The sequence below is a fragment of the Maylandia zebra genome, linkage group LG16 (genome assembly GCF_041146795.1).
Source record: "Maylandia zebra isolate NMK-2024a linkage group LG16, Mzebra_GT3a, whole genome shotgun sequence".
NCBI classification, from domain to species: Eukaryota; Metazoa; Chordata; class Actinopteri; order Cichliformes; family Cichlidae; genus Maylandia; species Maylandia zebra.
In genome coordinates this window covers 33545837-33834194 of record NC_135182.1, presented here as the reverse complement: position 1 = coordinate 33834194, position 288358 = coordinate 33545837, and the positions used below count along the sequence as shown (strand labels likewise).

General features: G+C 40.9%; 7 protein-coding genes and 1 long non-coding RNA gene across 25 annotated transcripts; 6 read left to right on the top strand and 2 right to left on the bottom strand.

Annotated features, from left to right (window-relative positions):
* Positions 1–3449: 3449 nt before the first annotated feature.
* On the bottom strand, positions 3450–7435 carry agr1 (anterior gradient 1). Of its 2 annotated transcripts, none has more exons than XM_004559225.4 (8): positions 7320–7435; positions 6747–6871; positions 6495–6558; positions 6165–6217; positions 5420–5496; positions 5255–5318; positions 4687–4770; positions 3450–3611 (listed from the first exon to the last, which is right to left on the bottom strand). In XM_004559225.4, exons 1-8 carry the CDS (start codon positions 7418–7420, stop codon positions 3562–3564), a joined length of 618 nt encoding a protein of 205 aa, XP_004559282.1. In that variant the 5' UTR covers positions 7421–7435; the 3' UTR covers positions 3450–3561. The 2 variants fall into 2 exon arrangements, with proteins under 2 accessions (XP_004559282.1, XP_004559283.1); XM_004559226.4 differs by having other exon boundaries at positions 6747–6868.
* Positions 7436–8088: 653 nt separating this feature from the next.
* Positions 8089–26226, top strand: traf3ip1 (TNF receptor-associated factor 3 interacting protein 1). Of its 11 annotated transcripts, none has more exons than XM_076875361.1 (16): positions 8089–8408; positions 10466–10534; positions 11608–11769; positions 12382–12510; positions 12754–13164; positions 13310–13381; positions 13745–13768; positions 14399–14474; positions 14700–14717; positions 15735–15822; positions 16716–16805; positions 17017–17182; positions 17269–17305; positions 17417–17493; positions 22058–22275; positions 22498–26226. In XM_076875361.1, exons 1-16 carry the CDS (start codon positions 8286–8288, stop codon positions 22661–22663), a joined length of 1926 nt encoding a protein of 641 aa, XP_076731476.1. In that variant the 5' UTR covers positions 8089–8285; the 3' UTR covers positions 22664–26226. The 11 variants fall into 11 exon arrangements, with proteins under 11 accessions (XP_076731476.1, XP_076731474.1, XP_076731475.1 ...); XM_076875359.1 differs by having other exon boundaries at positions 15732–15822; XM_076875360.1 differs by having other exon boundaries at positions 14697–14717; positions 16719–16805.
* A 1740-nt stretch (positions 26227–27966) lies between these two features.
* asb1 (ankyrin repeat and SOCS box containing 1) lies at positions 27967–34509 on the top strand. Its single transcript, XM_004559223.3, has 5 exons — positions 27967–28252; positions 28907–29045; positions 31000–31302; positions 32021–32403; positions 33346–34509. The coding sequence occupies exons 1-5, from the start codon at positions 28156–28158 to the stop codon at positions 33474–33476; spliced, it is 1053 nt and encodes a 350-aa protein (XP_004559280.1). The 5' UTR covers positions 27967–28155; the 3' UTR covers positions 33477–34509.
* A 44784-nt stretch (positions 34510–79293) lies between these two features.
* twist2 lies at positions 79294–84538 on the top strand. The gene is made up of 2 exons (XM_004559222.4): positions 79294–79968; positions 81747–84538. Exon 1 carries the CDS (start codon positions 79441–79443, stop codon positions 79933–79935), a length of 495 nt encoding a protein of 164 aa, XP_004559279.1. The 5' UTR covers positions 79294–79440; the 3' UTR covers positions 79936–79968; positions 81747–84538.
* Positions 84539–92265: 7727 nt separating this feature from the next.
* On the bottom strand, positions 92266–218946 carry hdac4 (histone deacetylase 4). Of its 6 annotated transcripts, XM_024805444.2 has the most exons (29): positions 218297–218430; positions 200290–200484; positions 162051–162113; positions 145058–145113; positions 139710–139886; positions 139483–139628; positions 138554–138704; positions 136514–136634; positions 134610–134728; positions 129137–129265; positions 128927–129033; positions 126334–126453; positions 125819–126029; positions 124576–124793; positions 120003–120275; positions 118846–119032; positions 118390–118523; positions 117543–117645; positions 116394–116440; positions 113062–113169; positions 111151–111206; positions 110877–110964; positions 109668–109787; positions 109475–109572; positions 103354–103472; positions 102502–102635; positions 96402–96486; positions 96075–96216; positions 92266–95318 (listed from the first exon to the last, which is right to left on the bottom strand). In XM_024805444.2, exons 4-29 carry the CDS (start codon positions 145059–145061, stop codon positions 95279–95281), a joined length of 3237 nt encoding a protein of 1078 aa, XP_024661212.1. In that variant the 5' UTR covers positions 145062–145113; positions 162051–162113; positions 200290–200484; positions 218297–218430; the 3' UTR covers positions 92266–95278. The 6 variants fall into 6 exon arrangements, with proteins under 6 accessions (XP_024661212.1, XP_076731472.1, XP_004559274.2 ...); XM_076875357.1 differs by lacking the exons at positions 145058–145113; positions 218297–218430 and adding an exon at positions 218928–218946; XM_004559217.3 differs by lacking the exon at positions 145058–145113.
* A 28550-nt stretch (positions 218947–247496) lies between these two features.
* Positions 247497–255600, top strand: LOC143413091 (lactase/phlorizin hydrolase-like). The gene is made up of 15 exons (XM_076875355.1): positions 247497–247568; positions 247661–247754; positions 248310–248394; positions 248502–249180; positions 249276–249924; positions 250026–251564; positions 251676–251944; positions 252045–252335; positions 252445–252643; positions 253406–253608; positions 253692–253798; positions 254026–254157; positions 254259–254482; positions 254632–254854; positions 255020–255600. Exons 2-15 carry the CDS (start codon positions 247697–247699, stop codon positions 255057–255059), a joined length of 4698 nt encoding a protein of 1565 aa, XP_076731470.1. The 5' UTR covers positions 247497–247568; positions 247661–247696; the 3' UTR covers positions 255060–255600.
* Positions 255601–259106: 3506 nt separating this feature from the next.
* LOC143413092 (uncharacterized) lies at positions 259107–262219 on the top strand. 2 transcript variants are annotated; one of them, XR_013093665.1, is made up of 5 exons: positions 259107–259399; positions 259826–259889; positions 260263–260415; positions 260777–260866; positions 261442–262219. It is a non-coding gene; the product is annotated as an uncharacterized LOC143413092 (long non-coding RNA). The 2 variants fall into 2 exon arrangements; XR_013093664.1 differs by lacking the exon at positions 259107–259399 and having other exon boundaries at positions 259795–259889.
* Positions 262220–270503: 8284 nt separating this feature from the next.
* LOC101465483 (lactase/phlorizin hydrolase-like) lies at positions 270504–286010 on the top strand. The gene is made up of 18 exons (XM_076874720.1): positions 270504–270515; positions 273740–274084; positions 274356–274426; positions 277799–277876; positions 277973–278066; positions 278898–278982; positions 279090–279768; positions 279864–280512; positions 280614–282152; positions 282264–282532; positions 282633–282923; positions 283033–283231; positions 283706–283908; positions 283992–284098; positions 284355–284486; positions 284588–284811; positions 284971–285204; positions 285430–286010. The coding sequence occupies exons 2-17, from the start codon at positions 273904–273906 to the stop codon at positions 285195–285197; spliced, it is 5028 nt and encodes a 1675-aa protein (XP_076730835.1). The 5' UTR covers positions 270504–270515; positions 273740–273903; the 3' UTR covers positions 285198–285204; positions 285430–286010.
* Positions 286011–288358: the final 2348 nt, after the last annotated feature.

Here is a 288358-nt window from a genome sequence, read left to right as displayed (position 1 = left end):
AGGTGACCACAGATAGCTGTAACTACTAGGACACAGCCCACATGAACAGAACATAGTTTAAATTCCCTGCGCCACGTTACATCCACTACATATAATGCAGCTGTGAACCTCTGCAGTGATTTCTGGCACTGTGGATGTCTGCAGTGGATCCTCTGGGTACTGTGACCCCGTGTATGCTCACTTAAACTGGGGTTAGTCCGAAGCATCGTTGATCCGTCTGTCATCTGTCTGCTGCTCCTGAGCAGTTTTGTGTGAGGTGTTGGGGGCATTAGCTTGGTTTGGTTTGGTGGACTACACAGGATGTGCTGGGTCTTTATCACGATGATCCCAGTGTCAGCAAATTGTGTGTTTTTGGCTTTGAGTTCTATTTTTCCGTTGTGCTCTCCTTGTGACTGGTGTGGACTGCCTTATCCTAATAACCAAGTTGTATGTCCTTTGTATGGTGTTTCAAGCTTTTTGTTATTGTGTTGTGTCTTCATCTCTGTGTGAGGTGTTGCTGTTCTGTTACTTCCTGTTTTATTTTGTTAACCGCAGTCCTGTCCCATAGTTGTCGGCACCTGTGTTGTTCCCCCCACATTACTTTGTGTACCCCACTGTGTATAAGTAGCTTGAGTTTCCCCCTGCTGCCTTTGACCCTAATGACCCTCTATATTTTAGATCACCAGTCTATGACATTTCATTGATTCATCTTGTGTTTTAACTGTCTAAAGGTTTATTTTGTTGTTCTGCCGGTTTAAAGCAGATTTATTTAACATTTTTCATACTAATATGTTTTTTTTTCTTGAAGGGATGCCAAATGCTATCATTTTTCTGTAAGGCAAATTTACCTGCCTATGGGTATAAATAAAGTTACCTTACCTTGCATTAAATGTGCAAATGCTCATCTTTGTTTTATTATCAAATACAGTTACAATGACAAAGAAGATCAACACAGTACGGATGAGTGTTGATCCAGTTATCTTTACAAGCAGAATAATTCCTGTTTAAGGAGAGGCGAAGTAATAGTTCCTTAGCTTACTCTTAAATATTCAAATAAAGGAGATCTTTTGTTTTTTTCATGTTTTTTCCCCCACTGTCCTTCAGCATAAGCATGTCTCGAATGAAATGCTATGCTATAATTTGCCTTCCCACACAGTGTCACCCTGAGTCATTTTTGCAAGGTTAGGACTGAAAACAGCAGATTGGAGAGTATTTGTAGTAAAATGAGACCTTCAGACTTGCTGCTGATGTGGAAACAACCTTGTGTTTAAGAAGTAACCTCGAGAAAGTTTGGGCATGGGAGCAAATCTGTGTTTTTATGAACTATGTGCAGTGGCAGCTGCGTGTTTACACTCGCTTACACCCACATTTACGTATTTTTCCAATATTTTACACATGGCTGTTTATTGAGGGTGTGTGTGTGTGTGTGTTTGTGTTTCCATACAGCCATTAAACTGCTTCGATTTAGAAGCTTGTTTAAGAAGTTTAAGAGCTATCTCTAAATCGAAAACATCAAACATCTCTGAATAATTCTTCATTTTCGTCAAGTAACGTTGGAGATATTTTCCTACAGAAATACAACAGTTTCTTGGGGATGCTGGAGAGGATTTGTTTCTGTTTTTATTCCTCACAGTGCGCTGAAACAGTACTGCACTTTTCCAAAGACTGAAATGTCAAGCCAAGGATACAGGAAAGCCTTGGTAGGAAGCACATTTGTTATGAACCCAGGAGTGTAAGCTGTTGAAACTATTTCTTAAGAAAGAAGGGAAAATATCTGGAAAATCTCAGGAGTTCATGATGAATCATCTTGGGTCCATCTGAAGACAGAAAAACTGAAAAACATAAAGGAAAAGTAGACACACAATTGCCTCAGACATCTGCGCTGAATGTGGAAACACAGGAGAAAGTGCAACAGAGGTGTGAATAATTTAATCATTTCTCAGTGATCAGTTCCTTCAGTAGATCTTAATATTGAGGAATGGAACATTCTGACCCATTTAAAGTGTTTTCCTGTTTCTGTGCTTTTCTCTGAATTCAAAGAAACGCAGAGTGAAAGTGTATATTTTTTAGGATGGATCTTAATGGACATAAAAGAGTTTTGAGAGCTGACGTTAATGCAGGCTTGGGAAGCATTAACATGCTGTTGCCTTTCTGCTTTAAAAGGTAAAGGCACCATAGTGGAGCCATAACAATTAAAAGCAGCTCATTAATCCAAACTATGACAGTGGAAAACTGCATGGTGGCTATTTGTGGCAGTGCAGCATGGTCTCATTCTGTCTAGGTCTGAGTTATCTGATTTTTTTTTAACTTTGCAATTGTCTTCTCTGCTTTCAGAAGACCATTTAACAACTGAAGCAGAGACACAGCCTGAGATAAAATGCAAGGATTACCCAGGAACTAGACTGTAGATCAAACTGCCTTTGCAACGATATGAAGTCTGCTGAGCTTCAAGCACAGACTTATTTGTTTAACAAAAATATATCAACTCTCTCAACAATTAAAAAGGGGTATTTAATGTAGGTCATTTGATATGTTCAACATTATTATTAAAGTACTAAAAAACTACCTTTTTATTATTAGCATATATAACTGATCAGATTAAAATATCCCATCAATTAATATTTGAGTAAATTCAATTTCTCTGGAAAAATTCTCAACAGCATGAGACCCTGGTCAGCTATAGTACACTGCTACCTAGTGGCCAAAAATGACATGAAATCCTAGACACACTCACTGGCCATTTAATCAGTTACACTTTGTTAGTACTGGTTTGGAAACTCTTTTTCCCTTCAGAGCTGTTTTAATTCATCGTGGCATAGATTCAACAAGGTGCTGGAAACATTCCCCCAAGATTTTGTTGCATGTTGAGATAACAGCATCACACAGCTGCTGCAGATTTGCATCCATGGTGAAAATTACCTGTTCCCCCACATCCCAATGGTGCTGTATTGGATTGAGATCAAGAATCTAAATTGATGATCTCAGCTTTGTAACATGGTGCAGTAGCCTGCTGGAAGCAGCGATCAGAGGGTGGGTACATAAATGGATGGACATGGTCAACAGCAATACTCAGGCAGGCTGTGGTGTTTAAACAATGCTCAGCTGGTACTAAGGGGTCAAGAACATTTCCCCACATCATTACACCACCACCAGTACCATGAACCTTTGATACAAGGCAGAATGCTTTATTTTGTTTACATCCAATTTTTTGATATCTGTGATTTTAGCACACGTAAATAATACTAAATAATCAACACTATGTTTTCTAGTGATTCTCACGGAGTTCTTTTGCTCTGATGTAATATTCACTTTCAAATTAAAAGTCACAACAACACAGATCAACACTGCCTAATCAACTTCTTATGGAACAATACCATCATAAACAGTTCTAAATAAGCATTATCACTGTGTTTTTAATGAGTAGTTTAATTACATATTAAGTGTTGCATGAAAGTGAGAAAGACTGAAGATGACTTTCTTTTCCTTTATTTTGGTTTTATTGAGCACCAAAAGCATTTAAATTATTCAGTTCTGACCACTGAGCAGTCATGTGTGGAAGATGCTGAGACGTCCGGCACCACGTTAGAGTTCGCTGTGCAGCGGGACTTTGGCTTTCTTCATGTTGTCGGCCACTGTGGACAAAGAGGGGACAAATAAGAGGAAGGCAGTGCTCTTACATGAGTGAAGTAGTTCAGAAATGAAACCTAAACCTAAGCTGCAGGTTTAGGTTTCCTACTAAACCTAAACCTGCAACTACTTTTCCTTTACTACACATTTAATGGCTTCAACTTCTTATCCATCCATTCGCTTCTGCTCATCCTTTTCAGGGTGCTTCAACTTCTTATTTTAAATATATTTTTTCTTATGGGGTTTGTTTCAGAGATGGCAGATTCACTTTGTGCTTTTTAAATATATCTTGTTTTAAGGTTTTTACAGTTACAGGCAGGGCATCACGGTGGCGTGGTTAGCACTGTTGCCTCACAGCAACAAGGTCATGAGTTCAACTCCTTTACCTCGCCGGGGCCTTTCTGTGTGCAGTTTACATGTTCACACTAGGTACAGTCCAAACGGTTAACTGGTGATTCTAAATTGCCCAGAGGTGTGAGTGTGAAAGGTTGTCTGTGTCTCTGCATTAGCCCTGCAACCTGTCCAGGATGTACCCAGCTGGGATACACTATAGCCAACTCTTATTGTGTTTAGATTTTAAATATATTAAAGACAAATGTCCAGGGGACCAATAATCACAAGGTTTGGACCTAGAATAGCTCCATGAATGATTTACAGTAACATAACAGTAATCAGCAAAGACATAATGAATGCTGGTGCTTTAAGTGTGTTAATTGTGCTTTTAGTTTCCAGTGACAAAGCCATGATTTAATGATAATATATCGGGAAAAAACAGTGTCACATTCCTCACTTGCCTTCTCTTTTCCTCGTAAAAAATTGACTCTCTGTCCTTGCACTGCATTTGCAAACCTCCCACCTCTTTGGCTACTAGTGCTACAAGTCTGCTAAAGTTTCTCACTAACATCCACATGGAGCTCAAAATTCTTTCTGTCAGAACAATCTCATAAAAAAAAACTTCGTCATTTCTGTCAAAATATTGAGGAAGGGATAGGGTTCAAGCTGTGGGGGATTAGTGTGTCTGCAGTCTGCTGACAGGTGAGCTGTGCAAACTGTCATTAGAGAGAGTGAACAGTCACTCACGGCCTTGGATGTCACTCGCTGTGTAGGTGTAGAGGTGGTTGCTGTACTTTCCAGTAATGTCTGTGCGCACAGTCAAGGTTGGATCTGTAGAAAAACCACACACATGAACAGCTCAGGAAAGTAATCAGTATTATGTGACAGCTGATGTGCATTTTATAAACTGAATATGTTTCTGTAAAATTCTTTATCTAGAAAAATGAGTGAGGAAGCAAAAAGAACCTTGGGACTATCCACACCATTAGATCTGGCAGGGTTATGCATGCTTTTGTTATATCTAGACTGGACATCTGTAGGCTGCAGTTAGTCAGTCATCTCTTGCTCATTTACAATTACTTTGAAATGCTGCAGCCAGATTACTGAAGGGACAAGAAGCAGAAGTACTCCAGTGTTAGTGTTAGTGGCCTTTCACTGGCTCACTGTTCATTAGAGACTCCACCATGAAGGGGCGCTGTTTGTATTTGAATGGTTTTATTCTGTGCTATGCTTGTATCTCTGTTCAACCTCAGACAAGGACAGTAAACAATCTGTTCTTCTATATTGAAATTATATTAATAATGTAAGAATTTACCAACAAAGAGGATTCTGGGAACATAGTAACCGTCAGGTGCCAGATTCTTGTCCGAAGTCTCTTCCTGTGTATAACAATATAGTATTTATTGCACATGATTTTAATAATAAAATATTTATAGATATATATATATATTTTCTGCATATGTAACATATCTTTAATTACCACCACGTTGAGCATGATGAAATCCTCTTTTGCCATTTTCTGGATAGTCTTATCCGCAACAAATGCCTTCTTCAGGTCTGTCGAAATACTTTGGTTTAGTATTATATTTAGACTGGCTTTCAAATAATTATGAATGAATTATGAATGGAAATATTAATAAATGTATTCTGCCTATTAAATGTCAGAAGGAGGTAAAGCCTGTTAAGTTATTACAGACTGCATTTATAAAATTGCCTAACAAGTCAGAAACAAGTCTGGCAGGTTGGACCTTTAGAATATCACGTAGGGGAATACACAACACACTATAAATATATGAATCCTGTCTTGTTAAAATGAGGACACATTACTAATAAAAAATATATGCAACTTGCTGCAATCAAACAAAATGCTTCAGTGTTCTGAGACTTTCAGCGGGAGGATGCAGAACGGGCTGCTTTTGGTCCACCGTAGCAAAACTCAAAATTTAGAGCCAGACTTCACTCTGTAGGTGGTCTTCATTGTTTATGGGTTAAGAAATGCCAGTGGAGACTTCCACTGAGCTTATTTCACAAAACCAGCTGAGTGATTTATGAACATAACTCTCACATACTTCACTGCCTGCTTTGTGGGTATTACAGAATGCACCCATTGTGTTTCCCGGGAAAACAAACAAGCCCAAGTCTGAGTGAGAAAGACAGCGCAGGAGGTGCAAGCCTATATTTTTTAATATATACGCATACTTAATAAACCAAAGTAGCAGCAGTACCTTTACTGTGTGGGCAGTTGTCTTTATGATGAATGACCATGAGAGGTTTCTGACTGTGAGAGCAAAACCACAGAGTAAGAACTCAGTACATTCCACAACACAATAAACACAGTGAAGGGTGTGAAGGCAGTCTTACACAACCAAATGCCTTAGAAAGCAAAGTCCCCATGCTGGATTTACAGACAAATGAAGATTAAAGTAATAATGTGTTTCCCTTATGGAAAAGTAATGGAGCGTCATTCCAACGCAGAAAGACACAACAAAGGAACAGACTTATCCGAACAAAATAAACTGACATCCAGGACCTTTACCCAAGGTTTAGAGTCCTACCTCTTGGCCATTTTTGCTAGGCCGTCTTCATAATTTTGGGCCCAGTTAATACCACCTCCCCATCCTGCAGGCAGGAAATAAAAATACAGTGATAGGTCAACAACACTGCTGCATGTTCCCAGTACATTAACTATGTCCCCAAACAAGCAAAGTTCAGATTTTATTGTGTCTGACAGCTATACACGATCTTATGAAAAGGTTTATAGGACATTAACTGGAGCTGTGAATATTGACAAAAGTAGATTTGCCCACCTCTTGACAAGGACTGACTCTTCACTTTCTTTTTAGCTTTCTGGTCCCCGGCACTGGCACAGAGGCCAATGAGCAAAGCAAGCAAGACCCAGCGAAGCATTGTTCCTTGTCCTTTCAGAGAGCTGCTGTGAAAGTTGGCAAATGAGTTCCAAGGAAATTCAGTGACATTTATATTTAAATACAAAACACAAATCAGTTTTAGCCTGACTCACATTTGACAGATATCTAGAGCTGCACTGACTCACCAAACACACCTAACTACAAGGCGGTATGCAAGCAAGCAAAAGCAAGCAAGAATTCATTAATGGTTCACCTGAGACCATGTAAATAAAATAGTTTATAAGCTGTAATTCTACACATAGTTACCACACTTGTATTTGTAATGGGGAAAATATCAATTCTGAAATAATGTGAAAAAGTGTAATTTGAGATAATTATAATTAAGATTCCTTCATTTACAAATCATTTTCAAACCTTTAGTGAGGCATCTCACTAAAGGCTAGCTTTGAAAGGAATCATAATACTTTTTTAAAAAGTAAATGAAGGTATTCAGGTAGCAGGTAAATCTCTTACCTCGTCAATATGAAGCAACAAGCATCTGCTCTGACGCTCCTATGTGCGCTCTCTATTTTCAGATTTTCTTTTCTATCGAACTTGTCAAACAGGTATATCATATTAGGCTTAAAAAAACAAAACAAGCACGCACTGCCTTATTAAAAGCAATTGTACTGTGTAATGGGATTACACCAGCAGATAGGGAAGCTAGCATTAATTTGGTTATTATCCCTTCTGTAAGTTTAAAAACATATATATACTTTATGGGCTTTTACATGATACTTCAGTCTATGGATTAAGAATAAATAAATAACTCAAAATAACTTTTTATTTGAATTTGAATTTCGTTCTCTTAAAAAGTGTCACCCTGAAAGTACAGTTGTTCCTAAAACTGCTTCTATGAATCTTCCACGTGTTGGTATAAAGGAAACTCCCACTCCATGCCCGAATAAAGACAGGGATGTATGGCCCATTTTAATTTTAATCAATTTTTGGCCATAGTCTCCACAACTTATGGGGCAGAGTGAATTAATTTCTGTTGTTGCAAATACTGATACCGGAACTCGGTAAATGCTTCTTTACGCCTCGTGTACTCCGAGTACTGTATCTTTGTAGTCTGGCTTCCAAAACTTACAGTTGATGAATGGCCTATTTTATTTTGTATGTATATTGAATGCTTTTATCTAGTTGCTTCTCTTTTCAACCACGCTGTTCTGTTTTGGCGGAAATAATAAAGAATTTTCTATCTATCTACTTTGTCTAGCCATTTATCTAGCCGATTGTTAGTTGTTGCTATGGACACAAAAACCGCTTGGCAACTGTAAGCCCTTGGCGCAGGCGCAGTCCTCTTAAATGATGCAGTGTGGGATTGCAGGACATTGACATAGCAACCAGGCGACAGAGTCACTAAGTTTTTCACTCCTAGTTAGTTTCGTGTATTTTTTCTTGGTTAAAAGTACTTAGCTTGGCTTTTTATTTACTACCATGAATGCGGCAGTGGTGAAAAAGACCCAGGACACGTTGGGCAAAGTGATAAAGAAGCCGCCGCTCACCGAGAAACTGCTAAGCAAGCCTCCTTTTCGATACCTGCACGATATCTTCAGTGAGGTGAGACTCAGCTGCTGACATTACACTCGAGAAAGCAAGCTGGATTTTATTTAAGGGGCGCGACACTCTTCTCAGAAGCCTAGCAAAGCCCAATGCCACTTCTAAGTTAAAAACACAGACACGGGAGCTAGTTAGCCGGCTAATGCATAAAAGTTAGCATGAAGCTAACCAAGTAAGTTCGCGAATATTACGGAACATTTTGTAAGCTCCGATTTCTGCGGCTCCAGATTGTCAGTAACACTAATCCCGATAGTCAAGGGGTGCATTAGCAATTCATTTAAATGACAGGTTGCGCTTTAGTTAATATGGTGGGTTAGCAAGTGAGCTAGCTGTTTCAGCAGCGTCGTCTTGTTGCTAGGCACGACCTGAGCGCACACACGAATCAACAAACCGTTTTCCCCCGCTGCTGGCTTAAAGGAGGGCACCTGCCAGTTAGGATGAACCTGTGCTAGGTTCCTTGAATCCGTCACGTTGAGAACACAGATGCTGATCAGCTTATGGTTCAGCTAAAAACAAGCACAGGCTGTGCTATAATTGGTGTTTCTTTGATTTCCCTTCATTTATTTAAAGCTGCTTGCAAGGCATGCATATATGATTAAGTTATAGCCGATGGCTTTCTGGGGTTTGCCAGGAAGATCTGTCTTCTGTGGCCTAGAGTAAAACACTCTCAGATGAAGAGAAGTGCAGATACAGATCAGGGTCAGTTACATACTCTCACAGGTATTTTATGTGCATTAGACAAGCAATTGTACCACGTGAGAGTTTTCTGGTTCAGAATGGGTGTAGGTTGTGATTACACCTGGCACTTCTGAAAGTAGAAAGCATTTTATTGTCCTGACTCCCTATGTGCTCTTTTCTGTTCTCTTTCCTCTGCCCCTCCCTGAGCGTGCTTCCGTTGGAGGATTTCTGTTAAAAGGGAGTTACTCCACTCTACTATCACAATGTGCTTGCTCATAGGTTGTCACTTGTTTGTTGGAGTTCTTTAACACTGTAGGTGATAACCCTACCATGAGGCAACTTTTGTGGGAATTTGGATTATACAAATAAACTTGAATGGAATTGAATACTGTTTCTCTTAGCCATTTTTAAATGTGATGTTTAAGTACGTGCATGAGAGAAATAACAGCCAGTATAATAGGATGAAAGGAAACAATATAAGTACAATAAAGGTGATTTTCCACCTCAGAACAGTTTTTTCCCTCCCTTAGTTAGATAAATATCATCATTGGCATTGTGAAATCTAAGATTACTGGAATTTTCAAAGAAAAGATTAATGAGTCTAATGTGTAAACAAAAGAGGCAAAAGAGAACCTTTCTCAGTTTTTAATTTTTTGGGTGGTTAAATGGCATCCATTTAATTAGGAGTCAGAAATGACAGGACAATATATGAATGTATTCTAATGTTGTCTGTGGCCACCCTTCCAAAGATCCATTTTGAGTAAGTACAACTGCTGCAATAGTATCATGGTTCTTTAAACACACACATACACACACAGGAAACACTGCATCATCTCCACGGCCTGTTGTCAGAGCCCTGTTGTTAGTACACTGCTGATCTTTATGATCAAACTTGCTTTGCTCACTTGCGGCTTCTTTCATTTTCTTTTTCAGCATTTTATATGCACAGTTGACTCCTTTTACATAAGGTGTCAAGCAGAGTAAAATCTCTTACGCTCTTCTCAACAGAGGTGCCAACTCATTCTCACCTGTTCAGCAGTCTTATATTTCACTCCAGGTTCATGCATATTTGATAAAGGGAAGAGTGTCGGCATGTTGGACTCCCCTCCTCTGACTAGGAATATGTCTGAATATGACTGTAGGGCATAAACTGCTAAAGCTATAAAGGTTTTTTTGTGGTTGTTGTGTTACTTTAATGTTTAGGTTAATGCTCAGCAAAAATTGTTGTTGTTTTTTTTAGCCCACAGGTGAAAAGCACTGTTCCTGCACATACATACAAACAGACTTCGGAGTGAACTTCTCGATGTACAGAAGCTAAAAATGGCATATCGTTGTAGTTTCATGTCTGTTTAAAATGACCCTTTTTCAACCATTTTCAGGTCATCAGGACTACTGGTTTTATGAAAGGCCTGTATGAAGAAAATGAAATGAAGTCAGACAGTGTAAAGGTACGTCTGTTTGACGGCTATGCTTAATAATATCACTAATTACAGTCTTTCCTTTGATTTGATTTTAATTGACTTTTTAATGCAATGGTGTTATGACCTAAGAAGCAGCCTTGCTCAATTATTAAGTCACACAGTCCTGTGTAATGACTGTGTGTGTGTGTGTGGGGGGGGGGGGGGGGGGGGGGGGGGGGGGGGGGGGGTGTCAAACGCCTTACAAGAAAACAAAAATGTAAAGTTTTGGTAAAAGCTCATTCAGACATTGCTCTCAGTTGTGAAATGCTTAATCATAAGGCATAGGCTGATATTGTTACTGTCATCTTTTAAAGACTTGCCTTTTTCTCTACTTTTTAATGTCAGCTATGTATTTTATTAATTGCTTTGAATAGAGATTTCATAAAGGCATTAACACTGAAAAGCTCACCCTATTAGATGCGACACAGAAGGGCCAGGTGATTGCACCAGACACACGTCCTTATGTTATGCAGTTGGCAGCCTTCTCAAATGCAGCAGGCTGATGGACCAGAGGGGCTGTTTAGCTGGGTTATTAGTCTAGAGTAAGGTCTGTTTTATTAACATCCAAGAATTAAATCAAAGGAGTGTTTTTGTCTGTTCCTCCATTATGAAAGATGGTCCTTGTTAAAAATCCAGGTGTTCCATTTCACCTTTTGTCTGCCTTATTAAAAACAAGACTGATTGGCCCTTTGAGGTTCAGGATTTGAAAGCTAACAATTATACTCTACAAATGGCACAGTCACATTTACAATGTGTGGCAGACTTAAGATTCACACCCTGCAAAGTAAAATATACTTACTGTAATGTAAGTAGCATTATGAAGAAAATAGTGGTGTCAGAGTTAAAGGGTGGACACAAATGGTGATTATGGGCCAATTATAGTTTATTTGCATGCTATTTTATACCGGACTCAACCAAGATGCTCATCTAAGGCAGAAGTAACTTCAGCTAATCTCTGCAAAGATCCACATTTCTCAGATTGTTTAATCATCCTAAACTGTGTCCGAAAATGAATCTCGTTGGAGTTACCTCCTGTGCACTGTCACCCTTTTTCTTTCTAGGATAAGGACTCAAAAATAGCCTTCCTTCAGAAAGCGATTGACATTGTGATGCTGGTCAGTGGCGAGCCCCTGGCAGCAAAGCCAGCCCGCATTGTAGCCGGCCACGAACCAGAGAAAACCAACGAGCTGCTGCAGGCCATCGCCAAGTGCTGCCTCAACAAGGTCTGTCTTATTAGATTACACACTCACGCTGAAAAGCTAAGTTAAGAACGCACTCTTATTTCACTAATTTATCCATTTTTCATGTTGTCTCTGTTATATCCGAGACACAAATGAAACTAGCTCTCCATTAAAAGGAAAATGAAGTATGTGTTATTTTTCACATCCAGATATTGCTCGATTGGGAAAACTGTCTGGCTGCCTCAGGGAGACATTGAAAGTATTTAATTGAACCCTGGAGATTGAGTGTAAACAGATGAGCAGATGCCTGGGGTTGTTGCTCCATAAATGTATGTATGTGGTTACAATTGCTGTAGTAATGGTATTTAATAGCAGCAAACAAATTAAGAACAACAACAAAAAGTAAAGCGAATTCCCACAAGCCTGACATTTTAATGAATAGTGAAGAACTGTTAAATGGGCTGTTTTTCCTGAATTGTGTTTATTTTTATTTTTTCCCCTTCAATCGAATCTTAGAGTTTTCAGATTTAAGGTTCAATCCAATCATAAAGTTTCTCCTTTTCAGGGACACTTTGGAACGTAGATGCTGTTTAAAGCTGTTCAGGGAGTTTTACTTTATCACATTGTCTGATCCTCCTGTACATTTAACTGCAGATGTCCAGTGATGACGCAGTGAAGCGAGTGCTTAAAGGAGAAAAAGTGGACATTAAAACCAAAGCCAGTACCTCTAGGTCCCAGGACAAGGAGAATAGGGAGGGACGGGAACATCATGTGGATAGAGAGGTGAGTCTTCTTAAATGGCATCCATTAAATAATCTAACACTTTCAGACATATTAATGTTTCTTCAGATGTCCTCAGAATCTATATTTTAACGTTCACACCAAAATACTGCAAAGAATTTTTTTGTAGCACACCTCAGAGATATATATATATATATTTATATTTACATTTTTCAATAGGATTTAAAAAAATGATTAGGCCTACTGTGAACTGCATGATGTATAACTGTTAATATATTATTTCAGGAGAAGAAGAAGATCACAGAGCGCAGCAGCAGCCGGGACCAGAAAGACCCAGACCAGCCCAAAGAACAGGAGAGCCGACGCAGAGATGGAGAGAAAGAGCACCGTCGTGACAGAGAGCGCTCGGAAAAACACCATCGCAGCGAACAGGACCGCCATGCGAAAGACCGTGACAAGGACAAGAGTCGAGACCGGGAACGAGACAAAGACAAAGGACGAGTCAGGGACAGAGACAGAGAGAGAGATCGAGACAGGGAAAAGGACAAAGAGAGAGACAGAGAAAAGACAAGAGAGCAAGATTCTCACAGAGAGAGAGACAAGGAAAAACGAAGAGATCGAGACAGAGAAAAAGAAAGAGACCGACACAAAGATGGGGATGAGAGGAAGAGAAGTGGAGAGAGTGGAAACAGCAAGGTATGTTTGCAGCAAGGACAGCACACATTTCCCTTTTCCAGTCGCCGTTTCAGCTTAGAACATGTTAAATATACAGTGTGTGACTGAACAAATACATGAAAAACAACAGAATGTAGTTCTTACAGTTGTTTGTGTGTGCGTTCAGGTCCGAATATCAGAGGAACAGCAAAAACCATCCCCTGAAGAGCCCATTAAAACAGCCAAACCTGCACCAGCGGTAAGATCTGTATTTTCAGATATCTGACAAATCAAATCATTTCTGAGTTTCACAGACATTAATGACAGAGAGGTGCAGTGGTTTCATTTGCTTACGCTTGAATTATTAATCCTGACACATCACACGGGCTCATGAACTATTCTAATTTCTTTTCTGATTTTTTTTTTTTGCCTCTTATTCTTGCAAGGACCCAAATCCAGCTGAAGAGGTATTACTGCAGACGATTTAGTTTTTGAATGTAGTGGGTGGCTAGCTGCGTGGTTAAAGACTACTTCAGGCTGTAGTGTGGCAGATTGTGTTCCCTCACTCAGTGTGTAACTGATACATGTGATGATTGTGTGACTTGTATTTTTGTCTTCACAGCTCACAGAAGCAGCTGAGAACCAGGTAAAAACTCATTGAAAAAAGGTCTCAGTGGGATTTCTTCATTTCAGAGCCACTACCAGTACAGTTACAAACCTTTTGATATTACTGTGTTTAAATACCTCCTGGGCTGTGTTAGAGGAAGTGAGTTCCCTGTGTTTCTGTTGTTTAGCTGGAGAATAAATGTTTGAATGTCTGAGTTTCGTATTTCTCCTCTAACACATCACAAGATGATGTCTTGGTGTGGCAGTGTGTTTGTACTGTCGCGTGTTGTTCAGTTCAGTGTAAAGCAGGGTTCACAGCTGGTTGACAAACATGATAAATTCTCAGTTGTCTGCATTTCTAGCTTTGCTTTGTTCTTACTAATCTTTCCTACATCTCCCTCGATATTGTTGCGGTCTGTTTAGGTGAGATATAATCTTAATGCCTCTGCAGTTATTATATTAAATGTTTGGTTTTGAAACTTTTGTACCTCGACACAGCCTCTTTTGTTTTTCAGGAGGGACGCAGCCCTTTTTTTTCTGTGTTATGTTAAAATGTTACTACATGACAAAGATTTCAGTTTTCAGATAAAATAATTAATTACAGTTACATCTGTGTGTGCTTGTCGTCAGTCATCCATTTTTTTCTTTTTTGTGTTTTCCTTTAACACAGTCTGAGAGTCCAGCGAGAATACCTCGGCCTGCATCTGCCAAGGGGCAGCGGCGAAGACCCAAAATGGGAGATCAAGGTGACACCCGGCACCCCCTCCTTCAGCTTTATTCATTGACAGCAAGAATATATATTTAATAATTAATAAAAATGTGGCAGAAAGACTTTTTAGTTTGATAGTTTTCTTTTTACGCTTCAATAATAAAGTAACTTGCTCATTCGCCTTGCTCTTCCACTTATCCTTTTCAGGGATTACATTGTTGTGTAAGTAATACATTTTTTTTTATTTGTTTCCCTGCAGAAGAATCTGACAGTGAAGGCGGTAAGTGCTTGCTCTCTTTTATGAGTTCATTTAAAGAAAACCAAAGTTTTTAAGTTATTCCATGAAATCGGTCCCTTAAAAAAAGGTCAACATAAAAGGTTAACTCAGATACTGATTGAACATTAATTGTGTGCATAAATCAATCGAATTACTCTCACAGTAACACCTTTAACAAACCTTAGCAGATACATTAACTACCTCTGCGGTGACAGTAGAAGGTATGAAATAACTTGATATTCCGGTCTGAGTAACAAAGTGAGCCAGTGACTGAATGACTCACTTACCGTTTAACAACGATAAATTTATTTATTTATTTATTTATTTTTTTGTTAAAACCTCTGAACAAGTCGTTCAGGTTTGTTTGTGAAGGTCAATATTAAATACAGCGTTTCAATGGGACCCAACCCAAACTCACCTGCATGCAAATGAATAGGAGCCACACCTGTGGGAAAGATAACAGCAGGACAAATAGCCCCATGAAGCAATTATGGTTTATAGAAATTCCAGTCAGTCTTCACATTTCAGCAGAGCTACGGTAAAAATGCATTTTTTTTTATCTGTCCGTGGAAGCTTTGACAATGAGATTTTAAAGCCTCGTCCTGTGTGCTGTACCACCTGCACCAGGCAGTAATCTGCCCTCTTTTGCACCTGTTTTGCTTCTGACTGCACTCTGTTTGAAAGAAAGGTGTAGTTTAGTTTGGCGTGGTCAGAAATCACGAGAGCCTCACCCAGCAATGGTGTCAAAGGAGCTTGAAGTATACATCAGTGCATCCAGGTGAGAGTTTAAGCCACTGGAGATCTGAAAGAATAAGAGCTTTAGTTGATGCTAAATGAGTCTTTAAATCATATCAAAGATTTTAGGAGTTTTATAATAGAGCACAAAGCTAGCTCAGGAACATTGGTGCATATTTGGTCATGCAGTGTTTTATGACGAGTCAGAATACAAAATGTTGTTATGGGAGGGATTCCTGTTATGTTATGCAAAGCGAATTATTATCTGTTATTTTTCTTTAGCAGATGGAGATGTTCATTTATCCCAGAGACCTGTTCCTCAAGAAAATGGAGAAGTTGGAGGATCGTCAGCGTCATCTGACATGGCTTCCAGGTCTTTAAAGTTAACACTGTCACTAATGAGCCACTGTGCATGGTCACATGCAGATGCTATTCAAGTTACATGTTTTAGTACTGAAGTGGATTTTGTGTTTGTCATAAAACACACATAGAAAAAGTTGTATTGATTGAGTGGTAGTTACACACATGAATACTTTCAGGAAGTTTTATGACATGTAATTTCACAGTTGCAGTTTAGTGTATGGTAACCAGTTAATATTTTAACATACCATTAGCGAGGTGAGATTTCTGGACATTAGCCTTATTTGTCAATGTTTGGGAGGTCCGAGGAAAAAAGAACAGAAGTAGATTGAGAGAAATGCTTCCTTGGACTCGTTCTGAGGCGCTTTATCAGTGTACTGAGGAAAAAGTCACTCTGTGGCTGTTTTAGGGTTGGAACTTCTTTAGGACACATGCCTGAAGATCCTGTGGGATGAAACATTGCTTTTGCGTGTTTTAGGAATTAAATGATGACATTAGAGCCAATATTGTCCGGGCTTTTTCCTCACCTAAAAATGTTTGCTCTTTTTTCTAATGCTGGTCCACACTTTGGACCTATTTCCTCACCACAGGGGAACCATGAAGTGTTTATGATGTCCACTCTACCAGCATGCCTTATCTTATAGGTGCCAATCATTGTGTTGCTGGCACTTGAAGGTGCTGGTACTGAGCTCTACACGATATGACCATATCATGCAATGTTATGCACAAACCTCCAGTAGACTTTACAGTTTGGATTATAAGGAGAGGAAACGATTTGATTGGTTGGTGGAACAGCTGTGGTGCAGCAGCATCTGTTGCTGTTCTCAGTTTTGTTTATAAAAAAATGAAATGTAAAGCTGTCTTTTAGATTATGGTTGATTTTTTTTTTTCTCCATTCTTCAACAGTAGACAAATAGCACGACCCAGCAGTGCTCGCCCAGCACCTCCTCGAGTCAAGAGACAGGAAAGCTACACTGATGCGAGCCCAGCTGAGAGGTGACTTCATCATTCATATTCATTAATGTTTCTTATGTTCAGATTATGCTGTGTGACATCATTCTTCGCCTAGTTTAGTTCCTACTAGATGTTGAGCCCGTCTAAATGGTTTTTGAACAGTGGAGCAGTGCAGCAAGTCTAACCAGTCACACAGCAGTCAAGCAACATGAATCTCTCCTCTTCATGCTCCTGCCTTTTAAATCTTCTTTAGAATGAGTCAGCCTCTTTGTTCGTCTCTAAGGCTCTCTAGTGCCAAGCCCTCGGCACCCGTCATCATGGATGGAAAAAAGATCGCGGAGGAAGATGAGGATGATGATGAACAGTTTCTTGTGGAGGAGGCAGTCCCTCCACCCTCAGGTGCTCCTGAAGTGGAGGTGGTGAGTGACTTGAACAGTAACTTTTTCATAGAAAAATCTAAGCAAGGAGTAGTTACTATATTTTCTGTTATTCTTATCTATTACAGGAACCTACCCAAGAACTAGACAAAGATGAGAAACACGGTACAGAGCTACATTTAAAATATATATATGTGTGTGTTTGTGTGTGTTTTTAATTCCAGCAGTGCCTCATTTTCTTCTGAATCTCCTGAAATTACTTTTCTCTAACTGTAGGTGGCCTCGTGAAAAAGATCCTTGAGACCAAAAAAGACTACGAGTCGTCCCCGGTGTCCCTGAAATCTAAAGAACAGGTACTGGCCGTGTAGAAGTATTTCGCTTTTGTCCACTAGAGGGCAATATTAGCCTGGCTCTTACCGAAAAACTAGTCTCACCAAAAACCTGGGTTGAACCTTTCCGCCATCTCTCTCAGTCATTCTTTCTGGAAAGCTTGCTCCTTGGGAACACGCTCTTACCACACCGAAAAAACACAGCGCAACCCTGGTTATTATCAAAAGAAAGATATAAACAAATGAAGTGGGGAGGTGTAATTGCACTGCCTCGAAACCACAAAAATGTTCCCCATCAGTGAAGCTGAAGGGCTAATCACCAAACAAGCAAGTATGGGCCTTAAAGGACCACACACACAATTAACACACTCATCAAGATGTCTGGAGCAAAGTGAGCTTGTTTTCTTGGGTTGCCCACTATCTCAAGTTACATACTGCTTTATTTTGTTAAAAGCATCTACAATCCTTGAAACAGGCTTTTTTTTAGCTCGTGCCCTCTATTTTTTACACGTCTTTATACATATACATGTTTTTTTGATGTGTGTTTTTGTTTTTTGGGGACTGGTGGGTTTCGCACACAGATCAGAAGCGCTCGGTTTTATCGTTTTTTTGTTTTGTTTGTTTGTTTTTCTATTTTCTCCTCTTTGACTTTTAGTCTTCATAATATACACGATTGACCAGTTTTCTCAAGGTGACATGCTTCTGCCATTGCTCACGTTCGACATTTCCCCACAGTGAGCCTTTGTATCAGCCAGCGAGAGACTTCCATCAATATTTGGAGTATCAGACAGTGTGAAGCTTGCAGTTTGGTCTGTAGTCCGTGGCGTGAGGTGGTGTATGCTGTCTGCTTTGGGTGGTCCACTTCACTGAAGCTGACCACCCTGCCTCTGATGGATGCACTGTTTTGGCCTGTAACTCATGCAAAAACACCCTGCTGATCTATCTCTTCCAAACTGCGACTTCAGGCATCATCCCTCATAACTCACACCTGCAGGAATGTTTTGGCCCAGCTTTTAACAAACCTTACTGTTGTGCGAGCGTGCACATGTGCAAACAGACACTCACAGAGGAAACCTTCAGAATAACCGGCTCTTTGAGTAACGTGAGCGCACGCTTGCGGAGATTATTCTAATTTTCTTAATGTAGCCTCCTCAGATTTCAGGGGCCTGCAGTCTGCCATCCTCGACTCTCCTGTGTGATCTGCAGTCGAATGTTCGCCCCTCTGCCGCTATTGGCTTTTCCTCGTCAGCTGTATAAAGAACTATAATGACTTCCTTCCTGACATGAAAGGGTAGAGAGGTCAGCTTAGAGTAGTTTTTTTTTCTTTTATTGTAATCACAGTAAAATGCGCAGGCACAAAAATGTAAATATTGAGTTTCATTGGTGTGTGCAGTTTGAAATTATGCTGCTGCAAGTGGTATTATTTTAATACCAGTATTTAAAAACAGTGTCTGAGTAAGTTGCAAGTCACACTGATTTAGCATCAGGCTCAGTACGCACATCCTGGCCTTTTTGTATATTTGAAGTCTTTATTCTGTCCCACTTTGTTAGTCCTAATTTAATTGTGTTCTTTCTCTGCTGATGTAAATAAAGGGAACACTTAAACAGCCAAGTGATTATATTTTGCCGTGTCCCAGCACTGTGTGCGTGTCTTTGCTGTATATTTTTGGGGATGACCTTCCTCATGACCTCTTGGTGGCCTTGTATATTATTCCGAGATGGTTCTCTTTCTATTTAGACAGAATCCGCTCCTTGCAACAGCTGCGTTTTCATAAGAATTTTTGTGTACTTTTTTTCCCCCCATTAAATTAGCCTTGATGAAGGTTTGTAGTGTATAAATAAACCCCGTGGCATACAAATGGATGGCTGTTGAGTGAGAGTCACGGAGCAGGAGGGCCAGAATACTCTGCAGAATTGTCAAGAAAATAAATACTCGGCTCTCCAGACCTGTGTCTTCATAAACATGGAGCGTTTTTTGTGGAAACATGAGGAAATGACCCCGTGGCATTCCATTAGTCACATTACTTTTTTAGAGGTCATATTGACAGGTTTTGGTCAGGTTTTTGAGTAACCTACCTGAAGGCAGCTGAAAATTGTTTTCTGGCTTGAACTCCACCTTGATGATATATTTAATACCTTCAAAGCCGTCGCTCCATGAGAACCTTTTAAAGATTATGAAGCTTTTTTAAAGCTCAGTTTCCATTTTCCGGTTGCTGCAGTACAGCCAGCGGTCCCCTGGAAGTTTCCTCTCACTTCACCTGACACCCCAGGGGTTTGCTCCTCGATGTCTCCCCAGTGGGCCACAATGACCTTCTAACAACATCCTGTGACCTCATTTTTTTCCCCTCCTTACTTCACTGACTTCAAACTATTTTTATGATCTAGCAAGACTTCTGAATAAACTTTTAGGAAAACTAACCCTAAATCTCATTCTGTGATTACGCTTCCTGGCTCACCTCTCGGGTTTTTTACAGGAAAGCAGCTGACATCTGCTGTGACGGTAATAGCCAGGTTTGCGCTCTCTTCTAAGGAAGCTGATGTTACGCCATCAGTGACACAGCTCACGTCTAAATCATTGTTTTCCCAGTTAATCAGACCCTAAAGATTGCTGTGCCACTGACAGGCTCCATGTTTACAAGCCATTTTTCATGTCAGAGGATTCTTTGAAGAATGTTTTTCTCCTACGCCAGAAAATCCCCACAAGCGCTCCATAAATCACATTTTTGCATGCATTTCCTAATTAAGCTCATTAGGCATGTGATGACTGAGTGAATTTTACTTTGTATTGTACCTCACCATGTCATAATCAAGTGTTTGGAGATTTTCGGGTCTGCCGTCCCAACTTTTGAAGGAGGTTTTTAAATGTAATGAATGCAGCTCCACGGGACAGAGAAAACGTTAAAACCTTCGAAAAACCTCCTAAAACCTCTTTGTTTTGAGTCCACAGCCACTTCTTTGGCATCAGCCAAAGGTCGTGTCTTCCTTTTGCATCGTGCTTTTATCGCCGTCTAAGATAATGGGAAAACCTGCCCCTTTCCTCCTCTCTCGCCCCTGCGCCTCTGCGGTCACCTTGTCTAAATATTGTTCTGTGATCTGGGTGAGAAGAAGGAAAACTAGGAGTACACAGGTCTCGCAGACACCGACGAAGACCTCCATAAAGCTTGATTTATATCTACATGGACAGAGTGCGCATGTACAAGGGGTCATGTTTTCATGCCAAGTTTTTTATTTTCCAACAGAGAAGAAGTGGTGGGGGTGTGGAGGTAGCATGGGGATGGCAAACAGAATGAAGCCATGGGTCCCGTCTGGGCTGTGCAGACCAAACCGCAGCCAGGCAGGCCGAATGAACCATAGAGTATTTGTCTAGCTGCAGGGTTCATGGTGCGCAGTGGAAAGCCACCCACCTTGTTGGGGGGACCAGCAGGCCAAGGCATTTCAGCCCTCACACTCTTGCGCTACCACAAAGGAACAGCAGAGCGAGGTCGACAGAAGTGTGTGCTTTCCCTCTGCAGAGAAATGGTGGCAAACAATAATGTTTGATGTCATTTCTGCTGTGTGGTCTCGTCTAGTCGAGCTGCTTTTCAGAATTGTAATTAGTGAGGCGATTGGTTTGTTTTAAGAGGTGCCTTGATAAGGCAAAAGCTACAGTGCCAGCTACGCCAACCATATGTGCTCCACTGCTCAGCTGGGGGCGTGACAGTCGGTGTGTTTGAATGAGGAAGCTGTCATTTAGTTTGCACTGTGCTGCAACTATGAATTCCTCTGCCTCGTGAAGGCAGGTGCTGCCATTTGTGAAGCCAAATAGCATAATTTGGGCCAAGCTTGAAAGGAGGCATAAGTGTAGGAGTTGTTACTTAATACTTTAGTAAAATAACCCCACTGCCACAGCCTGTTACTAAAATAAACAGGACTTAAAGACCAAGTTTGCTGGTGGGGGTTGTTCACTGTATGCTTCGTCTGATCCTCTGGTTGGTGTGTGTGTGTGTGTGTGTCTGTAAGGTTGCAGTTTGCAGTGCTTTCAAATTACGCACACACATTCAGGCCTCGCGAATCCCAGCTGAGCAAACATCCTTGGGTTTGCTCCTTACCGAGGGAGGTCCCTCCCTGATACCTTCCCCTCCTTTTCTCCATCAAGGGTCTGAGTGTAATTGACATAGAGCGACCCCCACCCCCCCCACCGTCCACTTTAGCCGCACACCATACACTGGAAGCCTTCAGCAGCCAGTCAGCCCCGTCCTCCTACTTTAACCAACACAATTCAGCAGCACCTTTGATCTTTATATATACAGCTAGGTTGGTAGAATTCCCGCCTAACATTTTTAGCCTTGAAATCCCAAACCACTAAATGCAGCCCTGCTCTGGCTCTGGATATTTGAGACTTTGCTGAAAAAGGTGGAATTCCTAAAGAGGGTTTATTGTGTATTGGTCTGGGGACACACAAGTGATTTGTGTCTGTTTGAAACATTGCTGAGTGGGAAACCGTCCCACGTCATCAGCTTGCGTGTGCTTAGAATCTGATGTTTGCGAGTTTTGAATTCAATGTTTTTAATCCACCCGACCTCACCTGTCGTACCACCTTCCCTTTCAGAATTTGGTGTCTGAAGCAGCGCAGAAAAAGGAGCGGGATATGGTGACAAAAGAGATCGAACGGCTGCGCTCATCCATTCAGCTGGTGTGCCGTAGTTCCCTACCTTTAGGCAAGATCATGGACTACATCCAGGAGGACATGGATGCCATGCAGGCTGAACTGCTTTCCTGGCGGCGGGAAAACAAGGAGCACGCACAGGCCTTGCTGCAGGAGCAGAGGTTCGGTCACCGAATAATTAACACACTTTTTAATCTTTGTGCTGTTTCCAACACCAGATCACACACACACACACACACATTTGTGATTCTAGCTATACTCTTTTTGTACTCTTACAGTCAAAAAAAAGAAAGACGACTATCAGTACTTCACAAGCTGCTAAGTCATCTTCTGCTTTCATGCACACAATTATTGTATCCCTTCTTTGTGTGTGCGTGCTGCAGAGCGACAGATCGGGCAGTGGAGCCTCTTAAAGCTGAGCTAGCTGAGCTGGAGCAGCTGATTAAGGACCAGCAGGACAAGATTTGTGCTGTACGGTCCAACATACTGAAGAATGAAGAGAAGATCCAGAAAATGGTGACTGGAATCAAGGTCTCCTCCAGAACCTGAACAAGAAACAAGATGCACAAGAAAACCCCCAAAAACGCACTGAACATTCAGGTGGGAGTGGGTTCTCATTCAGAATAATGGTAAGGCCATTTTTCTTGGAGGTGTTGTGGAATTACGGGACCACTTTTAGGTTTTCAGACCAGGAGATGGACCCAAATATATTCCTACTCCACTTTAAGATATTGGTACTTGAAAGGGCCGCTCGACGGTTTAGAGGTCTGAAACTGTTCCCAAAAAACTAGATGATGGATTGGAAAAAGTGGATGATGCTGGAGACATAGCAGCTGAAAACACTGACAGATGAATGAATAAATAAAATGCATCTTTATGATCTGCACACTAACGTAACCCAATCTTTGGCCCTTCTTTTGAAATGGTGCCTTCGTGCATTGAGCCAGTGCACAGCTCACAACTTGAACATTACAGCAGAAAGCTGCACATTCATCCACTGGACCAAATTTGAAATGTTTCCTCGTTCATTTAATCACCGAGTTTTTGAGGGCGTGGTGCACTCGGCATGTTATTCTTGTGAGCACTTGATATTTGACATGCAGTTTGACCGGAGTAGTGAGCAGACCCGTAACAGTAATTAAACATACTCACGGCACATCCAGCTGATTGAAAGCAGGAGGAACGTTTAGATAGAACGTTTACATTTTCTACAAAACAATCGGACGCTCGTGGAGAGGCCTGGAGTGGAGCTGATAACAACGCGTGTTACATGAATGTAGTGTCTTGGCATGAATTTGTCCAGTAACATTTTCCAACCTTTTAACATTTCATTGACATTTACAGTTTTCATAAACCAATTTTTTTTTTACTGTGTTAAATCGAAAAGAAAAAGAAGACTGCTCTGAAATTTTCTCTACATCAGTTTCACACATTTTATTCAACCATCTGTGAGAACTGTCACAGTCAGCTCCGACACGAAACAGGCTTTACTCTGCCAGCTCACTAGGGATGGGTATCGTTTAGGTTTTATCCGATACCGGTGCCAAATCGGTACTTTTGAAACGGTGCCGGTGCTCAAACGGTGCTCAAACCGGTGCTTAAAGAATGGAGAACACAAAATTGGTCCAAAAACCTCTCATGTTCAGCTGTTTTTTGTAAAAATATAACAATGTTAGCCTTTTCTGCAGCTATGGGGCATATATGGCATCACTCTTGGCTGGAAGCAGTGCTTAAACAATGGAAAAAACACAAACTTTGTCCTAAACCTCTCATGTTTAACTGTTTTCCACTTTTTCTTTGGTCATTTTAGCCTTTTTAGCCAGGGTGAAGGGAGTATCTGCCATCAAACAAGAGGACAGCCGCATGTAGCTATGATGATGTTTGCTAGTTCACCTTACATGCATTAATGTAATAACGTGGTTAGCCTACTCAACGTAAATTACACACGAACAACATTAAGCTACTCACGCAGAGAAGAACGGCTGCTGCTGCATCATCATCCTCATCATTTCTGCTACACTGGCAGGGCTAGGGGCCAGGACTCTCCTCTTCGTGTTTTTGGGGGATGTTGCATAACAGGCAACCCGCCCGCAGTAGATGTGCACGGTATGAGGTCTCGCAGCAAGCTATCAAATACGGCGCATTTCTGGGCTTTTAAAAAAAACGCTACGCGTCGCCAGGTGTTTTATCAGATTCTTGGTGTTACCTCCTTTGACAGTATCACAGTATCAGCTTAAAGCACGTGTTGCAGGCTGCTGAGTTTGCATATTTTGCTGTGAAGTACAGCCAGACTTTTGACCGCTTCGCCTTGGACATTTTTAATCTGTAGCTCTGTTCTAACAGAACGTACGTACCTGGCCCCGCCTACTATCCTCGGAAACGTAAAATGATTGGCTAGAATCTAAAGTGTATCACAGCTCAGGAAAAAAAAGCACCGAAATAAAGCACCGAAATGTGCGCTGCTTTTCGGTCTGGTCACTACCGTTTATGTCAGAACCGGTGCCATCATGGCACCGGACACCGGTACCCATCCCTACAGCTCACTAGTGCAAAGTCTGTGTAATGTCTGATGTCCCCCTGTGAGAAAAGTAGATGTGAGCGGTGATTTCAAAGTGAGTCAGTGAGTGTCACGCATCCTGCCTCCTGCACGCTTTAACCAGAGCAAACCTTCATCTGACCCAAACTGTGAGCTCACAGTTGTGTGTGCTGCATGTGGGAGAGGACACCACCGGCAATATCTCGAGTCTTCGTTCTTTAGCTGTTATCCGAAGGTCATGAGTGGAAACTGCTTGCGCTACTTTAAAAACACTCTTCCACTTTTGAGGCACTGCTGCACTTTGATTAGAGCGTTTTTAGAAAAAAGCTTTTTGCAATAAGCAATGTTCACACTCTGTCGTATTTCTAACTCTTTTATAAATACACTAAGCTTGTATACTTTAAAGGAAAAAGCAGTGAGCATGCAGGGGAGCCACCATCTTGTACTGTCGTACTGCCAAACTGATAGGAAGTTTTGTAAGCTTTCTCTATACATTGAAAAGTATGAATTCATATTTTACTAGCTTCCTTTGCAACTTGTAAGAAATGCTTTGCACTAATATGAACATTGCTGGACTTGTAGTAAGTTGGATAGTAGAGATGAGAGACTGAAACTAGATCCTGCCTCAGTTTCCCTGAAAATGTTGGTATTGAAAAGGTGAAAAAAAGAGTCATCCAAATGTGAATGAAACAAAAATACAAACTTTGCGTGGCTGCTGAGTGAAAGTGCGGTAACCACACACACACAGAAAGTAATTTACAGTAATTTTACAGTTTTTAAGACTTGTACACAGCTTGTTATTCTGGTTGGTTCTGCTGCACTTTTTCTTCCCAGAAAACACAATTACACAGAAAATCACTGCTGGAAAATAACACTTCCTGTGAAATGTAGGTGATTTTGATGAATGGAATCCATTACACCTTTTCTCCATCATAACCACTAAATGCAGTTTTTACAGAACTAGATGCTTTATTTCATATGCGAATGTGGCGACTTGTACACTGCACAGCGACTCCCTTTCTCACAAATATTTACACCACCTAAATATTTATTTTCTGCCCAGACTAGGATTTCTGCCTGCCTTACCAAACCTGTGGGTTAGCAAACTTGTGGCTGACACAACATGTGGGCTGGGAGTCATTGGTGGAAAAATGAGGCTTGAAACTAGAACAGAAAGCCAGTGGGCAGACATTTGTAGGCTCTGATGTTAATTTAAACGGCATTCGTGTTTGTAAGGGGAAAAATATAATGTGGCTGTCTTTTAAAAACGTGGCACTCTACATTTTAACTTATCAGGCAAAATACACTGTAATTTGACTTATCTCCATATTTATATCAGTATTATAAAAATAATACATTGGAAAACTTACAGGAAATGTTAGCGTTCTGAAAAATGTCATTTCAAAAATCTCATCTGGAAAAGTGGGAACCCGCATGCTCATTCATTATATTAAAAGGCTTTTTATCGTGTACACTATAAACTGTACATTATGTATATGTGGAGACTGTATCATAGTTCAAATAATTATATAATTTTGTAGTGGAGTGAAATAAATGGTTACATTGCAATAAAGAATTGTCTCATTTTTGTGTGTTTTTGTATGAAGTTTGAAGATGTTAGCTTGGTCTAGATTATTCCAGAATAACATTGGTATCATTTTTTTCATTTCATTTATATGTATTTCTTTTTTAAAGATTTTTGATACTCACACCCTCAAGCAGACTCTTATGTGAAAGACTCGTCCAGCAGACCATCCAGTGACATCCAGCAACTTTCTACGGCAGCGCTGTTACAGACATCTTTGTAAGACGCCCTTTAGCATCACTTTCACAGCAACTGAGCCTTTGTTTTGCAACCTGCAGATTTAGCTGAAGCTCCTTTTGCAGAAAGACTTCAGCACATGGCGCTAAAGAAGGCAAGCCTCAGTTGTGCGTGTCTGTTTAACGATGCAGTGCAGGACACAGCAAAGTGACTCAAGACATGTCAGACAAATTCAGAGCATTTTTCTCTGAATTTATACAAAGCTTAGAAGCTCTTTTGCTTTTGAGTTTCACTAATCTTGGAGACAAATGAAAATAAAATCACTTTTGCGACTTTAATCTGTGGATAAAACACACAAGTATCCTGTTTTAATTAAATTATAATTTAAAATGATCGTGTGTGTGAGAACTAACCTGAGTATTTTGGCAGATTTTGTGTTATTACTGACCACCATGACTAACACTATGAAACTAGCTGAAGTGCACTTTTTTAACCATGAGCAGGTTTCCATGTTCAGCGATGGCAGTCTGTAAACAGTCCGTCCTCCTATGGGGCCACATGGCATTTATTTTTAGAGCACCACCAGGACCTCAGTGTCTGTCAGCAGGCAGCATAGAAAGCCATAGCTGCATGCCTGCCTGGTGTATGTTACCCACCCCAAAATTACTCATTAGTTACAGCACAGGTGGCAGAATCTCATCTGCAACTATCAGTTAAACAGCGTCTTCTTCACACTACACACAGATCTCATATTTGACTTACACCGCAGAGCTATGAACATTCATCAAATTATGCCTCACATTCATTTGAGGTAAGGCAGTGGCCTGCTACATTTTTAATTCAGCATAATTATTTCTGACACGTGTCCTGGCAGAAAAATAAAGGATTTTTTTCACTCGAGTTTAATGCCTGGTCTTGTGGTGAAGGCCTTAAAGCAACATGTAGGCGTTTAGGCTTGGAAGTAACACGTTTAGTCGATCATAATTAATAAAGTGTGACTGATATTTATTGGAGACTGTGATGAACTTTAGGAACGCTTCTAAATATGATGTGCCCCTAAAGTTTTATGTAAACAAAAGGCGATCGTGGCTTGAGAGTTGGGAGTTCGCCTTGTAATCGGAAGGTTGCCGGTTCGAGCCCCGACTCCAACAGTCTCGGTCGTTGTGTCTTCGGGCAAGACACTTCACCGTTGCCTACTGGTGGTGGTCAGAGGGCCCGGTGGCGCCAGTGTCCGGCAGCCTCGCCTCTGTCTGTGCGCCCCAGGGCGGCTGTGGCTACAATGTAGCTGTGTGTGAATGGGGGGATGACAGGTTGTGTAAAGCGCTTTGGGGTCCTTAGGGACTAGTAAAGCGCTATACAGGCCATTTACTTTTATGTACAGGCTATCAGAAACGCACGCTTGTGAAACATTTTTTGTATTGAATGATTGCGTAATGAACATCTTTTAGGCCTTTGTTGGTGATGTTTTGATCTTTTATGGGTTAACAGTGCTTTAAAGTCGGAGACCATCAGCTCCACGTTTAACGCAGCGTTTCCCCTTTAAATCCCAGCAGCTGAGCTCAGCCAGGAAGTGGCGCAGTGAGCTGGAGCAGCAGACGTCTTCATCATCACAGTCACGTTTGTTTACGTTCATGCTTCTTATCTGATCCCAGGTCGCTTGGGTTTCTCTATTTCTGGGGACCCAGTGTCGCTCTGCAGCCGCAGCACCAACCTTCAGCTTGACGCTGTGACCATTTTGGGAGCATGGCCGACGGTCCAGAGGCTGATGTTGACGACCCACCCAGCATCAATTTCCCCCCGCTCATCACCGTGTCCGATCTACCCAGCGCTACAGCTGCAGGTAACTATGGCTGCGAGAACCGTAAGCGATGATGATTGATCATCGCAAGCACCCACAGGCTGTCCTGCAACTGTGCCCCGTTTGCAGGAGGACGGCCAATATGCGTGACATATTACAGATGTGGTGGTGTTGGGAGGAGGAGGAAGAAGGGGACGGTCTGTAGCCTAATAAGGTGTGGCCAATGGATTCAGGAAGCGTTCACATCTCCAGTGCTGCAGTATAGCTGTGACACTTCATCTGTTTTTCTGTCTAGTCACACAAGTAATAGAGTTGTAATGGATTGATTTGACCTGAAGGCTCAGGCAGAAGAGCTCACGGTAATAGAAACATCTGCAGAACATAGCCTAGTGTAACGTGGATCCTTTTAATGTGTATTTCAGGAGCTGTTTTACTGTGTACATCTCCATCTGTGGGAGTTCTCTGAGCACAGCATGGAGCAGACATGAGAAAATGTCACTACACCACTGCTGCTCATCTGCAGCCACCTTATGTGTATTTTGTCTTATGTGTATTTGAGCTGAGATATCATTTACACTTGATAATATGCAGAATAGTTTCAAAATATCATTTTGTATGGTAACAAATCACCCTGCAAGACCAGACAAAACCAACTTTTCATTTCTGTTATTCTCCCTGAAATGCTGTGTTTGGCAGGTCGTAACCTGAAGGAATGGCTGCAGGAGCAGTTCTGCGACAAACCCCTGGAACAGGATGACATGCGCCTCCACAACGCGGCCTATGTCGGAGATCTGGACACCCTGAGGAACCTGCTGCAGGAAGACGGTTTCAGACGGTGAGGCCGAGCAGTAATAAGTGTATTTGGCTCTCTAGTTAGCAAAGTTAACACATGCTTTACTTGGTAAATGATAAAGCAAAACATCAATACAAATGAAAATGACAAGGTACCAAAACATTGCAGGCAGAGAGACAGCAGAATCTGAGAGAGACTATAGATTTATTTTGTATAAAGATTACAGAATAGTATATTTGTTATTGTCTCTTACAGCAGAACTGTCTTTTCCCCCCAAACAAGTCCAAAGATAACCTTATTCCAAATAATTTTCATAGGAGTAAACACAGACCAAAAGCAGGCTGCTGTTACCATCATCTTACAGCAGGATGGGTGTCTTCCAATACCCATAGCATTATATTGCATACAGCTAGAGGATCATAGTTTAATGCCAATGCAATGTCAAAGCAATATACTACAAATGTAGTGCATGTAACAGAATTTAAATTTGATGTAGTAAAAGTAAAAACATGCAGTTTACAACTCTGATATCTGTGGAAACCTTGTGGAGGGAAGCAGCCCTGCAGCACTACGGGAGGACTAAAAATACACAGAGAACCTTTCAGTGGCTCAGTCCAGTAACCACCAAAGCATTGTAATGCAAAATGCTTTGCTGTTGTTAGCTTCAGTGCTTCCTCCTATTGATGCAGAATCAGAGCCTGGATTTACCAACTGGAGAACATACAGAGCCATCTCATAGTCATGAGCATGCATGCAATGAGGGAAATAACAATTTGATCCTCTAGTGAACATTTAAATTTGCTCGCTTACAAAGAAATAAACAGTCTCTAATTGTAATGGTAGTTTCATTTTAATGGAGAGAGACAGAATATCAACTAAAAATCCATAAAAATCATAAATTATTTTCATGTCATTGAGTGAAATAAGTATTTGATCCCCAAGCAAAACACGAGTTGGTACTGAGTGGCAAGTACAGCAGTAAGACGTCTCTTGTAGTTGGTCACCAGGTTTGCACACATCTCTTCTCTTCACAGAAACTCTGTAAATGCTTTATGTTTCAACTTAAATCTTCAGCTCCCTCCACAGATTTTCTGTAGGACTGACATCTGGAGACTGGCCATAATGTACTTCTTCTTCAGTCACTCTTTTGTAACCTTTGTGGAATGTTTTGTGTCATTGTCATGCTAGAAGACCCATCCAAGTCCCATCTTCAGTGTTCTTGCTGAGGGAAGGAGGTTCTCATCCAAGATTTTACAGTACATGGCCTCATCCACTGGACCCTTCAATGCAGTGAAGTTATCCTATACTCTCAGCAGAGAAACAGCCCCAAAGCATAATGTTTCCACCTCTGTGCTTGGATGTGTGGATGGTGTTCTTTGGGTCATACTCAGTATTTCTCTTCACTGGCAAACCCAAAGTGCTTTCCTCAGAGGGGAGAGCTTGCAGATGCTGTGAGATTTCTGTCCATTATGGTGTAGTGTGTTCCCAGTGTAGGTCACAACTGCCTTCAGACCATTAACATGCTCCTCTCATGCAGTTTTGGGCTGATCCACCACTTTTCTCATGATCATCCTTGGAGCTCCAGACCGAGGGCAACTGATGGTCATTTTATTTTTCTTCAGTTTCTGAATAATCGCACCCACAGGCCTACGATCTTACCCCTGATGACCTTTGACATCTTTTGGAGAGGTTGAAATGGAAGAAACTGATTGTATGCTCATGTGTGCTTTATGCATATAAGAAGCTGAGATCAGGAGTTTCTGTTATTGACTGAATGATTGTAATCTGTAGGAGCCAGAATGCTGGCTGGTTTGTAGGGGATGAAATACTTATTTCACTCAATGACATGCAAATGAAATTATAACTTCTATGTATTTTTTTTCTGTATTTTTTGGTTGATGTACCATAAAATTAGAGACTGTTTTTTTTCTTTGTAAATGCGCTTAAATTGGAAACGTATTACCCTGGACCTCTCCTTTCTCTGTTTTGGTGTTAGGCGTATCAATGAGAAGTCTGTGTGGTGTTGTGGCTGTTTGCCCTGCACCCCTCTGAGGATTGCAGCCACAGCGGGACACGCAGCATGCGTGGCCTATCTGATCGCTCAGGGAGCCGAGGTGGACCTAGTTGATGTCAAAGGCCAAACAGCTCTGTATGTAGCTGTGGTTAATGGTCACCTGGACTGTGTACGGATTCTTCTTGAAGCTGGAGCCGATCCCAATGGTAGCCGCCACCACCGCAGTACCCCGCTGTACCATGCTGCACGAGTGGGGAGGCTGGACATACTGCAGGAGCTCATCAGGTGAGCCTTGGGAAGGATCAAACTAAAGTCTACATGGACAGAACTGTTTTATATATAGGTTAAATGTTTAAATACGTAAAGAAAATTGGCACTAAAATAGTTTTTATCTTCCATTACGCCACTGAAAACTGGTGGGAGTCGTTCCAGTTATTACAGTTTCTTTTCATATGGTTTAATCTTTGCACATGAGATTATCTGTGCTTTGCATTTTTAATCCACTACTTTCTTTGTGGTGCAATCATTTCCAATAGCTGTTTTGTAACTTCCTGACTTTAAAAAACATTTTCTGTCACCTTTCCCAGAAAGCAAAAAGACAAACATAAGACCGAAAAACCAACATAAAAACCCCACCAACCATTAAATTCAGTAGCATTTCCCCAGCTGCAGTTTTTAGATCAATTCTGGAAGTCCCATTATGACCCCTGGCACCGTAGCACTACGATTTCACAACAGACCTGAAACTTGCACTTTGAATCTGACCCAACTTTCTGTGGAGGAAAATTTTCAGCAGTTAGAGTCCAGAGTTTTCTGACGTGCAGCAGACCAGGTAACGATGTTCTGACGCTGAATTCCTTTATACAACAAATGGATTTGTTGTAAAGAGGAAAGCTTCTCAATTTATATTTTTCCACAGTAATAAATATCTCTGTATTCTTTCCTTTAGTTTGCATCAAGGATTTATGAAAGAAAATTTAGTCTATGGTTACATTTTTTCTAGGTTCAATGCTGATGTTGACATGGACCACCAGCTGGGTCCGCGGCTCCTGTTAAGCGCTCGAACCCTCAACACTCTAGTGGTCTGCCCTCTTTACATAAGCGCAGCCTACCACCACCTTCACTGTTTCCGGCTGCTGCTCCAGGCCGGCGCTCAGCCCGACTTCAATTACACAGGTCCTGTCTGCCATGAGGCTTTGACACGAGGTTTGGCTTCCTGCCTGCTGGATGCAGTCCTGCGACACGGATGTGAAGTGGCCTTCATCCACCTGCTGCTGGACCACGGAGCGAACCCAGCCCTCGTGCCCTGGGATGATTCGGATTTGGAGGCTCCAAATCGAAGGAAAGTTGATCCAGAGGCACTCAGTGTCTTCTTGGAAGGAAAAAGTAAGTAACAAAAAACGATGCTGTTGCTTTATACAAAGCTCCGGCACGGAGCTTTTTTTGGTGCACCTCCTCACAACACCAGAATATAATTTAGTTAATAAGTTGTGAGTTTTTGCAGAGCTTCGTAAAATTGTCTCTCAAAATTGTGGATTTAATGTAGAATCAATAAAACCGGTGTCATATGTTTACATTTCGTATTGCTGGTTCAGATTGTTCATACTGAACAAAAATGAAGTTCATTAACTGATTTCTGATTAATACTGATTAAATGACCAATAGAGCGTTCTGAGAGATATGAAGTAAAAGCATGAATAATAGTCAGAGGCTCACTCAGATTCAATATCGATTGGATTCTTGCAGTAAACAGGTTTGATGTCAGTGGATTTTACTGGGAGGTAAAGCAATGTGTCATTAGCATAGCAGTGCATCAAAATATAATTTCTCTGCCTAATGTGGTCAAGTGATAAAGAGGAGAGCTGTGGTTACCAATGGAAACAAAAACAAATTCCAGTTGATGGGAAAAAAGTCTTATCGGGTGTAGTAAAAGTGAAAACAAGGAAGTAGTTTCAGACACCATTAGTTTGTGAATGAAGGCTTTTGAGGCTTTACGATGAAGCATCATTAATGTCATTAGCAACACGTATGTACTTCTTTCTGTAAAGACCCGAGTTTGCAGATTACTGCTTTTAGTTTAAGGATTTCATCTCATATATGTTTAGAATAAGCATTTTTCCTCGTGTTAAAGCTTAGCTGCTTTTACATGAAACAGGGACCTTGTAATGCATGTTTCTGGACATTTGTTGATGCTGAGGAGCTGATATAAAGAAGCCCATAAAGTACAATGAAAAAGGTCATTAAAAGCCACACTTTTATGTTTCTACTTATACAAAAGCATGAAAGCATATGCAGTTGTTCAGCTGCATCTATTTTTTCTTCTCCCAGGAAACCCTCGTAGGCTGACACATTTGTGTCGCATCAGGATCCGCAGAACGATGGGCAAAAATCGTCTAAACCACATATCTTCTTTACCGCTTCCAGAACCTATCAAGATTTTCTTGCTTCACCAAAACTGACCATCATCCACCTACTGGTCTTGTTAAATGTTCATTTAACCCAGTCTTTAAAAGAAACCTCAGTCAGTCCCAAAGACACACTACTGCATAAACACTGTAAACCCAGATTGCTAATTGCTTATTATTTTTTATTAAGAAATAGTTATTAATAATATTTTCCAAATAATATTTGTTTGGAAATCATCATTTATGTAAAAAAAAAAAAATCTTCCTCGCCGTGTAAAATGCTTCTTATCTTATCAGAGAAGCCATAGTTATGTATTGACTTGTGGAAACTGTGTGTGTATTCTAAATGTTTGCCTTGTGACCTCCCAGATCACCAGGACGAGTCCTGCTAATACTTCAAGTAGCACTTTTTAGCTCAACGACCAGAGCGAGAATCTCATTTGAAGCAACGACTTAAACAAGCCATGTTATAAATACCCCATCCACGGGCAGAGAAGAATATTGTCCAGATGCAGCTCCTTGAATTGTTTGGTTGTTGTTTTATGTAAACCAGGCAGAATGACGGCAAAAATGTGCAAAAAAATCCACACGCTAGATCCTCTTTGTTAGCCACGTGCCTTAACTTTGAGTTTGGGAAAAGTGGCTTCAAAGATTGATCAGACCAGAGTTAGTTACGGTAATCCAAATTAATCGAGTGTGATGTTCCCGGATGAGCAATTTAAGGACCTTGATTGTAAAGTTTACATTTTGTGACGTACATGTCAGCATCAAAATAAAAATTTAAAAAAGCCTTTTTTTCAGGGGGGCATTTAGATTGTTTCAATAAATGTAATGAAACTCCTTTTCTGTGACATTGACAATCTGTCAACTAGTGAATGAAATCTATTTGTGATAAACAGAATAAGTTTGTATTTATTAGATGCCATCTCTGGGAGTCTACTGCACCTACTGTGTACTGTGCATGTCTGTTGCACAGCCTATCTTGTCCTCAAACATTGACATTTAAATGTTGAACATGTTGAGACAGTTGTGCTTTATATATTTCATCTCTATTTGAATGAGTAAATGTATGTAATTGTATAATATCTCTTGTGTTTTGTGTTCATTTTTTGTGAGTGAGGGGAGGTGGGTGAGTGGGTCAGTCTTCCAAAGTAGGATCCCTCTGCGTGGTCTTTGTTCTGTTAGCTATCTTCCTTGAACATAGCTAATTAGAGATAATTATCTCTCCCCTCCTTTCCTCGCAGTCTCGTCCAAGATCTCTTTGTAGTCCAAAATATCATGTCTCAATCTTTTTCAGCCTAGGGAACCCTCATAGTCCTAGCTCTGAGAACATGCATCTACTGTTAGTTTCAATGATTGGTTTGCTCCAAAATTGAGTTTTTAGTCTTATGTTTCATCTCTCATGACTGTAGCCTTGCTGTTTCTCATTGTTGTTTTTCAGCTTGTGATATTTATAGATGCGTAATTTTTAAAACAAGAATGACGATGTCTCAATGGGTTCATGTATTACTGATGTGAGGCCGATGAATGAACCAGGATATCCACGATGGCTGAGAAAACCGCATTTTGGTGAAAACATAAGAGGCCCAGTGGAAAATGCACAGCCTGGGAAACCCTGAATAAAAGCAGCAGGGAGCTCAACAGCAGAGGGGAGATGAGGGCTATCAATCCAGCAGTTCTGGCAAAGACCTGCAAAGATAGACTGGGATAGCTTTTGAAAAAATAACTCTCGGGCGGTAAATAAAGACTTCCTGCCAACATGTTTCTTCACAGTGTGTCTGTTTTGTAAGGACAAAAGGACCAAAACTGGATAAAATCAAATTTAAATGATAGAAATCTGAGTGAACATCAGTGTTAGAGAGATAAATAACAGAAAGTAAGACTATGTCCAGTTAGAGATGCCAGTGTGTAAGTGAATGGATTTAACAGGTCTTCATGCATGCCCGTGCACAACAACTGTTGCCGTGATGTCTCTAGATGGCACTGTCTTCCTTTCAAGCATGGCAGAAATCTCAGCATCTCTCCTATCTTCTTATTTCACCCTCTCTTTCTCATATCTGCTTTTGTGTTTGCCATTCTTTCTTTCTTTTTTTAAACCACCTCTCGTCTTTCCATCCATCGCTTGTCTCCCAGCCGAGGTCAGTGTAGAAGATTCAGCAGCTGTGCGCTCAAGAGCCTCTTCCTTTCAGGTCTAATTAAAGCGAGTCTTTCATTAACAGAACACACAGAGAGATGCAGAATGAGGCCCTTTGCACCAGTGCAGAGGGAAGAACACACTGGACAGTTTGGTAAACCGCTGTCTTCCTGTGGGGAGTTTCCATTGCAAGAGTCCTCTCTTTTAAGTCAAATGTATTTTATGCTAGCATTTATTTAGGACGACTCCCTGCTATATTTCTTGTGGACAGATTCATTTGGGTTATTCGAGAGATTTCACATAAAGAGATGCGTTTGAAAGTGAGATGCAAAAACACAAGGTCGCAATCGGTCCTCTTTTGAAGGCTAAATGCAAAACACGAGGGATTACATTTTACTGGCGACTGCTTCGTGCATCAAACCTTCAAATCATTACCAGCATTAACAGTTTCTGAACACCAAAGTGAGCTCTTTGGTCGTGTAGCTGGAACAAAAGAGAAACAGAGCTGGTAAACGGTTTATTTCGCCCTCGCATTCACCAGGAGCCTGGAAAAGCTGAATGGTGTTGTTCATTCCTGAGTTTATTTGCACCACAAAGTGCAATCAAAATCTCAACAGCCTCTGCTAATATCGCCACAGTGTTCCGCTTCAACTGGGGACCAGCATGCGAGGCCGAGTTAAATGCAGTGCAGCTCACTTCATGAGCTAACCGCAGCCTTTAGATATGGATTAAATGCTATTTCCATGGATGTGGTGTTTCTGTGTAAAAAGTTTGTTGGGGTGTGTGCGTGTCTGTTTATGTATGAGCATTGTGAGTCTGTTTATTTTGTTTCCTTTTAGTTCAAAACTCACCTGTTACTCGTTAAAGTGCTTCCACCACCATCTCTTTGTGTCCTCCTCTCCTGCACTTGCACTGGCGACTAAGCCTGTTAACATTTGGTAATTGCCACGCGCTTTAATTTGAGTGATCTCATTCCTTAGGCGTTCCGGAACTGTTTAGTTTCCTCCAATGACCACATCACTTGCATGTTTACCACTGCCACACACACACATACACGCAGAGGTATCCCACCTCTGATGCAGAGCAACGCCAGAATCATCAAGTTCAAGCTCCTTTAGTTACAATGAAGGAATCAAAGCCCAAAGCAGCTAAACGTGATTCATAAATGACATAACACTGAGCTGGTCATGTTGGGGTCCAAGAAAAGCAGTAATTTACTTTTCAGCTCATAACTGATCAGCTGAACAGGAAAGCCTGGGTGTGGAGCCTGAAAATATTGATCATTTTTTATCTCTAAGTCAGACTCTAACTCACACATGTGGGTTACAACCTCATGCTCAGAAGCAGTTTCCCTCTGCCGAGGCTAGTCTCGCTCTATAACTCCTCGATCAGTGCTGAAGTATGAGACGCACAGGGACTTCCTTTAGGTTTATTGATATAATTAAACAGTATATGGTTAGAAATATTGAAAGAAACTTTGCTAATAAAAGTGCCTTTTAATTATAAACCTCAGAGGGGCTTAATGAGCCTTAATTTGACTGTTTTCCAAAGAAGCCGGTAGTTGTGAAGTGTGGCAAGGGCAGGAAGGATGTAGAGTGATTGCTTCTGTAATTACTGTCACAGTCTGTAACTTGGCTCTTATACTTAATTAGCTCCCTCTCATTTGGGTGTTGTTTAGTTATTGCATGTCTATAACTGCTCGTCTCGTATGGTCGGCCTTTCAGAAACAGTTAAACTATAGAAACTCCTTGGAAAAGTCTGAAAGCAGCTGCTGTCAATGTAAACTTTAAAGACAGAAAAAATGGTTTATCACACGAAACTAGTTTTATCCACAGCCGCTCATTAGCAGTGGTGATGGGAAATGAGGACGTGGACTGTGGGTCTGGTGTGGAAAACAGACCTGTTATAATTCTTTATTTAAACTGTTGCTAATTAGGCATTATAAAGCATCATCCACTTATTATGGACAGAATCAGACTGTAACGGAAAATGTGCTGGTTCACTGTTTAATCAAGCAGCTGTACTTGTGTGATCATAGTAACGTATTCATGTTTTAAAGCCATAGTCAGGCTCTAAGGTAGTTCTTTGGCTCAACTGGTCCACTGAATTTTGTAACCGCTTTTTCTCCGGGGATAAAACGCATTAACTTCACTTAAGTTTATATCTAGCAGAATCATCCTGTCAAACTTTTTCTTTGTGACTGCAATTTTTAAAAAAGTTTTGCACATGTGCCCATAAAGAAAAACTACATTTGTGATTTGAATGTGTTCACAGTTCCATTCAAAGTCATTTCCCTGTGTAGCTCTGCAGGGTTTCACTGGTCCTGCAATCTGCCAAATTGAGTATTGCCACCATGAACATCAGAGTGAACCTCAGCTGGCATTATGGCACACAACTCTGTGATTGATGAAAAAAAAAAGACATTACTGTGACTGGTCACACGCCTGACCCCGACACACCACCTTCAGGCGGATTTTTTCAGCTGTTCCACCAAAAAGTGCCTCTTGGTCTCTGGTTCAGAGCCAGAACCTGAACTCAGATCACCAGAGATAATCATGACAATGAGGTGCTGGGTTGGATTGACACAGAAGCTCAAGTCCACAGTTAAACTGCAAGTATGCTTCAAGATGTCCACAGGTACAGAAACACGCTGCCTTGAAAAGGGCAATGGCCAAATTTAGAGCAGCTTCTTATTTTTACAAGCCACATGACTACATCCTCTTATCTGAACTTGTAAAAATAGGTGGGGAGTTTGATAGCAGTCTTTCTATTATTACTTTATGTATGACTGTTTTTTTTTCATGAGCTAAATCACAGATGCTATGAACCTGCCAAATGCTGTCCTGTTATGTTAACCTGTTGGGAATGTAAAAACTCCACCGAGTGTTGCTCTGCTGAATGTCAAAGTGAAAACCTTTTAGAACAAACAGTCTTTCTTTTGTTTTGCATGTCAGAACTGACATTATGGTGGGTATCTGCATCGGAGAGCCTGGGGATCAGTTAATGGCAGCATGACAATGTCCATTACACCAAACTACCCATGATTAATTACTTCCGTGGAACTGCACTGCTCATGGGAAGGATTTTCCACCACTGAGAAGATCCCTTGGCAAGGAGAAAGGGGGGGGGGTGTCTTGGATGGGGAACAAAGCTGTGGAGCTGTCATGGACGGTGGGGTTGGAGGGGACTGTGGTTGGGGGTAGAGATGGTGGGTTGTGGGGTCCTCTGCCCCTCTTTCTTCCTCCTTTTTTTCCCCCCTCTCACAAAATTAACCAACAACCATTGGGCAGCTTCCCAAGCCACTGGCTGACAACAACATGGGCAAGAAGAAACCCCAGTTAAACAGAAGAGGGGAGAAGAGGAAGAGAGTCATTCAGTGGCCACCACTGTGGGAATGTTGTAAACTGTGTTTTCCTGAGGCCTTGGGAATCCCACACCAGAGCTGGAACCTGCGGGCATGGAAAATGGGGCCTGCATCCCCAGAGAGATGAGATTTCAGGAAGGGAACAACATCTCTTGTTGTGGGGAGATGGCAGTGATGCACTTTCTGCAGACTGGCAGAACAGAGATCTAAATAATATAGTAGTGTAGACAAAGGATTTATTTAGGGAGGTATAGAGAAAACAAAAAGCCCACAAGGGACCAACATTCCAATAAATTGGCAGCTTTACTATTCAATTCAGTAGTAAGCATTGCTAAACCATCCATTTTTCTGTGAAAATGTCACGGGAGCTTTAGGTTACCCCAAAGACTGAGCTTCATGTTGTCCCTGCATATGTACCGATACCCTGAGATCCTACCACGTGGAAGAACTCTATTAAAATCTAATTTAACACCTTTATTGTTATTACTCATGGTAAGTACGTGTTGGTTAATTCAATAAGCTTTGGTCAAAAGATAATGAAACAGTGTGAAAGAGTCAGCTCAAGGGAAGCGCAATTCAGTTCTGCAGTAGGTTTATCCATGGACCAAATATCAAACACACTTACTCAGAAGTTAGTGTTGCTCTGTTACAGAACCACATAGAAGAACGGAACCATCATGTTTGCAACATGCTAGATACGTCATACAACAGCGTGTAGGGCAAAATACTCGTGCCTGCTCCAAAGGCCACACTTGGCAGCTCAAAAGTTTGATGGGGTAGTTCTACTGCCTCTTTTATCTGCTACCAAAAACGCAGCTTTGTTCTGTTCAGCTGACGATCCCCAAACATAACAACTAAGCTGCAAGCATTATACAGTATTGGTTGCAGTTGATTTGTGAGTTTAAGTCATGTCAGACTGCACGAAAAAGCTTTGGCGATTACAGATATAGTCTGTATGTCACTCACTGTAGTGTGGATGACTGTTTTGAAGGTTTGGCCTGGGGAAGTCTCAGCTAAGCACGTACCCTGATTAGTTATGCTACAGTCACACAAAGCAAAACAGTGGTTGGTGATGAGAACAAGATTATTGCGATTGAGTACAATGAACAATGAATCTCTTGATCTTTGAAATGGTTGCTCTGAAGACAGGGACTAGGTCTGCAACCACCTGCAGATAGTTGCTTTCTTCAAATCAGCTTTGGTGTTTCAGGATGTTGATAAATCAGCATTGAGAGTCAGTCTGCCATCAGTCTGCTATCAGCAGATCATGCAGTTGAATAGAAAAATCGCAAATTCCTCACTGGGATCATATATGGAACTTCTATTGCAAACATTTTAGCCTAAATTACACTTGAATGAGTTCATAATATATATGTTAAAAAAAAAAAAACTATGAATGAAGTATGAATCTGGCATTTTAAAGTGTTGCTCAGCTGGGATTGACTCACGTTTGTAGCCAGCATCAAGTGGCCATTTGAGGAACTACAGTTTGTTTATCAACCCCAGAGATCGTTCACAAGACGCTGCGCCACGGATGATCTGATATCATCGTGTTGGTGTTGTTCCTGGAACAACATAGTAAATGTTCCAGGATCAACATTGCAAGTGACCAATCACATTGTTGTGACGTTATTCTTTGGCGCCAAGCCATTCGTGCATTTATGAAATTCCAATGTTGCAAGGACAATATCAATTCTGCTTAGCGTTTATTAAAGGGTCAGGGTCCGTTGATCGGCGGACAGAGGCGGTTTCTCGCAGCTTAAGTACAGTTTTTTGTTTTACGGCGGTTTTTCCCGAAGTCGCAAAAGTATGACGTCACAACATTCTGATTGGTCACTTGCAATGTTGATCCTGGAACAACATTTACTATGTTGATCTGGGAACAACACCAACACGATGTTATCAGATCGTGCCTGTGCCACACTGTCAGCAGAACAAGGAAATGTGAGCCACTTCATCATCTCAGGTCATTCATCTGAACATTTGTTACATCATCATAACTTTATCACGTGTCTAGCAGTTTCGAACTAAACAGTTTTACAGTGTTCTATAACTCCAGCTTAGGGTTACTTAGTTCTGCAAATCAAATACTGAAAAAGTAAAAGCCAATATCCAAAGAATGCTCCCACATAAGCAGAAGCCTGCATATAGCATATGGATGCATGCTTGTCCCACTTTAAAGGTTCAGCTGCGAGGCCACTGTGGAACACCACATCAAATCGACCATTTCCTCCACTGATAAGCAGCTTCCCAGATTTTCTAGTGAGAGCAAAAAGAGTTTAGTGTCGTGGTTTTGATAATTCACGCTAATGCTGAGACATTAAATGTGGTTTAATCCTTAATTTTCATGTATTCACTATATTGTCAGGTAAATGTAGTTTCTTTCATAAAGAACAGTTATGGAGATCAATCATCTGTTTAAGGTCCAATGTTACAATGTTTCTCTGATTTTTAGAGCATTTCTGATGATTATCTTTCTTTATTTAAATGATTTCTAGGGGATGATATTTGGTTTGCATGAGGATAAATTATTTGTAAAGGTCAGTATTTCCTCTGTTGGCGTTTCATTTACAAAACAAATAATAATAAACATATGAGGTTATCCAACCACTCCATTTCTTCTTCTTCTTCTTCTTTTTAATATGCCAGCCTGTTTCTTGAGTTGTGTTGCAGCTGTTTGGGATTTATCTCGTCGTTAGCAGTTTTGCCTTTTTTATAATGTCGAACACAGTGAATCAGCATTTCTCTTTGAGCTGTGGCTATTCTTAGTATTCCCAAAAGTAATTGTCAGACACAAATGAAAAACATTCTTGCAAAAAATAAATTAAAAAAAAAACAACCTCTTTGCTTAAAACAAAATGACAGTTGGGTTTATAAACTTTGCTACAAAATAGAATCAGTTTAATCTACCAAACTGTATTTGTGCAGAATTAGACACGGCTGCTGATTACCCACACTGATTATTCAGATTGCAATAACAAGGTCATGATCCATTCTGGCAGCGCTGAGCACTTGATACAGATGCATGATGATATAATGTGTGGTGGGAATAAAGAGTGTAGGCTGGGATGAGTGCAGCATTGCGTGACCATGAAGCCAACATCCTGTCCTCTGTGAATTCCATGGAGGAGTGTGCGGTTCCTTTGGCTTTCAATGCTTTTTCTGGAGTCTCAGCAAATGCTCTGTCTGTGTGTGTGTGTGTGTGTGTGTGTGTGTGTGTGTGTGTGTGTGTGTGTGTGTGTGTGTGTGTGTGTGTGTGTGTGTGGACAGCAATGTGATTTATGATTCTAGAAGTCATCTTTTGCACTGTGACATTCCACAGAGACTAACGTGAGAGGACATGCAGTGTTTAGAAGGCAGTAATGAGCTGATGTTGCTACCTTTGCTGCTATCATCCACGAGTGTGCCTTTACTAATATCTGGATGTTATATGTTAGAAAAGTAGGCATACCCATCTTATGCTAAGCCAATATTAATAGATGAATAAGATGACAATCATCAATCCCACTTTAATTTCAATGCTTTTGGAAATCACTAGAAAAAAGTACAGTTTATCTACACTAAAGAAAGACATAAAGACCTGGATGGCCGCTAACTTTCTGCTTCTAAATTCAGATCAAACTGAGGTTATTGTACTCGGCCCTGAAAATCTGAGAAATATGGTATCTAACCAGATTCTTACTCTGGATGGCATTACCCTGGCTTCCAGTAACACTGCGAGGAACCTTGGAGTCATTTTGACCAGGACATGTCCTTCAATGCACATATTAAAAAAAATATGTAGGACTGCGTTCTTCCATTTGCACAATATCTCTAAAATTAGAAATATCCTGTCTCAGAGTGACACTGAAAAACTAGTTCATGCGTTTAGTACTTCTAGGCTGGACGACTGTAATTCATTATTATCAGGATGTCTTAAAAATGTCAACATATGTCCTGTCTTCCTTCTCTCACTGCAGCAGATGGCCCCGCCCCTCCCTGAGCCTGGTTCTACTGGAGGTTTCTTCCTGTTAAAAAGGAGTTTTTCCTTCCCACTGTCACCAAAGTGCTTGCTCATAAGGGGCCATATGATTGTTGGGCAACAACAGGGAAAAAATAACATAGGTGTAAAAAAAAAAGGTTTAAGGTCTGCTCTGGTTTAGCGTTTAGCCATTCTTAATCATTAATGTATTTGTAAATCAGTCTTTAAATTGCGATTTATTAATGACATTCCAAAGAATTTGAAAAATCAGTCAGACAAAACGTGATGCCTCTAATGTTGTGCTGCAATGCATTATCAGCTGACATATATTTTTATTATGCTTTCTGGAAGATGTGTGCTTCATCAAAATTTGATTAATTGTTAAAAAGTCTCGTTTTGTCTGCGTTAAACACAGTAGTTATATTTGCTATTATCTGATGTTTTTGTGAGCTTGTTGACTCAAAAGAATTACTCCACCACTGCAGTTACTCTAATACTCATTGGTAATGTAATGTATTGAATTAAATGATTAAATTATACAAACTTATACTTTGAGTCTTGTCAGTTTTTGTTTTTGTCATAGAGCTGCAGCACGAGTTCAAAATCATCAGAGGAACTGTAGAGCCGACTAAAAAGGATTAGCAGCTCCATATGATTCAAATCCAGTAAAACTACATATGACAGGAACCCTAAGCCCAAATTAAGCCCTATAGATATGTTTATGAGGGAGGACTTGTTCTTCTCTGCTCCTCTTTGAGTTATCTGTGTCCTCTCCTGTGGTCTGAGAGTGAGGCAGCCATTAGCACAACCCGTCTCTTTAATCAGCCCACGGGAGGAGGTACAGAAGGACGCTCTGTTGACCGCAGTATGCCTCCTCTTTTATTTTCTCACCCACTGGCACGCCCGCTCTGTGGGAGAGGTTAGTTAGAGCCGCAGTGAGTCAGCGACAGGTGAACAGGTGGTATAGCCTCGCTTCCACAGCAGTTTAGGATTTGGTGGAAACTGTAAATGAAACCAAAATACAAAAATCTTCATATTCTTTATTTTCATGTATTTATTAGAAGATGCAAAAGCCAAATAATACATGCTGAGAGTGAGAAGAGAAGGTTGTTTCTTTGCTCACATTGTGATATACAATTTCTGTCTATAGAGGCAAATCGGGGATCTTTAACCTGTGCACTGTGGAGCAATATATGCATTTAAATCTATCAGAATAGGAAGATGTCTATCATGAATTTTCTTCTTTTAAAAACACTCCAACCTTCTACTTTCAAAGTGAAATATTGGAATCAGAATATTGGACATAATTAGTTATGCATTGATGTTTATTTAATTTCAGCTGCCAAACAACATTCTCTTCATCTCTCACAGGTGGATGACCAGTTTGCACTGCATGATACCATGATAGCCATTGTATGCAAATATGTGCACAGTATGGTTTGGCATTGTTTTGATAAAATAGGCAAGCCCTTGCTTACAGACTTCAGCTGCATGGAAGCATATAAGATAAGATAAGATAAGATAAGATAAGATAAGATAAGATAAGATGACCTTTATTAGTCCCACAGGTGGGAAAATTGTTTTGTTACAGCAAAAGTGCAAAGTTATGTAGCAGAAATTAGAAAACACTGGAATGCAATAAAATAAAATAAAAATACTATATACAATAGAATAAAATAGAATACCAATGCTATATACAACTGAGTAAGAAAATACAAAAACTTGAAAAGAATTGCACATATAGCAGTCTTATTGCACATGTGTGGGTTTGATCAGCTGCAAAAGTCTTTGTTGTAGAGTCTGACAGCAGACTCTATATTACACTAAAATATTTATGCACCATGTGCATCACTGGTATTTGTGTAAGTTATGCATGCCGTGAGCAGTACTGTGCTTGCATGAACATTTTTCTATATCATTTCCTCTTTTTTCTTCTTCACATTGAGATTTAATTTAACATGTAAAACCCCAGAGAATGTGGCATGACTAGAGCATGTGAGAGCAGTTGTGGGGGGTTCCATTAGCAAGAATACAAAAGTATAACACGCTAGAACATCATACAAAAACAATTGTTGTTTTTTTACCATCAAAGTCAAGTCAATAATTTAGCAGCGCAAATGTAAAAAGTGAAAATGGTTTCGAGAATTAAACACACATGCATGTAATGTGCCAAGTGGATTTGATCGTGAGGGGAATGTTAATGTGAAGCACACTGTGCCCACTTAGTCATCCGCAAAAGTAGAAAAAGAAACCGGCAGAATGGCAGCAAACGGCTTTGTTTGGAGCTACAGGGTAGTTACTCATCAGTGCAGGACAGCTGTAAATGTATTTCACACTGCAAACATGATTTAACTTCAACGTTCTTAAGTATTTATCTTTTGATTCAAAATTTAAAAAAAAAATAGAGGAGAAGGTCTTGGTTTGTGCTGGTACGTGTCGGTCATGGCATGTACAGTAATCAGCCGTCTGTGGAATGTGTTGCTGCTGATTATTTTTGTGTATTTAACTTGGGCTTTGTTGAATGAGGGAGGTAGAAAACAGGCCTGTTCTGGTTTCCTTCTTCTAATTCACCACATAAACATTTCAGATTCTGATCCCTTGTTATTTATCACAGCTTACATCCACATCCTATGGCTACGGTCCCCACATTTGTAGGATAAAAGGGTCTGGCGTGTCTGCATGTGCCAGGAAGTTGTTGATAGCGTGAATCAGTGTGAATGCATACATATACAAAAATATATGAAGGCTGAATGTTGGACTGTGGGGTTGATGCATTTGTCTAAACAGGTTGTTTGTATGGAGGTGATTGTGCTGTGTGGGTTTCGGTCGTGTGTGTGCGTGAGTGCTACACGTGCAATGTGGCAAGCTCTTGCCTATTTGTCCATTTGAAAGACAGTAGTGCTGCCAAGCGTGTGTGTGTGTGTGCGTGCACTTGTGTGTTTACTCTGTCAAATGTATCCCACATGTAGGTGCAGGTCTAAGCCCGAGCACATTTCCTCTCCTCTCCACTAATGCCTGCCGCCACCACACTTGAGTAAAAAAGCATTCAGCCAACTGATTTGTATGAAGTTCCAGGTTCCGACGTTCTTTTACTGACGTGGGAAGTCGTGGCTTATTATCAAAGACTGCAGCGTCTTTTTAAATGCATGTAATATTCTGGTGCAGTGTGGTTTTCATTTCAACAGTCAATAAAAGCAACTACTCGAGATTATTGCAGACGTGACACATCACTATAAAATAAACACAAATAATTCTTTAAATATGTTTCGACGTTACAACGCAACAATGCGTTCTGATAAAATGGAAAATACTGATTTGTGTCTGTGATGTCACTTTAAAAAAATCTAACAGTGATAAACATGGACATCTGTGCTGTGCGAGTATATATTCAAAAGGACACTTTTAGGTGGTTTAAAAGGCCTCACTTATACATCTTCCTTTTCGAGTTATATTTGGATATTCTATTTCAGGGGTGGCCAACTCCAGGCCTTGAGAGCCGGTGCCCTGCAGGTTTTAGATCTAACCCTGTGTCAGCACACCTGAATCAAATGATTAGTTCATTATCAGGCCTCTGGAGAACATCAAGACATGATGAGGAAGTCATTTATCCATTTGAATCAACTGTGTTGGATCAAGGACCCATCTAAAACCTGCAGGACACCGGCTCTCGAGGCCTGGAGTTGGCCACCCCCGTTCTATTTGTTCTTTATCTCCAATATTCACATTGTTTACTTTATTGTATATATATATATATGTATATATATATATATATATATATATATATATATATACATATATATATACGTATATATACATACATACATACATATATGTATATACATATACATATATATATATGTATATACATATATATATATGTATATGTATATATATATATGTATATGTATATATATATGTATATACATATATATATACATATATATATATATATATATGTATATACATATATATATATATATATGTATATACATATATATATATATATATGTATATACATATATATATATATATATATATATGTATATACATATATATATATATATATGTATATACATATACATATATATATATGTATATACATATATATATATGTATATACATATATATATATGTATATACATATATATATATGTATATACATATATATATATGTATATGTATATACATATATGTATGTATGTATGTATATATACGTATATATATATATATATATATATATATATATATATATACGTATATATACGTATATATACATACATACATACATATATGTATATACATATACATATATATATATGTATATACATATATATATATATATATACATACATACATACATACATACATACATATATATATATATATATATATATATATATATATATATATATATATATATATATATATATATATATACATACATACATATATATATATATATATATATATATATATATATATATATATATATATATATATATATATATATATATATATATATATATATATATATATGTATATACATATATATATATGTATATGTATATACATATATGTATGTATGTATGTATATATACGTATATATATATATATATATATATATACGTATATATACATACATACATACATATATGTATATACATATACATATATATATATGTATATACATATATATATATATATATACATACATACATACATACATACATACATATATATATATATATATATATATATATATATATATATATATATATATATATATATATATATATATATATAACTATGCTGCCTATTGTTGCACTTGTTTTTCCCTGACATTGTGAAAGCAACAATAAGAAATCTTTGCTGTCTGTATTTATGCCTATTTATACTACTGAATGGACAATAGAAATCTCCATCTAAAAACACAAAAGACAGAAAACAGTCACACAAAAACAACCACAAAATGTCATTTTTCATAAAGGCAGCTGGTTTAAAAAAAAAAAAAAAGCCCCCACCACACAGAATGGCAAAACACTCATCATCACTTACCAGGCTGTAAAACCTCCTCTAGCTGTGGCTTGTTGCTTTATACTTACGGCCCTGTCTGCATCCATCTCGTACCACGACATCAGAGGCAGAATTAAGCAACTGACTCATTTTTAACCACATATCTGATGTTTGGTGACAATAAGCCAATTTAATGGTCCTTTCATACCGAGTTATTTTCTCTAATTCGAGACCACCACTTCTCACATGTAAACCTAACAAGAGTGGTGTGAAATTGCTGCGAGCAAGCAGGATTATAGCAAGTTTTCTCTAAACAGCCAATTTTCGTTTTTCCTCTTGGCTTTGCAGTATATTACTGTGCAGGTATGTTATTATACAAGTTTGCTGTGGTAGTTAACATTTTTCACTTTGGACCAGGGCAGACATACTGTATGTCAGCCCAGGGCGACTTATATAATTCTGGTTCAAACGAGACAATGAATGACAACGATATAAATCATAGCCTCGTGAAAAGCTGAGTGCATAACTAGTGAGTTTAGAAGGAGACACAGTGAATGCTCCAGTTTACATCAATATCCCCAATTTGTTTACCCTGACATTCTTTGCTAAGACTCTGATTTACTGTCTCTATGTACAAAGGGAAGGAGATCAGCTATATGAATGGTCCTGCAAAAATGCTCTAAATATTTACCCTCCTGCAGGGAGAACACGGAAAGATACAAGGCAAAGCAAGACCACTTGAGGATATCAGTATATATTACTTCCATACACACATGGGACGCATAAAACGGTTACAGTGACCACCCAAAACTACACTATGCAAAAGTGCCGTGAGGCGCAGACGTGTGTACGCAAAATGTATACCGAAACACGGTTGCAGCATCACTTACCTACAGAGGGATGAGTGCTGCCACTGAAGGACATAACCACAAAAGAGGAGGAAAACATCATCACCACAGCAGTCAGCAGTTTACTTCACTGACTAAAACCATCCAAACAGTACAGTGACTAAGTCTTATCATACATCACGTCACTGCGCTTTGCTCATTTACTGACAGAGGGGGCAAATTCAGCAGTTTCAACACCGTTTCAACACTTTGAATTTTTCAAGACAGTTCGGTTGACATTTACACCTAAAAGAGAACGAGATCGCCCCTGTATTTCTAAAGGACGACCTCTCGTCTCTCCACACCAAGTTTCTTTTAGGACCTCTAGGTCTGAGCGTGAGCATCACTCTCCCCCTCCCCACAGCCTCCTCTCTCCTCTCCTTCCAAACTATCCTCCAGCCTAATTCAAAGCATCTTGTGAAATGACTGCAGTGGAGAGAAGGATGTGGCTGAGGCAAATAAAAGAATCATAACAACAGGATCAAAGCGAATCTGCAAATCTATTCCTTCTGGACATGGCGGCTTTTTGCATAAAACAAAGAAAGTCAAAGACAAGACAGACAGGGTGATGCTCAGAAGGGGAAGGAAGGGATAAAAGAAAAGAAAAGTAGAGAAGAAGAGAAGAGAGGGGGAGAAAAGCAGGGTCTTGAACTCTCTATCTCATGGAGAGGGTCATCAGCCCGTTTGATTGATACCCCGCTCTTCTGTTCCAGCTTTTTTATGTGTCTCTCACTCTTCCATATGCTGATGACACTCTCCCTCTCTGTGCATAAGATCAAACAGCTGTGTCAAGACTTATCCATAACTCGCTTTGCTTGTTTCTATTTTATAGAAAGCAGGAAGACTGCGAGAAAACAAAGACGTTATGATGAGCTCAAATAATCAGATCATGCTCTTAAGTTAAAAATCAAATATTTGACAGCACATGTAAGCCTGGAGACATTAAGATGAGATGACTGTGTCATTATAAAAGCAGCTGAGGGTTTGGGTTTGGATATGGCTTCTTATTGTTAGGTCAGTGGAGAAATGACACACAAAAAGCAAAAACTGTGCAGAGATCATTTGCAAAATAACTTGATGTGTTGTACCGTTTCATGGCTCTGTGGGTCTTCTCAGCCTGGCTGGGGGGCTTCTTTGCCTCCCTCCAGCTGTGTGCCCGGCCTGGGGGCTGCGGTCTGTGACCGGCTCCCGGTGCAGACGGCTCCGTGTGATAGCGTTCCCTCACCTGGCTCATGTGTACCCAGCCCAATTTTGCCCAATTTTACTTTTCAAGTGTGTGTGTGTAAATAAAGACTGATTGATTGATTGATTGATTGATTGATTGATTGATTGATTGATTGATTGATTGATTGATTGATTGATTGATTGATGTCATCGTATTATTAATGCACTTGGCATTGATGCAGAAGATTCCTGACGCCTCCTGAAGCAAATGCATTATTTTTTTTTCTTTTTTGTCTGCACTATATGCATTATAGTCGAGCAGCAAATCGGAATGATTTTGTAATTCCTTCACCAAGTTTCTTATCACTTTATCCAGCTTATTTTGTGCAGCCAACAGTCTATGTAAGAGCCTTATAATTGGACTGTGGGAGCACAGAAGCAATTAAACTCAGTTTCATTTATATAGGACCAAATCACAACAACAGTACCCTAAATGGTAAATAGACTGGTTCTTGTACAGCACTTTTCTACTCAAAGTGCTTCATAGTGCTTTATTTTGTAAGAGAAAACCCCAAAAACCGTATGGGTAACACTTGGCGACAGTGGGAAGTGGGAACTCCTTTTTAACAGGAAAAAACCTCCAGGTTCGGCACGGGCATCTGCATCTGCTGCGAGGATGGGAGTGATTTTCAGGGAGAACATGTAAATTCCTCTCAGGAGGAGAAAAATGAATCTTGGACCAAGAATGTTTTAGCTCTAGACTATGTTGATTTTATCCATTTAAAACTAATTAAATGCAAAAACCTTCCAGAAACCAAAGACTGAAAATAAGAAATGCGCAGATGCTTATTTAAAAACTTTTAAAAAACAGTTTCAGTTTTTACACACAGGTAAATGTAACAAATACCACTATAATACATTAACCTAATAATTTAATGTGTTAAAATGTAAATATGTTTTTGAGTCATCTGATTGCTTCATCTCTGTCGCTCGAGCTACATCTGGCACTGAAGTATGTACACCCAAACCACGATAAGTGTTTGCAAATATGATTGTGGTCACAGAATCTCGAAGGCAGGAAATTCTGGTCTACCATCTATTGTTATGCCTAAAAAACATTATCTGCATTTCTGTTTATCTGGTCTGGCTTATTTTACACAACATTTTTGGGCTGGCTCTAAAGCATCAGTGTAAGTTTAAGAAACTTTGAGACACAGAACTGCACAGAATCGATGGCTCACCTGATGAACCACTGTGACCATCTGTGTCATGGAAAATTCTTCCTCCTGTTTCATCTCCCTCAAACTTGGACATAGAAGTCTGGGTATAAAAAAAGATAAAAGAGGCCAAATCTGCATATTTCGATCGTGATGCATCGATCCTAATAATTCAAATGGTTCTGACATTTTACACTCAATTTACAATATGCTGCAGCTCAGGAATCCACAACACATTTTCTCAGACAGGAAAGAAAAAAGGAAAATTACGGACAGGCGTGGGGCAAAAAATCAAACCCGTGTAGAGCTGCTCAGACCGGGCACTGTCACTTGGACCGCGCAATCTGTTTCGAAACACATTAAAAGAAAATCAGGATGCAGGATTGCATGAAAAAACCACATCGTGACTAGTTCCCCCCACCACCACCGACAACACCCTGCTCCCCAGCCCCGAACTTCCCTAGAGGCAAAGAAAATGTGGATTCTCAGAAGCATTATTCCAAAAAATATACACACTATGAACAAGAGTGATAAATACATATTCCAGATCCAACAGTAAAAGCCTTATGTTTGGGCCAGAGAACTTTTTGTTTGACTTTGTTAAGATGTCAGGGGGGTCCAGAGGGATTGGCAGGTTTACAGTTGTGGGGGGTAAGCGGGGTTATTGGGAGATCGGGGTGCTTGCTGTGTAAAGAACCACCTCTTCAAAGTTTGCTTCGAACAAAGAAGTGACTGTGTGACAGCGTGGAGGAAGCTTCCCAGTCGCTGTATAGGTCTTTGTAATCACCACAAAAAGAACATACCAGCAGAGTAAGTCCATAACTCATCCACACAAACAAACTCTGATGTCGGTAAATGAGGCCGAACACCAGCCCCCAAAGGGTGAGACTCGGCTTTTGTGGCGCTGCTTGATGAAGGCAAACAATGCAGCTGTATGCTGATGAGAGGATGGGAAAGGAGACTGGAAAAGTGGCAAAATGTTTCATCCGAAAACTGATAAATGCTGGTGTGAAGCTTCCTTTTATGATGCTTCGTGGAGAGTAGATGCCCTGAGGAATTGTTTTTGTGATGAACTTTGCTGGGCGTATCGCATTTGCACCGCTGGTTATTTGTGCAATCACTTAGGTGCAACTCGATGGTGATGACAAACGTTTGGGACGATGATAGTCACTGAGTATTACTTCAGATCTCTTGGCATCATCATGGACATCTCACAGTCCACAGTCTGCGAGCGTGCTGTTCAATAATCGAACGTCATCTTCCAGGTTGAAAAAATGTGTTTCAACATGAATGAAATTAGGCAATCAATGTGATGTTTTTGGACAATTGATAACATCTGTGAGAAATTGCTATACATTTTTTCCCCCCAATTTCTTCAGTGATTACTCACTCCTCACATACGCATGACAGCTGTTCTTGGGTGGCCATTACCGGAGCTCAGATGAATCTTTGCGCTGATTTCACTCTATGCGGTGAAAGCCCTTTGTTTTTGGTCTAAAGTTATAAGTGTCTGGTTTGACACAGATGCTAAAGACCTCACAGACTGCGTTTTGTCAGGATGCTGAAACACACGGGCTTGAGGAAAACCTCTTCCAAGGCCGGCCGTGACAGCAGACATGCCACGAGGCCTGAAACAATACACAAACTGTCCCTCCTGATGGCCATCAGTACACGCCCGTACAGTCACAGTGGGAGAAGAACACACGCTCACCCTGCCTTCTCCAGACAGCGAAAAATAAACGGACAGATGGAAAAAGAAGATACATAACGAATACCAGCGGTCTGGGAGAAAAAGGAAAACTGATCTTTTCCTTTGTACCCGCTGGTTGTCGTTGTGTAATAAAGATCTCGCTAGCCTTTCTCAGTCGAGGCCTTTCCATGTGCATGCTCCCTAAGTGTCATTGGAGAGTTAACGCCAGGACCATGAAAACACTGGCCGCAGGTCATTAAAATGCCTCTGAGAATATGGGATGCTTATCAAATAATATGAACCAGATTGCTCCACTTTCCTCCTGTGTAAATGGGGAGTGGATGTGGGGCTGGGGTAGATATCTCTACCTTTTCAAGTGCTCTTTGAAGTCTGGGGCCTTGAAACAAGTGCCTGGGAAAGTGGAAAGCTTTATACAGCTGAGTGCTGGCTTCTGTAAAGGTCGTGACCTCTCTGTTTCTTACTGTTTCTTGTCTCCTCACCAGAGAAAAAAAAATCTGTAGGGTGGATGGTATAAATTTAGCTAACGTGGGCAAAGCCAGGACATTAAGCAGACACAAAAATATTTTACTTCATTGTTTTAAGGACATAACTGACCTCAAAGAGCTCAATAATATCCGTTGTAAAATACCAGTCGCCCTCTCCACATTAAACCACAGAGATGGACATTCAAAAGGAGGATGACTTTCCATCGTAGCCATATTTCCAAGCTTTAAATGTCCAGCTGATTTGACAAGAGGAAAATGCGGAAAACCTGCCACAGTTACTTTGCCATCTGGAACTTTTGTTGCCTGAATTCAAACATCTTTATACATAACAGAGTACAAATCATGTGTCCTGTTCAAATCTATCTATCTGTCTATCTATCTATCTGCCTGCCTGCCTGCCTGCCTAACTACCTGCCATTTCCACCCAATTAGAAAAAATATAGAAAGTTAATTGTGAGCAATAATGGTGGTCATAAATTGGAGAAGGGATGCAGGATTCTGAACATTCCCATTTCTCCCTCTTATAGAGAGTAGCAATAATTATATTTATAAACCAACATTATGTCAATGTCAAACACTGTGAAGCTGAACTGTCTGCACGGTACATTAGAGGTTTAGTGCATGATGTTTGACTCACGCTGCTCTCTGGTCGTTGAATTCCTTCATGGTGCAGTTTAATCAGGCATTGAGTAAACAGATCCAGGGTACAGCAGCCTGACGCCGCCGTCTGTCTTTGACATTTCCCTCTGACGTTCTCAGTCACCCTGCCTTGGAATTCCTGCTGCATGGCTCACACTCCTCTACTTTGGGCCAAGCCGGTTCCCCTGGGGCCCATCTTCGGGAGGAAATTATTTTTCATTGCCCCCAAAACGCTGTGTCTCCTGCCAGTTTGGCCTCGAGCCCCCGGTGCTAGTCTCCGGGTTGTAAGGCCAAGCTTCCTCCTGGCCGTGAGGGGGCAGTTGTAAGGTTAGGCCTTCAAAAATGACAGGACTTCTTTCATGCCATGTGCAGATCAACTGCCCTCTACCTTTCACAGAGCAAGGTTAGATTGCATGCTATCCAAAACATAGCAGCTTGACTCCTCTAGAACAGTAGGAAGACCCAATCCATCTTCACAGGGTCTCAACTAAAACTGCTGTCAGGCTTGATTTTAGTTTAGTTTCATTTTAAGCCGGAGACTCTGCGGTTTCATTGTCAAACAAGGATTTCATGTTGTATAATTAAACTTTGTGTTTTCAGTGGTTAGCTTTTGGGACTGGGAAACCCTCACCAAAAATATTTCACTTCAAATAATTTGAAGTGAAGGAAAATACATTTTCTGTTGTTGTGGCTTCTGTCATGAGTCACACTGAGCGTTTGAAACGTTTGTTTTTGACCATTTTTGCTGTAGCCGACTTACATTCTGTTTGAAGTTAATGCAATAATTGGGAGGTTCAGCGTTCACTGTAATTCACCATGTGACATGTCATGACTTTTTTATCCTTTTTTTTCCCTTTTTAATGAATGCAGTGACTCATCAAATTGGCTAGATGGCTCCATTGTGTCAGGTGATTCAGCAGGAAGTCCACTGACTAAAATGTTCATTTCAACATGACACCACTGACTAAACGTCAACCACAGAAGAGAGGAATGATGGGAACAGAGACAAGGAGCAGGTTCGGATGTTGTTTATGTGCATTTTGGCATATGTTGTTAATATGTTGCAAACAACTGTGTGACAACACCCACACTTTTGGACAGTTGCTCAACTTTGTTTTTGCTTTTATTTTTCTTAAGAAGAGCAACCTACAATCACAACATCTTCTAGAATTGAACTTAAGCCATCTGCTGTGATTAATTTAGGGGTGAGGGGAAGAAGACAGAACAAAAGACACACTGTCGAAGAGAGAAAAAATTAATAATAACTAATGATAACATGCAGGGTGGTGGGTGGTGTATAAACACACTAAGACAGCTGTCCCCAACCCCCGGGCCACGGACCGGTACCGGCTCATGAGTCGTTTGGTACGGCGCCGCGAGAGTTGAGGCTCGGGTGTGAGACTTATGGTTTTCAGGATTTTTATCGTTATCGTTTTTATAATTAACTCTGTTTCCCTGAGTCTTTTCCCGTGTGTTGTGAATAAATCTTCTTTTTTTTGGTACCAGTACTGGTTTGATTTTGTTGTATTTATCTGCAGCACCTTAAAGGCCTGTCTGTGAAAATATTGTCAGACGTAAACCAGTCTGTGGCACAAAAAAGGTTGGGGACTGCTGCACTAAGAGGAGAGAAGAAGAAATGCTCAGTGCATCATGGGAAGCCCCCAGATACCCAGATCTACCTCAGCATAACTAAGGGAACTGGATTCACTCTGAACTTTTTCATTATCCTTATAAGAAAATCATGATTTAAAAAGATTATCCACAAAACAATGAATGACATCCTCCTGCATGTAGAAGCTGCAGTTATACTCTACTCTTAACAGTCTTCTCATTTGCCAACTCCATACATGTTAAGGTCTACATGTGGTTCTTCCAACAAAAAGTCATACAGCATGATAAGATAATTAAACTCTGAAGTTAAGATTGCAATGTCAGCCTACAATATGAGGCGTGTTGTGAAAAACATGTCCTGTTATGTTTCTTCAGTCATTGTCTTTCCTTAGAACCAGATACATGGAGACAGAGACAGCGTTCAGTACCTGCTCATGCTCTATTGAATTTCCAGAGAAAAGCTGCTGCTGTGACTAATCGCCGTCTCTCACTGAATCAGAAGCTTGAGTCGTGACTGAGAGCGCCGTTTTCAGTTCAGCTGTGATTCACGGTATGTTACCTTCTGCTGAGAAGCAATTAAAGAAGCAAATTCCACTTTGAGAAGTTGTTCAACACAAAAGTTAGATGTTTCTTGTTGAACTGAGCAGAATGAAGATACTATTCCTCAGAAGTTGGACGCAATCGTGACTGAACAGACTGAAAGCTGGAAATGCTTGAATTACAGAAATGTGGGCTACTGAAGGGAAACTGAACAGAGATAAGTCAGACAAGTCTATTTACCTTGGAAAAATATAAGTGATGGTTCTGGGCCTCAGTAGTCCTGACTCTTCTCTGTGTCCTTGGAGGACTAAGTACAGTTAAAGATATGCTGGAGAGCTCATTAGAGGAAGAAAGAAGGAGCTCCAATTCTTCACCACAGCCAGAAAAGGTGCTTCTGTTGTGATCTCTGAAGATCAGAGATGAGGCTCTTGCAATCTTTTACTTTGACTCTTTCCTTTTTAACTCTCTTTCTTTCTTATTTCCAGCTCTATTTCATTCTTTCCTATTCTGCCAGACCTTTTTTTCTCCTCCGACTGTAGCAGGAGAAATACAATGAATCATTGATACTGGATGCATTTTCCACCTCCTGGGAATCCAATTTCCTGTTTCTGTCAACTGATTGGTGTTTATGTTTAGCAATCTGTTTCTTATAACCTTTTTGTTTGCCGATCTTTATTCCTTCTGTCCTCCAGCCCACCACTTTCTCTCCATCTTTTTTCAGCCTTGCCTTTTTATTGTCTCTATGAAAGGTTCCAGCATAAACCCTACTCAAGGATAAGGGTGGGCTTAGTCCTTGGCAGCAGTTGAACCTCTTATTAAATTCTAACACCTACAGCATGAACCATTGAATTAAATCCAAATGGGAAACCATATTGGGAAGCTGCTTAATAAAGCTTGTGTATTGATAGTTGGATTTTCTTTAATAGAAAAAAGTACATTAAACCAGAAGTCTTCTAACTAGGACTTGTCATCTTCCAAGTCCGCACATACTGTGAAAAACACTACAGGAATGAAAGATACTGTTGCACAGAACAAAAGCATCTTTAGCTCATAAAGCCCTGAATGTGCGGCTTTTTTTGTTATTGCTGTTTTTCACTTTGAAATATTGCAGAATTAGGGCATTGCGTGATAACCATGAGCTCAGACACCAGTCATAGCCCCACAGCCTCCACAGGGGACTTTCCTTTGTTCTGCCAAGTGACTTGATAGGGTGATAACTGTGGATTCAATGCAGTTTGCATCTGAACTGTAATATTAATCATCCCATCATATCCTACAGTTATTATTCATGCTGTATGTAGCTACGTCCCCTGGCTAGTCTAGGGGGTTTGTATATATGTATATGTATGTATATATATACATATGCATATAAGAGAGCCAGAGAGCATCATGGGAAGCTCCTGTGCTTTGGAAAGTTTGTAAAGTTTCTATATATATAAACCAAAACCAGCAAATACTTCTTATTAGCCACATAAAGTAATAGCTTTATTTTATATCAGATGACTGCATTGCTAAAGCAAGAGGACTGCGAGCAGGGTGAAACATTTTACATTTCTGGCAATCTCTCGTCAAAGTCCAGGAACTTCCTGGAGTTTTGCTGTCAGCTTTGTATTGCCAGTAAATCAGCAGTTGGTTCATGAAATTACTGCACAAAGCAAAGATAAAGTCTGTGACATGAACTGTCATCAAATGCTGGCTTGACATTTTTACTAAGTAAAGTGAAAGATGTTAATCAGCAAACGTTAGAGGTGCTACCCTCCACCAGACTGGACGGCTGTAGAGAAGCCTTTTTTATTAGTCTCTAGATTTCGCGCTAAGTTAAGCTACACACTTACTAGCATAAGAGAGGTATTGATCTCCTCTTGTTGCTCTTGCAGTAAAGTATATTTCCAAAAATGTCAAACAGTTCCTTTAATATCAAACGTAAGACGCTTGGCAAGCACTGCAAGAAATAAAACTCCAACCTACTGTCTAAGCTCAGTCTTAAGTGCCGTTTTGGATTAGCCATGCAGTCTATGAGATGGCACCACAGAGAGACAATGTGGAGCACCAGACAAGAATGCACTTCTCACGTCAGCAAATACATCTGAATATTTTCAGAGTTTTTTCTTTTATTCTCAAATGCTGTTTTCTTTTGCTTTGTAATTAAAAATCATTCAGGCCTCATTGCTAATGTGCACTGGCGGTATGATTTGGGCATGCAGTGGGGCACTCACGGGGTAAGAGCGCTCCCTCCACTGCAACTGTCATCTGGCAAATCAGCCCCTCCTGGAAACCAGACATTTAATTGTTTTCAGATGCTGAAGCTTTTGGTGTGAGCCGCAATGTGTGACTTTGCTGCGTTCTAAGGTCGGATTAATTCAATGCTGTTGATTAAAAATGCCGATCGAGCTGAGGTCAAGTAGTCATAAAATAGCAAAGGATTATTTAGAACTGTTTGTACCTATGAGCAATAAACAGATGAGTCGGATTTACTTCAACAGGACAGTGCAGTGTTTGACAAGCTGTCAGTCACACTAAAGTATTTTTAATGGTCTTTTAAATATTTGCGTGTTATTGTGATAGAAAATCTGCCCATCTGCTGTCGGTGTAGGAGAAATTAATCCTTAAACTCTGCTGGGAAGGCTTTGTCAGTTACCTTATTCCCTTGCAGTAAGGCTGAGATGCTACAGGATGCTGTGGAGAAAAGAAGAACTTTATTTAAATTTGATGAGTCACCAAGTTGAGAAATAAAATTTCCTCAACTACATCTGCTTATTGCATGTTTTCAACTTGTGCGTATTGTTACTTTCACAATGGAATATTTAGACTTTGAGTAATGAACAGAGGGTTTCCAGAGAAAGTTAGATCGGTGTTTGAGCAAATCTTTTCCACATACCCGCTTTTGATTTGTTTGTATAAAGATACTCACCATGCACCATCTCACATGAGACGTTCCTGATGAGCTTCAGCACAAAGGAATGAGATTTAAATATGATGTTTAAAGTTCGAGGGCGCTGAATAGAAATTAAGCATGGTGACTCATCTTTCACGGTGACATGAAACCTTGTCACCAGTCCTGTCTCTCCAGGGTTTTGGTAAAGTGGAAGTCCCAAAATTTCGGTGTGTATAGGTGCAGTATTTTTTTTAAATATGCAAGAACATTCATGAAAATATAGCATTTAAGGTAAAAACAGAGTTTGTACAATTTTAATGAGCTTGAAAGTCAGTATTTGGTGTGACTGTTGTTTTTGGAACAGTTCTCCAGGCTTCTTAAAGGACATTCAGATTGGATTTTTCTGATTTTTTTGATCCTTCACAGCTTCAGTAATGCTGAGGTCCGGGCTCTGGGGAGGCCAGTCCATGACTGTTAGTGTTCCATCATGGGTTTTTATTTCCGGGTATGGTTTTAGTACACTGGCAGTGTGTTTGGGATCATTGTTGTGCTGAAAAATGAACCTGTTACCGATAAGATGCTTTCCAGATGGTATTGCATTGTGACTCTAAATCTGATGGCATGTCTCTGTATTCATCACTTCATCAATTTTGACAAGATCCCCAACACCACTGACTGAAATGCAGCCTAAAACCATAAAAGAGCCTCCGCTATGTTTTACAAATGGCTGCAGAAACTCATTGCTGGACTTCCCTCCTGACCTCTTCCATATACACCAAAAACAAATTCACATTTGCATTCATCACTCTGTAAAAGACCTTGACTGAAAATCAGTGTAGCTCTTGTTTAATTTTGCACACCTCAGCTTTTTCTTTCTGTTTCACCTCCTTTAGAACGGCCACCCTTTCACTGAGACCATTTCTGATGATGCTTCAGAGAACAGTAGAGTAGGATCGACTTAAAGTTCAGATGCATCTATCAGGTCCTGTGTCAGGTCTTTATTGGATTTTGTTTCCTTTTCTCATATTATATTATAACTTTTTTTTGCTAATTATCTGAGTCGGATGGTGTTAGGTAAACTTCAAAGGTTTTACTAACAGCAGCTAATGGCGCCTAACAGCAACGCGAATAGCACTTACCGGGAACATTTTCAAGATATCCTCAATAGCTCTTAATGTGGGAGGTGTAAGGAAGTGGTGAGATTTTACTCACTTTAATGTCAACAAAATAGCAAGAACCCTGTTTTCCTTATGTTAGTATTTCTGAGCTGATTTCGTGTATCCCCCCCATTAAGTCTACAAATGTGGATGGTAACTTCTTCATTGTATCTGTTAAATACAGTATGATTGCCCATTGCTTTGTTCTATTCTTTGTCAGTTTTTCCCCATCTATTTTCTCAACAATAATTTAGTTGTCATAGGGCAAGAGACAGGGTACACCCTGTGCAGGTTTCCAGGGGATAGAGATAGCACTTAGAGACAATTTAGATTCACCAGTTAGCTTAACATGCATGTGTTTGGACTGTGGAGGACAAGCAAAGGAGAACATGCAATTAATTAATTAATGCAATTAATTTTGATTTATACATCAAATCACAACAACAGTTGAGGCAACAACAGTTGCCTCAAGGCGCTTTATGTTGTGAAGACCGTACAGTAATACAGAGAAAACTGAGAAAACACCAACAATCAGACGACCCCCCTATGAGCAAGCGCTTTGACAACAGTGGGAAGGAAAAACTCCCCTTTAACAGGAAGAAATCTCCGGCAGAACCAGGCTCAGGGAGGGGCGGGGCCATCTGCTGCGACCGTTTGGGAGTGAGGGGAGGAAGAAAGGACAAAAACATGCTGTAGAAGAGAGCCAGAGTGAATCATGGGAAGCCCCCAGCAGCCTAGACCTCAAGAAAATCAAGATGTGGAATACCAAGAGCTTAATCACTGATAATGAATTTCATATTAATTACAAAATTAATTGATAAACCTTTGTCTGGGATGTACACGGATTTTCTAAATAGCTGTGTTAAATAGATTCTGGAGAGCTTTAATGCAAGCAAGGACACTTCTTACCTTCCTCTTTAATTCAGAGAAGCATCAGCTTCATAGACATCTGTCACCAGAAGCAGCTTCGCAGGCTTCACTGGAGCGACATTATGATGCTCCCTGTGCATGCTTTAGTCTCCATATTCAACAACTCCTTCACCTTCAGTGTTTCTGTCTCAATTCATCTGAAGCCATGTATTTTCTTCATTACCCTGCTTTGGACCGTATATCTTAAAACAGTCTTGTCCCAGGTGTAAGTGTCCTAAATGGTAATGCTGCTTTTTTGCTTTAAATAATATCCCTGGCTCCTTAAAAAGCAGAAAAGACTGAACAGCTTTCATTTTCTCTTAATCAAGCTGGGAAAACATGCAACACCTCACTGACCTGAGCAACAGGGTCAGGACAAAGAAGACAACTGAGGTCTAACAAAGCTAGCAGCTTGTCTTTAGGGGCAGCGTATCCACCGGCATGTCTCTGCAGTGACCTAAGACGCCCCCGTGCCTGTTAAGACCATCTCCTGAGTATCATGCCTGTGTCTATGAGTCTCCATGGAACTGATAGTATTTAGTTCCAAGGAAGTGGAGCTGCAGAAGGAGCATATTCACATCTGTTTCAGCAAGAGTATCCTGCTAAAATGACAGCCTCCAAACAAAACCATTAGAACTAGAGATCATCGGTATGGGCATTTTGGGCTGTTAGTTATGTAAAGTAGAAGTGGACAAATGACTGTATAATGAACAGCTGTTGATAGAAAATAAATACAATGTAAATGTTTTTAGTATCTGATGTGAAACTTTTCCACATATTCAGTTCACTTAAAAGCATAGACTGTATAAAATGATGTACAAGAGGAATTTGTTCATTGTCATCTTATCTGTTCAGTTAGTTAGTTTTAAATAAAACCATCAAACGCAATGGATACATCAGACACGCACCAATATGAATATTGTGCTTTTAAATGATTAATTAATGGTTTTTATAGTTGTGATTAAGAAGGGGTGAGGCCATCATGGTAGTGAGAGAAGGCTATGGCCCAATGATCAAGATTATTATAGTTAACTAAAAGTAAATTAAAAACTAAAACTAGATGTGAATACACATTTTTTTAGTAAAATAAAAATGAACTAGACTTTTAAAAATCACTAAAACTAACTGACATTACTTTGTGAACATTAATGAAAATAAACTAAAAACACGGAAGAAATATCTTTAGTTTGTTTTAGTATCTGTAAGTTGGTCAAACTTTTATTACAGCTTGCTTGATGAGGCATGGATGGACAATTCCTAAATCTTACCTTAGACACATGAAGTCCATACAATAATAATAAAAAAGACTAAAATTAACACATCTTACACGTTTAAGGCAAATTATAACTAACATAATGTTTCAGTTTCTATGTCTTAGATAATCTGTCAGTCTCTCCTGCTTTGAAAACTTAAAGTCTGACATGACCTGTGCTGGTAAACTACTAAATTCCATACTTTCTTATCTGATCTCAGAGTGTTTTTGTTACTACACACTCCTTGTATTTCCCAGCTATTACAATAAGCAGTGTTATTATAAATGCTGCAAAGGTCAAGTTAACAATCGTGCAGTTTGGGAAATGTTTGTTACCTGTAATTTAGTTGTCAAAGCTCTGTAAATGTACAAAAACAGTTTAGAATTCTGTTTTTTTTGCATTAATGAGACATTTTTTTTACCAGTATTTTAATCATAAACTCTTTTTTGCCAGCTTAAAAAAAAAAGAATTAACTACTGATTAAACATCCATGGGCTCTGCGACCTTTCATACAGTCCACAATGACTTACAAAATCTTAGTGGGTGCACAGATGCAATAGTGTAAATGCAGTAGTGCATTAAACCGAAGCTCTAAACACATGCACACATATGAAGTCACATTACACGCCCTTACTACAAAAGACAAAAAAAGAGAGTTTTTTATCGAGCTATAGGCATAGATCCATCTTCAGGCTCCTACAAGTCCAGGGAGAGGGGTGTTGCCCCCGCAGGGGTGTTTGCTTAAGAGCCACTTTATGACTGTGATGCTTTTTCCAGACTAGACCTGGGCCTGAATTGCAGACAGGAACGGCACCGAGCCAGTCAGCTGCTTCATGACTTCAAGAGTCAGAGACATTTTTGGCAGGTTTTGTAGAAGTATCTGGGTTTGTCTTGATGGCAAAGATCACAGCAATTACTTTTGTGTGTGTGTCTGTGTTCACACAACAGCTTTAATGTGTGTGAATACACTGATGTGTGTTCCCCAACATTTTATGGGGGAAATGTCACCTCAAATTCTTTATATGCAAGAGTTTTACATGCAATCAGTCAAAGCATTTCCTGCATTACTTTACTCCAGTTAACTGGCACGCCCTTTGATGCTGGGCACATACTGCTCATTGCATTAATGCTGATTGTAGGTAACCTTTAAAGGTAAAATGCCCAGAGCTATCTGAATCCTGATCTGTGGTCAAGGGTAACTTCTGCTCTGAGTTATCACTTCAATGTGCCGTGACACTCTAATGGCTCAGTCCCAGCATGGATCAAAGAGCTGTTTGTGGTCAACATTGGAGATTACTCTTGGCTGCTATGCCATTCTCTCAGACCCGCCAAGACAGATCCCAGAGGTTTTCAGTACTATGATGTTTATCGGGCCCGTACCCAAACAAACAAGATGTGCGTCACTGAACACAACCATGAAATGTTAATCTTTCTCATTGTTGTTTTGCATTTATGGCGAATGGTCAAACTCATGTCTGCAGTTCACAGCTTTCACTAAGTGTGTGTGGGTGTGCTTGTATTATCTGGGGGAACAAATCTGTTTTCAGTAACATTGTGGGAATCAAAATTCATTTGGGGGGGACAGAAAACAAGACCCTATAATAGAAATCATTACATTTCAGTAATGAGTTTGTGGTGGGGATGTGGAGGTGTTTCGGTTGGAGTCGGGGTTACATGAGAGTCCAAATAACGCCCTTTGAAGTGAGGGGCGGGGTTGGGGGTGGAGAAGACTAAATATTGAGCGAGATTGTGAAAGTTTTATAAGAAAGAATAAAGATTAATAATAATAAAGAGGGTGCTGGGGCTCAGACACACCAAAGCATTCTTGAAACCAAATCAGAGTTTAGCAGCTCTGTGGAGTCGAAGGAAATGACACAACTTGTCAGCGAGCTAACTCCACAATACCCCCCACGCACCCGGCCCACTGTGAAACTGATCAGAATTCATAATATTTTAAAGACCATGAAAGAGCAGGTGCGCATCAGTTTTATTCCTGGTCTCATTACCTTCCTTGTTTTCCACACAGTAACTCCCAGGTGGGAAACGGCCTCAAAACCGCAGCTCTAATTGTAAGCATGTGGCTTGCGCAGCGTCCAAGGCGCACTTGACTTTTCCGTGTTGTCCGGTCCTCTGAGCTTAAAGCTCTAAAAAAGGGATTTTAGATCCCATCCATATCCAAACATTCAGGCACCGCAGTGCCGCAGACCTGCCTATATGTTTCAGAGGGGTTTGGGTTTAATAGCTACTTTAACCCAAAATAAAAATCACGACACACTGAGGAGGAAATAGAATTTTTTTTAACATCTTGTTTCTTTTTCTGGACGATTCTGTGGCTCGTTCAAAGCCCTCGGGCCTTCAGGGCTCTCAAAGCTTTGTAGAAACAATAATGCCAATCTGATCCTGAAACGCGCGTCAGCTGGGGGGGAAGTGCTGCCGACAGAACAGCAGAAGGTCCTGACAGGACTCACTAAGAAAGCCAAGCAGACGGATCCTATTGTTAAATGTGTCTGATGTGAGTTTATTAAGGTTTAATCGCATAATGCAGCTACTGAGCTTTAAAACTCTAAATATTCCGTCACTGGGACGAACTTTATTTTAATCCAGGTGGTGAAAATGTGACATTTTTAAGCTTTTTAGTTAAACTCTGATGTTTGTGGTTGAACCCCACAACTCACACATGATATCGCACCTCCAGCCGAGGCCTGGCGTGGAGATTGATTTCTGCTGTGGTTGATGCAGCTTCACACACTGGAACCTGCTGCTGATGTTCCAGTACTCTGGTCCTTAACCATTCACGTTTCTAACAGCCAGTCTAACATTCACCCCAGATTAAAGGAAATTTAAATCCAGGCACTTTATATTGTAAGGATTACATATTAATCCAGAATAAGTGACTTTTCTGGAGTCGGTACACCCATCCCACTGTCGTCCTTTCATATTTCTCCTCCGCGACGGTCTCATGGGGGAATTTGGTGCGTGATGGCAAGGAGTTAGAACAACACCGAACCTTTAGGTCCATTTACTATCGAAACTCAATCTTGTGGAAAACAGAAGAGCTGAATTTGTTTCCTGATATAAATATTAAAGTCCCTTCAGGGAAATCAGACTTACTGGAGATTAATGGCGATAGGGCTGTGGCCTTCCTTCTTGAGTAAAAGCCAACAACTGTGTCTTCGGAGATCACTTGTTTTTAGTAAAATTCACATCTGAAAAATTTCAAATAAATTATTTCAACGCCTTATTTAACTTCTCCAACACAGCCAAGAAATAATCAGGAAACGGGGCCAAATATACAAAGAAATTTGTTTAAAGGGACTTTTTATGAAATCCCTTGAAAATAGATTAGATAAACAATCACAAGCACAGTTTTTCAGCAAGTCTGAGATTTTATGTATGTTAAAAAAGGACAGAGCACATCAGTTAAAATCAGCAGTTGGGTCCGTCATGCCTGATTTATACAGGCTCTTTTCATCTCCAATCTCTGGCAGGTTAGTGGAATTTATAAACGGCGGTGACGAAAACATCCATGCACCTTATGTGAGTGCGCTGTTATTAAAGCACAATTTGTCCACAGGTCCGAGGCTTGGCTCCACCACCGACTGTCAGCCACAGACTTCACCTGATCGGTTGTCGTCTGAGGAAGTGTTTCTGCCTCATGCCGCTTGTGTTTACTCCGACAAGCATATTCTCTTTAAAATTGTGTCCTGGAGGACTTTTTCAAATTAAAACCACGTGTTAGCAAGCGCACAGCACTGCTGAATTGAAGTTCACCCCAAAGCTGCCCTTCATCCAACCTCGAAGAAAGAACCCGCGTATTTGATTAACCCCGGCGTAATTACAGCGTGCCTCCTCTCCACGGTTTGTCAGTCATATCGTTTACAAATTACAAACCTATTAATGTGGCTGCTGGACCCAAATTATGTGAGACGAGTTGCGGTGATACCGTTGGAATATTTTTCGTCTCGCTGGGATCTAAGCTCAGTGCGTAAAAACGCGCAATAAACCCGAGGCCAAACAGAAAAGGCGCCCCTCTCGTTACATCTCGTTACATTCTGCGGTGACAAAGAGCTCTCATGTGTTTCTGACAGCGACGTTTGTTGTCAGCTGAGCTTTTAAAGGTAAAACAGTCTCATTCAGAGGTTGCCGGGTTTGCGCGGCCTGCTGCGCCACAATGCTCTAAACAAGTCCTCCAGTCACTGCTAAACACTGAGTGTCGTTCTCAATATTAGCGGACCTACTTCAGGGGAAGTTTATAATTAGACACGTGTTTTCTCCGCTTTTTGTCAGTTGGAGATCCACTGATCCCTCTGTAATTTGTTTTACAGCAATGATGGCCGTACAAAGAGGGGTAAGGAGTTCTTGAGAGCTCTCTTTCAGCCTTTAGAATTGGTCAGGGCGACCCGCCGGGAAGTATGAAGGCCGTGAAGTATTTAATCCAGGAGATGTGCCCATGAAGCTACCACACAACAGATTTGAGCAGGCAGGCAGGTAGTTATCAGACGTCTGTTTTCCTCTGTAGGGACTTTGTCCATCACCCCTGCACAGTTTATTTTCCCTGACAGGAAAATATTGTTTTAAAGTATGGAGGACCTACTCTTTGACTTCGACCAGGATGGCACGGCAGACTTTGCATTATGGGGGCAGATGGACCAGAACTTCCCGTTTCAGAGCCAACTGGACACCTTCCTGCTGGACTGCACAGCAGCCACTGGCCAGCTCTCACCCTGGTCCTCGTTCGGCTGTCAGTCCGTGTTCCCGGACGCACAGCTGACCTTCACCGATCTCGACCTTCAGTCTCCAGGCCCTGGCGTCTGTCCTGGGGGAGAGAGCTCCCCCACCGAAGAGTCTCTGGATGTGACCAAGCTCAGTGCGCGGACGTTAGCACCTCATCAGCCATACAAGGTGCAGCGGCATGCCGCCAACATCCGGGAGAGGAAGAGGATGCTCAGCATCAATTCTGCCTTCGAGGAGCTTCGCTGCCACGTGCCGACGTTTCCCTACGAAAAGCGGCTGTCGAAGATTGACACCCTGAGACTGGCCATAGCTTACATCGCCCTGCTGAGAGAGATCCTGATGTCCGGCTGCGACCCCAAATCCTATGTGGATGAGTGCATGAAGAGCGGCTACAAGAATCAAACCAACGCCATCTGGAACACAAGCGGTGGGCTGAGTGCTCCTTAAGCTCACGATGGTGTCATTTATAACGATTCAGATCCAGCCAGCAGAGAAGCTACTACTAATACTACTACTACTACTACTAATAATAATAATAATAATAATAATTGTAATAATAATATGTAATATTTCCACATGGTAAATCTAACCAGGGTCAGTTTGGTTTATAAATGACAACCTGTCCAAGTAAAAGTAAATCAAAGTTAGATCGAGTTATACATTTTATTATGATGATTTTATATTTAGACATAATGCTAAATGATGTTTACATACAACGACACCACATAGAGAAAGCCCCCCTACCTCACAAACTCATCGTTTTTGGTTTGAGATATATTTCGATTTAATCAAATTTCCCACGTTGGAACTGGATGAAATTTACTTAAATCCTACAGAGTCCTAATACAGTATTTATTATTATTATTATCATTATTTAATTTATAATTCAAACAAAAAATAACTAATTAAAACAGAGGAAAATGGCATGTATCATTAGGAAGCCGTTCATTAATCGTTCATCATATAACTGATATGCTAAACTGTGACAAAAGCCTGTTTTTTTAAAACATTTATTTTACATTCAATTCACTTTTACATGAAAGAAACAGACCTGGTTCAATTCAAGTCAGTTTTACTATATTTATTTATAGCACAAAATCACAGCAACAGTCGCCTCAAGGAGCTTATAAAAACATCAGAACTTCTTTATAAAGATTGAGTTCATTTTTCCCCCCTTATTAGAATATATTGTAATATGGCCTCTTTTATACAATGCACAGTGAAAAGATCCCCTTTCAGTTTTTCACTGGGCTCTTAATGTAGTAGTTTTCTAATAGTCGTTCACAGTAATCCCATAAAGGAAATGTCATTATAAGCAACTTTCTGTGTGTTTAGCACAGACCTTTATCCCCAGGTGTGTTTCCTTGGGGCATTTGCTCTTAAATGAGCCTCATGTAATCTTAACTCAAGTAGTTGTATTCCTTTGCCCCCCTTTCACTTAATTCTGTGACAATCGTCTCTGAAGCCTCTTTTGTGGGGGTTAGGCCAGACCAGGACTTGTTAAACAGTCATTAAAATGTAACAAAACTTATGTGTTTGTCCTGCTTTTGTCTCTTTCTGCCCTTCCCAGACCTGACAGCCCGCCTCTCTTGGATAAAGTGGGATTAACGGAGGAACACGGGGCACCCTGAGCGTACAGGCTTCAGCGAGGAGGTGGTTCAGACTTTTTTTCCTCCTTCTCCTCTCACTGCATGTCAAGAACAGACAGCCAGCCAGCAGGAGAGAGTGTGCCGACAGACATCTGCAGACTTCTCACCAGGTCACACACCTCAGGCTTTCTTAGTCTTATCCACTACTTTGTTCTTGGAAGCTTTTAAAATTCTAATTTGTTATTGACTGGTAATTGAGAGCCATTGTTTTTGGGGCAAAGACGAGAAAGAGGGTCGTCATTGTTGCCACAGAGAGGCACACTGGCACGAGACTGAATGGACTTGTAAAGGACTCATACTTCTGCACACGGTGCTGAAGTGTTTTCTGGACTCTGGCTCATTAGGCTGCGAGCTGATGTGTTAAAAAGAGCCTTGATCATGTAAATGAGACGATGGGCGTGAGAAGCAGATCGGTGCGGCGTGCTGTAGCGTGTCAGGTGCTGTTTCCAAACACGGCAATAAGGCCGGTTGTCATCTGTCATCTGTTGTGTTTATTTATTTGTAATTATTTCTTATTTATGACAAAAACACTCGTGGAAAATATCATCATGTAATTGTTTGCAGCTTGGAGAATGCAGTGATTTTCAGGCTTTCTGTGCATTTTAAGTTACTCCATCCCGTGTAAATGTGTATTCTTTCTTTCCAGACAAGTGCAGCCCCATCAGTGGAGCAATTTTGTGTAGATGTGACACTGATCTCTACTTAAAGGCAACACATTACCTACATTTTCCACTGCGGCCTTCATGCACAGTTCAAGCCTGAACATTAAAACCTTTCAAAGACAACGAGAATAACATCGCTGATGTCATTACAGGGTAATGGTCTGCTGGGAAACCCCGGGTCCTGACAGTCATTTTGACACACACTGCAACACAAGTGCAAACTGAGCAGGGCCAGACAAGCAGCCTTGAAACTGACATGCTGGTTGGGTGTTAACCCCAATCAAATTTGTAATTCTTACTTCACTGTCCAACAGATGAGCTTTGCTTTGGTCCAGCACACAGCCAACCCTTTCTGTCTTACAGTGCAGCATTATGGCCCCATTATCAGGCTGTAGCACACCATGTAATGATGGTGCTCGGCTTTCCTCTCAGCAGTCCGCAGATGCCGCTCCAGGTGTAGTTAGATGTGTAAAACAGGCGAAGGGAGTCAACAACACACCCATTTTTCTTTTGCTCAGGCAATTCTAGTGCCAGTAATGGAGCCCATAGGAAACCATTACAAAGCAGCCCGGTTATGACAGCTTATGGATGATGTGTAGCTGAATTTCTGTTGTGGGAATTTTGGTCACAGTCAATTAAAATGAAGTCCCCAGTTGTTCTGTTAGACCGGTGAGATTCAAACCTTCACGTGGAAACGTCATTCACGGCACTTCTCTGTGCATGGAACGAGATGTGTGGAGCATAAATAATGCCGCGTCAGAGAAACCGTCCTGCTCGATAGCTTATTCTGTTAGGGAAGTGTTCCAGTGTTACACGAGTCATGTGAGTCGCATTTGTGTGCGGTGCACCTGCTGGACAATGCAAATGCACCCAAAAGCCTTGAATATTTGCCTGTGAAGAACAAGATTCGATAAAACAGAGAAGAAGAGTATAAATGAGCCAGTGACCTTTTGTAGTCGTACTGATAAGTCACCTTTGTTACCACTCTGCTGTTCGGTGACCCCTGGGTCCCTCTAGTGGTATTAGTTAACTAATTCTTTCCCCTTTTTGGTGTCCTGTGTGTGTTTTACTTTATTTTTTCACATTTTGTCTTCAGTGACATCATCTCCAAGGTTCCACTGTAACCTAAATATTGAGATAAAAAGGACTAAAAGCACTAAAAAGTTATACAGTGCATATTAAAAACAGATGAAATGTGTGCCAAATTAAATCAGATGAATACAAACAATCTTCCATATAAATTAAACAAGCATAAGTGGGATAATATTATCTGTAGAAATATCATTAAATAATGATAATTATGTCTCTTTAAGAGCTTAAAAATCTTTATAAAATAAACTAAACACTGTGTGACAGCCACAATGAAGAATCTGAGCTTGTTTTGTTAAAATGTGAAATTCTCACTTTGTGTCGTTATTTATGAACTTTCTTCAAAATACATAAGGATCTGGCTTATCCCCATTAAGTGATGCCGTGCTGCATTTTCAAATGATTGCACTTGGAGATCATCAAAAACAGCTCAGAATACCATTCGGATGAGATATGATTCAGCCAAGCGGAAAATTTTAGTGGCCAGAATGAGTAACATTCTTCCACTCTGTGGGCTGGATCGGACGTCTTCTCTTTTTTGCACTGAGGTAGTTTATTGATTTAACATCCGGCAGTCTTACACTGACAAACACTGTGAGGCCATTCTGCCATCAGCCGGCAGGTGTGTTTATCATGTTAGTGTAACTGTGGAGTCTGGGTTGTGCGCTTGTAAATACAATCAGTACATCACATCCTGCTGGAATAATGCAGGTGTTTGTGTGAAAGACGCTCTGCAACAGCTCTGTCCAAAGGTCACAAATCAGGGAGAACAGAAAAGACGGACACGTTCTGAAAGTGGCCTTTTTGTTTGACATCCATCCGTTTTCTTACTTGTTTATCCAATTCAGGATTGTTTGACATACAGTCAATCGTACTTTACATGTAGCTAAAAAACGTAGATCAAAATTTATACAAAAAAACAACAACATAAAAGAAATTCTTTCCTGCAACAACAGCTTGGACGTCTCATTTTGAAAGAAGTGGAAAGAGGGGGGAAAGTAAGCTATAGCATGCACTGAGTCAGGCTTGGGGATGACTTTATACATCACATAAAGACATAAATGTCAAGCTTCTGTCTTGAAATGTTTACATTTTTATTTGCTTTAGGAGCATTCCTTTTTCCCTGTCCTTTTTTATTTCTTTTTGTATTAATTACTGTTTAATATTAGAGGGAATGCTCCAACAATCACACACGGGGAGTGAAAAGATGGAAGTGGAGAAAAAGCGCTCAGTGCATGATGGGAAGTTCCCTCGCAGTTGGAGCCTATTGCAGCCTAACTAATGGGTGGTTCAGGGTCACCTGGTCCAAGGCTTATACACAAAACTGGTGAGCAGCCCACATGTTACTCCTACAGAAGCTCCTCGGTCATGAAAAAACAATCCCACGAAGCTCCTGCGGCACAGTTTTCTGTGCTGATGTTAATGTCAGAGGTTTGGATCTGTGCAGTTATTGAGTCAGCAGGAGACTTTTAAGCATCATGTGGCTCAGCACTTGATGACTCTGTAACAATATGTGCTCTGCCACTTTGTGGCTGAGGTTTTGTGGTCCTTAAACCCTTTGACTTTGCAATAGTATGACTTACAGTTGATCTATCTACAAGGGAAGAAATTTCATAAAGTGACTTATTGTAATGGTGGCATGCTATTATGGTGCCACACTCCAATTCAGCGAGCTGCTTAAAACAACCCCTTCTTTCACTAATGCTTGTAAAGGCGCGCTGCCTAGCCAGGTGCTTGACTTTATGCACATGTGGCAATGGGACTGAAAATCACCAGAATTCAAAGACTAAGAGTTGTAACATAATACTTTTGTCTATAAGAGTTATCACTCAGGAACCTTTGAAGCCTAATCTTAAAAGTAGAGAGGGCGCCTGTCTCCTAAATCCAAACTGGGAGCTGGGTCCACAGGAGAGCCTCTGCCTCCCATCCTACTTTCAGAAACAAGGAACCACTAATAAGCCCGCAGGCTCTACTGGGATAACATGTTACTACGAGGTCTTCAAGTTATGATGTGAGGAGAAAGATTTTAGTAGGGCACTCTTTCTAGCTCCTGACAGTACTTTATCTGACGTGTTTTGTATTAACTCAGGATTTCAGGAAGCTTTTAAAACAGCCTCATAATAATCATCCAGCCTAGGAGTGATTCTTTCTGCATCACTCTGACATGGGATGTTTGTAATTTTAGATATTGCTCAGATGAAAGAAAGCAGTTGCTCAAAGACATATCCTGGTCAGCTGTTCCCATTTTACTAATGAAACTCTAGCAGAAAAAGAAGGTAGAATAGACGTAATACGGTGTAAAAATAACCACACGTGTTACGTAGATGAGGAACCATAGACTGTATGTAAGAGATGGACAGCGGGGGGACTCTTGTAGTGGTAAGAGGTCTTTGGGAAAATAACCCTCGGGTCTCTTGTTTCATGGCCTCAGGAGACGTTTTCGTGATATGCTTACGATCTCAATCGCTAGTTTCAAGTTTAAGTAAACATAACATGATGTTCAATTCATGCTATGAGTATCCAGTAGGATAAAGCAGGGTATGTTTCAGAGCACGCCTACTTTGTGACTTACAGTCCCTACAATATGAGCACCAACCGTAATAACGTACGTTTTCTGTGAGCTAAGATAGAGAAAGTAAAACAAAAGCGTTCAGTTTGATGTAAATAAATAAATATGACATCTAAGAACATCTGGGTTATTCTGCTAATTTAAAACCCGCTAATGTAATCCCACCCTACTACTCCACCATCAACAACTTCTATAAGCCAAACATCCGTCTGTCTCTAAATGCTGATTCCTCGGAAGCACCAGCACCGTGAGGGTCCAGTGTGTTGGCACTTTAATAGCTGTGAAACTTTGGCTAAATACCTCACCTGCTTTCCTCATTACAGCTCCTCTTCACAGTCCTGCCCTTCATGCTTCAGCGCTTTCATCCTCAGAGTGCGTGAAGGAAAATGTGGTGTCATCTTTACAATGTGTCCCAGGGGCCCGAATTCAAGGGCCCTGAACGGGGAGGGGGGGCACACTAGTCCATCTAACAGCCGATCATTACATTTCACACAGCCAGTGAACTATTCCACTTTTGACAATCACTTTTTAATCACTCAAGCATCCCTCTGGCTGATGCAGAAGGACCCTGAGGGCAGGCCTGCTTGCCCCTGCTGTCAGATTTATCTGTGAAATACGAATGAAAAGGCAGATAAAGATGAGCTGTAGGAATTCTGCATTAGCTTTGGTCACATGTAAAAGATTTATTGTCCTTGAGGATCAGCTCTAATGCAGAGCGTTGGTCACACAGGTGACACTGAGCGGCAGCAGGCTGTAAACGCCACCCTCGTGTTGACATCCACCCAGCTTGTCCTAGCCCAATCAGCAGATCAAACAACACTGTTTGCCCAACCTTAATGCACTGCCTCCCCCAAAACTCACTGTAGCCTAGCCCAGCTGGCTGACACATCGCACTGCAAACTTGGGCCAACCATCGTGCTAACCTTGGCACTAGGGTCACAAGTGCAGCTCTAATTATTCTACGTTATTTGTGCAGGAGGCTGCCCCATCATCACCCGAGTGCACGGCCTTTCTGTCATTTGTTCAGCAAATTTACTCTGACCTGATCACCGCGACCCACCCCCTTTCCCTTCTCTCTGGCCTGGTTAAAGTTTAGATTCTGGAAGTTGTACATGCATAATGAATATAATTGTGTTATGGCCAACATAATTGCTCTGGCAACTCTGTTTTTTGTAACTGTCAAGTCAATGAGTTGCATTTGAGTTGAGTGTGGCTGAACTTAGGGACCGTTACTTTGTGCCAAGAGCGTTCTCTTATTGGACAAAACTGATAAAATAAACAACCTATCCATCTGAGCCCCCCTCCCACAACCAATCTGTGTATACATATATAAATACAAAGCTCAGGTGGTAGAGCAGGTCAGCCATTAATCACTGGGTTCAACAACTAGCCGAGTCCTCAAACCACACACCGAACCACAAATCTATCCTCTTGCCTGCATGGAGAAAAATGCGAGTCACTTTAGACAAAAAGCATCTGTGAAAATCTATTTTATTTTTAAATTATTTATATTTCTCAGCTTAATTTTGACTGACAGCGTTTTGGAACCAGGGTACCTTACCTAACAGATACAGCATGCACCATGTGACTATAGATCATGATTTCTTTTCTTAAGGCAGCTCTCCCATAGGGTGTAAAGCCGCTGAAAGCTGCACTTCAAAGCTTGGCTTTTTCATCGGATGGCCATAATTCTGCAGGGCAGCCAGGCAGAGTCAGGTACTGCGTGCACAGGTTTTGGTGTGGGTGTGGGCTGATGGTGTGTATACGTATAGGCGTGTATTTGTGTCTGTGTAGGACAGGGGTTATTCTGCTCTATTTCCCCTTCCACCTCCAGATATCAAAGCAAACTCTAACAGTGGGGGTCTCTGGCATCCCGGGCCCCTTTCCACCCAGGAGACAAAGCATCGAGCAGCGAGTCTGCATCGTATTAAACAAAGTCTAAATGCTTCAAGCTGTTACACACTCCCCAGTGAAACCTTTATGAAAGGGCCCCTAATGCGATTTCAGAAACACCTTGTCATCAGCCCCGGGGCCGAGGAATGGTGCAGTGTGGATGTATGAATGAATGGGTTCTGGGCGTTACTGAGGACTCGCTCTGTGAGTGCAGGTGACCCTATGGTTTTATAGTCCAATATGTACCACTCATTGATATTACCTGTTGTTTCATTCACTGTGGAGGCCTCTGCTAAATACGGGCTCTTATTAGAAACAAGTGGCAGTCTCGTGCTTTCAAAGAAACGCAAGCCTGCGATTGCACGTTTGGGACAATGTATCCCTAAAGAAATGTTTTAGCAGGAAAGGCAGCGATGTGTAATTTTCTCTCCTTGATGCTATCGGCCTTTTGAAGTTACAAAACATGTCTTGTTGGTTTTCTAAATGTATTTGCATTCATTCGACCTTAAATAAGGACTTTGAGTAAGTATGACGCGCGAGTTCTTATTCGGAGCTGACTTGTGAGTCATATTTTCACAACTTACTGGAAGAGAACTGTGCAATAAAACAGACATTCATGTTTTTTTTCTCAAACTCTGGAAACAGACACGCTTTTACAAAACAGCAGCGGCAGAGATGGCTAACATTTGTTTTCTGTTTTGTTCCAATACTAATCAGCGGTGATCACTCATGTTCTTTTTGTCAATAGATAGCACTGACCTTTTGGAAATGTTGTACTCTTCTTTTTGCTTGTGGTCTTCACAGCCTGTTCGGAGAAAATTCCTTGTCGTTAGGTGCTTTGTGGCTGGTTCAAGTCGCAGGGTTGGATTCCTGTATAGATATGTAAAGGATTCCTCCAGTGGAAGCAGTGGTGCTACAAGTAGCTTTAAAAGCGATTGCACTCCTGGTAATAGACACCGTACTCTGTGCAATGAAAAGCAGCTGGGCCTTCCTCTGCTGATCTCTGGTTCATCTTGAATCACTTTCTGGCACACCCGCACGCGCAGATCCGCACATGTTAAGTGCACATATAAAAAGGCAAATGTGGATGCACTGATGCATGCCGTAATCAGGTGATAATGTAGACTGTACACGACTTTGCATGCAGGCCAAAGCTAGTTCCTCTTTCCAGGATCATTTGGGGTGAGACTTCACGAGTGTCTGGGGATGGCGGGATAGTGGTGAAGTGGTGTCAGACACACAGCAAAACTTCACTCATCGCAGCCTCTAACAAATCATCTCTTTCCTGACTTTCCTCACACATCCGTGACCCTCCACGTCAGATCAAAGTCTTCTGTGAATCATCACACGTCCGTACATTTGGCCTCTTTGTTTGCCATTTCATCTCTTTTCTTTCTTTTTCTTTTGAAACTGCTTTTTGTCTCTCAACACCTCTCACTCTCACTCCTCATCTCTGTCCTTTTCTGTTTATGAGGCGGTGCATGCAGCAGGGATGCATTTCTTGCTGCAGTGACAGCAGAAAGGCTCTGCGCTTATTAAGGCCTTGCCCTCGGCTCATGTGGAGCTGGTCTTAAAGGTGTCAGACGAGACAGAAGTACGTCATCCTGCTACGCTGAGTTACGGCCCAAGCTCACCTTTGATCTGAGAGGCAAGTCATCCCTCTCTCTCCCCCTGTCTCACTTCATTTTACAGTATTTGGCTGTGTTTTTATCTTCCAAGAGCCAACAGCCTCTCTCGATGTCATTGAACACTGGGTGAGATGTATTTGAATTATGAATAAAGAAACAACACATGGTAACTAAACTACCTCAGCAGCACATCAAGTTAAAGGTTTTTTGATTAGCTGAATTATTTTTACTCTGTTAGTGTGAAAAGTGTTTTTGCAAGCTTTGCTTGACTTTTGAGTGGGCACTTGCTTAGCATTGCCTAGAGCACACAGTGGGTGGAAAAGTGTCAGCTAAGGTCCCATTCTTCTTCTTTTTGTGAAGTTTGTGTGTGTGTGTGTGTGTGTGTGTGTGTGTGTGTGTGTGTGTGTGTGTGTGTGTGTGTGTGTGGTTGAGAAGCCTACCTCATAGTCACTGCACAGGATCAGTCTCATACTTTGCAAGTCAACCCTTCTCCCAGGGGCCTCTTGCAGCCCAGCCAGGGAGCAGAAGGTCAGAGGTCATAATTGGGGGAAAGTGTGTGCAATTTTGTGCACGCTCCTTCAGGTGCATGTTCCCTCTTTCATACTTGCTCTTGTGCATATTCGAGCATTGCTTTCATATTTGCATGTGTGAAACATTTCCTTCTTCGTGTAGAAGCTGTATGAAGGAGGCCAGTAAAATGTGAAACCACACTTGGACCTAGCCCGGGGCATGCCACGGTCTGAATTAATGCATCTGGCACTACGTAAAAGTAGAGTGACACTAACCGTTACCGGTGACGCCTAAAACACAAAGCACACTCGGTTCGCATAAGCAACACCAAGTTCTCAGGAGTTTAACGTTTGCTTACTTCATACTTGAAACTTCACGGCTCCTCGTGCCACTGCCATCAAATTCAAACCGAGCATGTAATTTAACACAGAACAATAAATATTTTCAGTTCTGATATTTTATGTTGCCTTTGTACTATTTCAATTAATATAAATCTTAAATAATGGGCAAATCATTACATTCTGTTTTTATTAACACGCCTAACAGTCGAGCTGCTGTAACGTGATTATTTTCACACTTTGTGTGTGTGTGTGTGTGTGTGTGTGTGTGTGTGTGTGTGTGTGTGTGTGTGTGTGTGTGTGTGTGTGTGTGTGTGTGTGTGTGTGTGTGTGTGTGTGAATTAGCTAAATTGCTTGTTAATGATGTCATTCTTGGACCAGTTTGATTTTCGTTGGATTTACATTAGCAGTTAAATTTCTGTTTCTTTAATAAATACATGAACATCATGCAATACCGGTTATAAATATAGCCCCTGCTGCAAAAAAGTAAAATATACTCGCTCTCGTTCATTAATCTTCATTAGGAAATGTTTTGTTTTATCTTCAACACAGTCTTATTACTAATATTAGTCCAATTTCCTGTAACTAAGTGAAAGTCGGCTTTATCCCCAAGAGTCGAATAAAATGCATTTGATTGAAATAGAACATCTTATTTCATCCGACTGTCATATTTTTTGTCCGATCTCTTTTTTCAATAACAATAAAATAACTGGTTATATTTTGGTGCTTTATGGGAGCTGAAATGCTCTCCAGTCAGAAACTGATAACAAAGAAGTTAAAGAAATCTCCAGAGGTCACAGTCAGCTGATTTGGACAAACTGAGATTTTGGCAGTGGATAAATTCAGCTCTATAATATGAGCCACCTGTGCGCCGCTCTGTGTAGGGAAAACACGACGTGACAGATGAAGAGGTGGGCCGCTGACAAAACGCATGGAAAACCGTTCATTGGAGGTATCGGCAGAAACCGGAGAGCTCGATGGTTAGTTTAAGCCTCCTTCCTGTTTGACTTCCACATTATAGGAGCTGCGAGTGCGCACAGACTTGATTCGATTAAATATCAAGCGGATATATTTCCACCGGTCCGACGAGTCTGTGCGTAAATCGCCCTCCGCGGTGCGCATACTTTACACTGGCGTTAAAACTCTGTTTTTACGGTACACGGAAGGTTTGTGTGGCTGTAAAAGGCCTCGCAGGGAGCGACTGTGGCACAAAGCCTTCACTCTCCAAGAACAAATGGATTTTATACTGCAGTTAATTTGATAGTTTTATTGACCCTAAAGGCTCTGGCTCATGTTTTACTTTAATTCAAATCCAGCGACCTTTTAAGAAATCTGGAAAATATTTTTATGAGGAAAGACTGTTATTGTTATTATCATTATTATTATTAAACTTTAACTTTAAGATGTAAACTAACTATAGATATATGTCAAAAATATCATTGCAAATATTCCAAGAAGAACGAGACAATTTTTTTTTTTATTAAATTATTTTTTGTTAAATTATGAGTCATTTCATCATCTCAGTAAAAATAGTGAACGTAATTTTCTTCCACGTAAAGAAACTGTACTTTTTTTTCCTTCTAGGGACCACCGATGCTAAAAAGGGAAAAGAAAATAAGAGCAGAGTAAGTCGGTCATCCCTGGCCTCTGACAGTAAATACGAGTCTTGTTTAAGTCTTCTATGATACACGAAACCATGACTGGTCCCGCCCGCTTGCTGAACACCAAGGCGCACACTAGCTCCCCCTCCGCACCTCAAAACCCCTCCCCTTCCACTCTTAAACCTATTTAGCATCTGACGCCGGGATACCGTTTCCAAAAATATTGTAAGGAAAAAACTTCCTGCACGAGGAGAATCGTGCCAACCGCCACTTTGACCATAGTTCCTTCCAAAGTAAGACGCGCAGAGACCCATCTCGAAATTATTCCCCTCAGCTTCAAGGATATCTATACAATTTTTGTAACCACGGCTTCAAAGGTGGACAGCGTGTTTTCCTCTCTATCTCTGCATTTCTTCAAGAAAGAAATGGAAGAGGGCTCCAGTTCTCCGGTTTCCCCTGTGGATAGTCTGGTGACCAGCGAGGAGGAGCTGGACAGACAGCAGAAAAGCTTCGCGAGAAAGAGGAGGCACAGCAAAAAGTCCAGCGACGACAGCAGCGGCAGCAGCCCGGGTCCGGTGAAACGGGGGAAGAAGCCGAGTCCGAGCAGCACTCAGTCGTTCGAGGAGCTGCAGAACCAGCGGGTCCTGGCCAACGTCCGGGAGAGGCAACGGACTCAGTCTCTGAACGAGGCCTTTGCGTCTTTGCGCAAAATTATCCCCACACTGCCGTCGGACAAACTCAGCAAGATACAGACGCTGAAGCTGGCCTCCAGATACATCGACTTTCTCTGTCAGGTGCTGCAGAGCGACGAGATGGACAGCAAGATGTCCAGTTGCAGTTACGTAGCGCACGAAAGACTCAGTTATGCGTTCTCTGTGTGGAGGATGGAGGGCGCTTGGTCTATGTCAGCATCTCACTAGCACCCACAGACCGTCACTTCCAATGCCAAAGCGGTGGGTAGCACGAAGCCCGGAAAGAAAAAAGTCGATGATGTCAGTGTTTACAGCAGGAAAAAGAAGTAATAACGATGAAGGGCTCGTTTGTAAAGGCGCCGCTGTAGGCAGATATAACGCCTTATGGTAAAACGGTTATGAAGCGCATTATGGGAGTCATCCCCCAAATTCTGTTTATTTTCACTTTGAACTTTACTTAAAAAAAGAGTCGTTATCAGGTGACGACTTGACCACGTGTCTGGAGGGAAACTGTAGCCAGATGTGTAGGTGACAGGCATCCAGTGCGTCAAACGTGTCCCCGTCCCTTTTTTTAAATGTTCAAACTTTAAGCACGAGGCCGCAGCATCTTTTAAACCCTGCCTGTCCGCGCGCAAACTCTCGGGGACAGAATAATCCATGATATCAATTTGATGTTCCGAGACTTGAGTGAAGCAGAGGGATGTGAAAAATGGGCTCGTGTTTATTTGAAGGATTAGGCGGAGGAATGAATACAAATAATAGTTGCGGAACTTGTTTACATGCAGGCATTAAGTAGGTGCCACATCTGCTGCTCTCTTCTATTTATTGCCAAAAAATTAAGTTTTTTTTTTTTTAGTTTTTTTTAACTTTTGTAGTCCCTCTTATAAGGACCCTAGTTTTTCTTTTTTTTAAAGGGCCAAGACGCAGCTGTAGTGCCACTACGGGTAATTTATATCCACAACAGAGCGCCTTCCTGTGTGGAGACCGCAGGAATGGGCAGCTCCTGCGGCTGGACGGGGAAGTTCAGGCCAGTGCAAGACAACAAAAACAGAGCCCGCATTAACACGCAGGCTCGTTACTTTCTTCGGGCTTGCTTTGCTCCCTGATCTGGTGGACTGGTTACTCTACAGCTGACCTGCAGCTGGGACAGATGGCACTGTTTTGGAGGTTTTACTTTTAATTTGAGCTTTTTATTTTTATTTTAGCAAAGGGGTATTAAAGAGGGAGTAACAGTGACTCTATTAGTGATGTCAGTAATCAGGAATGCGTCTTGTTTTAGTCGCTGTAACCTTCCTTTAAATATCCGACAGGGCTCAGGGCCCGATGTGAAGATCGAAGCCTGTCCGGTCCTGACTGCTCCTCGGAGCTCCTCTGAATCTGATATCAGGCTCTTCACCGTGATTTGCTTTAAATTTGAAGGCGCATCCGCGACATGCTGGCTAGATTCAAAATATTCCGACGCGTGGCTTGATAGCGTTAAAAAGGCAGAGTTAAACCGGCGCTGGGGTTTCTCACGGGCTTCAGGTTTATCCAAAATATAGTTGGAATGAAAAGTAACAACAAACATTTTTTAATTTAGCAGCAAAATGAATAATTCACACCGGGCTGTGGACACACTGCGGGGCCTTTCAAAACAAACTGCGACCTTGGTGAGCCGCGTGATTTATTTCAATAATAACTCGGGGCTTAACTTTGCTCCGAGGAATTGGATTTTATTGTTTCAGGCTTGTCCACTAACGCCGAATTTACTCAGGTGCTTTAAAACCGAAGCCCAGAATAAAAGCAGCTGTGGAAGTACATTCGCATTCAAAACCACGCTGCTTCCCTGCCTCCATGTGGTTTTACTCAGCTCCGTGGCTAATAATTGATTCATTCATTAGTTCGCACGTGCTAATTGAGCCCTTACATGCGTAAAATACGCCAGATGTCCTCCCCCCGAAAAGCCAGAGCCGATAGATAGCCTGTCACTGTCCACACACGTGATCCCTCCTGATCAATAACATCTCCCCCACATTTCTTTCTCCCTGTTTCTTTTGCAGACTGTTAACTTCTACAAAGTATGAAGACCACAGGGATTATTGAAGAACCCATGGACCTCAAAGGAATGGCGCAGAGACGTAATGCGAGCCACAACTACAAACTCTCTGGGAGTGAGTGTGGATGTCGACCCATCGCACTGCTTCTGATCGTCCGGAGCAGTTTGTGGAAGAGAGAGCGGGGGAAGCAGGAAAAGAGCCAGAGCCCTGTGATGTGTGTAGGCCTAAAAGATGTTACAGCGAATAGCTCGGATTCACGGCCTGTATTCCACCAAAGCCATCCTTTAATCGTTTTTAGAAGTAAATATATTTTTGTGTTTTGTTTTGTTTTTTAAAGACTAAACCAAATTATAAATATATATAAATAAATGCATTTTGTAAATACTTGTGTAAGTACGCCTATAGCCTGTAAAGGGACCAATGCAATTTAGATTTTTTTTTCGCTGCATGGATTTAGTTCATCGACTTTCTTTAGCAAGTCTCCATCCAAACTCCGTCCAGTGTACATTTTCTTTGGTTTGTTTTGCTTATTTATTAAAACACGTATTTTTTGAAAGAAATACGTTCCGGTTTTTTTTTTTATTCGAGTTATATATTTTAGGCTAGAACATGTAGTTCTGCTGATTAAATTCAAATAAAAAATACATCAAAGAAATAAATATAAAATTAAAAAAAAAATTTAGCCAATTTTTTAGATGGGCGTAAAAGAATACGGCTCCCATGTAAACCACATTCTTTCCCTCTTTCTCCGCTGGGTGTGAGAACGTGCCCCTCCTCTTGTTATGGAAAGAAAACACCGAGAAAAAAAACAGACCATAAAATAATACAGCTTCATTAACAGTGCAGGAAACTCGAGCCAGTTTCAAACTGGGTCATATAAAATGTTTGTACGCTTAAATAACGAGTAATCATTTCAAATGGCGATGCCTTTGTGCTTCCTAACGAGCAGGGAGCCCCCAAAAAACCGCAGATAAGGACAATAACTCTGCCTGTAGTATGAAAAAAAAAAAACCCCAAAGACCCCTCCTAAATGACTGAAGAAATTCCTTTGAATCTCCGCTCAGTCAATACATCCAAACTGTTTACATGTCGTTTTCCCAGACGTGGTTAGATGCAATCTAAACACTAAAAGGACCTCATTGTTAACGTGGGGCTGTTAGTGTAAATGGATGGCTGACTCTTTGTGGCTATTTCAGCTGTGTACAGTGCACTGTGGGTCTGCTGCTGGAATAACTGGGTAGCCTAATTTTATCAACCAGTAAAACAAACGCCTGCCCCCTGGTTTAAATACAGCACTTTCAAATTACTTTTTCCCGCACTGAACCGCCGGCTTCTCCGGTGAAAAGCTGTATAAAGAATCAGCGATCTTCACTGAGCTGGTCTTATAAAATACTTGTGTTACTAAATATTTAACCCTCTACATGAGTGATGCTGAGTCTGATTTTTTCTTAATGGTCTTTGAACGCGGCCTCAATTAGGAGCCACCTGCAGCCACCGTGGCTTTATCCTCCTGTAGGTTTGTGAATATGGTAATGCGGCACTCTGCCGTCAAACACTTTTACTAAAAATAAAAGTGACGAGCATGTGGCAGTGTGAGGAGTCTGTGCAGCAGGGAGCCTCTTTTATTTTGAAAATCAAGAGCTTTCCATCACTTAGAAACCGAGAGTGACCTATATTTATTTCAACCTTTTAAAATAGATTGGTTTATATGATAAAGACGGTGTGACCAGTCCCAGTCTTACTGCTCGAGGAATGGCACGACCCTCCCTGCATGAAGGGTAAGGATCAGGCCATTGTAAATGTGGTGAATTTACACATGCTATACCTGAGCCGCATGGCAGCCAAAACACACTCACTGGAGTTTCTGTATAATAACAAGCGCATATTCCTGTGAGCTCTAACTAATTAATCTCTAAGAGTTTAAGCAATAATAGCCAGAATCCTTTTCTAAATCTTTCACAATGTTTCAAAAAAAATATGAACAGACGCCACAGTGTGCAGTCACTTTTGGCATGGTGGTCTTGGACGTTGTTGTGCAGCCCTTCCTACCAAGGCCGGCTTATCCATAGGAGCCCGTTTGATACCTGCTCATTATCCCAGGCCCTCACAGCTGAGCAGCACAGAATCACCCGGGGCCACCGCTCCAGTGGTGCGAGAGATCCAGATGTTTCCCGTAAAATCAGACGGAAAAAGCTACAAAACTTTAATTTGCACTAAAAAACGGAATAAAGTAAAGGTTTACACTCTGTGTGCCTCAAACGGTATTGTGTGTTCGTCTGGTTAAGTAAAAAAAAAAAAAAAAATCAAAGGTTAACCTTTTACCACTTTGAAGGGTGATGTTGGCTCAACTCTCTCTCTCTCTGTGTGTGTGTGTGTGTGTGTGTGTGTGTGTGTGTGTGTGTGTGTGTGTGTGTGTGTGTGTGTGTGTGTGTATTTGTTTGTATGTGTTTGCTGGCAAGGCTGGAAGTCAGCTGTGTAGGCTGCCACTGAGGGAATACACAAAGCATTAGTCAGGCTTCAAATATGCCTCAAAGTTTTGAGCCATATCTGATTTTTCTCTTTGGTTCCCCTGTTGTGAAGGTTTACTTTATCAAGTTAAGACTGATGAAACGGGTGATTAAAAAGGTATTCTTGCTAAGAAATTAAACTACTTTGAGCAAGACGGCTCTTTATTATTCAGTATTTTATGCATACACTGGCCTCACTAGAGGAGAAAAATGCTTCATGCAAACACAACAAAAGCTGCAAACAAGCCACATAAAGATCCTCCATCTGTCATAAAACAAATAAAAATGAAACTGCAGGCGTTTCTTTCTGTGTTTATATGAACCGGTGCTGACATTATGGACATCTTCACTAACAAAGCAATAAACTGCTGTGTATAAGGTAAATGAGCAGAAGTTCAAATGCGAGGAGAGAGTGTGTGATAGTTTGAGAGTTCAGAGAAACCTGGCAGAGACTGAGCTGTCGAGGCTGCCCTGAAAAAAACAGAAGATTCTGGCATTTTTCTTAAGCTCGTCTCCACCTTTCCTTCATTCCATCATTTATTCAGGCGCCCTGAGATCCTACACAGAAGCATGTGCCTGCATTACTGTCATATCTCAGGCTCATATTCTTAAATATGAGGATTTTATTTCTTCAAAGAAGGTGGAAACTCAATATTTTAGATTTTTCTTAAGCAGCTTTATGCCTCTTACAGTCACCACACGTCGTCACTCACAGTCAGCTCCTTCCTCTTCATCATGCATCTGCTGATTGCTGATTATGCTGATTACACTAACAGAAAGCGTTTGGTGTATGGGATAGTTTGTAATGACTGATCGTTGAATTCCACCAGCAAACCCTTTTTTTCCCTCAGTCTGCTTCGATCCTGACCTACAGCCTCAAACTTAACAGACTTTACACGACACTGCTGAGGTTCATCCTCCATTAATCCTACATTAAAGGGCGTGGCACTCTAAAGCACTCCTAAGTATCCTCATAACCCCGATTTTGTGTGTCTGTCATCGGCCCTATAAAAAGAAAAGTTCACTGCATGCACATAGTTCAGGTCTCATACCTACTCTCTGGCATCTCCGTGCTTATCAAAGGGTTTCCTGCATTTTACAGCTCTGAGTCGTAGTGTGCACATCATCCTCTCATCCCCACACTGCTGCCGTTCACTGCGTGTCTCTTTGGGGTATTTTATTTCCCCATTTTGTGTGACAAACACATCTGCAGTGCAGTTCTGAAAACACCTTTCACTTCTGATTTGTGATGTACTAAAAAAACCCGATCTGATGCTGCTGCCACGTGAAAAAAAGACAACGTCTGATCTGTCATGTTGTTTTCGTATCTCTCTGTATGAGATTACTGTTGTTATAAAAACAGTGAAGGCAATCACACTCAGTTCTGGAAAGCAGAGAGACCAAATTCCAAATTAATGTGGAGGCAGATGCTTTTGTTGAAATCCTCTCTGGGGTATGAAGTGTTATTTAGGAGTCTTTTATGACAGACTGTCAAAACAAAAGCTTTTTTTTGGAGCATCAATTGATATCAGGTCTGGATTGCATTAAGAAATAAATGTGATCAATTAAGCAATAGATAAAGTATAATTGCAGAGCACAAATATGCATGCAGCTGTGGCCTGGAGCTGCATTATGTGTGTTTATTATACATAACCTCTGGTGTTCTCTAAAGTCCATCTGACCTCAGCTTATATGCATGCACACATATATATAAACTGCATCCATTTCTGACTAACACAGCCAACATCTTTTATTGTGCATTTAAATATGTATTATCCCTTCATAAGATTGAAAAAAAAATTGTGTGAATCGTCACACCAAGTTAGAAAATATCCAACTTTAGCGTCAGTGATGTCAGCCAAACAATAATTGCAGCCTTGCTATCAGGTTCAGGCGAAGGACGGTGGAAGAACGAAACATTTCTTTAAGGTTTCACTGTTTTTTTTTACTCACAAACAAATACACACAAAAAAACACATTAGCTATAATAACAGTTGATCAATATTTCTAACTCACCCCATAGTGAGTTCGGCCAGACACCAACAAATCAGTGCTTTTGCTGGTAAACCACAGTTTACAAATATGAATATGTATAATTTCCCTTCACCGTGGCTGAGAGCCAGTAACGAGGCTGATAGCTGCTCACAGACAACGCAGTAAAATTTGATTTGTCTGCAGGCCGGGGAGGAGACGAGGGTCTGTGTTTGTAGGGTGATGTGCCCCCACCTTCCTTTGCGCATCATTAGCACTAGTGATGACTGCAGGGTCAGCAGGAGTCACCAGGTCACGCCACTTCAGGAGCCAACCTTCTCGTTTATTTTTCACTACATTCAAGAGAAATGAGAACTAAACAGCTAATATATTCATATATAATTTAAGGCAAAAATAAAATATTTACTCACTGCTTCGAAAACCCAAAAGGAATTTGTTGGTATTTTTTTCCACTCTGCACAGGCACCACTATAAACGCTGAGGTCCATCTGTAGGACACAGCGGTTAAATCCACATCACAGTTCAAGCCGTCTGAAGACCTGGAGACGCCGCTGGTGGCACGGCTTCAAACAAGCAACATTCGGATTCATGATTACGATTACTGTGGAATTAAAAACAATAGACAATAATGTTATTAGTAGCATATCTAGAGAACATTTGTAAATAATAATAACAGCATCAATTTTCTCAGTCACTTCAATGTCACTGCAAGGCGCTTAACTATATTTTGTAAGATAAAGACCCCGCAATTATACAGAGAAGACAAACACAATTAAAAAAAAAAAAACCTATGTGCAAGCATCTAGCAACAGTGGGAAGGAAAAACTTCCTTTTAACAGGAAGAAACCTCCGGCAGAACCAAGCTCAGGGAGGGGCGGGGCCATCTGCTGGTTGGGAGGGAGGGAGACGGGAAAAGACGGGCTGTGGAAGAGCGCCAGAGATTAATAATAACTAATTATGCAGAAAGGTGTATAAACACACAGTGAGTGAAGAAGCAACAACCAGGGCATCATGGGAACTCCCCAGCAGCAATGACCTAAGTCGGTGTAACTAAGGGAGGGTTCAGGGTGACCCGATCCAGCCCTGACTATACGCTTTATGAAAAAGGAAAGTTTTAAACCTAATCTTGAAAGTAGAGGAGGTGTCTTCCAAATCCAAACTGGAAGCTGGTTCCACAGAAGAGATGCCTGAAAGCTGAAGGCTCTGCCTCCAGTTCTCTAGGAACAACAAGTAAGCCCACAGTCTGAGTGCAAAATACTGTTTTGGGTGTGATAATGCACTGAGATGGGGTCTAACAATTAAAGACCCTGTATATGAGGAGAAATTGTAAATGGCCTGTATTTGTATAGCACTATACTAGACCCTAAGGACCCCAAAGCGCTTTACACATCCAGTCATCCACCCATTCACACACTGGTGATGGCAAGCTACGTTGTAGCCACAGCCACCCTGGGGCGCACTGACAGAGGCGAGGCTGCGGGGCTCGAACCGGCAACCTTCCGATTACAAGGCAAACTCCCAACTCTTGAGCCACGATCGAAGGATTTTAAATTGTCCTTCGCCTCCTCCAGAACCACAGTGTGCTCAGCCACACCTCAACGACATCTCAGGAACAGCTGAATAACAAACCACAGTGCCCGAGGCATTGATCTGGCCCTCAAAATCCCCAAATACCAAACTAATCAAGCATCTGTGGGATGTGGAAGAACAGCCTGATCCACGGAGTCTCCATCAGACAATCCACAGGACCCAAAGGATCCGCTGCTAATGTCCTTGTTATAGACGACCGCAGGACGTCCACAGCGGTCCCGTGGAAATTCCCAGATGGGTTTATGGTTGTTCTGTTGGCAAGAGGCAGACCTACACAACATTAAGCATGTGGTTTTAATGTGGCTGATCAGTGGATGTACAGTATGTGCTGCTGTCCGTCACTGAACTTCGTACTTAGTCCTGAAACCCAAGCTGAGAGTGACCTACTGTTGTTCTGTTTGCAGAGCCTTCCAGCCATGTGTGTGTCTTTCCATTTTTGATGTCAGCGCACACCGAACAGTAGACTAAACACACACAGTAGCAAGATAAGCAAATGCTGCACAGCTTTTCAAATACACTATGGATCAGAAGTGTCAGCCGGACTGACGGAACATCCGATGGAAAGAACAGCAAACGGCCCCAGGCTCCTCACGTTCATTTCCATTGTTTCCAAAGTCATGCTTGGAATAGAAGAAGTCGAGAGAAACTGCTGGATTTGTTCTAATTTTGTGTCTAACATTTCGTCGACCTTTCCTTCTCCAAGACTTCACAGACATTACTCGACTGGGCCGCCTCTGTGATCCCAACGTACATGTTTGTTAGGACCTGTTAAATATAGCTGATGTTTGTGTGCTGAAGATCCAAATTTAATTCTAATGACTCTCTTCTATAATTAGTTTTATATGTCATCCAAGCAACTGGCCAAAGCCTCATCGCCCATTTGGAGTCACTCGAACCTGCAATTAAAAAGTGCGGCGATGAGCACAGCTGGGAGGATGAGGCCTTTTTTTACGCATACGGGCGGCTGGGTAATGACAGAGCTGACTGATAACGGCTGACGCTGGAGGAAGATGAGCAAGGCAAGAAAGCTGCGGCAGACCAGAATGTCACTGCAGGGAAATGAGAGGGAAACAAAATAAGGGGTGGGGGGTTCTGACTTTTCAGTTCTTTGTTGTGGAAGAAGAAACCATCTTGTGGGTTGAGCTTCAGGAGGGGGGAAAGTTCAACTAGCAGGGCTTCACCCGTTCTCTGACCTGACCTGACTTAGAGGCCACGGGGGTTGTGTGTCACTGCATAGCGGGAATACGGTGAACTTAAGGTGAGACGGGCAGTCTGTGTGTGTCACAGGCACGCCATTAGAGCATCTCAAGGCACAGAGGAACCATAAAAGAGCACATTCCCAGCTTTACTGTCGTTGTTTTTAGTAGTAGCGCTTTCAGAGCTCTTTTCAGCATCTCTAAGATGGTAAATATTGTCCCTCACGCCTCAGCTGAATGTCATTTTCTCAAGAAACCAGATGTTGTCTTCTCATTTGTCTTTTACACTGCATGGTGCTTCAAACCTGACAAGTCTACAAATCCTGCCGCAGTGGTGTTATTTACACTGTTACTCACTGAATTCAGACTCTGACCGAAAGCACAGCGATGTATATTTATTTGAGGGGAGGAAAGTCGGGATTGGCTTTGTTTGTTTTTGGACTGTTGTCTTAGCGTTAGTTCCACCACCATCAGGGATTCAACGCTGGTTAAGACCTTTGACCTCTCCAAATGGGTGTTTAATCCTGGTCAAAGCTACTGTGGGGCCCTTGTTGTCGTTCTTGCCAATGATGCCCACCTCTGGACGTAAAGGCACACTACCCCAATTTTACACTGAAGGCTGTTTGCAGGAACTGGGGAGCGCAACTTTGAATGTTAACATTTATAAAAACTTGTGTGCCTGCAGAGGGAGCTGTGTGCAGTGTGATAGCTTCTTTAGCTTCAGATTAGCTTTAATTTAGTGTGCCATCTTTCACTCTCATTATTTTAATTTGTATTATTTACTGTTGTCATTTATATTTTTATTAATTTAAATTTTTTTGGTCTTAAATCATTTGCTTGTTTTTGATGACTTTGTTAGTGCAGCACTTTGGTCGTCGTCTGTAGTGTTTAAATGTGCAATATAAATAAATTGACTCCGTTTTTTTGGCTGTTGGTTGGATTAAAGATTACAAGCTTGAAAGAAAAATCAAATCTGGGGATTTTCGGACCTTTAGCTTCTGTTAGAGCAGAATATCTGACCAAACAGTCTGCGGTCAATATACATCGCAGGAGATTTGGCCAAAAGCATATTAGTTTAACTGGCGAATCTACTGGGATACGCTCCAGGACTGGATAACCAGTTAAGAAAATGAATGCGTGGATGGACCATCATCATAAATATTAGCATGAGGTCCAGTTGACTATGACTGGAATTACTGGAGGCGAAGCTTGGCAGATTCAACCATCAGCTACACCCTGCTGTGTTGGCACACCTCTCGGTCAAACCATCCACCCTCCTGATTTTGACCTTGAACAGATCCAGATGGATGAGTTTTTTGCACTAGCCTTGGACTTGTGAGCTTTTTAATGCTGTAAAGTTTGATATTTACATTTTAACTATGGTATTGACTCACTTGGAAGTTGCCAGTTGGAAACTGCATGTCTGCAAGGCCAGATCAACCTCATCAGAATATCCTCAGAAACACAAGCCTTTCTCAGGCTCCATCTTTTTTGGAAATTTTACCAAGCGTGGCATTCATATGCAACCATATGATATGTTTATGCAGGATTAAACTCTGTCTAGTCTCCAACCATTACCCACCACAACAAACTGCTGCAAAGTAGCGATGGAAGCAGATACGGATATGCTGTTGCACTCGAACTTTTAAGTGCAATCCCTTTAAATCTCTGTAGTATTTCTTTTATCGCATATGAGGACACATCCTGAACGTCTGCCTTCATGCTTTTTCTTCGAAATTACAGCAAACAGTAAAAGCATAAAAACACACATTGAGGTTTTTTTTTCCAAAACAATACTTTATAATGTACATGTCAAAGACAACATGTTAGAGCAAAGGTTCCCGAGAAAAATGTACTATTTTTGTAACAATGGTGGAACAAGTCAAAAACATAACTGATAAAAAAAAAAAAGAATATGCATTTTATACATATGTAAACCTAGAACTGTTTGTTTCTGAACCACAGTGGTCAAAGAGATAACTGGCTTATTTACTGGAATGGACAACTGTAACAATGACCTGGCGTCTGGATGGAGCCCTTTGATGAGTTCAGACGTGACAGAAAACACAAATATCTTCTGAAAATCCTCCAAAGTCACATCTCGCCTGGTTTGGGAAAAAAAAAAAAAAAAGACAGTCCATTCTGGTCTTATAGTTTACAAAGCATCCCACCAAACAATTCATTTTCTACATAAATACAATAAAATCTATTGTCTGTGCTTGATACTATTTCTTTTTGTGACTTATTCAACTTAAGTCTGCCAGGTTTGATGATTCATTCGCTACAGGTGAAAGCACAACATGGAAAGCACCCAAATTCCTCCATATTAGAAACAGAAAGAGAAGCAAAGAGATAAAAATAGTTTGGATACAGTGAAAGTCCTTCAGTGCTTGATCCCTTGTGCTGGTGTGTGGCAGGGGACAGACAGACAGGTAATGCATGCAGACAGACGGATCATGCAGGGAGAAAAGAGGAGGAGCTGCGTGGGGTCAGACCGGGGCATCTACAGAAACAAGACAGCTCTCAGACCTGCGAGGGTTAAAAAAAAAAAAAAAAGATTTACCTTATAATAAATGGAAATTACACCAAAATGGAATGCTGCTTTTTTCTTTTTGGTTACTGGACATTGTTTTAAGACTAACAGTGAAGACAGATGGCCAGAGTAGCCAGACAGTGCTAGTTTTGGCAGCGTTTGAGAAACGAAAGCATTAAACAGAAGAAAAGCCATGACTGGCACTGTTGTGCAAAGGTTCTGGGAATGTTCTGGGCTGGGTTACTGAAAGGCATCTCTTCAAGTGTGTTAAAATGAGCTGAGATGTCAGCATATCCCAGCTGAGGTCATATTCAGGATAGCCCGATTATATGCATTTTCATATCCCGACTATGAAAGTACGCAAGTATCACACACACAAAGAAGCTGGCCAACATCTACAAAGGAGAAGAAAACAATGTGTGTCTCACAAAAAGGGAATGTACAGAAAAAGCTAAAAAATGATAATAAAAGATGCCCTGCTGCAACCAGACCAGAGGTTTTGTTTTGGCAGAATTTACTTTATGCACGATTTAATGCAAACTGTATTGGTATAGACATTATCTTTAGAAATTTACTAAAAAAAGATGATGGTGGAAACAATCTACCATATCCATATCTCAACTACAAAAGTTACGGAAAGGATTTGAGACTTAAAGACATTAGTGGTGCATTAGTAAGGAGAGGGAAGATCTCTGCTAGATACATTCAGTTAAAATAAGCAAATTTATTTCTTGTACGTCTGATTGAAATTCCCCCCCAAAAAAGAAAATCAAACGTGTTTTTTCCTGTTTTTTTTTAAGGCATCGATACCTCGGTCCTGCTTGGCTGTTACTGTGATCAAACTGCGATTTTTAGATACAGAAACATAACTTGCATACCAAAGCTGATGAGACTTCAGCTGTGAACTTGAAAAATGTTAATTTAAATTAAAAACTAAGCATACTTGGCCTGATAAGGAAATAAACGTTGATCATACAAAACCATTTGCAAGGCCCGTCGTGGTGATTTAACACAGGGGGGAAAAGCAATGGCTGTGTTCCAATTCTAATCCGCCCTCGCTATTCTTCCTATTCTTTCAAATACGTCAGATGATAATCTTTAACAAAGAGGAACAAAAAAAAAAGACTCAAATTTCCTGAAATACTGAAACTTAACAGATGCCAGGCAAGATATGCGCGCAAGAACATCTGCACGAGAAAGAAAAGGTATGGAATCTGACAAATATGTGCATTAAAATGCAAGGCTGAGCAGAGGGCGACTGCACACCTACTGTAACAGTGTTATGGTACCAATGGGGTAACTAATGAAATAAACAAAACAGACAACAAAAAAGTCATTACTGCTGAGAGACAAAAAACAGCCAGAAAGATGCTGCTCAACACATGATCAACAGCAAAAGGTGCCTTCAGTAACACCCTAAAAAGGGCCAACTGTAACTAAGACCCACGGAAAGTATTGTTTTTCAATACCAACTTCAAAAACAAGATCGTAGCATTTTGTAATGTATAGATATATAATATACTCATTTCTTTTTATATATAAATCTACTATGAACAGACAGTAAATACACAATTGTCCATCATTATACAAAGTAGAAACATTTGAATCCCAACGCTCCCGCAAAAACCCTGAACCCAGAAAACGTACTCATGTAACGTCCACTAAAAACAGAGTCTGAACCCTCACCTGCTGTGAAGTATGTCAGCTTTACAACATAACAGAGAAACAGAGAGTGGACAACACGCACAAAACAACAGGAAAATTGTACAAAAATAAGTCACTAGAGCTCAAAAGCAGAAAAAAGCGAAAGAGAGGAAAACAAACCACAAAAATAGTGAATGTGTGTGGCAGGAATACTCAGGAGATCAGTGTCCTATGTACAGTAAATAACAGTAAATACCACAGCGCTCCGTTTCCTGTTCACTTAAAAACGACATTAAAGACACGATTAGTTTTTAGGTCAAATAAAGGCAGCAGAAGGTAGTTGCCCAGAGGGCCAAACACAAGCTGGAAGGAAGTTAGCATGTTGATCAGAGGGGCCACTATAGTCCTAAACTGGGACTGTTTAATTATTAAATTAAACTACTACGACCTAGCTGCTGGCTGTGTGTGTGGTGCAGAGCGACTGGGAGCTATATCATGGGCTTGACTTCAAAAAAGTCAGAGCAGGAAAATTTTACATCTTGTCTTCTAAAATATTATAACATATAAAAATGCTGATTCAAAAAGATTTGATGCTCAGATTAGTAACGAGACCCGGCCTAACGAAACGATTCAGAATCCAGGAGGACAGGCTGAGCTACATGTGCTATTTAAAGCTCAAATATGTGCATTTGAGCCAAGGGCTGTCAAAAAGAGGACTGCATTTTATAATGCAGAACACCTAAAAATGTTTGCATACTATTAAAAAAATATAGAGAGAACAGTTTGTGCTTTATTGAAAACGAAGAGGCAGAAACATTCACACCTGCCTCGTATCACCTGACATTTGCAAAGCAGATGTTCTTGATCGAAAGGATCGAAAGATGTTAGGCCAGCTGTGAAAGCTCCAGAACACCCCTCTGGAAAATCCCAGGTGGTATGGTCCTTGTCTTAAAGAGAGGGCTGGGTTCAACAAATGAGCCCATGTGAGATTAGTTTATTTCCATTCGGCAAATGTCTGAAAAAGTGAGACAAATTCTAATGTAAATACCGACACTGCTCAGTCGTTGTTATATGTGTGGGGCGGTAAGTGGTTATACTCTACAGAGACAATAATCTGTCATGCTTTGGCTTCATTTTTATGTAACTACTACATACGATATAAACAGGATTCTATCTTTCATAAGTCCAAGTGCTCCAGTAAAGTGCATGCTACGTATATCTTTCTCTGACAAAGAAGAACTGGTGCCTATGTGATTAAACGATACAATTCCAACTCTTAATTTCCTTTTTAAAGGAGCCACCTCCAACTTGTGGCTGGGAACTACCTTCCAAGCTGACACTGAAAATGAGGGGAAAAGGTGGGGGCAGAGACAGTAGGCTGGTTGCAGGGAATTATAGGTAAACATGCCAAAGTCCTTCAGTCTATGTGCCAACAACATGCAGGCAGTGGATGTCTTGCCAGGATAGAAATGTGTGAGGGCTTGGGGAGAAGAGGCCTCAGTCCCAAAACTATTTTTAAGGCAAAACTCTTCCAGTGGAGTTCAAAAAAATTCCACCAAGTTTAGACGGGGTGGGGGGAAAGGCACAAATGTCTTTTACTCTAACAGGTTTGTGACCTTTCTCATCTGTAACCTTCAACAACATGGAAAACTGATGTTTTTTCCCTCTCGTTTAGATATCTGGAAAGAGCAAGAACCCATCTTTAGTCCAGAGTAACAATCACAATAGCTATGGTGGTCTTCACGAAAGCGAAGAGATGAAGATAAAGTAGGGACAGAGCAGAATTACACGAAGAGTAGATGACTGTAGGTCCTCTGCATGGTTCTCACTGGCAATCAAAAGTATGTCTGTCTAGTGTTTTAAAAGCACTGGCACTGGAGGTTGTCATTACGGGATAGCTGAAACAATCGTATATCCAAAAGTCTTTAAGTGCAATGCAATGCAACGCGTTTATGCTGATTGCTCAGTGCACCGCTGATCAGCAAAAGGGTCGCTCATCTTCAGTGGTCCATTTTTGTCACGATAAAATGCCACAGACGAGTCTGAGTGATCAAAAAGGTCGTGGATGTTTCTTTACATAGGAGCTTCCTCTTCCATCGGTTCCTCTTCAGCCCTGTGAAAAAAGGATAACACTATGAACAAAGGAGAAGTAACAGATGCTTAAAACTGTTTCAACTAATTAACAACAAATACAACATATAATGTTACAGCAGGAAAAGGCTGCATTGAAAGAGTCCTGTAAAAGAAAGTTTTCACAGGATTCAGTAGCGTGTTGAAGCAACAACTAGAAGTCATCATTTTCTGTTTGACTTTTTCCTTCTCTCACATCGTGAAGGAATTTTGGCTCACTCTCCTTTGCAGCTTTGCTTCAGTTTTTTTAGATTCGCAGTCATTCATTGATTCATTTATCTCTCACAGCAGCATTTCAATCACTTTGGACTTTGACTGGGCCACTGCAGCACTTTGATTCTTTTCTTTTTCAGCAATCCCATTGTGCTTGGGATCATTGTTGTGTCCTGGCCCAGTCGGGGCAACGGTTTTACTGTAGCCTCACATTTAATTCTAACTACAAGATTCCCAATGTCCTCTGACTGAAAAACAACTTGGTGTGAGGTGTTTGGGCTGATGTGCCGTGTTTGTTTTCATTAAACAAGGTGCTGTGCATTATGGGCAAACACCTTCTGTTGTTCAGAAGCAACTTTGTAAACCTAACTTTAGGCTTTTTCTTGGCAATCCCTCTAAACAAGCAAAGCTTCTTCAGGGGTAACTCTGGCTCTGGTGTTGCGATATCGTGATGACCTGCTTTACCTCCTGAGCCAAATGTACACTAATGTAAACCAGTGACTGTAAATGACGACAATCAACTTACCTCTTTCCAACGTGCTTGTTTGCAACAGACAATGAGGCCATGGCAGAAACAGTTTCAGCTTCCTCTGCTTCACGCTTGAGGGCCTCACTCAAAGAATAACCCAGCGAGGAGGCAGAACGTTGCAGTGAGCACCAGTATTTACCTAATAACGAAATGCAGATAGAGTGTGTGCAGAGATATAATATGTTCCGCTAACTGGGTTTGAATGTGAAGTTTAGCATTTAGAAGCTTTGCTTACCAACTACCTGACTTACCCTTAGGGAAGCTAGTTACACCTAATTATTATTTCTAATGCCAGCAGGAAAAAAATGTAAAAGATCTACTCACTGTGAAATTCGATTACTTTCTCCATAGACCGTACCGCATTTGCATTTGGTCTCTGTTGCAGCACCTCATCGGGAATGGGGTCCAACTGAAAGGAACAGAAAACGATAGAAAAATTAAGCATGAAATGTTTTTGTCTATCAAAAGAAAAACATGCACATTTTTACAGTATCAGCGCTGAACCATCAGAAGAGTCATCTGTCAGACTACTTATGGCACCTTTGCTGAAATAAAACTGCTCTAACTTGGCGATGAAGCTATGTCTACTGGGAACATCGGTTAAGCGCTTTAAATGTATCACAGCGTTTCTTCTGGTGAGTTGCATATGGCGAGATAGGCCTTTCTATAAATGTGACTGACAGCTGTTCAGAAGCCTCCCTCCAAAACTTCACTTGAACTAATGCGAGTCCCTCCAGGTTTAAGGGATCGTTTTTGATCGTGGCCCACGGCCCACAGTTGAGTCAATCCAAGAGGTGGGGAGCAAGTTTGAGCTGCTGACACAATAGAAAATAGGCCTGCAGATGCACACCACCTCCCACTCATCAGCAGCTCTGCTACTCTTTGACACAATCGACAATGCGTGCTTTGTACAGCGTCCCACTCCGAGGACACATGCTAGTGCAACAGATGCATTAAAGCAGAAACTGCCAGTTCACCCAAGCGCTTGCACTGGCACACACGTGCACGCACGAAAAATGCAATCCTCAGAGAGCTCAGCTCCAACCGCAACACACAGAAAACAGGGCTATTCCCCAAAGTGCATTCCCAACCCGGAATGATTCAATTTCCCTTTTGGCCAACTGCACATACGACACTTTCTCATCCCATTTTGTCAAATAGGCTCATTCAGCTCCACATTCCACCACAGACAACATGCATCCCTTTTCTGCTCAGTCATAACCCCAACGGAATAAAGCACTGACTGAGAATCATGTAAAGAGAGACACGGAGAGAAAGAAAAACAGTTTGGCCTGAGATTTGTGAGCAGAATGCCAGAGAGAAGAGGAAAAAGTCATTGTCGGTTGGTCTCGCTTGGCCGAGGCTGGAAGTTTTCTTATAATTAAAACAAATAGTGTGTGGGAGGAGTTCAGAGGGAAGAGGGAAAAGGCAGTCTGGGGAGAGGGATACTTTAATCCTACTGTGGCACGACAGGCTACATCATGCAATGAAGAATGGACAGAGGTCGCACACACACACACACACGCGCACACACACACACACGCGCACACACACACACACGCGCGCGCACACAGTTTTAGCACAATATTTTCATTGGCCTATTTAATATTTGGCCAACACTTTCATCCAGAGTAACATACAGTAACAATGGACGGTCATTAAGCTTCCTAAAGCTTAATGACCGTCCATCAACTCCAACTATTTATCTATGTAATAAGTCAAAGCCGGCCTTACTTTTCCATACTGTTTAAATCCAAACAAAACCCTCAACGCACCAAAGGGCCGTTTGGGACCTTGCTGATGGTTTTCAGTCACCTCTTTGTTTCCTTTCTGTTCACTTCTTATTTCATTTTAATTCACGGCTTGCTTCAATTTAGGGTTAAAATACACCTTTCCTCAACACTAACCTAAGATTCAGTGACAGATCTGCCTCGCTGCCGTTATAGGTACAGCAGTGAGGCCCAGCTACGAGAACGAGCTGCTGCACTCAATAATCGACAGCCATGGAGCTCAATTACCGCAGAACGTTCGGTTCTTCAGCGCCGCATTTAGTCTGGCAATGATGTACGCGTCAACCCGTGTCAGCCGGCTCTCCTTCATATCCCGCCTCTTCAGCGGAGCTGAACTCGGAATAAATGTCTGGATTTTTTCTCTGGTGTTGCCATTTCACAGAAATGAAATCACATTTATGTGATACTGTAATTTCAAATGTCATTTAACTGACTGGACAAAGAAACGAGGGAGAGAAGCACATGAAATGACCCGAGTCGTATGCAGCTCTGCTCCTTAAAAGTGGTGTAACATTACTTTAGTTGTGGCGGAGAAGGAAACAGCAGTGCTTATTATCCCATCTCAAAATTTCCAAGTCTGTAGACTGAAATCATTAATCTTTTAGTCAAAACTAACTCCTCCAACCTCCAGGCTACAGCCACCATCTACCCACCATAACCCAAGCCAGTTCCAGCCCAGAACTACCCAGCCCGTGCAAATCCAGCGTGCGTCAGCTCCCTGTCAGAGCGAGGTCAGGGGTTCTCTGGGGTTTCGTGAGGTTCACGTTAGAGCAGAGTTGGATAGGGGCAGTCTGTCAGCTTGATTGACAGCTGGGCCTCACGCTTATAAACTTTAATGGCTCTTGTCAGGGTAGTCCAGGGGCCCCACCCAGCAGGTGTGGCAAACGCACATATACACACACATACAGATATGCAAGCGTACTCTAACACAAGCCCAACTTTCTCCAGGACATCCTCTGTGATGATAATTCTGCTTATTTGAGTTGGTTGTACTGGCCTTGGCCGGATGTCTGGATCTTGGTGTCATTATAAATGTGTCGCAGTCTTTGATAGATAAGTGCGAGAGAATGATGGTTTGAATAATCTCTGAGGAGGTCTGCATCGCTCTGTGACACAGCGGTCCAAAATACAAAAACTCCTGCCCAAAGGAACTGAGACACCATGGAAAGCCATGAGCTGAGCGAAAGGAACGTGGCCCGGTAAAAACATTCCTAAGAGAGGCTGAAACCAAAACAGTGGAAAGAGGAGGAATTCCACTTGTTCAACAAAGAAAAAGTGCACAAGGCATCCATTGTTTACTGTTGTGTATGTGTGCATGTGTCGGCGGTCGCTAAAACCAGTTGATTATGTTATGCTAAGTAAACAAGGAAATGATGTGCACTGTGCAAAGCAGGCCACCTTTTTTGGAATAAAGGTGTGGGTTAGCCTTGCTCTAGTGGGGGAACAGTCAGATCCAAAGAGGGGGACAGGTGAAGTCGAGTGTCTTACTGTAACTGGAGTGTAAACGCACAAAATAACCTCATTGACAGCTGGTAACAATTAGCATATTAGCCAGTTGTTTATCAAATAATTGCTAACAACCGTGGTTCGAGCTGGGCCAACATCTGTTTGTGAGCAATCATCAATTAGTCCAGAGTTCAGAGTTGACTAGTGGAGCTGCCAATGCATCATTCATGAGCTATTTAACTAGAGAAACTTCAGCATTATGCATTACAGCAGTGAGACTGAATAAAAGAGCCTGTAAAGTCCATTCAGCAATTTTCTTCCCTAACTCTTCCCACCAGCTAATTTGAGCTGCTTTCAAAAGAAACCCAATACTCATTATAGCAAAGCTTGTCTTAACCTGCCAAAGAAAGTACGGCTAGAACTCTCACACAAGTTCGAGTAAAACACAGAAAGTACGAGACACAGGGGAAGAGAAGATGATGTATAACATACAGAGTCTTTTGCAGTACCTGCGCATTACCTCCCAGTCCATGATGGTCAACTAAAGAGCACCAACAGCATGAACAGTGTTTCAGTTATAGTCGTGCATTGGGTTCATGATACCTGCAGACAAACCCCTCGCCCCCCCCCCCAGGCAGCTGGAAGCAACATAAACAAATGCACAGCTGACCAGCAGTGATCGTATGCCTCAGTCCATCCCTCCAACACGCACACATGCACAAACTGAAACAGTCTCAAAGAAAGAGAACGAAAGTACTCAGTCATTCAAAAAAAAAAGGATTTATTCTGACTGTTATTCATTTGATGCCCAGCTGGCCTTGGACCCAAAGGTTGGCAAGGCTTCACTGTTCCTAAACTTTGTTTTTGCCATTACCAGGACAGAAAAACAAAACAAGAAAACAGGCCACCATCCTTTCCCTCCAGCTCCATCCCCCACTGACGTTTTCCATCAACATTCCTTGTCCATTACAGAAACGTTTGCTGAGATTACGTTAGAAACACTTGCTTCCTGCTGTTTTGATCCGATCAGGGACATTTTAGTCTACTTTTTCTTCTTTGCTATCAGCTATCAAAGCACCAAACAACCGTGTGATCTGCCTTTGTTCAAACAGCTGACATCACTTGCTGCCAAAGAGCCAGCCGGAGCAGGTCATGCAAACTCTAGTTCTATCTTTGAAAGGGAAAAACATCATTGTGTTCTTCACAACTTTACTCAAACCAGTCTGCCCATTCAACACATGCCAGTAAGGCCTTCTGTACAACATGTCCTGTCAGGCTCCTGCCATATATCTATATCTATATATATATATATATATATATATATATATATATATATATATATATATATAAATATATTTAAAATCATTATTCAAGATTTTGTTTTTTAAATTAAAGATGAAGCCAAGTTGTTGGGACTTGTGTATAGTGGCCAGGTTTATTGAAAAAGACTCCGAAGACCTGCACAGGTACAACAATACTTACACACGTCTTAATAACAATAGCTTCCTCCCTCCCGACTTCAAATGATTGCTCCATTTCCTTTTATTATCGGATTCCAAGACCAAGGCTGACCCTGCTTGCAGAGGTGTGAGGGTAACCACTTTCAGATGTGTATCAATGACAGGGCCCCGGGTGAGAGGGATGCCCTGCAGAGCCGAGGCAATTGACGCTCCCTGCCTCCTGCCTATTTTCGAATTTTCAGCTCCCCATGGCACTCGTCCAGGTACCTCCTCCAAACCCCTGCTGAGACTGGTGCTCTACAGGCGGCTGAAACCTTAGAAGCAAAGCCCCTGGCCTAAAATATTATTTTTGCTTCAGGGCGGTACTGTGAGTAACGAAAGTGTCCTTCAAGCTGGAAGTCATGAGCACAAACCTTCGTGACAGCAAAAAGCATCCGCCCTTCTGAAGTGTCCTTGAATTCCTGAAGCTTTAACAGATGTAATGGCAGTGCTATGTACTGCAGCTTCAAGTCATTGGTGGGCAAAATGCAGGTACAGAGAGGCAGGTTATTACATTTAGCCTCCAAGTTTAGCCATTTCCCATGAGCTGGAAGCTTTCTTTGATCTGTTTAGTCAGCGGTTAAAACATCGCCAGCGTGCTCACGATGCACTTTACGATTCTTTTTAGAAACGCCATTTTTATTTTGTTTTTCATGCAGGCTTTGTTTAGAGTTTATAAAATAAAAGTACATTTTTAATTATTATTGCTTTTTAGTATTTTGCATTAAAGTGTCCCGAGGAAAATGTTAATAACACTGCATCAATACACTGTTACATCACATGGTATGATGTATTTGTATTTCAAGGTGCTCTATACTGCTGATACTGCAGAAGATGACGGTTTTAGCAGGAACAGAAACAACTCCAATGACAACGATCTGAGCCTGTGCGTGTGGCAAAGACTCCAGTTTAGATTGTTCCATTTTTAAAATAAATGTTAATATATGTCAGTCTGGATATTAATCCTCGATGTAAAGTGTCTCTCAAGAATCTCCACTTGAAACCGCAGTTCGCTGGTTCCTTTGCAATGAATCAGACACCAGCTAGAAGAAATCTGTGGGTAGCCATGAATCACAGAGCTGCTCCACTCCACAACCTACACACTCTACAATTAACCTTCTGCCTGGAAATCCTCCCTCTGACGTATGTGTGTGTGTTTGGTGCTCACTTCCTGTCTGAGTGGTGGGGTAGATGAAGAAAATGTGAAGAGCTTGGGCTTGGATGAGTTAAAAATAAAAATCAGCCTGCTGTTGTTGCAGAATTGTACAAACTTGTGGTGTAGTAATAAAATACTTTTGAAAACAGGTTCATCCTTCAGCAGGGACTATGAACCAAAACACTGCTGTTATGTGCGATGTAAGAAAATACATGACAAACACTTAAATATTCAATCCTAAAACATTGTAACAGCAAATCAAGAACCGAAATCATCGCTCAGTGATTCATTTGTAACACTTTTTGTTTTAGCGTCATTCATTTAAAGTGTACACAAAAAGTCTGCAGTGTTACTGAACCGCCTACTTGCACTGGAGCTCAAACTCCAGTGCAAGAATTATATGAGTGCTCACATATCATCACATATCAGCTGACACAGGCAAACGGTCATCTTTAATGTGCTGATCAAGAACAGTTTGACAATACTTGACAAATATTTAAAGTACTCTCTCCTTCTCTCTCTGCACATCTTACCTCATTGCCAAGCAGAGCAGAGATGCAGGCTTCAGAGGCATCACATATGGCTGTGAGGTCGTGACCCCCCTCCAAGGCAAGCACCAGCCGACCGCCTGCCAGACCCATCAGCTGCCTGGTCAGGTAGCCAAAGCCTGGACAGACAGGAAATCACAGCAGAAATGGCAAAGGGAGGGAGAGAGAAAGAGCAGGAAAAGAAAGAAAGACGAAGAATGAAATGGTATTCAGCCTCTAACTTCCTTTCTGGATATTGATCAAAGAAAAAAAAAGCGGCTGGAGCGTGGATGAAGGAAGGGGTGAATGCATCACAGAGGAAAAGAGAAAGCGAGTGCACTGTGGATTTACTGGGGGGCAAAAAACAAGCCCTAATATAAGCCAGGTTTAATTTTAATAAATGTGGCTTTGCGTTTAGTCTTGGTCACAGCCTTTGATGTTTTTCCTCTCAGGATGAGGGGCGTTCTTATATATGTATTCAGCCATACTTTAGTCCCCCTAAATTCGACCATATCCCCTCTTCCTGCAATCCTCTTTAACCCACCCATAACCCCCCCTCTTTGACAACAAAGACCCCTAGCTCTTATTTGAGATCTGCTGGATGGTTTTAGAAAAGCTCTTTGCTGTCACGTCAGGGTCTCTATCTGAATATGTAAGTTAGATATGCACACTGCACACAAAAGGGGCGAGTTTATGTTTTTGAGTCTTTCCTAGCATTGAATGCAGTGTAGCATCACACAGCATACGGCACGAGTGACGTGGTGCACGCCTTAAGATGTGCATATATGATTCAGCTCATAGGAAAAAGAAAAAACAGATTTAGAAGAAATGAAATGGACAGTTTGAATCAGCACTTACATTTGGCTGTCAGTTTGTATCCTCCCAGCGGTGGGGCATGTCCATCTACTGCATCAAAGCCAGAAGATACCAGAACCATATCAGGCGCAAACTCATTGGCAATAGGCATGACCACCGTCCTGGAGAAACAATAGGCAACGTAATGTATCCGTAAAAACACTTTAGTTAAATCTCAGTCAGTCAAAGCTTTTCAGCTTCTGATGTCTATATTTCGACCTTACGCATCAGCATCTGCATGCATGCTTCTTATTTGGCTTGCTGCCCCACACACGAAGGCCAGAAACCAGAAGTAATTTTAAAGTCTAGTGTTTCTCAAAAACATCACAAAATCTTGGCGATAAGTGAGGTTAGATTTTGTCACACAGCCTTGTGGAAAATTCTCACTATTATATTGTATTTTTCAAGCAAGGCTATAAAAAGTGTCACACTACATTTCACTGGCATTCTTGCAACCGGATATTCTTGAACTGCCACATATGGTTAATATTTGATCTAAATGACAGGGTGACCGGGCTGCTCTTACTGTATGAAACATGTATTTTTTTTTAAAAAAATGCATTAAATACAGCAAATACTTTAGATTAGAAAGAAATGCAGCTCAAACCACCAAAAGGAGAATCAAAACCACCAAGCCTGAGATTTCAAGATTAAATTATAACACTATTAGAAGCTGTCCCATGTGAATATAAACAGTTCGTTTTTCCCACTGCCATATTTCCAATACATGAAACTGTGTCAAAGGATAAGGAACTCACAACAAAGCATACATGGACATTAAAGAAGCACAAAAACCAAAGTGCTCACATCAACAAACTCAGGTCTGACAGACTTATAAATACCAAATAACGATTACCTCAGCCAAGGTTATTAAACACGATAGCTCGGAAGGTTGAACTTTGCAGTCATGTTTATAATCCATTAAAATTTGGGTTAGATCTACCAAGGTCTTCAAGGTTAACTTGATGATTTATTGTTTGAAAATTGACAAAAATTATTATAAATTGGCAGCTTATAGAAAGTACCATATATAGACTTAAAGTATCATGTCAGATTTGACCTCTGCTTTGAGATCGATGGACTGATCTGAAGGACAAAGTGATGATAATAGTATGTAGAGCTGCTGAAAACTATGTTAATAACTGCCATCGTCTTTAGGCATATATGGACTGCTATATGGCTTTGCATCAGTATTGTGTTAGCTCTGATGACTAAAAGAAGAGTAACAAGGACTGCTATAAAATCAATATACTAAGAAATGGCTTCAGTGTTCTTAGTGCCCTCGTGATGTTGCTTTCTTCCACTCTGAGGATGCTACAATTCACTCGCACTGTCAATGAATTGCAGTATTTTTTTTTTTTTAATTTCTAAACGGTCATTTTTCTCCATTTCATGGTTTTCAAAGCAAACATCCAACTAATCAGTTTGTTTGTACAGTATGTGTGTGGTAAGGAAAACTGCCACATAAATGTTTGAAGTGGAAGTTTTGGAAATTTAGTGCAATGAACCGCATGAACCTTAAGTAAAAAGGAAAAACGGAAGGACAGATATAATTGCATATGTGTATGCGTGTTAAGTACGGAGGATAACTAAGACTGGATGGGTGTGGTGAATGAGGGCTGCTTGTGTACAACCTTCATTTGACTGCTTGTGTGCAATGTGTCATACACAGAAATCAAATCAACAGTGGAATAGTGCGGAATGATTCACTGCAAGCTGTGGCTGGAAAATCCAGTCGGTTTATAGGATGACCTTGTTTTGAAGAAAGGGTTTTTGACCAAGCAGATTAGATAAAATAAGATTAGAGCTGTTTATATTTAACTTTTTTTGTCGTCCTATCACAAAATAACAATAACACAACTTTTAAGAAGTGAAAACTTTAGATGTTTATGGGGTTTCCATAAGTTATGAACCTGTAATAATCAATCCTCGAACTAGTAATAACAGGAGGGGCACAGACGTATCATGTGACATAGCATTCTGGTTTAGCATAATTTACAATGTCTAACTGAGTTCATAAATAGGACTTCCCAGATGGCAAAACAAGTGTCTCTGTCATTCGCTGTGGAACCTCTGGCATGGCACAACAATTTTTCTGGGGCCTGGGATATTTGGGCAAGTAGCATTTTAGTGAGGTCTGTGACTGATGGAGTACCACAGGGTTTCGTTGTAGGTCCCCTGTACTTTGCTGACCTCAGGAACACGGTGTTGGTTTGCCAGCTGTGGGTGAACAGCGTGCCCTGAGCTCCGTAGGCCGCAGGTTTTTCCATCTCTTGCTCACCACCAAATTATAACCCTTAGCTGTGCACACCCCACCCCCCACCACAACACAACACTCCTACATACACACAGCTGTCTGAGGGAGAGGTGGGAGGTAGCACTGGGAGGTTTTTGGGAGTCCCAGACAGTAAGTATACGCAGAGTGTGAGCGTCACTGTGCGCTATCGTGCAGCTGGCAGCGTTTCAGATGAAAACGTCCGGCCGAATAGGATGAAAAACAAAGTGAACTTAATTGAGTAAAGACATAAATGAAGAGTGGATGAATGAGGCGAAAGACGTGACATACTGCATCTTTTTTTTTTGCTGTTTTCCAGCCTTTCATATACTTCAAGTCAGACAGCCGTAAACAACACAAACGTGTACACGAGCAACACAGATAATTATGTTTGGATTTATGTTAAATTAAAAAGGACTTCTGCTAAACCCTCTGACTAACTGCTACATTTATTTAAGCATACAGCCTTGGCCCATTAACATTTGGGGGCCATAAAGACCCCACACTAAAAGAAGCCTGCCACAGACGCTTATGTGGCCTGACACACGACTTGGTGGGAAACCTTGACTGCCGAGGATATGCCTCAACCACCAAGGGCTCCTCCACCCTCTCCCCTCCAACCTTGAATACAAACAGCAACTAGTTCTGGTCACAATGCTGAAAACTGCTGGTGTCGACAGTTCCACACCCCACCCCACTGGAATAATATCCTGACATTTAAACAAATAAAAAGCCGCAGTGATCAATTACCAGGCTGGCAGAGAGGGAAGTAAGTGGTTTTGAGAAGGGCTAATTGTGCGTGAATCAGAGGCTATGCACGCTGAGATGAAAAAGACTTTTTGTTAATTAAGGGAGGGGAGAGTTTACGACTGAGCCGTAAGCGATGGGACATCCTGACCAAAGAGGCTGAAATCTAAACCACTGCTGGCTGTCTCCCAGTTACATTTAACTACAAATGCAATTACTTGACAGCTATGTGGTCTAAACTTTTGTTTAGCATTGTTTGGCTTACCTAGCAACAGGTGCAGCTGAGTCTGCATGCACAGAGAGCACAAAGGAATGCTGAATGGCTGTTGCACTTCAGCTATGAGATGGCTTTAATAAGAATACTCAAAATAGATGCAGCGGAGCTCGGGAAAACAACGAATCCTACACTTCCTGTTTCTGCAAGCCAGAATAAGCCTGGTGACATCACTGGGGGTATTTTCTCAGTCTTTTCAGAGAGAAGGAGCTCCTGTCCACAGAGTGAGGAGCATTCCCTCAGCTGTATGAACAGATCTCCATGCGTAAAATCTGTGGAGGCGAACACATATCTTCGATTGGCACCGCTTTAAAAGACTTGACCATGCTCAACCTTATAATGCACACTCTTTTTCATTTACTCTGCTCCAAGTAATTTCTCCTTGTCTGATTCCAGTGAGCACTTTTAGTATTTGGCACATGTCACCCAACATGATATCAAATGTGCACACTCGAAAAAGTTAACGCGGCAATAGGTCTCGGCATAGCTGTCATTTTTTTGAGCCAAGAAAAACTTCCTCTCTCGGGACTACACATCTGTATGTAATTAATCTAGTCCTGAATTTATACATTGCCAGATCTTGATTATGCCCTGTGATCCCATGTACTTCAGCTTTGTAACATGAAAAGCAGTACTGTCATGTACAGAATATATATATAAAAAAAAGTATTACTATCCTATCATTTTGTATAGGATGACTGGCTCTGGTCTAGATGAAAATGCCACCAAATTAGATATTTGTAAGCTTTAAAGCTCAGAGAAATTCATTCTCATGGGGGAAAAAAAGGAAAGAAAGATCCTTCAGAGGGAGCAGCACTTGTCAAACCAGCAAACAAAAGGTTAAACTGCAGGCTTCCCCCCTTCGTTCATAAAAAATGAACAGGAGAGCAGGAGAAGAGGGAGAATAAGAGAGCGAAAAACTCACACACGCACACTTACACTTCAAAGCCCTGTCATCTGGCTCTGCGGAGAGCTGGTTTGAATTAAATTTAATTCTCCTCCTCTCTCGTCTTTCCAAGTTCATGGCAAAAAGAGGGGGGTGGGTGGGATGGGGGTGAGAGAGGAAGAGAGAGAGAGAGACGGGGAAAGAGACGGTGCTTCTGGTTTTCATTAGGGCCAATTTTCTTATCTTTTTTCTCTGTGCTTTCTGGAGGCTCAGACTTGATCCCCTGCAAATGCAACGTGGCACAGGCCAGAGGAGGAATGGGAAGGTACTGGCTGCAAGGCACGCATCCCCTCCTCAAGACAGAGAGAGGAAGGAAAAGACCAAAACACACAAGTAATAAGAGTGAAAGAGCAACTGTGTTCACCAGGTGTTTATTTTGGGTTGTAGATGTGTGAGCAAACAGATATGAAAGGTGTGCATTTGCACATCTGTTGCACTGTGCACATTTTGCACACAATCATGCAAATTTGAATCAGGGCATGATGCATTTGTTTGACAATGAGTGCATGCATGCGTGTGTGTGTGTGTGCGTGCATTTGTGACAGATCTATGACCTGCGCACAGGTTTGCTGGTGCCCCCGTGGGGCATATAAATTGTCCAATACCTCTGGAGCCTCTGGGAATTAATGGTGACACGACCTGAGGTTCATGAACACCAAGCTCCTATTCTGCCTCACGCAAAGAAGGCTGAATCGCAATCGCATTAACAACCTCAGCATGCACAGGCTGATATGCAAATGCACGTATCTGTGTTCATCACTCCAGGACAAACGCACACAAAACAAGGGCATAAGAAAAGTTGATCCAGATGACAGCAACACTTTTAGTCCAGTGTGCGTTAAGAGTGTAAAATTAAATATTAAATAATTGTAAATGAGAAAAAAAAAAGCGTGAACTCTATTTTCTGAGGCAAATTCTTAATCACAGGAAGCCAGAGTTTGAGTGAAAGTTCCCTTTGGTTCAGTTAACTGTGTTTTCATGATTATATTTTTGGAACTATTCAAGAATTTCTAAAACTTGAAATGAGTGTGCAGGGTTAATTCTTTCCCCTCCTAATGCAAATAAACATATAAATACAGAGTTATAAAAGTAATAACTTAGTAATTTAAGGTCTTCCTAATGGTCTCTTGTGCTGTTAGTATTGGAGAGCTCTCAGTTATACTCATCTCAACTGTCAACACAGTCATTAACATTTAAAAGGTGATTTAATACAGAGCACGGTTACTAGTCTCTTTTTGTGGTTTTATTTATTTATAAATTCCTGAGAGTAGCACGTCTATGATGGTAGAGGGAATGAGAATGAGGCAGCAGCTACTGACTTCAGTCATAGATTATAAGTAATAGCTGCAGTATGACATACATTACGTGGCTGTCATCAACGCAGATGCAAAGAGCAGGGTAGAAAGAGGAGGATGAGGAGGAGAGAGAAGAATACAAAGGAGAGAGATGGGGAGCGAGAGCACCCTGGGTTCTGGGGTGCATTAAGAAGCTAAGGTGTACTTCCGGGGGATTGCGTGCCTAAAGCCGCGATGAGCCAGTGGCCTGTTGGTTTGATGTGTCGGGCTCGGGCCAGATGGACAGACAGTTGCAAACATGGACTCATCTTCAAAGAGCGCTGGAACCAATCCAGGCCTTCTCCTTTCCAGCTGTGTGAACTAAAAATGTATGAGAGACAGGTACATGTCTGCACCGAGTGCATGCCTGTATCTGTGGAAGCTTATGTATAGTTATAGGAGCGCGCCTAACGGGAATCAGATGGGATAAGGGTGAGCACCATAAGTTCTTAACAGCTACCAACAGGTAATTTGTTACACACTGTACTTCATACTCCAAGGCTATGACAGGAAGAGTTAGACTGCAGTGAGTGACATCACTGTCTTACCTGAATGCAGCTAGATACTCTGCATCCCCCATAGGAGGGTCCAGTCCCCCAGTAAAGGCCATGTTCACGTTAAAACCTTCACCTGCTCCACTGCCCACCTAGGAAGCGCAAACACACGTGACTGGGTTTGTTATGTGTGGGCTGACCGAAGGCTGGGTCTGAAAGGTTTATTAAAAGCATTTGTCGTCTTTACCTCATCGGGTGCGCCACTTCCCGGGAAGAAATTCCCATCATCGTAACGATGCAGGGACAGGTAAAGGACACTGGGGTCAGCGTAGAAGGCCTGCTGGGTTCCATTGCCATGGTGGACATCCTGGAAAGATTATAATGGGCATTTTTTTATTAAAAAATAAGCATATAATAATATTTTCAGTGTAATTATCCTTTAAATCTCTTCGGTCAAAGAAAAACCAAATACCAGGGGCACATAGACTCTGCCTCGTCATTAAGACGGATTATGATGAATAGGTTTGAGGAAATTAATGAGATTCACAGAAACGGGACCATCAATCTCTGCACCTCCACTTGGACCAGCTGACTGATGCAGAGAGAGAGTCCTATACTGCCAGACTATATCATCTCCTTCCAGCCTGTTGCGATGTCACAAAAGGATTCAGCGCGATTCAATAAAACACTCGACTTCAACAGCTGCTCACTTTTGCCAAAAGCGTCAGTTATAAATGACCTCATTGTCTATGTCTATGAATGCTACAGTACACAATTTCTAAAAATGTCCCGGCGGCTGGAGGCGAGTGCCATGACAATGAGCCTGCACTCAGCGTCCCCCTGTGACAGACAGAGAGGAAATTAAAAGGCCCTTCAAAGGCTTTGGGGAATGGCCGTGACCAGCCAGGGATGCCACTGAACAGCACCGCTCCTGGACACGACAAAGGCTCCGTCATACCTTCTTATAAATTTTATTTTTTTCTCTGTGAAGAAAAAAGGGATAATATCTGACCCAAATAGCCAGACAAGAGCTCAGTTTGCGGCTGCTATGTTCATAACCCCTCGCAATTTAAAAACAAGTGGAACAGATAACATAATGAGGATTTTTATATTTTTACTGCCTCATAAATCTAGCAGCTATTTTCTTTTCTTTGTTAATAGAAGTTAGTGAGACGTTTGTGCCTTTGTCAGCTGACAGTCTCTTTCTTTCACACTTTATGGTATAAAAAATTATTTTAAAGTAGTTATGCAGAAGGGATTATTCTGGGATGCAACACGAGCATAAAGAGAAACAAAGAGTAGCTAGCCAACGTTGTCAGTTTCTCTCTCAACTCTTTGTCCTTCAAGTGAGAGCAGACGTCTACCGTGCAAGAACCTTGAGCCACATCGTGTCTAATATTGTACCTGTGCATACAGGTATGCTGTCATGTAACAAACATCCCACTGAGAAACTCACCCAGTCTACGATGAGGATTTTACTGACATTGAGCCTCTGCTGCAGGAGCTTGGCTGCTATGGCGACTGAGTTAAAATAACAGAAACCCCTGAGGATTGAACAAAAAAAAAAAAAAAAAAAAAAAAAGAGAAGAAGACAGCAACAAAATGATGACATTTTAAATTTTATACTCATGCTTAAGCAATATTATTTGCATCATGCAGTAAGTGCTGTATAAAAAGTACAGAAACACTAAAGTAAGAGGAAAACAGCTTTGTAAGATGAGATTACTTACATAGGTGTGCTCTCCTCAGCGTGGTGTCCAGGGGGTCGAACGATAGCGAAGCCATTCTGTCGGCAAAAACAGATCACAGATGACACGCCTGCTCACTTCATTTAAAAGACTAGTAAAAAATAGTTTCACAAATCCACTGCTGCATGCAAAAACCCACACATGGAAATCCATAAAGACTGCGCTTGGACAGTTTCTTAATTGCTTATTTAACGTGGGGGCTTGGGATAGTGGGCCTACACTGGCTGAATTAGCCCCTCGTGTGGTCCCATGGACAGGTGTCCAATCCATCACAGGGCAAACACAGAGTGACGCATAACCACACACTCTCACATTCATACTTACAACTCATCACAAATTAACCTAAAAAGCATGCTAACACAACTGGACTATAACAACGAACACATTATTTTCCCAGCATCGCTATTTACCCCGTAAGGACGAGTAATGTGTCGATGAACAGAAAGAACACAAATACATTCAGAAGTATTAAAATCTATTTCTGTATTCTAAAGAATACAGATGTTAGCTTCTCCCACTGAAAGTGCATGCGTGTCCTCACGGGAACAATGAGTCTGTTAAGGCGAGCTTTGTCAAGGCAGGACTCCGAGCAATTGTTTTTGGAGGGTCCCAGCGCAATGTGGGGACATTAGATAGATGTTTGAGCTTATGTAGAGCGATTGCAAACTGGACTAATGATGTTGAGTCAGCTGCAGCGGATTAGCAGCCAGCCGGAAGATTACTGTAGCGACAACTGCCTCTACTGGTTTCCCCACACACGGTTAAAGAACTCTGTACGGTACCATATGTATGTGAGCGAGTGAAGTTTCTCTATACAAAGAAAAAAGTAATTAAATTAAAACAGACGTGGGGGGGAAACAGAAAGTAGAAGCCACAGAGACAGAAGTGTGTGTGTGTGTGTGTGAGAGAGGGAGTGTGAATGTGTGCCTTCAGTAGATTTATGGCTTTCTGTGGAGTTCATAGAGTTGTTGGTGCAGGTGGAATGTGGTCATTTGGCCATGAAGGATCCTCGGAGAACCGTCTGCATGTGTGTAAGCATGCGTGCGTGTGTGTAGGTGTGTGTGTGCATGTGTATACAAGCATTAATTTGAGGGTAAGTCAATACCAGCAAACTTTAAGCAGGAAATCACTCAAACTAAACTGTGTTGTTGTTAATTGTGCAAAGTGATGCACAATCACTCATGCCCACTCAACATGATGGCAGGATGCTAGCAACCCCACCCAAAACTCAGCTGGGTATCAGCATGGTGTGCTACTGTTTCTTGCTGAAGAACGTCACGAGATAGTGTGCTATACTGGTGCAAAGCTAACGCTAACCTGGTCTGCAGGTGGCTTTGGTGCAACACTTCTAAAGGGGGCCTGTTAATGGGGACTGCTGGCGCTTGCGGTGCGTGTGCACCGGGTCTCCCTGCTGGGTTCAAACAGCAAGCCGCCACCGCCACAGACGCACGAGTCTGGCTGGGATGGGGAGAGGCGTGATGGGGTGGGGATGTCTGTCTGGGAGGTGCGAAAGTTGGTTCTGGAACTTTTTCCTTGTTTTTTTTTTTTTCCTTTAAGGTGTCTGGAAGTACGGCCGGATAGCACATTACTAGAGGTGACCTGATATAGTGCTCTCTTTGCGCTGGGCCTTGTTCTGTCTGTAAGCCTATGTGACTGGAACTCAGGTGGAAAATCGACTAGAGCAGTAAGACCTTAACAAGGATATTAAAATCAAACCCCTCGAAGTTGGAGGGGACCAATTATACTGCAGAGTCCATTTGAGTTACATAGCATTTAAAGGTTAACGCACATTTACCCGCTCCTAAAGGCCACAAGTGCTCCAATGCCTAAAAATACACTGCAGCCCTGCAAACAGCCATGACTAATCGAACTCCACGGAGCATCCAAACCAACCTTCAGTTCTCCCGATGCTACTTTGAAGACGAGCTCCACCACAGAGCCAACAGCCAGACGCGCTGCGCTGGATGAATGGACTTCATTCCAAATGGTGTCGCTGTCCACCTGCCAACACACACAAACACACATGAGGCCTTGTATTGTTTAAATAACATTTTCAAACGGAGCCAAAATATGCAACTTCATACTGTTTTCCACTTATCTATTTTTTGCTGGTGTTACTGACAGCACTTGAGTGGGGCAGAAGTCGTAAAACTGAGCACATTTGAAATCATTTAGCTTGTGTCATTTCACAACATCAAAGTTACTCTTTGAAAGTTTGTCTGCAGCGGTGCAAGAAGGGCTGGAAAATTTATTCACTGTGAGGAAAACAACAGAGAGAAACACTACGAGACATAAAATTGGAGGATTCATCGCGCTGTGTATAACACAACAGACTTTCTAAAAATCCCTTTGATCCGTAAGGATATGACACTGTAACTCCGCACTCCAGAAACCAATCAAAGACTTAAGTATAATATGATGAAAACACAAAAGCCTTAATTAATAACAGGTTAAGCAGCAAATTTATAGTAAGTTGTCAGTTTATACGTCAGTTTTAAGGTTAAACCATATAGAGGGGTTTTCAGGCAAACAACACTCATTACGTTTACAGATATTTAGAGACATTCCATAATTTATCCACCTTAAAATATTACACGACAAAAAAAAAAAAAACTGTAAAAGGCCGATTAAAAAAAAAATTTTTTTTTGGTATAGAACATGAGGTTTTTTTTTTTTTTTTAAATGACTAAAATGTGCGTGTGTGTGATCATATCTTTGTGGGGACCAAGAAATGGACGTTTACTATACGTGTGAGGACCAAAATCCTGGTTCCTGCAAGTCTGAAGGCATTTCTGAGACTCAAAATGTGGCTTTAGTGACAGGGTTACAATAGGGTTATGGTTAGGTATAGGGTAAGGGTTAGGCATTCATATATCATGGTTAGGGGTAGGGTGAGGGGATAGGGAAAGCTTTATGTCAATTAGATATACCCATAAGATATGAATACCTGACGTGTGTGTGTTTGAGCATGCTTAGACACAGGGCAACTATTCAGTGGTCAAGCCTGATTAATGCAGAAGCACGGGCAGCGCAGCGCCCCCCCCCCCCCCCCAGCCCAAATCACTACAGTACCTACACACACATGCATACAAGCCCAACAGACCACAATAGTCTGTGTGATTGATTGTACGCAGAGGGCCACGCACAGGATAATATACACACCCTCCATCAGGCATGGCAGATACTGCAGGCAGATGGAGCACACGATAAACACAGAGAGAAGAAGCTGGCTGAGGAAAAGAAGAAAGTGAAGGCCTGTGTGTCAGTGTGTTTTGAACCGTGCACACATGTGCAGAGCGGCCGACGCCAGAGCTCTAAGCGAGGCTTTCCTGATGTAAACCTGGGGGTCTTTGAATATGTTAACTTTAACCTGCCAGTCGCTCGCCCTTTCATCCACGCCGCTGGCCTTTCAGTCAGTCAACTGACCGAGTGGAACATTAACCTTAGCCACCCAGTCAGATCCTCGGTCCTTCAACCAGTCAGCGAGCCGAGCGAGTCGACAGCCTTTCAGGCAGCCGCCCCCCTTTTCCTCCGGTCTCCAGTGACGAAACTGATCAAGGCCGGATGATTACTCCATAATAACATCCACGGAGAAGAAAAGGGGCTCTTTTAAAGTTGCGCCAAGAAAGAATTTGTCATGAAATGAAACTGTGGAGCGCTCAACATACACTAAAGATACTAAAAAAAGGGGAGTGCATTGTTGATGAGTGACTAATGGAACCCAATGTGAAGAGAGGGGAACGCGGTGTAAGTGGATGACAGTATGTAGTAGCCGAGTCAAAGACTGAGCGAGCGAGCAAATCAAGAGTCAAGTGAGTGAGTGAATGGGAAACTGAATCATATATACAAGTCAGGTTAATGAGCGCAAACAGATGCTGCTCTGAAGCAGCGCGAGTGCTTTATTATTTCCCATGTTGATGTTTAGTTTTGCCTCGAGCCTGGAGGGGGACACAAGCTCGTCGGGGGAAAGTGAAAGGGAAGTGGTGTGTGTGTGCATGTGCGTGAGTGTGAGTGAGTGTATGTGTTAGAGGCAGAAAATAGCGGGAACGTGCTGGTATGACAGAATGATGGTTCTCCACAGGCTGACAGCTTAATTTGAACCCCCTTCCTCTGCAAGCGAGTGAGTGTGTGTATGTAAGACTTGTATGTGTGTGTATGACAGGAAAACAACAATTTAGTCCCATTTGCCATTATAAAGAGCAGAACGGAGCAACGCAGAACTCCGGCTTTTCTTGTTCCCACCGCAGCAGCAGGAGTGGTGGCCCCAAAGGAGGCAAGAAGAGGAGAAAGGAAACAGAGGTATGAGGAGATGAGGAACGATGTAGAGAGATCAGGTATGTGGCAAGGTAGGCATGATGTAGCCTTTCAAATGCTCAATATTGTGAAGACAACAACAAAAAAAGCATGGAAACACACACACACACACACACACACACACACACACACACACACACACACACACACACACACACACACACACACACACACACACACAAACAGGTGCACAACTGTTCCAATGTATCAGTTTTCAGATACATTATCACTTCCAACTTGAAGCAGCCATCAAAATCATTGCCTTAGCACACAAGAATCCCCAAACACAAACTATGCAATGCACACAAACAAAGTCATACCCCCTGCCCCACACACACACACACACACACACACACACACACACACACACACGCACGCACGCACGCACGCACGCACACACAGCTCGTAACATCTGGTTACAATTACTAACACGGCGGAAAGGCGAGCAACAGCTTTTGTTGCCTCTGGTCCTTGAGGGGTGGTGTTTGTGTGTGTTTGTGTGCATCTGCGTGCTAGTGTGTCAAGGCTGTGTGTGTGTGTGTGTGTGTGTGTGTGTGTGTGTGTGTGTTTGTTTGGTGCAAAGAGAACAAATGGGACCATTATTTAGGCAGGGGGCAGAATGAGTGGGCGAAGGAGACACTTATTATACTGCTATTTGATAAGGCTGAAACTATGCTTATTTGCTTCATTCCAGAGTCTGATGGAGCTGTGCCAGATGGGTATTGATTAGACTAACAGTGTTGTAAAAACACAAGTGTCTATTACAACAATTTTCCACTGAATAAACCAGTATGACTAACAATGGCCTTTTCCAAGAAATATCAAGAGCGCAAATTACAAATACTTAATTAGACAGTGAATATTTGGAAGATGACTTAAGCATGAATTAACAAACAGAGTAAGTGACTTACCCCTATGCCTCCACACGGCAACCTCACAAACATGGGATTTACTGAACCTGAAGAGAAAGAAATGAAGTGAAGAATTAGAAAGAGAGAAAGCAAAAGTGAAAGGTTACTAAGGGAAGAGGTTGCACTGCAGACTCACAGACACCCTTAAAACCAACTATTTGACTTTGTGACCTTATCTAACAGCAATAGTACACAAGGGCATGCTTTAATTAGGTGAGGTGAAGAAAAAAAAGTATCTGCTTGACCTCTCAATCAAGCCTTCTTCAGGAAAAAAAATCTAGATTTGGCCAGAGAGGGGTCAGTTTGTCACTGAAGAAGAAAATCAATAAACTTCACATTTCTGACATGTCTGAAAACAAACTAAGCTGACGTAGTTACTGACCCCGAGTGAACTCTTTTCAAATGTGTGCTTACACTTTTAATTTCCTTTCAAACAAAACAACATCAGCTTACTTTATTATTTGTAATTTCTTTTGAAATTAAATCTGACTGCTTAACATAATCCTAATCCAGAGTTAAACACTACACCACTAACAAATATTTAATATAGTGTGAATACTTTAATTCCTGATTAGCCGCCACCTTTGTGGTTTATTCCTTTACTCCAGCTCTTACTGTAGGCTATCCCACTTGTACGCTGAAGCTCACACAGGAGTATCTGGTAAGACTCCTGTGTGAGCAGTAATAATAAGAGGAATTTATGCCTCCACTGAGTGAAAGCCAAGATCGCCACTGGGGCTCGCCCCTTTGATTTTTTCACATAATGCAGACTACTTCACTACACCTGCACTTTAAGGCCAGACATAAGTGACTAAGCAGCCTGCGAGACTTTTAGTTTAGCAGCTCTAGTTGGTCCTTGTCTTATCGTAACACCTCTGAGGACTTTATTAGAAGGACCTTTAGTTATGATACGATTTAAGCATTAGAACAGATTCCTTTAAACGGACCCTGCAGAGTCAGGCGGTCAACTTCAGACTTGTGAATAAATGCATGAAACGCTACAATTCTCAAAAACCCAGTAAGTCTTAAAGCATCCACAATTTTTTTAGACTAAACTAATGAGTAATCTAGTCTAGGAGGTGAAGCAGTGCACGCTTGGAAAAAGTGTGTTTGTGAATGTGTGAATGTGTGTGAGGAAGCATGTCTTACTGTCTAGTTTCTGCCGCAGCGGGTTAGTTCCATATAGCATGACGTGGGCTTCAGAGTGGACTGTTTGCAACTCCTCCAATGAGGCCTTCCTACCACGGATACACTGAAAACAGAGAGGAAAAAAAAGATACACAACTTCTGATTAGCTTTTCATGCTCCGCATTTAAACTCCCCGCAAAAACAGGATAGGAGAGCAGAGTTCTGCAGAAGTTTTATCATATTGTTAGTCCGAAGAAATAATATACAGGGCGTCCCAGTGTTGTCACTGAGTCAGTTTAATATTAGATCATATTCGAAACCTCAATGTGAGAGTTTTCACCTATAAGGACAAACGTTAAAAGAAGTGCATTAACACTGCCTCCTTCTGGCTACGACAACAACCTGCAATAAAGTGGTAAAACATCATTGTCAGGGGAAAATAACACAAACACTAATATATGAAACAATTTCCAATGACACAACAACAAATGTGCTGTTTTTTTCTGTTTTTTAAATTTGGGCAGGTGTGGTGGGTAGTTTGATTCCTGGCCTGCTCCATAAGTGTTCTTAGATGAGATACTGAACCCGGAATTGTCCCAGTGCACCTGACTATTTTAGAGGGTGTGTGTGCGACAGATAAGTGTATTATGAATGTGAGGGAAAACATATGAGCGTAGCTTCTAGTGTAAAGCGTTTAGCATCAATCAAACAGGAGACGACTGCATAAACGTCAGTGAAGTTAACATTTGCTTTCTCAACGTTTCCAAAGACTGACAACGATTCTTATTGTTTGCCTCTGAAAGCTAAATACTCATGTACATTTTCTAATTGTCCTTCAATAATAACACAAGTCTAACTTTGTCTTTACCTCACAGTGCGCCCTGAGGCCTGTTTCCTGCAGTCGGGACCAGATGCTCTGAATGCGGCCAGCGTGCTCTGGATGACTCGTTGTGCTACCACATATGCACTGGTGCTTCTGCATCAAAGACTCATACACAAGACCTGGGAAATTCACACACCACCACGCACAAACATATGGGTGATTATGCACCACTGACAACAAGGATAGAAACAGCTGTCACGATGACATTTTACGGTCACACCATAAGACGTGGTGTGATTATCATCTATTGCACCTGCTTCTTCTAAAGCAACAGGTTATCATTGTGCAATAAGCAAAAACCCTGTTTAGGATGTTTAAACACTGCACACAGCTACTCACTCTCTGCATTGTGTTTGATTACTGTGGTGCTCATGACAATAAAAAGCATCACTGCTGTGTGTGTGTGTATGTGCAAAGAAATAATTATGTAACTCAGCAGACCTGTAGTGAATCGAGGTTTGGCTGGCGGCTCCTGCACGACCATGGGGAAGGAGGAAGAGGCTGGCGATGACTGAGCTCTCGACAGAGGCCGGTGGCCAGCAAAATTGGCCGAAAGCCCGGCTGCTTCCATCGAGGCTTGGTAATTCCTCAACTGGTGGATCCGCTGCTGCTCTAAGAGCAGAGCCTGCTGCTCACAAACACAGACAGTGCAATATTCAACAGAAAGCTGGGCTGCAATATGAGTTTCCCACCAGAAGATGGCACCAAATACCAACATCTTCCTACTTGCTATAGCGCCCAGTTTAATCAGCTTCCATAAAGAGATTCCTGTTGCAAAGAACCAAACTACATTTGGTTGTTGAAGCAACATTTTCTAGCTGACATAGTGCCAAACATGAGTGTTTCACATTAAGGCGTCATAATTATTTTAAACTGCTTACAGAAAAGAAAAGTTATTATGTAACTATTTATGTAATTGTTTTCAAAATGATCTGTAAGCACCTGAGTGGAATATTTCAGTGCTCGCTAAGCAGTCGTGTTTTCCTGCTCTGATTGGTGTGTCTGTCTACACTATGGGCGCCATGGCGACAGTGAGAGGAGTGTCTGATTGAATTTGGCTGAGCGGACAGCAGGGATGTGGCCAAAGAGAGACTGCGATGTACAAATTCACGTGTAACAGAGAGATTTGTTGCTGCTAACAGCTTTTACATAAAATACTTGCACGTGTATGCCCGCATGAAGTTGTGCTACGGACTAATTTCGAGGATATTTATACACATATTATACTGGAAGCGGGTTGGGTAGTCAGTCCAGTCGGGAGGAAAGGCAGATCAAACAAATGTGGAGTGTAATGTTTCAGTCACAAGAAGCTCCATCTGTCACTGCTATCAGTGTGTTGTTCAGCCCAGCTACAACCACTTACTGATTACTGTAATACAAAAAGAATCCTCCATACTGTGTAATCGCTGCCAGTTTGAATCATCATGCACATATATGAAGACATTATGTCAAACATATGAATCTGACACTGCTTTTAGAGTCATGCAAAAGAAGAAACTTTCTCCCTTTTTATAAATGCCAGATTAAACTTGTGGAATTTGAATTTCATGCCCAGTCCGTCTTTTCCACTCCAACTGGTCCCCGCCATTCGTGCTTACCTGTCTGAACAGGAAGTCCTGCTCAGCCTGCCTCTCTCTTTGCTCCCTCTCTTCTTGCTCCTGGGGATCCGGAGGCTCCTGCTTGATGACCACCCCACGTAGCAACCCCGTCTCTTGCCCAGAGGTAGGAGAGGAGGACGATGATGACGAGGAGAGCGCCTGGTGCTCCCTAAGCTCCTCCTCCGTCTCTTCCGGGTGACTCTGGTGTTGCCTGCCTGGTCCTGAGGCTCCCGGGCCTGCAGCTGAGGCCTGATCGCCGGGCTTGGACATTATCTAGAGGGCAAAAAGACACGGCCAGGTCAAACTTTTGACGCAGTGATTTGACGGTGTTATGCATGTTTTTAGAGGAAAAACTGGAACACTTTGGACATAAAAGAAAATATTCACATAACATTCGGCCAAGATTAGGGAGTCAACTGATGATGTTAGGAGCCAGTAACAGAAAGACGTTCCAGAAAACAGAAAAAAGACAGAACCGAGAGTTTCAAAAGCATGAAGGGAGGAAAGCACTAAGGAAACATCAGGGACAACATGCTCCAATTTAAAACTACACTTTGGATGTTTTTCATTCCAAAAATAACTGACTAATCAGTCCGCGTACAAAGTTAATGAAAACAACCTTAGATAAACCCACCAAAAGCTAACATTAGCCGGGGCTTTTGACTTTTTGCACACACAGAAATAAACCACATCTGTACTCTGGATTCTGATAGGCTAGTTATTTGTTTTCAAACTAATGATATAATCTCCTGAGACTATGGATGAATTTTACTGCTAAGTTCGTCGTGTCTGAACATGTAAGAGAAAAGAAAAAGCGAGGAAAGAGAGTGGAAGCACCGCAGAGGGGGGATTGTAATAATCTTGTTTTGGCAGCTGCCCTCGTCCCTGTCGTCACAGACCTCAACCTTGATGTGCAGGTCATGATTGGACAGGACCACTGTTTGTGCCTGGAACACACACACACGGCTGGCATATTGCCCAGGGAACAGTCCATTGACGTCAGAGAGAGCAGGCTCTTGCCTCATCCCAGTCCCTCTTCTCCAAACAAACTCAAAACACTCCTGCCACACTGACTCTCTTCCTTTCTCTCTCAATTTGTTCTCTTTCCCTCTGTCTAACCCTTCTTCTTTTACAGAGGAAATAGTGGCTGGGACGTGAACCATAAGGGGGACAGACACTAAATAACCCTGTTAAATCAGCTGGAAGAGGGAGAGGAGAGACGGGGTGGTGGAAACACTTGATACACTCGGACTCTGTGCGTTTATTTCTCTCCCCTAAGCACACCGCTGTACCGCCATAGTGGCACACAACAAGCTCAGGTTGGAACCATTTCAAGATCATTCATTTCTTTCTTTCTGCTGCAGAAAAAAGCCAAAAGTTTTCAGGAAGACCCCTTTTTCCTGCTGACTTGACTGATAGATGCAAATAGGGAAGGGAAGGAAGACTGCAGATGAGTCAAGAGGTGGATATCCAAGGGTGAAAAGGGTAAATGAAATAACTCCTGCCAACAGGATATTTCTACATAATAGTTAGCACCACTTTTAAGAGTCAAATGGTAGGCGTTACATGCATCACTGGAAACATATTCGTCCCACGCTGCTAACTTTAGTCGCGTATTTTCCCACGTCAAACAGAAATATAGCAGATATTAAAACCAGCTCGCAGCAATCAATATTTCTTGGGGATAATGTTAAATTCCTCATTAAGTCTGATCTTTATGAGGCAAAAACAAAACAAAGGCAATGAGTAACTACGGAGTCCGCTGGGGGAACTTCTCCAATGACTTCCATGGTGCAATGATATTAGGCAACATTAAAAAGCAGGAAATGAATAGACACCTAAAATAGCACTGTCATAATCCTGCTTTGCGGTTAATGCAGGAGCTATAATTACAGTCACAAATATCAGGATAACAAGTCACACACACGGCAGTCAGACACGGACGGCGGGAGAACAACTACACCATTCAGTAGCTCGAGGTTTTATTCATTAATCTACTTCTGTGCATGACTTTGGTAAAATAATACACAGCACTATAGTAACGCTCAGCGATCATCACACGCCAAAGCATTTTCTTGTTGTGGTCTAAAGCTTAAAGTCTAGCTCTTCAGGTGTTCAGGTGATATTTTGAGTAATGGACTCAGGTTACATTTCTTGCTGAAAAAGGGCAGATCGTTAAAGTTAAAGGTGCCATTACAGCTTTTTAAAGCTACGCAGAATGGCTCCAGTTAACTAAACAACCACCATCCTTTTTCTGTCCTGCGTCTTTTAACAACTTCATGCAGTCACTGAACTCCTGCCTCTTCTGAAAACCTCACTGGACGCCTTTTATTTAATCCTGTGTGATAATTCCACTGCTATATGAAGAGGAAATCATCAGGTAAGGGATTGCTTGAAAGTCTCTCCGAGGCCCGTCATGGACACCACACACACAAATACACAATTGTCATCCCTTCAAGCCACACAGGAGAAAATAGGCTCCGAGTAACCACGCCAACCCAGGGAAATAAAGCAAACTGTACAAAGACCTCAACGTTCCAGCAGCTTTAAATCCAGTATCTGTTTCCCATGAGGCAAGTCGGGAAAGCAGTAAGCTACAATTAGACCCTAATAATAATAAAAATGAACTGACTTAATTGGAAGACTTATGTAGCAGAACTCAACGCAAAATTACACAGAACATTATAGCTCATTATAATTGCCGACAAATAACCTAATGGGATTTACAGAAATTGCCACAAGCTTTGGTGACTTTACACTTGTTCATTTTTATGCATATATGTTGTTCTGGTTGTACCGCAAACTTTGGCTGCTGATTGTTAGTGATTAGTGGGCAGCTCCTCACCTCATCCTCTGTGCAACTCAAACCACTTTAGTTCCAGTCTCCCTCAGCGCCTCCTTCTAATATGCATGCTTTGTCCATCTCTTCCTCTTACTAGTGTATAAATCTTTATGTGGGGAAAAACTCTTTCTGCAGATACATGTTCAAGCCTGATCCCCAACCTGAAATATTGAGGTGACATCCACAACAAGAAAGATTACAGGAGGATGTTTCTGGTAAGTATGACACTCACTGCTTGCTTTTTATGTGATAAAACTATTGATTTAGTATCTTAATCATATATAAACAATGGGGGATTTTTTTTGTAAGTTTGCTCACTTACAAATAAACAAACTGTCTTGTATTTTGTGGCAGTTTCGGTTTAATGGAGAGAGACAGAATAAAAGTCACTCAGTGATCCTCTGCAACCCAGCCAGAATTCTAGATCCCACAGACTAGGGGTTAGGGATACAACCAGTCAATTAAAGATACGCCAGAGCTCATCTTGTTATGTATATAAAGTACACCTGTTTATTCCAACCTCTCCACCATCATGTCAAGACCAAAAAGTTGTCCAAAATTGTCGAATGGACAACAAAAGCATCAGTAAGAAGCTTGGTGAGGAGGTGAAACTGAAGAAAACTAAAATGACCAACAGTCACCCTCAGTCTGGAGCTCCATGCAAGAGCTTGCAAGAGGATGATCATGAGAAAAGGTGGTGAATAAGCCCAAAACTATTAAGACAGTTGGGCCCACAGTCACCAAGAACACCACCACTGGTAATCTTTCAGCAGCTACAAGGTCCCCCTGCTCAAGAAGGCACACACACAGGCTGGTCTTAGGTTTCCCCGTGAACATCTCAGTGACTCAGAAAAGGCCTGGGTGTCGGACGAAACCATGTTTACTGGGAGGAAAATGCTGAGTATGACCCACAGAACACCAACCCCACTGACAAGCAAAGAAACCTAAAGGATTTAAAGTTTCTGTGAAGAGGAGAGGACCAAAATCTCTCCTGAGGGGTGTGCAAACCTGGTGAGCAACTATAAGAAACATCTGTTTCTCTCCATTAAAATAAAACTACCATTAAAATTAGAGACTGTTAATTTCTTTGCACGAGAGCAAATGCACAAATTCAGCAGGGAGTCAAATAACTTTCCCCTATTGTGCAAGGATATAAATATATTTTTTTGGGGGGCTGCTATGCCTTGAGTAGATGAATGCACGTCCATGATAAGCTGACAAAGCCTCAGATTTTCGATCACATTGATTACTTTTACAAATATTTACCTGATTATTTGAACCTTTGGGCACATTTAATGCAGCCATGTGACACAGTATATGAAATTATGAATTTCAGCCACATAAATTATGACTGTATCATAGAGCAACTTCACACATAAGCTTGCACATACGCACACTCTTCAACAATGAAGCAGTGAGTCATATTTCCTGTGTGACCATATATGGAAGATGCTTCCTCTAGTGCACAGTTGCCAGGGTGACAGTGAGAAGCAGGGACACATGAACACAGAAAGAAAAGAAAAAAACTAGCTAAAAGAATTGCTAATTGCAGGCTGAATCATCCAGCGCTTGGAGAAAAGAAAATAGGACTCACAAACATTAACCAAGTCAGTGTCATGTAGATAGACAAACACTCACACACACAGTATATGGACAGACATACAGCTGCCTGCAATACCGCAGCTGTTCAGAGTTACTTTTGATACTGAGCACAGACATGTGTTGAAATACCTTGTTGATGATGTGCTGCTGCTGCTGCTGTTGGAACAGTTGTTTGTGCTTCTCCAGGAACTGCTGGTGCTGCTGCTGGACCACCAGGTGCTGCAGGGCCTGTGTCTGTCCGCACTGCTGCTGGGGCAGAGGCGCCGACTGCGTTCTCCCCAGGGGACGGTGGCTGCGCATGAGCTTGGAGACGGAGGACGATGGCAGCGGTAGGCCACCCAGCCCAACTACAGAAAACACAGAGCGGTTGCAGGAAATGATCTCAAGCATTTTTTTCCAAAAGCTGTGTCTTATTTCTGTAGCTCCACTCATCATTCACACATATTTTAGGTGATAATTTTAGGTGATTTTATTTCATCTACTTAAAAGAAACTGGAGGCTTTACAACTGGAACCACAGGGGCCCCTCTCATATGACGGATGGAAACCGTTACTCAGGAATACCGGCTGCACATTTTAGCTGCAATGCACTGCAGGTCCTGCTTTTTTCTAGCTGAAGTGATATTTTAAAATAAGATGATGTCAGACAAGTTTGCCACATTTGTCTCCACTTATAAATTTCAGTAGCTTGGTTCAAGCAGCCCCTGCAATATAAACAGTAAAATAGATCATGCATTAAATGTACTGTAAGTGACAGAGTTTCACTCCTCAGGCTGAATCACATCTGAGCAATCAAAAGGCCAAAAAAGGATTGATTTTGGCAAAATGTATCCTTTGACAGCTATTTAGGTCTTTATTAGTGTTTTTAAGTCATCTCCATTCATAAACAATGAACAGCAGAAGGAAGAGGAAGTCTTGGCCCTCATATATGCCAGGAAGCTTTCCAAAAAAGATCGGCCTTCATCTTTAGAGGCCAGATTCAGCAGACAATAGCCAATGAGATCACAGATTGCAGCAGTACAGAATGAACTGTGAGGTCATTTTCCGAATCCACGACAAATAATCTCAAACAAAAATCGTATTTATTTTATTCCTTAAAAATCGTTGACGTTTTTTCCTCCAGTGATGCTCTCAAAACTATAAGCTGCCCAAATCATTAGAACCTTGAATTGTGTGTATGTAATCTTTCCAGTAATTATTTTGGCACACTTTGAAACATAATACTGTTATCGCTAAAGCTTAGAGAAGAAACAGCAAAATATTTGGGCTGTAGATTCTTTCGGTGGACCACACAGTATCAATAATTCAGACCTCACCCACTGTTTGAAAGAGAGAAAAATAAAAATCCTGCAAATGTTGCAGTGAAAACTGACCCACTGGACTGTGGCTTGGATCCAGCAGTACCATGTGTTGGAGGAGGGGGTTGTGACCCACCGTGCCCCCTCCTGGGCCCTCCCTGTCCAGTGCTGAAGATGCCAAGTAGGAGGGCAGGTGGGAGGGCAGGAAAGGAGGGGTCAGTGGAATGCCCTGCTGCAATGCAGGCAATGCCAGATGACTCTCGCCATCTTGGTGTCCCGATACCACCTACAAAGACACACAGGCAGGGAGAGGGAGAAAGAGATGTTAAGGTGGGGAAAGAAGGAAAGAATGAAGGCAATGACAAGACTGACGAGTTCAAATCCAGTTACAGGCTCTGTAATATCCTTTGTATTTCTAAGGAAACTAACCAATGAACCTTCTCCACAGTGATGAGAGTAATTACAGTACAACTAATGAACGATTCGCTATAACTAATGTCATATTTCCCTCGGGATGAATAAAGTATTCTGATTCTGATTCTGATATCTAAAAGTTTGATTCTGTGGTATTTTCTTTTAAATGGACTCACAGTGCTAGCAGGTCCTGTGGCTGGCAGGCCCAGGGTGATGTTGGGCAGAGACGGAGAGGTGTAGAGAGAGAGGTGGCTAACTGACCCTTCCCGTGTTGCCAGCCTCTGGAGCAGCGAGGTCTGCAGACATATCCACATTGACATAAATACAGTGCAGATCCAAGAAAACAGTGCTGTGTACAGTGCAAGACTTTTCCATCTCTCTCACACATACAAATGCACACGCAGCCACGGGCACACAGTCATGGATATTAGATTCATTTAAATCTATTTACCATAATATGTAACCACAGCTATGACATGAATAATCCAAATATAACATTAACCTAAAATCAAAACTTCCCCCGAAAATTAAAATTGACTTGCTTTATGAAGACTTAAATGATGACACTGATTAAACAGATGCGGGTCTCTCTGCAGGTGAAGAATGAAGCCAAAGCTTAACAGCCAAAAACTGCAGTTCCTCAAACTGCCACTTGAGGCTGGCATCAAATGCACGTGAGTCCACAGAGAATAACAGAATAGCAGAAATAAACATGTTTACATCCTGGCACCAACTCTTTTGGTCTTCCTACTTACTTTCCCCATTATGTCAACTGTATGGAGCTTTTTATACCTCACCTAACACCACAGGGTCAGGCTGTGGTCCAGGCTCTTTTACACAGAGTTCGGTCATGAAAGGGTTACAGACCCAAAGAGACAGAAGCAACAGGGTTAACTTCAGAGTGTACCTAACCTAGCTGGCTGAAGGCCACTGATGAATACCTGATGATTTTGGAGCTGAAGAGCCCATGCAAGACTTTTGAAAGTACCCCTCGTGTCTCTTTGGATGTAAAACATGTTTTTTATCCACTCGTGCGGCTCGTTATAAAATGTGAGATCACTTAAAAATTGCAGAATGTTTAAAAAAAATGTCGATGGGATTCCAGGAATCACATTCGGAGACTCCAACTGTCTCAAGATGTGCAGAGTTCACCATTTTTGCACCTGAGAAAGTTTGTGATGCGGGTTATTTGTCCTTGAATTTTCTGTGTAGCCTGTATGACTCACACATTATGACTGTATTATCTAGGACTGATTCCTGGAGTACTATAAATAACACAGTTTTGTGTGATTATGTGTGAATTTAGTTCTCAGTCTCATTGCTGTTATTTATTGAAACAGCAGTGAGACCCTTTTCTAAGAAAGCTGGTTGTCTCTCTGGGCCTTGAACACTTTTGTCCTCTGACGCAGACTCTATCGCCCAGTTAAATGTTCTTAGAGTCATGTGGAAATAAAAGGTGTGGCTGTTTGAAGCGACAGGTTTCTCTGAAGAGTGAAAATCTAGTATCATGTTCTTTTGTTACTTATCACTAATAAGCAGCTATCTGTGCATCTGTATAGTTTACTATTACAAACTGCTAACCACTTTTGGTAGCAGAGGTTGATGTCATGGTTAGGGATGGGTATCGTTTAGGTTTTATCTGATACCAGTACCAAACTGGTACTTTTAAAATGGTGCCGGTGCTTAAATGGTGCTTAAAGAATGGAAAACACACACTTTGTCCAAAAACCTCTCATGTTTAGCTGTTTTTTTGTAAAAAGATAACAATGTTAGCCTTTTCTGCAGCTATGGGGCATATATGGTATCACTCTTGGCTGGAAGCAGTGCTTAAACAATGGAAAAAACACAAACTTTGTCCTAAACCTCTCATGTTTAACTGTTTTCCACTTTTTCTTTGGTCATTTTAGCCTTTTTGGCCAGGGTGGAGGGAGTACCTGCCATCAAACAAGAGGACAGCTGCATGTACCCACGACGGTGTTTGCTAGTTCACCTTACATGCATTAATGTAATAACGTGGTTAGCCTACTCAACGTGAGTTATACACGGACAACATTAAGCTACTCACGCAGAGAAGAACGGCTGCTGCTGCATCATCATCCATCATCATTTCTGCTACACTGGCAGGGCTAGGGGCCAGGACTCTCCTCTTCCGGTTTTTGGGGGATGTTGCTAACTCCGCGTCCGATAACATGCACCACGCCCGCAGTAGATGTGCACGGTGTGAGGTCTCGCAGCAAGCTATCAAATACGGTGCATTTCTCGCCTTTTAACAAAATGCTATGCGTCGCCAGGTGTTTTATCAGATTCTTGGTGTTACCTCCTTTGCACAGTATCACAGTATCAGCTTAAAGCACTTGTTGCAGGCTGCTGAGTTTGCATCTTTTGCTGTGAAGTACAGCAAAACCGCTTTGCCTTGGGCATTTTTAATCTGTAGCTCTGCTCTAAAAGAACGGACGCACCTGGGCCCGCCTACTATCCTTGGAAACGTAAAATGATTGGCTAGAATCTGAAGTGTATCACATCTCAGGAAAAAAGCACCGAAATGTGCGCTGTTTTTCAGTCTGGTTACTACCGTTTATGTCAGAACCGGGATACCGATACCCATCCCTAGTCATGGTGGCCAAGTCCATCTTTCATATACAGTGTATGGATTAAATATACTCACAGGCTGACGCCTCTATTAAAATAAATTAACACTGCAAATCCTGGTGTCCTGCTTCACAAACACACATGTGCATACGCTATAATTAGAGATGCCATGATGTTTACCTCTCCTGGACTGCTGCAGATTGTGATCCCATTCTCTGTGGGGATGTTACTGGAGCCATTGTTGGGGGAACTGGGACCTGAGCCTGGTGCACTGTTACATGCAGACTCTAGAGTACATACAATGAAGAAAAAACTTTCTGCACTGAAATGCATCAAACTGGGTGACTATTTGTGATAGCACCTTAAAACAACAGTGACAGGAGTCCTTACCAGCGACGTCTAGGGGACGCTTCTTAACAGTAGCAAGGGGTCCATCTTTCCTACGGAGCAGAGGGCTGCTGCGACGCTCCGTCACCTTCTGTTTTAGCCGAGAACGAAGCTTTAGGTTGGGCTCAGAGGCTGAAAAGACACAAATGTCCATACATTTCAATCCAGTTTAAACGATTTAGTGTCACTACAACTGTCACCTCAAAGAATTTCATATTGCAATGTAAAGACGCTAAAATGTTACATCCTAAAGTAAATCAGACTTTCTTTGACTTAAACTCATGTCTGTTTGTAATGTCTATAACTGAAATAGCTGAGCTGCGACAGGGCTAGAGGCCTTTAATTTCCAACTAAAACACCATTTCTAAAAATAAAATGTGTTACAGCTCAAGCTCGCCCCATAAATGACTTACAGTTTACACAGTTTCTCTAACCTGGCAGTCTGGCCCTCAGATTTGTGGGTCACACGAGTGGGAGCTCGTTTGTTGGCGTGTAGCGGTGCTAATGAGCTTGTCCCTATAGACCACACTGTATGCACTGGCTGACATATTTGGGAGCTGAGGTTTGCCATCATCATGTGACAGCGGGAAGCGGTGCAACACCAGGGGAAGCAGCCAAATGGTATTTTCCTTGACCCCACGCTTAATGATGCTGCCTTCACGCTCTGCTAATGAACACTGCTTGTTTCCAGACACTTCCAATTTAATACAAACACGAAAAATGAAAAGAAAACTGACAGTGTTTTCAATTAGGTTACTACGCAAATGCTGTGTGTGGTGTGGGAAGGCGCTACATGAGGTGCAGAGGCTTGTCAGAGGCAGGCGTACGGTATATCCGGGATTCCTGTCATGTCACCATCCGCGCTTGACATTTTCTGCGCAGTGCTGCTTTGGTGTCTCTGTTGTAGGCAGTTTACCAAACAAAGGCAGATTTATTCTCTACTCCACTGGCTTCCTTCCGTTCCCTTAGGTAAAGCAGGACGGTTGACCACCAGTTGACCCTATGCTCGTCCCCTGACCTAGTATCAAACAGACCATGTCTCATTCATTAGCCTCAGAGAAGGAGGCGGGGCTTTTTGGTACAGCCAAGTGGAAGCGATTGATTCTTTGTGTAATGTGGAGATTTATTCTGCAGCAGAAGAATTATTCTGGGTCATTACAAACCCTCTGGCCCCTAGAATGCTAATCAAAGTAGGATAATGCACCAAGTTTTAATGTACTTCAAAGAGGTGCTAGCTTTCATTATACCACCTGGTCAGCGGGGATGAGATAAACTATCATGAATCTATAATGTCTAAGTACTTTTTCAAATGCACTCTCAATTTTAAGGGGAACAGTGCTGCAGAACTTATGAAAGTCAATTATTTAAAAAAGACCTTCTTAGTGGAGGGCACTCTTCCAAAGTCTTTGTTAAGAGGGACGGGGAGACTGAGGATAAAATGCTATGCATTAGTTTAACAGGAGGAGACCCTGGGAGAGTGAAGCCTGTGAGAAAAGGAGCGCAGTGCATTAAAGTTATATTTTAGACTATGACATGCTGAACTGTAACAGCCTGACCATTCTTTCAGTGCTGACACGATAATGATAACTGACAAAAAACCCCGATAATAACTGCACGTCAGATTTTCTCTGCTTTAATAATCTCTGATTTAATCAACAAAACAGAACAAAAGTTGGCCTTTGTGTAGTTCTCAGCCATTAAAAAAGGCAATCAGTGTTATCTTTGTATGAATGCCAGCATTCACTGATGAAGTTTGTAGCTGTCATAAAAGAAAGCATTCAACATAACTGGTTTACCTGACTGACTCTGTCTGGTTTAAACACGATTCAATTATTCGTTTAAATACTGGCAAGAGTAAGATAACCGTGTGCTGAGAACCTATGAGAAACTGAGCTGATCCACCTCCATCAAAGGTCTACCTGTGGACTGAGTCACATGCCCCTGCTTGTTTACTGATACATTAGTAATAACTAAGAAAAAGCTAAATAGTCATCAGATGCTAGCCGATGTTTCTGAGCCACTCTGTTGCTCTCAAACTGGAGCGTTTACCTCCCTGCAAGCTTGCTCAAACACGATTGGTCAGTAGGATTTGAACTATAATCAGACTAAAAATAGACCAAAAAGTTTCTGCAATCAAAAATCCCTCTGGTCTGTAGATTGTGTACATGAGCAGCCAGGCGATGGAAACTGAGAAGAAAGAACCACAAAGGTAGTTACAGCAGACACAAGAGATACGCATTCAAGGTTGTTTTTTGTGTGTGAGAGTTATTACGATATGGAGTGCTAAAGGGAGCGGCTAGAGTGCGACCGCTACTGAAGGACAAGCTGGAGATTAGAAGGACGTTAAAGAGACGAGGAAGGAGGGTGAAGCAGGGTGTATGTCTTTGCTGGGCACCATTCACAATGGGAGTGTTCACCTCAGGACACAGTGACTTTGAAGGGTGTTAATGCCGACTGGGCAGAAGCACACCAGTGTGCACACGTGCGAACACACTCGCTGCAGAGGGCCCAGACTGTTCTTTTTTCTGCTGATGATAGCGTTTTATTGCAGCCTTTTGTGCCTCCTTCACCTCCATCCATGCCCTTCTTTCTTTGGCTTAGTCTAAGAGCCCATTTCTCTGGAATTATTTCCTCTCCTGCTCCTTATTGTTGACTCTTCATGGACACACTGCTTGTTACAGTACTGCCTCGATTTTGTTTTTCTTTTTTTCAGATTTAGATAATCTCCCACCAGAGCAGGACATTAGGCAGCATAACTGTGTGGCCTTGTAGGTGTGATAATAGATGGGACCAGAAGGACTTTTATAACCTATATAACACATACTTTAAAAACCAACAGTCCGAGCATGATAAATGTGATATGGCATAACATATTTGAATTTAAGGCACATTTTATATCTTTTATCACCCCCTCAAAACATCCAGATGAAATTCTAGAAACGTCCTACCTGGATGCTTGACCATGCATCAAGACTCCCTGACGTCACGTGGCTATATGAATCGTGCTGATGGTTTCCTGTTCACGGAACAGGACAAAAACTCTGATCCCTTACACTTCAAGTTATCCATTATATCTCAGATTAAACATCTGCATATGTGGTATTTAATATTTTAATAGGGAGGTGACGGGGAAACCGGTTCTCAGATCTAAAACATATTGATCAGATGCTCATTTGTTTTGACAGAGGAGTCCCGGGCTAAAGGAGTCAAGCCGGGGGAAGCCGTGCTGCTGTGCCAAGGAAAGGGAGGGAGGGAGGTTTATGGAAATCAATAGAGCAGTTTGCTGAAACTCATCAACTGAGCTTCCGAGAAACATCATATGTGGATCTACATTAGATAAATGGATTAGATGGACACAGACACAAAGACATAGACAAGCCTTTGTCTCATTTGCATGTGTTCTACAAAAAATAAAAATAAAATAAAGTCAATCAACTTTGATTAAGCAGTTCACTAAAGCCATTTTATGGCATGAAAAGACAGCATTGTGATTAAAAACCATAATTCAAGAAAAGATTTCTTGCGGGCACATTAAATAAATATGAACATAAGACACCAAAGAGCTCGCCAACAGTTTCCCTTTGATTATAAACACTGAGGTTTTCTCAGGGGAGACACAACTGTTAAAACCAGCGACAGCCGAGCCGTATATGAGAAGCGAGAATGAAAGAATGGAGTCATTTTTACAATTCAGCTATTTTACCGCCATTTGTAACATACCAGAGCGACCCATAAGAGCATAGCGCAACCAATTCACATTCCAGCAACATCACGAACAGTCAGTCTGTTGCTTGATTTACCTTTTGTTTAGTTTAATATGTAGAAGTGCTAAGTGTTCATCCTGGGGTTAGATAGGAGCAATAAAGAACGCAGTTAAACTCGAAGCTAGGACGTGACCTTCCTGACTACAGTCACCAGAGACATGCAGCTCATAAAGGAGTGTCAAAATGTAAAGCCGAGCAGGATAAAAGAAGGAAAAAGGAAAGTTCTGAATTGCACGCGGATATCCTGCATGCTTCGACATTAGTGCAAAGTGTGCTATGGGAATGTCAGTGTGTGATCTCGTATGAAAGAGACAGGGAGAAATGGGGTCAGCATGACAAGTCTGCCTCTGTCGTGAAGGCCTTGCAGACTTCCTGCCATAGCGTTCAAAGTGGCCTTCTGTGTTCTGAGAGTCATTACCACAAAGCCCTCCATACTTGGACAATGAGCCCCTTTTGGAATATACTGTGTGCCTGAACTTGCTAGTCAAAAAATAATTTTTAATGCACATTCAGTGAACATAATAGGGCAAAAATGTCATGTGTGACAGCTCCAGCGTCAGCAGAGTGCACGACTGCGGCGACTGCTTTCACTCACTTCCTCCGAACACAGTTCACATATTCACTTCAGCCAGTCCTGCTCACTTCTGACACAACAGTTCCTCAGTAGCCGTATCTGTATGTCTATACGCAATCGAGTTTTCCATCTCTTTCTCTGGTTATATCGCGCAAGCAGAAATACCTTAAAATCCAAAACACTTATCTTAAAGAGGTCTTTGCACGCGCGCTCTGATATATAATTAACTCCTCATTAAGCTTTGTGTCAGTGCTCAGTGGGAAGAATTTTTAAGTTGTGGATATTTCTCAGGGGAAAATTCCTGAATTACATAAAGTGTCCCTGAAAGTTGAAACTCGCAGTGTGAGTTTGTGTGCCAGGAAAAATCATTCCTGCCTCCAATGCGCAGCAGGTGGGCAAGAGTGCAGAGTACACAGAGTTTGGCCTCCAGCTGTGAAAGCAGCCAGTGATACGGCCAAAGCAGCTGCTGACGCTAAGTGAATAATCACAGCTTGGCTGTGCTTAATATGGACAGATGGACAGAATCTGATGCAACCAAAAGGCAGTAAGTTTGTTTTACATTTCCTTCAGCGCTGTTTTGTTGACCGGAGCGATCCATGGTGTCTGTGAAGACGTGTGACCGAATGACTGGGTTAAAATCTTAAAGAATGCAAACAGCCTACAGAGTTTTTCTAAGGAGAAGCTGACCGTAAACAAAAATGTTTCCACTCACATTTACTGTAAGACCTTGAAACCAAGACAAATGTTTTTTCAGAACCATTTCAGGTCTCTTATCTTTGAGTTTGTGCTGGTTGCTTGACAACCTGCCCATTGTTGTCATTTCTACTTTGGCTTTTCATAAAAAAACCAAACCCAAAACAGCAAAATCTAGTGTGTGTCTAGACAGACTCCGCCTCCAGTCCTCACGCAATGCTAAGCTAACGGACTACTAAGCAAACAGAGGGCTCTATTATCTTCAATCTTCCGTGTTATCTTTTTAAACAACAATTTTAAGAGCTCCCGTAATTTTTCATGTGGTTGATAACCGGTAAGACAAAACTTTCACGTTGCTAAATGAGGAAGAAGGAAGATCAGTGCAGCACTGTGGAAGTGTGGAGAATGTCAACAATCAACACAACTTCAGCAAAGCCTTCTGTACCGGTTTTGCGGAGAGGGAAGTCATCTTTGGAGTCGTATGTGCCCAGCATGGGATGGTTGTACGCTGACAGTGCCGTTTGTGGAGGTGAGCTCTGGTCCAAAGAGCTATGCTGAGTTTTTCTGCAAAAAAACAAAAAAAAAAACACAAAATAGACGATTAAAAACACTAAACAGTATCAGTATAACGTGCTACATGAATGCGGAAACTCTGCTCCGCCGGCTTTGTACACACGACACATTCCCAGCTCAATCTATTACTATATGTGACTTTTGATACTTGCATACCCACACACAAGCTTGTGTCTTCTCTCCAAAGTCAGCTAGACATGTCAGAGCGTGGACAATGACGTGGGTGGAAGGAAGAAAGAGGTAAAGCTAGAGGGACAAAGCCTGAAAGCTGAAAACCTTTTTTTTCCATTTTAGGAAAGTAAACGGGCTGAAAATGCACAGAGGCAGAGGTGAAACAGAGAGGGAATACACGCATGAGAGAAGTGAGGAGAATGCCAACAGGTCAAACAAACGGAGAGAACCCTAAAGAAAGGGGAAACCGTGATAAGCGTGATTTATAGCGACTGGCAGCACAGTCCTCCTGATTATTCCATCATCTCCTGCCTTGGCAGAAATGTTTGACTGCTTAAAGCCTCTTCAAATATTTAAAGCACAGGAGAGGTGCCATTGTCTTTTCTCTCTGCCCACTTCAAACATGCGCACACACCTCAAAGAGAGCTAGCTGTCAATCACTGACAACAAACACTGACAGCAAAAAAAGCCTCATCGCTTCAACGTTTTCTCTGCAGCTCGACTCAGAGAGGCTAATGCTGATGTTGGAAATTTGATGTGAACACAAAAGCACATCAATGACAGACGCCTACACAACAGGAGTTCATAACACCACGGGGTTCGCCATGTTTGCAAAGCCAGGATGATGAGAGACTTTCATGTTGCTCATCACTGGTTTTTATGTTTGATATTTTTCCTAGTGTCGATTCTTTTTTTGCTTAGATTTAAAAAAAAAAAAAAAGCAGCAACCAAACTCTTGTAAATGCATGAGAAATATGACATGCTGATGTTTCATAGCTCTGAATATTAAGGTTATTGAAATACTGATGTGAAAATGTTTTAAAAGAAGTCAACATAAAGCATTTAAAACAAAGTCTTTTCACTTCAATCAATCTACAAAGTCTATATTAAACCACCTGATGTATGAAAGACCAGTCTGATGGTGGCAGCGAGAGCTGTTAATGACATGTTAATCCAAAACGTCGCATCCTGATTTCTATCAGAAGTAGAAAAGTGGACCGCGGTATAACAGAGCCATCAGTGTAGGGCTCAGGGGTTTGTCATTTAATTCCTGACCCGTGTGAAGAAATTGCTCTAAAATTCTTTCATCTTTAAAATGTTTGACTTTAGAAGGAAGAAGGAGGAGGAGGACATCAAAACTCCACACAGATGGACGGTGGTAACCCCGGCACCACGTTCACAATGGTACAGTCACAATAAGGAACACAGTGGTTGGAGATTCATTGCAACCTCCGTGTGCAATGAACTTGAAATGGTTGGTTTGAAGGTGGGGGAAGTCTGTGACTGCTCGCGGGCAGCCACCATCTTCAAACTGACTTTGTGCCAAGACAGCAACAAAACAGCAATAAGATTAATTTAGTCTGCTATCAGTTTTCCACCGAATTGGGTCAAGTTGGCAATTAATGCAATGCATTTGTGGTAAAATGTTTATTCACTGAGATGAACTGGCAAAAACAAACAAACAAAAAAAAAAAAAAACATGCAACACTCAGAAATTCACTTTCACTACTTACACTCCGAGTGCAGCCAAACAGATATTCAGGAATTCCTCCACAAATTGTGACGCGGTTGTTGCAGAACGTGTGCAAAAACAATGACACTCACCCATACCAGTAGCGTGGGTCACTGGGCAGACAGTGGTTTAGGTTTCGCTGAGCCAAGGCTTTCTTTTTGTTCAGGACAAACTCCTGAAGTCGCATCTTTACCTCTGTACTGGCGACTGCACCTGCACAGCAACACAGAGACGGGCAGAACAGTAAGCAAGCGAACATTTTTCAGCACAGCCACGTCCTTCCCAACCAAAACACAAAGAACCTTTTGCCCTACGAGAGCTGCTGCCATATTCTCCAGTCTGTGACACTAGGAAGATTATAACTACATCCATCCATACTTTGACAGATAATGGCAATCTGAGTTCTACAATCAGAGTGCACAATCTTGCATTAGAGTGTCACTGAAATCCCACTGAGACCACTGCAGCGCTACGTAACCTGCCTCGAAGACGTGCATCACGAGTTTCACTCCGCTCCTGGTCTCTCCTCAATTACCAACCTCCTCTCACAGCAACAAACAAATTATCAAGGGAGGGAGACAGAGGCAGGTGAGAGGGAAGGAGAGATGAAGAGCGAGGGAAGCCGGGCTTAAAAAACTGGTTTCAGAAAGTAGAGAATAGAGTAGAGGTGTGTTTTCATTAGAATGTGACAGTAGGAGTGATAACAGGTGACGTGTCGAGCCTCAGAGCAGAAGTGGTAAATTCACTGTGTGAAAATGACAACAGCTAATACATGTTCCCTAAATCATGGTGCAGCTGGAAGTGCTGACATCCCAAAATGTCTGCTTTGCCACTGAAGCAAATTGGCTTTTATGAGACTGCCTCAGATGCAATTTAGTGCAGTACTTAACAAAGCTTCCTCTGTTTGCAACCCAATGCTTTTTCCATAGACGTCAAACTGTAGGCTCACTCTGCTCAGCGCAGAATGATTGAGAAAAAGGGCATTACTGGAAAAAAATAATGGCTCTGAAAAGTGGGGGTCCATACACTGTGTGTGTGTGTGTGTGTGTGTGTGTGTGTGTGTGTGTGTGTGTGTGTGTGTGTGTGTGTGTGTGTATATATTCTAGTATTATATCAGTACAAATACAGGAATACGTGAGCCATTTCCTCCTCGTTAAACTGTGTTTACGGTCGTATCCAAAACCTCGTTTTGTTCATTTACAGACATGAAAATGCGCACAAACACACAGCAGCATGGATGGATGCATATTTCCTATATTACAAGACTGATTCAAGTATAAGTACAAGTGAAGAAGCAATTTAGTAAAGTGTGGCTCAGAAATGTCATCGAAAGGGCAAGTTTATAAACAAAGCGCCATTCAACAAGGAAATTCAAAGTCAATTACGCAGTGAGTCTTTCATACGAGTACTATTTAGCTGTAACAATTAGAAACACAATTAGCTTGATGCTGCTAAAATAATAAGGAATCACATTTTATTTTAAAGGAGAGTTCGAATATTTTGAGTAGAGGAAACAATAGAGATGATCTTGCTCTGTCCCAGTTGTTATTGGTGAGCACAGAGATTAAATAACTGATGCAATGATGTCTAAAGAAATGATACCAGACCAAGAAATATGTTTAAAGGGAATAAAGAGAGAGAGAGAACATTGCCTGGTTCAGCTTTATTGCTGTCATTTTATTTCACAATCAGTCCGCCTGTAGAAAAACTGACGACACGTCTTTCTGCACGACGTCTCGCCCCTCTAACCCCGTCTTGGCTGTCTTATTATGATATTCCCTGCGGTGAATGTGTGAGGTCAGGCTGTTCTGACTGCTGTGCTGTAACTGCAGGTGCTGTGACAGAGGGGCTGCGAGGGCCAAGCTCCTCTGACACCTGCTGTGATAATATGGCACAGTGTTTCTGCACAGGTACAGCAGATGTTGGCAGCGCACAGCAGAGCAAATATGCGCTCGGTCGAACACGAAGACTTTGTTCATAACACCTTTGATCCCACTGCGGAGTAAATCCAAGCACTGAACTGACTATTTTGGCCATACGTTACCTTCTTACAGTAACACTGTGCACATTTTTGATGAAGATCTCTTGGTCGCTTTCTTTAAAAATAATTCTCTGTGGCAGTCGCTACTCACTCTCTTGTCCCCTCTCCTTGTTTTTGAGCTGTTGGAGTTTGTGTTCCCGCTGCTGCTTCTCCAGCTGCTCCTCGTGACGTTGTTGCTCCATCTTTCTGTGGTGCTCCAACAGTTCTTGTTGATGCTTGAGCGCCAGTAACTCCTGTTGGTGCTGAGAGAAGGACGAGGAGAGTAAAGAAGAATCAGTATGAGCTGAAAGGACTTAGCCATGGTGATCTGCAGATAAATAAATAACATCACAGAAAGCAAGAAAGACTGAGTCTGAAAAGCAAAGCTAATATAGAATGGCATTATTTTTAATGGCCACAAGGGGGCGACAGCTGTGGTTCCAGTCCTACAGAAGTCTATGGGGAAACGGTTCTCTGTAAACACTCTCCTGATGAATTTATGGGCTCAGTCACTCATTTTTGTTATTTTATTTTATATTGGATTATCCGGAATATACTTGTTGGCAAGCAACCTGTAACGACCTGTGTGTCACTAGCCAGTAAGGATGAGGGTTTCACGGTCACTCTGCTGTCACATCCAGGTTCAAAGCGGGTGGCATCGAGGTAGCTACGCCCGTTAGAGATGCAGTCAGGCCAAAATGACAGTCGTTGTTACCTTTTGGTTTTGTGGTCATGGCAACACAGTCAGGTTTTTTGGGGCGTTTTCAGCTGGGTGATTTGCTGAAAAACGTACCAGCACTAGATCAGATTACACCAGCATACACACTTAAACTCAATTTGTTTCTGTTTGCCCTTCACCAGGCATATTTCTGCTGAGTACAGCTCTACAGTATCCGAGGAAGATTTCCCGCCTCACCCCCATCCAGCTTTCTCACACACACACACACACACACACACACACACACACACACACACACACACACACACACAGAAGGGAGGAGAGGAAATTTTCTCCTCTCCATCTTCATCACAACACCTCACCTTGACATGCTCCTGCATCTGGGCTTCATGTTGTCGTGATAGCTGTTCATGTTGCCTCTGAAACTCTGCGATGAGTAGCTGCCTCTGGAGCTGCTGCTTGTGTTTAAGAGCCACCAGCTCCTGCTGCAGGTGCTGCTCCTGCTGGCCTGTGGGAGGTTTTGGAGACGCGATTACTCAGCGCATCTACATCTACGGGCTGGAATGCCGCAAGATAAGCGGAGACTTACTAATGACTGGTCCGCGGCCTGTCTCAGTAGACGTGGAGGTGGGTGGCGTGGGGTGGGGTGGAGGAACCAAGCCAAAGGAGGGCTGCTGCTGGTGGTGGTGAGCGTGGTCCACTATGCGCAGATCCATGGGAAGGATGGCTGTGGCGGTGGAGGGCAGCGCCGCTGTGCTCACGTCCACTGAAACAGCAGGGAACAGTGAGCAGGAAATTTTATTATATGTTCACATTAAATTTGTAATTATTTAAAGATCATCTTAAGTTCATTTAATAGCAGCCAAAACATCATGTCCTCTTTGATCCAAATGAGACAGACGGACACTTGTTACATCAGATGTCCAAACTCTGTGGCCGTGCCAGCTGCACTCTTCATTACACTTCATGGTGCTCGCGGCTGCTTGTAACGTTAGCACTGAGAACTTAAGTCTGTTTTTATAGCTGTACACAACAGATAAGAGCATTAGGGACACAGCGAAAGCATAAAATGTGTCTGAGATTTTGAAAGCCGGAGATCATCAGAGCATCAGTGTAAGCGGCAGAGGGAGAAAACATGTTTATGTAAATCCATACAAACATCAGAGAGCGAAAACACCGCCCATCCCACCCCAACATGAATTTCACAGCAAGGATTTGTGCGTGTCTGCGTTTCGGTTTGTTACCGTGTGTGTGTGTGAGCAGAACTGCTTGTGTCACAGCCGTCACGACTTCAGACGTGACACCGTAAAGAAAAAGGTCGCAGGAATCGACTTTTTAAACCTCACGACAAGGTGTTAAAATATTAGCAGGCAGGAATAAACCGTAAAGACCCATCTGTTGTTGCTTCCTTTATGATTTACTCAGTCTGCATCATTTAATCTGCTTTATATGAATAATCCAGCGAGGTCGCACAGGGCCCCATGGTAAATGAAAGGTAATGCCCTGCTTGTCATGCAACAGCTCAGGGTACGAGTGCAATCAGATTAGTTCTCTACAAGCAAACAACACAGCAGCTTACACACAAAAAGTAGCACACCAGGGAAACGAGAAAAAAAATCAAATTCTGTGCCTTGATCTTTGAATAAAACATGCTGTGATCAAACACCATTAGCACGCTACTCCATTCAATCCAAATTGCAGATTCAGTTTTTGAAATAAACCTTTTATCTATGCAAGTAAATTCTGACTTATACATCAAAACCTCACGTGCACCATTTGGTCTACTCGGATCAATATCTGCTGTGTGGAGAAGCAGCTTGCACCACGCCAAGCCCTCCACCAGCGATCAATAACCTAAAACCAGCGCGAAGGCTCCCCAGCCTATCGTGGATGTTCTGGCATCCCTGGTGGCCAATGAGGTGCCGATGAAGTTGCAGTTACTTGCAGGAAAGGTCCAATGACATCTTTGGTACTGGGCAGGTTTTCAGTGCGGGGAGAAACTTGACACCACCCAATGGGACAGCATGGGAGAGAAGAAGGGTGTGGCTAGGCCAGACTTGCTGGTGCTTCGCTGGTGCACACGTGTGTGTGTTTGGTTGTATCACTGCTCTTGCAGGGACTTGTTTATAGGCTGGACATTAGAAGTTCTGTTAAATCCTTCAGTTGGAAAAGATGAAAAGGACTAGGCTTAGAATTAATTAGGCAAGGGTGGAGGTTTATTTAAAGACTTAAGAGTTTACCATCCAGCTGCGCCACTCTTGCTGCTCTTAAAAAAAACATAACGCCAGGTGAATTTAGCAGCATTTACTGTGACGGGTGAGTCATCTGTGTCTACATGCAGGAGCCTCATTAGAGGACCACAGTGACTGCCATGTTGAGTAAAGAGTCGGTCCCAATCAACCATGTTATCCAAACAAAGCCAGCCGCACTGAACCATGTTCAAATTCAGCCCCCTTCTCGCCTCTCACGCAAACATTTACACAAACATGTCAGCTGTTTACACACATATTTAATAAGCAATAAACATCAAGGTCAAACAAAACAAAACGTTTTGTTTGACAATCAGTGGTGACAAACATGAATGGAGCTGGACCTCAATTAATGCCACCTCAACTGTAAATGTTTCCACATGAACTTAGGTGAGTGGCACAAATGTCCTGTAAACAGGCCTCTGGCACACGCTCTCAAACACTCAAACACACACACACACACACACACACACACACACACACACACACACACACACACACACACACACACACACACACACACACACGATCACTTCACAGCAAAGTACAAATTCAGCTATCCAAACTTTCATGCAACCCTATGGAATCCTTAGATGTTTATTACTAAACAATAAAACTTATTGGGAGCAACTGGTGTTTTCGCAGCACAGATTAGTAAACTAACACATGAAACTTATCAGACACACACGTTTTGCCAACAAGCTGACACTTAGTGCCACGATTCAAACACAGCAGAGCGAGTTTCTCAGCCAAAAACATGCGCCAAAGAACCAAAATAATTTTTACCCAAAAACGGTGCTAAACTTGTGCCACAGCAGTCCCCCTCTCCCCACCTCGGAGCAGCTGGTCCTGAATATACCCTTGTCCCTGTGATGCATATTCCTTTGTGCGGTTTGTGTTGTGCAAACAGTGTTTTAGAAGCACTGGGTTACCTCTGTGCGTCTACATGGGAAGCAATTTTAAAAGCCAAATGCCTTTGTATGTTTTATTATGTTAACACGGCCGGCCACTTACGGAGCTGTGATCAATGGCCAAGTGCAAGGCTAAAGCCAGGCAGCAAAATAAACTAATTACAGCTACTTATCCTCAAACTGAGGGGCTACTAGTGCCGACGGCCAGGAAGAGACAGAGATGGAGAGAAATAGGGAGGCGGTGTAATAATCATCGCTTCGACCAGCTACTCCGAGGCTAACCACACTGGGCTGCCACATTAAGACTGCACTGAGAGCTATTGCTGGCTACAGATTGTGTTGTTAGCTACACAAAGAGACACAGGAAGATAAATAAGGATCATGTACCAACACAGTCTATACCCAAACTGCACAGACTCGGAGAAGTCGTTCCAGTGCCCAGAGAGAATGTTTTTGCTCCTATGGTTTCATCCTCTTGGATAAATGCATCTCACATGAGAGAAGATGCACTTAAGACTGTAATGCTGTCGGGATTGTGTATCTTTAGGGGCTGAAACTATTTTCTTTAATTATCCAGACACAATTATGCTTTGGATCATTAAAAAGAGGGAGCTCCAAACTTTTGACAGCCAAGGAAACATATTTGCATCACTAACAGTTCACAGTCAAGCTGACACGGCTCTCAAGGATCGCAGTACTGTTACAGTTGCACCGTGACAAAAACACCAGCAGCTCTCCTAATAACAAACCTCAGAGGCATGTTTATAGTAAACAAAGCCTTGTCAATGGCGGCAGACAAACAGGGCGACATACAGCCCTGGGAGAAGCCACCTGTGAAGTAATTAGCCCAGCTTACACTGATCGCACTCTGTGAATATGGCATTGGCTTACGGGGAGGAGAGGTGCTTTCATAACAGCTGACTCACCCCGACAACAACGGACGTGATAATGCAAAGATTCTCGCTGCAGATTTGGATGAGCAATTCAGAATGAATGCTAACAGATGCTTCCTGAAATAAACGAATAAAAATACTAGCGCTATTATTACGCACTGATTTCTATCTCGAGTATATGTGCACGTGTGGAGACTACTGCTGCGGTTCTTGCAACCTTGTTGCACAAAACACTGCAAATTGTAATAAATAAAAAAAAGTCTTTTTTCGAATAATTCACAAATGAAGTTGGCGCTAAATGTCCTTAAGCCCCAGGACGTCTCTTTAAAACTATAAAAGGCAAACGTAAGATAAACTCTGGACAGGAAATTGTGTTTACTTTGTAGAAATCGTTCAGGATCGAGAGAGTTCATGACTACGGCCTGACTGAAAGCAACGAAACCCAACATAAACAAAACTCTTGAAATGCCAGGCTCTGCCTCCTCTTCTCTCTCTCTTATCTCCTCATTCATCACTGTGTCCCTCGATGTACCCCTCCCTCCTTCCGCTCATCATCACCCCCCCAATCAGGCTAAGATTATGGATCACACAGAGTTATTTATAGACGAGGACTCCCAGAGGAGTTCCTCGCCCCACTGGGCTCCTGTGCACTCCCATGTATGTTTACTCACAGCTTATGAGAAACTAAGAGTGCAAACTCATTCACAGTTCCAACAGAATGAGCAAATGTCAACACAAGCCTCACAAATTTAGAATGAACAGCAATCGCTGACATAATGTCAACCGGCTGCGAGCCCAGCAGACTCAGGTGCTCACAGAGGAGGGAGGCAAACACCATGGTGACTGCTGGGACTGTGGCCAGTGGTTGGTCGGACAGTGGAGAAGGGGTGGGGCTTGAGGTGGAGGGTGAACCAATGACGGTAGGCAAGCGATTCAACAAACGATCTGCATGTGCATTTAGCTCAGTGCTTTACTGTCAAGTCCGGGGTGGGTGGGTGTGACTGTTGATGTATGCCTCGCTGCATGTCCCAGTAGCATGGTAACATGGCCACCAAAAACCTGTGGGTTTTTTCTGCTTCCTCCTTTCTCTGGCGATATTTCCCCAGATTAACTTATAAAAAAACAAAATGCATTTAGTACTAAAGTGTTCTCGTTAGGAGATAAAGAGATACAAAAAGTGTATACTAGCACTTTTCAAGGAGATTATCTAGCTGTGTCACAGTGCTGTGATTTTAAATGTCAAAGCTGGAGTAAACTGAGATAAATTAAAGACCCCACATGTGATCCAAGGCAGGCAGCAGCAGAGTCAAATGGTGATACGGGATGCAATCTAACATTCAGTCATTTCTGTTTATATGTCGAGCAGTAGTCCCAGTGAGCTTACACACTAACTTCCATGCATTTTGCTCCACACATGAACACTTATGTGCACAATAGGCTGTGCGGAAGGACAGACGCAGCCACTGCCATCTGCTCCATTCAGTTAAAGGCTGCGCTGAGCGAGCCTCCATACATCAGTGCCATTCAATAAACACTGCCACTACTCCAAGCCGCACACCCACACACACAGCAAATGAACATGCACACACACGAACATGCACTCACTCCCTAAGTGAACATATATACGTAACACAGCAACACATCCACAGGCAAAACAAGAGTCTGCATAAACAGATGCACGCCTGTTGATCACTTAATGTACAATCAAGCACACTGCACTGAATAAACTCTGTGAAAGAAGACTCCAACAACACATCCTTTACACAAAGGAAAACCACAACAAACCTACAAGCCGGCCGAGCACAGCTACACGAGGATAACATAAAGCACTTCACTACATGCGGTTTGAACAGTAATTCTCTGCATAACAGGAATAGCTCTTACCCATCAGTTATGCCGTGCTGCGCTGTTCTTGCACGTTTGAGAGTGGCGTACAGTATCTGAGCGAGAGAGAGACAGAAAGTGCGTTTGTAGCCAAAAGTGCGAGTGAGAAGAGATGGCGTTCAAGTCCACTGCAGCACACAGACACAGCAGACCGGCCTGGGTTAGGTCCTAACAACAAATCTTTCTCCCTCTCGATCTTTCACACAGTCCGTCTCTCACTCTGTCGCCTCTCTCTGCTCCTCTCACTGACGTGTTTTGCTCTGCCCTCCAGCTGCCACTCTCCCTCCCTCCGTCTGCTCCTCCGGTCCCCTCCCACTCACTCTCTCTCCCACTCTCTCTCCCTCGGCTCTCAGTGACATCAGGGGGCAGTCTCGGGCATGTTGAGCATTTTATTACAGTCACTCTCCCTCTTCTAACACACCGGCAAACACTCTGTCTACATTCCTATTTCCCTACACCACCTATGCTTTCGTGCACTAAATCTGCATTTTTGGACTAAACAGAGCCAAGTTGTACTTACCCACGCTTACACATTTATTAACAGACACACACACACTTTATGTAAAATCCTCCTACACACCAGGAACCTTTGAGCATAGACAGTCGCTTTCTGTGAAGCTGGTTTGACAGTAGCAATACATTACAACCACTGAAGACACACATACGTCACAGACATTGTCTCTGTTCACTACAAACACGCACATAGAAACAAAACGAGCTGTTTACTGGTGGAGACTGATACCCCAGAAACTTTATGATGTTAGTAACTTTGTTCTGGAAACTCTTTCTGTTTTTAAAAAGAAAAGTACCTTTTATTCCAGTGAATCATCGCCACCTAAATATGCAAATAATGGATTATTATTACACAAGACGGAAAGAGGTTCATCTGTTTAAGGAGTTCTACTGAAGCAGTTAAATAAGTAAATCTTAGCAAGAATGCATGACTAGTAAACAGGAGAGACGCTGAATCACAGGCCTGAAACCTTATTTGTAGATTAGTGATGAGTTTGGGATTGAATGATAACGGGGAGCGTTTAGGGGACGGCTGAAGGACTGGCCTACTGAGTGGAATCAGTCCACTTAAGACAAGTGCTCCTCTGGGGGCAACACCTGACGTGCCTTTTGGTTCTTTCAATGAAGGTTCAGTCGATATGTGTTAAAAGAAACAGGCAGGATGGACCTGACTGTTTGCCCCAAGTGGGTTAGTTGTCCTCTGCGCTCTAACACTCTGCTTTCCAACTCCCCTTGAATTACACTGGAGTAAAGGCAGGGTGCCAGTTGTGAACTGGAATCAGACACCTGCCTTTCACCGACAGGGTGCCAGTTCAGAGCCCGGGTGGAGCCAGTTACGCTTTAATTTCTTTAAATAAATACAAGTTTTGACAAGTTCAAAAATCAAACTGGACCAAGCGCTGCACAGAGGAATCATGGTGAACAGAATCTGTGGGCTGAGTCACAGGTCGATTTCTTGAGACGGCCCCTCCCATATACGCAGGTATGTGGTGCAACTTTGGGCCAAGCAACTTTATGATGGTGTGATGGCGTCGGCTTTCTTCGGCTCTCACGCCAGTGTTTGTTTTTTGTTTGTTTTTTTCAGTTGAAATTCGCGGGACTGCATTTAGAAAAACATGAGTGATATACTGCCACTGTGGAGAATGTTCAATTTTTCACTTTTATGAGTAACCCCGTTTGCAAGGCAGTTGAAAACAATTGTCTTCATTTTGATTCTGATGGGAAACAGATGGTTTTCTGATCCACTGCATATGGAGTTAAACAACACTGAAGGGTTAGGACTGCTCAGTCCAACTGAGATATGTCCAGTGCTTGCAACATACACATCCAAGGTCAGAGATGTCCTTTGCAGTTTTTATGTCTGAAAAAAATAAATCAAAAAATAACAAAGAATTATTTTCTTTAACGGCCGTCTAGCCTGGCAGCTTTTGCAATCATCATGATCTTGCTTTTCCAAGACGGGCTCTGTAAACTCTTTAAAGGTTCCTTGCGTGTTTTTCTTCTTCTTTTCTTTTCTTTATCTATTTATTCATTTCTATTATTATTCACATTAGTGCATATGGAATATGGCAATGCCCAAGCTGACAAGGAGAAGAAAAAGAAAAAGAGAAAAGATAAGAATAAACGGACAGAGCAGAAGCGGGGGGGAAAAGGAATTACACTGATAGGTTTGAAACTAAAGAGATCATGGAAGCACACAGGATACCAGCATGCAGCATACTGTCCTATTTTTGCATATGTTCCCATGAATGTGCATGTACATACACGTGTGGATGTATGCGTGTGTAGCATGGTCTGTTCCTGTGTGTGCGTGTTTGCAGAAGCTATTTTTGAAGTTCAGTGTAGAATCCAGGAAGCCAATTTTGTTTGATCAGACAACCCACCTACACACCTGGCTGCGATAAAGGCCTGCCTTATCAGCTTGTTGTATAGTGTTGACGTCAAAGGCTTAGCTAAGCATCATGCAGCCATGACACTGATAACACCTAACGCTACTGATCCCAAACCGCAATGGCATACACGCACGCAAACAAACACCGTGTCATTTTTAGAACAGGGAGAATCTCCCTCGTACAGGCCGCTGACACATCGCGGCGAAATCAGCGTGCAGAGAAAAGCTGGGAGGGAAAGACGACGGTCAAAGAGCAGCAGCAACGATCTGACAACTTAACAAATGAAAATGAACAGCGGGGTGCGTGTAGTCGGCTTTGGAAAATGTTTGTTGGTCAACACCGCATACAAAAAGGACGACTTGTTTTCAGACCACTCATGCATTATTGGGCTTGTTTGGATGGACAACATAAGAAAGAAGCAATTAAAGCAAATTTGTTTTGTAATCAACAAAAGTCTTGAAATAAAGGAGCATGCTGCAGTGCCATATACAGCTCTTCACAAAGAGTTTCAACACAAACAGAACTTCTCTTGCTCCACACGGAGTTGTTCAAACCATGTTGTGGTGCCACAGCAGATGTTGTTTCCTGTTGTTAATATGTGTCTTATTGGGACTTTTGTCTGCTTCCTTAGTCACAAGGGATCACCACAGCAGATGGATCCACATATTTTATTTGGAAATATTTTACGTCAGCTGCCCTTCCCGCAGTCTCCCTCCTGAGCATTTGTGCCTCCTCCCCTCAGACTGCAGCTTTTTTGCATATTAAGCAAATGTAATAACAACTACATATGGGACTTCCACGTAAGACTCGCTGCCAAAATCACGGATGTCTGACAATAGCCAGCCAGCAACAATCAGGTCAAATACACAACAGGTTTGCATGCAGATACAGTAAGTGTTGCTTCTACCGAACTGCATCCTTGGGACTGCTGGATGTGACGAGTGCTCATCAAGTAAAACCAACTCGTATTAGTCAAAGCCCAGAACCTTCATACAAGTTAGGCAATGAATTCCTGTGAAACTGGGCTTTTGCAGTTATTTAGAAGCCTTAGAGAGAAACAGACGAGGCAATAAGTGAGTGATTCACAGATAAATAACTATCTGCATCATAGTCAGTGTGCACATGTGTCTTAAATAATGCATGTGGCATAATGATCGCAAGGCATGCTGAAATACACAGTGTGGCAAGCAGGCAGACAGAACTGATGAATAAGTAATGGATGGTGTCCGACTCATAATGTACACACGAGAGCTGCTCACACACACACACTAAACAATAAACGAACCTGTTCAAGCTCAGGAAGAAGAAAAGACACCAAGTCGTATTTTTGTACCTTGGTATGCTCTCGTCTTCCCTCCTCCTCTTCATAGTGATGGGGGGCTTTGCTTTTTTCATCCATCTCCCCAGAGAACTCCAGACCCAACTTAAAATACTATGTCGTTTATTATTGATTTGAGTTATTTATAATACACACGCATACTCTCTTTGTAATCCCCCTTTACCTTCCCTTCTCTCCCCTTTAGCGTTCCCATTTAATGGCACACTGGGAAAATCTCAAAATTGAGGCACTAAATCTGAAACTTATAATAACAATACAATAATAATATATAATAACTAAAATTAGTATTACGAAGTATTTCAAAATAATATCAACACAGATTTAGTTAACGCCATGAAAGTCAAGAAAGGGGGCATCTTAGGTTTCCACCTGCTACAACAGGGTAACACCCAGTCTGATCCCAAATCCCCGGTCAGATTATTCTCTGGTCTCTAAGAGGACCCAGATAAACTATAAATAAACTAAAAGACAAAGTGCACTTGGCTAAAAGAAGCCTCCAAAAGTAAAATGGGGGAAGAAGCAGGTGAATTGAAGGGGGATGCAGATGGGTTGTAAGCCAGTCCCTCTGCAGAGCCCAGAACGTACTAGATATCAAAAGGGCCACTAGGATGGCAACAGAGGCAGCAGAATTTACAAGGTGGCAAAATACAGTGTGTATATATATTTTGTTGATATACTGGAGTGAACTGAATGTTGTCAGAAGTGACTGAGGTTTAAAAATGTTTACAGCGATTGAGATCAGCTTCTTTTTACTGTCTATTGAACAGCATGTGGATACACATAAAAGCAAAAGTGACAGAAATCAATACCATCGCTATAAACCTGTGTGGTGCTGCCTTTCTTTGCATACACAAACACACAAATACACGTAAATATACACACATACGCTGACTGGACAAATCACAAGGAAGCAGCATCAGTTTTCTAAAACGTCTCGAGCTGCTGTCTCGCTGTTTCTAAGTATGGTTGTAAGATCCACTATGAATACATATACACAGTGAAATGATTTGTCATCCAGCAGAGATGTAACTTAAACGCTTCTAGCTGTGTTAGGCTGCTAACACAAACCTTATAGAGCTAAATAATTTATATGAGTGGGAGGCCTACAGAGATAAAATTATCCAGCCATATTGTAAAAGACACTCTGAGAAGAGCTGAAAGTGCAATGAAAGTTATTATTCAAAAATAAAATCATTGCATCCACAGATATTTCTTCTTCGGGCGATCGTGGCTCAAGAGTTGGGCGTTCATCTTGTAATCGGAAGGTTGCCGGTTCGAGCCCCGGCTCGGACAGTCTCGGTCGTTGTGTCCTTGGGCAAGACACTTCACCCGTTGCCTACTGGTGGTGGTCAGAGGGCCCAGTGGCGCCAGTGTCCGGCAGCCTCGCCTCTGTCAGTGCGCCCCAATGCGGCTGTGGCTACAATGTAGCTGCCATCACCAGTGTGTGAATGTGTGTGTGGATGGGTGGATGATTGTGTATAGTGTACAGACCATTTACCATTTACTTGGTTTGTATCCAGATGATGAATCTCAGCTTTTCACTGTTTAAAGCTAAAAGCATTGTTTTTGGAAAAAGCTTGGGCCAAATGATGCCCACTGTACAGCCTGGATATGTGTGTGTGTGTGTGTGTGTGTGTGTGTGTGTGTGTGTGTGTGTGTGTGTGTGTGTGTGTGTGTGTGTGTGTGTGTGTGTGTGTGTGGTAAAGCTCCACAGAAATATAAATTCTGGCAGTTCTGAAGAACTGAAAACATCAAGGCTTAAAAACACCTTAAAAACGCAGCAAAGATAACAGAAAGAGAGGCTTCGAGCTGCCAGCTGCAGCGAGGAACTCCGTTCATTCATATTTTATACCGTCTCGCTCCATCTCAATTGTAATGCCTTCGCCGAGCTCACAGCAGACAGAGACCCATTAGCTTTCAGTGATGCTAAACTGAACTTATGAAAGACGTCAGCCCACCGCACTGCTCCCTGTGCTCTTACAATCACATGGGTCACAAGAACACCAACCGCTCAAATCTCAGACTCTTCATGAGCAATGAAGCTGTTGTTTACTACGGCCTTGTCAACAATGAAGAAAAAATAAAACCACAGACAAACAAACACAAAGATGACCACAGATGTAAATGGAGGATAAACAAATATCATCTTGTGGGGCTATATTAAGGACTTGTTGCCCTTTAAAAGGTTTTTTATTTTATTTCAAATACCTATTTATACTTCGTTTTTACTCTGATTATTTTCTATTACAGAAACTGTAAGCATAGAAGATTAGAGATATCTGATAAAGAGATACACAGATTAGAAAGTCTATTCTTGATATTCACTTTTTCAGTTCTACAAAACGCCCACCTCTCGTCATTCTCGGCACCATCTTCTACTCTACTTAGAAAATTGGTGCAGGCAGAAAACCATTGTCTATTTCTTCTCTTAAATGAGTCTGCGGTAAAGTACAGTCTATCACTGACAGCCATGCCGTAGTCATTAGCCTGTGGGCTTATTTATAATGAACTCCTTTTCCAGGACCAAGGAAAGCTAACCTTTGGTTGTGATGGTGTCCTGGACAAATGGTAACAAATTCTTTGCGAGCAGAAAGCAAAGGTCTGAGCCCTGGAGTGGTCATCCATAATAGCTTCCAGAAGACTCTTCCAGAGCCATATATTTCTACTAAGGCTTTTAAAAGCCTTTACAAAACACACCTCTGCATTAATAAGTGAGTTTGACAGGAAGTGAAAGGGCAATGCATAGTTGGAGTCAAATGTGAAACATATCCATTTGCATATAAACAGACAAACACTACTTTTACAAATGGCTTTAAAGGAACTGGAGACTCTGATGTGGTAATTGATGAGAACTTAGAAAGAGGAGGGAAAAAAAAAAAAAAAAGAGTATTCGCAATACTGCCTGCTGATTATATCGCATTCTAGCGTGCACATGCTAATACGTTACCGTTCGAGTCTTTCTTAAACAGGCAGAGGGAAAGAGCGAGGGAAACCACAGCTGCAGATTAACAGAATCAATGCAAGACAAAGAAAGTCTGCAGAGCTTGTTGGTTATGCCACAATCTGTATTCTGCATTCAAGTTGTGTTCAAGGCAGTGGTACCAACTCCCTATGTAAGCATGCTTTTCTTTGTGTTCAGGGACTTTTATATCTCTGACCACTCCAGGTTTAATCACAAACAATGCATTTTTATTTTTCCATTGCCCGCAAAGAGCAAACAGGCAAAATCATTTTGAAAAAGTCTCATTATTGATGCACTACGTCTATCCCACTCTTGAGCTTTTTATAGCTGCAGAAAAACAGTAAAAACAACCTATTTATTGATGGCAACAGGCCGTCTTATTGCTTAGCTGTCACACAACACACAAACAATGTTTCAGACCATTGAAGGCCAGATCACCTAATGAGCAGTGAAATCTCTCTCGTGCATAAAGTGCACAGGTTAAGCTATTTTTTATTACGATCCAAGAGAGCAAAGGTGGAAATGCTCATCAAGTACCTTCAGAAAGATATACTTTATATGCAGTCTATACTCACAGCCTGGCTGTATTCATTCAAGAGCCCCACAGCAGCAATAACACTTCCTTCATCTGCATGAAGCCACAATGCACATATTTGTACTTTTTCTACTGAAAGCAAATCAATACAACCTCAAAAGCTCCACCTTCCTCAGGGGAAGTTCACCCAGGCTGAACTTTCCCACAGAGTTGAACCATGGTGAACTTTGAGCGAAGATGCGACCCAAAGCGTCACAATCGCAGGAGACACCAAAAACCAAACACAGAATTTAGACAACTTTGCTCTGCCGAAACAGAAAGTCGTGCCCGGTGCAGACGGGTCATGGTTTATATAGCGGAGGCGTGACGATTTCACTGGACCGTTTTAAAATGTTTGTGATTTGGTCACAAAGTTTCCAGGCCTACCTTCAACTGTTCCTGTGGAATTTCCCCTTCAACTCTGTGACGTGAACAAACACACGAGGAAATAAAAACAAATTTTAAAAGTGTTACGATCAGGGTTGGTTCCCTTGTGATCAGAATGCAAAAGTAGAAAAACCATCATTAAAAAACGTTTCCATTTTGCTGTCCTGTAATACTACACAACCACACCTTCGCTGGCACTTCAAATCCCCACATCTCTCCTCTTCACCAATTCCCATTGTGCCCCAAAATGTTACTATCTCACATCAAAAATGAAGGTTGGGGTTTTTTTGTGGTTTTTTTATGTATTCGTACACAAACATTGACTAACACAGCCTCACTCTTGAGACGTCTGGTAGGTTTTTGAAAGCCATGACAGTCAGCCGTAACAGGGCCAAATGCAATATTTATAACCTGGTAACATGGTAAAATCTTTCTCCCTATATGACATCCGCACAAAGTCTCATGCAGAACCTGCCGAGGCTGTCAGGATAATGGCACTGATGCAGACAAAGTAGGTTAAGGCAATGCCTGTTCTGCTGGAAGACGAAAACAAGTCTGGCTCGAAGCACTCCGCCATACTTTTTTATGCCCAAATGTGAAGAGTGTGTATGTGTGTGTGTCTCTTTAAGGGGGTTGACATGAAGGCCACAACCTCAGGCTATGTCTGTAAATATAATCAGGCTCTAATACACTGCCTTGTATTCCCTTTGTAACGCCTATCTTTCGCTCAGGATCAGATTTGATTTCACCTCATGCTCTCCGACAGCTTTAGGTTTGTTTTAGGATTCTGCCTTAAACTCGTGGCTGTATGCTCCGAGGACTTTATATCAGCCTCTAAGGAATATTAAAAATAGTTAAATTATCCTGTTCCGCTTGGGAAAAATAAGTCGTGACGAAGCAAAGGGCAGAGGATTATATCTTAGCTCATCTGAAGTTTCAGAGAACCCATTGGAAAAATCTCCTGAGCATCGTCTTTGTTAGTGTGTGTGTGTGTGTGTGTGTGTGTGTGTGTGTGTGTGTGTGTGTGTGTGTGTGTGTGTGTATTTCTGCTAGTGATGGTGGTTAAGCAGAAAAGTAGCAGCTGCCCACCAGCTCCTGCCTACACCAACCTGGCACCAAGCAGGGGAATCCATGCCAGGTCAGGGAGTGACAAGGATGGGGAGGGGGTTGGTAGGTGGCTCTGGGGGCCCATATGGGGGGCTGGAACCAGGACCCGACAGCCTTGTGGGTTCCCTGGTGAGCATGTACGTATTAAACAGGTGGCCTTCGGTTAGGAATTAGGAAAAGGTGTGGACTCTAAGTGACACTGCTGGGATCTAGGACTAAAAATTCACAAGGTTATAATGTTCCGTTTATTTATCTGTGACCTACGTCCTCAGTTTAAATGGATGACTCAGTCTTGAAATTGTATGTTTTAGTGCTTACACTCATTGTGATTAAAAAAAAAAGAAAAGGGTAATGTGATGATAATGTGTGGCGATACTTCAAAGGTTTTCCTGAGGGGAAGTTTGTTTTCCTAATGAGTTCTTCAGCATACAAAAGCAAAAAACATGAAAGGATGTGATGACAGGATGTCGTACGGAAGAGAAATGAGAAGTTAACGAGCAGAATGAAAGAAAGAAATGAGGTTGTACCACAAGCAAATCTGACCCATTGTGACGTAAAGCATGTTCCTTTACATTAACAGAGTGGGAGCTAACACCAACACACAAAACAACAATGTCAGGATTAAGGTCAAGCATACACTCATGCGCAGATACACGAAACTCTCTGTTCCAGCGAGTAGGGAGGGAGGCAGCAGGGGTCTGGCTGGCAGACAAGTGTCTGGTCATGGTGACCTACACAAGTGGTGTCCTCTGGAACACACCTCGCTCTCCATCTCTGGCTTTTCACCACCAACCCTTTCCCTATTTCGGCTGCGTTTCCACTCTCTTCTGTCCTTGCTTTGCTGTTATTTCCAAATTTGCACTAAATTATTGGAGTTCAGCATCACTGAAGGGAGAACATTTCTGCGGGGTTAAGGTTGAGGTTAGCGATTTAGCTGTCAGCGGTTAATTCTAGGAAATGCATTATGCCAATGAGCATCCTGTGCATGTGCAGAGAGATGCAGATGCAGAGGGGGAAAGAATTTGGTGTAGTCCAAAAATGTTTCTCTCCACTTTTTTTCTGATTTCCTTTCCAGAGTTTTGAAATGGTAATGAGGCTGCTGGTATTTGCATAATGTGCCTTTCCTCGTTCCTCTTTTTCTACTTATCCAGGCTCTCTTCTACTCAAATTGCGGTTCTCCTGCCTCTTACCATCTCCTTTCATTGCATTTATTCTTCTCCTCCCACTAACCTGCTCTCAGGTTCTTAAGTGCTCATAGATTATTGACAACTCTAAATAAAGATACGATAAGATAAGCAGTTCAGCCAGACAACAGGAGCTGACCAACAGGTCTGCCACTTCCTGTGTGAACAGCTCCTCGTTCTTAGCAGGCTTGCTCAAAGCCTCTCATTCAGCTCAGCCCTAATATCAGCACTGTGCAGACGGAAAATGGACACTGCACAAAGCCTTAAGACTAAAAAACTGAAAAGGAAAAAAAGAAATACTGCTGTCAAATTTCTTGCCGATTACGACGGTGCATGCCAGGCAGGCAATGATGAAAGGAGCCATAACGAAGTCCTTCTGTGAGCTACAAAAGCATTTCTGGTCTACATAATCTGTCACTTCTGCTCCCACTTTACTCTTCTATTTTCCATCCTCTTCTCTCAATTTGTCTTCCTCTCTCCTCCTCCTTCCTCATCACTTCTCTCACCTTCCCCTCCCTCCTCCTCGCTCCCTGCAGCGTCTGTGCTCTGACAGTTATGTGTGAGTGGAGCGTGGGCTGCTGCTAATTTGTGCAGAGTGGGAGAAAGCTGTTTTGGCTCACCGAGGGGGGGAAAAAAAAAGCCCAGTTTAGCCTATATGATGGGATGGATGGATAGATAAGCCAAACTAAGCACAAACACACACACAAAAAAACTCACTTAATACACGTTTGTTTAGCCTGTAATTTTCACATCCTTGTCTAATGTCACATGTGCATTTACTGATAGAAGCAGCTGCTCAAACCTACATTCACATCCAAAGTGTGGAAGTGACTCTGGAAGGTGCAGACTTCTGTTCCTCTTACAGTACCTCCTCCTGGGTGCAATTTAGTCATCCTGATTAATATGCACCCAAATCTGTTTCTATCAGAGTCTTCCTCATTATCTCCCTCATTTTTAAATTTCAGTAGCATTCATCATGTCGCCTGATTGACTCAAATTTTGATCTGAAACTTTAAAAAGAAAGAAAATGCACAGTCACAGACTTGTGGCTTTAAGGTCGGCACCACTCACTGATGCTGTTAGCATCTCATTAAGGTCTGTGTTGAAATGGACTTTGCAGAATCAAATAAACACACACACACACAGAGGAAGTGTTACTGTTGCTCTTGGCACCCACTTAATTAATTCTAACACATCGTATGAATGTGTTAATAGACCATTGTACTGTACCTATTCCAATAAAATGCTGTTGTCCTTTTTTTGGCAGGCATTTAAACATTTAGTTATTCTTAGGGTTGGAACAGTCTCCACATTTTCAAGTGAATTTATTCAGCATCTCAGTCCAGCGAGTTAACTGTAGAAATACAAGTGTACTAGCTTTGAAGAGAACCGGTTAATCTTCCATCTATGGCGGATCCTTCGTGGTATACACAGTATGGGTGGCTGCAACCTGTGATGAAACACTATTTCTGTGTGCTGCCCACAATGATGGTATCATGACAGCAGTTTTGCAATACTCGATGCTCTGCAAGAAAATTATCTACAATACATCAAATGTCTTAATGAAAAAAAAAAACCAACCTCTGAAAGTGCAAAAAAGCAGGAATTCTGCATTTTTCACTGCCCTTTGTTGTTAGTGTGCGTACTATCGACACTATTCAACATCAATTTTGTGGCAGTTCAGTTAATCGGATCTCTGATTTTCTTTTTATTTAGTTTATCCTTTTTACAGCTACTTCCCTTCACTTTAACCTCATTGACTTGATAAGCACCCCAATGAAGAGCCATGAAGTACTGACTCCTGCAAGTCAAATTATCAATGGAATCTGCTATGAGTACCTGTGTATTTCAATAAAAACAGTCAAAAGAGGCACCGTGTCCTCTCTGTGCTGCCTCCCCTTTCATCTCACCCACCAACCGGCCCAGCAGATGGATGCCTCTCCCTGATGCTGGTTCTGCCAGGTCTCTTCCTGTTAGACAACAGATCTTCCTTCCTACCATCGCCAAACTCTTTCTCACAGGGAATTGGTGTAATATAACTGAAATATCATCACAAGAGAAAGTAATGTAATATAATGCCCTAGAAATATTTTTTCCACTCTAAATACACTGTGGGACATTTTGTGTACAGCTTCTCAGCATTTAAAGTGTAATGTACATTGTAATTTATGGAGCCAGTCACACAGACGTAGAGACCAGTTGGAGACCACCTTACAACCACCACAAGAGGAAAGAAATGAGCATTTGCTATAGTCACATGTAGTTTGTATGGAAGGTACTAACTTGTCTAACAGTTGTGAAACAGGAGACTGTGGTCCAAACTAGAGATGGCACGATACCACTTTTTTATGTCCGATACCGATACCGATATCATAAATTTGGATATCTGCCGATACCGATATGAATCCGATATAATGTTTTTTAATCAACAAAACTGTTTTTTAAATATCTTGCTGCATTTTGTATAAGTTCATACTCAAGTTTAAAACAACAACTACACTAAAGCTATTCTGTTATACCTGTATGCAAAAAAAAATATTTCATAGTTCAGCAATACTGATCAATCTAATAAACTTAAACCTACACCATCCTCCCTATTCTGGTATTTTAAAGAGTACTTAGCATAAATATTAAGCAACCTAACTAATAGGGTTCCAACTCCCAGCAACAACAAAAATAAATAAATAAAAAATAGGGAACCACCCCTCACGCTCCACCTCATGATGCTTAATCGACGTAATCAACCTTAATTTGATGCAGTGTGAAAAAAATGCACAGAAATCAATTATTTTTCAAGAATAATTAAATAGATTCAACATCTTTCTTCAACAAAATTGCAGACTGCACAGATGGTACCTTCCCAAAGGAAAAAGTACTATAGCTTACTAGGGTATATATATTAGACTTAATAGTTACTATATACAGTAATTGACTTCTATTCATTTTACATCAAATTAAAACTTTGGGTGTCAGATAATTATTTATTAAAAGCTCGACATTTTAAATGAGAATAAGAAAGAAAAGTATGTCTTTGTGCCCCCTTTTCCTTGTTAATGCCCTATCGGCCCCCCTGGCTAAACTTTGCTAGATCCGCCCCTGCACAGTTACCAGCGTCAGCTACGTAGAAAAAGATCCTCAAGTAGAAAGTAATATTAAATAAATTCTAACAATAGCTGATCAAGCTTAAACATGCTGCTGTTGTTCAGCCGCTGGTTTCCTCTTTCTGGTGCAAAGTGGGCCAAAAGCAAACTAGAGACACGGACTCGCAACAGAAAAGCCGATCAGCTGATCGTTAAGCAGTTTCATCATTGAAGTAGCAGCAAGAAGACGCAGTCGCTTGTTAAGCTTAACGCAGGAATGCTTTACAAACATTCAGAGATGGACTTACACACTTGCTTTACTTCTCTCGGGATAACTTTGTCGGAGATGAAATGCTGGGTTGCTAGTGAAGCTCCACATGCTATCCAGACCACCGACGGGTCCGCATGCCACAGCCGCTCTATCACGTGATGCATACTGCTCCGACGTGCTAACGTTCTGAGGTGAGTTACGGCGTGTTGCAAGTTTTGTGAGGTGCTTTCGTGATATTTAATGGATCGGATTACATTTTTTATTTTTCTCCGATATCCGATCCAGTAATTTAGGTCAGTATCGGACCGATACCGATACGTAATATCGGATCGGTCCATCTCTAGTCCAAACTAGAAATGGAAATCTTCCACCTTCTGAAGTTTCACCTTTGGAAAGGTAAGTCACATTTTTAAAAAAAGTTTTAAAGTGCCCACTTTCCAGTATGTGTCATGTCTTTTTCAGTTTTACTGCGACTCGGTTTGCAAGTGCGTGGGCGCCTTCCGTCTTCTGTAGGAAGTGCAGGCGTCCGAGGCAATCAGTTTTTTGGTGCAGCATTCTCTTTGCAACCACTTGCCAACCAATCAGGAAAACCAAATTTTTTCTTAGAAGCTGGAGGTTACCAGGTGGTCATTTACTGGTCTGTAAGCTTGTGTCAGTGAGGTCTTATTGATATTTCAATTTATAGCAATTTGTATGGAGGAAGTGACTAAAGCCTTGAAATAAATTCAAACAATTTATTTTTTAACTGCTTCTTTGTTGATATGGTGACAAACATGAGTCATACCACACACAAAAAAATAGTGCCTTTAAGAAACTACTTTCACTTCTTTCATATGACACAGGGTTAGTTTCTCTTCTCCATTTTTGTGAATGTCAATGTATCATTACACAGTGATGCGATTTTGTATATAATACAGGTTTAACCCCCATTGGTCCTATCCACCACATGAGAAAGGGGTCAAAGGTTAATCCCTGCTTGTCACTATTAGCAGAGAACACAGGCTACAGTGGAGCTCTAACACTTTCTACAAATCTCAGACTTGCAGTACATTAATAAGTTTCACATTTACTTCCCCTTTCAGTTTGCTCACTCGCCCACACGTTCATATTCTTTCTGTTTCGCTCTCTCATTAGGGAGTCAGTTAAAGACTTGTAAATGTCAATATCATTAAGTTCATTTCTCTCCATATTATAGATACCAGCTCAACAAAGGCAGGCATCTAGCCCAAAGTTAACCGAGGAGTAGAGCAGGAGGGGATAAAGTGTGTTGGTCTAATGGGGTATAATTTTGTACATGCATTATATTATGCTCCAAGCTCCAATAAACGCATAATTACACCAAAGCTTTCTTGCAGACATCAAATTTTATGGAAGACTAAAACTTTCTAGATTTACAGCTTTGCTAAGAAACTCTAAAAACACTATTTCAATTTCATTCATAAAGCAGGGGTTTTAACATTTTTTTATACTTAAATGAAAACTAAAATGAAACTTGAAAGCCTCTGAGAGCCACTTGTTGTTTTGGGTTTTATTAAATACATGGATGTAGGCAGTCGGTTGAGTTGTTTTCGTGTCTCCTGGACTGACTCATTGCTGGTGAGATCAAAGCAGAGGCCTTACAATCCGGAGGATTCATGGTTCTTCTTGTCACTGAAGTTAGTCCTTTACAATCACTCTCGTGCTTTGTATTTGGCACCAGTAAGCTTTCCGCCTCAAAGTACTGCGGGATGGATACCAATCTAAAGATCACGAATGCCTAAAACTTCTGCACCATTGTCTATGTGCATGCGTCTGTCTGTGTGTTTATGCCATTACGTGGGTCACCACTGCAGGCAATGAAACATACTATTAGCAGACTACAGCTCCGAGCCTTGGCACCCATATCTGTGACATCACTGCTGCATCAGCATTTCGTCCTGCCACATGGGACAAACATACCGCTTGTGGGTTGATGACATGCTTATGTGGCGCGATCATCCTACGTTCCAGTCAACAAGAAGATGAAGTTCCAACCAAATTTGCTTGTGCCACGTGCACTTTCACGTAAATGCACATGAAGTGACACACGCAGAGCGAATTCTAAACGGAGTCTGTCACTGAATAGCAAATTGTCATGTACTAAAAACAACACGCAACGTCAGCTAGTGGAAATGATTGCATGGCTGGGCCTAAATGATAAGTTCCCTCATAATCAGACACTGACAGGGTGTACTCTTAAGCCACATATTAGCAAGCAAGAGAAACCTGATCACCTCTGAGCATTAATGTTCTGTAATCACCTGTGGTGTACACCACCCAAAGACAAGACTGGATCAATTGCTCAGCTCTCAGTAAACACATGTAAGATGTACACCACTGAATTAATTGTACTGGATAACCTGTTCAACTGCTCATTACTGAACAGGTTTAGATACTCATTATCCAAGTATCTAATCAGGTAATCACATGCCAGAAACTCAGCGCATGTGCACACGCAGACACTGTCAACATGACCTGCTCAAGTTCAAACAGAGCAACAGAACAGAGAGGAGAAAAGTGATTTAATTTACTTTGAACGTGGCATGGTTGTTGGTGCCAGAAAAGCTGGTCTGAGTGTTTCAGAAACTGCTGATCTGCTGGGATTTTCACCACATAACCATTTCTACGATGATCCAACACAGAGAAATGATCCAGTTAGCAGCAGCTCTCTGGGTGAAAAAGCCCCATTGAGATAAGAGGAGATTATCCAGACTGTTTCGAGCTAATAGGAAAGCAACACGAACTCAAATAACCACTCGTTACAACCAAGATACGCAGAAGAGCATCTCTGAACACACAAAACGTCTAACCTTGAAGCAGATGCGCTGTAGCAGCAGAACACCACATCATGATGGTTTTGAAAGAGGAATGGAAGAAGCTATGTATGTCCACTATGAGCGACCCTCTTTGAACAGAGGCGGTGGTTTACGGCACAAACTGTCTGCCATCTATAATCCAGTTTTGAGATTCCTTCCCAGACGCCTTAACGCCCGCTCATATCCTGGGCCTTCTGACCTCAGAAAATCCCATGATAGGGTGGGGCTTGGCTGACTGTGGCCTACACCCGTTTTCACACCTTGGCTCATGTGATTAGGTAGAGGATCATCAGGGGGGGGGGGGGGGGGGGGGGGGGGTCCACTGTCCCTCTTTGGGGGGGGAAACTCCCACACGGCTTAAATCTAGGACTCCACCATTTGACCCTAGAACTGAAGAAGCTTCTCGAATGAGAGGTGAAATATCTTCAAGCAACTTAAAGAAGTCCAGACGCTTTTCTTTCCAAGCTCCTTAGACTACGATGACCATGACTGAGAACCTTCACAGACATACCACACCGTGTGCTTCTCCTGTAAACCAAGAACAGGAAACTGAGGCTAACCAGCCCCCCTGGTACCCTGGTACCCAGCCCCCCCTGGAACCAACAGTTTGGATGGTGGTGTAATGAATTTTGGGGATATTTTCCCTGCAAACTTTTTGGCCCCTTATTACCATTTGAGAGCTTGGTTTAAATGTCATCGACTACCCGGGTATCATTTCTGACCAACCTGTAAAAACCTGTAATAAAAATTTATACGGTGAATCCAAACAATGACAAGACTGATCCAAGCCATCAACACCGATCCAAACACAGTTCACACACATGCAGTTACACAGACAAATAAGCCCTACCAAAATGGTTGTGTGCCGTTGGTTTAATAAGTTCCAGAGGCTTCTCCGTGCTGGTTAATCCACCTGTCGGAGAGAAGGAAAAGTTGGGCTAAATATGGTCTTTAATGTGGCAACAAAATTAACTTTAAAATAGAATTCAAAATTAATTCTCAATTTGGCATGGACTGTGCAGGATTGGATTAAGTTAAGTAGGATTAATTTCAGTCATCTTTGCAAGCCCTCATTAGTGAGAGTATTAATATTTATATTGGGATGCTTATGAAATTAGCATTAGTGAAATCTGAGAAGAAAAGTACTGAAGATGACTTAAAAGCATTCACAAGCACAATGTCAAAGTCTCTTCTTAAATGGATCAGTCTTCAGGCTTTCTTAATCTGGCTTCATTGCTACAGATATCTGCTCAAAAGAAGGCCTGCTGTACTTATGACTGCACTTATCAATATGTCAGGAGATTTTAACAATGTTTCCGGCTTCTTTTAGGAGTCCAAACTGCATGATGTAGTACAGAAAGCTGGAAGTCCAGAACTAGACTTAAGCCTTGTCCATTACACGTCCTCCATGCCAGGCCCCTGTTGTATGATGGAGTGCATGTGTAATTATTAGCTGCATGTGATAATAAAACAATTAGCAACTGATTCAGTCATGGAAACTAATTGGAAGACAACAGCTGCTGAAACTGAGGACTGGATCTGTGCAACAGCTTTCAAAACACATGAGAGACGATGAATACATTTGAGATTTGAAAGGAAGATTTCCTGGTTTTTAAAGAGCTTTCCCCGCACCTCCACTCTTGTCTGAATTTCAGCTGCTCAACAATTTACAGCTTACTTTGTTTCTAATTTACTTCTACTTGATAGTTTCAGGACATACTGAGGAAGTTTTCAATGAGTACGTTTTGCACCCAGAAACTTTCTTTTTGTACTGTATCAGGTGTAGAATGAGACAATAAAATCCTCCCCAGAAAAGAGATTCGTGGGTGTCAGTATATTTCTCCACAACCTTTATATAAATCATTAAGCATTAAAGGTGCCTTCACAGATGTGTGAGTTACTCATGCCATATACACTAATGTAGTTCTAATATCATTTAGCTTTAATATCTTTTTTCACTCTTTAGCCTGGATAATTTCGCACACACATTACATATAGTTTATTTACATTTTACACATATCCCTTTTTTAAAAAAACACAGGTTTTTTTCCTGTATTCCCATTCTTACTGCTGCTAACATATATTTCTAAACTGTATTTATTATCCATTTTTAAATTTTCTCATACGGCCTAAGACTGTGACCTACTATCAGGTGCTAAGACCTTGAAAAAAGAAGATTATACCATGTACTGTAGTTGCAGCAAGAGCAGTGTGGTCAAGAAGTATGGGGATTTTTCTCACAGTGTGTGGGAGTGGGGCTCTAGTATGCTGGGCTTATAAATGAAATAGTGAAAGTGAAGCAGTGCCGACTCTCAGCTTTCACGTCAGTGTATGTAGTGAATTGTAAACCCTTTTGTTCACTGTTGTTAGAGGCAAGTTAAACATAAACTTATATCAAGCAAACATCACATTTAATCTTCCATTATTCATAACAGCCCTCCAACATTTATCAACAGATATTCGAGCTCTTCTTCTGTGTACTGCAGCCTTGTTTAGCAAGTGATTCACAATATCAGTCACACTGGCATCAAGTGACAACAGTGTTATGTTTTATTTCATGACTAAGTTATATGAGTTCAGTACAGGGATGTGATCACCAACACTTACTGACTGTACAGGACACACAGAGTTATAATTAGCCTGCTGGACTGAATTTTAAGAAGGCAGCTAATATACATTTTAGAGCGTTTCCAAGGTTACCTCAATGAAGAAATTTCAGCTTTTGGGCGACACCGTCAAACGGCAAACAGTTTATGCTTGCTTTTACAAACTGTCACTCTGGCGCTCCGTGGTCTTGAATTCAAGCTCTTGTGCTGAATACAAGCTTGCTGCCATATTTCTACTCAGCTTCGTTCAGCCTACATTAGTTTATCTTTAAGACTGGCAGCTGGTATGCATGGTGGGGTCAGTAATCCTGCAATTATCACCACTTTTGGGAAGCAAACTCTTAGAATGTAGTAAATGTCTAACTTTGTCTATACTCAGTGGGTGCGAGCACAAACACAGCAGGCTGTCAGAATTAAAAATGTGTGCCAGACGAGCAAAAAACGACGAAAACTGACACACGATATAAAATCAACAATGCTTAGCAAATTTGAAAAGCAAATAGTAAGTGTGAATGGAAATCACAACATCAAAAAAATGTTCATCGTTTTCTTGAATCATTGGAGACAGACATGCGGAAAGAAAAGAGAAAGTGTGGAAGAAAAGGAAAATGTGAAAGGAGACCAAGTGCTGTGGCCACATGATCGAGCAGCAGTACATGACATACCCACAACTACTATGGATTTTGTTTTTCTGGGTTGCTAGGCACTATTTTGAGCCTAAGCAGACTGTCCTATGACTAATACATGATGAAGGGAAGGGCTGAATTAAATATTCATATCGCACATACAAACACAGTAAATGCATTTCTTGAATTCCTGGGCAACGCCGGCTTCCTTTGTGTGTTTAACAGAACATATTGAAAAAGAAAAGACACAAAACTAAAGAGAAGAGAAGCTTTGAATAGACAGAGTATTATAGGAAAGCTGTGTGTGCACACGTGTGTGTGTGTGTGTGCGCTTGTGCGCGCATGTCAGTAGGATGGCAGTGGCAGATGGCAGAAAGATGACACCAGAGCTTGATGGGCAAGAGACAGGCCACACTTAAACACACACAAAGGAAGATTTGAACGTGTGAGGGGCTGTTATACATCTTCCCTCTGTTACGCTAAATTCCACCACCTCATTTTAACCTCTTTGCCTTTGGCCTCATGGAAACTCTGTGTATGACTTTCTCTTTAATATATGCAGAGATGTGTATAACAGCCTGATTTTAGCCTGAAAAAGAAGTCATGGGGTGGTGCTTTAAGATCGGCAGACAAAGTGGGAGCTGTGCATGACAGTTAAGGTCTACTTTTACCTGGTATAGTGTGTCGTAATGGGGGGAAATCTATGCTGCAAGATTTTATGACTCTTTATCTGCCACAACGATCAGCAACACAAATGCTGTTTACCTTCAGTTTTTATTGTGTCTTGGTCAGAGCAGTTTTACAGAAGTCGATTTTTATGTGTGACTGGAGGAAGTGACTTAAAAAGGAAGACAAATATAAGGCTCAGAAATGTGTGTAATTATCTGCATGTGCAGAGGAAATGTATTTCGCGGAAACCAACCAGCTTCATTGGGTTGTCGACTATGACCGGTATGACCTCTTAACGCCTGAGCGGGAAGACGGGTCAAGAGCTTTCTGCCATAACACGCAGTGATGAGAGAAGGTCTCCATGGGAACCAGAACAAACAAATAGGCAGAAAGAGAGAACGTGTTGTTTTAAACCTGGTGTTTGCAATACTCATGGCACTACCCTTAAATAGCCTGAATATCTCGGCTCAACAAGCAGTCACAGTGCTTGTTGTTAATGTATTTTCCAGCACAACAAATGACATAGTGTTGTGCAGAAACTGATAAAAGCCCAAAGTAAACATGACATAGGAACACTTGAGGAAGGTTAGTATTGTTAATGAGATTATGGGTTGGAACAAAAAACAAACAAAAAAAAACAGCAGTAATTAAATCTTCATTTGAGTCGTCTCCCATTCTTTACATTCTTATTTAGGTTTTGCGTGTTAAATTATATTGTTCATTTTCTTAGAACAGGCACATCCACGAAGCACAGGATAAACACCTGGTGTTTCTGGGAAAATGTGTGACGGCAATGATGTTGCCAAAGTTTAATTTTCTTACAATTATGATTAAAAAAATAAAATAAAAACATATCGACAAGTCACAGGATTACACATGTGGGGATAAACTCAACCGATGAATTGAGGTTGGATTGTTGATATGACAAAACAGGCTACTTGAGGGCATTTCCTGTTATCAGGAAATTATCAGTAAATCAAAATAATCAACAAACAGACTGACAATAAACCTCAGATCTTAACTCGGCAATCTGACTGAATCACCATTATATCGGTTTATAGCTTTCATTGTTTAAAAGGCCATTAGCAAGTCCAGTTTTTCCTTTTGTATCAAGCATACATGATTATTAGCCCTGCATAACATTACATTACATTAAAGCACTGATTGGTAGCAAGAAGATAAAAGAGATTAATTTTATGTGCCGAGCAAAGCACACAGAACTATGTTTTAGGTGTCGTGTTAGATAGATGCTGCATACGCACATTCAAAGAGCACCTTCATCTGACCGTGTATTATAGATATGCTTTCAAATTCTGTCTTGACCTCTGATGTCCCTTAGACACAAAAATTGGAAAGCCAGTGTTCTAGCTAACCAGGTCCAATATGTCCTACTTTGCTCCTGATTTACTTTCTCCAAAGGCCAGCATTAATCAATCGAGTACCTATATCGAGTCCATTGGAGAAGATACCAAGTGCTACCTGCAAAATTGCCTGCCAAGCCCTTTAATTCATTTTAAGGAGGGCACTTATCCATACTGTCCAAATAACACATCAGTTGTGTCAGAGTTTTATTGAACAGTTGTCCTCTCTACAGTACAACTATTATCTGCATTTACGGTGGTGAAAAGAGCTAAAGTTCAAGAGAGACGAGGCAAAGAGGTTCGCCACCACTCACAGCTCATTCGGTGGTCCGAGCTCTGGCTCAGCTGCTGAACAAATGGGAAGAGGAGCACTCGAAACGGCTTAATTATTTATTTTGTTATGACACATTTTGTGTCACCAGTATTTAGAGGATGTGCTTGTTGTGCAGCATAATGCACAAAGTGTTATTAAAGTAAGTAATGTCCTGCGGGGTGTTAATGCTGTGCATAAGTTATATGTGTTATGTGTATGTAATGGATTATTTTAATGTGCAGACCTGTGACCTTTGCCATATGCATACCTCCTAGCAAAGACTGACCATACTCCTCAGAGACAAGTAGGAATACAGAGTACATACGGTATGTAAAAATAAATCTGACATAAAATTTAAAAAATACATGTGTGCCCGTAAGCTCAGGCAGGAAAATGATTCGCTCTCTTTCCTTATGTCATATTCCTTTTGTAAAAGCCTAACAGCCTTCCTTGTGGACAGACATACGTGATCGCCACATGGAAAAGGAAGAGGAGGAGTGCCAAGTTACCGATGGCTGGCAGAACGACAAGTTGGCTCCGAGGCCAACAGGAAGCAGGAGTGCCTGGTTCAGTGGATACACACCCGGTGTACTAAGCTAAGGGGAGAGCCCTTCCACAGCGTAATAAGAGAAGCACAAAGAATACATGAACATTCATAAGAACACATAAGACAATGTGATGACATTTACACACCCATCTCGCGCACACCTTTCCTCCCGCTAGACCGAAGGTGTCAAACCTGCCTTGTTCAGGGCCGCTTCTCTGCACCATTACCATACACGCCAACCTGTCTAGTCCACTACAACTCAGTCTGGTGTATTCTGAGCCCTGCCACCCTCTACTCTGCCAACTATGCCATTCTGTCTGCCGAGGCTCCACCAAAACTGCCCTTCTGCTACAACCAAACTCCGAGCCAGTCCGAGAGGGTGCCAGCAACGCCAACCTGTCATCGCCACTCTAAACCGCAAGATAATCTGCTGGGAAGCCAACATATGAGGAGACTCAATCCAAAATGAGATCTCAATCATGTGACTGAAAAAATGACTTTCCATGGAAACTTGCAGTTTCTGTATTTGGTAAGGAAGCTTCTTTTCTTCCCCCTTTCCTTGACATCAGCTTTATTTAGGAGATTAGCTTATAGTGTATGTGAAGCAGTCTCCAGCTAAAGGGTTTTATCCGTTGTTTGCTCATACTGTCTAAAATGACCTGTATAATTAAAGAGTCACAGGACAGGTCAAACCAACATGACTCCTGAGCTTAACAAGAAGTCACCAGCTGTAGAATCAGCCACTTCTGTGTGGAAAAACATCCTGCTCCTCACATAAAGGGTCTTGAATAATCAGGCCCCATATTATCTTAATATAGTACCATATCTCCCCATTAGAGCACTTTGCTCTCGCTCTGCAGGCCTACTTGTTGTTCCTAGAGTATTTAAAAGTAGAATGGGAGGCAGAGCCTTCAGTTTTCAGGCCCCTCTTCTGTGGAAGCAGCTTCCAGTTTGGATACAGGAGACAGACACTATCTCTACTTTCAAGATTAGGCTTCAAACTTTCCTTTTTGCTAAAGCATATAGTTAGGGCTGGACCAGGTGACCCTGAATCCTCCCTTAGTTATGCTGCAATAGACGTAGGCTGCCGGGGGACTCCCATGATGCACTGGGTGTTTCGTCTTCACTCACTACGTGTTCACACCTCTCTTTATTCAGTCATCAGTTATTATTAATATCTGGCTCTCTTCCACCGCGTGTCTTTTGTCCCGTCTCCGTCCCATCACCACCAACCGGTCGCAGTAGATGGGCGTCTCTCCCTGACCCCATGTCTGCCGAGGTTTAGCCTCAGTAAGATATTATTACCACTGAAGACTATATCAACTAAGATAAAGAGAAAAATTGTGTACAAATATATCATATTCTAATAAAAGTTCAACAGTTCCAACAATCACAGTCTATAAATTAAAGTCGCACAGATTAATCACTCACACTGATGCAGACTTTTGTATATAATAACAGATCAATTACAGAGCATGCCTGATAGAGTTTCAGCTAACTCTGAGATGGTGCCCCTCTGACAGATTCTAATCAAACCTACTGGAACTTTCTAGAGACTGACCTCTACATTATTCATTCATGCTTTAATAATTAGCAATGCACAGAACAGCAAATCCTTGTATTGCCTGTTGAATCCATCTATGTGCAGGCTAAACCCATGAAAAACTTCTCACCACTGCAATGCTGCAAACCACTTGTTGGTGTTGTGGCCATGTTTACCAACTACTCAGCCCTTCCTCTGGGCATTTTAAACCTACGAGACAAACCACAGACTTTGACTTTATTTTTACTGCTGAGCCTTTTTACATTTGTCTGACTGCACTCACATGTGTGTACTGTTTGTGTACACATACATTTGTGTGGCTTGGCTGCTATTAAAAAACATAATTTAGGTATTTATAGTACACACAATATGCATTTATGTGTATGTACTACAATCACGTTAAGACTTAAATACTAGTTTCTAAGGCCAAAGTATATTTACTTGTTAAACAGAAGAATAACAGAGCTTCTGATATTTATATACAATAAATAGTTAAAAAAGCTTATTTTCATCATTGTTTTGTCCAAGTACGCTGCTTTAATTAAGAAGCAGTTTTTGCAGAGAGGAATAGCCAAATGCTTGTCCTAATATATTTTTTAAAAAACTTATATAGTTTCAATATGATGTACTATATACTCCTATTTTCATTGCAACTGTCTTAAAACCTCCACAGAAACAAAGCCACCTTCTCAAATTCATTAACAGGAAAACAGATTTGTGGTAAAATGCAGCAGCGTCACAGCTGAAAACACAGAAAGAAGTGATCTGCGTATGTGTGCGAGGCCTGCTTTTCTGTAAAGATGCTCCTGGAAAAGAGGTTAATTACTACACGTTTTTGTGCCATCAACAATGACAAAGAGCATCGGTGACACTCGGGCCCATGTTTCTCATTACATTTTAGGTGCAACTCATCACAAAGACTCAGTGAAACAAGGGCTGTGTACACATTTAACCAGGAGCACGCGTGAGCATCCAGATATCCTCGACAGGATATTTGTAGCTAAAAAAGTAACAATTCGGATTTTAGGTCAAACGGTCTGATCCAATCTACCACTCTTACTGTGTCTCACTCACACACACACCAACTATCCACAAACAGAGTCCATGTGGGCTGGCAGCATGCAGGCAACATGAAGTAAGTCCACTGAGAGACAGCAGATTGTGCGCATGTTCGAGAAAGGCATTTAAAGGAATTTAAAAAAAGAGAGAGAGTGACATCTGTCCAGGATTGAAGGGGTCACTGGGAAGAGAGAAGGACCTTTGTGTTTGTAAGAGCATTACAACATGTGCACAGCACTCGGCAGAGTCCACAAGATTGTAAAATATACAGGTGTGGAGGAAAGAGTGTGGACTCCAACAAAACAGATCATTTCTGCTGAATTTTAAGTAAAAAGAAGTTAATACAGTCCCACAGACACAAGTGTTAATACATGTTTTTCTTTCATTAAAGCAGTTACACTTCAAATAGTCTGAATTCATCTTATACTCTGCATTATACTGTGCTCAGTCCATTCACTATCTGAAACTTTAAGTGTTGTTTTGCTGGTTTGCTGCTCCTCACGAGCAGAAAATCTAAACTAGGTGGGGCTTCTGTGAGCTTTGCAGTCCGAGCTGCTCCCGAGTTTACCTTATTAAGGCTTTCCTCTCTCGCTGACATCATACAGACCCCAAGATTGTTTCTGACAGATTTTTCCCAGAGTGCTTATTCATATTTAATATGAATGATAATTTTACACACAGCAACAAATTGTTGTAGTTTTCAACTTGATGTGTCTCTCCTGCAGAAGACATCAAGCCAGACTATAAGCTTGTCTTGGTCTGTGGCATCACAGTCCGTCCCCGTGCAGGATTTTGATTCTGATGTGATTGTCTTCTTTGAGGCTAAAATTTCTACAATCTACAACTTGGCTAAGTCTTTCCTGAGTGTCTTAGGAGTCCTTGTGGGGTCTTTAAACATTTCTAGCAGAGTCGATCTTTGAAACCTTCACTTCCTCCTTCTGTGCTGAATGGCCCTCTTTGAATGTCCCGATTATACTCCTCACTCCAGTTCTATCCACTTTGGAAACTCTGTGATAATTTTGTATATTCACCTCCTGCTTTGTGAACATCAACATTTCTTTTTTCTGTTTTGGGCATGATGCTTTAACAGTGACAGCTCAAACCTCTGCTGAAATATTTACACTGTGTGTAAACTTGAAGATAATTTTTGAAATAATTTTATCCTCCTCTGTCTGACAGAAAATAAAGAAATAAGGAAGCGTATAAAATATCCACTTTAACTAAAAAAAATGTAAACATTGAAAATGAATATATATATACTGCTGTTATAGTGTGCTATCATCAGGGAGGCTATGTCATTCACTTCAATTCTATTTTATTTATACTGCGCCAAATCACAACAACGGTCACCTCGAGGTGCTTTATATTGTAACATAGACCCACAGACAAGGGGCGGCCATCTGCCTCGACCAGTTGGAGTAAGGAGGGGAAGATGAGACAAAAGACGCTGTTGAAGAAAACCAGAGATTTAAGTACGGTTCAACGCAGAGAGGTCTATTAACACATGAGTGAGAAAGGTGACTGGAAAAGAAAACCTCAGTGCATCATGGGAATCTCCCAGCAGCCTACGTCTATTGCAGCATAACTAAGGGAGGATTCAGGGTCACCTGGTCCAGCCCTAACTATATGCTTTAGCAAAAAGGAAAGTTTGAAGCCTAATCTTGAAAGTAGAGATAGTGTCTGTCTCCTGAATCCAAACTGGAAGCTGGTTCCACTGAAAACTGAAGGCTCCGCCTCCCATTCTACTTTTAAATACTCTAGGAACAACAAGTAGGCCTGCAGAGCGAGAGCAAAGTGCTTTAATAGGGTGATATGGTACTACAAGGTCATTAAGATAAGATGGGGCCTGATTATTTAAGACCTTGTATGTGAGGAGCAGGATTTTGAATTCAACTCTGGATTTAACAGGAAGCCAATGAAGGGAAGCCAAAACAGGAGAAATCTGCTCTCTCTTTCTAGTCCCTGTCAGGACTCTTGCTGCAGCATTTTGGATCAGCTGAAAGTTTTGCAGGGAGTTTTTAAGCACACTCTGATAATATTGAATTACAGGAGTCCAGCCAAGAAGTAATAAATGTATGAATTAGCTTTTCAGCGTCACTCTGAGACAGGATATTTCTAACTTTAGAGATGTTGCGTCATTACCATGTGTGCTCCAAGCTGCACCAACAAGAAAGAAGGCAAACTATTTTAACCGCGGTATCTGCCGTACCTCGCTGATATTTGTCTAAAATGTTATAACCAGCTTTGTGGCAATTAAACTTGACTTCAAAACACGTTTGTGCTTTATTAGCCTTGAGAGCCACAAAGGACTAAGAGCAGGAAATCCAAAGGATGTAACACTGAGAGAAATCCCAAGGTTTCATCACAACTCTACACAGTACCATGTTTACCCTCTAACCTCAACTCATTTGTCATACCATTCTATTGTGAAAGAGACAAATGACTTTTTCTTACGATAAGGACAATAGAGGGTTGATAAGTTCTCCTACGCTGAATGCAGGCACCACCAGTTTAAAATGCAGGACTGAAGCCACCATGATGAAGACAAAAGAGTGAGACGAACAGAGACCCGTCATGACAAGCTAGCTACACCAGCAGGCTGTAAACCGCTGGAGTTAATTGCACCTTTTGTGTATCAGAGTTTGTTTTTACAAGAACTGTATTCACTGTGTGTGTTGATGCCGGGAATATGGGTGTGATTCTCAGCATGTAAAGTCATGTTGACTCCTGTTGATTTTGTGTGTATGCTGCTGAGACCTGTTATTAGTCTCTCTATAGGCTGTGCGTTTACATATGTAGATATAGTGAAAGGCAATAGCATGCCCCTGATTCTCTTTACATTATGTTAATAGGTAAACTTAAAAGAAACCCGATGTTTAACGCTGGTTAAAAAGCTGGAGGGGATTTTTTCCGCCCTATCCTGTATCATCATTTACATTTTTAGGCCTATAATAACCCACAAGCTACTGAACCTGGAAACATCCAGGACATCTGGACAGCCAAAATTCTACCCTGCTGCAGTTTTTACCTAATGTGGTATCACAGATACTGCATTCACATTAGACTTTGAATGATTTTTATTTGTCTCAGCACTACAATCTCAGGTCACAGTTAGAAACTAAGACCTTAGGCCTCATTTAGACCTCTGTGGGGAATCTTTGTAGAGCCTACGACGTAACCAGCACAAGAGGCTGACGCTGTTGCCAACATTAATGTTTGTGCTGGTGAATTATGTGTTAATTACTGCGTGGTCATGTCGCAGTGTTTTATGTACAGTGTCAGTCGAGACAAACAAATCAACGCTAGGACTTCTTTCCTTCCCGACTGCCTGCTCTTTGTTGCGGTCAGTTTTTATGTTTGCACATTCCCTCAAGTCCATTCCAACAGTTTCCTCCAGGAATTTGCTGACATTTCTGAGTCCTTACATTGATGCTTTGACTATTATTCATCATACTGAGGCTATGATTGTTGTTCTCTCAGTGATAAATTAAAGAACTGTGGCACAAATGTATCCGGAAATGCACATGAGGAATGAATTGTACTCAACAGGCCAATCAGCAGGTTGTGATGTGTTCCACTTACAGGGCCGTGCACGTCAGGTTACAGCTCAGGCTTTCAGAGGGTATTTGTGCTTATTTCATAGCTATGGCGTAAAACACACATTCTCACATCTGGGTTTAATGATCCGAACTTTGATGCTTCTCACATATTGTAAATTACTATATTAATCAGACCTCCAGATGCCTCTCAACTGTTGATGAGCGCAAGTCAAACTCAATTATAAAATGACTGCTAAAAACAATATAATGAGCAAAAAAGGAGTCTAGAAGGCTCGGTCGGATGAGCAACCTTGGTGATGTGATCATTTATTGTTAATCACGGTGAAATTTAATTAAGTCATTACGCCTTAATAAATCAAACAACCACAAACTTTGTACAAAACATTTGAAACCCAATCCAGAATGAACCAAAGAGATGCTAACGGGGGGGGGGGGGGGGGGGGGGGGTTATCTGCTAAATGTAATTTGATTAAAATCATTTAAATTCATTTACGTTGTAGTTCCATTTGAGGGCAAGTTAAACCAAAATTAACAATATTATCAACTTTCATATCCACCAACAAATCCTTTTAACACTTTCATCATAAAAGCAATAAAACCACAATTTAAGAAAGGCTTTAGAAGGGAAAGGAGAGTGAGATGGTGAAAGGAAGAGCAGTAAGGCACACAGGGACGGAGCGAGTGATCCCACTGTCCCATAGCCTCAGGTGCTGTTGGCAACAGCGTAGAGTTATAAGGCAGGGTCAGGGGTTAGGGTGACACACTACACATCCTTCAGGAATTGTGTGTGTGTGTGTGTGTGTGTGTGTGTGTGTGTGTGTGTGTGTGTGTGTGTGTGTGTGTGTCATGCCCAAAACATTAAGCAGCCCTGAGACTACAGCTCACAGATGTCACATGATCACACTGGATGCAAAGAAATATACAAGCCTGCTGTATTATTGGGCTGATGTTGACTATTAAAAACAAATAATCTGTCCATTTTCACAAATTGTTCTAAGATAAAACACCGAAACTGAAACCAAATATGGAGCCTGTAAGGAAAGGAAAGTCCCTAACATTCATTTTGGCTCCAACATATATCGTCCACCAAAATGTGTCTGATCAGTAGCTCTCCCCTACTAATAAAATGCTTCCTGGGGGAGAAAGAAGAAGCTTCAAAGTCATCCTCCAGTCGATATGCGATCCTCCATAAATCCCCGAGCTTCCTACAGTCTCCATTTTCAGCACAAATCCTCCCTGTGAGTGTGTGAAACCTACTCGCACCTCGCCATCAAACTCCTTTCTCCTAAATCAACTCTCGCCACTCAGCCCATCTCCTTCCTCTTTAAACTAAAGCACTATAGTATAACTCTATCAAGGACCCTGAAAAGGAAATCGATTTTAGAGACACATCGTGTTCCACTTTTTGCCCCGCCTCAACTCTGTCGGGCTTTAGCAAAAATATGTGAAGAAAGGAAGGAAGGAAGAGGAGCATAAGAAATAAAGCAGTTTGAAGGAGAGAATAATTAAGTGCAACCACAGTGCAGGGAAAAAAAATAAAGGGGGAATCAACAAGGAGGTAGTTCATTTTTAGGGCTGGCTAATGTATACTACCAGAGAGAACTAACACAACACCGAAAAGACAAAACAAAGAGACAAGTTTTAAAACATGAATATGAACTGGAACATTTTTATACAAAAAGCCTGTGCATTCCCAGTAATTAGGAAGGAATTTCTTACATGTGGCTCTCTCTGACGTCAATCCTGTACCTTCCCAGAGTTTGCTTTCTCTTCCCCGGTGCTGTGAATGTTTAGTGTTAGGCTGCTTTTGGCAAACCTCCTGGACTTGGGTGCTAGAGAGGTTTAGGGGGAAGGGTGGGGTTTCTCTGCTTGTTTGAATAGCAAGCAGAGATGAGCAAGGTAACCCCAGTTCAAGTATTTGGCTCTCCTGTGCTAATGCACTGTTATTGTGTATGTTGGCGATTGCTAAATAAGTATATCTTAACAAACTCAAAAAGTTCAGATATTTCAAGCAGAGTGCAAAAAATCTGTAGACTTCAAAGACATGAGAACCAATAAATACTGGACTGGTGTGTTCAAACACTCTTATATAAAGTCCATGTGAAGTGTTCGTTTGGCCCCAGCCTGTGAGAAGGTTTAGATTTTTGATTCTGCTTAAAGTCCTCTTTAGGGAAAATTTACAGTCCATTCATCCAACAGTAATTATGTAAATTCATTCTGGACTGCCTGCAATCATAAAATCCTGTTGCTCTGCTTTTAAAAATCAAAAAACACAGCTGATTTAAATTTGGCTGATCTCCACTTGTGGATTTGTTTTTTTCATTTTTGTTTTTTTTAAATGGAGTTGATATTTATGAGACGTTCACTGTAAGTGACATTCTGAACACTTGCATGTGCAGATCTGCGTTTTCTGCCATGCACAGAGCCCAAACATTAATTTCTATGTCAAACTAACCTGATTCCCTAGCTTCACAAAACACCAATCAACAGTTTAAGAGTCCAAAGTGTCCAAGCTCTAAGTGGACCATTCGGTAAGGTGCATGCAGCCAGGTGCAACAACAGTTCCCCATGAAACCATGCTGTCAGCACAGTTCTAGTGTGACGTCCTGAGGTATTTAAGGGAGAACATTTGGTGATAATGAATTGAACTGCAGCACTTGTTATTGTGCACGAACATACAGCAGTTTGAAAACCCAAGAGCTTTTCTTAGCTTTTCCTCAACAAAATCTTTAATCTCATTCTTTCCATGTTTGCCAGATTAGATTCCCTGATACTTTACCCTATTCCTGAAAACAAAATAAATTGGACTTATTGTGAGGAAATGAAGTTCAAGTATTAGAATAAAAACAGAGAACTTTTTGAAAGCAGCTGACCCAAAGTCTGAATAAATTTGTCCATCAATACCTCTTCAGGCAAACTGAATTAACATTTTTACCAAACTAACAAATACTAAAATACTTTAATTTTCCAAGTTCACAAAATAATTTCAGTTAGTTTTCATTTTTATTACAAATCTTTCTTCACAGCTTGTTTAACTGTAATAGTTTTATTACAGTCCTGGCTTCTTCTAGAGATCACGTGGAGGACATGAAGACATCTATGTGGGACATTGACTCCAATCATCTGGACTCAACATTGAATATCCTTTATCCAGGGAGCTCTATGATACAAAGTCTATTAATGTAGCAGGTTACAATGAGTCTGAACTCCTGCTAACCCTCCACTTAACAAAACACGGCATTAACTGTCAGAAAAACACATCTCATGTGGACTACCTACTGTTGATGCTACAGGTAAGAAAAGGGGCAAATCAGGACAATTTCCCAACCTGATCCTCCTGACATTGTCCAGACTCCACGTGTGGAAACCGCTTAAAAGCAACAAGATTCTCCTGTTGTGCTCGAGTTCTAAACTAGAATATCTGCATCGTGGATCTCTGTGTAATAACCTGATCTGCTTAAGCACGAGTGCATACTGGGACATACATTCTGCTGATGACAGTCTGCTGACAGCATTCATGCAGCACAACATAAATAAGATAAAAGCAATCTTGTAACATTATACACAGCAGCCATCTGCTTTGTGCTGTTTTCTGTTCAACTAAGATAATAGCTGAAATGCAATCAGTTTGTAAACAGAATGGTGTGTGTGTGTGTGTGTGTGTGTGTGTGTGTGTGTGTGTGTGTGTAGTTTACTTCTGCATTCACCAGCATGTCACACAAAACCAGACTAGGGGATTATCTGTAATAATAGTGACTCACTTGGGTTTTAGAAGAGTTTACTATAGGATTACAGACCAGTCTGATGCTGAGTGAATTGCACTGTCATTACAATTATTAATATTCATACTGGGCTCATACTTACACTGTATGTTTCTTTCATTGAGTGTTCTGATTGCACGAGCACCAAATAACGCACTACACTTGAACTTCACGTCTTGATACACAAGTAACTTCATTCTTTTGTATCTAAGATAACACAGATGGGTCATAACTGGCTTATCTTTGGATTGTTCTGCAGCATGTAGAGGGTGTGACTGATCACAGTTGGTTTTAAAAATGTTTAATGATATAATTTGTCCAGTTTATTTGATAAACTTTTAATAATCAAATTATCAGTTTGATATCTCAATAGCTTATATTAAAGCCACTCGGATTGTTGGGAATTACTGGGAATTTTTTAACCAAGTCTATCACTGACAACCAGAATGTCCTTGTATCCATCTTCTTCCTCTACCAAATGTCTATGGGAACAAGCCAACTGTGGAGATACTTACTTTAGGCTTAGTTTATTTGTTTTTCCCCCCTCTCTCTACGTGCCTGGTGCAGGATTGCTTGAGCTCCTTCACTGAGCCTTGTGTGTGGATTCATAGTTCCCATGCCATCTGATGTCAACAAGCTCCTTCAGCAACACTAATCCACTCCTGAAACTCCCCTAGATCAGTTAGCAATGGAAACAAACTGAAGGAGAGCCAACTTTCACACAAGTGTTGTTTAGAACTCGAGAAATCACCTCATAAAAATGTAAATAACTTGGGACTCATCTCACATGCTGTGCTGCCAATCACATTTGTGTATGTAAACAGGAACGAATGAGGTTAAAAAAAACAAGAAAAAAAACCACCAAAATTTAGAGGATGACAATAAATCAAGAAGCAGAAAAGTTAAACTGGTGTAAAAATAGCCAAAATTTATGCCGGTGTTCATCGGTTTAGATCAACTGTGGTGTTCTTTCAAACTCTTCATTCCATGTTTAGTTATGAGTCAAATAAAATTCTGTCACAGTCAGATACACGTTTGTGACCGTTGAGTTAAATACAAGCTACGTACGGTGAACATGACCCAAAAAACTCATTCACGCAAAAGAAAGTAAAGTCGCATTTGCAGAGGGATGATAAATGAACATAATTTTTTAAATAATAAATCGATTTTTTTTCTTTCAAAAAAATAGAATAGTCAGTGTATTTATGATGAAGTTCATGTTTCACTCAGATTGGTCCACCTGTCAAAGAAGACATGGGGGACAAACAAAAAACCATAGACACATTTATGATTAAATTCTGAATGAAATTTAAAACATTACTTCAGAAACATAAAATATGCACAGCCTATAAAAGTTGCTTTTCTGAAGTCTAAACTTTATCTTTATGGCCATTTCCATGTTGGTTTTTCTAAGCCAGACAAGGCTATATTTAGACAAGAGGGTAGCGTGCCAAAATATCAGTTAATTCAAGCAAGCTTGGTTAGCAGCATGCAGCACATAGACGGTACGAGTCTACACTCAGAGACAGACGTCTGCTAATTCGTACAAAATAGGAGAGTATTGCTCACCAAACGTAGAACACAGACAGACTGTTAGTCCAAAATATCGACACATCAAGTCATAATTAATTGTCAGATAATTATAATTGTACTATAAATGCTTGAAAATGGCACAAACAGCATAAACATGTTTGAAAGGGTGTAGATCTGTGGCTAAAACACCACTCAAAGTAGCACCACCTCTAATAATACACACTTTAATTCTTAATACAATTTACTGAGATGGAAACTTTGGCTTTTATATAATAAAGGTTCCCAATTCATATTAACCTACTAAATTAGTGAGGCAATTGTACACCACTTTACCCCATGCATTAAGTGCTTTACCTGCTTGCATCCGTGCCTACAGCTAATTTAGAATCACCGTTTAAGCTAGCATGTATATCTCTGGACTGTGGGAGGAAGGACAGGATGACGTGCAAACTGCAAACACAACCCTGGCGCGGTGATCAGAAGGTTCAAACCCAGAATCGTCTTACTGTGACAGTGCAGGGCAACAATGTTAACGGCTGCACCATCCTCCATGTTGGTTTGCAGAAAGTGAAAAATCAGCAAGTAACTTGTTTTTTCTTTTGTTGAGTACGGTTGCAAACTTGTTAATATCCTTGTTTATGGATATTAACAAGGTTTAGCCTCAAGTGGACATTTTAGGAACTGCAGTTTTTGGCACATGCAAGGTGGCTTCATTTTTCTGCCCCATAAGTCAGCAGCTGTATAGAATGTGTAATTAATCTAAACTAAACAGACATTTAGGCACATATGAAAGCGTATGTGGATCATATTCCTTTACTTTCCTACTCGGAGGAGATTTTCTCTGTTCAGACAACTTAACTAAACAAAAACCTTCAAGGTCAATCTCTTCACTCCATTCCACTAGTAAGCAGTCCATTAGCCAGCTCATCTTTCCCTAAACGCCTGGCATATTTAGAGAGGCAGTGTTCGGAAGGGCTGTGCTGAGATCACAGAACTGTCAACATGGGCCTCTGACAAGGCAGAGCATTGCCATTACTTTCATGTGAAAGGATGGGTTAATTATAAGATTTGGTTTCTAATATGAAGCCTTTCAGAGGAAGTGGAGAGCTTATACCCGGTAATTAGACATAAATCGTTTGACTGAAGCAAATGTGGGGATGTGGAGGAGGGGGTGGGTTGAGTAAGATCATGCTTTGTCTGTGGCAAGGAGGAGAAAATACAATCCCATGGAAACACAAGCTGAGTTTTGCACACAGGTTTAAGAACATGTTCATTGTAAGGTGATGCAGTAGGACCTTAAATCTATCTCATGGTCTATTTTGTATACTGACAGAAAACTACACACACAGCCATTTAGGATAGTTTGTTTCCTTTCAATTTCATTAGGTGTTATTGTGCCGTAAACCAAGTAAATATACTCCATGGTTTGAAAATGTGCCAACTGGGTCTAGAGAGTATTTTAAATTCAGGGAATTTAAAATAGAAAGTAGCTCGTCCACAGAAGGACTGGTAGCTCCCCTTACGATAAGGGTTCAGATCGCGCGAACAGGTGTGAAATATGTGTGTTTAGTTAGTTTGTTTGTTTTAATCAATTTTAAATCATGCTTTTTATTTGTTTTTGTTTCTAATGTCTCTGTAAAGCACTTTGAATCACCTTGTTGTTGAATTGTGCCATACAAATAAATTTGCCTTGCCATTCTCTTACTACTTTGGTCTAAACTGAAATATCTGCATCTGTCCAGAACTATAAACCTTGACTACTTCCCTTGACTTCTCTTTACATGGCAGCAGATGCTTGCCCCTCCCGAGCCTTGTTTTGGAGAATGTTTCTTCCTGCTAAAAGGGAGTTTTCCTTCCCACTATTGCCAAGAGCTGGTTCTAGTCTCATCTGGGCGCTCCATTTTCTCCCGCTATCAGACATCTTTAATCAATCGTACTGCCAACGTGCGCTTGATAAAAGTGCTGCCTTACCGCTGGATCTGGTCCCAAAATACACAACGTAGTGAATGACTGACTATTCCCCGTGTGTCCATGCACAACACCAACTTAACAACTAGTTCACCTCAGTTCACTACAGATTTTATGACAGAAAGAAAACACGCTCACGATGAAATGTTAGAATGTACCAATACCAATGAACAACTGGCTGAATAAAGGTAGAAAGACCTCTCTGAACACTCTCACTCTAACCACAGTATGACTAAACATGCTACAATTACAGCCTTTGACCGCTTGATTTTGAAGCACCATTTCAATAAGTGTCAGCCGCGATGGATTCATTATTCACATAAAAGGGAAAAATGAAAGGGCCTGTGACTGTGCTTGCCCGGGGCAAAAACACAAGGAGTATGTCCTCAAATACTAATAGACCCACACCGATACACTAACGCACACATACAGTAATGCGTTGCTTACCGTTGGCTCAGTCCCATCACCAATTTTCCCCCTCGAATTACAATTAAAATCGTCACGCTTGTTTTTATGCAGCATAATTACACCAGCACAGAGCTGAGAATGGCTTGCTTGTTTGTTGTGGTCGCAACAAAAGGGCCTTCAATAGCGGAGGCCTGTGTCCAGCCTGACCTTTGCCAGCAGAGATGGAAAGCTGTCTATTTTCTCTGACCTGAATATTAGTAGATTGCCTCTGAATGTCATCTAGGGGATAAAAGGTTATTGGTTCAAACCCATTTTAGGAAATGTATTTCCAACGCCACACAATCCAGGACACCAAATCGTCACATCTAACAACTTTAAGGACGAATGCGTCGTCACATTAGGGCTGTGCGATATGACCAAAATCTCATATCCCGATATAAGACATCTATCGTCCCGATAACGATATAAATCACAAAAATTGAACATTTTCCGTAAATTCGGTGAATCTCGGGCAGCTCGACTTGCGTGAAGTGTTTCCAGCTGGGCGTCGTGTACCTGGGGTTGAGTGTTTTAACCGATGCATGAAACTATACATTTTTAGACATAAGCTGTGACGCCCGCCGTTTTCTTTGTGAGTATTTATTACGCGGCGTGCTGCGGGGAAAAGCCTGTTCTAACGTTTGAGTCTAAGGTTTATATTTTAGCACCTGGCGGCTCTTTTTTTGCTTCTCATCCGTAAACACTGCATCTTTCACGTGATTCAATTTATTTTGAAAAGTCTCAACAGGATCTTGAGCTTTATTGTGAAAGGTTTGTGGAAACTAAACCAGCGGACACGCGATGGTTTTACCAGCGTTGTTGCTAACGACAACGCATAAAAACAGCCGCTTTTCCGTCTATAGTGTGGTTATATTAAATATAAGAGAATGAGAGAACTTTAAGAAATTAATATAGCCACTACAGTGACCATCAAAATGATGAAAAATATTGTCGTAAACAGTTTATTTTGCGACACCACAAAACAAATGATAGCGTAAAATGAAGTGATAGACGTTTTTATATCGTTATATCGAACAGCCCTACGTCACATGATAAAGAAATTTTCACAGAAAGTTTGCAGTCATGTGAAAAAGTAAGTACAGCCTTACATCTTCTAATTAAGAGTGTGAGCAGCAGCCTGGTGCTGCTAATAAATCACTTTATTAACTGGTTATTACAACGTATGATCAACTCTGCAAAAGCAGAAAATCAGCAGGTTAAAATTCATGACAATACGATGTTTAAAAAAAAGAAAAAAAAATTGTACATATAGCTTGTTTGCAATTGTTGCAATGAGAAAGATTCTTCTGTCTAATAAAAGACGATAGCATCACAGCTTAGTTTTGCAAGGTTGCCTCAGATCAAACCAGAAGACTTCTAGAACTATGTCGTTTTAACAGATGAGACCAAAGTGTTGATGTTTGGCCATCGTGCACGGCACCACGTCTGATGAAAAAACCCAAACAGCACAAAGGTTTCATACGAACCACCAAACTATTCAAATACATAAATCAGCACAGGACCAAAAATATTTTATCAGGAAGCTCTAGAAGATTTCCAAATGACCACAAGTTTCTAGGAGCAAATGTACGTTTTTAAAGTCTTTTAAAGTCTATCTGGCCCTGACCTTTATTTGGATATTTAAACAAACATATACATATCTACAACAACAACAACAACAACAACAACACATGAAAGCCAGAAAATGGTTAAGAATCTAAGCTAAAAGGGAGTTTTCCTTCCCACTATTGCCAAGAGCTGGCTCTAGTCTCATCTGGGCGCTCCATTTTCTCCCGCTATCAGACATCTTTAATCAATCGTACTGCCAACGTGCGCTTGATAAAAGTGCTGCCTTACCGCTGGATCTGGTCCCAAAATACACAACGTAGTGAATGACTGACTATTCCCTATGTGTCCATGCACAACACCAACTTAACAACTAGTTCACCTCAGTTCACTACAGATTTTATGACAGAAAGAAAACACGCTCACGATGAAATGTTAGAATGTACCAATACCAATGAACAACTGGCTGAATAAAGGTAGAAAGACCTCTCTGGAACACTCTCACTCTAACCCAATGACTGTATAAAAAATGGACGACGTGACAGCACCCCAAAAATGAAGCCAAAACGTCTCTATCGCCCCCTGGTGCGTGGCTGCAGTATAGGTCATAAACCCCGCCTCCTCCATGTTAGCGGATGGGACTGGGGTCAGACTAAAATTAATTTATTCTCCTCAGATAATTTTTATCCAAAGATTCTTTTTTTTGTTTTCAATAGTTCTGATCACGCTGATTTATGTCCTAGGGGTCTCCTTTCCCATAAGTTTGATTCTAATTCCTACCGCGGTGATGTTAAATTGGGGTGAAACGTCATCATAGCAGCTTTGACTGGCAGCTGCAGTCACGGAGAAACTTGCGTATCTCTGTCCGGGAATAGTAGATAGAGCGTAGGCTCTGAGAGGAGGGCCAGCGTTTACGTTACGAAAACAAGACCGAGTGTTTTAACCTGACAGCTAGGGCTGGGCGATATGACCCAAAATTCATATCTCGATATTTTTTAGCTGGATGGCGATAGAAGATTTATATCTAGATATTTTTTTAAAGCCATAAGGTAAGAACAAAAAGAGAGTTCTTAGTCAAAGCTGTGTCCCAGATGTCACACGGGCACTTTTATTAACATACAGCATAGATGTACATGAAAAAAACTACTCAAAAATAAATTATGAGCATTTATTATATAATAAAAGTGCTCCATAAATAAAAGAAAACTATTTTGTTTTTGTGCATAACAAAGAGCTCACAATTGTGCAGTCAAAATGTAAACTAAAAGACGCTGAGCATAATAACAAGGGCAGATTTCACAGCTGCTCTGTTCCCAAGTTTGTGACTGACAGCCTGGAGTTTGAAATCCGCTTCGTAACCGTGTCTCTTAACAGGTGCCATTTATGGTCCTTATACACACACAATACGGTAATATTACGTTGAAGCACAGTACGTATCACTCCGCGAGGCTCCTCGGTAGCCGTAATGCTCCGACAAGGCATCAAGCCGATGCAGCTCCGTAAATTACCAAAGTCGTACTAAAACATTTTTTGACAGATTGCTGAGCGCCGTGTTCCACATAAAATCGGTTCGCGGCCATCAAGCACATCAGAATTCATACATAAGGCGCGCTGTCGATTTTTGAGAAAATGAAAGGATTTCAGGCCGTGCATGGCGTTAGCGTGGTTAGCTCGTTAGCGTGGTTAGCTCGTTAACACGTTGACGCCGTCCAGCCCCACGCACGGGGCCATGCGCAGTAACTCGTTAACGGAGATTTGCCGTGTCCATCTTGTCGCTGCCTGCAGGTGAAGCGATGGGGGAGGAGGGGGAGTTGTGTTCAGTGAAGGAGGGGCGAGGCCGAGTAACGTTGTGGAAAGACAAAAGCGGACGAAAGAGAGGCAAACTTGTGGCTCCACAACTATAATTATAACGTAACATAGACTATATCGATATAAAAGATATTGTCACATCTTATATCTCGTATAAAAATATATCGATATTTTTTTAAAAACTCGATATATCGCCCAGCCCTACTGACTAAACTGGACTACCCGACTGAAGGACCCGAGGCCCCCGCTGCACTTTTTCGGTAAGTTAAATGTGTTTGTAAGCTACTCCATAACTACTGTCCTTAGCTAGCTCCTGAGACCTTAGCTAGCTAAAATGAGCACTCGGCTGTCAGGGTTCGTTTAGCTAACCCATGCAGGTGAATGAATTTACCCTGACTAAAGAAATCAAGAGAAACGCCCCGGGCTACTCAGTCACTAATTACCGTTACTGTACTTTTATTACAAGTATTATACTGTAAAAGCAAGAGGCTGCACCCTGCTTCAGCTCCTGTGCAGAGCTGAATACTAAATATGTGCAAACAACAGCATGTTTTCAGTCTCTTGCTACATCTGTAAAGACAGTAACATTTTTTTAAAAGCTTGTACTTCAGTAACTCCTCATTAATCAGGAACTATGGATTAAAGTACTGTAGTGTACTGTAATACTGAAAAAAATGTAAGAGAATAACTTCAGATCCTGAGTGTGTGAGGACAGAAGAATCAGCTTTATTTCAATTTTGAGGGATACAATTTATATTTGAGTTTGTGATGGTTCTGTTCTCTTTGTGATTACAGGAGCTGCCCTCAGATTCAGACCTCAGCACCACCCAGTGACAGCAGACAGATCATCCAACATGTTCACATGTTAACTGCAAAATGAACTGATGAAAACAGTGCAAAGGTTAAAATACCACATGTGCTGTAGTGAAAGCTGCAGCTGTTTTATTGATAAAGTTAAAGACAAAAAAACAAAAGGATTAATCACTCATGTAACTGTGTCACTATATATCAGCATTAACAGGACCTCAGTTTGGTGTTTCACAAAGCTGCTGATCTCAGACCTGCACAGCTTCCGTTTTAAACGCTTGATGTACTCAGCTGCATGAAGAGCATATGAAATTTTCTCTAACACAATCAAATAAAACCTGATGAAGGTCAAAGGTCGTCACTTGTATGTTTAACTACAAACTTGTGGTCTGGAGTTCTTTCTCAGTTTTTTGCAGATAGTGTTATTTACCATAAAGTGATGCAGAGTTATTCATACCAGAGTAACCAGAGAGGATCGTATATTTTTAAATATATAACTTTCTACAGGACTGAATATAATATCTTTATGTAAAAACCTGGAGCCTCTGGGGAGTATACGAGTATTTATAACATTACACAAAGCAAAGGTCTCCATCACAGTGTTCATGAAATGCTGGGTTTATCCATCTCCTGGGGCGGGCCTACGGAGGAGCGCTGAAGATTTCCCTGTGAGGGAGCTGCTGGTGAAGATCATGAGTCCTGCTTGATCAATGCCATGAGCTTCAGTGTTCCTGTTGTTTCTTAAATGATGCCTCTTTCAGTGGGTCAACAGAACTTCTGGCACAGGACAGCTGTGATGAAAGAAAGGGAAGAAGTTTCTCCAAACCTCTGGACCCAGAAACCCAGCTTGGTCCTGATGGTCTCCTTCACTAGTTTCTCTCCAGGGTGAATGTAGCTGTTGATATAATATGGACTCTATTTATACAGGGAGTGCAGAATTATTAGGCAAGTTGTATTTTTGAGGAATAATTTTATTATTGAACAACAACCATGTTCTCAATGAACCCAAAAAACTCATTAATATCAAAGCTGAATGTTTTTGGAAGTAGTTTTTAGTTTGTTTTTAGTTTTAGCTATTTTAGGGGGATATCTGTGTGTGCAGGTGACTATTACTGTGCATAATTATTAGGCATCCATCCATCCATTCGCTTCCGCTTATCCTTTTCAGGGTCGCGGGGGGCGCTGGAGCCTATCCCAGCTGTCATAGGGCGAGAGGCAGGGTACACCCTGGACAGGTCGCCAGTCTGTCGCAGGGCCAACACACAAGGACAGACAACCATTCACACTCACATTCACACCTAGTGGCAATTTGTATTATCCAATTAACCTATCCCCACAAGCTGCATGTCTTTGGACGGTGGGAGGAAGCCGGAGTACCCGGAGAGAACCCACGCAAACACGGGGAGAACATGCAAACTCCACACAGAAAGACCCCGGCCTGATGGTGGAATTGAACTCAGGACCTTCTTGCTGTGAGGCAACAGTGCTAACCACCGTGCCACCGTGCTGCCCTATTAGGCAACTTAACAAAAAACAAATATATACTCAAAAGCCTGCCATCCATGGATTCTGTCAGTGTTTTGATCTGTTCACCATCAACATTGCGTGCAGCAGCAACCACAGCCTCCCAGACACTGTTCAGAGAGGTTTACTGTTTTCCCTCCTTGTAAATCTCACATTTGATGATGGACCACAGGTTCTCAATGGGGTTCAGATCAGGTGAACAAGGAGGCCATGTCATTAGTTTTTCTTCTTTTATACCCTTTCTTGCCAGCCACGCTGTGGAGTACTTGGACGCGTGTGATGGAGCATTGTCCTGCATGAAAATCATGTTTTTCTTGAAGGATGCAGACTTCTTCCTGTACCACTGCTTGAAGAAGGTGTCTTCCAGAAACTGGCAGTAGGACTGGGAGTTGAGCTTGACTCCATCCTCAACCCGAAAAGGCCCCACAAGCTCATCTTTGATGATACCAGCCCAAACCAGTACTCCACCTCCACCTTGCTGGCGTCTGAGTCGGACTGGAGCTCTCTGCCCTTTACCAATCCAGCCACGGGCCCATTCATCTGGCCCATCAAGACTCACTCTCATTTCATCAGTCCATAAAACCTTAGAAAAACCAGTCTTGAGATATTTCTTGGCCCAGTCTTGACGTTTCAGCTTGTGTGTCTTGTTCAGTGGTGGTCGTCTTTCAGCCTTTCTTACCTTGGCCATGTCTCTGAGTATTGCACACCTTGTGCTTTTGGGCACTCCAGTGATGTTGCAGCTCTGAAATATGGCCAAACTGGTGGCAAGTGGCATCTTGGCAGCTGCACGCTTGACTTTTCTCAGTTCATGGGCAGTTATTTTGCGCCTTGGTTTTTCCACACGCTTCTTGCGACCCTGTTGACTATTTTGAATGAAACGCTTGATTGTTCGATGATCACGCTTCAGAAGCTTTGCAGTTTTGAGACTGCTGCATCCCTCTGCAAGATATCTCACTATTTTTGACTTTTCTGTGCCCGTCAAGTCCTTCTTTTGACCCATTTTGCCAAAGGAAAGGACGTTGCCTAATAATTATGCACACCTGATATAGGGTGTTGATGTCATTAGACCACACCCCTTCTCATTACAGAGATGCACATCACCTAATATGCTTAATTGGTAGTAGGCTTTCGAGCCTATACAGCTTGGAGTAAGACAACATGCACGAAGAGGATGATGTGGACAAAATACTCATTTGCCTAATAATTCTGCACTCCCTGTAATGGAAAGAACAAATTAGACTACACTACTGAAACGTTCTGCTGATGTTTTTAAAGTTTCCATGTTACCAGGATGTAGAGATTTAAACAGTGTTAGATCCATTGCACTCACAGTCTTATGTTAAAATCTCAAAGGACACCGTTATATTTTTGATATTAACAGTAACTCTGGGCCTCTGTGGAGTGTGCAGCTGATCTCACCGCTGTCTAAAAATGGATTTAAAAAAAACAAAAAAAAAAAAAAAAACACAAGAAGTGCTGAATCCTTCAATAACACGGACTATTAGAGTAACAGGTGTGTAGCATCACTAACTAGCTAGCAACAAGCCTCCAACACAGTGCGTATGCTAGCGGCTAATCTAGCGAACGAATTAACAACAGAGTGATTTTAGAACTACAAGATGATAAGCTGTGTTTCTTTTTTTTATAACAGTGACACCTTAATTAAACGAGTCGTCAGTCGCGGTAAACCAGCAAAAAACTCACGCCACCGGGCTACGTAAAAAGTGTAGAGGGACGTGTTTGCGGTCACGTCCAGCGGGTGTGATGGCGGGAGCGTTACACAGTTGCTCCACCTCAAGTCACTACTGCGCAGACTCTGGCTCCAAATTTGCAAGATGGCAGCCTCCACAAGTGGGATATTTTGGCTTCATTTTTGCACAATGGGAGGAGGCGGTGTCACGTCATCCATCTTTTACACAGTCATTGCTCTAACCACAGTATGACTAAACATGCTACAATTACAGCCTTTGACCGCTTGATTTTGAAGCACCATTTCAATAAGTGTCAGCCGCGATGGATTCATTATTCACATAAAAGGGAAAAATGAAAGGGCCTGTGACTGTGCTTGCCCGGGGCAAAAACACAAGGAGTATGTCCTCAAATACTAATAGACCCACACCGACACACTAACGCACACATACAGTAATGCGTTGCTTACCGTTGGCTCAGTCCCATCACCAATTTTCCCCCTCTAATTACAATTAAAATCGTCACGCTTGTTTTTATGCAGCATAATTACACCAGCACAGAGCTGAGAATGGCTTGCTTGTTTGTTGTGGTCGCAACAAAAGGGCCTTCAATAGCGGAGGCCTGTGTCCAGCCTGACCTTTGCCAGCAGAGATGGAAAGCTGTCTATTTTCTCTGACCTGAATATTAGTAGATTGCCTCTGAATGTCATCTAGGGGATAAAAGGTTATTGGTTCAAACCCATTTTAGGAAATGTATTTCCAACGCCACACAATCCAGGACACCAAATCGTCACATCTAACAACTTTAAGGACGAATGCGTCGTCGCATTAGGGCTGTGCGATATGACCAAAATCTCATATCCCGATATAAGACATCTATCGTCCCGATAACGATATAAATCACAAAAATTGAACATTTTCTGTAAATTCGGTGAATCTCGGGCAGCTCGACTTGCGTGAAGTGTTTCCAGCTGGGCGTCGTGTACCTGGGGTTGAGTGTTTTAACCGATGCTTGAAACTATACATTTTTAGACATAAGCTGTGACGCCCGCCGTTTTCTTTGTATTTATTACACAATGTGCTGCGGGGAAAAGCCTGTTCTAACGTTTGAGTCTAAGGTTTATATTTTAGCACCTGGCGGCTCTTTTTTGTTCCTCATATGTAAAACACTCTGCATCTTTCATGTGATTCAATTTATTTTGAAAAGTCTCAACAGGATCTTGAGCTTTATTGTGAAAGGTTTGTGGAAACTAAACCAGCGGACACGCGATGGTTTTACCGGCGTTGTTGCCAACGACAACGCATAAAAACAGGCGCTTGTCCGTCTGTAGTGTGGTTATATTAAATATAAGAGAATGAGACAACTTTAAGAAATTAATATAGCCACTACAGTGACCATCAAAACGGTGAAAAAAATATTGTCGTAAACAGTTTATTTTGCGACACCACAAAACAAACGATAGCGTAAAATGAAGCGATAGACGTTTTTATATCGTTATATCGAACAGCCCTACGTCACATGATAAAGAAATTTTCACAGAAAGTTTGCAGTCATGTGAAAAAGTAAGTACAGCCTTACATCTTCTAATTAAGAGCTCAGGACCAAAACTATTTTATCAGGAAGCTCTAGAAGATTTCCAAATGACCACAAGTTTCTAGGAGCAAATGTACATTTTTAAAGACTTTTAAAGTCTATCTGGCCCTGACCTTTATTTGGATATTTAAACAAACATATACATATCTACAACAACAACAACACATGAAAGCCAGAAAATGGTTAAGAATCTATGATTCACCGTGTGCAAATATTTGTAGCCATCTGTCTTACCTGCAGCACATTAAGTGACACTTCGCCGGCAACTAAGGCTGAGTAATGATGTCATTCAGGCACTGTAATCTAGGGCTGCTTTTAGATTGCTGCCAACATTATTACAGGGCTTCACCTCACTGGGTAATGCAACAGGCTGCCTTGATCCGCCTATAAAGACATAACACCAAGCTCATAACATCATCGGGGTGAGACCAGAGCAACACTGTGCACCTGGACCTTAAAGCGGTATTCAAAGGTGCTGGCAGTGCAATTAAATCAATTCTATGATGGAAAACTACCACCGCGAAGACGGCAGTGGGACTGGGCTCTGATGTGGCTTGTTTATGTTTTGGTATGAGCCTACTGTGTGTTTCTGGTGTGAACAAAAAGGAATAAGAGCTCCATTAGATCTGTGCTCCCAACAAAATGTCCTTTGTTCTCCAAATAAAATACAGTTGTGGGAGAGGAAAACACTGGGGAGGGTGGATAACTGGTGTCTAGTAATAGGGTCTATAAATAGATCAAAAGCATATTTCCCTGTTTTTTTGTTTTGTTTTTTAGCCCTGCCACTAATAATCCTCAAGGCACCCTGCACTAACATAAACTTGTGATTACTTCATTAGAGCGAATTTAGATGAATATGGTTAGCCTAATGATAAAGGAGGAATTACTTTTCATATTAGGTTCAAATGTCTTACATGTCAAATATTTCAATCTTGAAAGGATGAGCTGCTCTGCACAGCTCTCGATAGATCTGTCTTGGACCATGCTCAACAAAGGAAATGCCTAAAGGTTGATTCTGTTCATCTGAACACCGCGTTTTCAGTGGGAGAAACATTATGTCACTCATCCAAGTGACATCTCCAATGGTTCAAAAATAAAATATTTTAGAAGAAGGACAAGTCACAGCATCAGAACTCAGAAATACCCTCTTAAAATCCTTAAAACACCTGCATATTTAACTTTCTAACACCCACAGCAGTCTTCACTGTCCAAGTGTTAGTTTCTGTGTTAACCAACTGTTCAGTCCCACCAAAAAATCCTCTGAGTGTGCATCTTTGTCAGGTCAAATAAACATTCCCACGGAAGAAGCGGTGTTTGTGTGCATTACATGTTGTGTCAGCATCTTCCTCTGCATTGAAATGCTTGCCGAGTGGCTTGTCATTGCACGGATGCTCATTAATAGAGTTTTAGCTCCCGTTGCAATCGTGTGAGAATGACAGAGAGCCTGATAGACGCAGACACAAAGACAAAAGCATTGTCGGCCTGACAAAGAGGAGATAGTTTAGCATGAGCTCAACAATCAGTGACATTTCACTGAGCTACAGCAGAGTCGTCCTTATATTCGATATATGCGTACACAGACACACTCACAGCAAATACACCTTTCATAAACTACAATCTTTCTCATAGTTGGAGTTAACTCCAGTTAACAAGCTTCCAAACTCACGGGTCACAGCGAGTCATATTTCTTACCCAACTAGCTCATTTATCTAGCCAACACCAAGTCTAAGCAGACTCTTGCTGCTTCATTCATCTAATAGGCTGCTGCCTCTGAAAGCTGGAGAAATGAGCGTGCTACGCTGTGGTAATGGATGTAAGAGAAATCTGGTAAATTACGAAGTGGGAGGACGACAAACCTCATTTACATGCAATTTGACTGATGACGAGTGTGGCTGAACTCGGTGATCTCGCATAGATTAATTCAGGAAGTTTCCTTGTTCCCCAGAGTAAAGGCTTCATGTAGCCTCTGGTGATATGGGTATTCTAGATAATGCAGAGTTTTACGATCTTATGAGTTTATGATAATATATTTGGATGAAAACTGGGCTGTGGCTAGTCCGAGACACCAAGGCTTCCTGAAAAAAGAAAATCCCACTTCTATCACATTAGGAAGCCAGTTGTTGCTTCTCAAAGACTTGGCTGAAGTTTTCAAAGATCGCCTGCTGGAATATATTTCATAAGAGCAATATTTTTGCGTTATTTGTCCTTTCTCCTGTTTGGTCAAGAAATGCTGAACAAGATATTGCTGCTCTTGATGAGGTTCTGCTTTTAAAAGTAAGACTTCATCAAATAAATCAATAAAAAAAAAAAAAAAATCAGCCAATCCATTGTTCTTTCTGAATTATCATTATCAACTCAACCTAGAGCACTAAAACACAACCAGACAGCACCCAAGAGTTTAGTTTCTATTCCAAGTTATAGCCAGATTAACCACAGCCAATATAATTTCATTTCATATAATGAAATCAGTGGCAGTTGACCAAAGACAGCTTAATATCATTAGTATAATACATTTTAAAATGCTGTTATAGCATATGAAATCAAGCAGTGACACACCAGACTAATTTCAAAGTGTCTTCCTCCCATTTTTCCCCTCAGCTCGCCAATGATCGGACTAAGGTCGCGTTTTCATCTTTATCTGACTCTTTAAAAGTTCACAGGTCACTCTGTGTGAACGTAGCCTTAATGTTCACTCAGTTCACTCTGTGCGGCTAAATATACCTGAAAACATAAACTTGACATTTTGCATATCAACCACCCACTCATGTATCACTCCACATCCAAAATAGCAAGTGTGTTTATCCAAAACACAGATAATGCAGCACCACTACTGTGGCTTTGTGCGCTGCAGCCAACAAGCAGCTTGATGCTAACAAAAATATCACAAATCGAGGATCTTTCCATTCCACAAAGATCTGTTTTTTATATTACATTAAAAGATGGAACACACACACACACACACACACACACACACACACGAATGGCAATGGAAACAAGATATCTAAATATAGCTTTGCTTTTAATTTGACCAGCAACATCATTGCAATGTCATACGGAAGAAATTTTATGAAAAGCAATCTTACCTGCTATTTATTTAAGAAATTCTTAATAAGAAGCCAGTATGTCTCAAAAAAGGCTTCAGATTGCACACATTCACACATGCAAGCTGCCAAGTGCAACCACAGGAGTCGACTCTTGGCAGCTGAGCAGCTCCATTGGAGCAGTAGGAGTTCAAAAGGCTTGGTGAGCACACGGTTCAGAAGGAGGAACATAATACACTCACTTAAACAACCCTGATTTCCCCAGATGAATCTGAGTTATAAAGCCAGAAACCTCCACGTCTGAAATCGTCTTCCTCTACCTCAACAAAGTCACTTGTGCCATATTAGGAATCATCTCTTGCTGCAGACTGAATTTCATCAGTTAACTGGAGAACTGGTTGAGTAGTGCTGCTTAAAAAAATGTCAAGTCCCTCTTGGAATGGGTTGGTTTGTAGTACTGTTCAGTAAAAGCAACAGGCAGGAAGGTTTAGGGCCAATTTGTTTCCATTATGACCTTCTGAGCAGGCTAGAAGCACCAAGGCCCCACTCAAAGTAGAGCCGTCACATGGCAGAATCGTGGCACAACGCCCTACTGCTGCTGGCTGGTGCTGATAGAGACATTATCTTCTCACAGAGGAAAGGAATGAGAGAGAAGGAGGTTTCTGTGAATTAATCATGAATAAGATGCCGTGAAATGATGTCAGCTAGCAAAACTCTGAAGATTAGGCTGCTACTTTAAATGATGTTAACCAGGATCAGATTGTTTGGGGAGTATCACAATGAGAAGACAAGAACAGTCAAAAGTTCCACAAACACAGAGGGGGAAAAAAATAATTTAAAGGGCATGTGCTACACTCATTTCCAGTTCCATAGTTTTGGTATTCTTCCATGCAGGATTCACATTACAAAAATCATTATTAGTCATATCCTGAATCTCTAAATATACCTCCTTCTCTTCCCTTTAACCCCTACCTTCATCTGATTGGCTGTCTCTCACAAACAAAACATTTGAAGTGATCATTTTATACCTCAGCTCTCAATTTCTGGTGACAAACATCCACATTTAAACTTTGTGAAAGAAGTCGATGAGTGATGTTTTGATGGCAATATGCTGTTTTCTGTCAATAAGCGCTGCTTTTATCTGCCATTAGCCTCAGTTAGCTGCTGTTAGTCCCCATTAGCTGCTGTTAGCCAGCGTTAATAAAACTGTCTTTAATAAAGTGAACGTAACATTGTTGGGCTCTGATGCTAAGTGAATAAACTCTCATATGATGTGAGGATGTAATCAAACTGTGGGAGCTAAAGTGTGATTTTTAGGATACCTGAGCATAATACTAGCTGGCACCGTTAGCTTATAACAGCGGTCCCCAACTCCCGGGCCTCGGACTGGGACCGGTTCGTGAGTCGTTTGGTACCAGGCCGCGAGAGTTGAGGCTCAGGTGTGAAATGTATGGTTTTCAGGGTTTCTATCGGTTTTCAGCGTTATTTTGTTATCGTTTTTATCGTTAACTTGGTTTTCCTGGGTCTTTTCACGTGTGTTATGAATAAATCTTCTTTTTTTCGGTACCGGTACTAGTTTTATTTTGTTGTATTTATCCGCGACACCTTAAAGGCCGGTCCGTGAAAATATTGTCAGGCATAAACCGGTCCGTGGCGCAAAAAAGGTTGGGGACCACTGGCTTATAACCTGTTGTTGCCCTTTGGCCATCGAGTTCTCTTCTCCTCCACCTTTGGTGTTCCATGTATGTGGTCAGTTTTAGCTACATACGAAAAACACAACTATTTGCATTAATCTCTGTCCCAGCCACTGCATTTAAATATGGTGGGGCAAGATGATAGCTTCCACAAACTACAAACCCAACTCCTATGTATTTTTAAGAGATTAATTACAAGCTCATGAGAATGCATATGTTTGCTGGAAAATGTAACTACACACTATAATTAAGAATACAAACCTTTTTATGTATTTAATAACCTCAAAAATTACTGACAGACTGACTTTAAGCAACTGATAAAGCAGTGCAAGCATTTAGAGTCTGAAAGCCGAGCTTTTAGCTCCCTGAGATTGCTCGTACATATCTTGACCATGTTTGATATGCATAACTGTAATAGAGTATATTTCTGGGGGGGAAAAAAAATCATAACTGATCCACTAAAAATAAAATAAAAGCTCCATTAGATAAACCAAGACTATTACAAACAAGTTTACAAAAGTATGAGAGTATTCTAATATCAGCGACAGTCTCCAAATATCGGTTTAGTATTAAAATAAACGTTTCAATCTAAAAATAAACCTTCCTCTGCTAAATGAATTAGTCATTTCTAAAAGTTTATTCATCATCCATGAGATTAATCAGCAAAGCAAATAGAAACCTTGTTAAATGTCAGTTTTATCAGACCTGCATTAAAACCTTAAGAGGCAGAGTTGAGATAAGAGTGTTTAGACTGTGGTCTGAGTGGATGACTGCTTATCAGTTAATCTTAATCTATGGAACTGAGTCGCTGCAAAACCACCCAACTGTTTCTGAAACACGCAGTTTCTATTTTTAAAGCAACTTTCCTGCAAGGCAAGACCTGCTTTTTCAAACCACCAAATTGGTGCCACAAGTACAAATCTGCAGGGGAATGCCAATCATAGCGAGCGTGGCGGCTCCGTGGGGTATTTCATGCATTTTTAGCACGCCGTGGCACACAGAGTTAGAGGGACTCGGGGCTTATCCTCGGATTAATGCCTGGAAAAGTTCATTCTGCCCTGAGAGATCCAGGGTGCACAGAGTCCTTCCTAAAAGGGATTGTGTAACTGCTGGAACTTTTGATTTTGTTTTGTTCATAGAAGCAGGAGGATTACATCCTCAGAGACCCACCTGACCCACCTCCCTCTTCTCGGCTGTCCCCTGCTGAACTCAGCGGACTTCATCCCACAGCCAGATGGGAAATACAGCAGTACACGGATATTCTTTTCAGAGCTTTCTGCTGGGCAGAGGTCTTAAAGACAATGGGGCCCTCTTGCATTTCACTTCTAAATGTGAAGCCTTACGCGTTAATCTTAGAGGTCAATCATTTTCTTCATTTCACTACTTATGCCAGACCGGACATCTGGGAAAAACCCCATAACTACATACAAGGTCAGCTCATGCTGTCATTTCATTTCTTTTCCCCACAAAGCAACGTCACATGCAGCAAGTATTAAGTTTCAGGACAGCCTCGTTTACTAGCACGGCTGCTGAAAGATTAAATAAGAAAAGAAAAAAAATCAACACAAAAGGCCGGGTATGAGAGGACGTTAAAAATCCATTACCACATTGTCACTGCTACCAAAAACAGCCCTAAAAATAATCTAATTATGAAATGATCTTTAATTACGTGAAAGAACACTATGCATAACAAAAAACACAAAACCGCAATTCAGTACCGAGCTTCTTGTTCCAGCAGCGACAGCAGCAAAGCTCTGAATGCTTAATAAATTCTTCTGAAGGCTGCACCGCACGCTTGTTTCATCTGACAATGAGACTACTTGAATGGAATAGTCTGGAAAACTGTAGAGGGGAACACAATCATGAAGCAGTAATCTTATTTCTCCACAGCAGCTCCCATTGTTCTCCTAAAAATGCTTCTGTTTAGTCCGGTTCAGCTCTCATTCCAATCCATCACTCCATTGAGAAATATTCTGCAGAGCCAAGGATAAATTAGAACAATAACCGCGCTGCGCGATTTGAATGCAGCAATCAGGCTCGGATAGGAGAGAGTACCGTTGTGCTCCTCCAGCTCTTACTAGATAGCAGTAGCTGCTCTGTGCACGGCTGCAATCAAGCCCAGATGAATTGAACCACCTCGCTCTGTGTTCGACTTCCCTGATAACTTCCTCTGATTAAGCTCCTGCTTAATTCACTCTGCCTCTCGACTCTGTCGACTTCAGTCATCTTTAGACAACTTTCAAAACGTTCAGACTTAAACCATCAATTAACACCAGAGCCTTCTCCGATACAGCGACACCGGCCTCTGTAAATGAGGAATCATCGGCGTGGACCGGCAGGTGTTAAGCTCCCTTTTTGAAGATTATACTTCACTTGCAGTGGCCTGGCCCAGGCTAGCCACTCTCTTCTAATCCACCACTGCAAGCTTTTGATAGCTCCCACTGAGAGTCTTTATTACAATTTCTGATTAAAACCTGGAGCCAGAGAGAAAACGAGACAGACTGAGAAATTAGAGTGACAGAGGAGAAGGAAGGGCAAGTGAAAGAATTAAAAATTACTCCTATTTCAAATGCAGGAGCGTAAACTGCAGAGCAGCTGCCTTTGATTACCTTTAAATCTAATACTTGGGCTTAAATTTTGTTAGAGGAATGAGCTGACCCCAAAGGCCTAAACACGTATCTCATATTCTGACAGGAAACAGACCCTCCAGGAAAGACTACAGAATGAAACCCTACATTTTTAGTTTAAAACTGCGACATTAGCACCACTACTGAAATGCTAGAACCAGACAAAATTGACGAGAGCCAAGGGAAAAAAAAAATCATTAAGATCATGAAGAACGCACTGCCTCGATCAGTAGAGAAAACAAAACAAAACAGTCTTATCTGGTTTCAACTCCAGCATCATTTATGAGGCGCTTATTGTGCCGTCCTTCCTCCCTGATACTGAATAATCTCTGGGATAAAATCTACACATGGCTGTGGTCATCCCAAAAACATGAATAATTCACAGCCATCTGCCATAAACCAACAGTCTAAATTAAAAAAAGACCGAGGAGGTGCGATTCCTTTATTGTGATCACTTCTTTTATTTTGTGTGTGTTTGTGTGTGTCACAGAAAGGAAGTGTGGGTCTGCTTTTGATTCACTTTATTACGTCGTCACAGGAAGCGAGACGGACTCACGTTCACACCTACAGATTTAAATAATTAGCAATTTAGAATTCGCAGTTAACCCAACCCATGCATATCTTTGCACTGTGGGAGAAAGCCAGAGTAGCAGGAGACGTAAACACGTCTCTACCTTCTCGACAATTTAAGCCAATGTCTGCAGTAAATTAGAAATGAAATGTTAGATGTAAAATGTTATTATGTACAGGTGACTGTTGTATGAGGTTAGTGGAAGTCTCCAAAATGATCACGTGTGTAATTATCAGTAAGGCTGCTGGTTCTCAAATTTGGGGCCGAGTGATTATTTTACTCACAACTAAGCCTAAGACAACAGCAACAACCTCACCTTTAACCATGTGAATGGTCTGTTAAACAACGCTGCGATCATTTTATCTCCCCCAACTTTTTAAAGGCTGTTAAAGCCTCACTGCTGATTAGCACTGAAGCTCCACACCATAAAAAGCGATCTTCAGAGCTCCAACTATCAGTTACTTTAAAGCAAGTGGTTGTCATGTTGAAAGTGATATGTTAGTCAAGAATGTCATCACACCTACTACGTTAAAGTGACTAAGGTGCTTTTGCGGACATGAAGCAGACCCGTTAAGATGCCGCCAGCATTTCATGGTTTCAAGGCAAGAAAAAAATCCAGCGGGGAGTTTTCTTGGTCTCACTTTGTCAAAGTTTGTGGCTGCTTTGTTTACACATTCTGTCCAGACTGCAAACATAAAGCATAAGTACTAAACAGCAGCATCCATATCATCACAGAAGAGGAGGCTGGGGCCAGTCCAAGAGGCAAGAACAAGACTGAGACTGCACAATACACTCTGACCCAAGTGCATACAACATCCAGGATTTTTTCTGGTTAGACTCTAGAGGTCTCAAAGCTTTTTTAACCAGCTATACAAGGCCTCCAGCACCAGACGGCCCCTCTCTCTGTTTGTGTTCCAGGCCGGCGAGTCGCTATGCATGACGATTTATTGACGCAAGATCCCCCTCAGCCAGGACTGCCACCGATTACTGCTGCTGGAGAGAGGAGACGAGGGCAGGGAGAGGGGGGTAGACAGAAGGGGAAGGTCTTGCAGGGATAAGAGAGTTTTTCTGTGTGTGTGTTCTAGCTCTGCCTCCAAGGCCATAAACCCAGTTCCAAAATGCCAAGTAGCATGTCAACATGCCAGTCTTTGCCACCCAAGTTTAAATCAGACAAAAGGCTCTTTAGTCCTCTAAGTGGTGGTCTGAAAAAATAGGAAATGATGATCTGTCATACGTGGAAAAAGGCTTTACCAGAACTGCACAAACTGAAGGACGACAAGGAGAAAATGAACTGCTAACATGAAGTGAAACTGAGCAATGAGAGCTTAATTTCTGAGCTCCCCAAAGAGAAGGAACGTCTGGCACTGGATGAATGCTCTGGCCTAATGCAAACACAATCATCCCTCACCTATTTTTTATTTCATTTCATAACAGCTGACACTTGTTTTTCAAAAGATTTGTCCATCAGCAGATTGTTAGCTGTGACGTAAAAATTCCACCTCCCCAAATGAAATGAAAAACATGCGACGAATACAACGCTTCCTTTAACTAAACACTGGAGAAACGTCATCAATTCAGATTTATTATGTGAAAAAAACCAAAACTGCTAAGTTACATTTATGTCATATATTCTGAGCATGAGCAGGGAACAGAAATGACCAAAATAAAAAGGAAATGAAACAGGAAAACACGGCCCACTCCAACGATCACTTGCATAACGCAGCGTATTTAAGAAAAAGAAAAAAGAGGAAGAAGACCAAGAAAGAAATCAGTAAATATCTTTGGCCTGTGCCAGTTTTCCCCGTAATGTGACGACATGAATCCCCTCTGACGCAAACCCCTTTGAAAAGCCTTTTGGCAGGGACTCAACCATTTCTCCAAACACTTTTCAAAAGAATAGAAGGTGATGCCAGCAAGCTACATTGTGTCACACAGAATCTTTAGTACTGCAACAATTAATAAATGCCTGTGAAATCAATTTGCTGAACATGACCAACACAAGCAGAGCTTGATGGGAAGTGAGGACACAATGGACCTTTTGTCCAGTTAAGTAAAATAGAAAATCCAGACCTGTGCTAAGGAGGAAAAGAATATATACTTTTCCCATAACACAGCAGCTATAAATCTATTCAAAATAAACTGCCGTGTTTAAATTTTACATTTCTTATTTCTTACCTTGGCAACTGTGAGAGCTCATTGTTATGGCTGCTGTTGCTCGTGCAGACTTGATGTGGAAAGAGAGGAGCGAGGGCATCAGTGCGCCTCTGTCATGGTCACCATCGTTCGCTACCCAGCTCGACCAAAGAGGAACATGGATTCATCACACTGTGCCACAGAAGAAGACCTCGTTGGACTGCTTCACCAAACAGCCTGTGAGGAGGAGATACAAAAAAAAGCGGGGGATTTCATGCAGGCGCTCATTTATCACTGCAATATGCTCCAAATTTTTAAACAAACTTAAAACAAACACGTTTATGGTTTTTGCCATTCATTTATTCCTCCCTGCACAGGCAACAAAGCACAGACAGCCCTGCATGCCAACCAGCTTTCAAAGAACTGATGACCCCAGTTCAAAGTTTCTGCCTCTCTTCAGCCCCAGTTAAGTCTCTTGCACAAAACTGTCCAGGACATTCTGACACATAGTTGGTGAAAACCACTGACAATTAGAAAATAAACTGCACTGCAATTTCTGCTATTGCTGTTACAAAACAAAGCCAAGTGTTTAATATTCAACAGCAACTTCCTAATTGTTGTAAATCTGTTATAAACAGTCTTACAATTACAATTGTTGCTAAAAGTGAGAAATAAGGTGAAGAAAATGTGGCAAGAATCAAGTTAGGACACGGTCCTGAGTCGCACTTTCTCACATGCAGCACACAGCAGGAGACGGTCTGCAACAATGCTGGAAACACAGAGTTCAGTTTAGGTGAGAGTGTGTTCGGCAGGCAACACACATGGCTTGCAGAGAATTTCCCGGACAAATACCCTCTCCATTCTCACAATCGGACATCACGCAGCCTTTGCTCTGGGGAGCTGCTTCAGTAAATACTCTTTAATATTCAATCCAACTGGCTTGGAGATTTTCATTTTGACATAAAACTCTGCTCAGTTATACAGAGAAAAGTTCAGGGCAGCAGTGCAGGTGTTAGACAGCTTGGATTTGGTGGAGAAAAGCAGGAGTGGGAATTCAGTCTGTGCAGGGGCTGTGAAGATGAACTTCCACAACAGCTTGTGGGCTTACAGGACTGATGTTCTCCAATGCTGATGGTTGAACAGCCAAGGGAGCAACAGTGGGGCTAACTACGAAGAGGGAAAAAGTACAAAAAAGGCAGACTGGACATTCGTTTTCATTTTTAACACTCTGTTGCATATTTTGGCATCTCTTCTCCACAGCAGGGGCTAAACCAAAGGACCAACAACACAGCAAACAGCAACAAGAGTAGCCCACAGGGCGGGTTGGTCCACATATTTTTGACACTGCCCTCAAGTGACAGGAGGCGGCTACAACATGTCCATGTGGGTCTTCCAAACTTTCAGTGCACGAGCAAATTTAAAACGGAGACTAAAAGAAAGAGAACGGAGTGAAAGCAAACTGGCAAGTTGTATAAGATGTTTATTTTTTTATCAAATCAAAATGATTCATTTGAACCATCTGGCTTTACGTAAAATCACAGCATGTTTACAGAGTAATGCGAGTCACTATCAGAACTGTCATCACAACACTGCCTGAGCCACACCCAGCAAAGAGATTGAGCAGGTGTACATCGGTGATTAAGCACTGCAACAATAATACACCGCATTTTTCACATTTATGCATCAGAGCTTACGCCTTTGCAAGCATTTTAAGATTTGATCACATCTATTTTTTTTTTTTTTTTTTTTTTTAAATGACATCAGAAACAGCAGTATGCGACATTACGTGATGGCAGAGCTTCAGTTCATCCTTTGTCTTTTTTTTTATTTTATTTTATTTTTTTTTTAAATAAATAGGACAGGGGGAATGAATGAGAGAGAGAGGGGGAGAGAAAGAAAGAAAACCAAAGGGGAGAAGAGACGGTGAGAAGGGGGGGGAAGAGAGAGAAAAAAAAAAAGAACTCCTGGGTCACCTGTATGGAGAAGAAAAAAAAAAAACAAACAAACAAAAACAAACAGAGGAGACAGCAAACAACAAAGAGCAACATAATAATAGAGAAAACAAAGCACCATCACAATAAACTAGCTAGTCATAGATATCAGTATTTACTAAGTAATAAACGATATTGTGCAGCACGCAAGATAGACAGCGCACAGTGTGCTTTGAGGCAGCAGCCAAGAAAGCTTTAGTCCGCGTCTGTGAATACCCATGTGTGCATACCTGTGTGGATCAGCATGCTTGCATTCCAAAGGTTTCTCCATGTAATGATCTGCTAGGGAGTGTGGGGGGGCCACAGCCCCGTCCTCCAGGGTGTGAAGCGGGTATGGAGGAGATCAAAACTCCAGACATCCAGAGGCCCCCAGAACACAAGAGACCATGGAAGACCAACAGAGGGGCAGCCGCGCCACTGTCCCAGTAAGAGCTGAGGAGAGTCCCAGATGAGGGCTCGCCCAGCAGCCGCGGAGCAGAAGTCAGTCAGAAGGGGACAGGGGGGGGGGGGGGGGGTAGCCTCCTCTGCACCCTGGTGACATACCCCCACTCCAAGGCCCTGCATGTGTGGGTGGTTGTGGAGGAGCGGGAAGAGGGAGGCAGCTGGAGATGGGGAGGGAAGGAAGGGAGGGGCAGGTAACCCCTCCCTGGGGCCAGCTCCCCCGCTGACCCCAGTAGGCACTCCCACCCTCCGCGACCCGCCAGGGAAGGGGGGCCCAGGCCCATCAGACCGGGGCCCAGTGCAGTAGCGCCCCCCGGCTCCACAGAGCCCTGGACAGTCCACCCAACCCCACCACAGAGAAAACTGCACCCACCCCACCAACCACACATCTTCCAGACTACATAAGACGGTAAACGCCCAGGCTGAGATCTTCCTCCACCTCTCCTGTATCTCCCCCTCCTGCAGAGAGTTCCTGAAGAGAAGAAAGCTCCTGCAAGATGTGACCATCCCCCCCACCAGTTGAAGAGCCCCCCAGGCGGCTCGACGCACCGGCGGCACCCTGCTCCAGGGCCGGGCCCCCATGCACCCACCCGCCCACAACCCCGGCAACACACCAACCAGGACCCAAGCCCCCGAGGCCCAGCCCGGGCCCCAGCCCAGAGACGGAGCGCCCCCAGAACCTCACGCCCATCCCGGACCCACCCAGGGGCAGCCAGGTTGCCAGGTCAGTAACCCACGTCCGTCAGCACAGACCCTCCCCTAGCCCCGCTGCACGCAGCCGCGAGGAAACAGTCACCTGAGAGCCAACAGAGCCCTCAACCGGACGTGACCGCTACCCCGGGTTGAGCCCCCCAAGGAAGATGCCTCCGGGGAACCCCCCGACGCCCTAAGCCTGTCCCTACCCCCTCACCAATCACAACAGTGAAGGCGGGACCAAACTATGACCCCCCACCCCCACTAGGTGATGGAGCTGATAAAAGGGGCCCAGAGCAATTGATCTAATGTGGTGGCAGAGGCTGTGTCAAGACTAATGTAATCTAATAGATAATTTCTATATTGGTTAGAATTAAGATTATTTTTATTTTTCCAGTTCATGAGGACTGTTTTCTTGGCTATGCATAGGGCAGTGAAGATCATATGGGCTATATTCTTTTCTGAAGTGATATTATCTAAGCTGCCCAACAAACACACTAAGGGGGAAGTTGGAATGTTACATTTCAGACACTTTGATAAGTCTTCACATATCTCGCGCCAAAACTTTTGCACTGGTGGACAGAACCAAAGAGCGTGGATGTAATTGTCTGGTGTATTGCCTTGACAGTGTGAGCAGTTGTTGGAAGATGTAAAGCCCATCTTGAACATCCGATGACCTGTATAGTGCACTCTATGAAGTATTTTGTATTGTATTAATTGCAGACTGGGATTTTTAATTAATTTAAAAGTTTTTAAGCAAATCTGAGACCAGAAGTTTTGGTCTAGGTTGACTGATAAATCTGCTTCCCACTTTGCAGTAGGAAGGGATATTGATTCATCTAATTTAGAAAGTGTTCTGTATATTTTAGATAATAATTTGGGGGATTTAAGAGTAAGAAAATGTGCCGCACTTAGTGGTGTTTGTAATTCAACTTGACTGAGGTTAAATTTCTTTTTTACTATGGATTTAATTTGTTGATATTCTAAAAACCTTGTCTTGTTGATCCCATATTGTTCAACTAGTCTGTCAAATGGAATAAATTCTGTTCCCTCTAATATATGTTCTAAGTATTTAATTCCTTTACAACTCCATTCTGGGAAATTAATCATATTATTGTTTTGTAATATGTCAGGGTTATTCCAGATAGGTGTACGTTTGCATGGGATTAATGAAGACTCCGTTATTTTTAGAAACTCCCACCATGCTGTTAGAGAAAAGCTGATGTTGATACTTTTAAAGCATTCATGTCTTTTGATGTTTGAGCTAATAAATGGTAGGTCTGAAATCTCTAGATCCTTGCATAGTGCCTGTTCAACATCTAGCCAGGGCTCAACTAAGAAGGTATGTTTTGACCATTCTGAGATGAACTGAAGCCTGTTGGCTAAGAAGTATTGGTGAAAATTAGGCAGATCTAATCCTCCTCTATCCTTGGTTCTTTGTAGCGTTTTTAAGCTAATACGCGGGGGTTTATCTTTCCAAAGGAATTTGGAAATATATGAATCCAGAGATCTGAACCAATCTTGTGATGGTTTGTTAGGGATCATCAAAAATAAGTAATTTATTTTTGGCAAGATCATCATTTTTATAGTGGCGACCCTTCCCATGAGTGATATGGGTAAAGATTTCCATCTAGTCAGATCGCCTTCTACTTTCTTTAGAAGTGGGATGTGGTTTAGTTTAGTTAAGTCTGAAAGCTTAGGAGAGACATTAATACCTAAATATTTAATATTTCCGGATTGCAGTGGGGCAGAGGAAGAATTATGGAAGGAGCAGTTAATGGGGAGAACTGTAGATTTTGGCCAGTTAATTGAATAATCTGAAACTCTTGAAAACCAGTTTATTAAAGTAATTACCTCAGAGAGGTTGGTTTGTGTGTTTTGCAGAAAAAGCAACACATCATCCGCATAGAGACTGATTTTATGTTCTATGTTCTTACATTTTATGCCCTTAATTGTTGTAGCCTGTCTAAATGCTGCTGCTAGAGGTTCGATAAAAATTGCAAAAAGTGAGGGGGAGAGTGGGCATCCCTGTCTGGTGCCCCTCAGGAGACAGAAGCTGGAGGATGTCTGGTCATTTGTTCTGATACGAGCCGTTGGGGAATTGTATAATATTCTTATCCAGTTTATGAAAGAGTTTCCAAAACCAAATTTGTGTAAAGTTGCGAATAAAAATTTCCAATTAACTCTGTCAAATGCTTTTTCTGCATCTAGAGATAATATTATGGCTTCGATGTTTTTATCGTATGAGTAGTCTATTAAATTAAGTAATCTACGAGTGTTTGTTGAGGAGTGCCGACCTTTTATGAAACCAGTTTGGTCAGGATGAATTAAGAGGGGGGTCATTTTCTCTAATCTCTTTGAGAGAGCTTTGCAGATTATTTTAAGGTCTACATTTAAAAGAGAAATTGGACGATAGCTTGAGGGAAATAAAGGGTCTTTGCCTGGTTTTAGCAGGAGACTAATGTTGGCAGAATTCATATTTGGTGGTAGTCTGCCCTTTTCCTCGATTTCCTGCAACATGCTGTGGAATACTGGTGCCAAAATTGTCCAGAATTCTTTGTAGAATTCTGCAGGGAAGCCGTCTGGACCTGGAGCCTTATTATTGGGCAGACTTATCAGGGCTTCCTGGAGTTCACTTGGCGTCAGTGGCGAATCCAGTTCCATTGCTTGACTGTCTAGTAATTTTGGAAGAGTTACGTTGTCAAGAAACAGATCAATTTCATTTTTAGATGGGTTTATTTGTGGTGAGTATAAAGTTTCATAGAAATCCCTAAAAATGTTGTTTATTCTTCCAGGATCATATATTGTGTTCCCCGATAAATCTTTAGCAGCACATATAGTTGTTTTTTCTTTATTTATTTTTAGCTAGAAATCGACCTGATTTGTTACTGTGTTCAAAATGTGTTCACATCTATTACTGTTACACTGTTACCGTGTTTGCTCCCACAGTTTGCATGGTCGGCCTGGGAAAGTCACTGCCTAAATGAAAGGCTGTAGTAGAGCCCCAAATGAAATGCAAACAGAGGCTTCATGAAGGCTTAGACTCACCTCTGAGTCAACAGCAGAAGAAAGAGGGGAAGAAAACTTTTCATACTGCCTGGTGTTTGTGTGTCTTATGCAATCAAAACTGCAAGCGGTGCGCAAACAAACACACAGAGAGGCCTCTGGCTCTTCAACTTTAACCGGCAGAAACTAAAACTCACCTCTGTCACGTCTAACAGGTGTCGGCAGAGCTGAAAACAAACATGTGGTAATGAGAGCTGCAATCAGTCCGTTTAAACCCCACAGCGGCTGCAGCAAAGTGCGTCTGCGCTCCCTTCTCTTTCTCAAACAGACACGCTCGCTCTTTAAAGCTGCTAAACTGAATTACTGTCACATACCTACGTTCAGTTCTGTTGCGCAGAAAAATAAAACTTCATGGAAACGTATTCCTGCCAACAGTCTCCAGGCTCTTACCTCAGCTATCAGGAATTACCATAAACACCATAACAGTCCCTTAAGTCTAGAACAAAATCTGAGAAACCAGATTATTAATTGCCGTCAAATGTGAGGGGAAAAAGTGTCAGAGTACTGATGGGATAACTGCCACTTGTGACTTTGAGAAAAAGATGAATGTGTTGCTATGACAAAAGTCAAAACACAGTATTTCCACTCTTTGAGTTGAGTGTGCTCTTCATAGCATCTTTCAAGCCATTGGGCAAAACAACAATGGAAGAGGTTTAGATGTCAGTCTGAATTCCTGATAAGGGTGTGTGTTTAGTTACATGTACACTGGTGACACTTGGATGACAGTGAGGGACACCGAAAATGGGTGTTGATGGATTTGCTGAGGCATGGGGTGTCAGAAAAAGTCGCCAGGGTGCCAACTGGAGGGCAGTGGAGCTATTCTCAGCTCAAACCACCTATTTTTGTCAGACGAGTTGTCTCACACACACGCGCACACACACACGCGCACGCGCACACACACACACACACACACACACGTACACACACAATGTGCTTTTACAGTCTGTTATAGTGTGACAGCAGTGACTTTAGGCATTTTCTCCTCCTGCTCTCTCTGTTGCCAAACACATACACCATGGAGCTCAAAGACAGGCCTTTACCGACTCCAGCCAGTTGCAGATTGTAAAGCTGATCTGTTGTCAGTTGTGATGCTACTTCCACATGACTTCATTTTTTTTCTCCTGGAATCTTAATTACTCTACGGGGATCCCATTAAAAATGGATCTTTGTACAACACTGCAGATATTTCTTTTTCCTGCACTGTGGCACCATAAAACACATCACCTGCATCTCTTCAAGCATCTCATTTTCACCGGCTAACTCGTCTGGATAAGATTTATTATTCTCATGCAGTGAAGTTTGGATCTGGAAACGTTTCATGGCGCTTGACAGGAAAACAGCTCTCAGGACCCCTTAATGGACTTCATTTCCCAAGCACTCTGAGCACTGCCGGGAGTAATCACGATAGCATAAAAATAACATGTGGTTGGATAGTGAGCAGTAAACAACAATTAAGAGACCCCTTGCATAGCTCATGAAATGAATCATTGAAAATGCATTTGCTCCATGAAGACCGCCTCAGCCTCTCAGCCCTAATTGACTATGAATTATTCAGCTGGCGATGGGATTAGTGCCTTGTATGCGATGGACTGACATGTTTCTGAGGTGTAGAGTCTTTACAGTGTGATAGCAGCTCAGTATTCTTGAAATAGATGTGGATGGCCCAACAGGAAGCTTTTTGCTTTATTATTACCACCAAGACAAAAGTAGAATATTGTAGTGTGTCTGACAGGAGCTGGTCGGTCCATCTGTGAAGTAGAGCTGGGCGATATAAGGTTTTTTCATATCACGATATGTTTTTTTCATTTCAGGCGATAACGATATCTATCACGATATAAGCCAAATAACTATATTTGTAAGATTTAAATGTGCCGTTGCTCACAAGTAAAATGTGAAATAATCAGCAGCTTGTTTTTATTTAAATATTTATTTCCCATAATAAGTTCAACAGGGTAGATGTACTTAAGGAACATGAGACTTTTTCAGATAAATAAAGGCAAATATTGCAAACTACACAAAAGGCAGCCGCTAAAGCGTTTAAGTTTCAAAATAGAACAAACGAAAACAGACTAAATTGTCAATTCCACTTAGAAACAAAATATTAATTCTAAAAATAAATCTTAGTTTGTTTTACAGAAGAACAGACAAAACTGACTAACTTTTGTCAATATCAAATAAACTGAGAACTAAAAGGAAATTCTCAATCTCTCCTTGTTGTATAGCTTAGCTTTTCAAACAGTTTTAACAGTTACTTTAGTCTGACAAAAGCCGAATGACGAATTAGCGCTTCCAGTCAGAGACTGAGGCTACGTCCACACGTACACGGGTATTTTTGAAAACGGAGATTTTCCGTTTTCGTTTTAAAAAATAATCCCGTCCACACATAAAGGCAGAAATGAAGGAAAACGCTGCTATGAACATGCCAAAGCAGCAGGTGGCGCTATATTACTAACCGTGCAGAAATGTTGGCCAATCAGAAGTCTAGAAGCCTCGGTGGGAAAAAGTAAACAAAGCTGGGGCACAGAAGCAGAACCGAGTCGTATGTGTGGAGGGACAGTAACTGTGTGTATATGTAAGCATTTAAACACTGCAGAGAGTAGAATTAACAGTATTGTAGAAATTCATTTCACCGAAACAATAACGTGGCGCACAGTGTGACGCATGCACCAGTTTATTGTATTTCCAGACTTGCTTTCGGCACAATTTACAGTGCACGCTACTCTGTTTTTTGTCAGACTTGAAATAGCCGAAATACCTTCACACTACGGAACTTCTATGGCTCTTCCGTTCGACAATCTCTTCGGCGTTGGAACCATCATCTGTTTTCTCTTCAGTCACGCTCGGTTGATTTTTCTAGTCGGCACACTCATTTCCTCCATTGCCCGCTGGCTGCTTCCCAAACAAACACACGTGCGGCTTGGCACTTGTGCTGTACGTAACAAGTAACGCGACGTGACGCTGCGGCTGTGATTGGTTCGGCTCTGCGCTACTTAATTTGGATTGGCTGACTTTTTTTTTTTTTTTTTTTTAAAAGAGGACAAGAGCGGCGAGGTCTATCGCGATAGTTTAATTTCTCTATCGAGTAAAAGTTATATCGCGATACATATCGTTATCGTTCTATCGCCCAGCTCTACTGTGAAGTTCAGGGTGTAAAACAAGGGCTGGGTAATGTACAGCTGATATAATTTCAAAACATATACCGAATGAGACAGTCCTGTTTATATAAGAATGTCCTTTGATGCTGAGGTATATAAAGTGTGCCCTAGATAAAGCTCTCTATGCAGACTCTCACTTTCTGCAGTTTCTCCTGACGTGAGTGATAACTAAAGTTTGAGGCATTCGTTAACTGAATGTTAAAATTGCATTTGTGACTGAAGCTGATGAGGTTTCCTGCTTTATTTAAACGAGACACTAAGAACAAAACTGCTCTTTTCAAAGCCAAAATACTCAACAACAACAAAAAAGATTCAAATCTCATAGTTTTAGATTGTACATGCCAAAGACCTACGAGAACAGCTGAATCACTGCACCACCACTGCTTCCAAAAAGCCTGAAACCGTCATTGCTTTGAAAAGGTAGATTGTGGTCATAAGAATTAGAACCTGTACTCCATCACTTTTGGGTGCGTAAACCCTAAAACAGGTCTTGCATTATATCTGCCTGCGTGCACCTTCACAGAAATGACTGCTCTTATTTTGACAGTAGTTTTGGCACAGTGGACAGGAGCTTAGTCCTGCTGGAAAGTAAATCAGGATTTCCATGAAGCTCATCAGCAGATGGAAGCATGAAGAGCTTCTACCACAATCTCGTGGTAGAAGGCTGCACTGACTTTGGACTTGATGAAGCACAGCTGACCAACAGCAGCCAACTCCAGCAGATCACACCCCAAAGCATCACAGAAACGTCACGCTGGACTTCAAATCCATTGGATTCTGTGCCTCTTTACTCCAAAATGTACTTTTATCTGAAAAGAGCAGCTAGACTACTGAGGAACAGTCCAGGTAAGACACTTCTGACAGTGTTTCTGGTTCAGGAGTGGGTGGATATTTGGATGAAGTCTATTCAATGACACAAGCCTCGTCCACTTGAAGTTCTTTAAATCATCTTTTCTTTAAAGTCCTCATTTTACTGACACCTTTCCCTTCATATCAACTTCAATACAGCACACAATGTTCCACATCAAAATGCAAAACAGTAACCGAGTACATGTTAATGAAATGACTGGAGATAAAAATCATGAGACCAGCCTCGAGACCTGGTACCGGAGTTCTACACAAATTCAAATAACATCACGGATATTGCATTAAAAGTCTTTTAAATTAAGCGACTTTAAAATGTTTTAAATGCAGCTACGGTGAAGGCAAATCATTACTAAACATTCAAGCCTAAAGTGGTGGAGGTCGTGTTTTATTTCTCAACAACATACCATTTTAGCATTACTTCTGTTCATGTACTGACTCATCTTCAGTCACAGTTTTTATTACTGGGTTAACGTCACAAAATGCTGGAATTCATCTAAATGTCAAATAAAATATCCCGACGTGGGTGAAGCACACCAGCTAAATGCCCGAAAATTCACTTTTCCTGCATCCTCAGCTGATGGTTGACTCAACCAGATGCAACTTTTTATGTTGAGTTATTTTTTTAAATTAATAGTTTGAGAATATTAATGCAACTAGGAAGGGAATATGAACCAAAATTCCCATCACAAGAACAGACAGATTACCTGAAATGGTCTTTCTTTTGCCTATTAAAAAAATGGCTATTTGCACAATGGCTGAGTGTGCAGGCCTGTCCATCACAGGTACCAAGCTCTAACCCAACACAGCTGTGCTATTAATAGACACAATCAGTGAAAGGAAAACAAAATGGGCACTAATAAGGATGTCTTTCCAAACTGCAAACCTATTGATAACCGATTTCAGAGCGCTAGGACGGGTTCCAAGTCAGGAGGAGGTCCTGGAAAAACACAAAGAGCTAATACGGGTTATTATTAGAGTTGCGAGGCACCAACAGGGTGTAAGGGGCTGAACTGTGGGAGAATAATTCACAGCCATGAGTTCATTGGGTGACCACAAGAACTCATCAAACCTCAAAATCACATCAGTTGAGGATGAGAGCTTCTGTATAGCCGCCCATTAAAATCCCAGCATCCTTCTTGCTGCTTTCAATCTTTGTCTTCTTTTCGGGCCAAAATCCATTTTCTTTGATTAAAGTGAAATTTCAATCTATACTAATGAACAAGTCTGAACGTAACAAAGCACTCTTCTGCTAATAATAGAAAAGTCCTAGCATGCACAGCTGTCTTTCCTGGAAGGTTAACATCAACATACCTGTACTGAAAGTTTTCTGGATCAAAATATAAGCAATGTGTGCTGATTTTATCAGGTTGCACGTTTCCCTACATTCTTACTGGTTTAGAAAATCCAAACATTAGCACACTGATACTGTAAATGGTAAATGGGCGGATTCTTCTATAGCATTTATACAGCCATTTGTTTTTTAAAGAAATGTTAGAATCGTGCAAACAGTGACAACACCATTTTTGATTGGACTATATATAGTATATAGTGCAAAAAAGTAATTGTAAAATATGTATGTGACAAATATTTTAAGATTGTCTTAGGGAGCACCAAAACACTAAAACATGACAGTGGTCATTATAATGTTACAGACAGGCAAGAACGATAATGCTATGATTTCATTCTTAGCCCGCTACCTTAATGACAATTTTAAGCCAGGAGACAAATGTTATCAATTTTGTCTGTCTGTAACATCATAATTAATAACTTAACAGATGGCTAACATTGCTATCAAATGAAAATACCTTCAGCTGAAAGATCCACCTTTGATTTGGCAAAGATTTTAATACCAGATGCAATTCCTAAAGCAGCGCTCCCAATTAAGGAGGCATGGGACCAACACCAACACTAGGCGTACACTAGTTTGTGATCCCCTGAGGCTGGGTTTGTAACTCCTAATAGTTAAGCAACTAAAATTATTGTTTGGTGGCCAAGTTAACATTTATGATGGTTCATGACCTCTCAAAATTGTTCAGTGTTGTGGACATCAAATACTTCAGCTGCTGGTAAGGGGAGGAGCTGTGTACCTACCTGTCTGCAACTGCTCTGTGTGATGTTTTGTGTCAACTGGAGGAGGCCAAGATGCTGTCATTTGTATTGGTACTGCTGCAAATGATAACATAATCACAAAGTAATTTGCAGTATTATCAGTCAAGTTAGTATCTGAGAATCTATTTTTTTGACAACCGTAACAGAGGTAGGAGGTATTGTGGAGGGAGGGAGTAGTCTGCAAGTATTGTGTGTGCATGCTTGCTTTCTAAAATTCATTGATTCATTCATTCATTCAAATATACTTCACGCAAGTAACTCCAACTCTGACTTTAAATCAGTAAGCCTGGCACAGCAGCAGGTGAACCGGTTGTCCATGTGCTCCAGGTCATGGTTACAGAAAAAGGTTACAACTGCTGACGAAGAAAGACCACCACTGCCAGCGTCAGTCCCAGATGGTGATATTGAAGTAAATACAGATGTAGAAGACTCTTGGTGCATAAGCAGGTGAATGGCATTGAGGACCACTATAACAACCAGCCAGCCCGACCTGTGCGGAAAACCCAAACTGTTAAGGGCAGCAACAAGGCGGCTAGCAGCAGAAGAATGAGAAAAAACGCAAAGGGATCATCTACTAGTAAAGTGATGGTGTCATTCCAACAGACAGCTAAAGAAATTATAATGAAAAATATACTGCTAATATACTGAGGCCGTTAGACCCTACAGCCGCGCAAGTTTACATGTGGAAAACACTGAATGGTTAGCATGTGCCAACTTTAACACTGTCAGATACCGAGAAGCAACTTTTGCCATCTGCATCTAGTTTTCTAAATACACATGGCACAATGAAGGTTATTGAAGTGAGACTAAAACCAACATATGGTGATTAAGAGGAATTAAAATCTAAACTACACTCATTTGAAAAGCAACTGTCAACTGCAGTTTTGGTTTGATAGACAAATTACTATTTGGACCATGCTGCTTGAGTATGAAACCAAAGCTCCAATGCCATTTACAAAGCCAATCAGTGTAACATAAACAACATGTGAACAAACAGGGGTGCCTGTCCCAAATACCAACCACATGCTAACTGATTTTAGAGGTTCAAAGTCAGGACAAGAACAAAAGAGCTAAACAGGGTTTTTTTATTGGAGTTTTGAGGCACCAACTGGGGATAGAGCTGAATGTTGGAGAATAGTCAACAGCAATGAACTCATACAGCACCCAAAGGGGGTCAACACAAGGATTCATCAAGCTTCAAATCACATCAATTGAGGCTGAGAGCTTCTTTACAGTTGGCCATTGAAAATTCACAGTCCTTTTTTTACTGCCTTCAATCTTCCTCTTGTTTACTTTTGCTGTTTTTCTGGCCAATATCCAGCTTCCTTTCTTTTTATAAACTTGCATAACAGTAAGCCAAATGAGAAAAAACAATGTACTGTAACCATCTGTTGACTGGTTGGCTGCTTTAGTTGAAGGATTCATGTGCAGCCGATTTCCCCAAGTGTCATTCAAACTATATTAGTGTCTTCTCAAACACTGTGCAATCAAGAGAAGGACAAAATAAAAGAATAAATGAATACAGACTGAAATCAAAGATACAGTAGTATTCAGAACGGCAGTGAGCTGGTGGAACGACCTTCCCAGTTTACAAATTCCTACTGGGTGACTGTGGATTGCTGGGTTTTATTTGTCTCTGAGCACAACAGTCGCATTAATAGAACCCATTAGAATCCATTAGTGTGACAACGTCCACAAACTGTCCACAAACAAGCAAACGTTCTGAGCGCCAGCTTGTCCTAAATAATAGAAGGAAATTGGAAAGTCAGACCCAGAATTTCACAAAGCACAATGGAACCAAGATAAATGAGCTTATTAAAGAGATTAAAAGAGGCAAACTTAGGACACAAGTGCTCATGAACTTTGGTAAGGTAATGATGTAGGTAGCCCGTGTGCTTACTGGTCTAAGGTCACTTACTGCAACTTCTCTTATGTGCGCCTTTCTCCTATTTTTGTCTACATTTCTCTTGTTTCTTGACTTTACACATTTCTCCTGTTTGCTATTTATATTTTATCCCAGCACAGTTGATGCGGAGCACCTACATTTTCATAGTCCATGTGCAATGACAATAAAGGGCTATTCTAGTCTATTCTACACATCTTGAGATTTCTGTACTCCTCTGAGTATACTACAAGCCAACATGGAACTTAGAGGTTTGATGCATGTACTCCCTATGATATTAATGCGTAGTACTGAATTGGGGCCAAGATGTACAGCTGTTATACATCCACTATATCTTTCCGTGCTACACCCTCCTTGGCGCAGTGATGATACCAGCTGGGGGACAAATCATACAAACAAAGCTTCTCAACAAGATTTTCTTCTTTGTTGGAATCTCAACTATTTTGTTCTGCATGCTTTACTTCCATCTATACTGTTTGAGTTTGTTTTGGCTCTTTCACGTTGATCAGTGCATCATTTCACACTGCATTCCTATTGGTCAGTTGGTAGTCAGCAGTCACACTGTGAAATGCTTATCCTACACTTCTGGTACTTTATGAATTTTGCCTCAGGCTTGGTTGGTTTAAAGACCAATATAACTTTGAACCTCTCTTATTACGTGACTTAGTACCATGAGTTTGGAGTAACGACCAAAAGATATCAGCATGACATATCACCTGTCTTGTTAGTCAACTTTTGTCTGGGAAACTCCAGGAAAAAATAGAGGCTGAATCAACTAGATGATTGAAGAAAAATAACAAAAAAAACCTCTTTTTCCTTGTACTTTCCCAAAACCAGCATTTTAATCCGCCTAATAGCTCCTAATAGAAATACAAAACAATCTCACAGTGCACTCTCGGTTCATACTCAAACAAACAAAAGCACAACTTGCAGGCCATCATATAAAAGCTTTTTCCCTGATGAAAAGATGAAAAGACTGGTTACTTTGCATTTACCCCAATCAGCCCAGTGTTAGAGACAGACAGAAGTTCTCTTTTTCTTTACTGTCAAACCCAAAGTCCTGCTTGAAAATGCAGACTTCCTAATATTACAGCCTTTTGCACATGGCACTAACTGCAACAGATTCCTTTAAAGTGGACATAATATGGCTGACATAATAACAATAGCGGGACTTCCAGTCTGTATTGTGCTATTAAGTCTCATTTAGCTTAAATATTACAAGAAAAAAAAACTATTTTCTTAAACACTAACGCCTAAGATCCAACACCCTCCAGCAGATATTGGGCAAGAGGCGAATTACGCCCTGGGAAGGGCGCTGGTCTATCGCAGAGCTAACACATGCACATGTCTTTGGATTGCACAGGGAGAACACCCAAATCCCACACAGAAAGGCCCCGGCTGACCAGCTGTGAGGCATCAGTTCTTACCACTGCACCACTGTGCTGCCCACATCAAAATCCCACATTGCACAGTACAATTAGGAATAATTCAGTTCCACAAACACAAAAGTCTAAAATGTGAGACAGTTACTGCAGGTGTTTAAGCCATGCAGATGTTTTGTTAGATGGACTCACAATTAATTTACAGTGATTTAAAAACTCTCAGTTATCCTTTAAGTCCTTAGTCCACGTAAAGCTGTCGAAAGGGGAAAATCAAATGTGCAGGTGACTTTTTGTCTTTTAAAGTCAATACAAGCAATACAACAGGTGTTTCATTTGAAATCTGACCAGATTATTTATGCTTCTCCTGTAGCTTACTGTACACCCCCATCACGGAGATGCAGATACAGATGGATACAGAGCATCTGGTCAAAATCCAAGAACTGTCTTGGGTGGGTCGATCAACTCTTGTAGGGTCGTCCTTGCCAGAAAGCAAAAGGTTCCGACTCCGTTTCGCACTCACATTCTACAATAACCCACACAAATCATCATCACTGGTCTACAAAGACTAAAATCCAGAGGAACTGCAAGATATTTCACACCCCATGATCATTACAAAGAAAACAAGAAAGAGACTTAGATAATAATAACTGAAATCATTACCACGCACTACAACCATGTCAACATTTCCTCTTTGCATGTAGAATGCAAAATGGCAGTAATCGCCACAAAGAAAAACTTTGTGCAAATGCAAAACCATTTATTTCAAACAAAAACATTTTTTGTGGCGGCTTTGCGTTGCAATCCAAAACGCCATAATATGGTCTTCCTCTGGAATTTTTCATGTGGCCAAAGAATAATTACAGGCTGCCAGCCCCGTGGAGTTTTATTAGGCATGTTTAGAGTTTGTTTTGTACAACAAGACTTTGCATATGCTTCTTAAAGGGGACACCCATCCTCCAACCATCTTATTCTCCCACTTATTCCAGCTCAATACTTGGACTCAACTCCTTAGAGAAGTCACTTTTCCAACGTTCAAATAACCCTTTTTTTATCCTATAGTAGGCCTTGGTGTAACCTCTCAGGTTATCCACTGTCTTAACAACCCATTTAACTCACTCCCCAAATCAGCTTTCTTCTGGTTGGCTGCCCGTCTCAGTCAGAAGGTTCAAGTTTGCAGCTGCTGTGCTCACAATCAGTGTGGCGTGTCTGAGATTGCATGACATCACGAGAAGCCAAGAGTGAAAAACAGTCTAGAGCTGATCGTTCAGAGATGCCAGAAGCCCGAGCGTTTGGCTCACAAACATTTATTTCTTTTACACCATCATCTTCACTATGCTGTTACCTTCAAAGGATTGAGATCATGATGTAATGACATCCGTCATCACCAAACAACTGAATGAGACCACATGAGGACGTTTTGAAGCTGCAGAAGATCAGACATGCCTAACGAGTTCTCAGTCACAGACACTGCTGAACATCAGCTCTTAAAGAGTAAGAATATAACAGGCAGCAGGCTGTAGAAAGAGATCCTGCCATAATTCAATGATGCTGTTTTACATCTTCACCAGTCTGGCCTGTGCTCTCGGCAGACTCATCCTTTAGGAGGACAACTCAGACATTTCTTTAGTGGACTGCTGTGACCTTGTTCCCGTGGGGCCTGGAGTTTACAAGCATGCGCCAGCAGTGCTCCAGAGCTTGTAATGCTGAGGGAATAGTTTCCACTAGTGAAGGCTTACAGGAGATTTAGCAGAGCACAGGCACAGCCCTGCTGCTGCTCCGCTCTGTTTACACTTCACCGAGACAAAGTTTACAGCCAGAACTGCGGCAGCGCGGTCCGACCTCAGCAGAAACCTCCATCACACGCGCACGCACGCACACGGACACCCGTGCTGTCTCTGTGTTACTTGAGGAACTATGGAGCAAAGCGGTGCGTTTAACTACAAGAACAAAACTTTATGTGAGCTCGAACAGCTCCGCTGGAAGCGCGGCTGTTTGCGCCGAAACCTCCCCAGAACATCTGGCAGCCCTTCGCTGTAACCTCAAAGTCATCATGAAGGCAGTGTGCCAACACGAGGCAGAAACCGTGAATACGCTTTAATAACAGTCCGCTTCTCACCGCAGTCTGCCTCTACCGAACTGAAAGCTGAGCAACAATGTTGCACAACACACTGTTTTTGATCACCTACTACAAACTGCTGAAAGTGAGCAACAACGCATCTATTGCGCAACACTCACGGCTTCCTTCAGCTGACTGTAAAACACCCACAAACCCACACGAAACAGAGTAAAGTGGAGTTGCCCCACGACTGCAGCTCACTTCGGGGAGACGCAAAGCGCAGCGACCCCAGAGATAAACATCGCTAACTTTTTTTCAATCATGTGCCTTAAACGTTCAAAGCAAACACTGTTTATTTTTCCACAAACACGGAACAGAAACAGTACCTGAACCGAGCTGTGCTGGCTGGGAGCTGTTGCTGTTCTCCCGCTGCTTAACAGCATCCACGGAGCAGGGTTTTAGGACCCGTCGGTGCCGTTAAAAAAAAAAATCAGTCATCCAACAGATCCGCCATACTGAATTAATCACGTGTCAGACAACCCCCTGTGTTTCCGTAGGAGGCGGGGTCTGCGGGCAGTATGATTGACAGCTGACGGGAAAATCTCTAAGTGGACACGAGGTAAGACCACCATTCTGACACACAGGTATCATCACCCGTCCTTATCCTCCTTTACTACCAAGTACATTAAGCTTTTTTTATTTTTAACTTGTTTAATGGGGTTTTTATGTATTTTACATTCAATAGAGGATTCATTTGATATCCAAGTATGTGCTCAGCAAATATATATATGTCCTAATTTTGTTTAAATTACAATAAACAGTAAAACAGCTCCTGAGTGCTGATTCAAACCTTTGGTATTTTTAGGCAAATACCAAAGTACAGGCCAAGCAAAACCCAGCCTGCACTAAAGAAACAAGGTTTCTAATGTCACTGGAATGCTCGGCACTCCTCTTACTTTAATATATAACACAAACAAGCCTGTACTTTTTTTTAATCAGGAAAAATAATGCACCCACTGGTACCGAAGAATGAAATCCCCGTGCGAACTCAGTCTGCTGTTTCAGTTGGTTCTTCCCACTCCGGGTCGACTTTCCCAAACTGCAGATAACATGTGTCAACTTGTCACACGCAGTAGCTGGTTTAATACTTAGGTGGAGAGATATGTGGCAACAGTAGATTTTCCAGAAGGGGTTGGAGGACTGCAGTTGCCCTCCTGGAAGTGAGCCTTCTAAAACCATATACACTTCAAATTACACACACACACATATATATATATGTGTGTGTGTGTATGTGTGTATAAAGCTGCCTTATAGTGTCCAAGGAGACATTCAATAGCCACAAAACCACATATGTAACTGATATCTGCACAGCACCAAAAGGCTTAATTCTCACCAGGGGGTAGTGCTCTTGATTCCCCTTGTTTGTTAAAGGAACACTTCCGTAAGCTGAGAAGTGCAACTCCAACTTCCTCTAACAAACTGGAGCATGGCATACATCTGTCTCATAGTTTTTCCTCTTCAGTCGCCACCAATGTTGGTCAAGTTACTTGAAAAAAGTAATCAGTAACTAATTACTGATTACTTCCCCAAAAAAGTAATCCAGTTACTTTACTGATTACTTATTTTCAAAAGTAATTAATTACTTAGTTACTCAGTTACTTTTTAAAAACACAATTTACAACCTGAGTAGGTGATAAAGCGATAGCTCTTTCAGCCCAATTCTACTTTTTCTGCATAATCCATCATACAAAATGTAATCAAATGGAAAAGTCTCTTTTTTAAACTTGTTTTATTAGTTTTAATCTTTTAACTTTACACATCAAGCAAAAATTTTATTATATGCAACATTCTCTAATTAGTTTAACATTTAAACCTATTTTCTGCACATTCCAGCACATAAAATAAAATATTTTTTGTGTTTACACTCAGTCTTTCAAATAGATGCAAGTAAAACACAGCAGAAAATAAATAAAATCAAAGACTCAGTGGTCCTTTTGCTCTATTTTCACCTGTAAAGCAGGAGTGGGTTAGGCGGAGGTTTACCCTGGTGCAGGTGTGCCGCGGCAGTCAGTGGAAGAATCCGCGAGTTTCTCTGTGAATTTCCCATTACGTCGTAGCTACTCGGTGCTTGTTTGGAAGTTTAGGGTTTTTTTTCGCTGTAAAAAGAAGTTTTCTTCCCACGCACAGCGGACGCTAATGTTTTTGTCACTTTTTATGGAATCAAACTCAAAGTAAGGTCAGTACTTCCACGCTTTAAACGCTGCACGCTCATACTCTCTCTGCACTCGATATGTGATCCATTGTTGATCTGCACACAGCTGTTGTCACGAACGTCGCACTTGCCTAAGTCACTGTCATGAGACATTCTCGCAAAAAATCACGGTTTTAGTAACGCAGTAACGCAGCGTTCCTACGGGAAAGTTGCAATAGTAATCCCTTACTTTACTCGTTACTTGAAAAAAGTAATCGGATTACAGTAACAACGCGTTACTGCCCATCTCTGGTCGCCACGATTAATCCCTGTGACAGCTTTATTGGCTCGGTCAGTTTTACACAGCATCCCAAAATAAGTCAGCGAACAGTGAGTTCATCTTGTGTATAATATTAACTACAAACAGATGTTTAGTTTATTTAAAGTCATTACTGTGATGTTTAAAAGAAACTACAGCACAAAAGAGATGAGTTCATAGCCTGCTATAGACAGCATGTGTGCCAACAGCAGGAAAGCTACACAGGCCATGGAAGGATTTTCCTTTATTTTACAGTATTTGCACCTATTCAACTGCATGTTCATGTAAATATCTCATCAGCCAAGCAACTCAGTGTATGTAGGCATTCAGATATGGTTGAGACCAACCATATCTGTGGAAAAGAACAAACCCAGTGACTGTTAGCTCTCTGGGTGAAAATGTCTTGATGACATAAGAGGTCAGAGGAGAACATCCAGACTGCTTTAGGCTGATAGGAAGGGATCAGGAACTGAAATAATCACTTGTTCTAAACAAAGTATGCAGAAGAGCATCTCTGAATACATCACGCTTCAGATCTTGAGGCAAATGGGCTACAGCAGCAGAAGACCACACCAGGTGCTCCAGGAACTATTATCACTTCTTTTTCCCATTAATCTTCTTTCCTTCCGCTGTACCTTAGTCAGTATCAGTATTAAGCAATAGGGCTTACTCCCTGATTTATCTAGTAAAATGACGCTATGAATCACAGCGCGTAGATTAAAATGTTGCACAAGCTCCTTCAGTGGGAGACTGCGGCACCCACGGTGTGGGACGGAGAGATTTCGCAGGTCTTTCCTCCCCACTGCTGTCAGACTCCACAACAAAGACTTTAACTGATCAAGCACACACATCCATACATATGCAATAATACTAAGTGCAATAATCCTTTCTGTCATCGTTGTATTTTTACTCAGTTGTATATAGTATTTGTATTTGTATTCTATTTTTATCTTATTGTATATTTATTTTATTTTATTCTACTGTATATAGTATTTTATTTTATTCTATTCTGTACAGTTGTGTACTGTATTTATTCTTATTGTATTCTAATTTTTGCCTCATAACTTTTGCACTGTCCACTTCCTGCTGTGACAAAACAAATTTCCCACGTGTGGGACTAATAAAGGTTATCTTATCTTATCTTATCTTTGAAGAGCAACATTATGAATGTACACAGCCAGTAACTCTGACGAGTGCCATTAATTACCAGCGTTTGGGGAATTAACACACATCAGCAGCTGAAACAGGGAGCAAAGACATCAATAACAAGCGGCAGCATGAAAATAAAAATGACACAATAGCGGCAAAAACAAAACGCTCAGTGGGAAAGCAGGTTTAATTAGGTGGATAAAATAGAACAGTGAGCTGTAAATCACCTCATCCCCTTTAAACATCATTCATCTACTTATTATCCAAACACATTGTCTGGATGCGATTATGGCTATGAGGCGATAAAGGCGTACTTTATTTTTCATGGAGCAAACAGAACCTGTGACTTTTTTTCTTCCATTTAAAGGACAAATTGACTAGGAAGTACTCATGCAGGCTGGAAGCAAAACAGAAGTTTTGAAGATGCTCGCTAATGTAGCCAGGCTGTCAAAGAAATGTGATGAATTGCTGTTATGTGGTAACTTTGTCCTTAAATAACCGACACCCAGCAGTGCACCGTGTGTGGTCATAATAAGCAGTTGCACTGATGCAAGTACTGCACAACAGTGGACTGTATTACTGTCAGGCTTGAAAGGACACCTGATGCTGCCACAGATGTAGCAGCAACAAGGCTGGGATTACATAAACACTCCAGCTTTAAGAGTGTGGGCTCACCCAAAGAGAAATGAAACAACTCGACCCAGTGGAGCTGCTCGCTAAAGAACAACACTGACAGCATAATGAGCATCCTCTCACACGGGCCTGTCCACATAAGCAAGGAAGCTGATTTGAACAACGATGGGATGGCTCAACCCGGCCACAAGCTCCACTGACAGCATAATAAGTATTCTCTTGAAACCCGTCCACGGCATTTAAGAATGGGATGCATCCAGAGTTTATCTGCTGCAGTAGAAGCAGATAGGGCCAACACAAGCTGCCACACCAAGCTATTTGATATAGCTAGATAGTTATAAAGAGCTCATTAGGATCATGTTCATTCATTCAGCACTATGGAATAGAAATGGCACAACTCTTTGACCCACAGCAACATAGATTGCATTAAATCTGCACTGCATTAAAAGAAAGTGAGCTGATCAAATGCAGTACAGCGATACAGTTTTTGAGATATGAACATTTGTTTTTTGTTTTGTTTTGTTTTTCCAGAAAAACTACAAGAGCGTGATAGTAATGCAGAAACTGCATCCAGGACAGAAAAACTGCATTATGTTGCTAACCCAACATAATGGCTCTTTTCAAGCATCTGCAGGGACAGCATGCTAACGCTAAGCTAGTAAAGAACCCAGAGTGAAGTTAAAGCTGAGTGAATGCCGACCCAGCCCAGCAGCCAGACCCTGAATTTAGGCAACAAACTGATGGGCAGTCAGGCTGCAGCCTCAGTTTCTACCTGTTTATGTTTCTATAGTAGAATCGCCATGGCGATTGCACTAAAGTCTCTTTGTGCTGGTTTTCATCTTTGATATTTGTGTTGTCGGCTTTTTGTTCATTACAAAATACTAAGAGAAAGATGATATATGTGTCCTCAATATGAAAGGTATTTGTGTTGGTGTGTGAAACTGTATCATGTAGGTTTATATCGTTAAATGATAATTATGAGACAATGTGTTTCGTATCATTTTATGGAGAAATGCAAAAGTAAAGTAACAAGTAGTATAACAAATTACTTTCTCCTGCGAGTAATTATGTATTTCATTACTTTTAAGAAAAGTGTTCAGTGCAGTATGTATAATAATGACTTCTTTTTGAGTAATGATCACAAAACTGATCAGAACGAAGAAGGGAAATACTCCCAACATGCACAAACATTTGACCCACCGCATACAATTAATTTGCATGAATGTAATGTCTTTGATATGGCGCTTAGCGATGGTGGTGACTCAATGAGGAGCCAATGAGAATCCAATATGAATCAATAAGGAATCAATAGGTGATATCGATAATGGAATCAGAATTGCTAAATACTTATCAATTTCCATCCCTGGCATGATTTTAAGGAAAAGTAATGAGTAATGTGCGATATATTACTTTTCTTGAGTAACTGACCAGTTCGCACCCATATTCAGTGTTGCCCTTTGCCAAAGAGTACAGCCGACATCACTACACGGTTTTCTGAGAAGGCCAGATGTGGTCTACATCTGGCCTTGAGTGACACCGTAGCCTGAGGGTCAGTCTGGCTTCTGCATATTTTGGAATAAAAAAATAAAGAAAGAAGTGATTTGTCCATTTCTCACTAAGAATTTCCTGCAGTGTACCTCTAGCCATGATCACATTCAAATATTCTTTATACTGATGTGTCGGTAGACTGACTGAAAAGTAAGAATAAGGAACAATTCCAGCAGCGTGTTGCGATGCTCTTTGTTTGCGAGCTTGTCAAGTGCAGCATCTTTCATCCTTTGGGGTCATTGATGGCCTGTTCCATCTCCTAGCTCTCTGAGTACACTCACTTTGATTTTGTGCTGAGATGAGATCTGCTGCTTCACACCAGAGTTTCTTTTCTCGGTGTGATGGAGCAGCATATGCACGCTGTCCTTTAATGGCAGAACAGATGGTGGCTGACATCATTGTTTTCAAGCTCGTGCACATGGACGCTGATGTAAAGCAACACATGCAGCTTTTTCTGACCAGGAGCAATAGCAGCCTCTGTGGCCACAGGTGGTAGTCACAGGATTCCTGCTTGGATCTAAGTGTAGGTGGTAAAGAGAACCAGAATACAGTTTATCAATTGCTCGTCAACAAGCAAAATCTTTTTTACTTTGCATGACTCTCCTGGCCATATTGTCTCCAGATTCGCTGATTTTATACTCACACAGAGCCAAGATCTTCAGCCTGTACAAAGAATAGAATCCCTCAGCAGAAGGATATGAAGTTGTGTATTAGGAGGATCTTGTGCTCTTGAAAGCAGTTTCACTACAAGCAGACAAAAGAGACAGATTGCTTTCTGTTTACTGTGTAACAAAGACATATGTGAAAAGAATGTCTTGGTGAAATTATGCTCATGCTGTAATAAACAATGCATTCAAAAAACAAACTGAAATCATGCACAGTGTCTGAAACTTTCCGCTTGCAAACACAGTAGGCATAGAAGTAATTATCTGCTTTTGTATTTTAGCATGATGGAGATTTTACAGAAAAAAAATGAAATGTTTGGCATGGGTGCATTTTTGGGCTTCATCTCTTTCTTAGGCTTTTAGAAAAACTCATACGGTCATCGTCTTCCCCGAGAGAGGGATGAGGTGAAGACTTCCTGTGGCTTTTCACCTCTCTGTGGCAACGATTCATCTTGAGTTTCCCTTCCTCTGATCATATCCAGAGCTTCATTCCTTGTCAACTTGTTCACCCATCAATCTTTGCTAAGTTCTCCTGAACATGGACGGCTGACAAAGTGGAGCTTCCTGTGTTTGAGTGCAGGAAGAAAAAGGAGAGGTTAAAAGATTATAGAGGAGTCTGGAAGAGCTGCAATTTGTGCAGAGCATGAAAAACAAGAGTGTAACGCCAACTTTGAACTTTTTGAACTATTAAAGTGTTTCTTTCTTTATTTTTTTTTATAAAAAACTTAAGCTGCACATGTTTGTGTGCCTGTGGATGAACCCTGACTTTTTCAGCCCCCTTTTTGTGTCTGCATTCAAACATTTCAACAATAACTGGAGTGCTTAGCCTTGAAACAGAAAATCAAGATTCACGGTGGATAATGTGCATTTCACCTCATTACTTGAGATAACATCTAATTCCACAGTGTGCTCAAAAATGTAACCATATCCAATATTTGTTATGACGCACTACAGGGTGAGAGCATGAAAAGAAACCAGAGATCCTTCAACGTCTTTGTGAAAGTTTTTGCTGTCAGAATGACACCATCCAACATAGTTAAGTGACATAAGAGACTCTCTCAAGAGTTTGAATGACACGAAAATGGGGCAAGAGAGACATTTTTCTCACTTGGGTTGATACTCATCTTGTCACCCTTGTCAGGACGGGAGACAACAGCCTGCGGGCTTCAGAAAAAGAGAATGACACAAAATAGAAGAGTTTTCCTTAGCTTAGCTCTCAATCTTGTTGAATGTAAAAGGATTCCTAAATACTGTGTGACAAATCTGAATCGTGATGATAAATAACCTGTTACTTTGAGACATAACTTGATGTTTAGTTTTAATTCAACAAAGTAATGTCAGCATAAACTGTCGTAAGTGACATTCTTTGTAATATCACTTTCTTGTTGTCTGAGACCTGTCAGAGAAATTCATACAAACTCCGAGTATTATGGATTCCCTTAAAGTTTGTGTGACATTTTGGCTGGAAGGAAGGCATTGCATTTAAACTTTAGCTCTCATGATTCAATTCAATTCAGGTCAGTTTAATTGCATTTTTTATATAGCACCAAGTCACAGCAACAGTTACCTCAAGGTGCTTTATTTTGTAAGGTAAAGACCCTAGAGTAAACCCCAAAAATCAGATGACCCGTGATGAGCAAGCACTTGGTGACAGTGGGAAGGAAAAACTTCCTGTTAACGGGAAGAAACCTCTGTCATCTCACCATCTCACCGAGCAAAACAACCGCTCATTTGAAAACAGGAGTTTTTGGGCCACACCAACACAATTTAGCTTCCTTACTTGCTCTTCTTGGCAGATGATCTTGAACGGGAATCAGCTAATGTTCTGGAGTTTTATATGCCCGTCGCAGTAAGTTTTTTGTTCACAACTCAAAGCAGATTTTGCATGTCATGTCTGCAAATTTAAATTTTTTGTGCAGCATTTTATTGCATCATATGAGACATAATAAGTATGATATCTAATAGCATGCCAAAAAACAGAAAAATGGTTTGTAATAGGATTTAAAACATAAGGGTGCTGACAGGGAGACACCGCTTCACCACTTCAGATAAAGTCTGTAAAATGTAATTGCTCAAAATCCCCAGCAGATCAACAAAACAACTCGTGGCAAATGACTCAAACAAAGCCTTAAAACTGTGGAGCTATAGTAGTTAACAAGAAGTCCCAGAAGCACTGAGTTTCCATAAATGATCCATAAATCATCTACTGCAACAAAAGTGCATGACTATATTCTATTTTTGTCTGTAAAAATCATACGTATTCCATCTTCATCACATAAAAATCCTAATAAGCTACAGCTAATCCCTCTCTGCTAACAGAAGCAGCTTGCCCACACAATCACTGTCAACAACCCTCCTTAGAAATGCCAGTGCGGGCCTTTCAAAACACCTGCTTCATTAAATCTTGCTGCTTTTCTTCCAAACATTGACTGGTAATTGTGTTTGAGCTCCGCAGTCACCCAAGATCTTGAGGAAATACACACTGTATGCCTTCATTGTAATATTGCTTTGACAGCAGCGGATGGATTTCCTGCCCGCTATGACGGGAAGATCAATTCTCGCAATCCAACGATAGCAGAGCATTCTCCAGAGAGCACAGCATTATCTTTTAAGAGATAAGCTAACGCTGGCACATTCACACACTGTAGGTTAATGCAATTCAAAGTGGGATAGAGGATCTGGTGTAGATGCCTGCAAATGCAAATGGGGCACACATGATGGAGTGGGGAAATTGCTGGTACTGCTGTAAACTGGTGTGCAGGGAACAGGGTTTTGTGCGTAGGAATAATCTAATAATGATCTTCTTTGCCATTATCTTATTTAATTTTAAGATTTCTTCCACCCACAGAAGAAGGAAAAAAAGCTAACAGGGCGTGTGTTTGTGCATCTAGCTAATGTGATTAAGAGCCCGACTTTTAGTTCTTTCTGTTGTTGAATGTTCAGCCCATCGATTTAGCTCTTTGGTCCAACACACAGACAATTTGTGTCAGCGATTAATGTCAAACGATGCATGTTCAGTTTAATCCAAGACGGTGAAAAGCAAGATTTATGAAACAGGTCTACAGACTGTGATTTGTTACTCAGGTGTTGGAGCATCGTAGGCATGCTAAAGGAGATAAAACACATCATTTAAGGAGTTTATGAATCGTGGGCATAAACATGTGATTGATGAAACAGTCCTGAGGCACATTGTGAGTCTAGATGATAAATATCATGCTTTCATAGCTTTGGCTACATCTCAGATTTTTTTTTAATAGTTGTAGGAATTAGTTTTATGTGACATACCATCTTATTTTGTTATCAAATAAGATGGTATCCCCCCCCCAAAAAAACACCAAGCAGTCATCCTGTCAGCCAGGCACAGTCAAGCGGCCCTTCAGGTAACTGTGTCAAGGTTTCACTAAAGTATTCAGATGTAGGAAACAGCTGACAAGTTTATCAGTTTTAATGAACAGAATTTTCAAAATGAGCAGTAACAATGAACGTCACAACAGGATCCAGCAGGAAACACAGCTGCTCCTCTCTTTCTGCAGGGCTGACCTCCGCTGCCCAGAGTTTCAGGCCAGGTGAGTAGTAAGGATTCATATAAGGTATGTAAAGCAGTGTTAGGTAATAAATATATAATCTTAAATGCTTATATGCTGATTATATTGGTTTATATAAGAGAGGCCCAGACTTCAGTGTAAAACTAGGCTGCAGGCTGACGGGAAATTACATGCTTTTGCAGCTAGAAAGGGAAACCAACTAAGTGTGGTGTGACGTAGAGAGCAAGTATATAAATACCTAGGCTTCCGTTTGTGCTTCAGACCTGGGGTTGTGTGTTTTGTGTTCAGGTCTCCATATCCCGGATATGTAAAAGCTACACTACCACACATCAGACAACAGTCCAGCAAGTAGTGGTGGTGCTGCACTGAAAAGTTGTGCTTTCTAGAAATCAGAAGACCACGCTGACACTGTAAGAGACTGGTTAGTCATAGCCACGCCCACATTCATACAGGTAGAGGACAGAGAGCACAAGCCAAGTCTCCACCTGGAGGACAAGGAGGACCATGACACACTGGAAAGGCATCTCAAATATGTAAACATGTAAATCCTTTTGTTCCGTTGTATTATTTTTGGCTCTTTTGATTGAAATCTCGTTGGTTATGAAACAGTTGTGATCAGATAGCTGCACAACAATGGGTAAACAAACTCGTCTTACTGGACAGAACATTTTCCCCATTATAAAAACACACGTAGATGTAGATTTTATTTTTAAAAGCTTAGTCATCATTGTGTGTCGCTTATTTGTGCAACATCAGGGCAGTAAGGTGCTAATAATAATAAGCAATGTTGCATCACAGCGAGAAGGATCTGGGTTAAAATACGCCGATCCCCCGAGGAGTTTGCAGAGGTCTTGAAGAGGAAGGGTTTCTTTCCCCTTTTCAGCAAAATTTAGATGTGATGATGCTTTTACTCAACATCTTGACCAGAGGAGCAGCTCTTCACCTTTCACTTTTTAACCAAATGTCAGAGTCGTATAAATGTGTAACAAAGCCATCCATTCAGGGTTTTTTTCCTGTGTGGGAGCAGATAACAGATGCAAAAACCCCCTGAGCAGAGTATAATACAGTGCAATGCAATAGAAATGTCAATCACGGTACGTGGCATTCAAATGTTTAGTCAAAACTGCTGTTTACTGCCTTAAAAACATGATGCTGAATGACTGGAGGTGTAGAGCGTAATTCGCTCTACACACATAAGTGTTGTTGGTTGTTGTAGCTTTTCTGTTGCTTGATGTTTAAAGAAGGGATAACCACCAGTAAATATTAACTGCTTGCTATACTGCTTATCTTTTTGCGTCAGTTTAAGGTGCAGCAAGTGGATAAGAGGGATTAATGGTATCTAAACCTTAAAACACCAGCCAATCCTGTAATCCAAGCCGAGCATGGTTGCAATAGTGCAAATGTGTGTGGCTTTGGCGATCCTTCGTACATCTCCTGACACCAACGATGGCTCTGATGACAGAGATCACGCCCTACACGCTTTCTCCTGTAACAGTGCGTACACGCCAGTTTATCCCATTTTACAACCCCAACTCAAATCCAGTTCCTCTTTCAGACTACAAATGCTGAACCCATGATCCTGAGTCACCACCGGCTCCATCCTTTCTGCTTTAACCAGTAACATAGATGCTTGGTTTGTGGTGTATCCCTCCATAAACACCCTCCCCTTTTAAGTTCTTTGTCCTCGTGTTCATCCACGCTAATGGCGCATCCACGCTTATTCCTGCAAATTCCACCCCCTCCCAATACCAGTGCAAAACGTGAAACATGACATATAGAATGCCTTTTTTTAAGCTTTAAGTCAAAGCTTTGTAGGGCTTGTTCCATACTATATGCTTGTTTGCCAGCCTGCACAGTAATGCTGCTAAGAAATATCTGAAAAGAACCAAGAACATTGTGGCACAGATAACGTCCTGTGACGGTGTGATAAACAGAAGCTACTAACAACACTGATCCATTATAAAGAGAACTCGAGGAATGACAGTGAAGTGGGAAAGACGCTTTGATGCTGTCACAGTGCAGTGCAATCTCCACACCAGATGTGAGCAGCATTACTGTAGTAACAGTGGATTATCAGTGATTACATAACAGGGGCTGTGCACTTAAACCCACACGATAAACAGTCACATTGTGCAGCCTTTGTTGCTAGTGTGTACAGTACAGATCTGGGTGGGACATATGGTCCTGATGGTTCAGAGAAGTAGAATTTCAAGAACAGACAGATCACTGAGTGTTCAAGGCCTAATATGCCTGTTTTCATAACCTTGCAAAAATACTCCATTATTAAATATATAGACGGATCCTTCATTAAAAAATAATAAAAAATTAAAATGTTAAAGATTGAACAAAGAAGAAACTCTGCAGCGAGGAAGCTCTCATTGTACCCTCTAATTATGTCCTACTTCTCCATTCACACTGAGATAAGACAGGCAGAAAAACATAAAAAAACCAAATGGCATGAACTCTCAGTGCATCTGTGTTTGTAAAGTTACCCCTTATCATGATTATTTTAAATTATCTGACTTCAAAAGCCAATTAAAATGCACTACATCGTGTATTTAGGATTATTCAGGTTTGAAACACAATCTGCGTCTGCTTATGAAGTTGGACGTTTGAAAATGCTCACGATGAGATTGCTCCTGCTGACTTATACCAACACCCTGGAGTCCATTTTCATTGTATGTGCGCTAAATATAACCAGCTTGCATTTTAAGCTTGCCATCATGCTATATGCACAATCTGCTGCCAGTGTGGCCAGCAGATACTCTGATCCAGAAGCACTGTTCTGCTTCCCCTTGTTTAAATACTAATCAGACCTGCTGAAATCTGATTGGGGAATACAACATGGACTACAAGAGTCTACAAATAAAAACCAAGAACGCAACCAGCATTTTGCAGATGAAGATATTTGCTTATAGAGCCAATATGTGCATGTCTTAAATTTTGCTTCGGCTGATGAAGGTAAAATATAACCCTCTGTTGTTAAACTCTACTGCACAGGGTTGGCATGGTGGTGCAATCGTTAGCATTAGATAGACTTGAGTCTCTTCCCGACCCTGAACTGGATAACTGGTAAAGACAATGTACAGATGGATGTCTTTGCATGGTGAGGGGTGACATTATGCTTATCAATAAAATACTAAATTGTAGCCGTGTTTTTGTAAGCTGTCATCTCGAGTGTAACAAAAACTCTATTATTAAAGTAAAGACAGTCTCCTGCACAGATGCACACATCTATGCACTCAAACACAAATCATGTCTGATTGCCTGAGGGGGTGACCTTTACGAATAAGAGCCCGAATCATCCACCTCCTTTGCTAATAACAGAAGTGCTTCACTACAAAGTATGTGCACTGATTTAACAGACAGGCAAATGTCAAACAGTCTGCAGGCATACGTATACGTTTCAAAGTAGCGGTTTTTACAGATATTGTATTGAAATCAGCACATGCTGGGAGCCAAACAGCAAACGCCTACTGGGAATTTCACCATGCAATCGAGTCAACAGTGAAATCCACCTGGGCAGGCATACCTCTTACCTCCTAATTACTAAGGTCCCTGGAGAAATCTAAAGTCATTGTTCTCTAAAAACACTTTTAACTTAAAGCCCTTTTGAAACATTTTGATTGTGTTTTCAAACAAGTAAAGGTAATTGAGCAGAAAGCTGTTGCTCACAGTGGGGTTAAACTTCGTGCTGCAACAGGAAGTTTTATTTGTTCAGTTGCTTTAGTCAAAATGTCCAGCTGAGCTCTTGTTAGCTGTGTGTGTGTGTGTTTGTGTGTGTGTGTGTGTGTTTTAATACATTAAAGGCAAAAGACTCTCAAAGAATTCAAAATTGAAATCTATAGAATAATTCCTCAGTAGCAAATAAAATAGTAGAAATATAAATAATAGGTAAAAAAAATTGTAAGAAAGTCAGGAAACCTTTTAAGGATTTTGATGCAGATGCCCTAGTGACTGCTTAAATTAGAGTTAATTCAGATAATTTCTCAGTACAAACCAAAATTAACTGCTGAATGATTCGATTTACTTCGGTTCAGTTGTATTTTTATAGCAAATCACAACAGCAGTTGCCTAAAGGCGCTTTATATTGTAAAGTACAGACTCTAAAGTAATACACAGAAAATCCCCCAAATCAGATGATCAAGCACTTGGCGACAGTGGGAAGGAAAAACTCCCTTCTAACAGGAAATAATGTCAGAATTGGGTTCAATGCAGCCATCTGGCATGACTGGTTGAGGCAGATGACAAAATGCTTCATTTCCAGTATTTTCTTGCATGTGTGTCAGTAGGTGCTTTGTTTCTGTTTGTGGTAGAGCAAAGCACCAAAGCACTGCCTGTGAGTCAGAGTAAAACAAAAGAACCGTGCTAGAAGTTCAGTGAGGTTGAATTAAGGGAAATTGATGCTTTGAGATTAAATAACGTGACATGCATATTTCTGGCAGATGATGCCAGTTTACTAAGTTACAAGCGCTTACTTGCTAACCTAAGGAGTAGCTCATTCTGTTGTTGGAAGTCTGTTGGAGGTTTATGCAAAGAAAGAACTATGATAAGACTTGCTTTTCCCGGGACACCAAAGTTTAGTCATTTTATAGTTTAACTGATACTGCAGGTATCAATAATGGATCAAATAAGGGTTGATGGATTTAGGCTTAAATGTCTGTGTTTAAAGTTGTGTAAATAATCAGGTTTTGGCTAGCTATTGAAAATGTCTACAGGTCCTTTTGAGTAACTTCATTTGACTCTGTCTTACATTTGCAGCAGCGGAGGCAGTGAATGGTATATGAGTCAGTCTGTGAGTCATTTGGATTCAATCGGCTCTAAAATAAAAACTCTTTGTGTAACCGGGTTTCAGTTTTTTCCACGTTCTGCATTTTTGTCTTTGTTGCATTGTGAAAGGGAACTAGCGAGAGATGACAAGTAGCAAAGGTCAGGAGCCGGAGTGGTGCGGTTAAATGGCATGTGAAGGCGGCCGCTGCAGTGACAGTGTTAGTCATATCCATCACATTTTGTTTTGGCCTTCATGTAATTATTTGTCTTTGTAACCATTTGCTGAATCTTGAGCTCTGTGATTACAGCAAATTAAAGCATTGAAGTCATACATACATGCATCAGTGGCAAAAACCTTTTTACTCCAAACTCTATCAACTTTTAGGGGGAAGGTGATTCTTCAAACTCACTCTTCATTTACCCAGATACTCGCTCTTGGACGAATTGATTCATTCAAAACAACCACTTGTTTGCGAGCTTCTATAATCTCGATTCTTATAGAAAAACATACAGGGGTGCTCTGCAGTTACCTGTTACCATTTTTATAATAGCTTCATTTCGGAATTTCAAATGAACAGAGCTCCCTGGCGCCACAGTGCAAACCTCCAATAACTGGGAAAAGGAGGCGATACTACAGCACACAGCTGTGCAGCATTTGGTATATACCTTTATTCTGTGCAGGAAGGCTCTCATAGAACTAATGAAATCACTCTCCTACCTGATGATCCTGAAAGTGTTTGCTAGTTTGTTTTGCAGAATGAGGAGGCAGTTGCACAGGTTCTCCTCAGCAGGGTGAGTAAGCCTGGTGGGAGAATGGCACACTACATCCTGTCATGTTGGGGCTGTTGCTAATTGTTTCCCTGAGACCAGTGGCACGCCAGACAGTCAGACCTAATTAGGATTTTCAAAGACTCCAACCTGCCCGACAAAGTTGTACAAACCCTCGAGCAGGTACACAACACTCACAAGTTGAGTTTATACTTTTGTAGAGACATCACAGATTACTACATAGAGTCCTGGCTTGTGAGAAGACTTTGTATTTGCATACAAGTACAATATTACAGTAATTCCCTTTTTATTAAAAGTCCTGCTCTCATATTATGGCTGTGTCCCTGTCTGTTGACAGCAAATTCAGAAGAAAAGTCTAAATAAATCCAGACTGTGGTAACTCATGTTTCCCTTTTCACTTCTGAAAATTAAGTGTTATAATCAGCAGAGACTCTAAACTGGTTTTGGCACTCAGTAAACATTAGCGAGCAGTCTGTAAGCCTCAGAGAAACACCAAGCTGTATACCAGCTGCTGTGTGCATACTGCCGCATGTCCTTTGAAGTGCCAAAGCCAACCAGGCCTCATGATGAATGAGCCAAGATGGACTGAAGGTGCCAAACGGCAGACTACTGCCAGGTCATTGTCCCAACAATAAAGCGTAATTGAGCTCTGAAGCAGCAGCAGAGTTATGGGTAACGCTGTATTACACGCCTGACCAGAATTTCCCCCTCAAGGACTGAGAGGATTATTGGAGGGCACACATACATCTGGTGAGCTGTACACGGCCGGCATGTTCCGAGGAAATAGCAGTAGGCACAGCAGTCTCTGCAGCACAACGGGAACCCTCTTTCCAATTTCCTGCACCAGTTTCCATTCCTGCTTTATTTCGTGCAGGGACCTGTAAAGAGGGATTCGCTAATGCAGAATGTAACATTTAGCCGATATGGCACCACAGAGCACAAAACAAGGAAATTGATTCTGTCAAAGGCAATATTTGTGATAATGATCTCAATAAAAACATAGGATGATTTCAAACAGGGTTAGCACAAGTCCCTATAGAGATTTCACACCTAGCGCAGCAGTTGTTTCTAACAGGCTTTAAAACAAGTGCCTGAGGTATAATCTAGTTCCCTCAACACAGTAAAGCTTGATATCAGAGCTGAGTTAAGACTTGTTGACATACATGCTTTTCCTCTGCTTGTTTTAGCAGCGACACAGTTGAAACAGTCAAGAGGCCCAGACCTTTTTTTAAAATGTTGCATCTAAATGATCCATGCCGTCTATCAAATATGTAGACAAGCAAATTTTACAGTTGTTTGCATATATGTCGTCGTGCAAACAGATCTTTGCGCGCACTTGACACCAATTTCGTTCATTTGACAACTTTAATAAAAATATTGATAGATCACAAAACATCATCTATCCCTTAAAGGCTACCTTCAACATTTTTATCATGCAGTGAAAGAAATGATCTAACAAAGACAATCTGACACCCATTTATCATTTAAATCAAATTTTTAAAAAATACACAGAAAATTCAGTTTTTTGGAAAATGGAGTGTTTATTGAACCTTCTTATGACGATTGTCCTTAAAGATACGATTACCAATTTGTTTTAATTGTATTCTAATTTGTACCAATTTCTATTACATTGCACAATTTGTTGCTAATTTCATCATGTCATTTACTCAGATTTTGCATAAAAACTCAAATCAAATATGACGCATTTGAGGTAACAGGGCTGAGGAAACCTACTCTGCTCATTTAAAACCCCTTATTCTTTTATTTTAACTGTTTTAGCATTTCTCCTTTTAAAGACACGTTTCCTTTAGGCCAGCCTTCTTCTTTTTTTCTACTGGTGCAGACAGAAGGTTCAAACAGCAGGTGGCACTGGCTCCTGTGCTGTGAAAACTGTATTAGGGATATCCCCTCTCAGTGACACCATAAAGCCCTGAGTAGAAAAAACTGCCTGAGCTTTGGGATCCCAGATTTTACACCGGCTGACCTCAGTCTTTCAGACTTTGGTCATGTTTGTATGAGCGTTTAGTTTGGTGGGTTTCCATACACACCTTTTTGTGCTCACTGCATAAAAACACACGGGGACAGAAAATGTGATAAAATGTTGAAAAGATTGTGTATCGCTGAAAGATGACAAGCTACAAAGTGCAACAAAAAGGAACTAAAATCAGACCACCCTCACCACCAAGGTCTTATTTCCCAATTAGGCTCTCGGATGGAACACTACAACGTGATTCAATTCACGCTGCTTGTTTTTACGTGAAATCTTATTAATTAAGGAACCTTATTGAAAACATGCCGTTGTTTTGGTCTTGGTAAGGAATAACATATGTATTGTATATGAAGCATTTATTAGTCGATGAGACCAAACGAAGAAAGATTTGATTTGTCTTGAGCAACTCTTTCTTATTTTTATTTTTATTTTTTTCTACATTTTGATTGCAACTTAGTTGCAATTAAACCCCAACTTTACAGCTCGCAGAGGATCATATTTGGGGAAACAAAGATAATAAATTATGTTTATGCATTTCTGTGTAGCACCAAGCTTATGACTGCTGTTCGATCAGGAGTTCGTGGAGAAGCAAAACAGACCTATTCAACTTCTGATAATTAATCTGATGTAAATGAACAATTATACTGCCATAAGCCTTGGCTACTGTGGAAAACCCTATGACGGGCTGAGCACTTCTTCTTCCTACTTCCTTCTTTCATTTTCTGTGCATTTGCAGCATACTTCATACAGCTATCTCAATCTGTGCCCTCTTCCTGTAATTTTCCATAGAAATCTTTGACTCAGGAGCTGAAGAGAAGTCCTGATTTGAGATGATTGGCCACATCAACCTGCTCAGATCTTTTTTCTCCCTGTCTTCACACTCCTCTCACCCCACCAGTCACTGACCCTAATCCTGGATCTGCTGAAGCTCTATTTCCATTAAAAGGCTTTTCCTCCACGCTGTCACATCACAGTCTTTCTCAGAGGGGCCTGCTTGCTTTCACTGTATATGATATTTTCCAGGATTCACGTCACTAAAGTTATTATTCCGTAAGTGAAGTGAAATGAAAGCTAGTGCTCTCTTCTTATTAAATCTTGTAATCTTTTTCTTGTTGTAATGCACTTTGCTCTGTTCTTCTACCCGCCTACATGTAAAACACTTTGAATTGGCAGTGAGAATGAACTGAGCTATAAAAACAAACTGCACTTCCTTTATGTTCTCAAAGTGGCCTGAAAAATCTCTGCAAACACACAACAAGGTTGCTATTGTTCGTACAGGCAAATGACATAATTTAACATGCACGTTCAAGCTGTTTATCAGCTTAAATGTGTATGCATGTTGTGTAATTCATTGGATGCCGTGGTAACCTCAAAACAACCAACTAACTAAGACATAGCAATGGGAGTTTCATACTGGAATGTGTGTGTGTGAGGCAGAGAGTGAGCAAGTACATCACTAATTAGACTCATAAAAGTAACACACACAGACCTGGATTTCCAAATCTCAGGTTGCCACAGGAAACAGACAAAACAACTCCCAACAATTAGTGTTATTCTTTACAGATGTATGTTTGTATGAGTGTAAATATTTATGAGGCCTTTTTGCTATAACTCAAATTTTCCAAAACAGTGGAGTTATTGGAGAGACAAATTAGTAGAAATCTCTAATGGGACATGTGTGTTAGCCACTCAGTCTTTTTTAATTAAAGCCAAAATAAAATACAAAGCACCTTTGTTTGGATTCACGCAGATGAAGGAAATCACTGGTAGGATTTTTGGGTGATGTTCAGTAGCTGCAAATTTCTCATCGAGGTGATTTTCGATATATTTTATTAATTGCAAAAGAAAGCTCGGTCTTGCAGGAGGTGCTGCTTCCAACTGCTCAGCTGGAAACATTCTTAAAGTATCACATTGCTATTACTGGAATGAAAATATTCCTCCTCCATTCCGGAGTCTCATCCCACACTGTTCTTCAACAGTAATGTTTTCCTCTCCTAGTGTTTCAAATGGGAAGATCTCAGCCTCTGTCCTGGAAGAGAGACAGAGCTGAAGACTCCCACAGTTCTTTGCCTTTGTGGAGCATCATTTAATCACTTTTGTATGTCAGATTGGATTAGTACATGACACATAGCTAATATATACAGCAATAACAAATGGCACAGGAGGGTAAACTAACTTTAAAAAAAAATCTGTAAAACTCTTAAAGAGATTAACTGTTGTCATGCGCTCGCACAGCTGAGGCTATAACAGGAAGCAAAGATGGCACACAGCAGTTTGCAATCACCATCACTCTCCCTTCATGACACAAAGGGGAGACTTTCACTCAGCAAGCATTTGATTAAAGCATCAGAAGAACATCAAGTTCCTTTTTTGTATTGCTGCAAAACACAGCATGCAGAGGTCGTACACAGCAGCAGATGGGTGTTGTATTCTAAAGCTATACCTGACTTTTATTGTGATGTTGGACCGACTGTAAGTGTATTTTCGTGGAGTAACTGTAGCTGATGATATTCACTAAGAAGCAAAAAGATCTTGTTGTCAGATTTATTTGAACTGGGATGATATCAAAACCAAACCCTTGAACCTACAGTGAATACCAAATACTTTGTAATTATACAAATCAAGTGAATCCAAAGCTATGAATTTTGCAGTAAGAATATTTTTGATCCAGAGGGTTTCTTTTTAAAAATAATAATGGATTGGATTTATATAGCGCTTTTCAAGGCACCCAAAGCGCTTTACAATGCCACTATTCATTCACACACTGGTGGAGGCAGCTACAGTTGTAGCCACAGCTGCCCTGGGGCAGACTGACAGAAGCGAGGCTGCCATATCGCGCCATCGGCCCCTCTGGCCAACACCAGTAAGCGGTAGGTAAAGTGTCTTGCCCAAGGACACAACGATCAGGACAGAGAGCCCGGGGATCGAACCGGCGACCTTCCGGTTACAGATACGCTTCCCTACCCCCCTGAGCTACGGTTGCCCCATTTTGCCAATTCTTTTCTTCTTCTGAGTGTGTTTAATATAAGTTGTGGTGAAAACGAGCATCTGCATTATTATTGCTATTAAAGGGAACTTTGGACGCTCATCTCGAGCTGCATATTTTTTTTTCTTTACAGCAGCTTTGCATGACTCGCAGTTCAAATATACTGGACTACTATATACTGCTATGTACAATATAATATTTATTTTATGCTGAGGCTTGGTCCTCATTTCATCATGCTTGAGAAAAACTAGGAAAAGATGCATGCAGTGTAATTATTTAGTATCTTAAATAAGTGTTTATGAAACAGAGATCAGCAGGTGCACATGTACATGTCATCAAACTTTTATGTATATTAATTACTTGACCTAAAGACATTTCATGAAACTATGAGCCAACATGGTTTCCTCAGTTTGACCCATACCCCATCAAGAGTGACTGAGGTTTCAGAGAGGAAACAGACTGCTTGTTAACCAGAGCTGCTGAAGAGCATGCAGAAGAGAGACACCTACTGTGTGTTAATGCCTACATCCTGTTGAGATGAGGTGGGTCACCCTGGAGACCAGATGTAGGTTTCTTCACAGGTGGGAGCAAAGAAACAGTGTATGTGCTCTGTTTGTTCCTGGATGTGTGGATTACTGAGTCGACAAACAGGCATTTCTCCACAATAGTTTTAGCCAGAGGTCACTGACCAAAAAACCTTTAAAGGTGCAGGTTTGACCCAGTGACCTATCCTTGAAAATAGTGGAAGTAAAACGAAATGCAAAACTAACTCATGGAGCAGCTCAACAGTTTAAGAATGATGATGTACACTCAGTAATGTGAATTAAGTGCTTCAGTGATCCCTTCGGGAAAGTGAGTAAGCATTGCATCAGAACAAAGTAGGTCATTCACTCCACATTTCAAAAAATCAATTCGAACAAATTTACTCCTTATCAAAATTTCCCATCATGTTATTTCAGTAAAATGACAATAAAAGACCAGTGGAGGAATGAAATATACCACGTTGTGCAGCTCAGAACAAAGAAATATGTTTTATTGCACAAGCACATAAATGCCTTTTAAAATGCCCTCATTAGCTTATCATCCTTTTACCTTCAACTCAGATTTTTGTGAAATATTATTATAAAATCGTGATATTGTAGTAAGAGGTAGAGAGTCACAGCAAAAGCCTTGTTAGAAAATAATTTACTGGCGCCATCCAGAGGTCAATCATTGACACTGGCACGTGAAAAGGTGAAGCTCTTCTGCCAGCTGGATAAATTCAGGGCACACGTGAGCAAACCTGTTTTACTGCTTTAGCAAAGCTGCTGTCATAATAGGGAAGTTATAAGTTGGTTAGAAATAAGAAGAAACTCAGAGAACAAACAAACAAAAAAACATTTCTTCTAGTCTGGACAAAGAAGAGGTGCCCCGAAACGTGGCTTATTATCAAGACTTTATTTTTCTTCATCCTAACAGATTTCATTTATTGCATTCAGGAGGTAACAACATTTTAAGATCATCCTTCATATTTATGCAGGAGCCACAAATACGAAGGAAGCCACAAGCCAGTAAGTTTTGTGAGAGGCAGTGTACAGGTGTTGTATATGTGTAATGTGATGACTTTGGGATTCTACTGTTACAAAAGGGAGCAAAACAAAAAAATATCGACTTGTTTTTTCAGCTATATTTTTCACTGTCTCTCTCCTCTGTTAGAGACGTGCATTTGTTCCACAAGCTTATATTAAACAGAAAATGCAGCAATTCCTTCATCCTACAGTGATTGGACTGGTTTAAACATTGATAATATGACGTGAGATGTGAAGACACAATTTATAGATGTGAGGAATGGTGTAGGAGTTCACACACACACACACACACACACACACACACACACACACACACACACACACACACACACACACACACACACACACACAAGTTAATGATTTGTGTGCGTTTATGACTTTTTAAAGATAACAACTTTGTTTACTCTGAACATATACATAACATTTTAATGCCTCATTGATGTTACTGCTCATGTACTCCATTCTCTTGGTGTCATTCAGACTGCCCCACCTGTAATCAGCTGGCCACTTAAAGAACTTAAAATTTAAAATTCAAGTATTCTGAAGGAGTTCATAATATTTCCAGAACTCAAAGGTGTAGAACAGATGATTCCAGAAGATGTCCACGACCAGGAGGAGTAAAGTTTTGCTTGGAAGTTAGTCAGACCCACTGGGCCACGCGCTCATCAGTCGTAGCTGTTGGTGTTGGTGTGGCTGTTATACCAGGCTGTAATGCAGGCCAGGACTTCTTCTACCCTTACCTATATTTTTATTAGTTTGAGGGATTGCTATTTAAAAAGGTGCATAAAAAAAAGAAACACACATTCATGGCTTGGTGATTGTTTATTAGGTTTATCAGGTTTGACATTTGGGTTACTATTTAAGTGACTGTTTGTGGAAGGCGAAGACTGATTCAAGCGTGTGTGTTATTAAATTTTTTTTAATTTTATTTATAATTTTTTCTATGTGTTGTATTGCGGTTTGATGTTTGCTTATAACTTCTGTTATTCCAGATGCTTACATGAATCAGGTAGAGTATAAAAGAAAGCCAGCTGAAAATAAAATTAAAATGAATTGATTTTAAAATCACATTATAGTTTGCAAAAAATGTCATGTTTGACCTCTGACCTCACTTTTACAATCCTGCCTTTCCTTCAAGCTGACCCCACTCAAGAGACAGAGAGCTGCACTGTAGTATAATATCATAGCTAATAAGCTAATACGCTCAAGCTATTCATGATCAGTTATTTACAAATCAATATCTATTATCCATGAGTTACTCCTACATGTTTGTGTAATCAAAACAAACATGTGTCCTGCTCAAGTTTTCAGGCAGTAGGCTAAACAAAGAAGTTTGTTAAAAAAAATAACAAAACAGAATGAATATATAGAAAATTTTATACTATTTCTTTAAAAGTTAATATTGTCCAGAGCAGGGGTCGGCAACCCAGGGCACATGTGCCAAGGATTAACTGATGCAAGACCATAGCGGGACTGGCCATCGGGCATACTGGGCATTACATATCTTTCAATGTGTGAAAGATATGTAACGATTTCTAAGATTCTAAGTTTTGGCTCAAACAAAGACAGTTTCATACTTATTCTAAACTTTAGGACATTAAAATTAAAAAAGTGAAACACAAAGAATAATTAAGACGAGTTGTTTTGCTTTATTGGTTTTCAAGCTGGTAATCTCAAGGTTGTTTTGAACCTCTCAGTCATTCTTTTGTCAGAATTTTATTGGTGACGGTGTCACCTTTTGATTTGAGCCGTACAGATTAAACATTTATGATGATTTTTTTTTTTACATAACAAAAAGTGATATGTAGATCAAAGTTCAAGTGGTATGGGACACATCATGGCAAGATAACGTTAGTTACATCATGTTGTAACTAACAGTTACCGCTGGCCTCTCAAAATCAGCAGGTTCCTCTGATTGTCACGGGTTGCCGGGGCAAGTTGTGCGAGTTAGTTAGGACCCAGGAAGCGGCAGCTCTGGTGCAAGTGAGTTTAATAACAAAAGAAAATACAAACAGCAATGGCGAACATGAAACAGGCAAACCTAAACTGGGCAAAACAAAACAAGCCAGAAACGAAGACGCAGGGAGGTACGAGGAAATACACGGAAGACAGACGGACAGAAGCAGACAAACCAGCAATGAGGACGAGGGAACACACACTATAAAAACACACAGCAGTAATCAGGGGATGGGGAACAGGAGGGAAACACACCTGGGAGACATAACAGCTGACGAGGCAGGGGAAACATAAACAGAACACACTGACATCAGACAGAGACCTTCAAAGTAAAACAGGAAACACACCCTAAACACAACACACACCAACTAAACACAGACTGGAGGACACCGACATCGGCACATGAAACGTGAAACAGAAGAGTACAAAAACCCAAGATAACCAAAACCACAGAATAATAATAAACTTAACATAAACACGGAGTCACAGACTCCGGACCATGACACTGAAGTGATAATAAGTCTAAATAGATCGCTTCTTTAATGTCATATAAGGTCAAACTTTCACAAAATGTATTTTATCTTTAAACTCTGCTTAAAATTCAACGGTCTTTGTTTGTATTGGCAACATTTAGGACAATTATTTGGATACAGTTCAGAATCACTTTAGTTTGTTTTTTTTACAGTAGTGTGTAAAAGTTTTTGCTCCTTTCTGATTTCCTAATTTTTCTATGTTTGTCACATTTAAATGTTTCAGATCATCAAACGAATTTAAATATTAGACAAAGAAAACACAAGGAATCACAAAATGCTGTTTTTAAATGACAGTTTTATGATTAAGGGGGAAAAAATCCAAGCCTACATGGTCCTGTGTGAAAAAGTGATTTCTCTTTAAACTGGTTGGGCCACCTTTGGTAGCAACAACTGCACAGAAGTGTTTGCAATACCTGGCAATGAGTCTTTTACAGCACTGTGGAGGAATTTTGGCCCACTTATCTTTGCAGAATTGTTGTAATTGGGTTTTAGAGCATTAAACAACCTTTTTAAAGTCGTGCCACAGCGTCTCAATTGGATTCAGGTCAGGACTTCAGGTCATAGGTGGACTTACTGTTACATTTCACATCTGCCTTACTGTCAAGTGAACCTCAAAATGTGTCATATATAAAAAGCAAAATGTATTCATGATAAGTTATTTACAAATAATGCCTATGACCCATTACCCTCTCCTACATTTAAAAAAAAAAAAAAAAAAAAAAAAAAAAAAAAAAAAATATATATATATATATATATATATATATATATATATATATATATATATGTAGGAAAAATTGAATATTGATAATGATATTGTGATAACATCATTTTCATTGTAGTTTAGAAGTAATATTACATGCACTTTGCTTACAGACAAAACTCTTATCAGAATTATATTCTTGAAAGACTTACTTTGACAAGAATATAATTGCGATAACAGTTTTCTCTGTAAGAAATATATAAAATTCCGGCTCTCATTCTTTGTCCTTCAAGCTCGGGCCTTTACCAGAGGCCTGGGAGTTTGAGGGTCATCTTTGCTGTTCCTAGGACTGCGCTCTTCAGGACAGAGATCTTGGATGTTGTTCCTGGGATGTGTTGGAGCCACTCGCCCAGCTTGGGGGTCACTGCACTGAGTGCTGTTATTAATGGGACCACTGTTACCTTCACCCTTGACATCTTGTCTTAGCTCTTGGTACTTATTAAGCTTCACGTATTCCTTTTTCCTGATGTTGCTATCCCTCAGTATAGCTCCATCTACTAGTTACTACTATGTTGAGTTGGTTAGGCATCACCTTCCCTTGGCCTGGAAGATATCCGGACTTCCAGGCGATACTTGGTATAGATGTTGCTTTTTACTGTGCCGGCCACTTGGTTATGGCGTTCCATATATGCCCGGACTCTTGCACCCTGCTGTTATGTGCTGGATCATCTCAGGCTCATCTTTACACAGCCTGCCCCTGGGGTCTTGCCTGGTGTGGTAGTCACCAGCCTCTATGGATCTTGTGCTTAGGTCTTTGTTTCTGTGCTGCCATCATTAGTGCCTCTGTGCTGTCTTTTAGTCGAGAGGACGGTCCTTCCATGATAGTTCCTCTTCTTGCTCCTCATCCATCTAAGATTTCTGCTGACTGAGGTATTCACTAAGTGGGGATAAATTCCCCACTTAGTGAATACCTCAGGATATGAATTCTACATGATTACTATTAATAAAAAGTAAATAAATACATGTTAAAACTAAACTTGTATCAAATAAATCTTTTTGATACCTTGTTGCACATAAAAAGGCTTCACAGACAATAGCAATAATAAGAGTGGTAATAATTATAACAACACAAACCTTTCAACATCTCTGCAACACTTCGACAGTAAAATGTTAACTATGTTAAACATAAAAACAAACCAACAGAAGTCAAAAGTAAATAAAAGAGTTAAAAGACTAAAATTAAGCACCTAGGATAGGAGTAGTAAAATTAATGACTATGATATGATTCTACAGCAATAAAAAGTATATCAGAGCTCAAGAACAGAAGATGGGGAAGGTGTTATCTCTAGAGTCCAGAGTCTATCTGCCTATCTCTCAAAGCTACAATAAAACACTTGTGATAACTAGATGAGGTGCCAATAACAATAATTGTGTAACAATGTAAAAAAAAGGAAAGATATTGCTGTTAAATAGCTCAGCTACACTCGAAAAATATCAGTTGTTCTGTTTTTGAGCCACAATGAAGAAGTTGTTGTGGGTCTTTTGTCTGTACATTTTTTGTCTCTGTAGTTGTCAGAGCAGTGAGGTAAATGGAAGAGAGGACTTCATGCTTCTTGCAGGGCCTCTGACAAAGCAGTTGGTCAGAAGCTCAGACAGAAGCATAAATGATGCCTTTGACTGCAGTCATCCCGTTCCTCCTGGCTCTAAGCAGTACTTTGAGTACCTGCAGAGCAGAGGGGTGACCCACTTCAAAGTACTGCTGTCATGGGCTCAACTTCTTCCTACAGGCCACCCCAGCCAGCCCCAGCAGGCTGTGGTTAGATGTTACCAGACCCTGCTGAAACAGTTGCTGGAAGCAGGTCTTCAGCCTCTGGTCATCCTTCATGGATGGACAGTTCCAGAGTCTCTGCAATCAAGGTATGGAGGCTGGGAGAGCCAGGAGCTGGCACAGATGTTTCAGCAGTATGCAGAGTTTGCCTTCCAAGAGTTTGCACCACTTGCACACTCATGGGTGACACTGGATGGTGTTTGGCATGATGGGCAGCCTGCACATGCTCCCAGTTTTCTGCAGAACATCCTTCAACTCAACAAGAACATTTACCAGATGTACCATCAACACTTTCCGGACAAAGGTGAGTCAAATTAACAGGAAAAATGACGATTAATGACAAAAGTGTCGTGACTAAATTTATGCTTTCAGAATTCTTCTCTAGTAAATACTTTTTTGTATTTCTCTGAGGATTGAGTTCACTTAAGGTTTTGTTTATAGACAAGTGTCTTGAGAAATCACTTGTAAAAATAAATCATATATAAACCAACTAAGTTAATAAAATCCTTCAGCACATGTTCAGCAGTTCCAAACAGTAAAAGTGCCTTTCATGCTTGTATATTTGCAGGCAGACGTCTGTCACTTGGACTGAAAACTAAAGATGTGGCTTCTCTCTCCGACATTAAAGCTTCAACAAGTGTAAGTTTTTTCTTTTCTTTTATATATACATATCTTTTAAACACTAATATATGTATAGTCAGAATTTCACCTCCTTGCATGATTTTTATTTAGGATCCTAATAATATTTTCGGTTGTTGATATTATTTTGATAATCGGCAATGAAATATTTTATATTTACAATAAGCTCCAGTTATTTACTCACCAAATATATGAGAAACAAAATTCTTCCACGGCCTCAGAATTGACAAATATCCCCTTTAATGATTTTCTTGCATTTAAAGCTTGTTTTTAAATCTCTCCAAAATATTACAAACCTCAAATTCAGCTTTTTAAGGAATTTGCTTATCTGCTTAGGATGAATATTCCAGTGAACGTCCCCACAGATGTTCGCTTACATGATGTTTACCACTCATTGATAACTTAAAGTCTGTAAATGAATCAGTCCACATTAAAAGGTTTGCATGTATCACACAGGTGATTTTTACTGTGGCCAAACAATGAAATCTTACATTTGTCTCATGACAAAACTTTATTTCCATTCCAAGTAACGTGCATAAATTGCACGTTAACTGGCTGTTTTTGCGGGGGGTTGCGTCTTGTAGAGGATTGTTCCCTTGTTATAAAATTATTTCAAGCCATTTAAATAATTATTTGATCCAATTTTTTAATATTTTATTCTTTTTATTTTGGTTTTGTTGAAGGCATTCAACAACTCTTTACTCCACACACTCTAGTGACAAGAACAGCAGCACTAACGTACCTGAGGTTAATCATTCCCAAAGGAAATTTTAATCATTTTCTCATAATCTGGAACTACTGACTGTTGTTATATGGATTTTATATGGATTGGTCATATAATTATATATTTTTTGTTTGTTTGTTTTTTTGTTTGTTTAGAATAAGATTGATTTGGTTTTTTATGTCATGTTGAGTGCTGTGTGGTAGGCAGGATATAGGACCCAATTTCAGGACTCATATTTCAGATTGAACTTAAAGCGGCAGCGTTTATATCAGGGAGACCTTCCATAAAAAGTAAACGTCACAAAAAACAAACCAAAACCTCAAACTAGAAAACTAGAAATAAACTGGACACACTTGAATCTAAAAACTAAGAAACCAAGAAAACCTCACAGCACGGTGACAGTACAACGCAACACTGACAGAGAAACACGGGGCTTAAATACACTGAAGGATAACGAAGGAATGAGACACAGGAGGAGAGCACAGCTGTGTCTTGTCAGCAAACATGGAGCGACCAAGGGGAAGCAAAAGTAGAAACACTGACAAGAGACAAGGGACTGTCAAAGTAAAACAGGAAACATGAGACAGTTCACAAAGACGCAGACTAAACACTATGACGTGGAAACACAACAGACCTAACAGAGGCAAGACCAAGACTACAAATACAGACTAAGTCAAGAGTATAATAATACTGGGCTAGGAAATATAAAATACACAGAGAACCTAACAAATAAACAAGACTCAAGAGAGAATCCAAACAAGGAGTTAAACAGGGAATACAGGACTCAAAACAGCATATAAGACTATCAGTGAATCAGAACATAAACCATACTACAAAATATTACCAAAACACAAGAAACTCAAAATGCTGGGTCATACTGACCCTGAACCATGACATTCAATTTATTTAAATGATGCCAATGAAAACAAAGAATAAGTAACTTTAATTACCTTAAGATTTCTAAAAAATGATGACGTAACGGTTCAAAAAAGTCCCATCTCAGAATGATGTGACAACCTGATGTTGTGTATCTCCTGCTTGGAACAGATGGACTTCTTGTCAGTGCACATTGACTACAACTGTGCCATCTCTTCAGAGTTTGAAAATGAACTGAGGAACTTACAGGTACAATAAGCATTATAAGATGTTTTTTTATACGTTGCATTTAACATTTTGCTGATACAGCAAAGCTGCATATGTTTCATTTTATGTTGTAGATTTTGAGCGGGAACTTGCCTATCCTGATTTACGAGATGAGCGCTCATGATTGTTCTCCCAATGATTACCAGCTTCTTGGAGATTTCCTAAATGGTAAATGTCATGACAGCTTTTTGACTTTCCAAATTTAAGATATTAATAATCATTTCCCATAACAGAAACGAGAACAATACCTAATTTTATGAATGTGCAGCTGTATATGTAATACTACTTTCCGGTAGCTGTTGTAGTAGAGATTCGTGTTGTGAAATACGTACTCATGGTGCCTAATACACCAGTTAAATGTTTCTGTGACTATAATACCACTTATTATTGTGTACAGTGTACATCCTTTTCAAAAAACAGCTATCTGAAGATATTACGGGATGGCAGAATAAAGAAAAACCAAAGGCCACAAAATCTGGGCAAATCCTCTGGTGTTATTAACCAAACAGAATACATTAAGATAAAGTTCTAAATCTTGGGAGTGTTATCATGTCATGAAATCTTCTTGTTATGGGCCAGTGATGTTATATAAGGCACCCATAGACTTAGCACACACTTATGATGTTTTTCAGTAATAGTGAATACATATTGTTACAATAACATATATCAGAACTATATCAGAACTGAACTTAAAACAATTCATATTTCTTGAACACAACACAGTCTTGATGGACAATGGCCTGAATATTATGGGATGTGACATGAAGGACATGTTAGGCAAACTGGACACGGAAGATGCTCTTGTCAAGTAAGAGTTCATTTTCTGATTTATATGTACTGGAATTCTGTTATCTTTTTTCTTCTTATTGTATTAAAGATTTGCTTATATTTTTCATGTCTCTCTCTTTCCAAAAGTCATGGCATTTCACACCACACCAGGATGACAGGGTTAAGAAACAGTTATCAGACTGTGTGGGATAAATTTAAGTCCCAGACCACAGCAGAACGAGATCTTTTCCTTCAGGAATCATTCCTCTCTGGCTTCCAGTGGGCCACCTCCAGCGTATCTTTTAAGACTGAAGGTGGCTGGTCAGAAGGTGGGAAAGGAGAGACTATTTGGGACCGGTTTGGTCATGAGGGCTTGGCCTTTGCAAATCAGACAGCTGACCTAGCTTGCGACAGTTACCGTAAGGTAGATTATGATGTCTACCTTCTGCGAGGTCTTCAGGTCGACACCTACCAGTTTTCCATCTCTTGGGCCCGTATTTTCCCCACAGGGTACCGACAGAGCCAATCAGAAAAAGGAGCTCAATACTATGACCAGCTGATAAATGCTCTCGTTGCATCTGGCATACAACCCATTGTCACTCTGTACCACTGGGATCTGCCTCAAGCACTCCAGAATTATGGTGGATGGACCAATGCCTCCATTGTAGAGGCCTTCAAAGACTATGCAGACTTCTGCTTCTCCAGGTTTGGAGACAGAGTCAAGATCTGGAACACATTCAATAGTCCCTGGGTAGTGAGCCATGCCGGGTATGGTACTGGTGTGCATGCCCCAGGAGTAAAGGACTATGTGGAATCTTCCTATCAGGTGACAGTGATGTTATTAGAATACTACAATTAATCACTTTATTACAAGTGTAATTATTGCACTAATGTACTTAACATTTGATTTTGCATTATCAGGTCACTCACAATATTCTCAAGTCCCATGCCGAGGCCTGGCATGTCTATAATGACAATTACAGGAAAACACAAGGAGGAAAAGTGGGCATTGCCTTGAACTCTGACTGGGCTGAGCCCAGTGACCCTGCCAAACCTGAAGACGTAGCAGCTGCAGACCGTTACCTGCAGTTTATGCTGGGCTGGTTTGCACATCCCATATTTGTAGACGGAGATTATCCTGCAATACTCAAAGATCAGGTGGAACAGAAGAAAACAGCATGCCCTGACTCTGTACCAGCAAAGCTCCCAGTTTTCACTCCCACAGAGAGCAAGAGGATACTTGGTACTGCTGACTTTTTTGGTTTAAATCACTATACTTCTCGGCTGGTCAGCAACAGTGATGGTGGGTGCACCCCTGGTCCTGACGGTGTGGGTGACTTCCATGCAACTGTGGACCCCACATGGAGTTCCACAGCTTCTGACTGGATCTATCCTGTTCCTTGGGGACTTAGAAGGCTCCTGAACTACATTGCAACAGAATACCTGAGTGCTAACAAATTACCTGTATACATAACAGGAAATGGGATGCCAACAGATTACAGTGTTGACAGTCTCACTGACACCAGCAGAATGGACTATATGAAAAGTTACATCAATGAGGCCCTGAAAGGTTAGTGTTGGAGATTTCCCCAATTTGAAGGCACATTTTTTTTAGAGAGAGAGTTAAAATAATTCAAATATTAATTTTGTTTTTGTTTGTTCATTTTGTAGCAACACTCACAGATGGAGTGGATGTGCAGCGATTCACGGTGCAGTCACTCATGGATGGATTTGAGGCAAACCAAGGCTACAGCCAAAGATTTGGTCTTCACTATGTCAACTTTGAAGTGGGATCCAGACCAAGGACCCCAAAGCAATCTGCATATTTGTACGCTGAGATTATCGAGCAAAACGGTTTCAGTTCACAAAAAAGTAAGAAGTTTAAAGCTGCAGAAAGGCCATTAACTCGACGTTTAGCTGCTTTACCACCCTCAGAAGTTCCATCTCAGGCAAAGGTAGTTTGGGAGAAATTCTCTTCACAGTCAAACTTTGATAGAAAAATGTACCATTATGGCACTTTTCCTGAGGGCTTCAGTTGGGGAATTTCTTCGTCGGCCTACCAAATTGAAGGTGGCTGGAATGCTGATGGCAAAGGTCCTAGTATATGGGATAGATTCACTCAGACAACTAACACTATTCCTGATAATGCAAACGGCAATGTAGCCTGTGACAGTTACAACAGACTTAATGAAGATCTCTACATGCTGCGGGCTCTGAGGGTGAAGTCATACAGATTCTCTTTGTCCTGGTCCAGGATCTTTCCTGATGGCACACGTAAGTCCCTCAACCAGAAAGGTGTTGACTACTACAACAGACTCATTGATGGTCTTATAGCGTACAATATCGAACCCATGGTAACACTGTACCACTGGGACCTTCCTGAAGCTTTGCAAAAGGTCAATGGCTGGGAAAGTGCAGAGATGATAGACATTTTTAATGACTATTGCGACTTCTGCTTTGCTACTTTTGGTGACAGAGTGAAATTCTGGATAACCATTAACCAGCCTCAGACAATTGCATGGTCTGGATATGGACTTGGAAATATGCCACCAAATGTTGTGGACCCAGGATATAGACCATACATAGTTGCACACAACCTCATTAAAGCCCATGCCAAGGCCTACCATACATATGACGACAAGTATCGCCAGTCTCAGGGTGGTCTAATCTCCATAGCCCTCAACGCTGATTGGTTTGAACCTGCTGATGTCAACGTAGTCCGTGAAGTGGTGACTGCTGACCGGGCGATGCAGTTCCAACTGGGATGGTTTGCACATCCTATTTTTAAGAATGGTGACTATCCTGATGCACTGAAGTGGCAAGTTGGGAACAAAAGTGAAATCCAAAGTCTTCCACAGTCAAGACTTCCTTCCTTTACTGAAGAAGAAAAGAACTTCATCAAGGGAACTGCTGACGTATTCTGTGTAAATCATTACACTACAAGGGTAGTGAGCTACTTTACAGCTGCACTTCAGCCTCACTCCTATGAATCAGACCGGGACATGAGAGAAGCAGAGGAACCTGATTCACCAACTACAGCCATTCCTAACCAAAAAGCTGTGGCCTGGGGCTTGAGGAGACTCCTCAACTGGATCAAGGAGGAGTATGGTGATCCAGAGATTTATATTACTGAGAATGGAGCAGCAGTAGAATGGGATGACTTTGAAAGAGTAATGTTTTACAAGGCCTATATCGATGAGGCTCTCAAAGGTGCAGTGATATAAAAATATTTCAGAAGATATTTAACATTTTCCACCACTGCCATGACTGGTTGTTCATTTATTTTGTATGTATGTGTTTGCATTTGTGGTTACATTACAGCCAATAACCTTGATGGTGTGCGGTTGCGAGGATACACAGCAACAGCTTTTATGGATTCTTTTGAGTGGCTGCACGGGTACAAATTTCTATTTGGGCTGCACCACGTGGACTTCACAAACCCAGACCGTCCAAGAACACCAAAGTACTCAGCTCATTACTATTACAACATCATAAAGGATAATGGTTTCCCCTTGCCAGATGATGAGAAGATGCTTCATGGCCACTTCCGAGAGGATTTTATGTGGAGTTCTGCTTCAGCATCATACCAAGTAACTTATACTTCTACTGCAATTTTACTTTTACTCAATACTGTCTTGCTTGCCTTGTTTTCATCTCTTTAAATTATTGTTTTGGATTTACTGTGTCCAGATTGAAGGAGGATGGAGGGCAGATGGAAAAGGTCTAAGCATCTGGGACAAGTTCGCTCACAGTCCTTCCAAAATATTAAATGATGACAATGGGGACATAGCCTGTGACAGTTACAATAAAATAGAAGAGGATGTTGCGATATTAAAGCAGCTGAAAGTCAGCCATTATCGTTTCTCCTTATCCTGGCCGAGAGTCCTTCCTGATGGCACCATTAATAACATTAACGAGGCTGGAATCAACTACTACCAAAGACTTTTGGACGCACTGCATGCTGCAAATATCCAGCCACAGGTATGAATAATTCCTTTCTGGCAAACAGAAAATCTTTGTGCCAGAAAATATACATGGAAAGTAGATCAAGTCAGCAAGTACAGCCAATTTTCCTTTCCTTTCCTTTCAGGTTACTCTATACCACTGGGATCTACCACAAGCTATAGAGGATTATGGAGGCTTTTTGAATGACAGCTTTGTTAAGCTTTTCAGGGACTATGCTGACCTCATGTTTGACCGTCTTGGTGACAAAGTGAAAATTTGGATCACCTTTAATGAGCCGCTCGTTGTAGCCCGCCATGGATATGGCTTTGGAGACTTTGCCCCAGGTATGGTTTGAGCCAGTGGTTTCCAATTTTTTTTTCTAGGCCCCCTCCCGGCACAAACACATGATCCATCCACACACACACATATTTTGTTTTCAAATTCAATTGCGGTTTATTTCACACCTCAAACTGTTTGTGAAGAATTAAACAAATAAATGTAAACTAATAAATTACAGGTAGCAATAACATCAACTACTACCTCTTTTACACCACGTCCACACCTACACTGGTATTTTTGAAAACACAGCTTATTCTATGCATGTGGGCCTTTCGTCCACACGTAAACTGCAGTTTGGGTCACTGAAAAAGTATATTTTTAAAAACTCCTGCCATGGTGGAGATTTTTTTTATCAACAAAAACAGAAAATCTCTGTTTTCAGAAATACCCATGTACGTGTGGAGGTAGAAAAATAAACCATCTTTATGGTGTAATTATTTTATGTGTAGTTATTTTGTTTTGGTCTTATTGTGTAAGAATATTCAACATTGCTATCAATACATTTTCCAAAAAAAATGCCTCTCTGTGCAAAATGGGTTTAAAAACATAAACAACTGTTACTGTTTGTCCGTGATATGGATATGGGGTCAAGGTAAATATCGGAGTATTTTGAAATAAGCTGTAATCTGTACAGCAGTTCTTCACATTTCTAAACCATAGTGACAACCCCCCCCCCCCCCCCCCCCCCCCCCGACCTTGCAATAAAAACAATAACAACAACAAAAACAGAGCATATAGGCAGCAAATGTGTCTATGTTTGTCCCCAGGAATCAGTTCAGGACCAGACACTCTGCCCTACATTGTTGGTCACAACCTGATTAAAGCTCATGCCGAGGCCTGGCATCTCTACAATGACAAGTACAGGGCCAAACAGAACGGCATAATCTCCATCACAATCAGCTCTGACTGGTCTGAACCCAGAAATCCTTATAGACAGGAGGACTATGATGCTGCACGACGTGTGGTGGAGGTATGCCAATTCCTTTCAGATTTGACAAAAGAAAAATTAACAGCAGTTAGTTTCTAGTGACTATTATGTTTCTCTTTGTGCAGTTCACTCTTGGCTGGTTTTCCCATCCCATATTTAATGGTGACTACAGTGAAATTATGAAGACAAGAATAAGAGACCGAAGTCTAGCTGCTGGTCTACCACAGTCTCGGTATTATGAAGGCTATTATTAAATCACAAAAAGCTAATTCTGTTCACAAGCGTTTTTCACTAACAACACTACTTCCATATGAACAGAATCAACTTTTTGGGATTTCCTTACCTGGATGATTTAGTATCCATCAAGACCCTATTATTAAATCTTTAAAAGTTGTCTGTGATTTTCTAAGTAGCTCTATAGTATAATAAGTAAGTTTGGTTTCACTTAAATTTCTCCAGGTTGCCTGAGTTTACTCAAGAGGAGATTAAGAGAATTAAGGGCACTCATGACTTCTTTGGATTGAACCAGTACACATCTGCCCTGGCATTCCCTGTGGACCATGGAAATATTGCAAGCCTTGAGGCAGACATGTAAGAAGTTAACATTTGAAAAACAACTGTCTTCTGGAACTAATTCTTCTGAACAGCTTTGCTTCTTTATTCTGTGATTTACCAAATTTTGCCCTCCGCAGCGGTGCAGCGACAGTTCCTGATCCCACTTGGTTGGATTCAGCCTCCGTCTGGCTAAAGGTCACACCATTTGGTATCCGCAGATTGCTGAACTTCATCAAAAATGAATATGGAAATCCACCAATTATCGTCACTGAGAATGGAGTCTCAGAGCAGGGACCTATTGATCTAAATGATGTTCACAGGATCTACTACTATGAACAGTACATTAACCAGGTGTTGAAAGGTAACAAAAACCTCCCTTTATAAAAAAAATCTAAAGCCAGGAATGTCCTGGAGAGGAAAATAACATAATCATGTTTTGTGTGTAATATGGATGCTTTAAAATAGACTATGAATTTCAAGAATATGAAGGTACTTATTTTCTCTTCACAGCTTACTTGCTTGATGGTGTGGATGTGCGTGGTTACACAGCGTGGTCACTGTTGGACAACCTAGAGTGGGCTTCTGGCTTTTCACAGAGATTTGGTCTGTTCTACGTTAATCGCTCAGACCCTAATCTTCCTCGAGTGCCTAAGAGCTCTGTAAATTTCTATGCCACAGTCATAAAGTGCAACGGATTCCCTGAATCAGGAGTGCCTGAACCCAGAGTCTGGAGGTAAAAGAATGAAATATTTGCTTAGATGCCTACTTTGAATGATAGACCTTTAAATTAAATGTTCAAATAAATAACTAACTTACCTGCTGAAAAGCAGGTTAATTACTATCTGCAAATCTTCACAACTAATACGACAGTATTGTTTTTACTGTGTCTCTTCTGCAGCAACAACCGCGCCAACAGCTGCACCACCAGTCAACATTAACAGCGTGAAATTCCTTGGTCTGGATCTCTCCGCCGATGATGCTGAGACTGGACTTTACACCACATTTGCTCTACTGATTGTTGCAGTAGTAGGAGTCATTTGTGTTTCTGTTTTCCTCTTTAAGATAAAAAAAAAAAAAGTCCAAGAAAAGTGAACATGTGGACAGTATCAAAATGGAGTAAAAACTGTAACTGCAAATAAGCTGATGTGCAGTGTAGGCCCCCGTAAACAGCATTTGATTGCAGACCCTTAAAGACTGAAAAATACTACTAGGCTCATCAGACATAGAAAATTGTAAGTTTCTCATGACTTAGTTATTAAATCCTTGTACATTATAATTTTCTTGACCACTGCTGCAGCATGAAGATTTGAGAATCCCCCAAAATGATTAAAAGTGTCATTTTATCCTGTACTCAAAAAACATAAAAGTAATTTATGTAATAAGAAAAACAATTTTCAGGTTATAGTACAGGATGTAACATACGCCTCAAATTTGAATAATGTTTTTGTATATGTTTATCAGATAATCAAATATATCAAATAAAACACTGCAAAAACATCCAGTGAATTATGTCATGATTGCTGTTAAATGTAAGTACCTTCTTCATCTTCAGATTTTTTTCTTCACTTTTTTGTACAGTGATAAGCAATTTTTGATGGTGATACTGTTATCTTGAAGTAATCAAAATTACACTGTGAATCAAAACAATATATCCATTATATTTATTATATTTGTTTAAACATTTGTTATTTAGCTATAAATCCAGTGGCCTCTGAAATCTCTTAAATCTTTGCAGTTTTTTACTTCAATACATTTGACTTCAGCGGTCTCCAGCAGTGTTTCACAAACAAGGAGCAGAGTAACACACTTTAAATTGTTCTTGTTAAAGAGACCTGATGAGAGTAAGTGTCAGGGTACTGTATCTGCTAAGGTTTGGACTTTTATTTGTTTTCCAGCTTCAGTCAGCACTCTACAGCCCTCACCACACTCCCTGCCCCTGGCTGATGCCCCCAGGCGCCGGTGCGTTGGTGGTTCTAAGTGTCTGGGGCTGGGCGCTCAGGTATGTACTGGCTCACTCCTGGTGGCTGCTTGGGGGCCCTTAGGCCTCTGGGCCTGCAGCTCGGTTCACTCTGGCGCAGCTGGGTGCCGGCAGAGCCAGCGGGCACATCACTGCAGGCCCCTTTGGCTTCTGCTCCATGGCTGCTGGTTGACCCCATATCTGTGGCTCTTCTCAGCTCCTTCCAGGAGGGCGGCACGGATGCCCCTCCAATGGTCCTCCTTGGGCTTTTGCACTCTGGATGTCATGGGCCTGGATCTCCTGCATGCCTGCTTCATGTCCTGGGGGACAGGGCCATGGCTCCCTACATCCTCTAGCAGATCTGTTTTTCTTCTCTCTTTCCATCCTCTCTTTCTTTCTCCATTTCCAATCCTCCAGCCATGTCTGTCGGGGGATAGGAAACCCCCCCCCCCCCCCAAAAAACAAAAAACTCTACAGCCAAGGCCAGAACCGAAAGGAGGAAAAATGGGCGACGTAAAGGTATCATTATGTTAATATTTATCAGAGTGAGAGAAGTGAAGTGAGAGAACTCTGAAGAATCTGGTGTTCCGTTAAAATCATTTTCAAGGACTGAAGGAGTCAAAAAGCTTTATTTGTCATTCGCATCACATGTTAACATGAGGTGGAATGAAATTATGTACACACGGTCCCGGAGTGAAAAGAAACAAAAATAATGAAGAAACAGAATTATTACATTTTTTTAAGTTATAAATAAATAGTTAAGTTTATTATGTTTTTTTTGTTTGTTTTTAACAAGCAGAAATGACAAGTAATAAGACATTACAATAAATAATACTATAACTAGAGTGCAACAACCTGAGTACCAGTATGGAGTATGGGTTTAGAGTGTGGGTATAAATATATATATATATATATATTTATATTTTTATATTAAAGATTACTTACATTTTTTGTTTGCATGTACTATAAATTTGGAAAAAGTACAAAATAAAAAGTAAAAAAAAAAGATTACTTTCAATCTCTTAAAAACATTTCCAAAAATTAAAATAGAAAACCCTTTTTTTATGCTGCTTCTCACTGCTAATCTCAAAAGCTGTGATTTAAACTGGAGTTGCTATGTTCTGCAGAAATCACAGTCCCACTATAGGTCACTGTGGAGAAGTCACATGTTTTATACAGAACAAAACAAACAAATACCCCCCCCCCCCCCCCCCCCACATTTTTAGAGTGTTTTGTATTGATGATTTGTGCTTTACTCACCTGAGACTAACAAAGTAATATAAAATATATTTTACCACCAATTCCCAGAGACATTATATATATATATATATATATATATATATATATATATATATATATATATATATATATATATATTTTTTTTTTTTTTTTTTTTTTTTTTTTTTTTTCCATGTGTCCATGTTTGCTTATAACTTATTCCAGATGCTTACCTGAAACAGGTAGAGTATAAAAGGAAGCCAGCTGAAAGTAAAATTAAAGCTTAATTGATTTTAAATATCATAGTTTGCAACAAATATCATGCCACGTTTGACCTCTGACCTCATTTTAACATTCATACATTATCACTATAGTTTAAGGCATTCGAGTTTTGAGGCATTAGGCTCAGACATTATCAGTGGGATTTATTTCTTTGAGATATGAATTTCTTAAACAAAGAAGTTTGAAAATAACTTCTTTGTTTAAGAACGAGACAAAATAGAATGAATATATCAAAAATTTTATACTATTGCCTTAAAAGTAAATATTGTCCAGAGAGTGGAGAAGTAGCTTGTTGGAGGTTTGTACTCTCCAGGTGCTTCTTGTTTATTTATATTTTCCACCATGACAGAGCACTTTCTCCTTCCTCCTGCTGCATTAATCGTCCTTTGTCATCATGACCTTTGGGACATGTAGTAAACAATTAGGAAAACGCACCGTCATACTTTCTGCACATCTAACAACTGTGGGCTGCATTTCAAGAAAGATAAAACCTGTGTCCCAGAGTAATCTAATTTCTTATTACCAAAGTAATCAAATTTTCTAAGAACAACCTGAAAGAACATGTGCGTGCGCACACACACACACAAGCAAAGATACTTAAACAAAGAAATTGAAAACAAAAGAAACTGACACAAAGTGCTTTACAGTCACCCTCATTTGTAATCAGGGTCTCCAAGAACCCAGTTAAAAAGTTGGAAGTAATTGAAAAAAGTCAAATAAAAATCAAAATATAACCAAAATATAAATATATTATATATAAAAATTCTAATAGTGGTAACACAGTCAACTAAAGCAGCAATAGGAAACATTTATATTGAGCTTGACCAAACTGAAAATGTGTGTCTGAGGACAACTGAGGAAGTTCAGGGTCTCTCCAAAGATCCTCGGGATTTTCTATACAGGCGCTGTGGAGAGCATCCTCACACAGAACATGACATCGTGGTTTGGGAACAGCTGTGTGAAGGACCAAAAAGCTCTCCAGAGAGTGATCCGTACAGCAGAACGCTGCTGCAGGATTGTTCTCCCCCCGCTTCAGGACACCTACACCAGGAGATGCCGGACTAGAGCAGCGCAGATACTGAAGGACCCGTCCCATCCTGGCAACAAACTGTTCCAACTTCTGCAATCTGGTAGAAGGTTCCGCATCTTCCGGGCAAGGACAGAGAGACTTAAGAGGAGCTTCTATCCCCAAGCCATCCGTGCCCTAAACACACACACCCGCCCTCTCACATCATCTATAATTGACTGAGACAGGACTCTCTTCCAGACACTCTAAACCAAGGCACAATGTACATTTCAATTCCTTTAATTTTAAATATGTTTATATTGTCTATCCTGTAAAATAGTCAGATGTCTATTCATATTAATGTACAGAATTCACCTGCTTGCTGCTACTACTGCACATTCACCCAGTGTATATACTATATGTATGTATATATATATATAATGTTCTTCCTCTACACCCCCCCCCAATTTTTGCACATGTCGAGGAGCGTGTCAGGCTACATTTCACTGTGTGTTATACTTGTACACTGAAAAAAAGGGACTGGCCATCTCTTGGATTTATGTAAGCATCTTGCATGTATTTAACACAATTGCCTCATGTTTTAAAGATAAATGTAACTATATAGTGTAAAAACGACATGATATGCAGAAAGGGTGTATTAAATTGTTCATATCATGTTCAGGTGAAGTAAGTCAATAAGATAGCAACGTTAAATCTCGTGAAACCACGCGTGATTTCATCTCGCGGGCTTTGGATCGTGGTTTAAAAAATGCATCCATCTCAGTCAAGTCGAGCAGCCAACTCTACGTTTTTTGGTATGTCTTGATTTTTTGAATTAATATTTACCATATTTCAGCCAAATGTAGTTAAACGTCTAAAGTGCCGCCATGTAACATGCTAAAAAAGAGCCGTTAGCTTATTTGCTGTTTTATCTGTTGTCAAAGAATTGGCGCTTTTTCATTTGAATTTGTCTTTGGCACAAGAGCCGTAATATCACATTAAACCTAATTGCGAGGCACTCATAACATAATTTGGTTTTCTGTGTGAATAGATTTGTCAACTGACTCTTCAGTTACATTGTGTATTTACTGCACCGTGGTGTTAGTGAGATTTTGGACATTGAACAGCTTTAGCTAATATCATCAGCGGTATTATGCTAGCTTACATCCCTACCCCTCCTGCCCTCACCTGCTGTCCTTTTGTTTTTGTTTTTGTTTTTGTTTTTGTTGATGCACATTGAGAGACCACATCTATTCTGCATTTCACCAGGAGTCAGCTGATGGATTGTGGGTTCAAGGTGTTATGGTAAGAAAGTATATTCTATTTTCGCTTAAGGTTTCTGTAACTTAATTATAATAGGTTTTTTATAATTATTAGGTGCATGCATACTCAAATAGACCACCCTATTAATACAACTGAGAAATCCAAAATCTGCCATAGGTTTAACTTATACCTGTATGTATTGTCAGAAAGGTGATTACTGGACTCACATTAATGCACACTTGAACTAAAATGAGGTTGTAATTTGTGGGTTCTTGGGTTGCAAATCAGAAATAAACATCTTTGGATTTTTTTAATCCCATAAGATCTGGAAACACAGTTTTTATTCAACAAAACATTACTGATTAACCAAGCACAGTGCCTGCTGTTATTTCAAAATAATTTTATGTCATTTTAGATGAAATGCAGCATTCCAGTGCATCCCAACCATGCCTTTACAGTCAAGGTTTCTGACGGAGCTGAGTTTCTCTCTGACAGTCTGCTGAAAGTGTTTGCAAAGTGATCGGGGGAACAGGGCACAAAGCTAAAGGATGTAGCTGCCATAATGACAGTAAGAACTTTAAAATTCTTTAACTACAAAGTGTATATGTATTGCATTAGGTCAGTAAAAGATTTTTATGCTGCATCCATTGAAACAGTCAACTATTACCTGTGAGTACTGATTCCACCGAAAGGATGCCATAATTTTCGTCATGCATTTACTGGCCCACTGAGAAAAATTGATCTTTTAAAAAAAATAAATGTTCTGGAAACTATATATCCATAAAGTTGATGTCAAACAGGAACTTTTGATATTGCTTTGTAGATGCTGGTGTTGCATGTTGACTGGTTTAAGTTTTTGTCTGGGATCATTTTCTTCTGTGCTACTGAAAAGTTCACAAATCTCTGTTTTCTTTGTTATAATACTTTAGGATGACATTAATGCTCGAAGGGAGTCCCTCATCAAAGTGCTCCGCATCTGTGTGAAAGACAATTGCAACATCTTGGTGCAGGAGTTCATGGTGAGTGTTTTATGAGTAGATTGTGGCTTTGCAACATTTAAAAATGCATTTAGTTATCCACTTGATCCTCATTGGACTGGTTAGGACCAGTAGTCCTCTTTAATAATTTGAAGTTCACATGAGGCCTGGTAGTGAACTCGGCCGCCGGCCCTTGAGGCCCCACCCCTGTATTAGGGGTCACATCAGTGTGAAAAAACTTTAAATTTGTCATTCTAGTGAACAAAGGAAAATCCCACCAATATTTACATTAGCTTTTGTTTGAAAAAAAAAAAAAAGACCAACAGCTAACCAAATTGTGGGGCTGAAAGTCTAAATTCTAACATCTTCTGAGTGACAAAACCTGGATTTCTGATGGGCCGGTGTCTTTCTAACAAAAACGAATGTAAAATTATGTTTTTCACCCTCTCTTAGAAACTCTGTTAGACCATGAATGGCAGCATGGCAGGCCACTCTTTGGCTATAGCTATTTACTATGTTGCTTGCATTGGTTTAAATTACTCTAACATTAGAACTGGTAGATTCAAAAGAGATGAGTTTAAAAGGGAATCTTAAAAAAATGTTTTGTGTTTAACCAGGACTTGACTGAGGCCACTGCACAGATTGAGAAAACCACAATGAACATCTGTCTCCAGAGGATGCACCAGGCAATGACTTTTCTGATGTTGGCATCATCATCGAGAGTATAGTAGTTCTTCAAGATCTGGATAACGTGACCTTTGCAGTAGCCATGCTGTTTGGACCTTTTTTATTCCTTCAATATGAGTTACCCATCACAACTCTGCTACACTTTTGAGGTGATTCAAAGGGTGGTAATGGAGTTGGAAGCAACTCAGCTCTCAAGAAAAGTTCACAACTAAGACAAAACTGCTCCTGCAATGAAAGCTCACTGTTATGCATGTGAGGTGACCAGCTCTAGGTGAGAAGACATTTAAATCTCACACTTGTTCTGCTGCATTTTTGAAGCTCAATTCCAGGAACAGATCGCAGGGTTCATTTTTATATACACTGCAACTGCCATGAGGACGAGCCGTTTTTTTGTTGTTGTTGTTGTTTGTTTTTCCTTTTACTCTGTACAAGTTCTCTGTTTGGCAGCATTTTTAAATTTCTCTTTGTATTTTTTCTTTCTTTTACTAGTGAAGAGATGTAGCATGAACAGTTATACAGTCTAAATATCCCATATGGGCCGTGTGAAATGGTATTTTCAGTTTCATTCAGTTGAAGTAAAGAACGTTGAATATTTCTAAGTGTGCTGTTTTGAACCAAGATGTCACAGTATGATCAGTGCTGTAATTTTTGACAGTCACTGTATCAATGTTATTTTTGCATCTCTTGAATAAAGGTTTTGACCTGCAAGTGCTAATTTCTTTAGTTATTGGGGTAAAATGGGTAATGTTGATAGGAAGGTGTTTGCCAATTCAGTAACCCAATTTAATGTTAATGGAAACTAACATTACCTCAAATTGTTTAGTTATAATTGTTGTTTAACTGAATCTTGACGTCAGAGGCCTTAAATAGAATGTTTTGATTTGTTCTTTCCCAACATTTTTCAAAAGAAAGAGTCTAATTTCTTTGCTGTGATTGATTCCAGAGAACACGGAAGAACTGACATTATTTAACTGTTGATTTATGTAGATTCAGTAGTGGAGTAATGTCAGTTTAATTCTTTACCTACTGTCAATGCAGTGAAATTAGACATTTTGTTTTGAAAGGTTACTGGTGGATGCCAGCAACCATCTTGGAAGAGGACAATATAATCTGTTATAAGGCCTCCATTTGAAAATTGTGTATTTGATACTAGAATATAATAGCAAAATGTAATTTGAAGATAACATGCAGTATTTAAGTGACCAAGTAGTATTGGGTAAAAGTTATTGAATGGTGTTGGGATAAAGTGAGAAAATTGTGAAGGATTAAAATATTTCAAGAGCTCAAATTACTTCATCAAAACATGTTTAAGTCACATTTTATCAACACAAATTGCACAGGTTTATTGAACATGAATAAATTGTGTTAATTTAACTCAATTGTTTAAGTTGCTGCCAAAGCAAAACATCTGTGTGCAACAAATGTCCACCATTGAATTAAGTAAATCCAACAACATATTTTTTTCAGTGTATAACTATGCATGTGACAAATAAAGAACCTTGAACCTTGAACCTTGTTTCCTTTAATAAAGATGATTTAAAATCATCACTTATTATAATTGTCTTTTATCTGTATCAGGTGGTAGATTTTATTTGCTGTAGAACAGAATAGAACCTTATTAATACCTTTTTAATTTCCCCTGAGGGGAATTATGGTTCCAGCAGCACAACACAACACTAACTGAAATACAAATGAGAAAACAATATTACCAAGCAGGTACAAATAATTAAGAATAGAACATTAAGAATAAAAAAATCAACAGCAGAATTTAAAATGGTAATAATGAAAGGAAATCCAGGAATTAAAGTGTAAAGCGTAATACATTGGCAGTGTGTTTGTTTGGTTATTTCACTGGGTTGACATCATCCACCCCTCCCCTCCTCTTCCCCCTCACCCTGAGTGCTGAGTTGTACAGTTTGATGGCTCAGGGTACAAAGGAGATTTTAGGCCTGCTGGTTCTGCTGCTGGGGAGGAGCAGCCCATCGCTGATCGGGAATCTCTGGGCTTTGATGACAGTATGCAGTGTTGCTGACGTCATCCATGTTTGGCAACAGTCCTGTTTTCTTCCACTGTCATCAAAGATATAAAAGCTTTAATTAGTTTATCTGAGTAATAGTGAATGGAATAAAGATAATTTTTATAGTAGGCTGTTATCAGTGGCGGTCCTAGCCTGTTTGGCGCCCTGGGCGAACACTCCCTCTGCCCCCCCCCCCAAACACACACGTAAAACATATTAAGGATTGTACACATTAACATAAAACTGTTGTCGGAACCATACTGAATTTCACCAGAGAAACACACACACATATATGAAGAGAGAGAGAGAGTATGCATAGTATGCAAACGGCCATCATAATTCGTCATACAATGAAAACAGGACAAATCAACAATTGACACTGACTAATTAATATTAAAATCTGCAACATAATGTTTGAAGTTTAGTTTGTTACTGTTATTATTTTTTACCATTTCTTCTTGGAGCAACTGTAACCCACATAATTTCTTTAGGGATTAATAAAGTATTCTGATTCTGATTGTTTCAGGATGACCTGCCAGGATCCAATCACACATCTGCTTACCTGTATCTTTTGCTTGTTTCTCTTCCTCTTCTTTTATCTTTTTTCTAAACTGAGCACCTGATGGCTTTGAACTTTTCTTGTCCATCTTCCACTGGTTTTAATTTTGCACTCCAGTATGAAAACAAATCCCCCAACCCGAGGATCGCCACAAAATAACCTAACAGACCAACACCTTAGTTTACAAATTCACTTTGTCTAAGGTTTATTTCTGGGATTTCGCACAACCCAGGATTCAACTCATGAATACATAATGGATTTGGATTTACAACATTATGAATGAAATGTGCTCTTTTTGGAAGCAACATCGACGGGTTGTGTGTGAGACTTTAAATCATCAAAGTAAATTATAAATTTCAAATTGTTATTGATCCTTTACCCCGAGTCCTAAAGTGTATATTTATTTTCTTACCCTTCTTATATTTATTGTTTGTTTACTTGCACTGCTGTAACTGGAGCCTCGTCGTCTCGTCTCTCTATATACTGGACTGTAGCGGAGATGACAATAAAGTTTACTTTGACCAGCAGCGAGCAGGCGCACCGAGGGCTCTCGTGCTCACTTTTCGCGTACAGAATTTCGAAAAAACATCGGTGCAAATTATAAGTCTGTATCATGATGTCTGTTGTTTTCGTGTTTGTTGTTTTGTTTTTCTTTTCTTTTATTCTGCGAGCTACAGCCAGCCAGAGAATCCCCGCCGCCCCGCCCTCTCCTCCCTGTGCCACAAGCAGCAGGCGCACCTCGTAAACGGAGGGCGCCCTTACGCCCAGCAAATGGGCGATAGAAAGCCGATACGTGCCTACACATTCGGTGACATTCCCACTATGCGCTGGCTGATGTCGGGGCGGCATGAGTATGATCATTTCTTTTTTGTGCCGATGCCCGTGATTCCGCCCCCCACCACGATGCCGCCCCGGGCAACCGCCCGTGTCGCCCGTATCAAAAACCGCTACTGGCTGTTATAAACTTTGGGACTAGAAGAATTTGTCCAGAAGACTACGTGAGTGTGTGTGTGTGTGTGTGTGTGTGTGTGTGTGTGTGTGTATTTTCAAATTAAATTTTAATGTATTTTTTAGCTATGAAAATACCATGCTGGAATCTCTTATACTTTGCTATACACTATACAAATAAAATTGAAATGTATTGAATTGAATGGTTTGATGATTATAAAAAATTCTGCAAATTTTTATGCTATGGCTTTCACAAACACATGCCCTGTCGATCAACTATCATCATTTCTTTCTGAAAGTATTTTGCCATTGGAAATATATTTTCTTCTTCTCAGTTGCATTAATGTTTAGTACAGATCATGTTGCACTGACACAGATGCACTTTGCTGTCAGACCACTGCTTTTCAAATAAATTAAAGGGAAGCTTTCATGCCCATTTGCAGCTCTTTGTTCTCAGACTCTATTGCAGTAGCACTATCGAGAGTGTCCTGAGCAGCTGCATCACTCTGCTATGGTAACTGCATCGTATCAGATCTCAATACCCTACAACGGATAGTGAGAACAGCTGAGAAGATCATTGGAGCCTCTGTTCCCTCCATCACGGACACTTATAGCACCCGCTCCATCCGCAAAGCCACCAGCATCATTGTGGAGGACCCCACACACCCCTCACACACACTCTTCACCCTGCTGCCTTCTGGAAAGAGGTAATGGAGCATCCAGGCCCTCATTACCACACTGTGGAACAGTTTCTTCCCCCAAGCTGTCAGAGTCCTGAGCACTCAGTGACTGGAATGACACACACACACACACACACACACACACACACACACACACACACACACACACACACACACACACACACACACCCACCTTCATGCACATCACTACCAAGCACTCATCTGTCTTATCTTGTTTTTTGCAATTTTTGCACATTGCACTTTAAGCAGGGTCTCAGAGGAACATTGTCTCATTTCACTCTGTACCGTACCACGGTACATGGTTGAAATGACAATAAAAGCCACTTGACTTGAGTAGCGTTGTATGACTCACAGGTCAAAAACTTTCCATTTTGCTAAAGCATATAGTTAGGGGTGAATCACGTGACCCTGAAACCTCAGCTATGCTGCAGTACGTGTAGTCTGCTGGGGGATTCCCATGATGCATTGAGTATTTCTACTTCAGTCACCTTTCTCACTATGTGTTAATAAACCTCTCTGCATTCAATCATACTTGTTATTCATCTCTTTTTGCTTTTAAACCTTAAATTAGGTACATTTTAATGTGATCAAACAATGAAATTACCTATAAACAAGGTCAATGAATGCGACAATATGAATAATAATACTTAAATGTACAGAAATATACAGTTAACAGTTGGTTTAAATAATAATGGATTGTATTCATATAGCGCTTTTTGAGACCCTCAAAGCACTTTACAATTCCCCTCTGGCCATCACCAGTGGGCAGTATAGGTGAAGTGTCTTGCCTAAAAACACAACAACCGAGAGTGTCCGAGCCGGGGCTCGAACCGGCAACCTTCTGATTACAAGGCAAACTGCCAACGCTTGAGCCACGATCGACCTAAATAACAGTAATAATAATAATTATTCGATGTAAAAAAAGTTTATAAGAATCATTTTATATATTTTTCCATAGCATTACATTTGAATTTAACAGTTCAATCTTTCAAATAACGGATAAATATTTGTGAAATTATGATACATTTGTGAATGTATTTTAACAATCTAAATATGCATATGTACAGACAGATACATTTAAAAAACAAGAAAATTATGTTTTATTACATTTACAGTGATTTTACCTTAATTTACATTTGAAATGTAAAATCACAGTCTATTTATGTAAATTTAATGATATTCTAGAAGAACAGTACAAAACTGTAAAGCACACAGTAAAATACTTTTATAATACATATTTCTTTACAGTGTAGGGGGTCATATGATTGTTGGGTTTTTCTCTGTATGTATGATTGTAGGGTCTACCTTATAATATAAAGCACCTTGAGGTGACTGTTGTTGTGATTTGAATGTAATTGAACTGAAATATAGTTAATACTACACATAGAGATCTGATGACACACACTTTTCAATAGGCTCACACAAATCTCCACACAGATTGAAATGCACTCAGAGAGATTGAGATATACACAAACAAATATAGTTTTCTACAATATTCTTTCTCCTGCTTGAATAACCTACACTCCTTATCATGACCTTGGGACAGGTGTTCATGAAAGATATAATCTCACAAAGCAGGGTGATCATTTCTGAACAATCAAATAAATGTGGATAAGTCAACAAAAGAAGATAAAGGAAATCTAGTGTAACACCCAATACAATTATGGTGATAATAAATAACTACGCTTACAAATTTAACAGTATCTATGTTTTAGTGTCTATGATGAAGAAAAAAACTAAATAAATAAAACATACATAGCTCTACCTGTCTTTGTCACAGGTGTAGGGTGCTGTGTAGGGACCAACCTAACCCTATACCTAACAATTTCTGAATAGTATATAACTACATTTCATAATAATGCTAATGAGACAGAATAGTTTTAAAAATAAATTCTTAGTCATAAAAGTGAAGAAAATGTTATTTTCATTAACACGCATAGTACCAAATGTAGGAATTTCCAGGAGGTGATCAAATGATATCTATGAAAATAATTTGGTTAAATATGTGCACATTTTTTATTTTCAACACCTACTTTACCTACCCACGATTTTGAGACATGCTGTCCTGCAAAAGTCAGTTAATTCAGGTTAAAATATAGTTGGAGACAAAACATGCCCGTATTTAACAAAATTATTTCATCATTTCAAACTGGAATCGTTATAACAATGTGTAGAAAAAAAGGTCTGAAGCTCACCTTTTTTAGCGAATATATAGAAACTCCAGAATTGCGTAGACTATGTACTGATATTTTCATTTTTGCAACATGTGTTTGCTCATTTCAACCTGAAAGTTGATTGAAAAATGCATTACTTGTGAATGTGAAGTATTCTACATGCTTTTTTTTATATTACATTATAGTGAAATATAAAGAAATAAATTTTTTTTAAAAGATATTCATATTTAAACATTTCTGTTGATTTCAGTGTGTGAAAGATATGTAATGATTTGTACATCTAAGTTTTGGCTCAAACAAAGACAGTTTGATACTAAGTTATTCTAAACTTTAGGACATTCAAATCAAAAAGTGAAACACATAAGGAATAATTAAGACATGTTGTTTTGCTTTATTGTTTTTTTAATCTTGTAATCTCAAGGTCGTTTCAAATCTCTCAGTCATTCTTTTGTCAACCCTGTTCAATAAACTGAATCTTATTGATTAGGGTGCAGGTGTCGCCTTTTGATTTGAGCCGTATAGATTAGGCATTTATGATGATTACTTTTTTATATAAGAAAAAGTGATATAACTTTATACGTGTGGATCAAAGTTCAAGTGATCTGGGACACATCATGGCAAGATTACATTAGTTACATTATGTAATTATCTTATATTTGACATTGAGAAAGTAAATGTTTAGTTTCAGTCTGATCAGATCTTTGTAACCTCCAACAAGGAGGTTACGTTTTTGGTAGCATTTGTGTTTGTATGAGTCTTTCTGTCTGCAAACACAAGAGCTCTGAAAATTTGCAATAATTTCTTTGTAGCGGTGTAGAGATAAAATTTGGCTTGCATGCATCAAGGACTTCAAGGCCAAATTAATGTTTTATTGGTCAAAACTGGTCAAAAAGCTTTATAACTTTGGTGTTTAGTCAATATGTAGAAACTAGTGTATAAAGATTTAAAGTATCATTTCAAATTTGACTGTTGGCCTCTCAAAATCACCAGGTTGCTCTGAAGGTCAAAGTGATATTAATGCTATATATAACAATTAAAAGCTGTGTTTCTTACTGCCATTATTTGTATTGACAACATACATGCATAAAGTAAATTATATTTGGGCGTGATGGACCGAGTTGAAAAAGCAGGAGTCGTCACAGGAATTATTAGAAAAGTACGGTTTTTATTTATTTAACCCCCAAAAATTATATTTAAAAAAGTAATAAATGTTGAGCTCATAAAAGAGGTCAAAGAAACAAAACTAAACTCAGGCAAAGAACTGCGAACTCAACAAACCAAACAACTGCCCAAACGAACATCACTGACCTAAACAGGAAATGACACACAGGGGTATGTATAATGGCTGATCAGATCACTATGACACAACAGGGCTAACTAAACAAAACACAATCATAAACCACATAAATGATGCAGTACAGTCTGGTTTATTAATAAACTAAACACCAAAGAGGAAACTCAAAACCCACTAAAACCCTAAACTCAAGTATTTAATCAAATACAAAATCTTTGAAAATACACTTTCTCCTCCTTCGGCAGGAAGTGGTGGTGCAGTCCAATCATCCCCTCTATGTATTTTAGATGCTTTGAGCCCAGCTTTTGTCTGGTAACTCCAGGAATAGCAGGTTCATAGGGTTCATAGAAGGTAAGAAGCAGGTGAAAGAAACAAAGATTAGTCACAAACCAAACCACGAATAAGATGAATTGGTATGAATTAGGGCTGGGCGATATGACCTAAAATCCATATTGCGGTATAATTTGAAGCATGTGCGGTAACGATATATATCGCGATATATTCTTTTTTTTCTGTATAACATATTTTCCACCGTAAAAATCCTTTAATTTTCTCAAAAATCGAGAGTGCACCTTATATATGAATTCTGGTTGTGTTTACTGACCTCGAACCGATTTTATGTAATACACGGCGTGCAGAAATCTGTCAAAAAATGCTTTAGTACAACTTTGGTAAGCTACAAAGCCGCACTGCTTGATGGACTGTCGGAGCATTACGTCTGCCGTAGTAAGGAGCCTCGCGGAGTATCTGGGTCTAAAACTCCGTCCGCTTCAGGTCCCAAAGTCAAACGAACACTGAGAGTTAAAAACTGTCTAAATTCATTCATCTTCTATAAAATGATCAGTGTTGCTGCTTTACCAGGTGTAACAATTAAGTTTAACATCCAGGCATCCATAAAAACAGAATTTATTTAAATTTAATTTATTTAAATTTAACGGAGTTAGAAGTTAGCAGGAAGTTAGCTCGCTAGTTTCCACCTAAACATGTTCTGACTGAGAGATTTTTGAAACAAATTAAAACGTACAGCTCCGCTACCACTTCCAACCTAAATGAAGACAGAAAACTAAACAGCAGTGGCGTTTGTAGGGTTACTGAAATCTGGTATATAATGTTGTGCTACGTGATCGCTAGCGACACAGCTATGTTAGCATAACACTAGCACAGTGAAGCTGGAGGATGAACACCAACTCGATAAAAGTTAACGTGAGGGTTTCTGGTGGTTGGGGACACATGGAATCGCAAAGCAGGATGCTATACATGGACCAAACTTCAGTCAGGAGAACAACTCAGATAATTCATCCACAATACAAGGTTAGTTATTAATATACTGCAACAACATGGGAATAGAACAGCTGCGAGAGAATTCAACATTAATGAATCAATGTTACGTAAATGGAGGAAGCGCAGTTGTTGGCTTTCCCCATATTTCAACAGTGCTTCATCTCTTTGTTATTACTGTCGCCTGGCATAATTTGCAGATGATAGTGGTTGTAGCCGCTGCAATACTTTCAACCAAAACAGGCGCAGCTTGATGACATCATCAACATGCGCTATCGTGGTAGAGCGGTATAGTCAAAATCTCTATCGTTGGCCAAATTTATATCGTTTCTATCGTATATCGTTTATATCGCCCACCCCTAGTATAAATATATAAGTAAACAAAATGTGCGCCCTTACAAATAGAACAAATGTACTGAAACCAATCAATAAACTTATTGGAAACTGAAGTGTGTTACTGTGTTCAAATGAAGAAATAAAAATACAGTGGTCCCTTGCTATATCACAGTTCACCTTCTGCTTTTTTTTGTGCAATTTTGCATGCTTTTTTTTCAGCGCATTGTGTTCTGCTTCCTGATTGGCTGTAGACCATTGTTAATCAATCTTGTGCCGTGTCTCCTGTACAGCGAGGAATGCGTTCAGCTTGTCAAATTTACATAACAACAAACACAACAATGTCGACGAAACATCATCACCTGCGGGTGCCTTTGGTTCCATTCTACAGGGTGGGCCATTTATATGGATACACCGTAATAACATGGGAATGGTTGGTGATATTAAAGTCCTGTTTGTGGCACATTAGTATATGTGAGGGGGCAAACTCCTCAAGATGGGTGGTGACCATGGTGGCCATTTAGAAGTTGGCCATCTTGGATACAACTTTTGGTTTTTCAATAGGAAGAGGGCCATGTGACACATCAAACTTATTGGTAATGTCACAAGAAAAACAATGGTGTGCTATGTATATATGTATACATATACGGGCGATCGTGGCTCAAGAGTTGGGAGGTCGGCTTGTAATCGGAAGGTTGCCGGTTCAAGCCCTGGCTTGGACAGTCTCGTTTGTTGTGTCCTTGGGCAAGACACTTCACCCGGGCCTGGTGGCGCCAGTGTCTGGCAGCCTCGCCTCTGCCAGTGCGCCCCAGGGTGGCTGTGGCTACAATGTAGCTTGCCATCACCACTGTTTGAATGGGTGGATGACTGGATGTGTAAAGCGCTTTGGGCTCCTTAGGGACTGGTAAAGCGCTATAGAAATACAGACCATTTACCATATATGTGTTATGTATTATCTCAGTTGTTCTCCTGACTAAAGTTTGGTCTGTTTACAGCATCTTGCCATGCCCTCAACCCTAACCACTGGGAACCCTCACGTTAACTTTTATCGAGTGGAAAAAAGTTGGTGTTCATCCTCCAGCTTCACTGTGCTAGTGTTATGCTAACATAGCTGTGTCGCTAGCGATCATGTAGCACAACATTATATACCAGATAGTCCAACTTCAGTAACCGTACAAACGCCACTGCTGTTTAGTTTTCTGTCTTCACTTATGTTGGAAGTGATAGCAGAGGTGTACGTTTTAATCTTTTCAGAAATCTCCTAGTCAGAACATGGTATGTCATGTTTAGTTGGAAACTAGCGAGCTAACTTCCTGCTAACTTTTAACTCCATTAAATGTACTAAATTCTGTTTTCATGGATGCCTGGATTTAAACTTAATTGTTACACCTGGTAAAGGAGAAACTCTGATCATTTTATTAAAGATGAAATAATTTAGACAGTTTGCTAACTCTCAGTGATGCCGCAGTGTTTGTTTGACTTTGGGACTTGAAGCGGACTGAATTTTGGACCTAGATTACTCCAAGTGCGTGAGGCTCCTGACTACTGTAACCGTAATGCTCCGACAATCCATCAAGCGGTGCGGTTTCGTAGCTTACCAAAGTCATACTAAAACATTTTTTGAGCGCTGTCTATCACATAAAATCGGTGTGAGGTCAGTAAGCACAACCAGAATTCATACATAAAGCGTACCGATTATATGGCGCACTGTCAATTTTTGAGAAAATAAAAGTATTTTAAGTGCGCCTTATAGTGCGAAAAATATGGTACTTACTGCTATGTCCAGTTGGTTAGCCATCACCAGTTTGTTTATATCTGGAAGGATATTAATTTGGTTGGTAATTCTCAACCACTCATTTGACATCAAGACTTCCAGGCCATACTCAGTATAGATGTTGCTGTTTACTATGTCGGCCACTTGGTTATGGCCTTCCATGTATGTCCTGACTCTTGCACCCTGCTGTTATGTGCTAGATTGTCTCAGCATCATCTTTACACAGCCTGCCCCTGGGGTCTTGCCTGGTGTGGTAGACCCCAGCATCTGTTGATCTTGTGCTTAGGGCTTGCTACTGCCATGATTAATGCCTCTGTGCTGTCTTTCAGTCCATCTTTGTCCAGTCACTGGTAGGATTTCCCTACTATTAATACAAATAAATGAATACATGTCAAAACTAAACTTGTATCAAATAAATCTTTTTGATACCTTGTTGCACATAAAAAGGCTTCACAGATAACAATAATAAAAGTGGTAATAATTATAACAACATAATGTTTTCAACACCTTTGCAACACTTCGACAGTAAAATGTTAACTATGTTAAACATAAAAACAAACCAACATAAGTCAAAAGTAAATAAAAGAGTTAAAAGACTAAAATTAAGCACCTAGGATAGGAGTAGTAAAATTAATGACTAAGATATGATTCTACAGCAATAAAAAGTATATCAGAGCTCAAGAACAGAAGATGGGGAAGGTGTTATCTCTAGAGTCCAGAGTCTATCTGCCTATCTCTCAAAGCTACAATAAAACACTTGTGATAACTAGATGAGGTGCCAATAACAATAATTGTGTAACAATGTAAAAAAAAGGAAAGATATTGCTGTTAAATAGCTCGGCTACACTCGAAAAATATCAGTTGTTCTGTTTTTGAGCCACAATGAAGAAGCTGTTGTGGGTCTTTAGTCTGTACATTTTTTGTCTCTGTAGTTGTCAGAGCAGTGAGGTAAATGGAAGAGAGGACTTCATGTTTCTTGCAGGGCCTCTGACAAAGCAGTTGGTCAGAAGCTCAGACAGAAGCATAAATTATGCCTTTGACTGCAGTCATCCCGTTCCTCCTGGCTCTAAGCAGTACTTTGAGGACCTGCAGAGCAGAGGGGTGACCCACTTCAAAGTACTGCTGTCATGGGCTCAACTTCTTCCTACAGGCCACCCCAGCCAGCCCCAGCAGGCTGTGGTTAGATGTTACCAGACCCTGCTGAAACAGTTGCTGGAAGCAGGTCTTCAGCCTCTGGTCATCCTTCAAGGATGGACAGTTCCAGAGTCTCTGCAATCAAGGTATGGAGGCTGGGAGAGCCAGGAGCTGGCACAGATGTTTCAGCAGTATGCAGAGTTTGCCTTCCAAGAGTTTGCACCACTTGCACACTCATGGTTGACACTGGATGGTGTTTGGCATGACGGGCAGCCTGCACATGCTCCCAGTTTTCTGCAGAACATCCTTCAACTAAACAAGAACATTTACCAGATGTACCATCAGCGCTTTCCTGACAAAGGTGAGTCAAATTAACAGGAAAAAGTGAAGATTAAAGACAAAAGAACATGACTAAATTTATATTTTCAGAATTATTCACTAGTCAATACTTGTTCTTATTTCTCTGAGGCTTGAGTTTACTTAAGGTTTTGTTTATATGTAAGTGTCTTGAGAAATCACCTGTAAAAATAAATTTCCATCAGTGTATAACCAAACTAAGTTAATAAAATCCTTCAGCACATGTTCAGCAGTTCCAAACAGTAAAAGTGCCTTTCATGCTTGCATATTTACAGGTAGACGTCTGTCACTTGGACTGAAAACTAAAGATGTGGCTTCTCTCTCCGACATTAAAGCTTCAACAAGTGTAAGTTTTTTCTTTTCTTTTATAGATACATAATCTATACAATAATATAGGTATAGTCAGAATTTCACCTCCTTGCATGATTTTTATTTAGGATCCTAATAAAATTTTCAGTTGTTGATCTTATTTTGGCAATAATCAATTAATCAATCAATCAATGTATTTATAAGCACATTTAAAACCAACACAGGTTTACCAAAGTGCTGCACATAGTAAAAAGTAACAAGTAGTGGTGCGGATCGATATTGAAATACCGATTCTTCTGATACCAGTAATTTATGTTCTAGAATCGATTCTCATATTAAAATATCAATATTTTAGTACTTTGGGGTAAATTTGTAGTTTATCATTAACAGGAACACAATGGAAAGAAACTATATCATTTGGATCGTCTAAATTAGAAGGAACTACTTCCTCTTACGCCTTTCATAGTCCTGATGTCCTGTAATCATTATGAAGCTATATTATTATATTATTACAATTACATAATACAAGTATATATGAAATATAATGAAACAGTCTTTGTACAAAGTATCAGTATCGGATCAGTATCGTCAATACCACCCTGAATTTTACTTGGTATCGGATCGGAAAGGAAATCAGTGGTATCGCACATCACTAGTAACAAGTAGATCAAACACACACAAAGAACAACACAAAACTTAGTCACAATTAAGTTTGAGGATAAAAGCCAATTCTACAACATACTGGAAGCCCGTGTAAATGAGCCAAGACTGGGGAAATATGGCCATGTTCACGAGTGCCTGTCAAGAGTTCGGCTTCAGCATTCTGAACTAGCTCAAGACAAGAGAGCAGAGCCTGGCTGATACCAAAATAAACACTGTTACAGTAGTCAAGCCTGGATGAAATAAATGCATGTATCACTTTCTCGAAGTCAGCAAATGACAAAATGTTCTTAGTTTTTGCAAAGACCCTGAGCTGGAAGAAGCTTTTACTACAGAATTTATTTGTTTCTCAAATAAAAAGCTGCTATCAAAGAACTCAGATTCTCTGCAAAGGGATTTCTGGTCTTTTCCAGAGGACCAAGGTCAACCTTCAGAGAAAAGCGATGCACATTAACTGGCTGTTGTGAAATCATATTTGCTTCTTGTAGATGATTTTTCTTTTTTATTAAACTATTTCTAACCAATCAAATAATTATTAACAATTATAATAATTATTAAATTTAATAAATAAATTGTTAAATTTGTAGTTAAATTTTTAATTATTATCCAATTTTTTCATTTATTTTTAATTTTGGTTTTGTTGAAGGCATTCAACACCTCTTTACACCACACACACTTAGTCACAATTAAAAGCCAGAGAGTAAAAAATGTGTTTTCAAATGAGTTTTAAAAATGTCAAGTGTTGGAGAGATGAGCTGGAAGAAGCTTTTACAACAGAATTTGTTTCTCAAATAAAAAGCTGCTATCAAAGAACACTTCCAGATTCTCTGCAAAGGGATTTCTGGTCTTTTCCAGAGGACCAAGGTCAACCTTCAGAGAAAAGCAAGGGTCAGAAGGTTCAAATAGTACAATCTCAGTTTTTTGGTTGTTTACATTAAAAAAATGTAATGCAAACCACGATTTAATGTCATCACGGCAGTCTAGCAAAACGTTTAGAGAGTCCGTAGAATTCTTTTTAAGAGGAAAGTAAATTTTAGAATCATTGGCATAATAGTGAAATGAGATTCCTTGTTTCCTGAAAATAGAGTCTAATGGGAGCATGTAAAGGGAAAAGAGTACTGGGCCCAGGATAGATCCTTGAGGGACCCCATATGTAAGGGGGGTGGATAAGCGGAAGCGAATGGATGGATGGATGGATCATTAAGAACTTTTAAAAGCACAGTTTCAGTGCTATGTAGTGCTTTGAAACTGAGATGTCATTCATTTCCAGAAAAGCCTGGAGCTGAAGAAAAACAATTTTTTTCCAGGATTTTGGACAGGAAGGGGAGTTTAGAGATTGGCCTAAAATTTGACAGAACTGATGCATTGAGATTAGGTTTTTAAAGAACTGAATGCAAGAGATGTTAATAATGTTTAAAACGTTGGGTCCAATAGTGTCAAAGACTTCTTTGAAATATAATAATGTCGAGGTGACACATAGAGGGCTCATAGAGGAATCATAAGCTGGAGGGGAGATGTGAGACCTGATAGTAGCAACCAACCTACCAAATATATGAGAAACAAAATTCTTCCATGGCCTCAAAAGTGACAAATGTCCTCTTTGAAGGAAATAAGTTGCGTTAATTTCTGCCAGTAATAGACTACTTCTTGCAGAAATTTAATCACGTAAGTAACCATGCAAATTTCCATCTGATGCGAGATTTTTCATGATTTTCGTGCATTTAAAGCTTGTTTTTAAATCTCTCCAACATATTACAAGCCTCAAATTCAGCTTTTTAAGCAATTCACTGGTGAATTTGTTAATCTGCTTATTATGATTATTTCAATGAACGTCCCCAGTGATGGTCATTTATATGATCTTTACCACTAATTGACAAGACTGAGAACATATAATTATTTGGTCAATTTATGTGACCACATAATTTGTGTGGTCACAATCAGTGACCACATTAAAAAGCTTTCATGTATCACAGAGGCCATTTTTACTGTGGCCAAACAATTAAATCTTAAATTTGTCTGAGGATAAAACATTTTTTCCATTTTAAAACTGAAAATTGAAACTGTTAAACTATGCCACTTAGAGTCAAAAATGTGCATAATGTGCACATTAAATGGCTGTTGTGAAATCATATTTGCTTCTTGTAGATGATTTTTCTCTTTTATTAAACTATTTCTAACGAATCAAATAATCATTAACAATTATAATAATTATTAAATGTAATAAATAAATTGTTAAATTTGTATTTAAATTTTTAATTATTATCCAATTTTTTCATTTATTTTTAATTTTGGTTTTGTTGAAGGCATTCAACACCTCTTTACACCACACACTCTAGTGACAAGAAAGTAACAAGAACAGCAGCACTAATGTGCAATAACGTGAGGTTAATCATTCCCGAAGGAAATTGGAATCATTGTCACCAAACCTGGAACTACTGATTGCTGTTATATGGATTTTAATTGGTCATATAATTATATACTTTTTTTGTTTGTTTCAAAGATGATTAATTTGTTTTTTTTGTATTTATTTAAAGGATGGAAGTGGCAACATAAGTCCGCTTAATCACCTTAAAATATATAAAAAATTATGTTAAAAACAACAATTTCCTACAAAAATGGAGCATTACATTCAGTCGTGCAAAAAAAGGAAAGGTTTACTGTAATACATTTCACATTAAGTCTCTTCTCATTATGTCCCATCTCAGAATAACGATGTGACAACATGTTGTGTATCTCCTGTTTTAAACAGATGGATTTCTTGTCAGTGCACATTGACTACAACTGTGCCATCTCTTCAGAGTTTGAAAATGAACTGAGGAACTTACAGGTATTGAAATTGTAATAAGATGGGGTTTTTTAAAAATGTTGCATTTAACATTTTGCTGATACAGCAAAGCTACATATGTTTCATTTTATGTTGTAGATTTTGAGCAGGAACTTGCCTATCCTGATTTACGAGATGAGTGCTCATGATTGTTCTCCCAGTGATTACCAGCTTCTTGGAGATTTCCTAAATGGTAAATGTCATGACAGCTTTTTGACTTAGCAAATATAAGATATTAATAATTAATTAAAACTAATTTCCCATAATAGACATGAGAACAATACCTCATTTTATGAATGTGCAGCTGTATATATAAAAGAAACAATACGACTTTCCAGTGGCTGTCTTAGTAGAGATTTGTGTTTTTTTTCTACATGAAATTCGTACTCATGGTGCCTAATAAGCTAGTTACCAAGAACATACCAAATGAATATGTATACTTCATACATGTAATGTTAAATGTTTCTGTGAATATAACATCACTAAATAATGTGTACAGTGTACATCCTGTCAAAAAATGGCGTTGTAAAACAGCGATCTGAAGATATTACGGGATGGCAGAATAAAGAAAAACCAAAGGCCACAACATCTGGGCAAATCCTCTGGTGTTGTTACCCAAACAGAATACATTAAGATAAAGTTCTAGATTTTGGGAGTGTTATTGTGTCATGAAATCTTCTTGTTATGGGCCAGTGATGTTATATAAGGCACCTGTAGACTTAGCCTTTGCTTACGACTTGTGCTCACTATTTTTCAGTAACAGTGAATACATATTGTTACTGAAACAGCTAATAGAGCCCTGGTGTGTCAAAGAAACAGCAAGTGGGTTTTTATTTAAGATTAAAGAGGATTATTTCTAGATTTAGTTAGATAAAATTCCTTACATAAACTAAGCGAAGTATTGCGAAATTCACAAATAAACTGATTAATTACACAAAATTTTATTTTAAGAGTAATATATTTTTCAAGATAAGTTATTTATCATCAGTCATAAAACAATTCATATTTCTTGAACACAACACAGGCTTGATGGACAATGGCCTGAATATTGTGGGATGTGACATGAAGGACATGTTAGGCAAACTGGACACGGAAGATGCTCTTGTCAAGTAAGAGTTCATTTTCTGATTTATATGTACTGGAATTCTGTTTTTTTTTTTCTTCTTATTGTATTAAAGATTTGCTTATATTTTTCATGTCTCTCTCTTTCCAAAAGCCATGGCATTTCACACCACACCAGGATGACAGGGTTAAGAAACAGTTATCAGACTGTGTGGGATAAATTTAAGTCCCAGACCACAGCAGAACGAGATCTTTTCCTTCAGGAATCATTCCTCTCTGGCTTCCAGTGGGCCACCTCCAGCGTATCTTTTAAGACTGAAGGTGGCTGGTCAGAAGGTGGGAAAGGAGAGACTATTTGGGACCGGTTTGGTCATGAGGGATTGGCCTTTGCAAATCAGACAGCTGACCTAGCTTGCGACAGTTACCGTAAGGTAGATTATGATGTCTACCTTCTGCGAGGTCTTCAGGTCGACACCTACCAGTTTTCCATCTCTTGGGCCCGTATTTTCCCCACAGGGTACCGACAGAGCCAATCAGAAAAAGGAGCTCAATACTATGACCAGCTGATAAATGCTCTCGTTGCATCTGGCATACAACCCATTGTCACTCTGTACCACTGGGATCTGCCTCAAGCACTCCAGAATTATGGTGGATGGACCAATGCCTCCATTGTAGAGGCCTTCAAAGACTATGCAGACTTCTGCTTCTCCAGGTTTGGAGACAGAGTCAAGATCTGGAACACATTCAATAGTCCCTGGGTAGTGAGCCATGCCGGGTATGGTACTGGTGTGCATGCCCCAGGAGTAAAGGACTATGTGGAATCTTCCTATCAGGTGACAGTGATGTTATTAGAATACTGTAATTAATCACTTTATTACAAGTGTAATTATTGCACTAATGTACTTAACATTTGATTTTGCATTATCAGGTCACTCACAATATTCTCAAGTCCCATGCCGAGGCCTGGCATGTCTATAATGACAATTACAGGAAAACACAAGGAGGAAAAGTGGGCATTGCCTTGAACTCTGACTGGGCTGAGCCCAGTGACCCTGCCAAACCTGAAGACGTAGCAGCTGCAGACCGTTACCTGCAGTTTATGCTGGGCTGGTTTGCACATCCCATATTTGTAGACGGAGATTATCCTGCAATACTCAAAGATCAGGTGGAACAGAAGAAAACCGCATGCTCTGACTCTGTACCAGCAAAGCTCCCAGTTTTCACTCCCACAGAGAGCAAGAGGATACTTGGTACTGCTGACTTTTTTGGTTTAAATCACTATACTTCTCGGCTGGTCAGCAACAGTGATGGTGGGTGCACCCCTGGTCCTGACGGTGTGGGTGACTTCCATGCAACTGTGGACCCCACATGGAGTTCCACAGCTTCTGACTGGATCTATCCTGTTCCTTGGGGACTTAGAAGGCTCCTGAACTACATTGCAACAGAATACCTGAATGTTAACAAATTGCCTGTATACATAACAGGAAATGGGATGCCAACAGATTACAGTGTTGACAGTCTCACTGACACCAGCAGAATGGACTACATGAGAAGTTACATCAATGAGGCCCTGAAAGGTTAGTGTTGGAGATTTCCCCAATTTGAGGGCACATTTTTTTTAGAGAGAGAGTTAAAATAATTCAAATATTAATTTTGTTTTTGTTTGTTCATTTTGTAGCAACACTCACAGATGGAGTGGATGTGCAGCGATTCACGGTGCAGTCACTCATGGATGGATTTGAGGCAAACCAAGGCTACAGTCAAAGATTTGGTCTTCACTATGTCAACTTTGAAGTGGGATCCAGACCAAGGACCCCAAAGCAATCTGCATATTTGTACGCTGAGATTATCGAGCAAAACGGTTTCAGTTCACAAAAAAGTAAGAAGTTTAAAGCTGCAGAAAGGCCATTAACGCGACGTTTAGCTGCTTTACCACCCTCAGAAGTTCCATCTCAGGCAAAGGTAGTTTGGGAGAAATTCTCTTCACAGTCAAACTTTGATAGACAAATGTACCATTATGGCACTTTTCCTGAAGGCTTCAGTTGGGGAATTTCTTCGTCGGCCTACCAAATTGAAGGTGGCTGGAATGCTGATGGCAAAGGTCCTAGTATATGGGATACATTCACTCAGACAACTAACACTATTCCTGATAATGCAAACGGCAATGTAGCCTGTGACAGTTACAACAGACTTAATGAAGATCTCTACATGCTGCGGGCTCTGAGGGTGAAGTCATACAGATTCTCTTTGTCCTGGTCCAGGATCTTTCCTGATGGCACACGTAAGTCCCTCAACCAGAAAGGTGTTGACTACTACAACAGACTCATTGATGGTCTTATAGCGCACAATATCGAACCCATGGTAACACTGTACCACTGGGACCTTCCTGAAGCTTTGCAAAAGGTCAATGGCTGGGAAAGTGCAGAGATGATAGACATTTTTAATGACTATTGCGACTTCTGCTTTGCTACTTTTGGTGACAGAGTGAAATTCTGGATAACCATTAACCAGCCTCAGACAATTGCATGGTCTGGATATGGACTTGGAAATATGCCACCAAATGTTGTGGACCCAGGATATAGACCATACATAGTTGCACACAACCTCATTAAAGCCCATGCCAAGGCCTACCATACATATGATGACAAATATCGTCAGTTGCAGGGTGGTCTAATCTCCATAGCCCTCAACGCTGATTGGTTTGAACCTGCTGATGTCAACGTAGTCCGTGAAGTGGTGACTGCTGACCGGGCGATGCAGTTCCAACTGGGATGGTTTGCACATCCTATTTTTAAGAATGGTGACTATCCTGATGCACTGAAGTGGCAAGTTGGGAACAAAAGTGAAATCCAAAGTCTTCCACAGTCAAGACTTCCTTCCTTTACTGAAGAAGAAAAGAACTTCATCAAGGGAACTGCTGACGTATTCTGTGTAAATCATTACACTACAAGGGTAGTGAGCTATTTTACAGCTGCACTTCAGCCTCACTCCTATGAATGGGACCGAGACATGAGAGAATCCGAGGAACCCAGTTCACCAACTACAGCCATTCCTAACCAAAAAGCTGTGGCCTGGGGCTTGAGGAGACTCCTCAACTGGATCAAGGAGGAGTATGGTGATCCAGAGATTTATATTACTGAGAATGGAGCAGCAGTAGAATGGGATGACTTTGAAAGAGTAATGTTCTACAAGACCTATATCGATGAGGCTCTCAAAGGTGCAGTGATATAAAAATATTTCAGAAGATATTTAACATTTTCCACCACTGCCATGACTGGTTGTTCATTTATTTTGTATGTATGTGTTTGCATTTGTGGTTACATTACAGCCAATAACCTTGATGGTGTGCGGTTGCGAGGATACACAGCAACAGCTTTTATGGATTCTTTTGAGTGGCTGCACGGGTACAAATTTCTATTTGGGCTGCACCACGTGGACTTCACAAACCCAGACCGTCCAAGAACACCAAAGTACTCAGCTCATTACTATTACAACATCATAAAGGATAATGGTTTCCCCTTGCCAGATGATGAGAAGATGCTTTATGGTCACTTCCGAGAGGATTTCATGTGGAGTTCTGCTTCAGCATCATACCAAGTAACTTATACTTTTACTGCAATTTTACTTTTACTCAACACTGGCTTGCTTGCCTTGTTTTCATCTCTTTAAATTTTTGTTTTGCATTTATTGTGTCCAGATTGAAGGAGGATGGAGGGCAGATGGAAAAGGTCTAAGCATCTGGGACAAGTTCGCTCACAGTCCTTCCAAAATATTAAATGATGACAATGGGGACATAGCCTGTGACAGTTACAATAAAATAGAAGAGGATGTTGCGATATTAAAGCAGCTGAAAGTCAGCCATTATCGTTTCTCCTTATCCTGGTCAAGAGTCCTTCCTGATGGCACCATTAATAACATTAACGAGGCTGGAATCAAGTACTACCAAAGACTTTTGGACGCACTGCATGCTGCAAATATCCAGCCACAGGTATGAATAATTGTATTAATTTCCCTGTGTGCCAGAAAAGATACATGTAAATGTATTAGATTTAGTAAGACAGTCATTTTCCTTTCCTTTCTTTTCCTTTTCCCTTCAGGTTACTCTGTACCACTGGGACCTGCCACAAGCTATAGAGGATGATGGAGGCTTTTTGAATGAGAACTTTATTAAGCTTTTCAGGGACTATGCTGACCTCATGTTTGACCGTCTTGGTGACAAGGTGAAAATTTGGATCACCTTTAATGAACCAATCATGACAGCCAACCATGGATATGGCTTTGGAAGCTTTGCCCCAGGTATGGTTTAAGTCAGGAATCTCTGACGCCAGGTCTCAAGGGCCAGTGTCCTGCAGGTTTTAGATATCACTCTGGAACACACCGGAAACAAATGATTAGTTCGTTACCAGGCCTCTGGAGAACTTCAAGACATGTTGAGGAAGTCATTTAGCCATTTAAATCACCTGGGTTAGATCAAGGACACATCGAAAACCTGCAGGACACGGGCTCTTGAGGCCTGGAGTTCGACACCCCTGGTTTAAGTAATGCTTTGCATCTAATACTACACTGGTATTAACCAAGTTCTATAAGTGCTACAGAGTAATATAGTGTTAAAGAAAAAATGTTAAATTGTTGTCCAGGAAAATTTCTGACTGTTTTGAAACAAGCTGTAATCTTTATAGCAGTTCTTCAAATTTCTAAACTGTAGTGAAAAAAAGCAAACAAACATGACACATTTGCTGCCTATATGCTCTGGGTTTTTTTTCTCACCAGGAATCAGTTCAGGACCAGACACTCTGCCCTACATTGTTGGTCACAACCTGATTAAAGCTCATGCCGAGGCCTGGCATCTCTACAATGACAAGTACAGGGCCAAACAGAACGGCATAATCTCCATCACTGTCAACTCTGACTGGTCTGAACCCAGAAATCCTTATAGGCAGGAGGACTATGACGCTGCAAGACGTGTGGTGGAGGTATGCCATTTCTTCTCAGATGTGACAAAAGAAAAATTGACAGCAGTTAGTTTCAAATGACTATTATGTTTCTCTCTGTGCAGTTCTACCTTGGCTGGTTTGCCCATCCCATATTTAATGGTGACTACAGTGAAATTATGAAGAAAAGAATACGTGACCGAAGTCTAGCTGCTGGTCTACCACAGTCTCGGTATTACAAAGGCTATTATTAAATCACAAAAAGCTAATTCTGTTCACAAAACATTTCTCCTACTGAAAACACTACTTCCATATGAACAGAATCAACTTTTTGGGATTTCCTTATCTGGATGATTGAGCATCCATCAAAACGCTGTTATTAAATATTTAAAATTTTGTATTCGATTTTCTAAACAACTTTATAGTAGAATAATTTAACTTTAAGTCTACTAAAATTAGTAAGTCTGGTTTTACTTCAATTTCTCCAGGTTGCCTGAGTTCACTCCAGAGGAGATTAAGAGAATTAAGGGCACTCATGACTTCTTTGGACTAAACCATTACACATCTGTGCTGGCATTCCCTGTGGACCACGGAGATGCTCAAAGCATTGAGGCAGATAAGTAAGAAGTTAACATTTGAAAAATAAATGTCTGCTGGGACTACTTCTTCTGAACAGCTTCATTTTTTTATTCTGTACTTCTCTTAACTTTGTCCCCTGCAGGGGTGCCATGGGAGTTTCTGATCGTACCTGGCTGGATACAGGCTCCTCCTGGCTGAAGATCGCACCATTTGGTATCCGCAGATTGCTGAACTTCATTAAGAATGAATATGGAAATCCACCAATTGTAATCACTGAGAATGGAGTTTCAGAGCAGGGGACTGTTGATCTAAATGATGTTCACAGGATTTACTACTATGACCAATACATCAACGAGGTGTTGAAAGGTATCAAAGCTTCCCCTTATATGAAATCTAAAGCCACAAGTGTCCTGGAGAGGAAAATAATGTTTTGTGTGTAATATGGATGCTTAAAAATTGTTCTGCTCATTCTCTAAAAGAAAGAAGAATTTTAAGAATATGAAGGTACTTATTTTCTTTTCACAGCTTACTTGCTTGATGGTGTGGATGTGCGTGGTTACACAGCATGGTCACTTATGGACAACCTAGAGTGGACTGCTGGCTTCTCAGAGAGATTTGGTCTGTTCTACGTTAATCGCACAGACCCTAATCTTCCTCGAGTGCCTAAGAGCTCTGTTAACTTCTACACCAAAATGATTAAGTGCAACGGATTCCCCGACCCTGAATCAGGACATGAGTGCCTGAACCCATAGTCTGAAGGTAAAGTGATAAAAGATTTGCTCAGATTCCTACTTTGAATGATAGACCTTTAAATTAAATGTTCAAATAAATATCTTTTCAGCAGGTTAGTTAGTACTCTCTCATGAACCCTCTATTTCCTAAGCCATGCAACAGTTAAAATAAAGGTTGGATTTAAAGTTACTATCTGCAAATGTTCACAAACAATATGACAGTATTGTTTTCACTGTCTCTCTGCACCAACAGCTGCACCACCAGTCAACATTAACAGCGTGAAATTCCTTGGTCTGGATCCCTCCACCAATGATGCTGAGACTGGACTTTACACCACATGATTGTTGCAGTAGTAGGGATGATTTGTGTTTCTGTTTTCTTCCTTAAGATGAAAAAAAAAGGTCCAAGAATAGTGAACATGGGGCAGTATCGAATGTAGTGAAAACTGTAACTGCCAATAAGATGATGTGCAGTGTAGGCCCCTGTAAACAGTATTTGATTGCAGGCCCTTAAAAATTGAACAATACTTGAACTCCTAGGCTCATCAGACATAGTATGTGTAAGATGTCTTATAACTAAAATTGTAAGTTTGTCATGATTTAGTCAGTTATTAAATCCTTGTCCATCATGTATCATTTGCTTGACCACTGCTGCAACATGAACACTTGAGAATCCAACAAGATTATTTAAAGTGTCATTTTATCCTGTATTTAAAAAATAAAAGTGATTTTTGTAATAAAAAACAATTTTCCAGTTATAGTATAGGATGCATAATAAGCCTCATATTTGAATAATGTTTTTGTATATGTTTATCAAAAAATCAAATTTATCAAATAAAACACTGTAAACAATAATCCAGTGAATAATGTCATGATTGTTGTTAAATGTAAGTACCTTCTTCCTCTTCAGATTTTTTGTCTTCACTTTTTTGTACAGTGATAAGCAATTTTTAATACTGTTACCTTGAAGTGATTAAAATTAGAATGTAAATCTAAACAATATATCCATCATCCATCATGTCCTGTGCTGCTGTGTGCCATGTGCAGCATTTAAGCTAAATAATGATCAGTGTTGTAGGTTGATTCATTTGTTAATAAAAGTCTAAAACTGTGTTTAAACATTTGTTATTTAGCTATAAATCCAGTGGCCTCTTAAACCTTTGCAGTTTTTTACTTCAGTGCATTTGACTTCAGCGGTCTTCAAAGTAGAGCAGTGTTTCACAAACAAGGAGCAGAATAACGCACTTTAAATTGTTCTTGTTAAAGAGACCTGATGAGAGTAAGTGTCAGGGTACTGTATCTCCTTAGTTGGTGACTCCTCACAAACTGGCCTGGCCTGTGGCCTGTATTTGTATAGCTGAAGTCTGCCAGCCTCGACCTCCATCATTCTAAAGACTTCCTCATCGACCAGTAAACCGTCACTATCAGTGTGATGAGCCTGGCCACATGAGTGCCCAACACCAACCGTGAAGACCAGAGCCACTCAGCCACAGGGAAACAACAGTGGAGTTGTCGAGTCAGGTGGCCACCACTCCAGCTGCCTGCCCCCCTCCAAGAACAATGCACCCTAGTTAGCCAACTCTGTCACGTCAAAGGGCTCTATCTGCACAGCTGTATTGATGACCAGCCTTGCAATCTCTGGTAAACACAGACCTGCTGGAGGGCCTGTGTTGACACATTGAAGCCAGTCATAACCCTAGGCACAGAGAATTTGTCTCTCAAGTGTGGCTAGAGGAAGAAAAAGGACAGTCACCAGGCAGCTGCCACCACTGCTCACGTCAGCCCCAACATCCGGGTCTGATAACCCTCCTTCGACTGAAATAACCCAAGCTGTCCATGACATATGGCAACACAGCAATGCAGGTCTCACCACTGACCAGCATCACTGGTTAAGGTGCCTCCTAGACGCGTGCGCTGCCAGTGACAAAGACTGCAGACAGACAGGACTGGTCCATCACAGCTTTGACACCAGCTCTGCTCAGCCCCTCCGCCTCTCCACCAACTGCCCTTCACAAAACGGCTGCACCGACCAGGTTTCCCTAACCTTGCTCTCTTCAAACACCCAGAAGGTCAGGTGGCCTGCTGTTTGGAAGTACTAAGAGCACCACCTAAGAGCGGACAAATGTGAGGCCATAGATCTTCCGTATTGATCTTACACATAAGCTTCATTTGACTAGAATTGAATTTATGGATGTTATGATGGAATGATGGATTTCAGTTGCAGGTATTCAAGAAATTTATTGTTGCTGATTCAATATGTTGATACAAGTTCTTCAAATGAAATAAACCTTCCATCTTGTATAACATATTCTAGATTTTTTAGCCCTTTCTCACACCACAATGAAATCTTTTGTTTTTTCAGACAAATATCAGGTTTGTGTTGGTTGGGCATCCTTAAAAGAAGTTTTCATAGACTTCAGACAGCACAGACAGGTCCACTCCCTGTCATGAACTGAAGGTTCACTCAAGGAATGGACCTAAATGCAGACACCAAAACACATAAAATAACTCTTTACAAGAAAGTTTATTTTGATAACAGAAAATGTTTAACAGTTTGAGATTTAGGTTAGTAATTGCCATGGGGAATAGTCCCAGAAAACTGGGTTACTAAAATGGTCATGGTGAGAGACAGAGGAACGGGAGGCAGGAGGTGAGAGATGTTTGCTGGTGAGTGATTTTCCTTAATTTGCAGGTCCAGGTTTGCAAGCTCTGAGAAGGGGAGGTCTGTGGGAATTTCCAGAGAGTCCGAGGTCTAATGGAAGGCCGGAGGGCAGGCAAACAGGCAAGCAGGCAGGGAGAAGAAACAGATATTGAGGTGAGTATGAACCGTGCAAGCAAACACCTCGCCGTGGAGAGCTTAGCGAACAGGCGAGGGGAAGCAGGTTGCACAGGTTTATGAAGTGCAGGTGAGGTGCTGGAGGTCCTACATAAAAAGGGGAGGACAAGTTGCCACAGGTGGAAAACCTCCCAGGCACTCCCACGAACCATGAAACTCCACTCTCATTATAAATGGAGAACGGGTGGAATCAGAAACCGACTGCTTGTTAACAAGAGCTGCTGAGGAGCATGCAGAAAAGACACCTAGGCCCTTACTCAATTCTCAAGTACGCGATTTGTACAATTGGAACACCAGCGTACTTGATGATGTCACAGGTCCGGAACTTTTACTGCCATCCCCTCTT

What these genes read in the sequence shown, in the direction of transcription:
- LOC101465483 (XM_076874720.1), top strand. Translation starts at nt 273,904, where the DNA reads ATGTTTCAGCAGTATGCAGAGTTTGCCTTCCAAGAGTTTGCACCACTT. An exon ending in CTGCTTCAGCATCATACCAA is followed by an intron (nt 282,533 to 282,632) that starts GTAACTTATACT and finishes TATTGTGTCCAG; the next exon opens with ATTGAAGGAGGATGGAGGGC. An exon ending in CTGCAAATATCCAGCCACAG is followed by an intron (nt 282,924 to 283,032) that starts GTATGAATAATT and finishes TTTTCCCTTCAG; the next exon opens with GTTACTCTGTACCACTGGGA.
- hdac4 (XM_076875357.1), bottom strand. Translation starts at nt 200,368, where the DNA reads ATGCCCTCGCTCCTCTCTTTCCACATCAAGTCTGCACGAGCAACAGCA. An exon ending in AGGCCGCGGACCAGTCATTA is followed by an intron (nt 139,629 to 139,709) that starts GTAAGTCTCCGC and finishes AACCTCCCACAG; the next exon opens with GCCAGCAGGAGCAGCACCTG. An exon ending in GAGTATCTAGCTGCATTCAG is followed by an intron (nt 103,473 to 109,474) that starts GTAAGACAGTGA and finishes TTGTTTCTCCAG; the next exon opens with GACGGTGGTCATGCCTATTG.
- agr1 (XM_004559225.4), bottom strand. Translation starts at nt 7,420, where the DNA reads ATGATATACCTGTTTGACAAGTTCGATAGAAAAGAAAATCTGAAAATA. An exon ending in TGTTGCTTCATATTGACGAG is followed by an intron (nt 6,872 to 7,319) that starts GTAAGAGATTTA and finishes CAACTTTCACAG; the next exon opens with CAGCTCTCTGAAAGGACAAG. An exon ending in CAACTGCCCACACAGTAAAG is followed by an intron (nt 5,497 to 6,164) that starts GTACTGCTGCTA and finishes GTATTTCGACAG; the next exon opens with ACCTGAAGAAGGCATTTGTT.
- asb1 (XM_004559223.3), top strand. Translation starts at nt 28,156, where the DNA reads ATGGCCGACGGTCCAGAGGCTGATGTTGACGACCCACCCAGCATCAAT. An exon ending in ACCCAGCGCTACAGCTGCAG is followed by an intron (nt 28,253 to 28,906) that starts GTAACTATGGCT and finishes TGTGTTTGGCAG; the next exon opens with GTCGTAACCTGAAGGAATGG. An exon ending in CAGGAAGACGGTTTCAGACG is followed by an intron (nt 29,046 to 30,999) that starts GTGAGGCCGAGC and finishes TTTTGGTGTTAG; the next exon opens with GCGTATCAATGAGAAGTCTG.
- twist2 (XM_004559222.4), top strand. Translation starts at nt 79,441, where the DNA reads ATGGAAGAGGGCTCCAGTTCTCCGGTTTCCCCTGTGGATAGTCTGGTG.
- traf3ip1 (XM_012921259.3), top strand. Translation starts at nt 8,286, where the DNA reads ATGAATGCGGCAGTGGTGAAAAAGACCCAGGACACGTTGGGCAAAGTG. An exon ending in AGAATCTGACAGTGAAGGCG is followed by an intron (nt 14,718 to 15,731) that starts GTAAGTGCTTGC and finishes ATTTTTCTTTAG; the next exon opens with CAGATGGAGATGTTCATTTA. An exon ending in AGACAAAGATGAGAAACACG is followed by an intron (nt 17,306 to 17,416) that starts GTACAGAGCTAC and finishes CTCTAACTGTAG; the next exon opens with GTGGCCTCGTGAAAAAGATC.
- LOC143413091 (XM_076875355.1), top strand. Translation starts at nt 247,697, where the DNA reads ATGAGCGCTCATGATTGTTCTCCCAATGATTACCAGCTTCTTGGAGAT. An exon ending in CTGCTTCAGCATCATACCAA is followed by an intron (nt 251,945 to 252,044) that starts GTAACTTATACT and finishes TACTGTGTCCAG; the next exon opens with ATTGAAGGAGGATGGAGGGC. An exon ending in GCTGGTCTACCACAGTCTCG is followed by an intron (nt 253,799 to 254,025) that starts GTATTATGAAGG and finishes AAATTTCTCCAG; the next exon opens with GTTGCCTGAGTTTACTCAAG.